The sequence below is a fragment of the Phalacrocorax aristotelis genome, chromosome 25 (assembly GCF_949628215.1).
Source record: "Phalacrocorax aristotelis chromosome 25, bGulAri2.1, whole genome shotgun sequence".
In the NCBI taxonomy this organism is placed as follows: domain Eukaryota; kingdom Metazoa; phylum Chordata; class Aves; order Suliformes; family Phalacrocoracidae; genus Phalacrocorax; species Phalacrocorax aristotelis.
In genome coordinates this window covers 2,295,689-2,555,814 of record NC_134300.1, presented here as the reverse complement: position 1 = coordinate 2,555,814, position 260,126 = coordinate 2,295,689, and the positions used below count along the sequence as shown (strand labels likewise).

At 60.0% G+C, this 260,126-nt stretch overlaps 27 protein-coding genes and 1 non-coding gene across 60 annotated transcripts in view; 18 read left to right on the top strand and 10 right to left on the bottom strand.

Moving 5' to 3' along the window:
- The window catches only part of RPRD2 (regulation of nuclear pre-mRNA domain containing 2), a 21,313-nt gene extending 6,860 nt beyond the window's left edge, over nt 1-14,453 (top strand). The window contains exons 3-11 of one of the 2 annotated variants that reach the window (XM_075075324.1): nt 2,388-2,488; nt 3,693-3,770; nt 5,657-5,709; nt 6,509-6,635; nt 7,565-7,740; nt 8,400-8,685; nt 9,262-9,531; nt 9,793-9,996; nt 10,649-14,453. In XM_075075324.1, coding sequence (XP_074931425.1) covers nt 2,388-2,488; nt 3,693-3,770; nt 5,657-5,709; nt 6,509-6,635; nt 7,565-7,740; nt 8,400-8,685; nt 9,262-9,531; nt 9,793-9,996; nt 10,649-13,386 — 4,033 coding nt within the window. In that variant the 3' untranslated portion in view covers nt 13,387-14,453. The remainder of the gene's footprint in view (nt 1-2,387; nt 2,489-3,692; nt 3,771-5,656; nt 5,710-6,508; nt 6,636-7,564; nt 7,741-8,399; nt 8,686-9,261; nt 9,532-9,792; nt 9,997-10,648) is intronic. The other variant, XM_075075326.1, reaches the window with a different exon arrangement.
- A 540-nt stretch (nt 14,454-14,993) lies between these two features.
- Nucleotides 14,994-20,386, top strand: TARS2 (threonyl-tRNA synthetase 2, mitochondrial). 2 transcript variants are annotated; one of them, XM_075074972.1, is made up of 18 exons: nt 14,994-15,094; nt 15,230-15,426; nt 15,859-15,982; nt 16,078-16,199; nt 16,281-16,398; nt 16,573-16,637; nt 16,736-16,814; nt 16,908-17,054; nt 17,150-17,248; nt 17,510-17,676; nt 17,762-17,924; nt 17,999-18,136; nt 18,659-18,736; nt 18,819-18,919; nt 19,007-19,108; nt 19,264-19,336; nt 19,448-19,562; nt 20,097-20,386. In XM_075074972.1, the coding sequence occupies exons 1-18, from the start codon at nt 15,035-15,037 to the stop codon at nt 20,243-20,245; spliced, it is 2,097 nt and encodes a 698-aa protein (XP_074931073.1). In that variant the 5' UTR covers nt 14,994-15,034; the 3' UTR covers nt 20,246-20,386. The 2 variants fall into 2 exon arrangements, with proteins under 2 accessions (XP_074931073.1, XP_074931075.1); XM_075074974.1 differs by lacking the exon at nt 19,007-19,108.
- Nucleotides 20,387-20,980: 594 nt separating this feature from the next.
- ECM1 (extracellular matrix protein 1) lies at nt 20,981-25,578 on the top strand. The gene is made up of 7 exons (XM_075074975.1): nt 20,981-21,420; nt 22,648-22,710; nt 23,073-23,374; nt 23,473-23,817; nt 24,376-24,596; nt 25,153-25,240; nt 25,334-25,578. The coding sequence occupies exons 1-7, from the start codon at nt 21,378-21,380 to the stop codon at nt 25,505-25,507; spliced, it is 1,236 nt and encodes a 411-aa protein (XP_074931076.1). The 5' UTR covers nt 20,981-21,377; the 3' UTR covers nt 25,508-25,578.
- Nucleotides 25,579-28,517: 2,939 nt separating this feature from the next.
- Nucleotides 28,518-30,125, bottom strand: RPS27 (ribosomal protein S27). Its single transcript, XM_075075494.1, has 4 exons — nt 29,994-30,125; nt 29,644-29,752; nt 29,443-29,553; nt 28,518-28,746 (listed from the first exon to the last, which is right to left on the bottom strand). The coding sequence occupies exons 1-4, from the start codon at nt 29,997-29,999 to the stop codon at nt 28,718-28,720; spliced, it is 255 nt and encodes an 84-aa protein (XP_074931595.1). The 5' UTR covers nt 30,000-30,125; the 3' UTR covers nt 28,518-28,717.
- Nucleotides 30,126-30,335: 210 nt separating this feature from the next.
- RAB13 (RAB13, member RAS oncogene family) lies at nt 30,336-32,936 on the top strand. Of its 2 annotated transcripts, XM_075075491.1 has the most exons (9): nt 30,395-30,535; nt 31,379-31,442; nt 31,663-31,723; nt 31,809-31,869; nt 32,011-32,088; nt 32,171-32,260; nt 32,341-32,406; nt 32,551-32,601; nt 32,697-32,936. In XM_075075491.1, the coding sequence occupies exons 2-9, from the start codon at nt 31,403-31,405 to the stop codon at nt 32,769-32,771; spliced, it is 522 nt and encodes a 173-aa protein (XP_074931592.1). In that variant the 5' UTR covers nt 30,395-30,535; nt 31,379-31,402; the 3' UTR covers nt 32,772-32,936. The 2 variants fall into 2 exon arrangements, with proteins under 2 accessions (XP_074931591.1, XP_074931592.1); XM_075075490.1 differs by lacking the exon at nt 31,379-31,442 and having other exon boundaries at nt 30,336-30,535.
- Nucleotides 32,937-33,421: 485 nt separating this feature from the next.
- On the top strand, nt 33,422-34,624 carry JTB (jumping translocation breakpoint). 2 transcript variants are annotated; one of them, XM_075075492.1, is made up of 5 exons: nt 33,422-33,586; nt 33,745-33,779; nt 33,873-33,958; nt 34,096-34,175; nt 34,260-34,624. In XM_075075492.1, exons 1-5 carry the CDS (start codon nt 33,510-33,512, stop codon nt 34,414-34,416), a joined length of 435 nt encoding a protein of 144 aa, XP_074931593.1. In that variant the 5' UTR covers nt 33,422-33,509; the 3' UTR covers nt 34,417-34,624. The 2 variants fall into 2 exon arrangements, with proteins under 2 accessions (XP_074931593.1, XP_074931594.1); XM_075075493.1 differs by having other exon boundaries at nt 33,439-33,572.
- Nucleotides 34,625-34,700: 76 nt separating this feature from the next.
- On the bottom strand, nt 34,701-37,009 carry CREB3L4 (cAMP responsive element binding protein 3 like 4). Of its 6 annotated transcripts, none has more exons than XM_075075488.1 (10): nt 36,908-37,009; nt 36,580-36,732; nt 36,244-36,436; nt 36,005-36,114; nt 35,853-35,930; nt 35,668-35,774; nt 35,508-35,576; nt 35,359-35,434; nt 35,175-35,271; nt 34,701-35,080 (listed from the first exon to the last, which is right to left on the bottom strand). In XM_075075488.1, exons 2-10 carry the CDS (start codon nt 36,727-36,729, stop codon nt 34,830-34,832), a joined length of 1,131 nt encoding a protein of 376 aa, XP_074931589.1. In that variant the 5' UTR covers nt 36,730-36,732; nt 36,908-37,009; the 3' UTR covers nt 34,701-34,829. The 6 variants fall into 6 exon arrangements, with proteins under 6 accessions (XP_074931589.1, XP_074931587.1, XP_074931585.1 ...); XM_075075486.1 differs by having other exon boundaries at nt 36,877-36,978; XM_075075484.1 differs by having other exon boundaries at nt 36,005-36,436.
- Nucleotides 37,010-37,037: 28 nt separating this feature from the next.
- SLC39A1 (solute carrier family 39 member 1) lies at nt 37,038-40,804 on the top strand. Its single transcript, XM_075075489.1, has 4 exons — nt 37,038-37,441; nt 37,748-38,026; nt 38,703-38,833; nt 39,792-40,804. The coding sequence occupies exons 2-4, from the start codon at nt 37,852-37,854 to the stop codon at nt 40,416-40,418; spliced, it is 933 nt and encodes a 310-aa protein (XP_074931590.1). The 5' UTR covers nt 37,038-37,441; nt 37,748-37,851; the 3' UTR covers nt 40,419-40,804.
- A 471-nt stretch (nt 40,805-41,275) lies between these two features.
- CRTC2 (CREB regulated transcription coactivator 2) lies at nt 41,276-54,230 on the top strand. Of its 3 annotated transcripts, none has more exons than XM_075074969.1 (14): nt 41,276-41,460; nt 45,359-45,454; nt 45,794-45,912; nt 46,669-46,728; nt 48,321-48,389; nt 49,898-50,001; nt 50,237-50,266; nt 50,478-50,557; nt 50,756-50,805; nt 50,909-51,153; nt 51,740-52,188; nt 52,666-52,968; nt 53,048-53,222; nt 53,343-54,230. In XM_075074969.1, exons 1-14 carry the CDS (start codon nt 41,317-41,319, stop codon nt 53,549-53,551), a joined length of 2,133 nt encoding a protein of 710 aa, XP_074931070.1. In that variant the 5' UTR covers nt 41,276-41,316; the 3' UTR covers nt 53,552-54,230. The 3 variants fall into 3 exon arrangements, with proteins under 3 accessions (XP_074931070.1, XP_074931069.1, XP_074931068.1); XM_075074968.1 differs by having other exon boundaries at nt 41,277-41,487; nt 45,794-45,897; nt 46,675-46,728; XM_075074967.1 differs by having other exon boundaries at nt 41,277-41,487; nt 45,794-45,910; nt 46,667-46,728.
- A 595-nt stretch (nt 54,231-54,825) lies between these two features.
- Nucleotides 54,826-64,708, top strand: DENND4B (DENN domain containing 4B). Its single transcript, XM_075074989.1, is given in 28 exon segments — nt 54,826-54,923; nt 56,915-57,225; nt 57,303-57,555; nt 57,649-57,718; nt 57,858-58,027; nt 58,119-58,360; nt 58,450-58,516; nt 59,097-59,155; nt 59,235-59,379; nt 59,488-59,663; nt 59,784-59,884; nt 59,982-60,197; nt 60,282-60,322; nt 60,324-60,428; nt 60,504-60,643; nt 60,724-60,847; nt 60,973-61,179; nt 61,264-61,392; nt 61,478-61,634; nt 61,710-62,257; nt 62,335-62,457; nt 62,551-62,726; nt 63,081-63,204; nt 63,291-63,524; nt 63,598-63,703; nt 63,797-63,962; nt 64,038-64,102; nt 64,204-64,708. Coding segments are annotated over 27 exon segments (4,389 nt in total). The 5' UTR covers nt 54,826-54,923; nt 56,915-56,926; the 3' UTR covers nt 64,350-64,708.
- Nucleotides 64,709-65,432: 724 nt separating this feature from the next.
- GATAD2B (GATA zinc finger domain containing 2B) lies at nt 65,433-111,568 on the top strand. Of its 4 annotated transcripts, XR_012657487.1 has the most exons (12): nt 83,453-83,476; nt 92,542-92,871; nt 98,935-99,064; nt 99,299-99,430; nt 99,783-99,914; nt 102,131-102,301; nt 104,950-105,265; nt 106,137-106,339; nt 107,235-107,345; nt 107,866-107,983; nt 108,286-109,327; nt 111,407-111,568. XR_012657487.1 is itself a non-coding variant. In XM_075075466.1 (11 exons), the coding sequence occupies exons 2-11, from the start codon at nt 92,543-92,545 to the stop codon at nt 108,417-108,419; spliced, it is 1,776 nt and encodes a 591-aa protein (XP_074931567.1). In that variant the 5' UTR covers nt 65,433-65,591; nt 92,542; the 3' UTR covers nt 108,420-111,568. The 4 variants fall into 4 exon arrangements, 3 of the variants coding, with proteins under 3 accessions (XP_074931567.1, XP_074931568.1, XP_074931566.1); XM_075075466.1 differs by lacking the exon at nt 83,453-83,476 and adding an exon at nt 65,433-65,591 and having other exon boundaries at nt 108,286-111,568; XM_075075467.1 differs by lacking the exon at nt 83,453-83,476 and adding an exon at nt 80,793-81,022 and having other exon boundaries at nt 108,286-111,568.
- A 3,359-nt stretch (nt 111,569-114,927) lies between these two features.
- Nucleotides 114,928-118,750, bottom strand: SLC27A3 (solute carrier family 27 member 3). The gene is given in 16 exon segments (XM_075075031.1): nt 114,928-115,616; nt 115,690-115,820; nt 115,914-116,011; nt 116,119-116,317; nt 116,395-116,425; nt 116,427-116,486; nt 116,571-116,642; nt 116,644-116,755; nt 116,829-116,964; nt 117,052-117,210; nt 117,291-117,500; nt 118,264-118,330; nt 118,332-118,409; nt 118,411-118,563; nt 118,565-118,613; nt 118,615-118,750. Coding segments are annotated over 16 exon segments (2,109 nt in total). The 5' UTR covers nt 118,737-118,750; the 3' UTR covers nt 114,928-115,184.
- An 899-nt stretch (nt 118,751-119,649) lies between these two features.
- Nucleotides 119,650-163,857, bottom strand: INTS3 (integrator complex subunit 3). Its single transcript, XM_075075375.1, has 30 exons — nt 163,412-163,857; nt 159,097-159,180; nt 157,881-157,964; nt 152,505-152,618; nt 152,176-152,260; nt 150,502-150,568; nt 146,349-146,493; nt 145,256-145,385; nt 141,981-142,078; nt 141,029-141,220; nt 140,089-140,176; nt 139,146-139,225; nt 137,098-137,189; nt 136,389-136,495; nt 135,456-135,575; nt 133,865-133,994; nt 132,907-132,961; nt 131,845-131,948; nt 131,242-131,286; nt 130,680-130,799; nt 130,382-130,535; nt 128,427-128,495; nt 126,378-126,453; nt 124,553-124,666; nt 124,417-124,465; nt 123,206-123,373; nt 121,107-121,207; nt 120,838-120,910; nt 120,577-120,733; nt 119,650-120,471 (listed from the first exon to the last, which is right to left on the bottom strand). The coding sequence occupies exons 1-30, from the start codon at nt 163,508-163,510 to the stop codon at nt 120,394-120,396; spliced, it is 3,078 nt and encodes a 1,025-aa protein (XP_074931476.1). The 5' UTR covers nt 163,511-163,857; the 3' UTR covers nt 119,650-120,393.
- A 1,094-nt stretch (nt 163,858-164,951) lies between these two features.
- NPR1 (natriuretic peptide receptor 1) lies at nt 164,952-174,310 on the bottom strand. Its single transcript, XM_075075365.1, has 21 exons — nt 173,582-174,310; nt 172,473-172,672; nt 171,989-172,102; nt 171,593-171,728; nt 171,339-171,430; nt 171,115-171,250; nt 170,944-171,028; nt 170,704-170,824; nt 170,556-170,630; nt 170,388-170,465; nt 170,170-170,274; nt 169,889-169,960; nt 169,647-169,806; nt 169,397-169,552; nt 168,743-168,911; nt 168,508-168,654; nt 167,629-167,821; nt 167,341-167,515; nt 166,254-166,352; nt 166,072-166,163; nt 164,952-165,362 (listed from the first exon to the last, which is right to left on the bottom strand). Exons 1-21 carry the CDS (start codon nt 174,261-174,263, stop codon nt 165,300-165,302), a joined length of 3,150 nt encoding a protein of 1,049 aa, XP_074931466.1. The 5' UTR covers nt 174,264-174,310; the 3' UTR covers nt 164,952-165,299.
- Nucleotides 174,311-175,264: 954 nt separating this feature from the next.
- On the bottom strand, nt 175,265-175,336 carry TRNAM-CAU (transfer RNA methionine (anticodon CAU)). Its single transcript has one exon. It is a non-coding gene; the product is annotated as a tRNA-Met (tRNA).
- Nucleotides 175,337-175,514: 178 nt separating this feature from the next.
- On the top strand, nt 175,515-180,823 carry ILF2 (interleukin enhancer binding factor 2). Of its 2 annotated transcripts, XM_075075370.1 has the most exons (15): nt 175,515-175,670; nt 176,405-176,447; nt 176,918-176,959; nt 177,862-177,966; nt 178,273-178,350; nt 178,531-178,633; nt 178,715-178,780; nt 178,977-179,093; nt 179,216-179,294; nt 179,404-179,491; nt 179,621-179,682; nt 179,894-180,008; nt 180,082-180,172; nt 180,396-180,565; nt 180,682-180,823. In XM_075075370.1, exons 1-14 carry the CDS (start codon nt 175,666-175,668, stop codon nt 180,554-180,556), a joined length of 1,155 nt encoding a protein of 384 aa, XP_074931471.1. In that variant the 5' UTR covers nt 175,515-175,665; the 3' UTR covers nt 180,557-180,565; nt 180,682-180,823. The 2 variants fall into 2 exon arrangements, with proteins under 2 accessions (XP_074931471.1, XP_074931474.1); XM_075075373.1 differs by lacking the exon at nt 175,515-175,670 and having other exon boundaries at nt 176,405-176,448.
- Nucleotides 180,824-181,026: 203 nt separating this feature from the next.
- Nucleotides 181,027-182,467, bottom strand: SNAPIN (SNAP associated protein). The gene is made up of 4 exons (XM_075075374.1): nt 182,315-182,467; nt 181,774-181,820; nt 181,549-181,667; nt 181,027-181,453 (listed from the first exon to the last, which is right to left on the bottom strand). The coding sequence occupies exons 1-4, from the start codon at nt 182,431-182,433 to the stop codon at nt 181,349-181,351; spliced, it is 390 nt and encodes a 129-aa protein (XP_074931475.1). The 5' UTR covers nt 182,434-182,467; the 3' UTR covers nt 181,027-181,348.
- Nucleotides 182,468-182,700: 233 nt separating this feature from the next.
- LOC142048453 (mothers against decapentaplegic homolog 4-like) lies at nt 182,701-190,078 on the bottom strand. Of its 4 annotated transcripts, XM_075075367.1 has the most exons (13): nt 189,961-190,047; nt 187,562-187,605; nt 187,059-187,307; nt 185,678-185,852; nt 185,551-185,571; nt 185,234-185,437; nt 185,007-185,138; nt 184,785-184,913; nt 184,647-184,700; nt 184,356-184,539; nt 183,626-183,794; nt 183,082-183,220; nt 182,701-182,995 (listed from the first exon to the last, which is right to left on the bottom strand). In XM_075075367.1, exons 3-13 carry the CDS (start codon nt 187,293-187,295, stop codon nt 182,784-182,786), a joined length of 1,656 nt encoding a protein of 551 aa, XP_074931468.1. In that variant the 5' UTR covers nt 187,296-187,307; nt 187,562-187,605; nt 189,961-190,047; the 3' UTR covers nt 182,701-182,783. The 4 variants fall into 4 exon arrangements, with proteins under 4 accessions (XP_074931468.1, XP_074931467.1, XP_074931470.1 ...); XM_075075366.1 differs by lacking the exon at nt 187,562-187,605 and having other exon boundaries at nt 189,961-190,078; XM_075075369.1 differs by lacking the exon at nt 187,562-187,605 and having other exon boundaries at nt 183,626-183,703; nt 189,961-190,078.
- Nucleotides 190,079-191,147: 1,069 nt separating this feature from the next.
- Nucleotides 191,148-200,376, bottom strand: CHTOP (chromatin target of PRMT1). 3 transcript variants are annotated; one of them, XM_075075501.1, is made up of 6 exons: nt 200,189-200,368; nt 198,859-198,940; nt 197,210-197,363; nt 193,925-194,108; nt 193,660-193,797; nt 191,148-192,395 (listed from the first exon to the last, which is right to left on the bottom strand). In XM_075075501.1, the coding sequence occupies exons 2-6, from the start codon at nt 198,921-198,923 to the stop codon at nt 192,193-192,195; spliced, it is 744 nt and encodes a 247-aa protein (XP_074931602.1). In that variant the 5' UTR covers nt 198,924-198,940; nt 200,189-200,368; the 3' UTR covers nt 191,148-192,192. The 3 variants fall into 3 exon arrangements, 2 of the variants coding, with proteins under 2 accessions (XP_074931602.1, XP_074931601.1); XM_075075500.1 differs by having other exon boundaries at nt 193,925-194,111; nt 200,189-200,367; XR_012657488.1 differs by lacking the exons at nt 191,148-192,395; nt 193,660-193,797 and adding an exon at nt 194,728-195,032 and having other exon boundaries at nt 193,978-194,111; nt 200,189-200,376.
- Nucleotides 200,377-202,124: 1,748 nt separating this feature from the next.
- S100A1 (S100 calcium binding protein A1) lies at nt 202,125-206,098 on the bottom strand. 4 transcript variants are annotated; one of them, XM_075075108.1, is made up of 3 exons: nt 206,030-206,098; nt 202,546-202,694; nt 202,125-202,421 (listed from the first exon to the last, which is right to left on the bottom strand). In XM_075075108.1, the coding sequence occupies exons 2-3, from the start codon at nt 202,684-202,686 to the stop codon at nt 202,278-202,280; spliced, it is 285 nt and encodes a 94-aa protein (XP_074931209.1). In that variant the 5' UTR covers nt 202,687-202,694; nt 206,030-206,098; the 3' UTR covers nt 202,125-202,277. The 4 variants fall into 4 exon arrangements, with proteins under 4 accessions (XP_074931209.1, XP_074931206.1, XP_074931210.1 ...); XM_075075105.1 differs by lacking the exon at nt 206,030-206,098 and adding an exon at nt 204,706-204,846; XM_075075109.1 differs by lacking the exon at nt 206,030-206,098 and adding an exon at nt 204,706-204,831 and having other exon boundaries at nt 202,546-202,708.
- Nucleotides 206,099-207,274: 1,176 nt separating this feature from the next.
- Nucleotides 207,275-208,381, top strand: S100A13 (S100 calcium binding protein A13). Of its 2 annotated transcripts, none has more exons than XM_075075045.1 (3): nt 207,275-207,427; nt 207,828-208,008; nt 208,186-208,381. In XM_075075045.1, exons 2-3 carry the CDS (start codon nt 207,856-207,858, stop codon nt 208,318-208,320), a joined length of 288 nt encoding a protein of 95 aa, XP_074931146.1. In that variant the 5' UTR covers nt 207,275-207,427; nt 207,828-207,855; the 3' UTR covers nt 208,321-208,381. The 2 variants fall into 2 exon arrangements, with proteins under 2 accessions (XP_074931146.1, XP_074931145.1); XM_075075044.1 differs by having other exon boundaries at nt 207,305-207,417.
- A 672-nt stretch (nt 208,382-209,053) lies between these two features.
- On the top strand, nt 209,054-211,978 carry S100A14 (S100 calcium binding protein A14). 2 transcript variants are annotated; one of them, XM_075075042.1, is made up of 4 exons: nt 209,054-209,185; nt 209,441-209,549; nt 210,798-210,944; nt 211,051-211,978. In XM_075075042.1, exons 2-4 carry the CDS (start codon nt 209,517-209,519, stop codon nt 211,168-211,170), a joined length of 300 nt encoding a protein of 99 aa, XP_074931143.1. In that variant the 5' UTR covers nt 209,054-209,185; nt 209,441-209,516; the 3' UTR covers nt 211,171-211,978. The 2 variants fall into 2 exon arrangements, with proteins under 2 accessions (XP_074931143.1, XP_074931144.1); XM_075075043.1 differs by lacking the exon at nt 209,054-209,185 and having other exon boundaries at nt 209,439-209,549.
- Nucleotides 211,979-215,869: 3,891 nt separating this feature from the next.
- S100A16 (S100 calcium binding protein A16) lies at nt 215,870-219,238 on the top strand. 5 transcript variants are annotated; one of them, XM_075075038.1, is made up of 3 exons: nt 215,870-216,030; nt 218,175-218,346; nt 218,457-219,238. In XM_075075038.1, the coding sequence occupies exons 2-3, from the start codon at nt 218,191-218,193 to the stop codon at nt 218,619-218,621; spliced, it is 321 nt and encodes a 106-aa protein (XP_074931139.1). In that variant the 5' UTR covers nt 215,870-216,030; nt 218,175-218,190; the 3' UTR covers nt 218,622-219,238. The 5 variants fall into 5 exon arrangements, with proteins under 5 accessions (XP_074931139.1, XP_074931138.1, XP_074931140.1 ...); XM_075075037.1 differs by lacking the exon at nt 215,870-216,030 and adding an exon at nt 217,544-217,687; XM_075075039.1 differs by lacking the exon at nt 215,870-216,030 and adding an exon at nt 217,559-217,651.
- A 2,913-nt stretch (nt 219,239-222,151) lies between these two features.
- LOC142048337 (protein S100-A4-like) lies at nt 222,152-223,422 on the top strand. 2 transcript variants are annotated; one of them, XM_075075101.1, is made up of 2 exons: nt 222,152-222,560; nt 223,236-223,422. In XM_075075101.1, exons 1-2 carry the CDS (start codon nt 222,420-222,422, stop codon nt 223,398-223,400), a joined length of 306 nt encoding a protein of 101 aa, XP_074931202.1. In that variant the 5' UTR covers nt 222,152-222,419; the 3' UTR covers nt 223,401-223,422. The 2 variants fall into 2 exon arrangements, 1 of the variants encoding a protein (XP_074931202.1); XR_012657451.1 differs by lacking the exon at nt 222,152-222,560 and adding an exon at nt 222,958-223,044 and having other exon boundaries at nt 223,236-223,303.
- Nucleotides 223,423-225,184: 1,762 nt separating this feature from the next.
- Nucleotides 225,185-226,314, top strand: LOC142048336 (protein S100-A4-like). The gene is made up of 3 exons (XM_075075099.1): nt 225,185-225,290; nt 225,793-225,947; nt 226,058-226,314. The coding sequence occupies exons 2-3, from the start codon at nt 225,810-225,812 to the stop codon at nt 226,220-226,222; spliced, it is 303 nt and encodes a 100-aa protein (XP_074931200.1). The 5' UTR covers nt 225,185-225,290; nt 225,793-225,809; the 3' UTR covers nt 226,223-226,314.
- Nucleotides 226,315-230,217: 3,903 nt separating this feature from the next.
- On the top strand, nt 230,218-232,021 carry LOC142048314 (protein S100-A12-like). The gene is made up of 3 exons (XM_075075056.1): nt 230,218-231,113; nt 231,264-231,420; nt 231,653-232,021. Exons 2-3 carry the CDS (start codon nt 231,268-231,270, stop codon nt 231,863-231,865), a joined length of 366 nt encoding a protein of 121 aa, XP_074931157.1. The 5' UTR covers nt 230,218-231,113; nt 231,264-231,267; the 3' UTR covers nt 231,866-232,021.
- A 2,030-nt stretch (nt 232,022-234,051) lies between these two features.
- Nucleotides 234,052-236,575, top strand: LOC142048331 (protein S100-A8-like). Its single transcript, XM_075075085.1, has 3 exons — nt 234,052-234,201; nt 234,986-235,214; nt 235,644-236,575. Exons 2-3 carry the CDS (start codon nt 235,014-235,016, stop codon nt 235,806-235,808), a joined length of 366 nt encoding a protein of 121 aa, XP_074931186.1. The 5' UTR covers nt 234,052-234,201; nt 234,986-235,013; the 3' UTR covers nt 235,809-236,575.
- A 1,812-nt stretch (nt 236,576-238,387) lies between these two features.
- LOC142048358 (protein MRP-126-like) lies at nt 238,388-241,364 on the top strand. Of its 3 annotated transcripts, XM_075075132.1 has the most exons (4): nt 238,388-238,570; nt 238,664-238,755; nt 239,648-240,374; nt 241,017-241,364. In XM_075075132.1, exons 3-4 carry the CDS (start codon nt 240,258-240,260, stop codon nt 241,206-241,208), a joined length of 309 nt encoding a protein of 102 aa, XP_074931233.1. In that variant the 5' UTR covers nt 238,388-238,570; nt 238,664-238,755; nt 239,648-240,257; the 3' UTR covers nt 241,209-241,364. The 3 variants fall into 3 exon arrangements, with proteins under 3 accessions (XP_074931233.1, XP_074931232.1, XP_074931231.1); XM_075075131.1 differs by lacking the exons at nt 238,388-238,570; nt 238,664-238,755 and adding an exon at nt 238,930-239,100; XM_075075130.1 differs by lacking the exons at nt 238,388-238,570; nt 238,664-238,755 and adding an exon at nt 239,457-239,597 and having other exon boundaries at nt 240,216-240,374.
- The last annotated feature ends 18,762 nt before the right edge of the window (nt 241,365-260,126 follow it).

Here is a 260,126-nt window from a genome sequence, read left to right as displayed (position 1 = left end):
TCTGTTCTAACATCTCAAATTCTCTAGAAACATGAGTGAAATTTCAAGGGTTTTGTTTGAATGACTGTGTGGGTTTGAGCCTCTCCACAAGGAGTGCACTAGAGCGGGCGTAGAGTCGGTTTTTAATTTGCGTGGGGGTCTCATTTGAGTAAAATTATCACGTGAAGTGGTGCGAGGGGCGGTCTTGCAGCAATACGTGCGTGCCCCGTAGCTCTGCCCTCCTCGTGCTTGTGCCTCTAATCCCTGCCTGGCTTCCACGAGCTTCCCTCTGGCTCCTGTGCTGCCGGACCCATCCAGTAAAACGTTATTTCAAGGTAACATGTTCTTAAAGGCTGGTTTTTGTGCTCCACTGGAAATTGGGGAATTGATTTATTAGAGATTTATTAGAGAAACACGGAATGAAAAGATGTCGTGCTGGCATGTGTCCCCGTGGGGTGGCGTTCCCCCACTGCCAGGCAGGTTGCCTCGCTGCCCTCCGTTTTGGTTTCCGAATCCTCCTCAAACCAGATGGTCTTTAAGGGACAGGACGTAGTAAAAATACAAAGCAGCTCCTTAGTAGTGAAGGGATGTTGCTGGTTTGTGTGGCTTTGGAAGGGAGTTTGAAGCGGCAGATGGTTGAATGTCGCGTGAGGCTGGGGAAAGGTTAAAGTTGGACTGCTCATTAGCTTATATTTAAATGTAAGTCGCTAGAAGAGACAGTTGAAAATACCATTAATGGATGCCAGCAATGAGGAGGAGGGAGAAAAAATTCTGGGAGTATCAGCTACCGAAGCAAAAGGGAGGAGGAAGAGCTACAGCAAGAATTGCAAGTTACCGATCCTTTGAGAGCCCCAACAGGCTTTACCAAGCCCGATCCTAGTCCAAACGTTGGTATAGAAAGAATTAAACGGATAAAGTTCTGTGGACTTGCTGCTTCCATCTTCCAGTGTTTGTGTACCACAGGGGTGTGACTTGGCTACCTTTTATGGATCCCGATGGAAGATTTTTGTCTCTTCCACGTGCGCCTCACTGGCCCTGACAGGTGATGGCATTCTGTCTGTCCCTCCGCGCAGCTCTGCGTGGCCGGGGATGGCAGCGTCTCTCCACAGCAGAATCTCAGTGACCAGCCTTCTCCCAGTCGGTTTAAAAAGCAGTAAAAGTCACCAGAAATTGCTTCGCTCTTTCCTGGAGCACTGGGCTGGAACGCCGATGCAGTGGGGCTCGAAGTTGAGTCAGATGAGGCCTTTAAAAGGCCCTTCCTGACTCAAACGGTCCTGTGAAGCACCCTTCCTTCTACAGCTCTGCCCAGCAGAGCACCCACCACCCAAGGGTGCTGAGCAGCCCCTTTGCTCCGGGCTTGGAGCCGTGCTGCGGTGCCAGCTGCCGCACAGGGAGCAGAGGTGGCAGCTCTGCTTTCCAATTACAGTTTATTATTCCAAGCTCGAGTCCTCTGGGGCAGTCACTTCTGGTTATTGGCAGGGTTCGGGCTCACGTGCTGCCCTCGGAGTGCTAAATTCGGGGCGCGTGAGCTTTAGTTCGGATTGCTTTGCGGGAAGCACTCTTCGTGTGGGCGATTAGCGGGGTGACGGCTGGTCTGGTCGTGCGTTTTTCCCCTCCTATCCCACAAGCTGTCCCTTGCCTCTGCACCCTTGTGTTGACTCGGGCCTCTAGGGAGAAGGCCCTTTGAGAGGCGTTGCTTACAGATGTTCCATTGGTCCATATTTTTTTCCTTGAAACAGAAGCCCCTGGACGAGATAACGCTATTTGACACCAGACCATCTCCTTTTCTTTCTTTCTTTGGAGATTCTTACAGATGACGTTGCTGCTAGGCACAGAGGGGATGTGTGATCAGGGCTGAGTGGGAGAGCTCGTCTTCTTGATGAAGTTCAACACCACCGGTGGCCTGCTGGGCAGTCGCTTCTCTCTGAAGTAGTTACTCTTCTCTGCCAAGAGAGTAATGTTTTATTTCTGTCCCCCACTCACCCTGGAATAATCACTTTTTTTCCCAGGGCATCCAGATAGAAATCTGCTTTGGAAGAGCAAAGAGTAACAAAGTTACTTTGGAAGTAACAAAAATTTTTTTCCTCATGAAGAAAGGCTTCAGAGAAATCCTGTTGGTGTTCCTACCACTCTGAAACCCTTTAATTTTACCCAAAAAAGGTCCCTGATCCGTTACGAGATGGCAGTGTGTGAATGTTTAACCCCAAGCATGTGGACTTGCTGCCTTGGTCTCGCCAGGACCCCTTGCAGCAGAACGAAAGTCGTCACCTGGACAGAGAACCTCCTGGTCTGAAGGGTCTTTTGAAGTTTGGTTTAAATACATAATTATTTACGTTATTATCCATTTTAGAATCAAGAGAAAATACAGCGTGGGGGTAAAGAAAACCCAGTATACTTTTCTTTTTCAGGGATCCATCTGTTTCTAAATCTATCGAAAGGATCTTCAAAATCTGGGAGGACAGAAACGTGTATCCCGAGGAAACCATTTTGGCACTGAAAGAAGCTCTGAGTAAGTTACTTACCCTTCGCGTTTCTTACCTTACAAACTAACGCGTGAGCTTGGTGAGGCTAAAGAAAGCGTCTGGAATTGCTGACTATAACGAGGTTATTGTGCGTATCTGTTCTTGTCGCCTTTGCCCCTCGCGCAGGCTCTAAAGTAGCGAGGTGTTGCACGTGAGCAGCGCTGAATTCACCTGTTTCACGTTTTTTTGTACCTTTCTAAAGACAGCTCTGAATCCTTTCACGTTAGCTGGAATTGTTCCAGCTGAGATTAAACAGGACATGAAGGTAAAGTGGTCCTACAAGTCCTGAGCACGGTGCCCTGGCTCTGCCTTTGTGTCCCTGGCTCTGCCTTAGAGTCTGTTTTAGCAAAAAGTTGTTTTTACTAATAACGTTTCTGGTGGAGGAAAGAGGCTGGAAGGAAAGCTGGAGGGTGAAGTGTCCTCGAGTACTTACGAAAGAACTCCGCTTAAAAGCTGGAATGGCTAATGTTAACTGGAAACACGAGTAGTCAGCCAAAACCAGAAATTAGCCGATACTCAAATACTTGAAGGAAATTAGTCTACGTTTCTGCTTTACTTGGTTACATCATTAAGAGCTAAAGGTGCTTCAGGAAATCCTCACGTGCGCTTTTGAGAGCCAGTCGTCATCAAGGCAGGAGAAACACGGTGTCTCGGGTACGGGCTTTGGCACGTGAAAAGGCTTTAGCTGGGTGTTGCATGTTGAGAAGCGAAGTTTACATGTACCTTCTGAAATCTCTAATTTTGGTAACTTAAAATACATTTCAGATAACTTGTAAATTAGGTATTGCGGCATTTTCCCGACTTGCATTACTTGCCTGTTGAATGCTGATTTTGTAAAAGCCTAAAAAGCCAAGCGGTATAGTTTTATTTTTAGATGCCTTTGTGTTTTTTTTCCTTTTTACTCTGGTCATTACTGTGATTTTTTTTTTTTTTAATTTTTTTTTTTAAACTGTCTCAGTGTAAGGGCAAACAGAAACTTGATTTAAAAATGGAAGACCATCCCACAGGTTGCTGTATTCCTGAGTAACCTTAGGTTCTCTTGGGCATCCAGCAGCTCCACTAAGGAAGTTGGTCTAGGTATTTTAAAACAAATTTCTGTTCACTCTTTTACCGTGCAACCGTATGGCACCAAAACCAGATTCTTAAAGGAATCCCATAATGCCAGACTGCAAAAAATGAAATGTTTTCCAGGTACCACTTTCAAAACTCAGAAGCAGCTGAAAGAAACTCTGAACAAACAACCGAATAAGCCGTGGAAGAAATCACAAAGTAAGGAAACAATGTGAACTCTCTGAACTAATATAGAAATTGCCTTCTTGAGGAACAGAAGAAAGGCTAGCCCAAACCGGGCAAAGTACCTGGACTAAAACATGACCCAGCATGCGTCTTCCAGGCTTGTAAAGCTTCTTACAGACTAATATGTAAAGCACCAAGGAGTTGTTGCTAGAGAACCACTTTTTAAAGGAATGAAGCATGAAAAAAAAAAAAAAATCTTTATGAGAGCAGAGGTTATGAACAGTAGAGGAAAGAGCTGGTGGAACCTCTTGGAAACTGGCGTTAGACTATGCAGAGATGGAGAGAAGACAGACAGAACGGTGTACTTTGGCAGCAGGAGGTGGACAGTACCTTCGTGCTCAGGAACACGTCTTCAGCAGCAAACTAGGTGCTAGGATAAAAGAAAACTGGAAGCTGGCAGTGCAGATAATGAACTCTGGCGTCCGACAGTACCGGGAGTGCAGTCTAGCAGGAAATGCATTTATAAATCACCAATCTTACTTAATCTCATTATACACTAAAGCCTTGAATGGTCTGTAAAGCGAGATGGTGGAACGTTAGGTGTAAGACGTGGCGTGTGCCCGCCTGTACAAGTGCTGAGATCAGAAGGTTAACGAAAAGCGTTTGGAAGCATTTATTGCTTGGCTTAACGTCACGCTCTGGTTTTGGCTGGGATAGAGTTAATTTTCTTCCTAGTAGCTGGTGTAGTGCTGTGTTTCGGATTTAGGATGAGAATAATGTTGGTAACACACTGATGGTTTAGTTGTTGCTGAGCAGTGCTTACATGAAGTCAAGGAATTTTCAGCTTCTCATGTTCTACCGACTGAGAAGGCTGGAGGTGCCTGAGGAGGAGCTGGGAGGGGGCACAAGCCGACCCTGACTGGGCAAAGGGCTATTCCATACCACACCACAGCACACTCAGTATATAAACGAGGGGAAGGCTGGCTTGGGGACCGCTGCTCGGGGACCAGCTGGGCATCGGCGGGCGGGCAGGGAGCAACTTCATTGTGCAGCACTTATTTCGTATGTTCTTTTACCATTATTAGTATTATTTTTCCTTTCCCTTCCTATTAAACGGTCCTTATCTCAACCCAGAAATCTTACTTTTTTTCCCCGTCCCCCATCCGGCTGCAGGGAGGAGCAGACGAACGGCTGTGTGGTGTTTCAGCCGCCTGCTGGCTTAAACCCCGGCATGTCTCAGGCTGCTTTCCCAAATGAAACTGGGCTATATTCAGCACGGACAAAGGGTTGAGCATTTTTCTCCTTAATAGATGTTTTCTCCCGTTTTGTCCAGAAACCAGTGGATTTAGTGTCACTTGACAGTGGGGTTTGTTTCCCCTGCTGTGTTGATAAGATGTCAGAATAGAGGTGTGAGAGTTTTTAAGCTTGAGAGCGTGGTTAGGCCTAGGAAGTACCAAAGGGAGACCCTGTCCGAAGGAAACGCTGGGCTGCGTGTGTCAGCTCTAAGTCCGGCGCTTAGGAAATAACGTTGCCTTCCTTGTGGAGAGGGATAAAGTGATCATAAAATCATCATTGTCTTAGATCAGCCCTTGCAGGGACTTGTCTTCCCGACAGTAGGGCTGGAAAAGGTACCACCCAGTAAATTTTTATAGCACGTTAAAAAAACCCATAAAAAGTAATAGTGTAATCTGACCTCAGTCACAGTCTAAGTGCACGTCACCCTGTCCCGTTTAGCTAACGGAAAGCCAGAGCACTGAGGGACATCCGTGCAGAGGGGAAAATGCACTGAGTAACAACAGCCTGCAAGTCTTCCGTTGATTTACGTTAAAATATTTTCTTATTAGAACTGCCTTTTGTGACTTACTTTTAGTCGGGGTGTAGTTCCTTGGTTTCTTTATACTTTTTCTTTATTCCAACAGCATCCACAAACCCGAAAGCTGCTTTGAAATCCAAGATTGTTGCCGAATTCAGAGTAAGTCTGCAAGTGGAAATGTTCTGTTGCACTAACCTCCGTCTCGGGCTGTAGCTTTTGTGTAGCTGACGTCCACCAGCAGCATAAGCTTGACGGGAAGCTCTAGCATTCGGTGTCTTTTTGGAGTATAATGTGTGCTGGACGTTTGAGGTGTGAGTTTTGTTAGGGCTGCCGCCCCTCCTGTGCGCTGTTACAGACAACGAGGCAGCTGGAAGGCGTTCAGAGCAGTGCGGGGGCTCCCTGCGGAAACGCCGGGTTTAATTCGGGGTAACCTCATACGAGAGGGCGGTTTGCCTTCCTGTGAAAGCCCCGGGTCCTACGCTTAGAGGGGCCGGCTGTTACGGAGGGCGCCGCGTGAGGCACGCGGTCAGGATGTCCTGGGGAAGGAGGAGTTTAGGGTGGCTGAGGAGTTGGTGGCAAGAAATTTATCTCAGTTAGGTCCCCCAAAGGAGTGCGGTGTGTTAACAGAACGCATGGGCACTACTAGACTTTAAAAAAAAAAAAAAAAAAAAAAAAAAAAGACAATAAAAAAGGCCTGTCCCTACTTTTAACCATCCTAGCCAGGAGACCTGTAGAATTACAGCCCCCCTCGGGCCTGAGCCCCCTGGTCTGTTTGACCTGAGGTTAATAACAGAGATTCGCACGGTTCGTTGCTGCGTTTAGCTCTCGTTCGGAAAATGGTCTTGAACTGGAGCGTCGTTTGTCGCTGAAGCAGGTCTGGGCTGCCAGCTCTGCACAGCAGGGTTTCCCTTCCGCAGAATGTGATGAGGGTGCTTTTCTTGTTTGAATTTTTTTTCAGCCACAGTCCCTCATTGATGAATTGCTATTATATAAACGCTCGGAAGACCAGATAGAACTGAAAGAGAAGCAGCTTTCCACTATGAGAGTGGATGTTTGCAGCACTGAAACGCTTAAATGCTTAAAAGGTAAAGACAGCGTATAATGTGCAAAACCCAGCGTAACTGGAGGAGGTGCAAATATGTACCCTACAAGTTCTAGGAGCTCCTTGGTTCTGTTGAGCCTCAGAGTGGAAATTGGACGGTGTTTGATTCAGAATTTCAAAGCGCAGTTAAGAACCACCAAGCAGGAGCCTAAAACCTTTCTTAATTTGAATCTGTTTGTAGAAACCCGCAGGTGTGGCGCTCAAACAAAGCAGTGGGAGTGAATCTTCATCACAGAGGAGTGACGAAGATGTATTTTGTACTATTCAAACATGCCTTCGTATCTCGTTAAAACATGCACTGCTCTCAATGCACTTAGAACTCCTTCAGTGATTTTGGATTTAAGTTAATTAAGGCATCCATCCACGGCTACGGTTTGGGAATGCCGACTGCGAGTCCGACAGCGGGCAGCGCATATGAGGGATAAATGAACTGAGTTGTGTTAAGCCGTATTAACAGGAAATTTAACTGTAAAACTGCAGTAGCTCTGGCTGTGCTTGGTAATCCAACACTGCAGTCTTTGAAAATGATCATGCCTGTGGTAACTTGTAGATGTTGTGAGCCCTGATGACCTTGGGAACCCTTGGAATGCGGTAACAAAGGAAAAATAAAACTCCGGATTTTTGTCTGTTCCAAAATTACACTCTCTGGGTGGTTGAAAGAGTAAAAATTTTACACTTCTGTGTCTTGGACTTATTTATCACTAAGAATTAATTGAAAACCAACACATACTGCTAGTCACTTGGCCTCTATTTTTCAGTGGCTACCACTGGATGAACAGGGTGGTCTGGGGAGCGTCCAGCGTGACGCAGCACCCGGCATCGGAACTCCCCGGTTCCTGCCGTCCAGGACGCGCTTCTGATGTCCCGTCTGGCGGACAGCAGCTTACTTATGTGGTGTTAATCTCCTTGCAGACAAAACAGGAGGAAAGAAGTTCTCCAAGGAGTTTGAAGAAGCAAGTTCAAAGCTGGAAGAGTTTGTAAATGGCTTGGACAAGCAAGTGAAGAATGGCCCCTCTCTCACCGAAGCCCTGGAGAACGCTGGTATATTTTACGAAGCACAGTATAAGGAAGTCAAGGTGGTAGCAAACGTAAGTACGCTCTTCCTCGATCCTCCTCAGGGGGGCTGATGTTCCGCCTGTGTTCGCTAAGCGTCTCGGAGGCTAGAAAACGCGTCCTCTCACTATTCACAAATGGAGAGGTTTGGGGTGGTTTGCAGTACGAACGGTTTCAAAAGGGAGCGGCGTCGGGCGAGAAAAGGAGGCGCTGTAAAAATCCATGGGTCAGAAGCTCGGTCCTTGGATGTTGCTGGAATTTTGTAGCCCCTCTGCGTTTTTAAACAAGGACAAAGTTGGCCTAAGAAATTCTGAATTCTAGAAGCTGCACAAGTTGTGATCAATACACAAACTAGATGACCAAAGAAAGAATTCAGTAAAGTGTTGTAAAAACAACCAACACCCCCAGCCCTGCCCTACCCAAAGAAAAACCCAACCCCAAACAGGCGGGTTATTTGTTAGACGACATTTTTTTTTCCTTTTTCCTCGCTGCAGGGTACAGGTAATCGGTATTATAATAATAAATGATAAACAGTTTTTTAAATTATCTGTTTTTATTTAAAATTAATGTTTGTTATAAGTAACGAACCATAATAAATGGTTTTCTGAGGCCGTGTGCTGCTTTGGTGGGGAAGTGATTGAGGCACGTGCTCTTCCTATATAAGATACTCAGTCCGATGGCTTTTCTTTCTTAGGCTTATAAAACGTTTGCTAATCGGGTGAGCAATCTAAAGAAAAAGCTAGACCAGTTGAAAGCGACGCTTCCTGATCCAGAGGAGTCTCCTGTCCCTTCTCCGAGTATGGATGCCCCATCTCCGACGGGCTCCGAGTCCCCTTTTCAGGGGATGGGGGAGGAGGATAACTCCCGATCTCCGGTGGTCGGAAGCCGGAAGACAATATCTCCGGAGCCTGTGACAGATAATCGGGACGTGGAAGACATGGAGCTCTCTGACGTGGAGGACGATACGTCTAAAATTATTGGTACGTTCTGTGCGAGGAGCAGAGTAATTGTGTAGGAATTACATTGGGACAAAACAGCCCTTTCAAGCCTCGTTTCATAGGATCGTTAAGGTTGGAAAAGACCTCTAGGATCACCAAGTCTAACCGTCAACCCGATCCCACCAGGCCTCCTAAACCATGTCCCCAAGTACCATGTCTGCACGTTTTTGGAACACCCCCAGGGACGGTGACTCCCCCACCTCTCTGGGCAGCCTGTGCCAATGCCTGACCACTCTTTCGGTAAAGAAATTTTTTTCCTAATACAGAAATTTTTTCCTAATAGATTTGTTTGGGACGCAGCGGATGCGCAAAGCCCTTGTTGGGCTGCGGTTTGGTGCTGCTGGGTTACGATCTCCTGCCCCTGTCCCCTGACACAAGCAGGGAAGTCCCGATCTAGCTGTGATGGTTCTCATCTCCCAGACCACTCATCGAAATACGTTTTTACATAACCTATGGGAATCAGACCTAACGGTGAGGATCCCATTGAAAATCCCGTGCCCTAAATTCTTCGGGGACAGAGTGACGGTTCTGGTCTTGTTCTTCCCTTCCCTGATGCAGTGGAAGAGAGGAAGGAGAAGCAGGCTGCTCCAGCTTCGGCACCCGCGAAGACCGAAAGCATCCCCAAAGCGGTGCCGTCTACCGCCGCAGCAGGCACGACTTCGGCGACGGTGACGACGCCTGCCCAGACTCCTCCGGCTCCTCCGAAGGCGGCGAGCGCGGCGCCCATCCCTCCGTCGCCGGCGCTTGCCTTGCCCAACTTGGCCAATGTGGACCTGGCAAAGATCAGCTCCATCCTTAGCAGTTTAACTTCTGTCATGAAAAATACAGGTGAGTACTGAAGCGGTGCTAGCCCAGGTGTTTGGTTAACGGAGTTTTGTAATCTTTTAAAGCTTTAATTGTCTCCAAATAAACACGAATGAGTTACTACTTAAAAGATCTGGCTCGGTCTTCCTGACACACGACTGTCGCCTTCCCGAGCCTCTCCTTGCTCAGGCTCTGCCACAGTTGTATCTGCGGAAAACCTGAGGCAAAAAAATAAGCTTCCGTTAACGAAGCAGCGTAGGTGAGCAGTGTGTGCTTCCATCCTAGGTGTCAGTCCCGCCTCGAGACCTTCCCCAGGAACCCCGACGAGCCCAACAGCTCTAACAAGCGGCCTGAAGACTCCTGTCATGGGGACTCCATCTGCTCCTTCAAATCCATTAGCAAATATTCTCTCCAAAGTTGAAATAACTCCTGAAAGTATTTTGTCTGCTCTCTCCAAAACCCAGACTCAGACTGCACCAGCATTGCAAGGTACCGGAGCGGGCGTTGAGGGCGTGGCTAACGGTGTGTTTGATGGCAGTGGAACGTGCCGCTGCACTTATCCTAAAGCGGGAAATGAAGGGAGAAAAACTTCTTTGGAATGTGTTGCGTCTTTGGCAAATGCAGATGACTTTTTCTCAGGTAGCAGACGTGTTAGGGACCAGTGAGTTTTATTATTCTCTCCATCTTTGTATTTTTGCGATGACCGAAGAGTGCTTACCCAGAATGCTCCTGACTGGGCAGGAGACCGAGCGGTCTTTGTGGTTTCCCTGCGCTTCCGAGAGTGATATTTTTTAGAGCAGAAAACTTTCCAGAGGTGCTGCTTCTGCTTCCACACCTTGCACACATAATCCCAGTCAGCAGTGCCATGTTTTTCACACCTGGCTCAAAGCTGGGATGAAACATTACCCGAGTTATTCAGACATAATTTACATTTATAGATCGCTCTGAGCCTCTGACGAAAGTTTGCGCCTCGGCGGGTGCTAAAGTCAATATTAATGCAGCAAAATCCACTCATTTTCCTGGCTAAAACGTGAACGATGTCTGCGGTGCAAGTACCGAAACCTTTCCCTCAACAGCAGCTCAGGATGTCTTGCCTCTTGCCTGAATGTCTGACCGCAGCGTTCTTTATTTTGTCTTCCAGGTTTGTCATCCTTACTTCAGAGTGTTGCTGGAAATCCCGTTCAGTCAAGCGAAACTGCGTCACAGAGCACTTCGGCATCGCCGGCCAACACGACTGTTCCTTGTGTGAAGGGGAGGAATATCCCTTCCAATTCTCAGTCCTTTATATCCAAGAGTTTTGGTTATTCTCCAAACTCATCTACCGCTGAGGTTTCCTCAACTTCAGTTAGCAAGACTCCCGTTGGACACACCCCAGGGCTGTCAAGCTCCGGTTTTAAGCCGCCAACCAATTCCCTGGGATTTTCCAGTTCCCACCCTACCAGCCCTTCTTCCCTTTTGCCAACAGAAACCTCACTGGGTCAATCCTCTGATATTTCAAAAGCCAAGCTGGAATCGGAACCCCCTTCTCCGAGCCTGGAGATGAAGATACACAATTTCTTGAAGGGAAATCCCGGCTTCAGTGGTCTGAACTTGAATATTCCCATTCTCAGCAGCTTAGGGTCCAGCATCACGACGGAAAGTCACACGTCTGACTTCCAGCGCGGTCCTACCAGCACTTCCATGGACAATGTGGATGGGACGCCGGTGCGCGACGAGCGAAGCGGGACGCCCACCCAGGACGAGATGATGGATAAACCGACATCGAGCAACGTTGACACTATTTCCCTGCTGTCAAAAATCATGAGCCCTGGTTCTTCAACTCCCAGCAGCACGAGGTCACCTCTTCAGAGCCGGGATGACGGATATCCCCAAGAACTTTCCAATTCCGTGCACGCCTACCGACCCTTCGGCCTCGGCAGAGACTCTCCGGCCGGCCTGTACAAGCAGTCTGCGGACAGCATGGAGATCCCCTCCTCTTTAATGGACTCCTCCCAGGAGAAGTTTTACCCGGACACCTCTTTTCAAGAAGATGAAGATTACCGCGACTTCGATTACTCCGGGCCGCCACCATCAGCCATGTTAAACCTGGAGAAGAAGCCCGCCAAATCTATCTTGAAATCAAGTAAACTCTCTGAAGCGGCAGAGTACCAGCCGGTTCTGTCCAGCTACGGTCAAAGATCGCAGGAGTTCGGTGTGAAGTCGTCCTTCCCTCAGTCGATGAGGTCTATTCTTGATCAGAGCGAGAGCTGCGACCCTCTGGCGTCATCTCCGGGGATGTATGGGAGCTACGGCCTCAGGGGGAACGACTCCACCTCGGACGGCTCCCCTTCGCCCAGCAAGAATGAGGTGTTCTTCGCAGCGGACTCCAATCACAACAACTTAGCGAAATCAGTGGTGCACTCCGGCCTCTCGCAGAAGCAATACCCGGACTCGCCCCACTCGATTCCCCACCGCTCGCTTTTCTCTTCTCAAAACACCCTCTCCAGCCCTGCGGGCAGAGCGCCGGCGGCAAGCGTGGAGAAATCGTTGGGTTCTTCCATTTCTGCCACGTCAACCATCGAGTTCAAGAACATGCTCAAAAATGCCTCCCGTAAACCCTCCGAGGAGAAGCATTTTGGTCAAATTTCCAAAAGCAGCTCCGGCGAGGGGGTGAGTTTGTCCAGCCACAGCACGGCCGGGGCTCCCAAGGGAGAGCCGCAGGCGCAGGAGGAGCACTACCGCATAGAGACGAGGGTCTCCTCGTCCTGCTTGGACTTGCCTGACAGCACCGAGGAGAAAGGGGCCCCCATCGAAACGCTGGGTTACCACAACGCCTCGAGCCGGGGGATGTCAGGAGAGCCCATCCAGACCGTGGAATCCATCCGCGTTCTGGGGAAGGGGAATAGAGGACACGGGCGTGAGGCGAGCCGAGCGGCGGCGGGCTGGTTCGAGATGAGCAGCGGCGGGAGCGCCTTCGATAACGGGCCCTCGGGCACGTCGGAGCTGCCCGGCATGGGCGGCTTCCCGACGCCGTACAAGGAGCACGTGCCGCCCTTCCAGGAGAGCGTCAACAACTTCCGAACAAATAACTTCAGCCCTGCTTTCGAGCACCACATGCCGCCGCCACCGCCGCCACCCCTCGCGCCGCCTCCCATCGAGCACGGGACTCCCTTCCAGCGGGATCCGGTGGGTCCTCCCGCCGGGCCCCCGGCCGCTCCCCCCAAGGACCATGGCAGCCTGTTCCCGAGGGATCACTCGGTCCCTCCCCGCATGCCGTCGGTGGATCACGCCAACCCTTTCTCGAAGGAAACCTCTGCTCCGCTCTCCCTGCCCCACGGCGTCCCCCCGCCTCCCTCCGTGGAGCACGCCGGGGTCCCCTTCCCCACGCCCCCGCCGCCCCCCGTCCCCGGGGAGCACGCCGGTGTCCCCTTCCCCGCCCAGCCGCCGCCAGCCGGGGACCACAGCGCCGTCCCCTTCCCTGCGCCGCCCCCCATGCCGGTGGAGCACGGCTCCGGCGCCTTTCCCAAGGAGCACGGTACGATCCACCAAGGGACGATGAAAGAGCATTTCTCCGTGCACGCCGGATCCCGGGAAACGGTCACCCAGCCCCAACAGCGGGACCACGCCGCAGCCCCCCTGTCCCGCACCCGCGAGGCCGTGGGTCTCACCCCTCTCTCCCGGGAGCAGCTGGGGACGGCCCGCGGCCTCGGTCCCCCCGCTCACAGGGACGGTGGGACCCGCGGCGGGGTGCTGGTCAGGACCCCCCGCGCCGACTTCAGGCCGCGAGAGCCCTTTGTGAGCAGAGACCCCTTCCATAGCCTAAAAAGGCCCCGGCCGCCATTTGGGAGGGGATCCCCCTTCTTTGCCCCAAAACGCCCCTTCTTCCCCCCCAGGTACTGAAGCAGACGCCCAGCTCCCGAGCGAAGGCATCCGGACGCTGTAGAGAGCAGTGGAGTAGCGCTTTCACTTGGTTTTTTTTCTATATTTTTTTTCTTCTTTTTTTTTTTTTTCTTTCCCTCCACAGCCCCATAACCTTCTCCTAAATTAAATATTCTGGGGTTTGTTGGTTGGGTTTTTTTTTTTTTTCCCCCATCGTTTATTTCCCAAGCTAGGAAAATGAAAAAAAAAGTTTTAATGAAAAGAAGCATTGCTGTTGAAATAAAACCTCCCAGTAGTAGTTTAAAAAGTTTAAAAAAAAAAAAAACACACACACAAAAAAAAAAGAACTAAAAAACCGAAAGGTGAAGCGTGCTGTTGGGATGACGGGGTTTTTTAACCAATTACCAAATCGCTGCTGCAGGGAGGATGAAGGGTCCGAGTGCTGGCGGTGGCCGAGACACCCCCCCACCCCACCCCCCACGTGCCCCTCCTGTGCCTTCCTCTGCAGCGACGGTCGCCGCTCCCCCTCCCGTGGGCAAAAACCACCACAACAAAAGGCAAAAAGGACAAAAAAGAAATAAAAAAGAGTCCACATAAGGGTGATCTCAGCGGCTGCCGCCTGGACTGTCGGGCTCCCGGCGCCCCGGGAGCGAGGAGGGGTCCCCAGCCTGTCCCCCGTCCCCCCCCACCCGCCTCGGGGACAAAAATCTGTCGTCTGTTGGTTGGTTTTTTGGTTTATTTTGGGATTTTTTTTTTGTTGGGTTTTTTTTTTTTTTTTTTTGCCCCCCTCTCCTCCTCCCCTGGGAACACTGTTGACTTTCTACGTGTGTGTATATAATAATCACTTTTTAATTCCATCTCGGATTGTTTCAAAACGCGCAGACGGAGCCCGCGGAGGGGGCTCGGGGCGCTGCCCCCCGCCCAGGGCCGCCCCGGCGGCTTTTATATGAAGTTGGAATTTTACTTGATTTTTTTTGTTGTTGGTTTTTTTTTGGTTTTTTTTTTTTTTAGTTGTTAGAATCCATCATATATGTTTGATAAAGGTGTAGGGTTAAAATATCTACATAAAAATTACAAAAAAACGAGAAGGTGGCAGATCTTTTCATTTGTGCGCTCGGGGGAGGGGGGGGGGGGGCTCGGTTACCTCAGCTCTGAGGGGATCCGGGGTGGGGGGAGGCTTCTCCCTCCCGACCCCCCGCAGCCGTCGGGGCCTCGCACCGAGGTGGGGGTCGGTTAAACGCCCCCGTTCTCCTCCAGACACCGGTGGGGGGCGCTGTGGGAGTCCGTGTGGGGAGCGGTGTCTGTCCAGGTGTCCCCCTGCAGTGTCCGTGGTTCAGTCCTACCGCCGAGTTTCCCTCACGGGCGGGCGAGACCAACGCCTCCTCCCGGGGGGGGGGGGGGGGGGGGCTGCACGCGCCGTTCCCGCCAAAATGGGGGTGGGACGGAGTCGGCAGGCCACGCCCCCCTGTGAGGGGTGGCCCCAGCTCCGGGCGGTGATTTCAGCCTTTAGCCACGCCTCTGGGCGGGGACTCAGACCACTAGTCACGCCTCTGTGTGGGGATTTCTGCTCTTGTCCCCGCCCCTGGGCGTGGACTTCGGCATTTAGCCCCGCCTCTGAGCGGGAAAGGCAGACTTCCGGCGTGCGGCGGAAGGGGCGGAGCCTCGCGCCATGCCTTCCGCCCGCGCAGGGGGGCGGCTGCTCTTCGCGGGAGTCCCGCGCCGACACCGGGTGCGCTCGGGGCCCCCCCACCCCTCCCGGGACCCTGCCCCCTCCCCCCGCCTGCCTCTCCCCACCGGCACCCGAGGGGACGCAGCCGCCCCGACCCCATGTTGACCCCACGTTAACCTGTGACCGCCCCCCCAGGTCTCCGGGCCGGACCCCTCCGAGCGCCTCCGGCTGTTCCAGCGGCTGCGGGCGGCGCAGGAGCGGCGGGACGGGGATGGGGCCGGGGACTCCCGCCCCACCCCGGGCACCCCCATCCAGATCGCTCTGCCCGGGGGGCGCCGCCTGCCCGGCCGGGCCCTACAGACCACCCCGCTCCAGGTGGCCACGCAGCTGGGGTACGGTGGGCCCCCTCCACGGGATCCCCACGCTGTCCCTATGCTCCCCACGGGGTCCCCAGGGTCCTCACAGTGTCCCCATGGGGTCCACAGCATCCCTGCAGGGTCCCCACGCAGTCCTTATGGGGTCCCCAGAGTCTTCACAGTGTCCCCATTGTCCCTGTGGGGTCCCCATTGTCTTCACAGTGTTCCCACAAGGAGCCCAGCATCCCCACAGACTCCCAACACTGTCCCAGTGGTCACTATAGAGTCCCCAGTGTCCCTGCAGCGTCCCCACAAGGTCTGCAGGGTGCCCACGGTGTCCCCACAAGGTCCCCAGCATTCCCACGGCGTCCCCACACTGTTCCTATGCTCCCCACAGGGCCCCCACGGTGTCCCCGGGTCCCTACAGCCCCCCATGGTCCCCACCATGCCCTCTCGGTGTCCCTGCAGGGGTGACCTTGCGGAGGCAGCTCTGGTGGCCCGGGTGAACGGGACCCTTCAGGACCTCGACCGGCCCCTGGAGCGCGACACCGACCTGGAGCTCCTCGACTTCTCGACGCCAGAGGGTCGAGCGGTGAGTCCCGCGGGACACGGGGGGCCGGACCCACGCCCTGCTCCCCTCGTGGCGCAACCCCACCATGTCCCCCCCTCCCTGTCACCCCCCCCCAGGCTTTCTGGCGGTCGGGCGCTTGCGTCCTGGGCGCGGTGGCCGAGCAGTTTTACGGGGCCACCCTCTGCAGCGCCCAGGCCACCGAGGACGGCTTCTTCTGCGACGTCCACATGGGAGAGAGGTAAGGAGGGAGCTGGGGGTGGGACAGACACACGTGTCCTCCGTGGAGCGCGGTGTCCCCAGCCCGTCCCCACGCCCCCAGGGCAGTGCAACGCGGCGAGCTGCCGGCGCTGGAGGACGCTTGCGCGGCTTTCGCCTGTGCCGGGCACCGCTTTGAGCGCCTCGAGGCCACCCGCCAGCAGCTGCTCGAGCTTTTCAAGGTGAGACCCCCACAGCGTGTCACCTCCCCGAGCCGGGAGGGGACGAGGGAGCCCGGTGTGGGGACATGGGGACCCTCCTGGTTGGGGTTACTGACCAGGGTGATGCTAATGAGGACCAGTGTCACCCCTGTTGGTGTCACCCATGTCACCCACCTCGCTGTGTCCCCCCGCCAGCACAACAGCTTCCAGCTGCAGCGGATCGAGGAGGAGGTGACGTCACCTACGGCCACCGTCTATAGGTGAGGGCAGGGGGCTCTGGGGAGGGGGCACATCTGGGCAGAGACAGGGCCATGAGGGCCCCGCGTCCGTCCCCGCGTCCATCTGTCCGTCCCCGCAGGTGCGGCCCGCTGCTCCAGCTCTGCCACGGCCCCTTCCTCCGGCACACGGGGCTGATCGGAGCCCTTCACGTCCTGACGGTAAGTTTAGGTGGGGGGCAGGGGGGCGGCGGGGATGGGGACCCAGACATCCGGGCCCCACTGATTTCCCCGCCCTGCCCCACACCCCGGCAGAGCTCAGCAGCGTTTTGGCAAGGGGCCGGGGGCCGCCAGTCGCTGCAGCGCGTCACCGCCGTCGCCTTCCCCAGCGCCCAGGATTTGGCCGATTGGCAGCAGGCGCAGGACGAAGCCGCCCTGCGGGATCACCGCCGCATCGGTCGGGTAAGCCCCGCGCAGGGAAGGGGGGAGGGAGTGGACACTACTTGGGGGCCGCAGTGACCCCCCAATAACGCCTGACCCCCCAACCACCACCACAGGAGCAGGAGCTTTTCTTTTTCCACAAACTCAGCCCTGGCAGCTGCTTCTTCCTGCCCCGCGGCGCCCACATCTACAACACACTCGTCGATTTTATCAGGGTACGGCCCCCACAGCCCCCACTGACGTCCCCCACAGCCCCCCCAGTGTCCCTGGGGGTGTCACTGTCACCTCCACCGGCGGCTGGGGGAAGAAAACAGGGCCTGTCTTTGCCCTTTGCCTCGTCCCCACTGCACCCCGTCGCACCCTGCTGTGCCCTGTCCTCACAGCTCCCCGTCCCTCCTGTGCTCTGGAGCACCCATATGTGCTCCAGGGATGGGTGCCGTGGGGCTGGGCTGACGTCCCTGTCCCCGTCCCCGCAGAGTGAGTACCAGGCGAGGGGCTTCCACGAGGTGGTGACCCCCAACGTGTTCAGCCCGCAGCTCTGGGAGCTCTCAGGGCACTGGCAGCACTACAGCACCCACATGTTCTCCTTCACCGCCGGCACCGAGACCCTCTCCCTCAAACCCATGAACTGCCCGGCCCATTGGTGAGTGGGGAGGTGGGGGGGGGGCCGGGGGACACACGGTGGGGGGGCTGGCGTTGCATCTGACCGTCCGTCTGTCCGCCCGCAGCCTGATGTTCGCCCACCGGCCGCGGTCGTGGCGAGAGCTGCCGTTACGCCTGGCCGATTTCGGGGTGCTGCATCGCAACGAACCCCCCGGCACCTTGACGGGGCTGACGCGGGTCCGGCGCTTCCAGCAGGACGACGCTCATATCTTCTGCACGCTGGAGCAGGCGAGCGTCCCCTCCTGTCCCCTCTCCGTGTCCCCCCACGCCGCGTCACCCCCCTGCTGACACCTTGTCCCCAGCTGGAGGGTGAGATCGACGCCTGCCTGGATTTCATGCGGACGGTCTACGCCGTCCTGGGCTTCTCCTTCCGCCTGGCCCTGGCCACGCGTCCCCCTGGATTCCTCGGAGACCCCGAAACCTGGGACCGCGCCGAGGAGGTGGGACGGGGACGGGAGCGCGGCACCGTCCCCAGCGTCATGTCCCCGCTTTGCCGCTCCGTCCCCTGCGACGTGCCCCACGCATCACCTCCCGCCTGGCCCCGCATCGCGTCCCGTGCTGCCTGTCCCAGCTTTGTCCCCGTGTCCCCTGCGCCGCGTCCCAGCCCGGCCACGATGTCCCCAGCGACGTGGCCTCGCCGCCGCCGCGTCCCAGCTCTGCTGCCGCGTCCCCCCGCGTCCCGTCCCCTCCCCGCCACATCCCCCTGGCCCTTTCATCCCCTCCCAGCTCTGCCGTGGCGTGTCCCCGCGTTGTCCCCCGCGTGTCACCCCCGGGCTGTGCCATCGCACCCCTTGCGTTACGTCCCACGTGTCGCGCCCGTGCGCTGTATCCGTGCGTCGTGTCCCCTGTGCTGTGTCCCCACGTTGCGTCTGCACTTTGTCACCTCTGTCCTGTCCCCTCATCCCGTCCCCTGCGTCGCCCCCCCCCCCTTCCACCGACACCCGCCGCATCTGTCCCTGCAGCAGCTGGAGCGGAGCCTCCGCACCTTCGGGCAGCCCTGGGAGCTGAGCCCGGGCGACGGTGCCTTCTACGGCCCCAAGGTGAGAGATTTCGGGGGCGGGGGGGTCTCCAAAGGCAAACCGGGACCCTTCAGGACCCCCCACCCCAAATTATTCCCGATAGATCGATATCCGGATCCGGGATGCTCTGGGGCGGCAGCATCAATGCGGCACCATCCAGCTGGATTTCCAGATGCCGGAGAGATTCGGGCTGGAGTATGCCAGGTATGGGGGGGGTGAGAACTGGGGCTTTGGGAGGGGGTTAGACATTGGGCTGGGGGGTTCCCCTGACCCCTGGTGTCCCCCCCACAGCGCGACAGCGGGGACGGCACGGCCGGTGCTGATCCACCGGGCAGTGCTGGGCTCCGTCGAGCGCATGGTGGCCGTGCTGGCCGAGAGCTGCGGCGGACGGTGGTAAGGCGGGGGGTGTCCCCGAAGGCAAACGGGGACCCTTTGGGGACACGGTCCCACCCCACCCACCCCCCACAATAAATCTCTCTCACCTTGGGGCTGTAAAAGGGACACCCCCAAAGTCCCTGGGTCACCCCTGTCCCTTTTGACACCCCCAGGCCGCTCTGGCTGTCCCCGCTGCAGGCGATGGTCATCCCGCAGGCGCCCGAAGTCGAGGATTACGCCCGGGAGGTGAGTGAGTCCCGCTCTGTGTCCCCTCTCATGTCCGTCCGTGTGGTCCCCCCCCCATTTCCCTGTGTCCCCCCACATGTCCCCCATCCCCCTGTGTCATCCGTGGGGCAGGTACAGGCCGTGCTGCGGGGGGGCGGCGTGGTGGCCGACCTGGATGGCGACACGGGGGCCACCCTGGCCAGGAAGATCCGCCGGGCCCAGCTCGCCCACTACAACTTCCAGCTGGGTAAGATTTGGGGGGGACACACGGACACGGACCCCTGGGACCCCCCCCCCACCCACTTCCCTGGGACCAGCTGTACTGTCAGCAACACCCAGCCACCCCCCACTGGAAACTGGGAGCTGCTGGGGGGCACTGGGAACCCCCCGGGCTCTTTCCAGGACCCCCTGGGATCCCTCCTGAGCCCCCTCCTCGGGACCCCACCCTGAGATCCTGAGACCCCTCCTTGGTACCCCCCTGGGATCCCCTGGGATCTTCTGGGACCCCCTCAGGACTCCTCTGAGCCCCCCTGCAGACCCCCAAGAGGACACTCTGGCCCCCCCCCTCCTTGGGACCCCCCTGGGACCCCCGTGGGACCCCCCCTGGGTGACGGGTACAGGTGAAGGCTGTGGGATGGGGCGGGGGCAGTGGGTGCACGTGTGGGTGGGTGCGCCCAGCATGGGGTAGGGGGGTGCCTGTGCAGGGGAGGGGGGACACGGGGGCAGGGAGGACAAGGGCCCCCCACCCACCCGTGTCTGCCCCCCCCCCCCCCCGCCGCAGTGGTGGGCCGGCGGGAGCGGGAGCGCGGCACCGTCAGCGTCCGCACCCGGGACAACCGGCAGCTGGGGGAGCGCGACCTGCGCTGGGTGCTGCGGCGGCTGCGGGAGCTGCGGGACGCCCGCGTCCCCGACGCCGAGGAGCGCTTCTGACCCACCCCGCGGCGTGCCCCCCACTCCCTATCCTCCCCCCCCCCATGTGTGTCCCCCCCCACCCCGACTCCAACACCCATTAAAGTGCTGGGAAACAGCGTCGGGCTGCGGCAGGAGCTGAGACCAGGGCAACTCAGTGCATCTCCCGGCCCTCTCACTGCTGGGAGCACCTCGAGGTGTCCTGGGGGGCGCTGCAGGATGTCTGGGGGGGTGCGTGTGTCCCCCCACGCCAGGCACCGAGGGTCCTCGTGCCCCCCCTCTGAGCCCACGCGCCTGGGTCCCGTGTCCCCCCCCCCCCCCCCGCTGTGGGTGGCAGGGTTGGGGGGAGGGGGTGGGGGTGTTGCGCAAACCTGTGTCACGTCCCCACCGGTGTTGGGCAATCGCGGGGGGGGGGGATGGGGGGGGGACGGGGATTTTTTTCCTCCCCCCACCACCCCAGGCATGTGCCCAAAAACTTGGGCTCTGCCCGGGGCACGATGCAGGCGTGCCAGGGAGGGGGAGGGGACCCCCCCAGCCCAGGCCCTGGGGCAAAGGGAGGTGACCAAGGCCGTGACAGCCTCCTGCTACCGCTGTCCCACACCTGGGGGGGGTCCTCCAGTGCGGTGTGGAGACAGGAGCTGAGCCTCCCCCCGCGGGGGGGGTCCTCCATGGGTGGCCCCCACCATCCCCCCTCTGGTCCCCGCCAGTACGGGCGGGGGGGGTGTGTGACTCACCGGGTGGGGCAAGCCCCAAAACGGGGCAAAAACCACAAAGATTTGGCTGCTTCCCTCTGCTCTGACGCAGGGGTCCTGGGGGGGGGGGGCTGGGGACACCGGGGGGGGCACAGGGCCACTGGGAGAGGGGGAAGACACGACACAGGACCCCCGCAGTGTCCCTGACACACACACACGCACCCCCAGGCCTCGTTGGGGCTGTGGGGGTTGGGGTCAGGACCATGACCCCGTTTGGGGATGCAGGACGCAGCCCAGCACCCGCAGCCCCCCCCCCCCCACCCCCCAGTCCCGTCTGTCCCCCCCCCCCGGCCCAACCACAACGTCAGGCCGTGACTCAGCCCCGCAGGATACGGCCCCGCGTCCGCCCCGGCCCTTCATAAAGCGGCGGAGCCGGCAGCAGCCCCACAGCGCCCGACGCCATGGCCGCCCTCGGCCTCCTCCTCCTCCTCCTCGGCGCCGCTGGTGAGTCCCGCGGCCCTGACCCATGGCAGGGTCCCCCCTGCGTGGCTGGGTGCCCTCCCTGACACCTGGGTCCCCCTCCCCGGACACCTGGGTCCCCCTCCTGAACACCTGGGTGCCCTCCCCGGACACCTGGGTCCCCCTCCCCGACACCTGGGTGCCCTCCCTGGACATCTGGGTCCCCCTCCCCGACACCTGGGTGCCCTCCCCGGACACCTGGGTCCCCCTCCCCGACACTTGGGTGCCCTCCCCGGACATCTGGGTCCCCCTCCCCGACACCTGGGTGCCCTCCCCGGACACCTGGGTCCCCCTCCCCGACACCTGGGTCCCCCTCCCCGACACCTGGGTGCCCTCCCCGGACACCTGGGTCCCCCTCCCCGGCACCTGGGTGCCCTCCCCGGACACCTGGGTCCCCCTCCCCGACACCTGAGTGCCCTCCCCGGACACCTGGGTCCCCCTCCCCGGACACCTGGGTCCCCCTCCCTGACACCTGGGTGCCCTCCCCGGACACCTGGGTCCCCCTCCCCGACACCTGGGTGCCCTCCCCGGACATCTGGGTCCCCCTCCCCGACACCTGGGTGCCCTCCCTGGATACCTGGGTCCCCACCTGTATGCCCTGGGTCCCCTCTGTGGGTAACTGAGTCCCCTCCCCAGACCTGGGTCCCTGTCCGTGTATCTGGGTCCCCTCCCAGACACCTGGGTCCCTGCCCACACATTTGAGCCACCCCCCTGGACACAAGGGTCCCTTCCCAAATGCCTGGGACCCTTCTCGGACACCTGGGTCCTCTCCTCAAATGCCTGGGTCCCCTCCTGGACACCTGGGTCCCAGCCGGGGCACCTGGGTCCCTGCCCACACATCTGGGGCCACCTCCCTAGACACCTGGGTCCCCTTCCCGGATGCCTGGGTCCCCACCCAAATGCCTGGGTTCCCTTTCCTGGACTCCTGGGTCTCTGCCCACACATTTGGGCTCCCTGCCCGGCCACCTGGGTCCCCACCCGCATGCCGCAGGTCCCCTCCCCGGCCACCTGGGTGCCTGCCCACACACCTGGGTCCCCTCCCCGGACATTTGGATCCCCTCCCTGCGTGCCTGGGTCTCCACCCCATTGTGGGACTCTAAACCCATGGGATCGGGGGGTACCCCCTTACCCCCCCCGCAGTGTGGGGACGGGTGGGGGGACCCCCACTGACCCGCTGTCCCTTCATGTGCCCCCCCCACACCGCGGTGACAGTGGTGGCACCGGAGCCCATGGTACAGGAGAGGCTGGTCCTGCAGCACCCCCACATGGAGCAGTGTGAGGGCAGGGATGGGGGGACACCCCGGGATGGGGGGTGGGGGGGAACCCGGGGCTGGGGCTGGGGGCACATGGGGCCAGCCAAGGTTGGGGATGGGGGGACGTGGGGGGGGGACACCCCGGGATGGGGGGACAGGGGGAGGAACCCAGGGATGGGGCTGGGGGGACATGGGGAGGTGGGAATGGAGGGGGAGGAACATGGGGACAGCCAGGGTTGGGGAGGGGGGGACAGGGGGAGGGGGGGATAGGGGGACAGCCAGGGTTGGAGATGGGGCACACCATGATGGGGGAGACGGACAGAGGGACAGGGAAGGAATAGGCATGTGGGGACACACGTGGGGACACCCCCCCCCCCTTTTCAGTGCTGCAGGAGGAGCTGCCCCCCCCCTCGCTCCCCGACATCCTGGCGGGGGGCGCCGCCCCTGTCCCCCGCCGCGTCCCCACCGTCTGGGCCAACACCCTGGACGGTTTCCCCCCCGCCTGGCCCGAGGCCGCCGCCGTCTCCCGCCACTGCCGCCACCCCCCGCCACCCCCCCCGGCCCCCCAGCTGCCCCCCAACGCCTTCGCCCACCTGCGCCGGCAAGCGGCCGCGCTCGACACCTTCCGGCCCCGCCTCGACACCTGCTGCCGCCACCGCGCCCCGCTGCCCTGCGCCCGCCACGCCGTGAGTCCCGGGGGGGGGGGGGTCGGACGGGGACGCCGGGGTGGGGTGGGGGGGGGTGACACGGAGAGAGGAGGGGGTCTGACCCCGCTGTCCTGCAGTGGAAGGATGTGCTGGATAACTTCTGCACCGACGAATTCGGGGTGAAGACGCGGCAGTTCCACTGCTGCCACCAGCACGGCGCGGCGCGCCGCCGCTGCTTCACCCAGGACCCCGACGGCGCCGAGGCCGCCGCCGCCGTCATGGTGGCCTGGGAGCCCACCGGCAAGGCACCCTTCCCCCCCGGCGAGCCCACCGCCGCCAACATGGAGAACATCTGCGGGTTGCGGGAGCTGCGGCTCGGCCCTCCCGGCCCCGCCGATCCCCGCGGCCGGCTGCACCTGCGCCTGGAGCGCGACTACGGCCGCTGCTGCCGCAACGGGAGCCTCGCCTGCGCCCACAGCGCCGTGAGTGCTGGGGGACGGGTGCCGGGGGGGGGACCCAGGCGTCTGGGTGCTGGGGGGGGGACCCAGGTGTTTGTTTAGGGGGGACCCAGGTGTTTGTTTTGGGGGGGACCCAGGTGTCTGGGGGGGGAATAGGACCCAGGTGTTCGGGAGGGACTCAGGTGTCCAGGAGGGACCACACACACACACCCCCCCATGACACCCCATCAGGGAGGGGATCCGGGGGTCTATGCCCCCCCCCCCCCCCGCCATCGCAGATGGGACACAGGCATCCAAGCCCCCACCCTGTGATCCCCGCACATCAGGGAGGGGACCCAGGTGTTTGGGCGGGGGGGGACCCAGGCACCCGGAGCCTGGGGGGGACCCCAGATGTCCGGGGAGGGACCCAGGTATCCAGGAAGGGATCCAGGTATCCAGGAAGGGATCCAGGCATTTAGGAATCTGGGAGGGACCCGGGCATCCGGGGAGGGGACACAGGTGTCCCGGGGAGGACCTGGGTGCTGGGGGGGGGGGCCACCCAGGTGTGTGGGTGCCCTGACCCACCCACCCCCACCCCCACAGTGGCAGAAGGGGCTGGAGCGGTTCTGCCGGGAGGAGGCGGCGGTGAAGACGAGGCAGCACCGGTGCTGCCAGCGCGGGGCGGGTCGCGCCCGCGTCCGCTGCTTCGCCGCCATGGCCCCCCACCCTGCCTACGACCGGGAGCTGCACAACGTCAGCCTGGCGCTGCCCGGCCCGGCGCTGCTGCGCACCCTCTGCGGGCCCACCCGCCTGCTCACTGACAGGTGGGTGCCCCCCCACACCCCCCATGGGTATCCCCAACCCCCCCCCCAGGGGAGGGGTCTGCCCCCTGAACGGCTGCAGGCGGTACTGCAGGGGGGACCCAGGAGTGCAGGTGGGTGCCCCCCACTTCCAGGAGTCTGGGACCCTCCTGTGATCACCCCACCCCCAATCTCAGAGGGGACCCAGAGGTCCGGTCCTCCCCTGTAACCCAGCCCCCCACCCATCAGGGAGGGGACCCAGGGTCCAGGAACCCCCATCTCAGAGGGGACCCAGGCATCTGAGCCCCCCACCCAGCCCATGATCCCCCCCCCTACTCAGCAGGGAAGGGGACCCAGGTGTCTGGGACCCCCCTCCCACCCCACGACACCCCATCACAGAGGGGACCCAGGGGTCCAGGACCACTCCTCCTCCATTTCAGAGGGGACCCAGCCATCCAAGCCCCCCATGACACCCCCACTGCCCCCATCAGAAAGGGAACCCAGGGGTTTGGGACCCCCCACACCCCCCCCCAAGAGGTAACACACCCCCACCCCACCCCCCCGTGTCTGTGTCCCGCAGGCGGCCGGTGCCGGAGCTGCTGGGGGCCATGACGGCCGCGTGCTGCCCGCTGCCCCCCGAGGAGCAAAGCACCTGTGCCCAGGAGCAGGTGGGTGCTGGGGGTGGGGGGGGGGGGTGTCCAGGGGCTCTGGGGGATCCCCACAGCCACCCTGACTCCCCCCCCCCCCCCATTTGTCCGCAGCTGTCCCAGGGCATCGTCACCCTCTGCGCCACCCCGCAGGACGCCTGGCGCGACCCCCAGGGGTGCTGCTCGCGGGGGGACCCCGAGCGGCGCCACTGCTTCGACACGGCGTACCTCGGCCAGGTGCCCCTGGGGGCCGCCGTGGCCCCCCCGCCCCTCGGCCACGATGAGTGACCCCCCCCACCCCCTCCAGACCCCCCCCCTCGTGCCGAGGGAGGCAATAAAGGTGCTGTGGCGTCATCTCCGACAGGCTCAGTGTCGTCGTCCCCCCCCCCGTGCCTCAGTTTCCCCACAGAGCCCCATTCCCTGCACACCCCCCCCACCGCGAGCTCCGGGGTGTGTCGGGGTGTGGGGCTGGGGTTTGGGGTGTTGGTGGTGGCGGGGTGTGTCAGGGCCCAGGTGTGACACGGTGCGGTTGTATATCAGGGTGCACACCCCCCCCCACCCCATCACCACAGGGATCCTGGGGGGGGCCCCAGGATTTGGGGGGGCAAGTGGGCATGTCATTTCCCCCCTTCCCCCCCCTCGAGGTGGCCCTATGCTCCCCACAGGCTCTCCCCGTGTCCCCCCATTCCCCCACAGCGTCCCGCTGCCCCCTTGATCACAAGTGGGGAAATTGGGGGGGCAGGGGCAGCTGGGTGGGGGGGCTGCCCTGGTCTTACAGCTGCACCCCTCTTTTTTGCACCAGTTCTGACCCCTCCTTTTACCCCCCCCCCTTTTTGCATGCCAAATTTGCACCCCCATATTTCTGGCCCCCCCCAGTTTCACACATTTTCTACACACAGTCCCTGAGGGGTCCCTGGGGGGGCGCGGGGTGGTTCAGAGGCCCTGGCACAGGATGCTGGTCTGAGGGGGTGTTTGGGGGTCCAGGGGTGTATCGGGGGGGGGGTGGGGGTGGGGGTCCTAAGGGTTCCAGGGTGTTCTGTGAAGGTGTTTGGGGGTCCCAGGGGGCTATTCGGGGAGTTCCCATGGGGGTGTTTGGGAATCCCTTGGAGGTCCCGGGGTGGGTATTTGGGGGTCCCTGGGGGGGTCCAGGGGGGTGTTGGGAGGTCCCGGGGGTTATATGGGGGGCTCCCAGCAGACCACCCCCCACTCCTCCTCCAACCCGAGTCCATCCTTCCCTGCATCCACCTGCCCCTGGCTGCTCCAGCCACCTACTGCCCACCCTTCCCAGAGCTGGCGTCCATCCGTCCATCCTTCCCCAGAGCTGCCCACCCCCAGGCTGTCTCTCCGCCTGTCAGTCACGCATCGTGGAAGGGTATGGGTTGAGAGGAACCCTCCAGGACCACCCGGTCCCGCCCCTGCCCCAGACAGGGAGTTTCCCCCAGCCCAGGTTGCTCAGAGCCCTCGTGGCAGAGGTTTTCTAGCCCTCAGGTCAGTTTTGGGGCCTCCAGTCCCGCTCCAGCGGGTGTCTGTCTGTCCCGAGGCCCCCAGCACTGAGCCCTGCGGGGGTCTCACCAGAGCAGGGGCAGAGAGGCAGAATCCCCTCCCTCACCCTGCTGGGGGTGCAGCCCAGGGGACAGTTGGCTTTTCAGCTCCCGGCTCCTGGCCAGCTTTTCACCCACCAGACCGCCCCCAGGCCTTCTCCTGCCCCCCAAACCCACCCCTCCCCAGCCCGCGCTGGTTTGGGTGGGGGGCTGCCCCCACTCCACCAGCCCATCCCCATCCCTCTGGACGGCATCCCGTCCCTCAGCCGCAGCAACTAAAACCTCCGTGTACATAGAGTAGCACAGAATTTGAGGCATTCCCGTTTTTCATGTTAAAAATCCCCGGGGTTTTCTTGTTTCATCATCGTTTCCTGCCCTCTCGCAGGCCAAAGAGCAGCTCCTCACGGAGCCCCCCTGCTGTGAGGCCAGGCTGGGAGGTTGGGGCTGTTCAGCCTGGCGACGAGGAGGCTGCAGGGAGACCTTATTGCAGCCTTTCAGTGCTTAAAATGCTTATAAGAAAGATGGGGTCAGGCTTTTTAGCGGGGCCTGTAGCGATAGGACTGGGGTGGTGGTTTTAAGCTAAGAGGGGAGAGTCAGGCTAGATAAAAGCAAGGAATTCTGTACGCCGAGGGTGGCGACTCCGGCACCGGCTGCCCCGAGAGGTGGTCGATGCCCCGTCCCCGGGGACACCCGAGGCCAGGCTGGACGGGGCTCTGAGCGACCTGGTCTAGTTAAAGATGTCCCTGCTCGTGGCACTGGGCTGGAGTAGACGGTCTTTGAACGTCCCACCCCCAACCCAAAACCTCCCGTGATGCTCTAAAATACCTGATCCAACAGTAGCGGCAAAACCCCGGTCACAAGATTCAAATTCACCCCGACTTATTGCTCCTGCCACAGTGGAATGGGCGAATGGAGCAGGGGAACGTTCCCTTGTCCCCGTTCCGCCCCTCCAAAGGGCGTTAAACACCCTTAACGTGGGCAGTTAAGGGGTTCTTTTTGCTTCGAAGCGATCGCAAACAGGAAGCTCCCCGGGCGCAGCGCTTACCCTCTCCTTCGCAATTCGGCTCAGTGAAGTGGGAATCCCTCAACACAGCGGATTCTGCTCTTCGCGCGTCCACGGCTGGCGTGTTCCTCAGTAAGCGAGAGAAGAGGTTTAGAGTTCAGTAATTAACATTTACAGACAGCAGAAACGCGTACTTTTTCCCTTTGTAAGCTCTAAGGCCAGTCAGGCACGTCTGCTTTTCACATTTCCGCGCTTCGGAACGCGAAATTGTGTCATTCTAGAATAGACTGGCCATGACAGCGACCGCTTCCCTCGAGGTGTCATCCCTTCGGTTCGGAGCCGATCGAACCTCGGCCAGAGGAAAGGGGTGACGAGAAAGGAAACTCTAGCGACTCTAGTATCGCTAGCTGAAGGTAGCTACTGGGAATACTCAGCTATTTGGAGCAGCCTCCCTCTATTTCCCTCCTTATTATGTTATTTCCAGGATACTCCTCCCCTCCTGCAGGTTCCCAGCATGAAACAGGACTCGGCCGCGGCTCTGAGTGCAGGGGAGTAAATCCCTACGCGCTGAGAACGCGACGTTACAGTGGCAAGAGACGGTTTTGTTTCTGGCCTGAATAAAAGGAAGCGTTTTGTTTGTCTCAAAGGTTAATACCTGTCAACTTCCACCACTTAAATCAAAAAAAACCATCAGAACTGCTGCCAAACCACCCTTCTCTCACAGCAAACAATGAGAGCATTAAAAGCAAACTGATTTGTGTGTATTTTATCCAAAATTTATTGACAGCAAGACGGGTGAGGCTACGGGGACAGCGTGACAGTCACATTTGCGGTGGTCCTTCCGCGGGCGCCTGCCCACGCACTCGGGTCAGGCCTGGACGCGCAGCTCTGCGGCGGCAGCCCCTGCTCTCGTGCTCTGCGCGAGTAGTCCCATCCATCCCTCGCTCCCTTCGCTTAGTGCTGCTTTCGTCTGAAGGAGCAGCCTAAGGAAGGGAGAAAAAAAAAAAAAAAAACACACGGAGCGGTCAGAAAGGCCGCAGCCTCTTTAAATCCCGTCTGTAGGAGGATTTGCTTGTCTCACCAACCCAAATTCAGCACTTTTTGACTTGTTTTAAAGAGGGAAAAAACCACCCTGGTTCTGAAAGCACCTGTAACTGCGTGGCTTTTCTAAATTTTCAGCCCAGAGGAGCCATGTCTCCACAAGCCTGGAGAAGAGGAGGCTGAGGGGAGACCTTATCGCTCTGTGCAACTGCCTGAGAGGGGCTGGAGTGAGGGGGGGGCTGGTCTCTGCTCCCAAGTCACCAGTGACAGGTGAGAGGAAACGGCCTCAAGCTGCGTCAGGGGAGGTTTAGGTTGGATATTAGGGAAAATACCTGGATATGGGGTTGTCTGGATTGGATATTAGGAACATTGGGTATTAGGAAAAAGAATGCTCAGGCACTGGAACAGGCTGCCCAGAAACGTGGGGGAGTCACCATCTCTAGGGGTGTTCAAAAACCGTGTAGATGTGGCACTTGGGGGCATGCTTTAGGAGGGCTGGGGGTGTTGGGCTGACAGCTGGACTTGAGGATCTTAGAGGTCTTTTCCAACCTCAATCATTCTATGATTCTGAGCTGCCTCGGGTGCCAAGACCGCTCTGGGAGCTCCCTGAGGAGGCTGCCCCCGACCCTGCTACCCACCTTCTGTCAGCCTCGCCTTTCCCCCCGTGGGTTGGCACAGCACGGTCGAACAACCCACGCACAAAACGACGGTCTGAGCGTGGCTAAACACCGTAGTGATCTTGTAGCAACCTGGCGGGGAACAAAAGGCGAGCTCTGAGGGGCGCGGGAGGGACAGCGGCACCGCGTTGCCCACCCCCCGGGTCCGCCCGCCCGCCCTACCCGGGCATTTGACGTCCATAAAGTAGGAGTTGGGGCTTTGCACCAGCCGCTTCTTCTTGTGCTTCCTCTTCTCCTCCTCGGGGGAAGGGTGCAGCAAGTCCTTCGCCAGCTGCGGGGACAAGCCCGGTTAGCGATCGGTGTGTCCCCCCCCTCAGCCCGCCCGCCGCCATCTTGGGGCCCCCGCCGTGGAGATGGCGGCAGTCAGGGCCCACCCCGCCAGGCCGCCCCCCGGGCCCTGCCACCTCCCTCCCACCCTCCCGCCCTCCCCCCCGCCGTGCGGCGGTGCCCGGCCCCGCCCAGCCCCTCCCGGGTGTCGCTGCCCGGCGCCCGGTGCCCGGTCCCGCACTCACGGGCATGTTGGCGTGGTGGCAGCCGCGACCGAAAAGGGACGCGGCCGGAAGCGGGAGCCGCTATATCCGCTACGGGGGTTCCCCCGCACGGGCGGAAGTGAGGAAATGTCGCGGCCGGGCGGCCATGTTGGGAAAGTCGCGGGTAGGGAAAAGCGGAGCGGCCATCTTGGGAAGGTCAGACTGGGTGCCGCCATCTTGGGAAGGTCGCTCCGTGTGACGCCATCTTGGGAGGGGCGCCTAAGGAGAGGGGTCGGAGTCGTGACGTTGGCCGATCCCCCTGCGGTGACGTAACGGGGGGTGGTGGTGACGTCATGGCGGCGGGGCAGGGCTCCGGGAGAGTCCCCGCCCGGGGGGTGGGCGGTCCGGGCTCGGGGCCGGGGCCGGGTCCCGGTGGCGGAGGCGGCGGCGGGCGGGGGCCATGGCCAAGGCCTACGACCACCTCTTCAAGCTGCTGCTGATCGGGGACAGTGGCGTGGGCAAGACCTGCCTCATCATCCGCTTCGCCGAGGACAACTTCACCAGCACCTACATCTCCACCATTGGTGTGTGAGCGGCACCCCACGGGGACCCCCCACCCCAGGGGACCCCCCACCCCAGGGACCCCCCACCCCAGGGACCCCCCACCCTGCAGACCCCCATCCCAGGGACCTCCCTACCCCAATGCTGGGGACTCACCAGGGCTGCTGGCCCCGGTGTCTCCCCTCCTGTCTCCTCCCCACCGTGCACCCCGAGGCGGCCGGACAACAGCCAGGTCCCTGCCCGCACCCCAGCTACGATGGGACAGCAGGGACCCCACTGGGAGCCCCACTGGGAACCCCACCAGCAACAAACACAGCTGCACCACGCTCTGTGCCTCGTCCCGGCCGGTGAACAGAGGGTCTGAGCCATTTCTAGGGGCTGCATGGCCAGGGAAGCTGGCACGGTGCTGGTGGTGCTGGACGAGACCCGACACTGCCCTGCAGCCACCACCGAGCGGGACCCTGGTGTCCGCTGCCCCGTCCTCCTCCTCCTCCTCTGAGTTTCCACCGCGCTGGTAAAGCCATTTCCTGAGGCTGGAGCAGCCGCCCCGGCACAGCCCATGCCATAAACTCTGGTGCAGACATGCCGGCTGCCAGCTGCTGGCTGGGCTGGGGTCCCTGCTGTGCCCCACCATCGTCCCCCTGGCCTGGGGGCTGCCCCCCAGCCCATCCAGCCCTTCCTCCTCCTCCTCCTCGGCCCCTGAAATGGGGCGTCCAGCATGTCCTGAAATGGGGCTGAGCAGGGAGGGGGGTGCAGGGAAGTGGGAGTTTGGGGGGGGGGGGAAACATCGGCCAGCTTTTGTGGGGGGGGGGGGATCCGGCAGCTCCGTCCATCTCTTCCCCCCTTTCCCCCCCTGCTGAGGGCAGCATCGCAGGCAGCCGTGCGGGGTGATGCCATCCGGCAGGAATGCTGTATCCGGCACAGGCTCGGGTACGCCGGTGACCCTCTCCCAGTCGCTGCAGCCAGTGTCAGGCCTGGACTTTGCCCCCCCACCCCATTTTTCACGATGCCAGATGGTTACTGGGAATTTAAGAGGCTGGGACTGGGAGTGGAGCTGTTTACAGCAGCTCCTTGCCCTGCTCCGGCATCCCCTCCCAGTGCCGGCGCAGCCCCAGCGTCACCAGCCTCTCTCTCTCTTTTTCCATCCCAGGGATTGACTTCAAAATCCGGACGGTGGACATCGATGGGAAGAAGATCAAGCTGCAGGTCTGGTAAGTGTGGGGGGCTGTTGTATGGAATTGGGGAACCCCCCCCCCGTCTTCCTGCCGAGCCCCCCCTCCTCTGCCTCTCCCACAGGGACACGGCGGGACAAGAGCGCTTCAAAACCATCACAACAGCCTATTACCGCGGAGCTGTGGTACGGAATGGGGGTGCCAGCAGCCCCCAAAAGGGCTGGGGCAGCTCGGGGGGGGACACACCGTCCCCATTTAGGGGTTAGACCACCCCCCCAAACCTGGGGCGGCAGGTCCCGGCCCCACTGACTGCACCATGCTGGCAGGGCATCATCCTGGTGTACGACATCACCGATGAGAAATCATTCGAAAATATCCAGAACTGGATGAAAAGCATCAAGGAGGTGGGTGCACACTGGGGTTGGGGTGACATTGCGGGGGGGGGGTCTGGTGTGAGGGGTCCTGCCCATCCTCTCCTGCCTGCAGAATGCCTCCGCTGGGGTCGAGCGTCTCCTCATCGGCAACAAGTGTGACATGGAGAGCAAGCGGAAAGTGCAGCGGGATGAGGCTGAGAAGGTAAATGGGGGGTACCCTGGGGCTGGGGGGGGGCCCTCCTCTGGCACCTGGCTCAAAGCGGGGGTCCCCTTGTCCCGCAGCTGGCGAAGGAGCACGGGATCCGCTTCTTCGAGACCAGTGCCAAGTCCAGTGTGAATGTGGAGGAGGTGAGAGGGAGCCCCAAATGCGGGGGGGGGGGGGGGGGCGCGGGGCTGCGGACCCCACAATGGGAACAGCATGGGGCGGGGGGTTACCCCATCCCCGGGGGGGGTCTCCGGGTGCTGCCCCTGCTCACTGTCCCCTCTCCCCAGGCCTTCAGCACGCTGGCACGAGACATCCTGCAGAAAAACTCCCGGAAAGCGGTGAGTGGGGCCTGGGGGGGCCTGTCGGGCGAGGGACACCCCCCCCCCTCCTCAGGTCCGACCACCCTGCTGACCCCCTCCCCTCCCTCCTGCAGGCCCCCAGCAGCAGCAGGCCCCTCCTGGAGCCCGGCCCCCCCCGGAAGGCCGGGGGTAAATGCTCCCTGGCATAGGACCACCGACCACCCCCCCCGCCGCCGCCGCTCCCCCCGCCTGCCCGGGGCAGCGCGGGCGCCTCTCCGGGGCGGGGGGCCGGGGGAGGCTGGGGGGCCGGGGGAGAGGGCTGACCCCCCTCTCCCGATCTGCACCTCGTGCCATAAAGCCCACTTTGTGCCTTGTCCCGGCTCCGGTGTCTCTGTTGGGGATGCGGGAGGGGGCGGGCAACGGGGACGGGAAGGCGGGGGAACGGGGACGGCGGGGGGGGGGTCCCCGAGCGCCCGGGAGGGGCGAAGCCACGCCCAATCGGACAAAACGCACGCCCACTCGCTCAGAAAACCACGCCCCTCCCTCAAAACCACGCCACTTCGCGTAAGACCACGCCCACTCGCTCAAAAGCCACGCCCCTTCGAGCAAAAATCACGCCCCCGCACTAAAACGCGCGTCACTTCGAGCAAACTACGCCCCCTCGCTTGAAGCCACACCCTTTTCTGTCCAAAGCCACGCCCCCAAGCACGCCACTTCGCGTAAAACTACGCCCCCTCGCTCAAAGCAACGCACCTTTGAGCAGAAGCCACGCCCCTTCTATCCACTCGACGTCGCTCAATTCACGCCCCATCCCTTAAGCCCCGCCCTCCAGCGAAACTCCGCCCCCGCCCTTCCCGTCATCCCCTGCTCTTCCCACGATCCCCCGCGCGCCAACATGGTGGCGCTGCCGGTGTCGGGGGGCCGGGCCCGGTAGTCCCGCCGTGCTGATGGGGCCCCGCGGCCCCGCAGGGCCGCGCTGCTGCGCTCTCTACGCCGTGCTGGGCGCTCTGGTGTGCGGCCTGTGGTGAGCGGGAGGTTAGGGGGGGCCGAGCCGGGCGGCCCGGTGAGGGGCGAAGGGGGGGCCGAGCCGGGCGGCCCGGTGAGGGGCGAAGGGGGGGCCGAGCCGGGCGACCATGGGGCGGGCGAACCGCGGCCCTCACGGCGTCTCTGCTCTCCTCACAGCCCGGCGATGGCGGCGAGCGACGAGCGGCGCTCGGGTGAGTGCGGGGCCGGGCTCGGCGGGGGCCCGGGCCGGGTCCGGTGAGCTCCCGGGCGGTCCCACACTCAGCAGCCGAGGTCTCTCTCTGCAGCGAGCCCGGTGGCGGTCACGCAGTGCTGGCGAGTGGAGGATTTCGTGGTGGCGCAGGAGTGTACCCGCTGCTCCAGCTTCCAGGCGGTGAGTACCGACAGCGGCGGGGCTGCCCTCGCCCCCCTGACCGGGATGGGGCTGCACCGTGCCCTGCCCGGGGCCGGCAGGGTCGGGGGGCAGGTTCTGCCCCGGCATAGCCGCTGAAGGACCCCTCTCTGCTGCAGAAGACTATAGTGGAGTGCAGCCACACGGGTTTCATCGAGATCATCACCTGCGCTGCCTCCAGCAGGGAAGAGTACAAGAGGTGGGTGCAGTCTCTGGGAAACGGTGTGGAATTTGGGGGTGACCCCCTTCCCTGTGGCCTTCCTAACTCTCCCTGTGGGTGCAGCTGTCGCTCGGCAGTGATGGAGGCGCACGTGTTCTGGAGGTTTGTGGGCACCATGATGTGCGTGGCTGCCGTCTTCGCGGTGCTGGTGGTGTGTCGCCAGCGCGTGTTGGACAGGAAGGCTCTGGAGAAGGTCCGCAAGCAGATCGAGTCTATTTAGCAGAGCACAGCCGCTCTGGAGCGGAGGACTCTGCTCATCCACTGCTCCCAGCCGGGTGGGAGGAGGACACAGTGCCTGGGGCAGGGCATGGAGCCCTGCCGGGAGCTGCCCCCGCTGCCTCGGGTGCCACCGGCGCATCCCGTGGGATCGGCCGATCCCCTGCCCGTGCCTGGGGAGCGCGGCGCGTAATAAATCCTGATCGTTGTCACCGGAGCGATGCTGGCGTTTGTCCCCGGGAGGACGGGAGCGACGCGGGGCTCAGTGCCGACCCTCCAACGCATGTTGGGGTGCAGACCAAGCGCAGGTTTATTCACCGGCACGCAGAGCTGCCGGGGCTGGGGGTAGGTAGGCACATTCAGCAACCCCTGCCCGGGCTGGGTGTCCCCCACCACTGCTGCCCCCACCCCGGCCTGTCACATCTCATCCCCGTGTCCCTGTCTCACTGTCCCCACCAGAGCCCCTGCATCCCCCAGAGGAGCCTGGCCTGAGGAGTTGGTGCCCGGCTCCCAGTCAGGGGGGGTCCTCCCGTGCCCCCCCTCGCCTCCATCCTCCGTGGAAGCCACAGGTCTGGGTTCTTCTACCTGCAGCCACCCTGGTGCAGGGAATGGGGTGTCTCTGGCCGATCCCAGGGGCTCCCCCTGTGTCAGGATGTTCCTGGAAATCACTGTGGGAACAGGGAATGCCAGGAAGGGCAGTGCTGGGCGGGGGGGGGGGAGCCCCCGCTAAACCCCCTGGCACTCCCACAGCCTCCCCGTTACCTCCGGTGGGCCTGTCGCCATTCTGGCTGCCCCCTGGCCCCCAGCGGAAGGGGCTGTAGGTGGGGGAAAGGATGAGTCCCAGGGAGAGGAGCAGGATCTGCCAGGGAGGGACAGGAATGGTGCATCCCCGAGCGGTGCCAGGGGACGCCGGCGTGCCCGGTGCACCACAACGTGTGAGCCGTACCAGGATGCAGGTGCCGGTCTGGGCTGTTTTGTTGGAAGTCTGCTTGATCAGTGTTTGCAGCTGCCGCAGCAGGGACCTACGGGACGAGGGGTCGGCACTGTGCCCGTCTTGGCACCCCGTCCCGGCACTGTGTCCCGTTCCACGCTCACCCATTGCGCTTCTCCAGCTCCTGGATTTTCTTCCGCAGCTCCTGGTTCTGGGCCAAGCACGCGGCCGCCCTGCCCGGGCACAGACGGGTGAGGGGATGCGTGGCCGGGGACCCACCGGGATGCCGGGGACGTGCCGGCTCTCAGTGCCACCATCACCCACCTGCTCTCCAGCCCGTCCAGGTATTCCTTCTTCCTCCGCCGGCTGTCCTGGGCTGACTGCTTGTTCCGGATCTTTCTTCTCACCTTCTTTAGGATCCACTCCTCAGCCTGGGGGTGCAGAGGGGTGAGTGGAGGGGTGACCCTTGCCCCATGCTGCCCACTGTCACCCACCCACCTCCCGCGCACCTGAGTGAGGGGCAGGGTGCCGGGCAGCGTCACCCCCTCCTGCGCCAACAGCCGCTTCTCCTCCTCTGTCAGGGAAAGCTGCGGAGAGATGGGACGTGTGTGGGGACAGGCTGGGGGTCGGGGGGACACAGCGGGGGGCTGCGGGGACTCACCGTGGTGCTGGGCGCCGGCAGGGCAGCAGGCAGCAGAGCAGGCAGGGGGCTGGCAGGCAGTTCATTGATGATGCAGGAGCTGGGGAGCAGCGTGGGGCAGAGCCAGTCGTCTGTAAGGGGAAGAGGTGGCCATGCCCTGCCTGCTCCTGCCTGCCCTAACCCGGGGAGCCGCTCTGCTCCCCACCCTGCACCCCGCTGGCAGGATGCAGCCCCCAGGCTGGGGGTTGAACCCCACGGACCCAGCTGGATGGAGACAACGCTGCCGTGTAGGGGGGTGCTGAGGTCGCAGACCACCTCGTAAAGCGTGGCAGCGGGGGGCCCATCAGGCTGGGGGCACTCTGGGGTAGCGTCCGGGGGGGCGGGGGCAAGGCCCAGGCCGCAGACGTCGTTGGGGTTCACCGTCAACCGCAGCAGCTCCTCGGCTTTGCTCCCCTGCGGCCGGAGAGACGGTGGCAGGGGATGTGCGAGGGGAGGATGGGGACCCCAAAGGCCCCCATGGCATCCCCCTGAACCCTGGTGTCCCTCGGGGGGGGGGGGCTCCTCCCTGCCCTGCTCCCCCTTTGACACCAACTCACGCCGTTCTCGGGGAGCGTCCAGCCCTCGAAGGCTGGCTCGAAGCTGCTGGGAGACGGGACCGAGCCAGAGAATGGGGGATCGGGGATGACGCTGCCTGGGAAGAGCCTGTCCGGTGGCTCCAGGAGAGGGTCCGGGAGCTCTGGCTCCATCGCCTGGGTCGAAGGGCGGGCGGGGACCATCGGTGGGTGCCTGGGGACCCTCCCGGGATGGGTGTCGTGGGTGTTGCTCCTGGTGACGGGTGGTGGGACACCCCACCAGCTCCGTACCGGGACGCAGCGGGGATGGGGACTCCCCACCTCGTGCTCCTCGGTGGTCCCCGACCCCCACCTCGGATCCCCGGTTCCGCAGCCGCCTCCGCCCGGTCCCGGGGCTGTGCACCAGGATCTCCGGTTTCCTGGACAAACCCAGCCAAGTCCCACCCCCGGAGCTTTACACCGATAGAAGGGACCGTTTCTCCGCCCACGGCGTGGCCTGGGGGCCTCCCTCCGACTCTACCGGGAGCACCGGAGGGAATGGAGGGGGGGAGTGGGTACGGAGGGCTACCGGTCCCGTACCGCGTCCCGGAGGCACCGGGAAGCAGCAGCGAGCGGTTCCGCAGGGGAACGGGTCCCGGTGCCGGGAATCGTTTCGCTACCGGCCAAGGGTGGCTCCAGACCCGTGTCGGTGCCCTCCCGTTAACGGGACCGATCCGGTAAAACCGGAGACGCGTAGGAAATCGCTACCGCCGCGCGTTCCCGCTTCTCTCGTTTTCTATTGGTTGCGACGCGCGTCACTCAGCGGGACCGGAGGGGCGATTTCGAGTCGCTATTGGCTGAGACGCGCCGTGTCGGCTCCGCCTCTTTGGAACGCCGAGGCCGAGCGGTGAGTGCGGGGGGGGGGCGCCGGGACCGGGACCGGCACCTTGGATCGGGGATCGGGGACCTTGGACCGCGATCCGGGACCGGGTCCCGGTCCCCGGTCCCGGTGCCGGTCGTCCAACCCCCTCCGCCGTTACCGGAGCGCTTCCCCGGACTCCCGGAGCTCCTTTCCCTAACCCACCGCCGTTCTCCGGGCACCGAGGGCTCCCGGGATGGGACAGGGCTCGGTCCCGACGGGAGGGATTTGTGAGTCACCGGGGACGGGAGGCGGCACCGATCGCTCTGACCGTCCCGTTCCGTCCCGTCGTAGCTCCGGATCGTTCCGGGGATGCGAATTACCGTCGAGGAGGTGGCGGCGGGTCGGTGATTCCCCCCTCGATAGACGTTAAATTCCCGCACCGGAGGCCGGGCGGGATGGCGGAGGGAACCGGCACCGGGACGGAGGAGCTGGCCTGGAGCCCCGGGACGGCGCCGCGTCCCCCGCCCGGGCTGGAGGCGAAGCTGGGCTCGTTGGTGCTGCTGCTCCTGCTGCCCCTCGCCTGCGGCCTCGCCCCCCTCTGCTGCTTTCGGCAGCCCCCCGGCTCCGCCGGTACGGCCGGGGGGGCCGGGGGGGCCCGGGGAGTTCAGGGGTCTCAGGGGTTTGGGAGATCCCGGGGGGTCTCGGAGGGTCTGGGGGATCCCGGAGGGCTCAGGAAGGGTCCCAGGGGTCTGGGAGGGTCCTGGGGAATTTGAGGGGGGAGCCTGGGTGTGTCCGGGGGGTCCCAAGGAGTCCGGGGGGGTGTCCTGGGGAATCTGGTGGGGGCCCTGGAGTGTCTTGGGGGGCGAATCCAAGGTATCCCAGGGAGTCTGGGGGGGGGTGTGTGTGTGAGTCTGAGGTGTCAAGGGGGTCACAGGGAGTCTGGGGGGGTCTGAGGTGTCACAGGGAGTATGGGGGGTGGGTCTGGGGGTTTCAGGGGTCCTGGTGAGTCCAGGGGTGGGAGTCTGGGCAGTCTGGTGGGGGTCCTGGAGTGTCTGGGGGGGTCCAAGATTCCCAGGGAGCCTGAGGGGGGTGTCCAGGGGTCTCAGGGGTCCAAGGTATCCCAGGGAGACTGGAAAGGGGATGTCTCAGGAGTTTGGGGGTCCTGGGGAGCCTGGGGGGCATCCCAGGGGTCCCAGGATGAGCTTGGGGACAGGGCTGTCACCCGGAGCAGGGCTGACCCCAAAAGGCTCAGTGGGTCCTGGGGTACAGGGCTGTGGTGGGGGTCTCAGCCCCCCCCGCTCTGCAGACGCCCGCAGCCCGGTGCTCAGCCTGGTGAGCTGCTTTGCCGGCGGTGTCTTCCTGGCCACCTGCCTGCTCGACCTCCTGCCCGACTACCTGGCCAGCATCAGCGCGGCGCTGGAGGGGCTGCGCATCACGGTGAGCCCCCGGGACCCCCCCCGGGGACCCTGGCTCTGCCCCGGCGGGTTCCTGGTGTCCTTGTCCCTGGGGATGAGGGTCAGAAGCTCTGGCTGGGTGTGGAGGCGTCCGCTGTGCTGGGATAGAGGGGAGGGGATGGCTGGGGGGGGGACAGAATGGAGAGGACAGCTTGGGAGGGGGGCAGAAGGGAGGGGACAGCTGGTGGGGACAGTGGTGAGGGGGTGGTGGAGATTGGGTGGTGGGGAGGGGGACGGGGAGAGCAGGGAAGAGGTGGGAGGAATGGGGCTGTGGGGAGGATGAGGGTGGGGAGGGGACAGTGGGGACAGGACAGTGGGGAGGGGGACAGCGGGGGTGGGATGGAAAAGAGGGGGATGAGAGGATGGGATGGAGGGGAGGGGGACAGTTGGGACAAGATGGTGAGGATAGGACAAGAGGGAGGGGGACGGTGGGGAGGGGGACAGTGCAGGGGGGACAGCAGGAATGGAGGTGACAGGGACTGTGGGGATGGGATGGTGGTGGGGGACATCAGGAATGGCGACAGGGACAGCAGGGAGGGGAACAGCAGGGACAGGGTGGTGGGGAGGCGACGGTGGTGGTGGGACATCAGGAATGGGGACAGGAATGGCAGAGACAGGACATCAGGAATGGGGGCGGTGGGGATGGGACAGTGGCATGGGGACAGCAGCAATGGGGGCAACTGGGACGGCGCGAGCGGGGATGGGACAGCAGGGAGGGAGCTGGCAGGGCTGGGCTGGTGGCAGCGGAGCAGCCGGGAGGGGACGGCGGGGCCGGGCCAGCCAGGAGGCCCTCGTGTCCCGCTGCTGTGACTCATGGAAAGATCCTCCTGCCCACAGCTTCCCGGCAGCCACCGCCTCCAGCTTCCTTCCCCGGGGCCGGCGGCGCAGGCAGGGCTGGGCACAGGCAGGCCCTGAGCCCCGTTTTCCCCCTCCCCTCGCAGCTGCAGTTCCCCTTGGCAGAATTCATCCTGGCCATGGGCTTCTTCCTGGTGCTGGTGCTGGAGCAGGTCGCGTTGGCGCAGCGGGAGCCGTCGTCCATCCCGGAGGAAACGCGAGCCCTCCTTCCCACCGGCTCCATCCAAACCCCTTCGCCGCAGCCCCCCGTTCCCAGTGCCCGCGGTGCTGTTCGCGCCGGATTGTTGGTGCTGGCGTTGGCGCTTCACTCCGTGCTGGAAGGGCTGGCGTTGGGGTTGCAGGAGGCCGAGGGGGCCGTGCTGCGCGTCTGCCTGGCCCTGCTGCTGCATAAATGCGCGGTGGCCTTCAGCCTGGCGCTGAAGCTGCTGCGGGGTCGCCTGCGCGCGCCGGCGGTGGCCGCCTGCTTGGTGCTCTTCGCCATGATGTCGCCCTTGGGCGTCGGGTTGGGGACGGCGGTGGCGGCGGGCGCAGGGCCGCGGCAGCGGCTGTGCCGGGGGGTGCTGGAGGGGTTGGCGGCTGGGACCTTCCTCTACATCACTTTCCTGGAGATTTTACCCCAGGAACTTGGCGTCCCCCAGCATCGCGTCCCCAAAGTCATCCTGCTCCTCGCCGGCTTTGCCCTTGTCACTGCCATCCTCTTCATCAAGATCTGAGGCGTCCCCTCCCCACGTGGGACCCCCAGGAAGGAGGTTCCCCTCTGTGCAAGTGCCAAAGCGTCACTCAGGAGACTCTCCCCGGCCCCCACACACCCTGGAGGGGGGGGTCTGCCCGCGGGGGCCCCCTGTCCAGGGCAGTCCCTGTGCCCCAGTTTCCCCACCTGCATAGGTGGATGGTGCTGACCTCCCCCCCCCCCACCCGTGGGACCCCCAGGGTGGGGAAGGTGTGTGTCTCCCACCACCACCCTCCCATCACCACCACCACAAGTGCCCTTAGCGCGGGGGGGGGGTGGTGTTGCCCTGGGATGTGCAGCCCCAGCCCACCCCACCCCCAGACCAGAAATGGGGTTGGATGGATGAAGTAAATAAAGGACTGGACACGATGGTGCTGCCTGTGGCTGGGACTGGGGGCGGGGCGGGGGGGGGGGGGGGCTGCAATTTTGGAGGGGGGGTGTGTCACAATCCTCAAGGGCGTCCCTAGTTCCCCCCTACCCGGCCCCAGGTCTATATGGGCTGGGGGGGGTGCGGACCCCTCCAGGTTTTTTTTTTGGGGGGGGTGGGGGGGGGTCTGCGCCGTTGGGGTGGGGGGGTACGACTCTGCTGTACCCGCCCCCCCGCCCCGCCCCGCCCCGCCCCGGGGGAGGGCGGAGGCCGCGCGGTGCACGCCGGGAGTTGTAGTCGGGCCCGCCCTCGGCGCCCCTCAGTGTGGGGAGGTGGAAGGCGGGGGACTCGATTTCCCGGCGGCCTCTGCGGGCGCGCTGCGGGGAATTCTGGGAGTTGTAGTCCGCCTGCCGCCGGCGGCCCAGCGGCGGCCCCAGGCCCGCGGACTCCCTCTCCCAGCGTGCCCCGCGCGGCGGCGGCGGCGGCGGCGGCCGGAGCGGCCCGAGCAGGGAAGATGGCGGCGGCGGGAGCGGGGGCCGGGCCCGGCCCCGGTGCGGGTTCTTCAACGGGTACCGGTGCTTCTAACCCGAGGAAGTTCAGCGAGAAGATCGCGTTGCAAAAGCAGCGGCAGGCGGAGGAGACGGCGGCCTTCGAGGAGGTGATGATGGAGATCTTCTCCACCCGGGTGAGCGGCGCCGCCGCGGCCTCCCCCCCCCCGCCTTGCCGGATGCGCGACGGGCCCGAGGTTGGGGGGGACGACCGGGGGCTGTGTGAGGGGCTGGGGGCTGTGTGAGGGGCCGGGGGTTGCGAGGGGCCGCGGGGTTCGTGAGGGGCTGGGGGGAACCTGGGGGCTGTGAGTGGGCCGGGGGATGAGGAAGGCCTGGGAGGGGCGTAGCTATGAGAGAGGGAGGGGGGCTGGACGGGAGCGGGCGGGGTTCGGGGGGAGAGGGGGTTTGTGGGTTAGCGGGGCGCTGGGGGCTCTGCTGGGAGTGCAGGGTGGGATGGGGGGGCTCAGGAGGTGTGTGTGTGTGGGCAGCATCAGTGGGTGCCGAGAGGGGCTGGGGGGGCGTTTTGGGGGTGTAGAGGAGGTAGGACAGGATGGGGCACCCCCCCCCGGCCGGGGTGGGTCTGCATTTCGGGTGCTGGGGGGTGTGGATGGTCCGGGAAGGGCCCCCCACCAAGAGAAATGCTCCTTCCGTGGGTGCCCACCTGCACCCTGCTCTCCTTCCCCTGGATTTATTTTGATGTGTTTTGGGGGTTTTTTTTGGCGGTGGGTTTCTCGGTAAGGGTTCGCACGTGGCTCGCTCCGGCCCGTGGCCACCGTGCGTGGGTCCCGGTGCACACCCTGCGCCTCCTCCGCTTCTGAGCTCGTGTCCCGGGCACCGGGTGGATAAAACGACTTGCCAGCTGTGGCACCTGAGGGTTATACAGGGGGTCTTGCTGTGGGGGTGAGGAGCGGATCCCCCATGCCTGCAGCTCCGGGACAGGCTCCCACCACGGCACAGCCCTGCGTTGCCTCTACCGGATGATCCTCCGCCGGCCCTGGGACTCGGGGCGTCCATCCCTGAGCACTGGGGACCCTCAGGAGGGTTGGGTTGCTCCGTCCCGCCAATGCAGCCGGCTCCCGCGGGAAGCGGCGGATGCTTCATCCCTGGAGATGCTTAAATTTAGCTCAGCTGGAGCCTGAGAAAACGCAGAGTTGGGAGTGCGGATGAGTGCGTCGGATCTGAGCTGGCAAAACCACCCTGCTCGGCAGCTTCTGGGGGAGTCGTCCCCCCCCGAGGATTTCTCAGCGGGACCTTGATGGCAGGAGGGCTGCTCCGGGGTGCTGGGGGCTAGTGGTGGAGCGGGGAGACCGGGAACGCTGCGGTGTGTCTCCAGGACTGCAGTTTCCCCAGCAAGGGAAGCCGTCGAGAGGAGATGATCGGCTCCGGTTTGCATTTCGCTCTGCGCCGGCCCTGAGGAGTCGGTGGGGATTGCGCGGCTGTTTGCCACGGTCAGGGTTTGGCCTGATTTCACCTCCCGGAGAGATGGGTTGTGACGGGGCTCTGCAGTGCAGTGGGTCGCTGTGCCGGCAGCTGCAGGGTCTGGCAGCCAGCGCTGTCCTTCCCGGCAGAGATACGGCATGGAGGAGCGAGGGAGAGGAGTGTGGAGCTGAGAGAGCTGGAGGCACGGAGAGGCTTTTCCAGGTGACACAGGAGGCTTGTGTGTCACCCTGCACTTGGGGTTGGCAGAATGGGGAGCAAAATCCATCAGACCTTTAAAAAAAGGGGGTGTTTTGGTCAGAGAACCCTGCTGGCACCCCAGGTCTGGTGAGGCAGCAGTGGCCTGACATCCCCAGAGCAGAGGGTGTCGCCAGGAGGGTGACAGGGACACGGTGCTGCCAACCCCTAGGGAGCGATGTGCGGCTCTCTGTGCCGAGCTGAGAGCAGCCCCATCCCTGGCAGGCAGGGCTCCTGAGCGGGGACACCCGCTCTCTGGAGGAGGTTTTTTTCCCTCTCTTGCCGGGATGACAGGCGGGAGCCGCGACCTGCTCATCGCCGGTGAGTTTGGAAGTGGGCTGGAGCCTCCCGCACCGTGTTTGCACAGTAAACAGCTGGTTAATGTGCAGCAAAGCCGGGGAGAGAGGCAGCAGGACTGTCCTCCCCACTAATCCCTGCCCCGGGACGCTTTCTCCGGGAGTTTGTTCCCTGCACGTGGGGACCGGCAGCCCTGGGGAGGCACAGAGCAGCATGGCCTGGGCGAGGAGTTGGTCCCAATGGGGGTTCTGGCCCCGTGGGTCCCCCTGTTGTTACCCACGGGGCTGCAGGCAAGGAGCTGGCAGCAGCCGTCGCACTGACAGCTTGTGCCCCACACGGGCGCCTCTGTTTCATGGCTTCTTGCCGGGGGAGAGGCTTCTGCCCCCAGTCAGCACAGCCTGGGGGGCTGCAGCCCAGCTCTGGGGAGCCCCGCTCCTGCCGCCAGGATCTAGCAGCTCCTCAAGCTTTGCTTTGTGTTTCCTGGAGTCTTTTCTGGCCACTTGTGAGCTGCTGCCTGATTTCAGCCTCGTCTGGCTCTGCCGGCTCCCGCAGGGACCCTGGCTTGGAGAACAGAGCAGGATCCCAAGACCTTAAGCCCCAGCGCAACTCCCCGCACTAATCCTGCAGTGCCAGCACAGCCAGCTGTTGACTAAATCTCCCATTTTTTTGGTTGTTTTTCTTTTTTTTTTGTTTTTCTTCCCCTGGATCTGGATTTTGCTGGTCTTAAGCTTGGGAATTTGCCGCTGCAGGTTTCCTGGCTGCAGCCTGTTTCCAAGCTGCTTTTTGCGCTTCATCTCCTCTTTCCCCGGGGTTTGTCCACATCCGACACGCGCTGGTGCATGGGGCTGCTCAGGGACCACCCTGCGTCCAAAGGGAAGGTGGATTCATGTGTGCTTGACCTTGGCACTGTGGATTGGGATGGGGGAAAAGCCTCCTTCCCCGGTGGGATGCTGGAGCGGAGGAGTGGGACATCCTCTTGTGCCAGAGGGGATGACGGGGCCGTGCCCTTTCCCGGGATGCGGGCAGCAGAGCGCCTTCCTGCTGCTGTCGGGATGAGGAAGTCTGTGCTGCTCTTGGCGGGTCAAGCCTGTGCCCGGGGCGACCATGAGCAGGCTTCTGCCTGCGGGGCTGGGACAGGTGGGGGCTTTCAGGGCTGGTTTGGTGCTGGTGCTGCCCCAGGACCCCAGCTCCCATCTGCCGTGGGGTTTTCTTCTGCCCCTGAGCGCTGGGGGCGGGTGCCCAGGCCTGGTTATCTCTCGTCTGCGGTTTGCTGTGGCTCCTTCCCTCAGCCTTGAGCAGCGCCAGGAGCCGACGGGCTGCCGTGCCATGGCTGAGCAGGCAGCCCTTCCTGCTCACCCTGCCGGAACCCCGGTTGCAGACTGGGATCTCCCCCGGTTTTTGGGCTGCGCCACTCGCATTGCTGACAGTCCCAGCACTGTCTTTATTGTGGACAAGGTGCCTGCTGCAAAACCCAGCACCTCTGGATTGAAGGGGACAGGCTGACCCACTGACCGCTGGGTGCCCAGGGAGCCCAGAGCCCTCTCGGGGGGGCACAGGGGCTTCAGCTGTTGCAGGGGGAGCCAGGCTGGCCTCAGCCACTGCTCCGGGGACGTGGGTGCAGCAGCCTGTGTGAGAGATGTGGCTTTGCCCACTCTCAGCTGCTAAACCCAGCGGGGGCTCAGCATCCTTCCTGCACTGGAGCACCCACAGAGGGAGGAAAGTCCCTTGTAGGGCCTCCTCCGCGCTTGGTGGCTTTGAAAAAGAGAGGTATCAGACACCTCGAGCCCTCCTGGCCCACTTCTGCATGGTTCCTGATGCCAACCAGGCTGGATGAGCCTCTGTCGGGGGCCACCTCCTCCTGTGGGACACCCCAGGGGCTTGATACTGTGCGTGGGGCAAGCGTGGGGCCGGACTGGAGGAGGGAGAGCGTGCGGATGACCCGTTGGGATGGGGATGTAACGCGGCAGTTCAGAGGAGCCCCAGCACGCCGGGGTTCCTGCTGCCTCCCCCTGACCTGCCTCCCCTCCCCTGGCCCAGATGCAGGCACAGAAGCTGAGGCAGAGCCGGGGACCCTACTACAGCGGCTCCCTGCCCAACGTCAACCAGATCGGCAGCGGCGTCTCCGATTTCCAGGTAAGCAGCGCCCGCTCTGCCAGCCAGGGGCTGCCCAGGGTGGGGATCTGGGTGGAGCTGCCCCCCGTGGCACAGCGGCAGCCGCCCTTGGTGTCTTGGAGGATCAGGGGCTGCATAAGGACTCAGTTTGGGCATCAAGGGAGAGGACGAAGAGCTCTGGCATGGGCTGCTGCTGGGGACAGACTGGGACGAGGGGATGTTCTCTAACTACCGTGCCTGGCCCCAGCTCCATCGCCGTGGCAGCGCTGCCAGCGACGGGGCAGTTGAGGAGGGCCGATCCCGAGACCCCCTTCCCTCGCAGATACACGGTGGGCTCACCCCGGTGTCTCCTCCCTGCAGGGCCCTTTGCAATCGCCGCTGGACTCCACGCGCAGCACCCGGCACCACGGCCTGGTGGAGCGAGTGCAGCGGGACCCGCGCCGGATGATGTCCCCCCTTCGCCGGTACGTCCGACAGATATCCTTTATCCTGTTCCCTCCTGCCCCGTCGGTGGGGGCAGGCAGCCTTTCCTCCCACCGCTGGGGCTCCTGCCCCGATCCTGTTGCCGCATGTGCTTGTCTTTTCGGCACTGGTGAGGCCCCACCTCGAATGCTGGGCTCAGGTTTGGGCCCCTCGGGACAAGAAGGCCCTGGAGGGGCTGGAGCGTGTCCAGAGAAGGGCAGCGGGGCTGGGGCAGGGTCTGGAGCACAAGTGTGCTGGGGGGTGGCTGGGGGAGCTGGGGGGGTTTAGCCTTGAGAAGAGGGGGCTGAGGGGAGCCCTTCTCGCTCTCTGCAGCTGCCTGAGAGGGGCTGGAGTGAGGGGGGGTTGGTCTCTGCTCCCAAGTCACCAGTGACAGGACGAGAGGAAACGGCCTCAAGCTGCGCCAGGGGAGGTTTAGGTTGGAGATGAGGGAAAATGCCTTCCCTGCCAGAGCGGTCAGGCCCTGGCAGAGGCTGCCCAGAGAGGTGGGGGAGTCACCGTCCCTGGGGGGTTTCAAAAACCATGTAGATGTGGCACTTTGGGGCATGGTTTAGGGGACATGGCGGTGTTGAGTTGGCGGTTGGACCTGATGATCCGAGAGGTCTTTTCCAACCTCAATAATTCTATGGTTTTTGGGATTACTGAGCGTTCGTCACACGTGCTGCCCTGGGCTGTCTGCAGGCTTGCACGGGGTGCCTGCATGCTGGCTGCTCAGCCCCTCGCTCTCTGTTTGGTCCTTAACATGCCTCTCACATCGACAGCTCTCCCTATGGACCGACCTACCTGTCGCCTCCGCCTGAGCCCAGCTGGAGGAGGTAAAGACCCCGTGGTTTCTTGGTTCCCGGCACTTGTTTTCCGGGTGCCCGTTTCCAGCCTGCTGCCTCCCCGTGTCTGCGGGGTCGCTGGAGCCCAGGGCTTGCTCTGTGTTAAAGAGCACCCGGAGGTTTGGAAACAGGCAGGCTGGCAAAAGCCCAGCGTGGAAGAGTCCCTCGCAACGGGCGGCCCTCCTGGGAGGATTTACGCAGCTTCCCTTACCACTCTGCGGGGCAGAAACTGGACCTGGGGGGGCAGAGAGAAATGCTGAGATGCTGGGAATGGGGCTGGGAGGTTTCCCCCCTCTTTCTGATTTCGGGTGCTGCCCACACCGTCCCGCAGAGTGGGGATTTTTAAGGAGAAATGATTTCATTGTGCCCAAAAGAGCCAGCTCTGGCACGTGGGGTGGCATCCACCCACTGTGGCAGTGGGAAGAGGGATCCTGCTGAGGTGAATCACTGGCTCTTGGCCCCGGGTGCAGGCGAGGATGGGGCTGGCGGGCCAAGCCCGAGCGCGCCCCGAGCATCGGCTCCATCCCACGGAGGTCCCAGTGAGCTGCAGCTCTGTGCAGGAGCTGTTTAGGCTCAGCTCAGTGCAGCTCAGCCCTTTTAGAGGTCACTTGAGGCTCCTGGGCTTTATTTTCAAGGCTGCCCTTGCTCTGACGCACTGTGCTCTCCTCCAGCCCAAGGCCCGTCCTCCCAGGGCGACTCGCTCCCGATGCTTCTGCTGTGTCTGTGCCGCGGTGCCTGGCGCGGCTCGGCAGCCGTCTCGGTGCGCCGGGAGCCTGAGGGGCCGTGCGTGCCCCTTCTCCTTGGCCCAGTGGGGACACAAGCAGCGGCAGGTGGCAGCCCCGGGTTGTGCTGGGCGATGCCAGGCCTCTGCTGGAGGTTCATGTTGCATCTTGCACTTTGTCCCCCGTGATGAGCCTCGGCGTCGGTCAGTCCAGAGTGCGAGGGCCACGGCCTTGTATCCCAGCACATCTTTCCCCGTCCCGCCGTGTCTGAGCTCAGCCGTCGGGTGCTCTCTCTGCTGTCCTCCCTGACCTCCTGGGGCAAAGCCTTGGCTTTTTTCACCCTGAAAGAAGAGGTTGTGTCAAAACCTCGCCGCAGCGAGCCCTCATCGCAGGACCTCGGGCTCTGGGGAGCCATCCTCAGGAGCATGTCTCTGCAAATCCCGCTGCAGATTCCTTGTTCCAGGCTCGGGGGGGATTTTCATCCATCTTCCAAATGGGTGCCTTCATAGGAACCTCAAGACTGAAACAATCTTGGCTGTTGGTCTGCACGGGCTGGGTCAGTGGCCGTGTTTTGGGTTGCCAAGGCCAAGCTGCCCATCACCGCGGTGCCTGGGCTGCGGGGCAGAGGGCTAAGGCAGGGAAAATAGGGTGAGGATGTCACGGATCAGCCCCGACCCGGTGCCGAGGTGTTTCCCCCAGGGCCGCAGAGATACCCTGGCTTGTCCACGCAAGGCAGCGAGCTGTCTGCCTCCTCCTCCTGCCCTTGGCCTCCCCGCTCCTAACCCACTCTCCTGTGGGACAGTGCCGCCCTGTGCCCCCTCCCTTGCCCCCCAAGTAACCCTGCTGTTTCTCCTTACAAAGGACCATGCCCTGGGGTAACTTTCCCATGGAGAAAGGACATTTGTTTAGGCTGCCGTCGGCTCTCAACAGGTGAATGATTTTTGATTCCATTTTCTCTCTCTCCCTGTCTCTAAACTGGGCTCCAGCCCTTCCCCAGGACCCCCAGGGAGGGCATGGCCCTGGTTGTACCAACTCCAGTCCCTCAGGAGAAGGGGAAGGGTCTCCAGGCTGCCCTGGCCACTGAACAGGGGCACTTCTTGGGTGGAGGTGGCCCTGGGGTCCTCAGGAGGAGGTGATCCTGGGCACACTGGGCTTGGTGCAGCCCTCCTGCCCCTGTGGGCTGTGTGTTCCCGCAGTCACTCCGAGCTCCCCGAGGAGCTGCTTTTGGGGGCACAGGGCTCCGAGATGCAGGGCAGGGTGTCCTCCAGGGCTGCTCTGGCTCGGTGCTGGCTCCCTGGGGCAAGGACCTGGCTCTGCCCGCTGCTGCCGCTGCTCGGTTTCACCCCAGCACGGCACAAGGAGCAGGAGCTGGCACAGCCCCAGAGGATCGGGCCACCTCTGGGGGGCACAGCAAGGGTTCCCCGTGGGGTTTGAGCCAGTGGCTGGGCTCGGGCACAGGGACAAGCTGCCCCTGCCAGCCCCAGAGAGACGTGGCTTTGCCCCCCAGGAGCAGGGATGGATTTGGGGTTGTCCCCTTCCCCGGGCTGGGACACAGCAGGGTCTAAGTAGGGCGAGCCAGGGCTCGGCACTGGCGCATCGGCGATGCTGCTCACAGTGGTCCCCGCTCTGTCTCCCTTGGGCCGTGCCGGGAGCGGTGCCGGCACCTCCTGGGGCTGGGTGCCAGCGGCGGGGCCCTGGCCGTGCTGCGGGCGGGTGCCCGTCACTCCCCGTTCGGGCCCCGTGCAGGAGGGGCCTGCGTCCCATGGGCGGCGGGGGGGAGCTTCCTGCCTCCCAGCTGCGCCGCAGCTGAACAATATCCCCCTTGTGCGGTCCCAGGACGCGTCATTAGCTCGAGCGGCCTTTTCCCAGCCCCTCCCCGCGCTCATCCGCTTCAGACCAACTAATTGGGGACACAACGGGTGTAATATCCCCGGGTCTGCTGCACCTAGCCCCTCCAGGGCCCCTGGGGAGAACAAAGGGTCCCCGGGGGAGCCCATCTTGCCCCGTGAGGCCTCTGGGGTCCTCGCTGTGGTGGCAGAGCCATCCCTCGGAGGAGATGGGGCCGGAGCAAACCCCAGCGTGTCTGGAAGCACAGGGCGAGGGATCCCGCTAGAGCATCACGCGGGGAGGGGAGGCCAGGGCTGGCAGAAGGGGACGGGTTCCCCACAGACCCCCTTGGCATCTGCCTCCAGGGCTTGCCCTTGGCATGGTGGGCATTGGACATGGAGGGCTTTGGAGGAGATGGTTGTCGCTCCAGTGAAACCTTCCGTGTTCTTCCTCCCCCTTTTTTGCCTGCTGCCCCGGCCCAGCTCTTGCCCACCGTCCCGGGGCTGACCGTGGGGGGCTGTCATGGCAGCAGGGCTGTAAACGGGGGGTGGGGGGGGGGGCGAGGGCAGAGCCCGGGTCCATCTAACGATCACCTTTCCTTTTCCAATTAGAACAAATTCCGATTCAGCGCTTCACACGAGCGTGATGAACCCCAACCCCCAGGACGCGTACCTGGGCCCCTCGCAGGGCGCCCCGCCGCCCGGCCGCCGGAGCGGTGAGTGTCCCTTCCCTCCCTCCGCACCCCGCTTTCTCCAGCGGGACCCTGCCGCTCCCCATCTCCACCCACCTGCCTCGGGACCCCCGGGACCCTCCCGCCCCTCGAGGACTCTGGGGGGGGACTGTGGGGTCATGCAGCAGCCCCCCCCGCTTCCAGCCTCTGCTCCGCGGTGGTGGCCGATGTCTGCTGCACCCCCATGTGCAGCCACTAGCCGTCACCCGCTCTCTTGCAGGTTTTCTGGACGGGGACGCAGACAGTAAAGGTGAGCAGCGGGCGCGGACCCCTGTGTCCCCCCCTTGCAGAATGCAAAGAGTTGGGGAAGCGGGTGGGATGCGGGGGGCCGGTGGTTGGGGACCCCTCTGTGGCGGGTGGGTCTGTAACGCCCCGCTCGTGACGGCTCAGTGCCCCCGGGGTGGATGCGGGTGGGCTGTGCCGCTCTCCCTGCCCTGACTCTCTGCTCCCCTCCTCGCCAGTGTTTCTTTTCCAAGTGCCTCCCATTGAAGAGACCTTCGACGACAACAAGCATTCGCTGAAGCCCTGGGACACCAAAAAGGTGGGTGCAGAGGAAGGACCGTGAGGAAGTCACCCCTTTGCCCCCTTCCCCAAGGTGCCCGCTTCCTGCCCGCGGGGCATTGCGACACCAGGGTGGCTCTGCCTCCTTCCTGCCCTCAAACCATGGCCGGCCCAGCGTTGGGTTGAGCGCAGGTTAAGCATCCTGGCCTCGGTTCACATCTCCTCTTTGATTTCACAGCTCTCGTCGTCCTCGGCCCGTCCGCGCTCCTGCGAGGTCCCTGGGATCCAGTAAGTCCTGGGCTGGGCGGCCCGAGCCCACGGGCGGCTGTGGAAAAGGGGCTGGGGAGGCAGTGGCATTCCCGCGCTGAGCGTGTCTCTCCCTTTCCCCCAGCATATTTCCATCCCCGGATCAGCCTGCCAACGTCCCCCTCATCCCCTCGGCCCTCAACACGGGCGGTTCCCTCCCTGACCTCACCAACCTGCACTTCCCCTCCCCGCTGCCCACCCCTCTCGACCCGGACGAGACCGCCTACCCCAGCCTGAGCGGGGGCAACAGCACCAGCAACCTGGCCAACACCATGACGCACCTGGGCATCAGCGGCAGCATGGGACTGGGGACGGGCTACGACTCGCCAGGTGAGGGCTGGCCCCGTCCTGCTGCTGGCGGGCAGGGAGACGCCGGAGCCGACGTCCCGGGGTGGCCGCGCCAGCCGCGGGGAGCTGAGAGAGGGTCCCCTGTGGCGGGGAGCTGCCTGCAGCGGGTGCTTGGTGGGGCTGGGGGAGACGGGAACCCCCCTGGGCCGGCATCCCGGTGCTCGCTGTGGCAGAAGTCAGCATCTCCGGGCCATCCCAGCCTGGGATGGAGATGCCGCAGCCTGGGAGCGGGGTGGGGAGAGCTGCGGGGTCTGATGGCATCGGGGGGGGGGGGTCCTGCGGGGGTGTGGGGTGGCGGCCCCGGCGGGGAGCCCGCCGCCCACCCCGCTCCTGCCCCGGCACCCTCTGCTTGCCGAGCCGGAGCATCCTGTGCCGCCACCGGTCCCGGTCCCGGGGTGCGTGTGTGTGTTTCTTGTCTCTGTCTCCATCGTTTTGGTCGCCTCCGTCACCTTCCATCCCACCCAGGGCAGACGGGGAGCCCCAGCCCAGCCCGGCCCGGGGAGGAGAGCCTGGGACGCGGGGCGATTCCGTGGGTAACAGTGGTGTCTCTTCTTTTTTGTCCCCACAGGACTTACCTCACCTATGCAGAGCTCCCTGAGTAACCCGTCCCTGCAGTCCTCGCTTAGCAATCCCAACCTCCAGGCCTCCCTGCGAAGCCCCTCGCTCCAGTCCTCCCTCAGCAACCCCTCGCTCCAGTCGTCCCAGAGCAGTTCCTCCATCCCTTCCTCGCTCTCCAACCAGTCCCTGCCTTCCTCCCTCTCCTCCTCGCTCAGCAATCCCTCCCTCCCCACGTCCCCCCGCAGCCAGCCCATGCAATCTTCCCCCAGCAACCCCAGCCTGCCCTCCGGCTTGAGCGGCTCTTCCTACGCCCCCATGGTGCAGGCGTCCATAAACACCTCGCCCCGCCGACGGGTCCCGCTCAGCCCCCTCACCCTCCCAATGGGTGGCGACTCCAGAAGGCAGCACCCCAAACAGTTCTCACCAACAATGTCACCCACATTGTCCTCCATCACCCAGGTATGCATGGTCCATCGCCCGCGCCGGCCCCGCGCCGCGCGCTTCGCCTCCGTCTCCTCCTCCCTCAACTTGTCTCGTTTCCATCCTCATCTCAGCTGCACGCCAGGGAAGCCCCTCGCTCCCCTATCCCACCCCGCGGACCCCTCTCCGTCGGGAGGGAGCTCCGCGCGGTCGGGGATGGAGGGGGGACGCGGCACGTCCCAGCCCGGGGCTCCCCCCACCCCGCTTCCCGCTCCGGAAGGGGGAGCCCGGCCCGCGGTGGGTGCTGGGTGCAGGGTTTCGGTGCCGGGTGTTGCCGGCGGGGCTGAAATTCGGGGTTTTCCTGGATCGCCGTGGTCTCCCCAACCCACTGCCGGTGCCGGGGGATGCACCGGGGGGGCGCTGGCGGAGACGGGGGCGCTGAGCAGAGGGGCCAGATCCTGGCGGGCACCGGGGCGGGTGCACGCTGACCCCCCCTCTTTTCCACTCTCTCCGCAGGGGGTGCCCCTGGACACCAGCAAGCTGCCGGCCGACCAGCGGCTCCCGCCGTACTCCTACAACCAGCCCGGTTTGCTCCTGCAATCCCAACCGAGCCAGAAAGCCCTGCACCAACCCGTGCAGTCCTCCCCGCAGCCGGCGCTGCCCGCCGCCGCCCCGCCGGCACGGCCTCCGCCGCCGCCGGCACCGCCGAGCGGGGCCGCGCAGCGCCCGTACGGCCCCCACTACCAGCCTAACGCCTCCCTGCAGCAGCAGCAGCAGCAGCAGCTGGGACAACCCCTGAGCGACTTCGGCTTGGGCAGCGTGAGTTCTCCCGGGATGGGGACGTTGTGGGGGGGATATTGGGGGGATATTCGTCCCCATAACCCACCTCTCCCCGCAGTTCGAGCAGTTTGGGATGGGGGAAAGCCCCACCGGCAACAGCGGCGGTTTCCCTGAGGAATTGGGGACCCTGAGCTACCCCCCAACCGAGGGTGCCTACGACCCCCACGTCCTCAACCGGCAAAACCTGAGCAACTGCAGCCGCCACGGCCCCATCCCCAACATCATCCTCACAGGTGGGTGGGCGGGGGGACGCCGGCAGCCCCCTCCCTCCCCGTTGGCGAGCGGGACGTCGCGTAGCGGGGTGCTGAGCCCTGAACCCCTCCCCCCCTCCATTTCCACCCCTCTCCCCACAGGGGATTCTCCCCCCGGCATCTCCAAGGAGATCGCGACGGCGCTGGCTGGCGTCCCCGGCTTCGAGGTGGACGCCACGGCTTTGGGGCTGGAGGAGGATTTGAAAATCGAACCCCTCACCCTGGACGGACTGAACATGCTGAGCGATCCCTACGCGCTGCTCACCGACCCGGCCGTGGAGGACTCCTTCCGCACCGACCGCCTCCAGTGAGGGGCCGGGGGCTCCGCCAGCACCCCCACCCCCCCGAGAACCCCCGTCCCCCACCTCCGGACCCCTCCTCAGTTTCCTCCCCTCCACCCACCCCACCCCCTTCTACTTTTTTCATTCTTTTTTTCCGGTAAAATGGTGGGGCTCCCCAGAAAAACGGGGCTGGGGGACGCTGGAGCCGGTGGAAAGGGAGGCGGGGGGGGACACGCGAGCCAGGCGCTCTCCGGCCCCACGGCACCCCCAAACCCCGGCGGAGAGGGGGCTCCCGCCCCCCCGGGGGCAGCTGTACATAACCCCGTAGGTAGAGACCCCTGGGGAGGAGGGGGGGATGTGGGGGGGGCTGCTTCTATATTTTTGTTTTTTCTGGCTAATCACCATGTTTAAGGAGAAATCCCGCTCCCCCCCCACCCCCAGCTGCACCCCGTATGTACCCCAGCCCCCCCAGACCTTACCCAGCCGCCGGGGACCCCACGGACATGTAGAAAGCACTTGTAACTTTGCCCCCTCCCGACCCCCGCCTCGGCCCCGGGGGAGCGCGGGGGGGCCCCGTCCGCGGGCGGGGGGACCTGGGGCCCCAGGACCCACGTTCCCCCGCGTTCCCCCCCCCCCCGCCCGGGAGGGAGCCAGAGTGATTTATTATTATTATTATTTTTTAAAATATATTATATGTTAATTAAATGCCCTCTGACGGCGTGTGGCTGATTTTGGGGGGGACACACACATGGACCCCCTGGGTGAGGCTGGAGGCAGGTTTGGGGGGCACGGGGAGGGGCGGTCAGGCCCTTTGGGCTGGAGTCCCTTAGTGCTGGGGGGGTGCAGTGGGGTCCCCACAGTTCCTGGGGGTGCTGGGGTGGGGGGTAGGGTGGGGACGGAGAGCTTGGGGGGGGGCTCTTTGAAGTTCTTGGGGGTGCTAGGAGGGGGACTTGGGGGGTGCTAGGTTTGCTGGCGGGGGTGTCCTGGGAGCTTTGGGGGGTGCTGGGGGGGTCTTGGCAGCTTCTGGGGGTGCTGGGGGCATCCTGATGGGTCTGGGGGGGATTCTGACCGTTTCTGGGGGTGCTGGAAGTGTCCTGGGGGGATGGTGGTGGGTGCTGGGGGGCGTCCTGGGGGGGTCCTGACTGTTTCTAGGGGTGCTGGGGGGGTGGCCGGGGCGGGGTGGCATCTTCTGGGGGTGCTGGGGGGATCCTGGGAGCTTCTTGGGGTCCTGACCGTTTTGAGGGTGCTGAGGTGTCCCTGGGGGTCCTGGTGCCCCCCCCCGCGGGTGCAGAGGGTCCTCCGGGCCGCCAGGGGCCGCTGTCGGCGGCGGCGGGGCCGGGCGGGCGCTCCGTAGCGGCCTGGCGGAGCCCAGCGGCGCGGCCCGGCCCGGCCCGGCCCGCAGGTACCGGCGGGGGCGGCCGGGGGCTGCTGGGGACCCCCGGGCCGCGGGGCTGGCGGGCTCTGGGGCCGGCCATAGGGCCTGTGGGGCCGGGGCAGGGCCTGGGCCGGCTATGGGGCCTGTGGGCTGTGGGGTGTATAGGGCCGGCTGGGGGATGTATAGGGCCGACTGTCGGGTATATAGGGCCGGCTACGGCGTATATAGGGCCGGCTCTGGGGTCTGTAGGGCCAGTGTCGGGTGTATGGGGCCGGATAGAGGGTATATAGGGCCGGCTATGGGGTGTAGAGGGCCAGTGTGGGGTGTATAGGGCTGGCTGTGGGGTGTATAGGGCCGGCTACGGGGTGTATAGGGCCGTCTGTGGGGTGGGTGTAGGGGAGTTGTGCAGTCTATAGGGCCGGCTATAGGGCCCGTGGGGCCGGCCATGTGTGTAGGGTGCACAGGGCCGGCTGTGGGGTGGCTTTGCGGCCAGGCTGACGTTTGCTGACACCCCTACTTCCACCCCAAGGTTTGCAGCCTGCGATGGGGTGGTCTGTGGGGTGGGCTGTAGCCCCACACCTCCCGTGGGGTGCAGGGAGCCGTGGGGCAGAGGGCACGCAGCGGGGCAGGGTCTCCAGGCACCACGGGGCAGGGGCTGCTAGGGATGTGGGGACCTCCCTGGGGACCCCCGCTGCTCCCCAGCCTTTGGGGCACTGCCGTGGGGCAGGCTCGCCCCATAGCCTGACGGGGAGGGGGGTGTCCTGCTCCCCCCCCCCCCCGCAGTCGCCGCTTCCCCTTTGACAACCGCACGGTGGGGCCGGTTCCTGCTCTCGCTGCAGCTGGGGGCAAAGCCCTGCCCCTCCCACGGGACTCCTCCGTGGGGCTGCCCACGCTGGGGGTCACCGTGGGGTCCGTGGGGATGAGGGTGGGCCAGGGGACCCGTCATCCGGGACCCCGCCGTGTTCTGCTGGCTCTCAGTGGGGTGCCCCACTTCGGGGCCTGGCCGGGAGGATTCATGAGGGATGGTGAACGGGGAGTGGGGCACGGCTGTGGGGACCCCCCCTGCCTGTTTCTCCTCGCCCGAGGTGGGTGGCGGGAAGCTAAATCGGTAGCTGGGGCTGCGGCTTGGCCGTCGTCACGTGGCGCTGGGCTAAAAATACACCGGGGTGGCCGCCCGTGGGGCTGGGGGGTCCCGGGGTCCCCGGCTTGGGGACGGGGACAGGCTCCCGCCGCTGCCGCGGCCCTAATTCTGCCGGCACGGGGGATGCTGGCACGGCCGCGGCAGGGTGTGACCCCCCCCCCCAGCTAAGGGGGTGCCCTCCTGGGGTGGTGGAGCCCACCGCTGTGTCCCTGCTCGTGTTCTCCGTGTTCGGGGTTGGGACTGGTTTGTGTCCCCGCCCCGAACCCCGGTGCGGGCTGGGGCAGAGCCAGCATCGCGCCCCAGTGCCCCGCGGAAGGGGGGTGACGGCCCGCAGGGGGTGTGACGTGGGCGTTCGGGCCTCGTCGCCTGCTTCCTTCCCCTTTCCAGCCCGCCCCGCGCAGCTCTCCGGTGGCCTCCGCGGACCCCTCCTGCGGCGCCTGGGCAAGCTGGGGGCACTTGGGGGTGGGGAGGGGGTGCGTGGAGGGCTGAGGGGCCACCTGCGGGCCACCGAGCTGGGGTGGGGGTCCTGTCTCAGAGGCGCTGCCCAAGGGCTGTCCCCCCCCAGCCACTGTGCTCGGGGTGGGGTGCTGCCGCCCCTCCCGAGCCGTGAGGGTCCCCATCGCCCCGTGCCTTGTGGCGTGACCAGAAGCCTCCTCCCTTCCCGTCCCCGGTGCTTTCGCCCCCCCCTTCAGCTCCACCGTGCCCCACAGCTGCCAGTTGGGCCATGGGGCACCCCACGCTGCCATCCTCTGGGGTGAAGCAGCTTTCCCAGCTCCACGGGGCCCCAGGGGAGCTTGTGGGGCCCTCAGGACGGTGGGTTCGGGTGGGCTGTGGGGCAGGGCTGGGGTGTCACGCATCCCGCTGTCCCCCCCTCCAGATGCCGTGAGCCATGTCGGACGAGAAGCCCCCGCAGCTTGTGGACTACTTCGTGGTAGCCGGACTGACGGACACCTCGCGGCCGCTGGAGGAGGAGAACCAGCAGCACCGTCTGGCCCGCCCCAGCGAACCCATCACGGACGTGGCCGTCATCATCCGCTCGCAGGGCGAGGAGGTGCCCCACGGCTTCACCTGCATCGAGACCACCACCTCGGGCCACCCTGTTGACCTCAACGCCGGGCTGCTCAACAACCCCCAGATGTTCATATGCTACAAGCGGGGTCGGGACAAGCCCCCCCTCATCGAGTTGGGGTGAGGCTTTGTGACCAGGGCTGTGGGGAGGGGAGTGAGCTCCCCGGGGGTCTCCTTCACCCCTCCTTTCCACGCAGGGTGCACTACGAGGGCAAGGACCGCCCAAAACCGGGCTATAAGATCCTGGACACGACGCCCTACAGCCGCTCGGCCAACCTCAATTCGGGGGGGCCGGGACACCAACGCACTTTCCTGACGTACCGGCGAGCGGCCGAGCCCCACGGCCACAACACGCTGGGGGTCACTGATATTTGCCTCATCATGCCCAGCAAAGGCGAGAGCACCCCTCATACCTTCTGCCGGGTGGACAAGAACCTCAACACCAGCATGGTGGGTGCCAGGGTCCCCCCTCTCGCCGCTGCCAGGGTGTCCCCGCCGTCGTCCGACCCACGCTGACCCACCCCCTCCGCTCCCTCCTTGCAGTGGGGCCCTGCCCTGTTCCTGTGCTACAAGATCGCCATGGCCAAGGCCAACACGCTGGTCTATGAAGCCGGTAGGGTCTCTTGTGGCGATCGGAGAGGCTTTGGCTGGCTGTGAGGCGCCCACCCAGCCGCTCCCTCCCTCCCCTTTCCTCAGCTGGATGGGGGAAATGATATGATGAGGCTCATCCTTTTGTCCGTCTGTCCATCCAGGGCTGCTGGGACGTTACCCCGAGCAGGACAGCGAGTCCTTTCCCCTTCCTGAATCGGTGCCCGTCTTCTGCCTGCCCATGGGGGCCACCATCGAGAGCTGGCCAGCCGACACCAAGTACCCTCTGCCCGTCTTCTCCACCTTCGTGCTGACCGGCGCCTCGGGCGACAAGGCAGGACGAGGCGGGGGGCTCGGGGGTGTCGGGGGGAGAAGCGGCGTCGGTGTGGGGGGGACGTCCCGCCCTGAGCGCCCGCCCCACGCAGGTTTACGGAGCGGCCATCCAGTTCCACGAGGCGTTTCCCCGAGAGCGGCTGTCGGAGAAGCAGAGCCTACGCCTGGGGCTGCTGAGCGTGGTGGATCGACGGCCCGTGGCCGGCCGCTCGCTGCAGACCCGCAAGAGCATCTGCGTCCTCTCCCACTGGCCCTTCTTCGACGTCTTCCGCAAGTTCCTCATGTTTATCTACCGCTACTCCATCTCGGGGCCCCACGTGCTGCCCCTCGAGACGTGAGCGCCGGGCGGGGGGTGGTTTCTGGGGGTTGGGGGGGACAAGGGCCCCGTCGCCTCCCCGCGCTGACGGGCCCGTCTCTCTGCAGGCACATCTCGCATTTCATGCACAACGTCCCCTTCCCGTCCCCGCAGCGGCCGCGCATCCTGGTCCAGGTGAGTCACTGTGTGTCCCTCCCCACCGTACAGAGACCTCCTTAGGTCTTGCAGGGGGGAAAATTAGAGAGGCCGAAGCCCAGCTAGAACTCAGTCTGGCTGCTCTTGTAGGGGGTAACAAAAAAGGTTTTTACAAATACATTAACAACAAAAAGAGAGCCAAGGAGAATCTCCTTCCTTTCCTGGATGCCGAGGGGAACATTTCCGCGAGGATGAGGAGAAGGCTGAGGTACTTAATGCCTTCTTTGCCTCAGGCTTTAATAGTCAGACCAGTTATCCCCGGGGTATTCAGCCCCGTGAGCTGGGAGGCAGGGACGAGGAGCAGAATAAACCCCCCGTAACCCAGGAGGAAGCAGTTTACGACCCGCTGAGCCACCTGGACACACACATCTATGGGGCCGGGTGGGATCTGCCCGAGAGTGCTGAGGGAGCAGGCGGAGGAGCTCGCCAAGCCACTCTCCATTTACAGTCGGACCTGATGATCCTAGAGGTCATTTCCAAGCTTAATAATGCTATGATTTTATGATTGTCCCGTCCTCATCCCTGTGCTGGCACCCCCCACCCCACTGTGTCCCCCCAGATGTCCCCCTACGACAACCTGCTGCTGTGCCGGCCCGTGTCCTCCCCGCTGCCGCTCAGGTAGGGATATCTGTGGGGCGCTGGGGTTGCGTGGGGCGGGGGGGACGCGGCACGGCTGAGTGACGTCCCCTCCCCGCAGCGGCGCCAGCTTCCTGACGCTGCTGCAGAACCTGGGCCCCGACAACGCGGTGGCGCTGCTGGTGGCCGTGCTGACCGAACAGAAGCTGCTCATCCACTCCCTACGCCCCGACGTCCTGACCAGCGTCGGCGAAGCCCTGGTGGCGGTGAGTGCCGGGGAGGGGACGCCACGGGGGCGGGGGACACACACACACACGCCGCGGCGCTGGGGAACCCCCGGCCCGCGGCGCTGACAGCCCTTGTCCTGTCCCCAGATGATCTTCCCCCTGCGCTGGCAGTGCCCCTACATCCCGCTGTGCCCGCTGGCGCTGGCTGACGTGCTGTGTGCCCCCGTGCCCTTCATTGTAGGCATCCACTCCAGCTACTTCGACCTCCACGAGCCCCCCAGGGACGTCATCTTCGTCGATCTGGACACCAACACCATCTTCCAGTGAGTGGCCCCCGATTCTTACCCGGGGAGGGTGGGCTTCACCAGCGGGGTGATGCCTGGGGGGGTGCCGGGGGATCCACCGGCCACCCTCCCCTCATCCCTCTGTGTCCCCCCCTCCAGGAGCGAGGAACGCAAACTGCTGTCCCCGCGCTCCCTACCCCGCCGTCCCTGCAAGGTGCTGCTGGCCTCGCTCCACAGCCTCGCCCAGCAGCTGGATGAGAGTGAGTGCGGGTCCGGGGGGAACCCCACAGCCTCCCGCATCCCCACCCCCCCCCCACCACCCCCTAATTTCCGCCCCCCGCCGCTTTGCTTTGGCAGTGTACAGCGGGCCGGGTGAGGAGGCGTCGCTGGAGCTGCTGCTGAGCGACGCGGAGGCGGCGCGGGGCCGGCGAGCGCAGCTGGAGCTGGAGGCGCGGGCGGCTTTCCTGCGTTTCATGGCCTGCGTCCTGCGGGGTTACCGCTCCTTCCTGTGCCCCATCGCCCTGGCGCCCGCCCCGGCCGGCCGCGACGCCGGCAGCCTCTTCGCCCTGCAGGGTGGGTGGGCAGCGGGGGAAAAGGGTGGGGGGTGGCCGGGGAGGGGGTTGGCGGGATTTAACCCACCCCGTTCCATCCCCTCAGGGTTCCTCAAGTCCCGGGAGCGGGCGTACCACCGGTTTTACCGGGCAGCTGCTGCGCACCCAGCTCTTCACCCAGTTCATCGAGGACTGCTCCTTCGCCAGCGACCGAGACCCCTGCCTCGAGTTTTTTGACACCTGCGTGGATAAGGTGGGTCCCGCCGGCTCCACCTCGCCTCCCCACGTCCACCTGCGCTCCCGGTGACCCCCCGCACCCCCTCCCCAGGTGCAGGCGGAGCTGGAGAAGCCGGAGGACACCCCCCTGATGGAGCTGGACGACCCGCGGGGGGGTGAGCACACGGTCTTCATCACCCCCCCCGAGCAGCCGGTGGGTCCCGACGGCGCCGAGCTGCCTGCGCGGTACCGGTGAGACCCCACCCCACCCCCCCAGCCCTGCCGCCCCCCCCCCGGGTCCCCCCAACTCAGCCTCTGCTCCCTCCCACAAGCTATGACGGGTTCCCCACCCTGCACCCCGAGCTCCTGGAGCCCCCCCGGGACCCGCTGGTGGCCCAGCTGTGTCAGGCCAGGAGCAGTGCCCCCAGCAGCCCGGCCCCACGCAGGACCAAGCAGGTGAGCGGGGGCCAACGGTGCGATGAATTGGCCGGGCCTCAGCGGGGGATAGGATGGCGAGGGGTGCAGGATGCCGGCTGCACCCCCTCAGCTCCCTCCTCTTCCTCCCCTCGCCCCACCCCCAGGAGATGAAGGTGGCCCAGCGTGTGGCCCAGAAGTACTCCTCGGTGCCCGACATGTGGGCCAAGTGCCTGCTGGGGCACTGCTACGGGCTCTGGTTCCTTTACCTGCCCACCCACGTCCGCGCCGCCCCCGCCAAGCTGCGGGCGCTCCAGCTGGCCTACGACGTCCTGCGCAAGATGGAGGCTCACAAAGTGGTGCTGCCGGACGAGGTAGGCGGCATTTGGGGCAGGGGGGGTCGCTGGGAGATAGGGGGACCCCAACCACCCCTGATTGTTCCCCGTTGCCCCCCACAGGTTTGTTACCGCATCCTGATGCAGCTCTGCGGGCAGTACGGCGAGCCGGTGCTGTCGGTGCGGGTGTTGCTGGAGATGAAGCGTGCCGGCATCGTGCCCAACACCATCACCTATGGCTACTACAACAAGGTGACGGGGGCAAACAGGCGCATGGGGAGGCTCTGGGGGGTCCCCATCAGCGTCTGACCGTGTCGTCCCCCCCACCGCCTCGCAGGCGGTGCTGGAGAGCAAGTGGCCGGCGGGGACGCAGAGCGGGCGCCTGCGCTGGGCCAAGCTCCGCAACGTGGTGCTGGGGGCGGCCCAGTTTCGGCAGCCCCTGCGGCAGCGGGAACGCCAGGCTGCCGCCGCCGCTGCCGCCGCCGCCCCCCCAGGTAGGTGGGGATGGGGAGGGGGCCGGGGGGGGGTCGCTATCCCCCCCCTGACAGCCCCCTCGTCCCCTCCTGCAGATGGCCGAGCTCCCCCGGCGCCCCGTCCCAGCCTGCAGCGGCAGACCACCTGGGCCGGGCGCAGCCTGCGGGACCCCCCCCCAACCCCGCGGCTGGTGAAGAGCGGCAGTCTCAGCTTCCCCGGCGGCACCCATGGTGAGGGGGGCCGGGGAGGATTGGGGGAGCCCCCAACCACTCGGCCCCCGCCTCTTCCCGCAGCCCCGGATCCGCTGCCCCCGCGGCTGCAGGGTCCCCCCGGCTCGGCCGATGGGAGCCTGTCAGACGTCAGCTTCGCCACGGACGAGAGCGACCGGGCGGACGAGGGGCCGGCGGGTGGCACGCCGCGACGGGGCTTGGCCGCCAAGCTGCAGCAGCTCCTGTCACCCGGCAAACGGTCCCCGCTGCGGCCGGCCGCCGGCGCCGAGCTCCCCGCCGGCCCCCGCGACGCCGCTGACGCCGCCTGCCCGCGCCGGGGCTCCGAGCAGCGGGACGGGGATCCCCCGCCGCGCCGCAGCCCCGCTGAAACCCTGCTGCGCCCACGGGAACGGCCCGAATCCACCGCCTCCGAGGTACCCGGTTTCTCCCCGGGGAATGTGCCTGTCTGTCTGTCTGTCCGTCCTTGCTGACAGCGCGTGTCCCCCCTCAGAGCTCCGTCTCTCTGGGCAGTGAGTTGGACCTGTCGGACACGTCGGTGGGCAGCACCGGCGTTCCCAAGTCCTCCGAGCTGCCGGCTGATGGGGCGGCCGGGCAGGAGCCGCCCGCCGTGGAGGTGAGTTGGGGGAGGTCCCGTCCCGCTGCGGCTCCCCCTCCCCAACCCTCTGCCGGTGCCATGGGGGCTGACGGTGCCGGCGGCGGCGGCCAGGTCCTGCTGTCCAGCTGCTCGCGGTGCCAGGGCTGCGGCGCACTGGTGTACGACGAGGAGGTGATGGCCGGCTGGACCTCCGACGACTCCAACCTCAACACCACCTGCCCCTTCTGCAGCCGCTCCTTCGTCCCCTTCCTCAGCATCGAGATCCAGGACTTCCAGCTGCCCCCCAGGTGGGACCCCCCATGTGCCCTGGGAGAAACCCTACTGTCCCCCATCCTCCCTACTGCCCCCAGACCCCTCTTTGCTGCCCACTAGCGTCCCCTGCCCTGTCCTCAGGGAAAACCCAATGTCCCACATCCTTTCTGGTGTTCCTGGTGTCCCCAGTGTCCCTCTTTGCTGCCCACTGCTGTTCCCCAACCTTCCCTCCTCTGCGGGAAACCCTGATGTTCGCATCCCCCCGGTATCCCCAAACCCCCTCTTTGCTGTCCACCATTTTCCCCCATCCTTCTTCCCTCCTCCGGGGAAATCCCTAACATGCCCAGTGCCCCCCCCTCATTTCCATAACACCCCTCTTTCCCGTGCAGTGCTGCCGGGGACGGCTCCCTCCCTCCTCCCGCTGCGCAGGGACCAGTTCTCAGCGACCGCCGCCGCTGCCTGGCCCTGGACGAGGCCGAACTGGAGCTCTGCAACGGCTGCCCGGACATGGCGGTACGGCGCCGGGCGCGGAGAGGGGAGACAACCATCCCCGCGGGGGCCCGGCTGTCCCAGCGACGGCGTGTCCCCCTCTCCCGCAGGTGCCGCGGCGGTCGGAGCGGGTGGCTTTCGCCTACCTGAGCCCGTTGGTGTTACGGAAGGAGTTGGAAAGTTTGGTGGAGAACGAAGGCGGCGAGTTCCTGGCGCAGCCGGAGCTTGTGGACAGTCACCCCATCATCTACTGGAACCTCGTCTGGTACTTCCAGCGCCTGGAGCTGCCCAGCAACCTTCCCCGCCTGCTCCTGGGCTCCCAGCACGTCGCCCTGGCCCCGCAGGTGAGGCAGTGGGGGATACAGGGGGGGTTTTGGGGGGGTCCGCCAGCCCGGCGCTCACCTCCCTGTCCCGCAGGCGCAGCCCCCGGACGCCCCCTGCGTGCGTGTGCGGCTGCTGTGGGACGTCCTGGCCCCCGAAGGCGACGCCTGCCCCCCGCTTTACGTCCTCTGGCGGCGTCACAGTGAGTTGGGGGGCGGTGGGGAGGGGGAGATGGCAGCGGCGGGGCGCTGCTGAGCCCCCCGCTCTCCGTCCCTGTGTGTCCCCTTGTCCCCAGGTAGCGTCCCCACCCTGCTGCGGTCCCAGCGACCCCCCGGCCACCCCTTCTCGCTGACCTTCCTGGAGGCCGTGCTGAGCCACGTGGGACTGAACGAGGTGCACAAAGCCATCGCCCTCTTCCTCGAGACGCCGGCAGCCCCGGGCGGCCCCCAGAACCTGCAGAGGTAGGGGCTTGACCCCCCCCAAACCCCTCCTTTTGGCACCGTGCCGGCCTCGAATCACCATTCTTGCCTCCCCAGGAGCATCTACCGGGAAATCCTCTTCCTCACGCTGGCAGCGCTGGGCAGGGACCATGTGGACATAGGTATGGCGGGTGCGGGGTGGGCTGGGGTGGACTGGGGGGGGGACTGGGGCGATGCTGATGGCCGGTGTGTCTGTCCCACCACCCAAATCTTTGCCCTACAGCCGCTTTCGACAAGAAATACAAGTCGGCCTACAACAAGCTGGCGGGGAGCCTGGGCAAGGAGGAGCTGCGGCGGCGGCGGGCGCAGCCCCCCAGCTCCAAAGCCATTGACTGTCGCAAGAGTTTTGGGGCCACCCTGGAGTGTTAGAGGTGGCCCCCCCCAGGGACAGAGGTGGGGTCCCAGCCTCAGCAGGGGGGGAGCCCCCGCCCCAGCCCCTGCCTCACAAAGGGTTTTATATGTCAGTATTAATATATTTTTATTTATTTATTTCCCCCTGTCCCCCCTTCCCAACGCCGCCTCCTCGCTTCTGCTGGCGTGGGCTGGGCTGTGCGTATCCCCCCCCCCGCCATCTCCACCCTGCTGCTGCCTGCCTGTGCCCTGGGGGGAGGGTTGGGGGCCATCGCAGGGGTTTGGGGGGCGGGGTTTTGGGGGCTGCCCCCCCACCTCCCACTGTGCAATAGGAGCCCCCCGCCCTGGGGGGTCTGTAAATAAAAGCCACTGCGGTATTTTCCCTGCTGCCTCCCCGGGTGCCTTCTTGTGGGGGTGTTGAGGGGGAGTGGGACCCCCCCCGGGGGACACAGACACCTGTGGGGGGGATACAGACACGCCTGGAGGACTCACCCCCCAGGGCACCATAGAGACGGGGGGAAAGAGGTGACAGAGCAGTGGCCTCTGGCCACGGCAGCCATCTTGGGGCCTGGTGGAGGCCTCAGGGATGGCGCGAGGCCTCCTCAGTGCTGGAGCCCTTCTTGCTGACGGCGACCTCGGGCGCGGGGGGGGAACGCGCGGCCCTGCCCATTGACTGCTACCGGCTCCTCCCTCCCCCCTCCGCAGCGTCGCGCCGGGCCACGTGCACCTCCGGTACCGGGCGCCACGTGGGCCAGGCGCCGGGCGGCTACGGTGGCCGCTTTGGGCCCAAATTCCCCCGTGTGCGGAAGGGGGGGTGGTTTTTGCCCGCCGACACCGCGCGCGGCTGGAGATACCCGGATGTCCAGGCTCGCAGACCCATTAAAGGCGCCCCGCGGGGAAGCTCGGCGGTTTTCCATTGGTGGAGGCGCGCGCCAATCTTCGCGCCCGCCCGCCAGTGAGAAGCGGGAGGCGGGCCCGGCGTGGAGACTGGAGGTTCGATTGGTTAAGCGCCTCGTCCGTCGTCGCGCCGCACCAATGCGCGTCGCGTTTGGGGTCGGGAGGCGGGGAGCGAGCGGCGGTGCCGCTGCCCAATCAGCGGCATTGTTTGTGGTGGTGCCGGCTGCGCTCCGCGGCGGCTGGTGGCTGCGGCGCCGCGTCTGCTCCGCCCGCCCCGGCCCGGCCCGGCCCCGGCTCGGCCCCGGCTCGGCCCCAGGGCACCCCACGGCGCCCCCGGCCCCAGGGCGGCGCCCCCCGAGCCAGGTGAGGGCTGCGGGGGCGGGGGGGGGGGGTGAGGGGGGCAGGGCCGGGCCTGGGCGGGGGCGGGGGGGGCAGGGCCTGGGGGTTTGGGAGGGCGGGGGTGGGGGGGGTGTGCCTTTGTGGGGGCAGAGCAGAGGGGTTTGGGGGGGAAAAGCTGAGGGGGGTGGGGGTGGGTGGCAGAGCCCAGGGGATTTGGTGGGTAAAGCGGAGGGATTTGGAGGGGTAGGACAGAGGGGTTTTGGGGGGGCAGAGGTAGGGGTTAGGGGGAACAGGGGGTGGGGGTTGCCTTTGTGGGAGCAGAGCCCAGTGATCTGGGGGGGCAGAGCCCAGTGATCTGGGGCGGGTAGAGTCGAGGGGTTTGAGGCGGCAGAGCAGGGGGATTTGGGGGTGCAGAGCCCAGAGTTTGGGGAGGACGGGGGTGGGGGGGTGCCTTTGTGGGAGGTAGAGCCCAGGGGTTTGGGGGGGCAGAGAAGAGGGATTGGGGGGGCAGAGCCCTAGGGCTTTGGGGGTACAGAACAGAGGGGTTTGGGGGGCTGTGCCTTTGTGGGGTAGAGCCGAGGGATTTGGGGGGGAGGGGGGCGGAGAGATTTGGGCGGGGGAAGAGCCGAGGGATTCTGGGGGTCAGAGGAGAGGGGTTTGGGGGATTGGAACTGGGGCTTCTGGGGTTGGTGCTAGCTGGGTGCAGAGCTCGGGGGCGGGGGGAAGGTTCAGGAGCCCGGGGGGGGCTTGGAGGGGGTATAGAGCTCAGGGTTTGGGGGGCAGAGCCCCAGGGGTTCGGGGGGGGGCAGGGGCTGGCCCAACCCTCAGGAATGGGCGAGGAGGGCGGGGGGCGGGGATCCCCCGTGGTAAAATGGGGTGTTGGCTCTTCCTCCAGGGCTAGGGGGGGCCGGGCGGGGCGGGGCGGGGGCGGCGGGGGGAAGCGGGGTGCGGGCGCTGCCTGGCTCCGGGCCTGCTCTGCGTGGGGGAGTCCCCAGGGCAAGGGGGGGAGCGGGGAGGGGGCGGCCGCCTCCCCCAAACCAGAGGTGACAGAGCCGGGGTGGGAGCAGCCGCCTCTCCGCGCACCTGGAAGATTTTTGGGGGCGGGGGAGAGGGGAAGCAGGGTCTGTGTGTCTGTCCGTGTCCCCCCCCCCATCCTCGGGGTTGGGTACCGCCGCTTTGTGGGGGGTGCTGGTGCGCGACGCTGCGATGGAGCAGCCCTCCTCGATGGGGGGGCTTGGGGCTGGCGGCTCCCCGGCAACCAGAGGGACCCCCCCCCCCCCCCTTTGTTCCCTCCTCTTCTGCCGGGTTTTGGGAGCCATTCCCGTTTCCTCCTGCCATTCCCGTTTCCTCCTGCCATTCCCGTTTCCTCCTGCCATTCCCGTTTCCTCCTGCGTTGCCATCGCGGCGTTTCCTCGTTAGGAAAGCGATGGGAATGGGCGATTGACCATCCCTTCCTCGCTCTGCCACCGGTTGGGAAACCAGGATTTCGGCCCTGCGGGATTCTCCCTCCTTTCTCCTTCCTGATGCTGCTTCCCCACGTCAAAATCAGGACGGGGGCAGCAGCCAGGAAAACTTTCACATCTCTGCTTTAACGTGGAGCAAGAGAGAGTCCGGCGACTGCCTCCTCCTTCTGCGTGGGCAGTGCAGGCAGCCCTGCCCGCAGCCCTGCCCGCACCCCCTTTTTGCCGGGCGGAGGGGGATGAAAATGTCGCTTCTGGGGAGGCCCAGGCCCTTCCTCTGTCGGCGTTTGGGAAGCTGGGCGGCACGGTTCCTCTCCCCTTTGCACTATTCCCCAAAATGAGAGCGTTTGAGGCGTTTAAGAACGGCCTCCCTTCCCCTCCGCGCCTCGAAAGAAGGGTCTCTTTGATGGCGGGGGGGTGCTGTGCCAGGAAGAGAGGAGGAGGAGGTGGTTTGGGCAAGCGGAGGGTAGCTGAAAGCAAGGAGGAAGAGCGACAGCATATGGATGCGATCGTATCGATTCGCTTTAGCTGCCTTGCCTTCTGTTTGCTGAAATCACCCCCCGAAAAGGGATTTTTTTAAAAAAATATTTTTAATTTATATTATTTTTTTTTGAGCCTGCCTTGGCTGCTGACAGGCTGGAGGAGGGAGGGAGGGTACAAGCCCGTGGGGACTGGTGTCCTTCTGGAAGAAGGTGTGGGAGGTTTTGACTCTTATTTCTCGGTGTTCTTCGGTGGGGGTTGGGGAATGATTGCAACAACAAGCGGTTCAAGAGGACGGTGGTTTTTAAGGATCGTGCGTGGTTGGCTACCGGCGGCGGAGCGCGTGTCTCACCGGGGAGCCGAGGGCCGGCTGTGTTTGAGCTGTCTGGGTGCACAGGGAGAGCCCCCCCCCCCCCCACCCCCAACCCCTTGAAGCTCTGGCGCTCTGCTCAGCCACAGCGCTGGGTTTTAAACGGCCCGTGACGCTCCCGTCACCGGCGGGGGCAAACACGATTGCAGCTCACGTGGGCGTCGGGGGAGCTCGGCGCAGCCGTCGCGCCGGGGCCCCGCGCCCTCGGGGTGAAACGCCGCGTTCGCACCTGATCTGAAACGGGGTTCGTTGTCCCCTGGGATGGGTGTCTGTAGGGATCCCCCTGCCTCGCCGCGATTTAGGAGCGTGCCTGGAATTTCTCCCGGGCGCATTGGAGCTGCCTGGCGGTGGGAAGCAGCCAAAAAGACCCGTCTCAGGGGCCCGGCGACCTGATTTCCGAGCCGTTAAGATTTTCAACGCGAGGTGCAACCTTCGCTTCGGCGCTTTTCCTGATCACGAGGCTGCGTGAAACCAAATGTGACGTGCAGCTGACAGGGAGCATCCATCTTTGCAGCGCTGCGGTTTGCCCGCGCTGTGAGCGGCCTGGCTTCCTCTTCCGACGGCTAACGGGCTCCCCGCCGGTCGCAGCACCCGGCTCCGCTCGGAGTATCCCGCTCCACGCCGTGCTCCCGGCTGCTCCACCGCAGGGCAGGGGGATCGCTCCCTCCTTTTAAATGTTTCTGAGAGGGGGGAGAGTAGAAATATCTACTTGGCAGAGTTAATTAAACTTAAGATGCTCTTGAAAGTGTCTTTCCTGCCAATGTTTTCTTCTGAGGGAGTGGCGCGGGGCTCGTGATCAACTGTTTGCAAGACGCTGGGGGGTTAAATGAGAGGAGCTTCCCGGATTTCTCCACTGAGCTGCTTTCATCGCTCGCTATTCCCTTCAGCATTTAAGGAAAAGCAGTCACTGAAGCTTTTTTTAAAATTTATTTCCCTGTTAATTGACAATTCTCTGTGCTTTTTGCTTGCCCACACCCCCCCCCAACCACAAACCACCCACTGGCCCCTGATCTTACGGGGTGGGGGGTGTGATGGGCTGCGGCCCCCGCACAGCGGATAACTCGCCCCTTTTTGGGAGCCAGCCGGGAGGGGAGGCTTTGGCGAGCGGCCCCGCTCATCCCGGCTCGGAAGGAGTCTTGTTGCACCGCTCGGTCGTAAGAATCGCTCATTTTTAAAACATTTTGGCAATAACAAAGAACTAGGGATGTGGGGAAAAAAAGAAATGAAAAATCCCTGCGTGTTTTTTTCTCTTTGTGACCCAGCGTGTTACCCCACAGAGAGCAATTTTTATTTTTTAAAAGGGGCGTTTGGTTCAGGTGGTGTTTAAAGCCGCTGGCCCGCGAGCACCGCACGCACGGCTCTGCATCGTGGTTGTGCCGAGGCACAACAGCAAAACGTTTCTGTTTTTTAAAAAAAAAAAAAAAAAAAGCCCAGGGATTGGCTATAAATCTAATCCCCGTGTAAAGCTATCCACCTCGCGCGCAGAAATTCAACCTATCAGGCCGTGCCACATGCCGCTGCAGTTTTATAGCGTTGGATCGACTGCTGGAAGATGGAGAAGAAACTTACTTTTACGGCGAGACGTCGCCGGCGCCTCTGCGCCGCTGCCGCTTGGGGATCCGTTTGCTTCCGTAGCTCCGCGGTGCCGCCGGCGATCCCGCCGTGGGGAGCCGGTGGGGTTGGGTTTTGCCCTGAGACTCGTGGATTTCTGCTCCTTAATCTTGAGGGGGTTCAGAGGAGCCCAGTTACAGATGGCTGGGGTTTCATTTGCTGTGACTATTTTTTTTCTTTTGCGTTGCATGTAGGTTATTTTGCAGGTTTTTTTTAAACACGTGGGATGATATATCGCTGTTCCGTAACCGTCATCTCGGGGTGATGCACCGAGCGACGGGGCCTGGGAAGCGAGATGTGATGAGCCTGTGTTTCTCCCTTTCCCTGTTACGAATAGACTTCAGGTTATTTCGGTTTCAGGTAATTTGGCTGTTAAAAGACGAATATTTTTGGCCTTGGCTGCGCTTTCTTCAGGAGGTTTCCGTGGCAGGCGGTGGAAGAGCGAGGAGCTGCGCTCGCGCGCGTCCTGGTGGACCGTCTGCCTGGGGAGAGGCTGGTTTTGCTGTGGCGCGTAGTTATTGTGAGAGGTGGAGTTGAAACGCTTATCTGGGTCACTTGAAAAAGAGATTTTTTTATTATTATTATTTCTTTTACCCTTAAAAAGCATTCCTTTGAAATCGGGACTTTGATGAATACGTCAACCCGCCCAGCGTGCCGGTCTTGCTTTCGGGTGCTCGGGCAGCCCGCCTTGCCCGCGCTCTCACCGTGGGGTTGGGGCGGATGACACAGCTCAGCTTCCCGGCCGGAGCGATGCCTGGACGTGCAGCGCTTCTCGTTTTCCTCCTGGTTTTTTTTTTTTTGTTAAAGCTGGAAATGAAAGGACATCAAGTTAAGCTAACCTTAAAACGGAGCCGCGTACCTGGTGGTTGTCCTGGTGCTTTCCAGCTGAGGCCGACGGTGAGGTTCCCCCTTCCCTGAGCATCGCCTGCCGAGTGCAGTGTCCCAAGCCTGCGTGTGGGCAAACCCAAGCTTCTCCTAATCTCCCTGATTTGGAGAGAAACGATTCCCCGGCTTAATTGGGCAGAGGATGGCAGGCGTCCCGGCGTTGGCGTGGTGGTGCCTGGGTCCAGCGATGGACACGGCTCGGCTACAGAGAGAAACCGCCTTGGGCTGGGGAGGGACCCCCCGGCGCGGGGGGGTTCGTTTGGGCATCGCCGGCCCTGTCCTTGCGCTGGGCGGCTTCTTCACCTCACGTATTTCCTTGGAGGCATTCCTTGCCCTTTGCTCTCTCCCCTTCAGATGCCCAAAATCTTAAAGAATGCCATTAGGATTTCTTTTTTTTCATGGAATCAAGTAAAACCTAAGGAGTTTCAGGGGTATTTTTGTTGTTTTTCCCCATGTAACCAGGGCAATGTGCTCTGCTGCGTACAAGAGTCAGGTTCTTCCTCTGGTTTAACAACTCCAGGTGCTGCTGCACCGTTTTCAGGTAGAGCTTTGGTCCCTTTGCTGATAATACTGCCCGAAGGTACCGGGGCTTCCTTGGTGTGACGCATCGGTGCCCTCCTGTCTCCTTACGGTCTTGTCTTGTGCAAAACCAGAGCGGGTGGTCAGCCCAGGTCGGGTGTTTTTAGGTTTGTCGAGCGCCTCGTTGCGTGCACAGACCTCAAAGTTCATCCCCAGCCGTGGGAAGTGGGTCAGGAAAGAGGCTACAGCGCTGGGGTTTATGCTTTCTGGTTTTTATTCTCCCTGATTTTCACATAAATGCAGCATCTCGCTTCTAATTGCTCCCTCTCAGCCCTCGCAAAGATGGGATTATTTCAGATGCGTTGAGGAAAGGGCAATATAACGCTAAACTTTGGATCACAATTAGTTTTGCAACTCTGCTCCTTGGATGTGGAATATTATCTGGTTATTTGCGATAACGGTATCCGGAATATGCCTGAAATCCTTCTGAAGACCAGCACCAGCATTTGGAATTTGGAGGGTGTGAGGACAGGCGCTTGCAAGCCTCCTCTCTAAAATTAGACCGAAGACCGGCGCGGAGGAGTCTGTAAAGAGCCTTGGGGGCTTTTTTTCTGCGGAGCATCGACGTGACCGTTGCGCGTCAGGCCCGCGAAGCCGCATCCATTTTATTTCATCCCTTGATTAAAGTCTTTTGGCTTCGTGGTAGCGACAGCAGGTATTTCCAGGGAGGTGGTACCAACGCCGGTGCATGTGCCAGGATGGCTTCGTGGGCTTTCACTGGATGGAGGACGCCACTGCTCAGGTTTGAGTGCGTATTTGGGGGCTGAACCCTGAAATTGTCCCATTTCAGAGTCCCGCTGGTGGATTAGAGGCAGCCCTCGCTTACAGAGCCCTGCCTGGTTCCTCAGGGTTGGAGCAGCGTCCTGCTGGATGATCGAAGGAGTTGCGAGAGGGGAGAGAGAGGCATTAAAAGACCATTAAGGCGGTGACGGAAAGCAAAGACCGGAGTAGTTCTTGGTTCGGGGTGAAATGAGCTGTGTCTCCTCCGGTCCTGCGGTGCAAGGAGGGAGGAAAGGTGTCCTGTTGTGCTCGGACGAGCCGCAGGATCTGCCCCGAGACGCGCGTTTCCTCCTGTTTATTGGTTTTCGTCGCAGCGGTTGGCATTCTCGTAGCGGTTCTTTTCCTGCTGAAATTTTTCAAGCCCGCTCTTTAAAGGCAAACCTCGCCGCTGTTGAACGTGCGACGGCGCGGCGCCGTCGGCGGGGTGGCTGGTGCGCGCGCCCTCCCAGCGCGCCGGCTGCCGGAGCCGTGCGCCGGCGCTTTTCGGGCGCCTGCGTCGAAATAGCAGCTCGGTACGGCTGCGCAGGGGCCAGGTGGTGCTAACAATAAAATAACTTGTGGCCATGCGCCCTTTGGTTCAATGGAAGAAGTAAAAATGCCTCGAAACAGCCAGTTTTGGATCCCATCGGGTCAGCAGAGGCAGTGCTGCTGCTGGACCTGGGCTTCTGGGGCCAATCGTAGTGACCATAAGCTCAAACTGCCTGAAGCCAGGAAGTGTATTTTTCCGGAGTATCCTGGATTAAGGCCTCATTTTCATTGAATCTCAGCAAATGGATGCTAGAATCCCATGTCTTTGGGATTAGACCTAACCCAAACCCATCTGTCGTCTTGGGAAGAGGATGCTGCTCCTTACTGCCTGTTTGCCCCCTCCCAGACCCGCAGCTTTGGGTTGTGCCCTGTCCGTAGCTGGGAGCGGAGCATCTGTGTGCTTGGCTACACAAAGCCAAGACGTTTAAATACTTACCTTTCATTCCAGTTAACGCTCTGGTTCGGTGTCGGGGGTTAGCAACGGGATCTTTATCGCCAAACCTGCATAAAGATAAATATTTGCAGGGAACAGAAACCCCTTCCGCAGGCGGTGAATCGAAGCATTGCCTTTCCCCATGCAAATCCTTCCGGGCCTGATATCGCGGTCTCGGATGGCTGGGGCTCCTCTGGGGAGCAGACGGGCACATCCCTCCTCTTCCCAGGGCAGGGGGGTCCCAAGAAGGAAGCCACAGAACTGGGATTTTGTGGGAAAGAGGCCGGACCTGCTGCCTCGGTGAGCTCGTGTGTTGGGATCAAGCTTTTTATCCCTCCTCTGCCGAGCCTGAATACCTCTTGGTTGCGTCCCTACCATCAGGGAAACAGATGGAAGCATGTTTCTTCAAGCTCCCAGCGAGGGAGGAGGATGTCTCCTCTTGAAATGCATCTCGGAGACTAAATCGAGCTCTTTACCCCCAAGCTCTTTCCCTGGCAAGGTGTTTTGGGGTGCGAGGCGGCTCCGGCTCCTCCGGTCCGTGCAAGAAGCTTTCTCGTCGATATCCCGGCACGAAAACCTGCAAAGCAAACGGACGAGATCTCGCCCTGTGCCGCCCTGGTATCGCGTCCTCCCTCTGAGGAGCCGGGGAGACGTGAAGGGAGATGGATAACCTGAAATCCTCCCGCCGCCGAGGCTTTCGCTGCTGACAAGTTCTGGGTTTAACGGTTTGCTTGTCATTTTTTTCCTTCCTTTTCCCGACTGCCTAACGCAGTTTGTAGGAGAAGAAAGATAATTCACTTTAATGAATTATAAAACTTGTTTCACTGCAGTGGGTCTTCATTTTTCCTTTTGTCTGCAGCAGAGTCACTGTTTGAGTAGAATAAAATTAACTTAGTCCCTGAAAAGACAAAAGAGCTGAAACTCCTCGCTGCTGAGAGGAGCTGAGGGAGGGAGGGGGCAGGACATTATCTCCAAGGCCCCATATGCTTTGCCAATCATAATGTTTTAGGGTGGTTTTTTTGTAATCCGGAGTTTTAAATTTAAACACTTTGCCATTTAAAAATGGTTCTTTTATATATATATTTGTTTTCCCAGTCGGTCGCTGAGAGCGTATCCGGAAACAAACCGCGTGAAGTTAATGAAACTCTGCGGCATCTTTACAAACCTCTCTGCGCCGGCGCTCCGGCGACGGCCTGTGTGTCGGCAGGGGCTGGGATAGCGAGCGGAAAACCCCGCTCGTCCTTTGCGCCGCTCAACTTGCTACGTAACCCTAGGGAATATTAAGATTTATTAAATTTTAGATTTAAAGTACTACAGCGGGATCGTTGTCTCGGGTGGCTGAGCAAAGGCCTGCACCTGGGACTGGGGAGGAGCTGGGAATCTGGGCACCAGCTGAGGCCGCTCCCAGTTTGCTCCCAGCTTAAAACCGCCCTTTAGGTGGTGGTTTGTAGGCGATCACCTGGAGCGGGCGGTGTGCGGGGTGTATCTGGAAGGGAGTGATCTGCCCCTAAACACATCGGTTAGTCTGGCTTACTTTTGTCACCAGCCGAGAGAAGATGCTCTTTAGATGTTTTTTGTTTTTAAAAGGGAATTTTGAGCGAAAGGAAATCAATCAGATGCAGACTTTCAGAGGGTTTCAAAATGGTTGCTTGGTAATAGTTCCTTGTCAAATAAGTCCAACCTTAATGCATTTTCCCCTTCTGTGAATCACTCTTTAACTTGCTGCTTATTAAAGTCCCTGATTCTAATTTAATCTTGGAGACCTGACAATTTTAAATACCTACTAGCGCGGCGTGAGTCCGATCTGGCGCTTCAATAGCTTATTTCTTTACTCCCTGCAACAATTTCAACGAACCGGCAGCTGCGCGGAGGAAGGCGACGCTTCGGTGTCCGTGGCCGGAGCCTCCGCTCTCGATTCAGAGGCACCGATTTAACGAACGCTGCGTGTTTGGAACAACACACGTGTCCAATGAAATAGGGGAAAGGTGCTAAAAGACTTGTTTTTAAAGGAATGGCTTTAATTGCAAGACCAGATCCTGAATTTCGTTAGCAAAACTGTTTTAAAATAACCCCCCTTCCGGCCTCAGCTGCGTTTAGTCGGTGCGTTTTGCTGAGATCTGGCTAAATCGAGGGAAGGACGGGCCGGGAAGCTTGCTGCAAGCCACCAAGGATGCCTTCACAAATTGCTGGGCACCATATGGCAGATTCAGGTGTTTCCCTTGGTGTGCCGGTGAGCCCGTTTTCTTGATGGCTTGCAATTGGGGTTTGGTTGGACCACCAGCAGCCCCCGGACCCTTTGCTTTCCCTTCCCTGTATGGACTTTGTTGTTGCTTTCCCCTTACGCTGGCATTTTTATGCTACTTGTCCCTACTCTCATTCAGTCTGCTGCTCCGAAATACGTGGACCCAAAGCGCCGCTCGCTTTTTTACGTTTCAGCGTTGAAAATGACTAGGAAGGCAGCAGCTGCTGGACATGGTTAGCTTCCCACGCTTTGTGGTGAGGATAGAAATAGGACTGCTGTCCGTTTGCTTTCCGGTGGGATACCGTGGTGAAAATACCGCGTTGGAGCTAGGCGGCGGTGCCGCGGATGGTGACCGCTCTGTTAAAATTGCCTTTAAAAGTGAGGGAGGGGAGCTAACCGTGGCGCTGTGGTGAAAAATTCAAAGGAGAGGGGTCAGAGGACGGATGTGAACCTTGGTTGTGTTGCGTTTTAGAGAGAATTGATCATTTCAGAGGGGTTAACCCCAGATCCAGGCTGAATTTCGGTAGCGGGGTTGGACGGGTTGGGGCCGGCCCACAGAAAATGAAATAACTGTGCTTTACGCTGAGGCAATCCTGGCGGTCTTTTCCTGGTGAACGTCGTTGTGCTTTGTCTGAGTTTGGTGAAACTCTGCTAACCAGTTCCTTCGCCTTGAGGTTAGCAAGCTTTGAAGCTGTATTGAGTGGCAATTTAGGTCTCTAGTTGAAAAAACCAAAAGTTCATTCCTTCCCTCATGCCTTCTAGTTTTACCAAAATATTTTTCAAAGTACTTGTTGCTAGTCTGAAGCTGTGTTATGATGATGGCGATCATCTGCTTGCTATTAGCTAATGAGAAGGAAGGAAAGGAAGTCTAAAGAACATGCAGAGGAGGGGGTTTGGTCCAGGATCCCTCTGTTTTGGAGCAGAAGAGGTGACTTGGATGACAGATTTATAAGCAAAGGACAGCGCAGGTGGGGAATAAGCAACGAGGGAAGAAATGAGTCCTGGTGAAACCCACCCTATTCCCATCTGCTTTGCTGCAGGAAGCCGTCCCGCTTGGGTCCTGCTGTGCTGGAGACTTTCCGGTGCTCCCCGGCAGAGCCAAGAGCAGCGACCGTCCACGGGACTGGGTTTTGGGTTTTTTTTTTGTTTCCCAGAAAAATGATTAGGAGAGATTTGTTGTTCTTAGATCGATTTGAAATTCCAGCAGCGTGGATGTAAGCCTGTATCCTGCCCTGCGTTTTCATCCTTCGGTTCCTTCTGGAGGTTCAGCACGGGATTTGGGTGGCGCTGAGGAGCGACGCTGCCGGTGTCCCCATCCTTTAGCGATACAGGGACGTTATCGCTTGGAATTGCTGACTTTGTTACTCTTCTTATATTTATGTCTGTCGTTGGATGTTTGGTTCTGGTTGAATTTTAAAAATTCAATAGAAATGTTGTAATTACATCTTTTTCTCCTCCCCAACAACCATCGTGACGTTTACTGCTCTTTGGATCGTGGGCTTTCTCCTTGCTGTATTGTAGAATCATAGAATCAACAGGTTTCGTTATGAAATGAGCCTTCCCTGTGTTGGGAGTCTTCTGAGCAAAACCTCGTTGCCAGTCTGTACCTTCAATACCTAGCGATAGGATGAGAGGAAACATCCTCAAGCTGTGTCAGGGGAGGTTTAGGTTGGGTATGAGGGACAATGTCTTCCCTGCCAGAGTGGTCACGCCTTGGCACAGGCTGCCCCGAGAGGTGGGGGAGTCACCGTCCCTGGAGGGGTTCAAACACCGTGTAGATGTGGCACTTCAGGGAGTGGTTTAGGAGACCTGGGGGTGTTGCGTTGATGGTTGGATGTGATGATCCTAGAGCTCTTTTCCAACCTTAATGACTCTATGATTCAAACCCACCCTCCGCTCTTCATCTCTTACACCCTTCCTCTGCGCAGTTAAATGCGACGGATTTGTCACGTGTCCCCGGTGTCGGGATCGTTACCCAATTTTACCGCTTATTTTGGGGTTGTGGCAGCGTTGTCGTTTCCTGGGCCGGTACGCGGTGGTCAGATCACGGGCTGCATCTCACCCTGCCATCACTTGGGTACCATGCTACATTAGCCCTTTCTTTATAATTCAAACTTTCCAAATATTTCGTCCCAATAAATTAACTCCGGGCGATCGCATCCTACTTTTCTGGTCGCCACCTCTTTCTTACCTTCCTGATTAGTTACCTGGGAAAGCTTGAAGGTTTGCCGCCCTAGAGACCCTTGCCACCCGTCCTTTGTATATTATATATAAAAATCGCTGTAAAAGCGTAAATGAAGAGAAGACGGGGACTTCTGGGCTAATCACCCAGCAGAGCCGACGGGAATGGGGAGAGATTTCTCAGCGATGGATCACCTGCAGATAATGAATTGGGTTCGGGAAACAGAGCCGCATAAAAGCAGCTATTGTTAACACTTTTGCAGACTTCGTCAAAGGCCTTTTCATACTGGAAATAGAAGCACCCAGAGGATGGGTCCTTGTAAAAAGACCCTAAAATTCAATTAAATGAACAGTCCAGTGATGTTTTACCAATACCTTTTCCCATCCTGGCCATAAAGATCTTTCAGAAGCCTTGCAACAACGGGATAAAGGACAGGGCAGGAGGAGAGATGTAAAAGCATCTTCAACCACCCCTAATTTGTTGGAAACAGTTTAATCTCTGCCGAATCTCCGCATGCCTTAAAACAAGGATGAGAGGTCCGGAGAAAGATGGAGAGTGTGGAAAAAGCGTGTAACCGTCCTAAAAATCAGAATGGAAACGGCTGAGGGCAGAGAAAAATGCTGAAGAAACTTTTTGCCGTGGTGGGCTGACGTCGACGAGGAGGTGAGATTAAAAAAGCGGAGGATGGAGATTTCCCTAGAGGGAACCATTTGAGGTGGCGTGGTCTCCTCCTGGATACCAGCTGATGTTTCTCCATGACATGGTGAAGAAGTTACAAGCTGCAAGGCTGGGCAGAGACTCCCTGCGGTGCCCGCGGAGGTGAATACCAGTGAGTACCAGTGTATCTGGGGCTGCACTGAGCATCGTATGTGGACCCAGTGTTGGGGAACTGAATTTCAGTTCAAAAATATGTCAGTTCAGGGTTTTAAATGAAGAGAGGGTCAACTTTGTCTGAAATCGGACCCAGGCAGCGTTATGGTCAACATAACGGCAGGCTGGGGAGGGAAGGGAAAACAGGTGCTGGGATGTTGGTGAGACGGCTGCCTCCGGCCCTGGCCGCCCTTGAGAAGCATCGCCAGGTATCGTCAGGAGGTCGTTTTTCTTCAGGGATTGAACAAATACCGCGAAGGGCGAGTGTTTGCTCCCTAGGAGAAGCCACGCTCGCCCCTCTCTGCGTGGAGATGCCGTACCCACCAGCCACGACCACCAACTGTGGCGCGTCGGAGGCTGCGGGTTTCTTCACACCATGTGGAAGAGAGGCTTCCTGATCTGATACCTGCACCTGAGAGACCCCAAAACACATAATTTCGTCAAGCAGAACCTCAGGATCTCGGAAGACTTCTCAGCTATAATGTGCTTGGGTTTTCTCTTAAAAAAAAATGCCAGTTTCTTATCCTGTGCTTCTCTCCTTCGTTCTCCCGTGGCCTCCTGCCGCTCGGTCTGCACGTTTTTGGTGGACGTGGCCTGGAAATCAATCCTCTTGGGGCCCAAACTACCACCTCATTAGTTTATAAATCTATGGTAACTACCATGTAATTAAAGCCTAATTAGTTATTTTCCCCCTTTGTTAACGAAATTGTTCCATTTTATCTAATAAAGGCAAACCGGGGTAGGACCCGTGCTTGGAGTGGCATTGAAACTCTCCTTAATTACCAGATTCTCTGCAGCCCATGGGTTGACTAAATACATGGTAGTTACTGGGTATTACAGATTACATGGTTATTTGTGCGCTGTGTAATAGCTTTGTTTTTAGAAGATGATTTGATAATGCTTTCAGCGTGTAAAACCAGTGAAACCTGGGCGCGCTATCTCGAAAAAGATGTCATTTGTGAGTCGGTCGCTTCTGCTTGCTCCACAAATAAATTAAGTGTAGTACCAATCCTTAATTACATGCAGGGAGTCTCTCCAAACTGGCGCTAGAGCTCTTGTTAACCTTTGATTAGCACCATTTTGTGATTTGCAACCCAAAATGGAAGGTTCCCATTTCATCAGTTTTTTCAGCCGTCCGGTCACACCGACCGATTTCGTCTGAACCACTGAGGCTCGGGTTCCCGTTCGTGGCTGGCAAAGCCGGGTTCGTGCTGGGTTTTGGGGTAATCTGTCTGTGTACCAGCTTTGGAAAATACTTGAACTGACTCAACGGAGCAGGTTTAGACCAGACCGGTCCCAATAAAGGAAGCGGCGTGGGGAGGCGGGTGAGCCTTAGGCCTTTCCCTTTGGATAAGGACTTTAAGTGCTAAAGTAAGTTGGAGATATAAATAGCAAATGGTAAAATGGATCGGAGATGCCTTGTGAGAGGGATACGGTCCTTCAAAAAATTCTGTTCTGAACTTTTAACCTATTTCTGGACGTGTATTGGTAGATGTGTTCAAAAAAACGTGTAGACATGGCCCCTGGGGACATGGTTTAGGAGGCCTGCGGGTGTTGGGTTGACGGTTGGAGTTGATGATCCCAGAGGTCTTTTCCAACCTTATTGATTCTATGTTTGGGTAGGATAAGGGGCCGAGGCCCAGCTTCGCTTCCGCGTTGGGCTCTCCATCTCTCAGGTTCTCTATTCTGGCTTGCAGAGGGAGGGGAGTATCGGGTTTATTTCTGCTTTCAGCGTAAAGAAACTGATTTTGGTAATCCCGATTTTATAAAAAGCTCATGGGTGGACTAAGAGGAACGCAAATCGTCTCTGTCCTTGTCGCTTTTGGAGGAGCGGCTCGGTGTGCTGAGTGCTCAAAACCCATGTTAATTCCCTCACTAGGCCTCAAAGTTGTCACCGTCATCCGTAACTGCCGCTTCCTCCCGCGTTTCATCTTTAGCCGCTTCCTTCCACCTCTAGGCTTTAGGGCATCCTCATCTTGGCCGCAGGAATGGGTCGCCCTTGGTGTTTGGGTAAAACAGCTCAGTCCGAGGTTTGGTAGAGCCGCTCTCCGCTGGAGCCCGGGCGCGGGTGCCACGGTGTCCCCGCCGCCGGCCAAAACCCGACCGGATCCTTCCTCTCCGACGAAGGAGGGAAGATGAGATGCCAAACCTACAGCCGGCCTCTTCGAAACCGTGCCGGTCCCTGAAGCCAGGTGTCGGCGGCCGGTCCGGTCGGGGCCCCGCTGGCCCATGGGTGCGGAGACGCCCTCCCGCCGCGCGCAGGGACGCGCTCGCCCCTTCCGCCGCTGGCTTCGCCGGCGTCCCTTGGCATCTCCGGTGGTTCCGGCGTGCCGCAGGCGACGGAGGGGCCGCTTCGATACCTCACCCTACAGCTGGTTTTTTAAAGGGTTTGGGGGGGAGGGGGGGGGAGGCAAGCAAAGCCCCCCCCGCGTGCGTCGAGGGACCCGACCGTCGTTTTCGGGAGCGAAACAGTTAAAATACCATCAGAGGAAAGGAGCTCTCATGAATGAAGACAAAGTTTGGCGGGGGGCCAGGGGCTGCTGGCGGCCGGGGGGAGGGAGGGGGCGGCAGCCAACTGACTCTTATACCACAACCCACTTTAAAAAAAAAAAAAAAAATTAAAAAAAAAAAAATTAAGAGATAATTCCATGTCCTGAGGTTACAAACCGGCTGCAACTGGTTTTTTTTTTTTTTTCCTCTTTTTTTCTCTCTTTTTTTTTTTCCCCTGCCCCGCAAGGCATCATGGGTAAAAGTAAGCATCCCCCTTTTCTTTTGTTTAATATAACAGTACAGCGCATGATTGGCAGGGAAGTGCCCGTTTTGAGACAGGGTTTCTGCAGGTCCCTGGAGGGGGATGGCACGCGGGGCCGCCCATGCTCTTCCGAGAGGGCTCCTCGTAAAAAAAGCTTGGCTCTTCCTCGCCCTCCTCTCCCCCCTTCCCGCTCCGCCATCCCCGCTCCCCGGCTCTCCCGTCCCCCCTTCTTTTCTCCCTAATTTTCTTGACAACTAGAGGAGGCAGCAGGAATATTGTACCTGTAAGTATTCTTTAGACTGTCCTTTTTTTATTTTATTTTTTTTTTTAACAGACAAAAGGCTCTTTATGGATTATCAGATCTGCTTTTTCTATTTTTTTTTTTAAAAAAACATGAGTTTGGCAGCTAAATGTAATGTCTTTACAGAATATTTTAAGGAGAAAACTAGCACTGTTGCTTGTATTTGCTGTTGGAGCGGTTCCCTTCCCCCTTCCCCCAAAAAAACCCCCCCTGCCTCTCGCCACGCTCCTACCATGGCTACTCTGCTGGAATTACTAAATCCAACCCTCCCCGCTCTACCGCTGCAAGGGAAGGCTGGATTTTGGGTATTAAAAAAGAAAAAAAAAACCAAACCCCTATTATTTTTATTTCCTTTTGTCTGTAGCTCTGATGGTTTGATCTAACAGCATCACACCCCCCCACCCCCCCACCCCCTTTTAATTTCATTTATTATTATTATCAGTATTCCCCCGTGCCCCGCCGCGCGGAGGCCGCCAGCTGACGGGCGCGCGTGGCTCGCGGCCAGCGCGCAGGAGCGTGCGGCGCGCACAAAGGCAGGGCCCGCAGTCGAGGAAATCGCGGCGCATTATATAAGGAAGCCTGCGTCATCCCCGGCTCGCTCAGCCTGACGGATGGGGAGGAGAGGTGGAGGAGGACGGAGGCGAACGCTTCCCTCCCCCCCACCCCCTTATTATTATTATTATTATTATTATTATTATTATTATTATTTCCTTTTTTTTCCCCAACTGACCGGTTTGAGGGTGGGGAGCGTTTTCCAGCTGGTGGGGCTGGCTCTCCCCAAAGCGTGTGATCGCAGCCAAATTCCCTGTGAAACAGGAGGAATATTTTTATATCCCCCCCCCCCCCCCCCCCCCCCCTTGTTTGGGGCAAAAAGCAGCTTTTTTTCCCTTCCTCTCCCCCACCCTGAAAATGATTTTACGGGCTCAGGCGTAAGGTCCGTGGCGCTGGATGCGGCAGCCGGGGTTGCCTCCTCCTAATAAATTAACTTTGCTAAAAATGTAAACTTAGGAAGGGAAGACAGGAGAGGGAAAGAAGCACTTTTTCTGCCCAGCGCCTGCTCCCCACCGTTAGGTTCGTACTGTGCAAAACTCGACCTGGCGCTGCAAAACCCGGGGCTGCTCCGAGCCGGACAGCGGCGATTTGGGGTCTCGGGGTGGGGGGGTGGGACGGGGACGGGGTTACATTTCACGAGCCGGGCAGTCGTTCCGCCCCCCGCCCCCCCCAAGCCCCTGCTGCTGCCACGGGCGTTTCATCCAGCGAGACGGAGTCGATTTGGAAGTTGGGATGTGTCCGCACCGACCCCGGCGCTTTTAGAATCACAGCCAAATATTTTGTCCGTTCGTTTATTCATTTGCTTTCTCGACGGGGCTCTGGTTTGTCGGGGAGAGGCGAAGGAAGCCGGGTGGGGAGCAGGGGCTGTCGGCGGTGGGGGGGGGGACGACACGCCGGTGTCTCCCGTCGCTCGGAGCCGGGGATGGGAAGGGGAAACAGCAGAACTGTTTAACGAGTTTGCGCCGAAACGACCGTAAGAATTTACGGTCTGCTGCAACCAAGAGACAGCTCCCCGATCCTGTCGAAAACTAGCCTCACGGTTTGTCTTCTAAAATATTTTCTTTGTCTTATTTTTTTTTCCCCTTCCCCTCTCGTGCATCCGGACGGCAGGGAGAAGCCTTGCTTAAGCCCCCAATTTATGAATAACTCTCCTTTTACGCTCGGTGAATATTTTTTTAAAGACTCTGTCAGCTATTTTCTCTTTGTTAAGGCTGTATTTAGGGCTGTGTGTTTCTTTAAAGCCTCGTGCACGTTCTGCTCTTGATAAAATCTCCGCGACGGGCCCTACATATTTTCTTTCTTACCTGCATAAAAATTCCTCCACAGGGCTGTAGCGTAGTATTTCTCTTTGCGGCTCACGGAATAATCCGAGCCCAGCGTAGTATTTCTTGACAACTTACAATCTGTAGCATCAGGATTCAAAGAGCGGCACGTTTTTATTCGATAGTGGGGTTTGGGTGGTTCCCCCCCCCCCACCCTTTGCATCAGTGTTCTTGCAGATCTCTCTTCAGACTGCCGAGCCGTTAAGTCATAATTACCTTTTTAGGTTATTATCCTTTTTATAGTATTGTATGGAAATGCTCGTCTTGGGAGCCAGCCATTTTGTGTGTGCTGTGTTGAAATGCATTTTACGACGTAGATGTTGGTTTGTATTCAGCCTAGATGGAAGCGAAGACGTCGGAGCGGTGCGTGTGCCGGGCTCTCGGCAGCCCCTAGACACGCGATTTCATCCCACGGCGCCGGCGGGCTCCGGACGAGGAGCCAAACCCTGCGAAACCCGCCGTTCGCCCACGGGCTCGGAGCGTTTTTAAGCGCGTGAGGGGAATCGCGCGATTCGGGGGGTGCAAAAGCGGCTTTTGAACAGCGAGAGCGGAGCATGTTCAGGTAAGTTGGACCTCGCCTCCTCAGTGCACGCAAATGCCATTTCTGCTCCCTGAGCCCAGCAGAACGGGGCTTTAAACAGCTTTTATTCCCCCGGCGTAACAGTTTTTAATATCAACATTACAGCGCGGCTCCTGTCGTTTGGAGGAACCAAGACGGTGGCGGAGCTGCTTGGAGCGCCTTCGCCCCAAGCTGGCCGCGGCGCGCGGGGACGCACCCGCCGTTCGGTCCCCGCAAACGTTACGGGGAACGCGGGGACGTCGGCATTCCGCCGCTGGCGCAGGTGCCTGAGTTGCTGAATCTCCTCCGGGCGACCCCGCGTGTTATAAATGCGTTCGTTCTGGTAATTGACCCCTTTGCTGCTTTGAACCAACGCAGCCCCAAATTGCGCGTGAAGGTGCTGGCTTCCCCTCGGGTTTTATTTCATGGGGTGGGTGGGGGGTACCCGCGTCGCTTCCGGATCTCTCCTCCCAGCAGGGCTTATTCCTGCTGCAGAGCTGCGGCAAAGACTGGTGCGAAGCCTAGGCTGAAGCTGGAAGCAACACTGAGCCGTCGATTTAGGCTGGGTCTGGCGCTCGGGCGGAGGAAGGGCAACCATCGGCTTCCCTGGATGCTTGCTTGGAGGGTTTGCAAGGATAAAAAAAATTCTCGGCTGGGATTTACTGGTGACTGGTGTTACTGGCCGTGTGTCGGTGGCTGAAGGACGGCGTCCTTCTAGTTGACGATGGCGACTGAAAACCGTTCCTGCCCGCGTGGGATGCGGGAGATGCTCTCCCCTCCTGGCCCATGTCACGTAGTCCGGGCCGGCGTGGAGATATTTCTGTACGTCTCTCCTTCCCTACCGGGCCGGGAGAAGAAAAACATCGTCCTTTTCTGCTGGAGCGTCGTTAGGCTGTAGCGGTCCGTGCACGCGATGGACTTCGCTGCGCTTGGGAAGAGTAGAAATTAATCCTTCTAGAAAATAGCCCTTCTCTGAGGGTTTAGGATGCTTCTGGTCTCCTGAGGCTGCTGCAGATGCCCGTCTATCCGCATTCGGTTCTCGCTTCTCGGTGGACGGTGCTGGCACTCGCCCTTCACCGCTGCTCCCCGCCCAAACTCTGCTGAAAACCTTTGCGAAGGACTGTACGATCCCGTCCCTCATTCGAGCGCGACCAGCTTGCTTTTAGTACAGCTCTTCTTTCTCTGTAAGGCTCTTAGCGACCTGCTCGTCACGGGGAGGATTTTCTCCCTTACAGGCGCATCCATGTGTGTGCAGGACGTACACGTGCTGTCTCTCCCGCAGAGTTTTCAGTGTCTGTCATCGCGTGGTCATGCTGTTACGTGGAGCGGGGTCAGTACTACGCCGTCGCGAACAGCCTGGCTTTCTGTCCAGGTAATCTCTGGAGATGAACTACCCCGAGTGACTTCCTCGCCACCGGTCTCATCCTCGCTGCGAGCGCTGAGCGCCCGGGCAGGCTTTAGCCAGTGGCTGTGAGCTGGGGAGCGCTGCGAGTGCCCTGAACCAGGCAAAGGCTGAAAGATTTGCTTTCGGTGCTTCATCCTCCACGAAGGAGCTGCCGGGGCGGCGCTGCCTCCTCCGCTGCTCCGGGCTGGCTGATGGCAGCCGGTGTCGCCCCAGAGCTGCGTCGCTTTAAGCAGCGGGTACGGGCAGGGTTATAATGGTGATGTTTTACCTGGACGGCAAAGAAACAAGAAATAAATGCGCCATCTGCGCACGGAGCGCATCCCTTTGCTCTGTGCGCAGGTACCCGGAGGCGCTGCCTGGCCTGTGGTGCATGGCGTGTCCTCGCCCTTCTCCTCCGAGGAAGACGAGGGGCTTTGCAAGGAGCAGAGCAGGCACTGGCTCTGGTTTGTCCTTTTATTTTCCTCTCACGCTCCCATGGAGGCAGGAACCAGGGCTGTCAGCTGCCTCTGCGCAGCATCTCCGCTCGTAGCAACTCCTTGTGCTGCTGGAGCCGAGATGCGGAAAGAGACTGGTTGTTACTGGGCAGGATGGGACTGGGGAGACCTTGTGTCACTGGAACCACGTGGCTGGGGGAAGACTCTCCTTTTAAGAAATCAGAGATCTGTTGTAGAGTCCGTCTCGCCTTGGACACTTGTGACGGCGGCCGGTATAAACAGCTTCGCAGGAAGGCAGGAGTAGGGTTGCCAGGAGGATTTTGGAGGACGCTGCAAAAAGTTCAAGCCCCGGACGGTTTGGAGAGAAGGCGGATCACAGATCCCTCGTGGCAGAGCATCCGCAGTGGAGGAAAAGAGGAGACACTGCTTTTGCCCGGCCGGGGATGGAGCTTCGGAGCGTGTCCCATCTCGGCTGCTCCACACGTGGTGTGGTTGATGCTGCCCGGAAAGCTCCAGCCTGGGAGCTGGAGAAAGCCTCCGACAGCGGTGGCGTGACTTGTGGATGTCGTGGCCTTGGCCTCAGGCGCCTCGCTCGGACTCCTGTGAGAAAGGAGAAGCGTAGGTTGTGTCCAGATCGCAGCCAGAGGTAGAAATTGGAGGATTTCTGCCTTGTTTCTTCTCACCTGCAGCCTTCCTCTTGGCTCTGGGGAGTTTTGTTGAGTGTCTGCTGGTTTCTTTGGTAAGACACTTCCATCTGGGTACTGCTGGTTCGTGGTGGGCAGGTAGGATGGCACGTTATCTCGGGCTGCCTTTCAGCTTTGCTCTGGGTCAACCCATCGACTAGTTCTGGAGGGTCTGAGGCCGGGAATAACAGCTGGATGATGCCGTTGGTCGCTTAGGAGTCGAGGAAGACGAAAATATGGGATAAGGCAATGGAGGAACCCTAAAAGAAAGCCAGGGATGGGGTTGTAACCTCCCGGAGCTTCTCAAGCAACTCGAGCTGAAATTAACTTCTGCTGATGCTGCCAGATTTTGGTTGCTTGGTCCCACCTTTATCAGGTAAATCTCAGAAGGATATTTATCTGTACAGGCTGCGCGTTAGGAACCGGCTGTATCTAGTCCCTAGATATACTTGCTTCTCCAGTATAACATTCATTTTTTTGGCCCAACTCACTTTTTAAAATAGTTGCGTTGTTTTGTTGTTTCTGTTGATTTATTTTTTTCCCCCCCCTTGCGGGTGCTGTATCAAATATAAATGGAAAACTGGGCTGCTGCTTTGTTTGTCTGGGAACGGCAAACCTGTCTTTCGAGCACCGGAGAAGCGAAACTGCCTAAAGCTAAAGGAACATATAGAGGAGCACATGATGCTGAAGCTGCTGAAGGCAGTGTCGGCACAGACGGGCACCGGGCTGCGATGCCCTTGCGTTTCCGCATGCAACGACGTGCCCGTGGTGTCGTCCGTGGGCGCGGGGACGGTGTGAAGCGAAAATGAAGGTGAGCCTCGAAACCAGTGATGCTGGAAATGCGTGCTTCAAACTGGAGGGGCTGCGGGGAAGGGGGAGCTCTTGTGCTTATAAACCGGGAGGGGGCATGGGGACTGGCTGGTGCTGGGGTGGAGAAAGAGGTTTGGAGCTCACCTGGGTGGCGGCGATGTTCGGCGGCTGCTGGAACGTCGGATTTGGGGACCCGAAGCCTTTGGGAAGAGCGTCTGTGCACCAAGCAACTGCACGTGTCTGTTTATATCGGGGAATTACCGTCGGCAGCGCCCAAGGACGACGCTCCCATCGCAGCTGGGTGCTGCGGGTTCTCCGGCTCGGGCGCACAAGTTTTGCTGGGATTCCTAGAAGGCATTTTTCCTCCCAACATCACAAGGGGGAAGACGCGGCCGTTCGGTCTCGCTGACAATGCTGCGTTTCATCTCTCGGACCGCCCCGCGTCCCTGCGTCGCCGGGGCTGAGCAGGGTGTCCCCTCTCCTGGCCTCCTTCTCCCTTGGGAGCGTCTTCGGTGTCGGCTCTAAACTGACACGAGGTTTTGGGGGTTTTTTAGGTAGTCAGGAAGCCTCGCTCACCTCCAGAGCTGCAACTGGAGATAATTACAGTCTGTATCAAGTGAGAAACAAAACATGTTTTCTAGCTCTCTTGTTTTCCCCTCGGGGTTTTTGCCACCATTTGAGAATGTTGTTTCAATTTATTTTTTTTTTTTTTTAAATAAAGTTCCTTAGGGAAGCGAGAGGGAGAGCCTGCTTCCTGGGATCTGCCAGCTCTCCGGGAGCGGTTTGCCGGAGGGAGGCGAGTCAGGTTTGCGATGCCGTGTTGGTGAAGATGTGCCGCCGTGCCTGTTGCCTCCCGTCCTTCAGGTGTGACTCGAGCACACCCGCGTTGTCTGGCGCGGCTGAGCGGCGTCGCTCAGCGTGCACCCATTTAACGCGGTCCTGTTGCTGTCTGATTAACGAGGCTGGTTTCTTCTGAAAAGTGGCTAAAATTGAGGGCGGGAGGGGAAAAAATCTGCTCTTGGTTAGTTCATAATCCCAGATTGCTGATAAAAAGATGCTCCACATCCAGTCCTTGTTCACGAGTCAAACCGGAGAGGTTTAATCTCTGCTTTTCCTTTGGTTACCGTGACACAGAGCAGGGCCGGTGCTGAAGCTCCTGACCTTCAGACTCACGGCATAGCCCGCGGTTGAAAGAGTTCCTGCTCTTTTCTGCTAATTTTTGGACGGAGCTGTGTGCTCACCCCTGGCTTGCCCAGTTCTGCTCTCGAGGTGCTCTGGAAACTCCCAGGGCTCCCAGTTAAGCTGCAGTTTTTTCCCCTCCCTTTCCCCCTCCTCGCAGCTGAGTGTTAACGCTGAAGGGCCCCATTCAATAAAGAATCTGAAGCCTAATTTAATTTTTATTGAATCTGGCTGAAAGCGTGTGCTCCTCACCAAGCCTGGAAACCCTCCTCTTGAAAGGATTAAATAGTTGTGGTACCTGTTTCTGATAACAGTGCTTTTGATTTGTTTCTAGTACCGAAGCCACTTATGTTAAGGGGGAGGGCATTTTGAAACCCTTCAGATACCATCTACTCGCGTCTCTGCAAGCAGGGGTTTCATTCATGGTCTGCTCAGTCCTTCCCTCCCGCAGCAAGTGGATGTGTTAAATGACGCTGCCGAAATCCCGCTGCCTGGTGGCCGTCGGCTCTCGGAGGCTGGCGTGTTGTTTTCCTCGGTGTTTGTTGGCCAAGACCTCGATTTCCTACCTGGTGTGTTCCTCTTCTGCGTCCTGAGATGGCGCTCCCTTAACTTCCCAAAGGACAAACTGCTCGTCCTTTGGTCCTGTGCTAGCGGGTGATGGCAAAGCTGGAGAATCACAGGGACGCCATCGTGCTCGGCAACGTGGTACGGCTCTCGCGATGGAGCAAGATGGGTCTGTGTAGGTGAGGGACACCCAAAACCCCACTTTGGTGATGGGACGGGAGGCCTCTGGGCTTCCTGCAGGGAAGGGGAGGCAGAGTGAGACCTTCTGTCTTGCAGAGAGGCTGAGCAAAAGGTTTGTTCTCCCTTCATACCACCCCTGCGTCCCCTTTGTGGTCTTGGTGGTGGCGGTGGACCCTGCCTGCTGCCGACTCCATCGCTGGGCACAGATCCTGCCGGCGCTGCTGGCACTGGCTTTGTTTCATGCTCCGACTCTGATCGGAGCACGGAGATCATAGAATCACAGAATGCCCTGAGCTGGAAGGGACCCCCAGGGACCATCGAGCCCAGCTCCTGTCCCTGCACGGGACACCCCAAATTCACACCGTGTCTCTGAGGGCCTTGGCCAAGCGCTTCTGGAAAATCGCCAGGCTGGTGCCGTGATGCCTCCCTGGGGAGCCTGTGCCAGGGCTCCGCCACCCTCTGGGGGAAGGACCTTTCCCTAATGCCCAGCCTAACCCTCCCCTGGCACATCTCCCTGCCATTCCCTCGGGCCCTGGCGTTGGTCACCAGAGAGAAGAGACCAGCCCTGCCCCTCCTCCTGCCCTCGGGAGGGGGCTGCAGAGCGCCATGAGGCTGCCCTCGGCCCCCTCTGCTCCAGCTGAACAAACCCAGGGACTCCAGCCGCTCCTCGTTTCCCCTCTAAACCCTTCCCCAACCCTCCGGCCTCCTCGGGAGACTCTCCAGTACCTTTATACCCTCAGTGTCCTGCAGCGCCCAACGCTGCCCACAGCGCTCCGGGTGAGGCCGCCCCAGCGCGGGGCAGAGCGGGACAATCCCCTCCCTCGCCCAGCTGCGATGCAGGGCTCGGTGCCCCCCAGGGCACGGCTGGCCCTCGGGGCTGCCAGGGCACGCTGGTGGCTCGTGTTCAGCCTGCCGTCGGCCAGAGCCCCCGGGTCCCCGCAGAGCTGCTCCCCAGCCCCTCGCGCCCCAGGCTGCCTGTGCAGCCAGGGCTGCCGCACCCCAGGGGCAAAACCCGGCGCTTGTCCGTGTTAAACTCCGTGCGGCTGGTGACTGCCCAGCTCTGCAGCCGGCCCAGAATACTCTCCCCATCGCCTGCGCCCCTGCAGATGGGCCTTTACAGCTTCCTTCTGCTCACAGGTGCGCAGAGGCAGCCCAGCTCCGACCCAGCAGTTACTGGCACGCAATTTCTTCCCCTCTCCCCTGTAGCAGTTCAAAGGGACAGCGGCGGCCGCGGGTCTTTAAAGGAAACGCACAACTCTGCTCGTGTTTCATGGCGGCGCTTTGCCTTGCTAAAATAACTGCCTGCGAAGGGGTACGGCTCGGTCTGAAACCTCACCAGAGCCCAGCAACTCCCCCTTTGGGTGCGTTGCTTTTTTCTTATCCATCATGGCTTCGCTGGACGTGGCACCTTGAGGTGCAGGTGCCACCTTCCATATTTTTTAAAACCGGTGAATTTTTACGACCTTCTGATGGTTTTCCTCGCGCAGGTACATCTCGCTACCCTTCTGAAGGCCACAGGAAGACCGCTGCGCGCTCAGGAAGCCTGAACCTCCTTCGTGCGCTCTAGTATCGTTTTATTTTTCTACTTGCCACCGATATTCCAGCTGCATTTGTCTTGGGTGTCAGAACACGCGATGTGAAATATCCACGTGCGTGAAGCAGCACGAGGCTTTTCAGTACCGAGAGATAATTCAGTGAAATCGCTTCAGATTGCTTATCAGTCACGGTGGCACCAGCTCTCCTGCGCTCGGCGTGTGTTGTTTTGGGGTTGTGTTTTTTTTGAAGCGATATATTCATGCATCAACGTGGAGCTCGTTTCATAGGGATGAAGCAGCTTCCCAGTAGGGAAGAACCTGCAGGATGACTTGGCCGCGCCGCAGGGGGGGTACCACTACCTAGGGATGCTTTTTTAACGTGTCCTCAAGCAAACGCTGACGCGTCGGCTGGTTAGAAAGTGCCTGTGCGCCCTCCCCGTGCGTCACCCTTTGTCTGCCGGGTATCTGGACTTCTCCCTCCTCCTCCTCCTCGCTTTCTTTTATCTCCCGAGAGTATGAAGTGGAGGAAGCAGCCGTGGAGGCCCTTTCATGGCTGAGTTAATTGGAGCTCGGCGCTTTCCCAGCAGCCGGATCCAGACCGCAGCGCTGGGTGCGGTGAGGCTTCTCGCTATCCCATGGTGTCTTAAATAACCCACCGCCGCTCACAGCTTCAATTTAACCTGGGGTCACTTCTTAGGGATGGGGGTGGAGAGCAGCATTTCATGTGTCTTCCCCGGCCTGCCCGTGCTTGCCTTTCTATATTTGGTTGCCGTAGACGTGCATTTTCCTGCAGAGAGACTAGACTGTCAAGTAGAAAGAGGTCTAAGGTGCTCACCCTGAACGTGGCAGCCTCTTTGAGATGGGGCTGCGCCAGAGGCTCGGTCGGACTTTTTTTCTATTGCGTTGCAGATGTGCATTTGTTTCCTTGCTGCCTGCCGCGCCTGCACCCCTTTTTTGGTTTTAAGAGTAAGGTTTCTCTAGCGCGGTTCGTACCCTTGAAACCGTACTGATGCTGTAGTTGAACTTGGGTGACAGCTGCACTTCGTAAGATGTGTAATTAGAGGGGATTTAGAACTGAGCCAGAACAACATTTTCCTGGCAGAAATTTGGCTTGGCGAAGCTTTATCTCGTGAGTGACTTGGAGCCAAGTTTAAGAAGCTCCACCTGAAGCGAGTGTGGAGGAGCGGAGGTGCCCGAGATTCGGCCGCTTTGACCTTGTCTTCCAGACCTTGTTAACGAGCCCCCGCGAGCTGCTGGCGTGCGGCGTGACAAAAGTTATCGGTGTTCCTGAGACGGCCACGTTTTAATTCCGACTCCTTCCCTGGTCGTTTGCCCCCCACCCTGGTCTGCGCGTCGGTAGGTGAAGACCTCACCGAGCTGGTCTTTCCTTGTTTTCAGGTGGAGCTCCCGTGGCTTTTTTTGGGTTTTTGTTTTTTTTGTTGTTGTAGCTATTTTTTTTATCAGCCTGGGAGCAGAGAGACGGGGTTGGGATGGGCTCTGTGGCTTCTTCCCCCTTTTTTACTGCATCTGTTTGCCACAGGGCATTTTTGCACCTGGAGGAGAGGCAGGCGGTCGGCTGGGGAAGACGGAGGGTGAGCATGGGTGGGGATGCTCTTGTGCGTGCCTTCATCCTTTGAGCGCGGAGGTACCTCGCATTCCTCGCTGACTAACAGGGCGGCTTTGCCTGAGAGCGTAGAAAGAGCAGGAAAAACCGTGCGGTAGGGAATTTTCTGTGTTTTGGAAGCTTGCCACCAAGCTTGGCGTGCCCTGGCATTCGTACTGATAGCGGGGGGCTCAAACCGTGCCTCAGGTCCCCTCAAAAAACAAAAGTCCGTGGTACAAAGCCTGACAAAAACTGAGGCTGAGAAGGAGCGAAGCTGCCCTCGTCGTGTCCCTGGATGACTTGAGCATTTTCCAGCTCCCCTTTCTAGTGAATCTTGTCAAAGTCGCAAACCAGGCGGTGTTTTAACGCTGAACAGGGGATTGTGCCCTCGTTCTCAAGGGCTTCGGGGTGCTCTCGCTCATCGGGGTGCGTGCGGTTCCTTCTGCTTGGGAAACCCCCCGCCTGGCTGGTTTAGGATCGGGACTAAAAGCGTGCAGCACTGCTGCCGGCAGGTCACCGCATGCAGGCGCGTGGGAGGCCGGTGCTCCCCGAGGCGGGAGGCTGGGCTCAGAGGTCCCCGCCGGCCCTGGGGGGAGTTAAGCCGGGTCTGCCGCAGCCGTTTTCTGTTTGCCGCGATACTGATTGTGTCCTTATGTCAACCTCTGTTCCCCGCAGGATGGACAGAATGACGGAAGATGCTCTGCGCCTGAACCTCTTGAAACGGAGCTTGGACCAAGCAGATGATCGGGATGACGTCCTGGCAAAGAGGTTGAAAATGGAAGGACATGAGGCGATGGAGCGCCTGAAGATGCTGGCACTGCTGAAGAGGAAAGACCTCTCGGGCATTGAGGTGCCCCACGAGCTCCCGGTGAAACAGGATGGTGTGAAAGTCTATGAAGAAAAGCTGAATGGGAGCCTTAGGCCCCATGGGGATGGCAGGACTGCAGGGAGGCCAGGGAAGGAAAACATTAATGATGAGCCGGTGGATATGAGTGCAAGGAGAAGGTAGGTGCCGAACGACTAGAGTCTGTAGCTTGCCTGTTGTTAATCCTGTGCTCTGCCAGATGTGAGAACCCAAGTCAGAAATTAAATCGACGTTTTGCAGGCCTGGGGGAGTCTTCCCAGTGTCTGCGAGGTGCCTTTGGCTGAACGCCGAGGAGCGGAGCCTGCTCTCCCAGTAGAGTTTCTCTGGAAGGCATTCGGCGCTTTTCTTTCGTTGTTTTTGCTTCTGCTGCCCTTCTTATTCCACCCCCAAAAACCAGACGGATTTTCTTTCTTCCTCTATCCATACATTTAGTTTTATAAGCTACAACCGTCGGCGGGGCTGGCAGAGCAGACCCTGCCTGTGCGCGCGAAGGAGGAGGGCTTCCCCTCCAGCCAGGATTTTTTATTAGCACCTACAAAAGCGGCAGCAGAAGTCCTTTATTTAGCTGGAGGCCAGATCTGATGCAAGTGGCACGGAGAGTCGCTCTCAAAGCTGAGCCTGGCCAGGCTGGTGCCTCTGCGAGGGAGGAGTAAATGGTTTTCCTTCTGAGCCCGAGAAAGCTCGTGAGAAGCAGTTGCCTGAGCGATCGAGTGCTGGTGAGTCTGTTTTCCAGGAGAAGCCTTGGCGTTCTTCGCGCTCTCTGTATGTGCAGCGCTCACACACCTGATTTTTATCATCGGTGACCTCCGGCAACTCAATTTCCGCAGCCAATACCTGCAGCCAGGTTCCGTGCGCGGGGTGATGGAGGGTCGCACGTGAGAGCCTGTCCCGTGTGCTGCGCAGCCCCGGCACATCCCGCCTCTGTCCGTATTTCGGCTTTCTCGGGAGGGAGAAGGAAACAAATGTTAATGATTTTGATTTTTGGCTTGATTCGGATATCGAGCCAGCGCAGGCTTGGCGAAGGGGCTGAGGAGCAGAATGGAGGAGTCCTGTTTTAATTAGGTGCAAAGTGTTGAGACCTCCCTGTGATGTTTTGGTGGGTGAAAATCTGGCCGGGAGCCGGCAGCGGGCACGTGCAGCCCAGAAAGCCGACCGTCCCCTGGGCTGCATCCCCAGCAGCGCGGGCAGCAGGGCGAGGGAGGGGGTCCTGCCCCTCTGCCCCGCTCTGTGAGACCCCCCTGCAGCGCCGCCTCCAGCTCGGGGCTCCTCAGCACGGGACAGACACGGGGCTGCTGGAGCGGGGGCAGAGGGGGCCGTGGCGATGCTCCGGGGGCTGGAGCCCCTCTGTGAGGCCGGGCTGGGAGAGCTGGGATTGTTCAGCCTGGAGAGGAGAAGGCTGCGGCCTTTCAGTACTTAGAAGAAAGATGGGGACAGACTTTTTGGTAGGGCCTGTAGCGATAGGACAAGGGGTGATGGCTGTGAACTAAAAGAGGGGAGATTCAGCCTAGGTATACGGAAGAAATGTTTTACAGTGAGGGTGGTGAGACACCGGCACAGAGAGGAGGCCGATGCCCCACCCCTGGCAACATGCAAGATCAGATTGGACAGGGCTCTGAGCAACCTGATCTAGTGGAAGATGCCCTTGCTCATGGCAGGTGGTTGGACTAGGTGGCCTCTAAAAGTCCCTTCCGACCCAAGCCCTTCTACGAGTCTGTTGTCTGGGTGCTTCAGAAGAATGACTGCGCCTTGCTCAGGAGCCGGGTATTTGCAGTTGAAGGGTTGTTTGAAGGGGGCGGTGGTAATTCCTGTGCAAAGCTGCAGCCTGCAACGACAGGAGCTGCATCTGCGGGCCGGGAGATAAGCGCCTACTGGTTGAGTACATCTTTACACGTGGACGTACGGGAAGTTTGGCTGGTCCGAAGAAGGGCCGAGGGCAGGGTAAGCCCTCTTCGTGGCGGGGAGCGCGTCGCCAGGGTTCTCTTTTCTCACTCTCCCTGTTCATCGGGGAACCGGGATCGTGATTCAGCAAAACCGGGATCGTTCGTCTTCGTTGATGCGTCATATCGGGGTCTTTTTGTGTTGGTGGTGGCTTTGGGATAGCGATGGGGTGCTGCGTGCGCTTCTGCGGGGCTCCTGTCCCAGCGGGGGCGGGTGAGTGATGGTGATGGACGGGGGATTTGAAGGCAGGGGATGTCAACGCTTCAGACCTCTTCTGGGTGCTGTCACTATAGTAAATGTTAGATTAATGCCTTCAGAGGCACTTTCTGATCTGTCACGCCCTGGCTTGCAGAGAGCATCAGAAGTGGTGGACAGAGCTGGAGTGCGGAGGTGGGAAAGAAAAAACCCACCCAGATTATTTTTCTTTAATGACAATATATGTGGTTTAAATCTGCCTGGTCACCTCTGCCGATGGTTCAGCCTCCCGTGAAATCCGAAGTACTGCGTGTGGTGAGGCAGAGTCATTATTATTGTGTGTTACTGGGTTTTACCTGCGCTCGTGGGAGCGTTCGGGTACGAGCAACGCCCTTTTTAGGTGCCCGGGGTTTACTTGTGTCCTCCTCCAAGTGCATCATTGTGGGGTTGCACCTCTGAAAAGTGCAGTTCTCCCAAAGAGCCCTGTGGGGGTGAGACAACACAGGTAATATTCAGCCGGTTGGCAACAGGGTTTCAGCTCTGGAGGTGTTAGATGCTGTAGGAATAACCATGGCTCTGGGTAAGTTACTGTGAAGGTTGTCTTCTCCCCGAAAAGCTGGGAGGCGAGTGTCGGGCACTGCAGAGGGCTGCCCGCTCGGCTGAGTCGCTGGAATATGGTGCAAGACACTGGGAATCCAGTCAGGTACCAGCATCGGATGCAGAGACTTGAATCACCGTGACTGAAAAGAAGTCAGCCCTAGAAAGAGGTAGAAAAATTCTGCTGTGAGTTCTGAGTGCCAGAAACGTCTCTAGCAAGAGGAATAAGGGTGGGAGTGTTCGGTTTTCCTAACCAGCAGATAAGGAGCACTGATCTGGAGTTTGCCTGGGATGGTGCTCCATGTCTTCCCACCCCTGCCAGCCTCCCGCGCCACCGGCAGAGCTCTTCTTCCAGTAGTTCTGCTGTAATTATGCTCTTCCCTTGACAAAAGTAAATAAAACAACCCTGACATATTCAGCAACTCTTTGCAGGTGGCCCTCTTCTCCCCTGTCTGGTTTTCATGCTGGCTTTACTTTCTTCCCCTTGGTGGAATGTAAATAAAACAGCCTGGATGTATCTGGATCCTTGTGCAAAATAATCATCGGCAGCCCTAATGACGGCCCGCGTTTAGGAAAATCCTGAACCAAAATCTGTCGCTTTATTACTCCGGGTCCGCCCGAGATGTGGCCGAGGACGCAAGAGGGGCAAGGAAAGCTGTTGTGCTCGGTGCTTGATTGCCTTCAGTCTCTCTGGTCCGAGAGTTTGCGAAGCTGTTACTCAAAGCAAGTGCATCCAGAGGCTTGCAGCAAAATCAGGGCCCTGGTTTCGGTGCCTGAGGGGTCCGTGCGAGCAGCCCTGAGGTGACGGAGGAAGGGACGGCTCAGCTGAAGCCTTTTATTTTTGACGTGCGATCCGGCGCGTACCGGGGAGCCTCCAATCCAACCACTTGGGCATCGCGGCGTTCCTTGGCGTTTGAAACCCTGTTCGGGAAATGGTGGCTGCGAGTTGACCCGGGATACCTGCTTCATTGCAAGGACGTGTCTATCCCCGAGCGGTTTTCTGTCTAGACATGCCTTAACGGAGAGATGGGAGGTAGGGACCTTGGGCAGCTCGCAGCAGAAGGCAGATGAAATGCCGTGGGAGTGCAATGGGCCACTGAAGAGCTGCTGTTGAAGGGTCATCTAAAAGCAGCTCTTGTCCTTGGCCAGCTAAATATAAACCTCCCCGGATGTAGGTTAGTTTGCCTGGACCGGTTTGGGCTGACCTTATCTCAGTAGGATGCTCTGGACCTTCTCTGCCCACAAACTGAGCCCCAGCTGGAGACCCTTCTGCCACCGGTGACGTGAGGAACCTCCTCCTCAGCTCCAGAGAGGGAGCAGCAGCCGGGAAACCCCTGGTTTGGGTCCAACACACAGCATCCATGGGGTGCTGAGAGAAGATCCACAGGAACAGGGTATCTATCGATCAGCAGATACCGCGTTCATGTGATGCCTGAAGTGTGCGATGGCCCACAAAGAGGTTATTGAGGGCTCTGAAATAATGCGCCCACAAACACCGTGTCCCAGTGCTTTTGGGCTCAGCCAAGAGCTTCCGCAGCTTTGATTTCTTCTTTTTTTGATGGTTCGGAGCCGTGCTGCTGGGGGCGTTTCTCCAGCTGAAGAGCGACTAGCAAACTCTGTGATCGGTGAGGTTTGCAGCAGGCGTGCAGCGGCTGGGGAAGGGAGCAGCTACGCAGCACCAGTGCTTTTGAAACGCCTGCAAAAGCGGCTGTAACGTCTGGGAGACGCCGCCGAAGGCAAAACCCGCCGCGAGGCTGTGTCCCGCTCCGAGCATCCTCTCCGGACCCACCGCCCTCGGAGCGGCCGAGCCTGGGAGCTGGGATTCGCCTCCGTGCTTCCTCCCGGGTGTTCAACGCTGAAAGTTTTGGATAAGATAATCTGTGTGACGCCTCCCCTGCCGCAGCCTTGCACCTAAGACATTCCAGTGAGTCCGGGAGCGATAACTCTGCCTGCCTCGGTGGCAGCGTGCCCGGCACCTTTATAACCACAGCGCTCGTGCTGCTTCACGCCGGACTATTTAGCATTTTTCCAAGGCTCTCCAAGCACCATTACATTAAATTGGTGATAGCAAAGGGCTTTTATTAGCGTCTCCTTACTCTGAGTGATGCCACGGCCAACAGCGCGGTGCTTGGATACTGCTGGATTATAGCACTGATTATATTTTTTTAATAATTCCCCCCCTCCCCCGTGATGCGCTGTTGTCGCTGCTGCTCCTTTCATTCACTGATTTCTAGGTCACGGTTCAATTGGATCTTTTGACTCTTATTTATTCAGGTTTTCCTTTACAGAGTGACCTTTAAAATAGATTTGTATTGAGATAGGCTGGGAGTATTTACAGTTCTGTTAACTGAGGGGGGACTTAGCCCGTTCTCCAGCATCGTGGTGATCTTTCTGGGTAAGTATGAACGATGCCAGCCAGGGTACCGGCCCCTGCTCCCTCTCATCTCGGCACCTGGCTACGGTTGTGTCTCGCTGTTCAGTTACTATATGGCTCATTATTAACACCTGGCCGGCCCTCTGGCAGATAGGGTTTGTGTCGTGTGTTTGTTTACCTCGCCCTTTAAACAACCCACCTTTCACCCTGGGGAAGAAAATGGTTTTGAATGAGGAGAAGGACTTGGGGGGTGTTGGTTGATGAGCAGCTCAGCATGAGCTGGCGATGTGCAGCCAGCCGTGCCCGGGGCTGCATCCCCAGCAGCGCGGGCAGCAGGGTGAGGGAGGGGGTTCTGCCCCTCTGCCCCGCTCTGTGAGACCCCCCTGCAGCGCCGCCTCCAGCTCGAGGGCCCCCCAACACCGACATGAACCTGTAGGAGCAAGTCCAGAGGAGGGCACAAAGATGCTCCGAGGGCTGGAGCCCCTCTGCTACGAGGCCAGGCTGGGAGAGCTGGGGTTGCTCAGCCTGGAGAGGAGAAGGCTGCGGGGAGACCTTATAGCAGCCACCCAGTACCTGAAAGGGGCCCCTGAGAAAGCTGGAGAGGGACTTTTTACAAGGGTATGTAGTGATAGGACAAGGGGTGATGGCTTTAAAATGAAAGAGGCTAGTTTTAGATTAGATATAAGGAAGAAATTCTTTGCTATGAGGGCGGTGAGGTGCTGGCACAGGCTGCCCAGAGACGCTGTGGCTGCCCCATCCCTGGCAGTGCTCAAGGCCAGGTTGGACGGGGCTCTGAGCAACCTGGTCCAGTGGAAGGTGTCCCTGCCATGGCAGGGGGATTGGACCTAGGTGATCTTTCAGGGCCCTTCCAACCCAAACCAGTCTATGATGAGTGAGAGGAGGATGCTTCCGTCCTAAAGCCGGCAGTCGGCTGGTCTTCGTCAGCTCTGCGGGCGTGGAGAGCAGCGCCGAGCTCCAGTTCACGTCCGTGACGGGGCGGGGGGGGAGGTTTGTCCCGCTCCCAGATTTGCTGCTGATGCCTCGGTGTTGTGGCTCAGTCTTTTTTTTTTTTTCCCTTCTTCTCCCTTCTGTTACGCAGTGACCAGGACAGGGGACGATTAACCCCTTCGCCAGACATAATTGTCCTCTCCGATAACGAGGCATCCAGTCCCCGTTCCAGCTCTCGTATGGAGGAAAGACTTAAGGCAGCAAATCTTGAAATGTTCAAGGTGAGGGGTTTCGCGGGTGGCTGCTCCAGCAGGGAGCTGTTCTGCCGCAGGGGATTGGGGAGCTAAGGAGGGTTCTGAGCCGTGCGGTAACTTCTGGGTGTGACGATCCAGCTCTTGCACCCTTGGTTATCCACGGTGCAAATTCTTGCTTGCATTAAAGCTTCCCCTTGCCACCACGGCTGAGCAGCGGGTTTCAGCTGTTTGAGTTTTGACTGATTTTCTGCCTCTTTGTAGGGTAAAAGCATAGAGGAGCGACAGCAGCTGATCAAGCAGCTTCGGGATGAGCTACGGCTGGAAGAGGCCAGGCTTGTGTTGCTGAAGAAACTGAGGCAAAGTCAGCTGCAAAAGGAGAACGTGGTACAGAAGGTGAAGTGCTGAGCGGCGGCGTTTGGGGCTGGGCGCGGGGGGAAGGCCCTTGGCCTCGCAGAGGCCTGTTAGCGGGCAAACACAGAGACTTGCACTGCTCTTGAGCCTCCCTTTACTCCACATTTGTCCTCCCGTGTGATATTTCTTACCAAAGCATGCCTGTAGCAAATCCGCAGCACATCCTACCTAGCACGCTGCCCTCCGGGCCAGCCGAGGAGATAAATCTATGCAGCTCTGAAGTATTAGTTATTTGATGTCGCATCGATGAGGCTTGGTCCGCGTCGGGTTTCTCGATGGGTTTCCTTTCCGCGTGCCATGCGCTGACGCCGGTTCGCATTTTCTCTCAATCTAGACTCCAGTTGTCCAGAATGCGGTGTCTATTGTCCAGCCATCTCCTGCTCACGTGGGACAGCAGGGACTGTCCAAGCTTCCCTCCAGGCCTGGAGCTCAGGGGGTTGAGCCTCAAAACTTAAGGACATTACAGGTGAGCCTTCCTCACACCCGTTGCCTGTGCAGAAGACTCAACGCTTTTGCTTGGCGCACGCGCAACGCTGCGCGTTTGTCTCTGTCCGACCGAGATGCTTCTTCCAAGCGGCAGATAAATGCTGGCAGTTCTCAGCGCCGCGAGTAGAGCAGTCTGGGGTCCCGCGGTTGGTCTGGGAAGCTCTCTCCGCAGGCGAGGTCATCTCTGAAGCCCGTCAGCAGAGACCGAGCCGTCCCCGTAACACTTCGTGCCTGTCCCGCCTCTTGGCCCCTTGCACGGGGAGGTCTGGGTGCTCTCCTGCTTCAGAAGCGGTGGATTTTTCAGCGGGGAGGTCTGGAGGTTAGGCCAGCCGACGATTTGGGTCGTGTGAGGTGGAAGGAGCTGAATTTAGATGCGGTGGCCCTGAAGAAAGTTGCCTGCTGCTGGGTAACGCAGGTTGTGGGGCCGCAGGGAGAAAAACCGCTCCTTTACACGTACCCGCAGGAACGGCCGGTCAACAGAGCTGCCTTTTGAAACGGTGCAGAACGGTCAGAGGAAGGGGGTGAAGAAAAAATGCAAACAAAACAGGGAATTGAAATGCTTACCTTCTTTGGGAAAGCGCTGTGGGCAGAGCAGGGTGCCGACTGACACGGCTACCTTTCTGCCTGTGCGCTGGAACAATGCTGGTTCGAGATGACACAATTGTTTAACATTGCACGGGTAAACAAGAAGCCAACGGTATGAGCTCACTGGAAGGAGGGCGCGCGGCGTGCGCGCGTGGAGCGGGGTGTTGATGCTGCCGGGCCGTGGGGATTTCTCTCCGGGGGGCTTGGGCCAGCTCTGCTGCAGGGCTCGGGGTCCCCTGGGGGCACGGTCGGCCCCCTCCCCACGTGTTCCTCATCCCCAAGCTCTGTAGCATCGGGAACTGGACTTTGTCCTTTCAGCAGGCGGCTGTCAGTTCTATTTCTTTGATAATATATGAGAATATACAAAGTCCCAGCGATGCGGCTGCAAACTCAGATGCTGGGGAGATGCTGTGTGGGACGAGGACGGAGGTGATCCTCCAGCGTGTCTCTCTCTGCCCGTCGCTCGCTCTCCTGCTTTTGCCAAAAGACTTTCATTTCAATTTTGCTGATCACTTACTCCCTCCGTTAACCATCTTCTTTGTTTGTGGCATTTGTTTTCTTTGCTATGGCAACGATTCCGGGTCAAGTCTATTGTGGCTTCGCAGTGGGATCGGGCTGGTAAAGGAAATGGGCTTTGGGAGAAGAGGAAACGCATTGTTTGCACAGTCTTTGTGAAGCTTTTCTTATGTGTGACAGCGAAGAACCTCATCTAGAACAAGCCTAATAAAAAAGGAAGGGGGAGGAGGGGAGGAGAAGATTGTCAGACAGGAGGTGTTTAATATTTTAAGATCATCTCTGATTAAAAAAGAATAATTGAGCCCTTCTACCTGTCATCCCCCCTTGGAGTCGCTCTGGCGGCGCTCAGAGGGCCTCGCTGTGAGCGGAGCGTTAGGAGAAGCCTGGGCAGGTCAAGCCCTGGCTCAGCCTGTGCTCAGGTCTTTCCAATCCCGGTGTCATGTTTCTGACGGCCCGGACTGAGGTTTGTAGCACGCCTCTGCATTCCTGCAGCAAAAGCGAACACCCGTCTCCCTCTTAGTCAGGACTCTTATAACTGTTTCACTTTGAACGCGGGCACCGGTGTGAGTTCTGGCTTTAAAACTCTACGCAGCTGGCAAACAGCCTCTTTTTTGTTTTAATGCCCTCTTTTCCCCTTGCATTTTTTCCGTATTGATCAAATTGACGGGGTGGTTTTAATGCAAAGATAGGCCTTGAATTTGCGTCTTGAAAATGACCTTCCAGAACATCCCAGCCGAGGTCCGGGAGGTCCATCTTCTTCCCAGTGAGCTAGCTGCCTCCTGGGAAGCCGTTCCTCCACGAGATTGCTACCCTTTTTCTTGAGTCAGGTGCAATTCCAGCCTCTCTACAGAAAATAGGAGTTTATTAACTTGAGGCGTCCTCTGTCCCTGCAAAATGGCCGCGATTATTTAAAATAAAGGATAATTAGAGGAAAAGTGCGGTTCTTTGAGCAGTGCCTCGCGTGAGAAGTTAACTGGAATTACAGATAAATGGAAACGCTCTGCTGTCGCAGAGCCTAATCAGGGGACTAAAAATTCTGCTTTGCCTCAAGTCCTTCTTTTATAAAAGTTTATTTCTTGTTTGCTTTCTCAACAGGGTCACAGTGTCATTAGGTCTGCCACAAATACGACCCTGCCCCATATGCTTATGTCGCAGCGCGTGATTGCTCCGAACCCTGCCCAGTTACAAGGGCAGCGGGTTCCTCCTAAACCTGGCCTCATCCGCACTACAACTCCAAGCATGAATCCAGCCATCAACTACCAGCCGGTAGGTTGCTAACTTGTCGCGGGGTTTTGGGCACAGTTGCCTGGTGGGATTTGCGAGAAGGGAAAATAGAATATCACAGAATCATTAAGGTTGGAAAAGACCTCTGGGATCACCAAGTCCAACCGCCAACCCAACACCCCCAGGCCTCCTAAACCATGTCCCCAGGTGCCACGTCTACATGGTTTCTGAACCCCCCCAGGGACGGTGACTCCCCCACCTCTCAGGGCAGCCTGTGCCAGGGCCTGACCGCTCTGGCAGGGAAGACATTTTCCCTCACACCCAACCTAAACCTCCCCTGATGCAGCCTGAGGCCGTTCCCTCTCGCCCTGTCACTGGTGACTTGGGAGCAGAGACCGACCCCCCCTCACTCCAGCCCCTCTCAGGCAGCTGCAGAGAGCGAGAAGGGCTCCCCTCAGCCCCCTCTTCTCCAGGCTAAACCCCCCCAGCTCCCCCAGCTGCCCCCCAGCACACTTGTGCTCCAGACCCTGCCCCAGCCCCGCTGCCCTTCTCTGGACACGCTCCAGCCCCTCCAGGCCCTTCTTGTCCCGAGGGGCCCAAACCTGAGCCCAGCATTCGAGGTGGGGCCTCCCCAGGGCCGAGCACAGGGGCCCCATCCCTGCCCGGCTCCTGCTGGCCACACCAGTGCTGACACAAGCCCGGGGGCTGGTGGCCTCCTTGGCCACCCGGGCACTGCTGGCTCATGCCCAGCCGGCTGTCAGCCAGCACCCCCAGGGCCTTCTCCGCCGGGCACTTCCCAGCCCCCCTGCCCCAGGCCTGGGGCGCTGCCTGGGGTTGGGGTGACCCAAGGGCAGGGCCCAAAGAGGTGCCTTGTGAGTCTCTGGTGCCACGGAGGTGCTCAGAGCTCAGCATGAAGACGTCAGAGCAAAGCTTGCAGGTGGAAATACATCCCAAGCGTGGGTGAAGATGGCTGTCATTGACCTGATGGAAGAATGAAACGATCAATAATTTTAAACCTTCCTGTTTGGGGCTACCAAGGCGCCGGGTTGTGCGAGCAGCGCTCGGCCTCCTGCTGCAACAGCGACGTGAAGACCCCGGTGAAGCGGCGTGACTGGTTTGTGAGCAGGACCGGTTCCTCTTCCCGCAGCCAGGAGCAACGCTCGCTCGCGTGTGCTTTCCTTCCGCTCCTCTCCGCCGGGAGAGCGCAGCGAGCTCCCTGCAGCTGAGGAGCAGGATGCTTAAAAACCATTTGTTTTACTTTTGGAAGAGTGGAAAGACTTCCGTGAAGACTGGAAATGGAAGGGGGGCTGGTGGGAAAAAGTAACGCTTTCCAGTTCTAGCACTGGTGCTGCGTAGAGCAATCAAACCTTTCCCCTGCGAACAGCCTTGGATCCTGGGCTGCATCTCCCGCGCTGTGGGGCGGCCTCTGCTCCTCGTCCCAGACGGCGGCGCTCGGCTGCGATGCTCTGGGGGTGTGCGGGCCCGGGGCGACGACCCCTCTTCAATCCTTTCAGGGGTTGTTGCTGTTTCATCTGTCCTAACGATAATATGGTGCAAATTTGTACATCACCAACGCGACCGCACAGCAATCTGGAAGTCTTGAACCTGCACAACTCTCAAACAGACCTAATTACGTGTTCGATTAAAAAAACCACCCCGACTACTCTTACAGAGGAGTTGTGAGTTCACGGGTGTTAATTCATCAGCTATTTATTTAGATCAGCGTGAGCTATCCCGGATCAGCTCTGCCATTAGTTTTCCTGGACCTGCATTAGAACAACTGCTTTGGGAGTAGCTGGTTCTCTGCCTTCTTTTCCCCAGTCAGTGAAGTATTAGCGGTCTTAAAAACGAAAACCGGGGCAAACTGATGGATCTTCCGTGAGTTATTCTCAGCCAACACGACCGTGTCCCCCGAGCTTCGGTAGCTGACCCCGTTTGAATCGCCGAGAGGGTTTGTTACCCTTCGGGATTTCCCCCTTTGCGTGCGTGGCAGCGTTCTTACCCCGGGAAACAGGTAGGCTGGGCGAAAGGCAGGGCTTAAATAGGTTGCGGGCTGACGGCTTCTTATCGCAAAAGACTGCAAAAGCTGCGTCCTCGGGTCGGCAGAAGTCTTTGTGCTTTGCTACCGTCATGTGCGGGAGGGACCACGCATCCGAATGAACGGAGGGTGCAGGAGAAAGCTTCTGGAAATGGAAGAGGAGGGAATTGGCACGTTCGGAGCACCTGCGTGGGAGGGGACGGACACCATCTGGCAGCGGGGATGCTGCCTGGGCGCCTGCCAGATCAGCGAAGCAAGAGGTGGAGGAGCAGCGAGCGATGGTGCCCGCGTGTGAATCACGGCGCTGCCTACGCTCGGCGAGGCCGATGCTGGGTCCTGAGGCCGGACCCTGCGCTCGCGGTCCCTCCCCTGCAGTCGTCCCCCGGGCTGCTCCAGACTCCAAAACCCCTCTTGCGGATTCCGGTGCGCTGGAGGCTTCGCGGCACCGGCACTGCTTCATCGCAGGGGCCGAGATGAGCTCCCGAGTCCCGAGTCCCAGCACGGCTCCTCGCCCCAGGTCCTTTTGGGAACGTTTGCAGACGGAGCGTTGCGAGAAGGCGATCTGGCTCATCCAGGTTACCTTAGGGGCTGAGCCGTAATCGGGGGCTGTATTAATTTTCTATACTAATCCTCATCTCCTCTTCCTCTCCAGCAATCAAGTTCTTCTGTTCCTTGCCAGCGTACGTCGTCTTCAGCCATCTATATGAACCTTGCCTCTCACATCCAGCCTGGCACTGTGAACAGGGTGTCGTCTCCGCTCCCCAGCCCCAGTGCTCTGAACGACGCCGCCAACTCCCAGGCAGCTGCCAAGCTTGCCCTGCGCAAGCAGCTGGAAAAGACGCTGCTGGAGATCCCACCCCCGAAGCCGCCCGCTCCCCTGCTGCATTTCCTGCCCAGCGCAGCCAACAGCGAGTTCATCTACATGGTGGGGCTGGAGGAGGTGGTGCAGAGCGTTATCGACAGTCAAGGTGAGCCCAGGGAGTTGCAGCTTTCCTCAGCTGCCCTCATACAGTGCTCCAACGTGCTGATCCCTATTTTATTTTATTTTTTTTTCACCAATATCTACAGCTCGGGAGGCTGCAAGAGAACAGTTTCTGGTCTTACCCAGCCCTCGGCTCTGCTCCTTCTAGCTGTGGCTGCCTGTGGTAGAGGGGAGGGCAGAGCCTGGACCCCCGCTGGGCTCTAGGGAGCTGCGTGCCGACCCCGTGGGCACGGAGCCGGCTTGGCGAGGTTGGCAGCCTTGACGTGCCAAGCCTGCAGCCGGCCCTGGAGCAGCCGTGCCTGTGCCCTGGGGCTGGTCGGGCTCTGCCCACATGGGGAGGGGTCTCCCAGGCCCTTCGCTTGCCCTGAACGCATGTTTGGGAGCTGAGATGTAAAATCCACGGAGCTGTGACTGCCGGGGGTCCCATGGCTGTGGTATCGTGGTGGTTTTAGCTCCCTCCTCACCGTTCCCTCTGGGTTGTTGCCTCCCAGCTGGCCGGGATCTAGCCTGTGCTCTTCCAGGGCATGCTTGGCACAGCGTAGCTGCGGTGCGTCGCTGGCTCACCTGACTCAGCCACCAAGACCCCCCAGATTTTTATAGCCTTGTAGATCTGGTCCCAGCACTGTCGGGTTGTTTTGTCCCCGGGGCAGGATTTCTCCCGTCTCTCTGAGCTCTTGCCCAGAGTGAGCTTGGCCTTTGATGCAACGCTGTCCTGAAAATCCATTTATTTGCTGGGACCTTCCCTCCCACGGTGCGCACGGGAGCCCGTTGCTGTCGTGCCCGGGCTGGAGGAGGCGGTGTGAGAGTGGAGGGCTGTCCCGTTTTCCCACCTAACTCCCGATTTTGGTGACTCCCAGGTAAAAGCTGCGCCTCCCTCCTGCGTGTGGAACCCTTTGTCTGTGCCCAGTGCCGCACCGACTTCACCCCTCACTGGAAGCAGGAGAAAAACGGGAAGATCCTGTGCGAGCAGTGCATGACTTCCAATCAGAAGAAGGCGCTGAAGGCAGAGCACACCAACCGACTGAAGAACGCCTTCGTGAAAGCTTTGCAGCAGGAGCAGGCAAGTACACGGCCCTTCTGCGAGCTCCGCCGGTGGGGCACGTTTGCTCCGGGAGAGCCTGGAGCTCCCCGCTGCGGCTTTGGGCGACCCCCATCTCCCCTTCCCCTTGCACCTCTCCAGCCGCGCGGCTTTTCGGTAGGTCACTCGGGGTTCCCCGTGCGTGAGCTTCTCCGGGGGGACGCCCAGCTCGGCTCGTGGAGCTCCTAACAGCGCAAGTCCGGTGCTGAGTGCCCGGAGCACTCCGGAGTGGCCGCTCCTCTCCCTTTGTGTGTTGTTTTCCCCCTGGATTCGTAGCTCGAGGCTGGCTGGGGACAGCTGCCTTCCCTCCCCGCCTTTGCCGCTGACTTCCCTGGAACTTGCAGGAAGTCACTTGACTGCTTGCTGCCTGCTCGCTTTTCTGTGGAAGCGGGGGAATTCGCTAAATTCCCATGATAAATTGGTGTTGAAGAACTTGTTTAGAGGCCCTGGGGTAAAATAAACAGGAATCATCATTTGTCAACTGTAAAAAAAAAACCAACAAACCCCGAAATACGAAGCGGAACCTGGCTGCTGACAAACGGGACGTGCCTGTTTCGCAGCAAGAGTCTTTGGGCTGTTTGTAACAAGTGGGTGCAGAGATAGAAAAGCTGTTGGTGTTGGCTGCGGCAAGACGGCGGTTCCAGTAACGCCTTGGGAAAGCGGCCGGGTTTTCAAATAAAGCAGCTCTTGCGGAGCGTGGGGAGAGGGACCCGCTTCCCCCCTCCCCGGGAGCGCCGCGGCCGGTGCCGGCGTGAGCCCCGGCGTGCCCTGCTCGTGCCGCCGCAGGGGTCAGCTGGGACCTGTCGGCTCTCGTCGCGGAGGCGAGGTCTGGCCGGACGCGCCTCTGAGGATGCTTCTGCTTCTTCCCTTCGCTCAGGAGATCGAGCAGAGGCTACAGCAGCAGGCAGCCTTATCCCCCACCGCAGCTCCGGCCGTCTCCAGCGTCAGCAAACAGGAGAACATCATGCGGCACCACACGCTCCGGCAGGTGAGCCGCGCTCCTTTCCCGCAGCGTTCCCGGCCGACGGGCAGCGCGCGGCCCCTCGCTCGTAGCCTGTAGCTCCCGCTTCGGAGCGGGGTGGGCGCAGCAAGCGCTCCCCGGCGAGGAGGGCGGTGCGAGCATCCCGCTGCCCCCTCTCACGGCGGCTTTGGGGTCCGGCTGCCCTGTTTTCTGGGGACTGTAGGGTTGCTTTTAACCCGAGCCCCCTGCACCCCGTTTCCTCCTGCCAGCAGAGACCGTAGCCGCTGCTGGTCTCCTCTCCCACCCCTTTCCCTCCGGGTCCCTCCCCTGTCGATGCCATGCCGTCCGGCGGGGGAGCTCGCAGCACGGCCCTGGCCTCTGCCGCTCGATGACGCACCTCTGCAAACCGGGTTTTCCACGTACCGCCTGAAAAAAACCCCAAAACCACGACTGATTCTTCACCCTCTGGCTGCGGCTCCGTCAGCGAGTGCTTCCAGGCTGCCGGGCGATGCCGGTGCCTTCCTACCACGTCCGTTCTCTTCCTCAGGCTCCGCAGCCCCAGAGCACTTTGCAGCGTGGCATCCCCACCTCTGCCCGCTCCATGCTTTCCAACTTTGCGCAGGCGCCCCAGCTGTCGGTGGCGGGCGGTCTCCTCGGCATGCCAGGTAACGTCCCCCGGGCGCGAGGAGGGATGGGGCTGGGGGCTCGGCGGCGAGCGGGACGGGTCGGTCTGCGCCCGCTCGGGTTATTTTGGGGGAGCTGGGGGAGGCGGGGAGGGGGCGAATTGCCACCGGCACAGGCTGATGGTGACGGCGCTGCCTCCCCCTGCGGATTTCGGAGGGTGGGTTTGGGTTAAATCACCGCTTCCTTCGGTAAGAGCGGGGCTCGGTGACAAAACGGGGTCCTCTGAGCGCGGCGGGGGCGTGTTGGAGGGATCCCCACCTGCTTTTCTCTCCCCTCCCTCCAGGTGTTAACATCGCTTACCTGAATGCTGGGATCGGAGGCCACAAAGCGTCGAGTTTGGCGGACCGGCAGCGGGAATACCTTTTGGATATGATCCCACCCCGCTCTATATCGCAGTCCATCAGCGGACAGAAATAACGCCTATTGACCGTCGTCCCCCCCGCTTCCTTTTCCTCCCCACTTCCGTCGCATGCAGTGCCTGTACTGGTGCCTACCGTACACGGGGGAAAACAAAACAAAACAAAAAAGACAAAAAAAAAAAAAAAAAAAAAAGAAACAAAAACAAATGAAAAAAGCAAAGAAACGAGAGAAAAAAAACAAACAAACAAACATTTCAAACCTTCAGCGACCTGTCCTTTTTCCAAACCTTAACTTCTTTGGTTTTCTAGAGCAGTGAGAGGTCACTTCCTTTGCCCGAGGTCAGAACAATGTCTGCTTGAAATCAGCACTCTACATGTGTTAAAGCTTGTTTTATGCTATTTTTTGTAATGACAAAGCATAGAATTTTTAATTGTGTTGTGGTTTTTTTTTTCCCCCCCCTTTTTTTCTCTGTTTCCCCCCCCCCCCCCGCCCTTCCTTTGCTAAACGGATGGTTAAACCTTTTTTTCCCTTTCCAGAGACTTTGTAAGGGCATCCACTCGACATTAAGTGACCGTTATTGTTTTTTAAAGGGCAGCCTAAGCTGACTCCCGGGGGAAGCGGGGGCGCAGAGATGTGATGGGCCGGACCCCGCCGCCCGTGGCAGGGTGCTACGGTTCCCTCGGCCCGGCAGAAGAAGTCAGGAGACGCCGACTGCGACGCCTCGGCTCCCGTCTCTCCCCGGAGGAAGGGAGCCCGGTTTGGTGAGGAGCCGGTGCCCGTCGGCGGCGCCGGCAAACCCCTCCGCGACCGACCCGAGGAGCCCGGCGGGGCGCAGAGGGGCGTCGATGCCGCCCGGGGAGCCCCCTCCGGCGCGGGGGCGGCGGGCGGCGCGGTGCGTGCCCGCGTCGGCGCTTCTCGGCGGGCTCTAGAGCGGACTGCGAACGACCCCGGTGGCCTCGGGCGCGGTGAGTCCCCCCTCCGCTCCCCTCCGCGCTCTTGCATGCTCCGGAGCCGCTCTCGGTGGTCGGCGGCACTCGTGGACGACGGGGACGGCACCGCGCTCCCCCCCCCCACCCCCCCGCGGCACCCGGGCTCCGGCCGGCGGTTAACGAACCCAAAGCAAGAAATAAGTCGCGAAAAGTCGTCTGAGAAACGCTCTATTTGCACTTAACCTTCACACTAACGGGCCCTCCCCTCCTCCTCCTCCTCCTCCGCAGACACCAACCCTAGCCAGTGAAAATCGCGCCCCGGCTGCCGGAGAGACCCCGGCAGAGCCGTCCCCGCGCCCCCCCCGTCCCCTCGCCTCCGCCTCGGTGCCCAAAATCACCCAACACCGAGCGTCCGCGCGGGGCCGGGGGTTGGGTGGGGGGGGGGGCGGGGGGAGGTTTTGCTGCTCCCGGGGTTTCCTGAGAGTTTTCTCGTTGTTTTTAAATTTTTTTTTAAATTAATTTCTTTTTTTTTTTAAATCCCCCTCCCCCAAACTGCCAACATTAACATTTTCTCGTGCAATTCGGAAGCGCCAGCTCGCCCCTGGGGACCCGCGCGACGGGCGGGAGGGGGACGCGGCACCCCAGGAGCCCCCCCAGCCGCCGGGGACGAGGCGCCTCCTCTCCCAAAATGCCACCCCGCGTGTGGGTGGGGAGGGGGGGACCCCCCCAGCCCCCAGCAGCCCCCCCTCAATTCAATGAGCACTTAACCCCCGAAGGGTCTGGGTGCCCCAAACCCCCCTCCCCCGGGGCCCTCCAGAGGCAAAAGGATTTATCTTTTTTTAATTTTGGGGGTTTTTTTTGGAAGCTGGTGAAGCGTAGGGACGTGTATATATCAGCATATATTTTTTTTGTGTGTGTTTTTTTTTGTTTTTAAGGCTTTTTTTAGCTGGCTCCCCTCCTCCACGCCCCCCCCCCCAGGATGCTGAGACCCTTTTCAAATCTTTTATTGCCCCGTTTCCACGGGACCGCTTTGACAAATATATTTCTTTTTTTTTTTCCCTTGGCTAAACCTGAATTTTTTATTATTTTAGGGGATTATTTGGGGGTTTTTTTTATCGGCTTATCCTTCACACACACACACGCACACACCCCCAAGGGCCCTTCGAGCCCCCCCCCCCCCCCCCCCCCCCAAACCTAGTCCCTCGCTCAAGTGCCATTCTCCCCCGTCAGGTGTTACCGAGAGGTACGAGGTGACCTGGGCGCATGGGTTGAGATTAAATTATAAAATTTTTTTAAAAAATAAAATAAAAAAAAAAAAAGGCAAAAAAACCCACACAAAAAAAAAAACAAACCCTATGAAAAAAGACAAAAAATAATAAAAAACACAAGAAAACCACAAAAAACACAAACCAAGTGCAATACTTAAAGCCGAGTCTCTCCCGGCCGGGGGGGGGGGCGGGCGGAGGGAACCGGTGGAGAACAAGACGCCGACTTCATGGTGCTACAAGTGAAACCCAGCCCCGGGGACGGGGGGAGCCAGGTTTTGCCCACCCCCACCCCCAGTTCCTTGGAGCTGGCCGGGGAGGGGGGGGTTCAATGGGGCCGGGCTGGGGCGGGCGCCTCGGCCCCGGGGTCTGCAGGCAGTTTCCCCCCCCCCCAAGAAAATATGACCCCCCCCAAAAGCGCGGGCAGGGGCTGCCGAGCCCCGTTTTGCTCCCTGGGGGTCCCGTGGAGGGAGTGGCGGCGGCCCCGGGGCCCCCCCAGAGGCTTCGGCTCTGACCTGCGCAGGTTTAACAGGTTTTTTTTTTTAATTATTATTATTATTATTAATTTTTTTTTTGGCTTGAGCCCCGCCCCCCCGCCCCAGGGACGTACGGTAGAAAACTAAAATCCTCTTTTTTTTTTTTTTCCCTGGATACAGAAATAAGGATTTCTTTCCCGCTTTTCTTCGCATTTCTTTTACAGCTAGGGTTAGATCCGCTTGTGAAAACGCTTTTATTTGGGGGGGGGGGGGCGGGGTGGTGTTGGGTTATTTTTTTGTGTGTGTGTGTGGTGTTTTGTTTTTTTTATTATTATTTGTTTGTTTGGTTTTTTTTTTTTTTGGTTCCTCCAAAGGCATAACCCATCCCTCCTCTAACCTCCCTCCGGCCTCGACCCTTCATTAGCTTACGATATCGCTGCCGAAATGTTATAACAAGGACTCATTCGTGTATATAAGCTATTTCTTGACACATTAAAAAAAAAAAAAAAAAAAAAAAAAAGGAAAAAAAAAAAGAAGAAAAAGGATAAAAAAAAATAAAAATAAAAAAATTGTACATTGTGTAGAAAAAAAAAAAAAACAACAAACAAACAAACAAAAAAAAAAACAAAAAAGAAAAGAAAAGAAAACAAACCACCCCGGAAAGCGAACCCGCCTTGCCATGGGTGTTGTGGAAGTCGTCACGTCCTTCTCGTAGTGTGACCTCGTGTGTATGACATGAAACGTGCAAAAAGGGGGGTTCCCGGCGGCTCGGCTCGGCTGGGGAGGGGAGGGGAGGGGGCGGGGGGGCGGGGAGGGGGCGCGGGGGGGGGGAGCGAAACGGTGCTGGGGCGGGGGGGGTGGACACGGGGCCGGCGGCCCCCCCCCGGCCCCGGCGATGCACTGGTGGCGGCGGCCACCTCCCGAATCTTGTGCCTTTCACACACCACGCAAACTCGGACCCCCCCCCGCGGCACCAGCAGCCCCGGAGGCAGGGAGGGGGTGTCCCATGGGGGGGGGGGAGGGGGGTGGCTGAGCACGGGGGGAGCGGGGCCGGGGGGGGGGACGAGTATTATAAACTGTAACTGTATTTGCACTGTTTTTATTATTGCATTGGCATATATACAATATACATCTATAACAACCTGCGGTCTGCGGCCTCCTTCCTCGCCCCCCCCCCCCCCCCCCCCAAAAAAAACACCCCCACCCCCCCCGGCAGGGATCGCTGCCCCGCCTCGCGGGATTTTAGGCTGAATTTGCGAGGTTTTTGGTCCCAGTATGTGGGATTTCAGGCTTGATTTGTGGGATTCCGGGCCAGATTTGCAGGATTTTGGTCCAAGTTTGTGGGTTTTCAGCCCAAATTTGGCATTTCAGGCCCGATTTGCAGGATTTTAGGCCCCCCTTGGTGGGGTTTTCAGCCCAAATTTGCAGGATTTCAGGCCGAATTTGTAGGCTCTTGGTACCAATTTGTGTGATTTCAGGTCAGATTTGCAGATTTTTGGTAGCAACGTGCAGGCCTTCAGCCCCAAGTTGAAGGATTTTAGGCCCCCTTTGAGGGGTTTTGAGCCCAGTTTCTGGGTTTTCCGCCCAATTCTGGCATTTCAGTCCAGATTTCCAGGATTTTGGTCCCAGTTTGTGGGTTTTCAGCCCAAATTTCACATTTTAATCCCGATTTGCAGGATTTTAGGCCCCCCTTGGTGGGGTTTTCAGCCCAAATTTGCAGGATTTCAGGCTGAATTTGTAGGATATTGGTACCAGGTTGCAGGATTTTTGACCTAAATTGAGCAGATATTTTTAGACCCAGTTTGTGGGGTTTTAGCCCAAATTTGGCATTTCAGTCCTGACTTGCAGGATTTTGGTACCAATTTGCAGGATTTAGACCTAAACGTTGCAGATTTTTTTGAGGCCAGTTTTGCAGGCTTTTGGTCCCAGTTTGTGGGTTTTCAGCCCAAATTTCACATTTTGGTCCCAATTTGCAAGATTTTAGGCCCAATTTGTAGGATTTCGGGCCCAGTTTATAGGAGGTAGGTAGCAATTTGGAGGATTTAGACCTAAAGTTAGCGCATTTTTTTTTCAGAGCAAATATGCAGGATTTCAGGCCATATTTTTGGGTGAATTCAGGTCAGATTTGCAGATTTTTTTGGTACCAATGTGCAGGCCTTCAGTCCCGAGGTGAAGGATTTTAGGCCCCCTTTGAGGGGTTTTTCAGTGCCAGTTTGTAGAACTTTGGCCCCATTTGCAGTATTTCAGGCCAGTTATGAGAGATTTTAGCCCAATTTGTGGGATTTCAGGCCACATTCGCAGCCTTTTGATGCCAATTCGTGGGCGCGCGGCCTCCCGTTGCAGGATTTCAGCCCATTATTTGGGATTTCCGGCCTGATGTGCAGGATTTTAGGCCAGAGGCCTCATGTTTTTGTCCTGATTTGCAGGATTTCGGCCCAATTTACAGGATTTCAGACCCACTTTTTATAGGAAGTTTTTTTGGTTTTTTTTTTTTGGTACAAATTTGTAGGATTTTGTGTTCTAAATTTGCAGGCGTTCAGCCCCAATTTGTGGGCTTGTATGATGTTTTTTAGGCCCCATTTGTGGCGTTTCAGTCCCAATTTGCAGGGTTCCAGGCCAAATATGCAGGATTTTAGGCCCAATTAGTGTGAGTTCAGGCCAGGTTTTGCAGGACTTTAGGACAAATTTAGGGGCTTTCAGCCCCAATTTGCAGGATTTTGGTACGGAGTTGTGGGATTTTGGCCCAAATTTGCAAGATATCGGGCCCGATTTGCAGGATTTTTAGGCCCGATTTGCAGGTTTTCTCCCCCAGTTTGCAGGGAGGCAGCACAAAGGCAGCTCTGGGGGGGGGGGGTGTGTGGGGTGCCCCCCCCCCCATTCCTGGATGCTTCAGCTTTGGGTCTGTGTGTCCCCCCCATCCCCCTTCCAGGTGCCAGGATCGGTCCGAGCAGTGCTTGGGCAGGCAGGGGATTGGGGGGGGTGGTCTCAAGACCCCCTACCCCTTGATTTGCACCCCCCCTACCTCCAGCGTGCCCCCAGCGGGGGCCCCACCACTGCGAGGCTGTCCCTGCACCCTCCCCCCCCCCCCCCAACTCCCATCGCTCCATCACCTTTGGGGTGCACGGTGACCCCCCCCCCCCCAGCACCCAAACTGCTGGCCCCTCCCCCCGCCCCCCCCAGCCCCTGCTGCTGCCTCCTGCACCCCAAACCCCCCCCCCCCGCCACCTCACTGTCGCTTTTTTGGGGAAGGGGGGGGAATAAGCATCGCCCTGACCTGAGCCTGGGAATTGGGGGGGGGTGGGTTGTCAGCCTCAAATGACCCCCCCCCAAACACGACCGTCCTGCAAGAGAGGGGGTGCCCGGGGTGGGGGGGGCAGGAAACCAGGCCCTTGCCATAAATTTAAGGATTTGGGGGTGGTTTCCCGATTTTTTTTCCTTCCCCCCCCAACACTGTGCTTGGAATCTGGTTTAACGACATGACGAAGCCGGGCTGCGGCGCCCGAGGGCGAAGCATGAGCTAATTTTTTGGAGAAAAGATTAAAATAAAAATTAAAAAAAAAAAAAAAAATACCCCAACCTCTGTAATATTTATCACTCGCGAGCCACGGTTAATAAAGAAAGGAATGGTTTATAACTTCTGCTGCAGCTGGTGTGGTGCGGTGGGGGGGGGGAAGCCCTGGAGGGAGGTGGGAACCCCCCGTATCCCCCCCCCGCCCTATCCCTGCAGAGCCCCGCGGCCGGGGGGTGTCTGTCCCCCCCCCCTCCAGCCTTGGTTTTTGGGTGACACATTTCCCCCCCCCCACGGGTGACACCCACACCCTACACCCCCTCCCCCTATTCTTGCAGCGGGATGGGGGTGGGGGGGTGGTGGAAGCAACGAGACTTGACGAGACTTGCTACAAAAGAGTTTATTTACCAAAAAAATACCCTAAAAAAAGTATATTTTTACATAAAAAGAGGACCCCGGCGTGGGGAAGGCACCAGTGGCCGGGGGGGGGGCGGGGGGGCAGCCCACGGGTGGGGATGGGGGCACGGATGGCTGTGGGGAACCAGGAGGCGCTCGGGGACAGTGAGACGGACATGGGGACCCACCGGACAGACGGGGGGGGATCGGGGGACGGCTGGACGGACGTGGGGACCCACAGGGTGGACCTAGAGCACCCAGGGATGGCAGAACATCCATGGGGAGCCACAGGATGGACGTGGGGACCTGGGGACAGACGTGGGGGTCCCAGGGATGGCTATGGGGACGTGGGGAGTGGCAGGACGGACGTGGGGTACCCAGGGACGGCAGGAGGGACGTGGAGGACCCGTGGGGGGCACCCAGTGCTGGTGGACGGACACGGGGCGCTTGGGGCACCCGGGTACCGGGAGACCCTCGGGCTCGGGGCGCCCCGGGGCAAGGTCTAAATCCGGAGGCGCCCGTCCAGGACACCCCTCGCAGAGCGCGGGGCTGAGGGGCACGTAGGCTTTGGTGGTCTCGTCCAGCAGGAAAAGGGGGTCGGGGACGCGAGTGGGATCGAAGCCCTCCTGCGCCAGCCGCACCTTCTGCTGCTTGAAGGTCTCCGTCATCGCCAGGCGCTCCTGGGAGGGCGGCGGGGGCGGGTTGGAGAGACCCCCCCCCGGTCACCCCCCCCCCCCAAGCCCACCCCGTTACCTGCAGCCGGAGGAAGCGGGGCCGGGCGTAGGGTGGCAGCAGCTGCTCCACGTGCTGGTAGAGCGCGGGCCCATCCAGGCGGTGGCCGGGGCGCAGCACCAGCGCCGCCATCCCAGCGCGGCCCTCGTGGCCTGCGGACGAGGGCAGAGGGCGTGGGGGGGCCACCGCCGGGCTTGGGGGGGGCGGGGGCAATGACACCGCGGTGGGACGTGGTGCATCGGTACCTGGCACGGTGACGCCGTAGACGGTGGCTTCTTGCAGGGACTCGTGGGCCATCAAGGCTTCGGCCACCTCCGTGGTGGCCACGTTCTCGCCTTTCCACCTGGGAAGGGGGTGACGGGGCTGAGCCCCCCACCTCCAGCCACGCAATGGATGGGGTGTGTGGGGCTGAAACTGGGGGGTTCCCCCGTTGGTGGGGGCCTTTGGCACCTGTAGGTGTCCCCGGTGCGGTCACGGAAGCGGACGAATTGGGCCGCATCCTGCTCCATCAGGTCGCCGGTGCTGAAGTAGGTGTCACCCTCGGTGAAGACCCCCCGCAGCAGCTTCTGCTCCGACAGCTCCCGGCTGCCGGCGTAGCCCAGGAAGGGGGTGCGGGGGGTCACCGGGGCGATCAGCAGCCCCGTCTCACCTGGGGGGAATTGGGACATGTGACAGGGGACACCCACGGGGACCCCCCCCCAATTCGCCCCCATTCCCGCTACTCACCCGTCCCCACGCGGATGCAGCGCCCGGGCCGCATCCCGCTCCGGGGCTCCCTCCGTCACGTCGTAGCGCACGATCTCGAAGGGTGAGAAGAGCTGGGGAGAGGAGCCGGGTGGGCGTCAGCATCCCAGCAGAGACGGGTTGGGGGGGGCACAGCACCCCCCTGCCCAGCCCCTCACCTTGTAGATGAAGCTGCTGCGCCCCACGGCCCCCGGTGTCCCCGTGTAGTTGAAGAGGGTGACGTTGCCCTCGGGTCATCCCGTAGGTCTCCACGATGCGGATGGCCCCGAAGCGCTGCAGGAAGCTCCGCCAGACGTCGGGGCGCAGCCCGCTGCCCACCGCCAGCCGCAGGCCCGTGCTCCCGCTCCCCGGGGCGCTGCGGGGCCGCACGGTCAGATTTGGGGGTGCCCCCTTGCACCCCTCCCGCCCACCCTGGCTCCCCCCCTGACCTGCGGCTGTTGACCAGGTAGCGGCAGAGCTCCCCGATGTACTGGAAGACAGTGACGCCCTCAGCGCGACAGTCATCCCAAAACTGGCTGGCTGAGAACTTCTCCTTCAGCACACAAGTGGCTCCTGCGGAAAGCCGGGATGGGGGGGGGGGGATCAGCCCCCACCCCGAAACGTCCCTGGGCTCGCCACGGGGTCCCCGGCCCCGCTCACCGATGCCGATGCAGCCGACGATGCCCAGGAGGGAGCCGGCCATGTGGTAGAGCGGCAGCGCCAGGTACACCACGTCCCGGCTGGAGGCTCCCACCAGCTCGTAGAAGCTCAGGCACATGATGGACTTGAGGTGGGAGACGCGGGCGGCTTTGGGGAGACCTGCAAGCGGAGGGAAATGGTGTCGACCCCCCCCCCCAACTCACTCAGGGCACCCCGTCCCGCCAGCCCGAGGCACCCACCGGTGGTGCCGGAGGTGAAGATGTAGAGGCAGGTGTCGCTCATGTCCTCGGGCTGCCAGACGTCCTCGGGCTCCAGCTCCTCGGAGGCCGCATCCAGCAGCTCCTGCAGGGCCACGACGCCAGGGGGGTACGGCCCCGAGCCCAGCACCCACACCACGATGCCGTCCTCCTGCAGGCTGGGCAGGATGGGCTCCACCGCCGCAAACAGGTCTGGGAGCAGGGTGCAGGGGACAGGCTGGCATGGGGGCAGGCCCGTGGGCCCCCCCAACCCAGCCCAGGGTGGGGAGAGGATGGGGAGCAGGGCTGCCCCGCTTCCCACCCCAAACCCTGGCCCAGGGGGCTGTGGAGGGGGGTGCCCAGTTTGGGGGACCAAAATATGGCACAACTGGAAGGACCCGCGGGGGGGCCACCCACGCCCCCCCCCCCATCGCCCCCACGCTGAGCTGTCCCGGACCCCCAAGCCATCTGGATCCCTTGCTCCATGGCCGGCGGCACTGCAGCCCCCCAGCACCCCCTGGAGCCACCCTTGTGCCCCAGAGCCTGTCACCCACCGTCACCCCGAGAGTGTCCCGGAGCCCTGGCCCCGGGGTAGCCCCCCCCCCCCCCCCCGGTCCCCGGTCCCCCCCATCTCCTGCAGCCTTTGCCATCCCACCCCATCCCCTCCAGCCTCCCCACCCCCCCGCCCCATTCCCCAGCCCCTCCCTGTTCCCCCCCCCCCCCCAGTCTCTCCCCTCTGGGTGTCGTCCGTCTCCCTCCCCGGTACCCCCTATCCCGGGGGTGTCCCCGGGCACGCCCCCACCCCGAGCGCCCCCCCCCACCCTTGAGCGCCCGTCCCCCACCGGGGGTCCCCCTATTCCGGGGGGTTCCCCCGACCCTGGTGCGTCCACGCCTCCTCGGGTGCCCCCCCCCCCCCCCCCCCCCCCCCCCCCCGACCGAAGCGCCCCCCCCCCCGCACGCCCCCGCCCCTGCTCACCGTCCGCCGCCAGCAGCGCCCGCGCCCCGCAGGCCCGCAGGCAGTGCCGGAGGGCGGCGGGGCGCAGACGCCGTGCCCAGGAAGGCCGGCCGGGCCCCCAGCGCCGCCAGCCCCAGCCAGCCCCACACGAACCGCGGCTCGTTGCCCCACCAAGAGCCCCACGGCGACGCCGGGCCCCAGCTCGCCCCCCGCCACCGGCCGCCCCCGCAGCGCGTTGGCCACCCGGGCCACCCTCCGCGCCGCCCCCCCGTAGGGCTCGGCGCCCCCCGCCGCCCGCAGGAAGGGCCGCGCCGGCGCCTCCCCGCGCCGCCCGCAGGAACCGGGCGGCCAGGCTGCCCCCGCCGCCCCCGCGCCCGCCGCCGGCACCGCACGGCCCGCACGGCGAACGCCAGGTCGGCCCAGAGGTGCGGCCGCAGGAGCCGCTGCAGCAGCGCCAGCGCCGCCAGAGCCGCCAGCGCCGCCGCCAGCGCCATGGTCCCCCCTGCCCCCGCCCCGGCCACGCCCCCGACCGCCACGCCAACGCCCCGCCCCCGCCCACGCCCCCCCACCGGACACCGCCCCCCCCCCCCCCCCCCCCCCCCGTTCACCCCCAGCACGTCCCGTCCCACTCGCCCCACACCCCTCTTCCCCACCCCCCCGCAACCGCGGACCCCCCCCCCCCCCCGCCCCCTCCCGTGTCCCCCCCCCGGCCTCGCCACTGGCCCCCCCCATTGCGTCCCTGGCCCCATCGCTCTCACCGCAGCGCGCCCCCCATGTCATCCCCCCCCCACCACTCATCCCAGCCCCCCCCCTTCCAGTCCCAGCCCTGTCCGTCCCCATCCTCCCCACCGCAGCCCCCCCATTTCACCCCCGTCCCCATCCCCCTCATCCCAGTCCCTCTCCCACCCCCAGCCCCGTCCCCCCTCACATGTCCCCCCCCACTTGTTCCCCATCCCACCCCACCCATACCAGTCCCCCCCTCCAGCCCCAGCCCTCTCTGTCCCCCCCCAGAACCCCGATCCTGCCCCCCAGTCCCTGCTACAGCCCCCCCATCTCACCCCCACCCACGTCCCCAGCCTCGCTCCCGACTCCTCTCCCACTCCAGTCCCTGTCCCCCTCACCCTTCTCCCCCCCTCACTGTGGTCCCCCACGTCCCACTTGCCCTGGTCGCCCCCCCCCAATCATCCCCCCATGTCTCCATCCCCCCCCAATCCCCGTCCCCCCACCCCGTGGCCTCCGGCCTTGCCCCAGATTCCCTCTCCGGCGCGGGGGGGGCGGGGGGGGGGGGGGCTGGCAGGGCCGCGGCCCCCCGGGAGCCCCACGCCACGGCCCGCTGGCTGCACCGCACGGCGGGGGGGCCACCTCCGGGCGACGCGGCACAAAAAGGTGGTGTTTGGTACAAAAACATTCGAGAGTTTTTTTCTTTATTGTTTTTTTTTTAAAAACACTTTTTTTTAAAAAAAAAAAAACCAAACCAAAAACCACGCTAATAAAGCTCTGGGGGGTGATGGGGGGAGCGTCGGTCCCCCTCCCACGCGGGCGAGGGGCTCCGGCGTGGGCAGGATCCGCCGAAGCGAACCGAACCGGGCGCCCGGCGGGTGCTGGTGCCTCCCCCCGTCCCGCAACACCCCCACAGGGCTCGGCCTCCCCTCGCCCCCGCAGGCAGGGCCACGACTCCCCCCCTCCCCAAAGCATCCTGGAGCAGCAAGTCAGTTCGCACTGTTTATTTACATTTCTTATATGAAAATAGGGGATTGTGTGATATAACCCTCCCCTCCCCCCCCCCCCAATCCCTCTTCCCCTCCCCGTGGTGCCGTGTCCCCTTTCGGGGACCCCCTGCCCCCTTTCGGGGACCCCCTCAAGCCAGGTCCTGAGGAGTGCACACGCTCCGATCCCTGCCCCGGCCGTTGGTTAAAAATAAAAATAATGAAGAGGAAAGAAAAAAAAAGAGGAAGCTTAAAAATTCAAGTGGGGAGGGTCGGGGTGGAAGCCCAGCGTCCGCAGCAGGACTCGGGGTGGCCCCGTCCCCGCGGGGTCCCGGTGGGGACGGGTGCTCTCCTCCAAATCCCGGCGGCGGCGTTTAGGGGAGCGCGGCAGGGCCAGCGGGCACCTCGGGGGCCCGAGGGCGGCCGGGGGGGAGAGGGCAGAGCCTCAGTCACTGTCCGAGCCCACGGCGGAGGAGCCTTTTCGTTTCCGTTTGGCCGGTTTGGGTTTGGTGTCTTCTTCCTCCTGTGCCGGGAGAGGGGGAAGTGGGGGGTCACCGGCGGCGGCGGGGGGGGGGACCCAGCTCCGGCGGGTGCGGCCGGGGGGCTGCGGGGGGCCGGGGACGCTTACCGAGGCGCTGCTGGAAGCCGATTCCTCCTCGTTGTTGGCCGGCTGGGCTGCGTTCTTGCGGCTGCGGGGGCTGGAGAGGGTGGCTTTTCGGCGGCTCTTGGGGGGTTTGGTGGAGGAGTCTTCATACTCCTCTGCCAGGGAGAAGAGGTCGCTGAACCTGGAAGGAAGCAGGGGGGGTGCGGGGGTGGGGGGGGGGGTGTCAGGGACTGTCGGGGCACCCACCCCGCACTCCTGAGGCCGGGCAGGGAAGGACGGACTCACTTCATCTTGTGGGCTTCATCGCAGCTGGCCTGGACGTGCTGCAGCGCCTGCAGGATCGGGGTTTGGCTGAAAACTGTCGAGGAACCGGCAGAAAACGGGACTCAGAGACGGCGGGTACCCCCGGGCAGGGGAACCCCCCCACCCAGCCGGGGTTTTGGATGCAGGTAGGCTTTGCAAAGGGGCTCCCAGTATCGCAGAGCGCCCCGTGCGTGCCCCGGGGGACCTCGCGGCGGCACCGGCGGCGGCCCCGGTTGCGCGGCGGTACGTACAGTTCTGTTTGGTGTTGGTCAGGTTGAGGCGGAGGTTGTCCAGGTGCTCCAGGATCTGCTCCAGGGTGAGCTGGGCCAGTTTGCTGCTGGAGCTGCGCAGGCTGAGGGCAGAGGGGCAGCACCCGTTAGCACGCACCCCGCTTTTCCTGCCCACCCGTAGTTCATCCCCTACCCCCCCCCACCAAAGACAGGCTGCAGGAGCCCCCCCGCTTGTGGGTGGACTGAGTGCCACGGCCCCGCAGCAGCACCCCCAAACCCCCGAGGAGATGTGGGGCACGGATAACGCTGCCATCCGGGGTGCCCCCACCACCCAGAGCAGGGGGACCTGGGGAGGGGGAGCAGCAGAGGATCTGTTTTCCGGCTCCGGCACACGCAGGGTCCCCTGGGACTGGTCTGCGTGTGCCGATCCAGCCCCGGGGATTAAGGGGGTAAATCCTGCTCAGGGCGTTCACCGCCTCCATCGCCGGCAGCTCTGGGGAGCACCGAGCGCCCCGCGCCGAGCCTCGGCCGCAGGACGGCGCTGCCAACAGCCGGGGCCTCAGCTGGCCGCGCGTTAGTTAGCGGGGATTAGACCTGGACAGGGCTTGGATCCCGGAACAGAAACAATGAAAATAGCTGCGTTGTTCAGCTGTGAAAGGCCGTTAATTAAGGCGGAGGCTGAGGTGAAGGCACAGCCTTCCCCGGCAGCCTCTTCGGAGAGCGAAGGGGACCCGGAGGTGGCCGGGGTGCCGGTGGGACCGGCCGCTCTCCCGGTGCCGGTGCGTGGCCTGCACGTGGAGCACCGGGAGCACCGACGAAGTCCCGGCGATGGCGAACCTCCTGCCGAGCCCCCGTCCGACCCGAAGGCTCGGACCCAGCGCCGTGCCGTGGTGGGGCCGGCTCCCTGGGTGCTGGGTGGGGGTCCTTGGGGACCCGCAGCCCTCGCTGCGGTGGGACCGCGGTGCTGCTCTGCTTACCCAGGACGCTAGATGTCCTTCCTACTCCAGCAAAGGGCCGCAGGCATCCAGCCAGGAAGGGGACCCCGTCAGCTCGGTGCACCGGGCTGGGGGCTGCCGGAGCAGACCACCCTCCTCTCCCTCTAACCCAGAGCCTGGCGCCGAGGGGCTGCCGGTGGGGCTGGGCATCCCCGCGCCGCCGTGAGCCGGCACAGAGCAGGCAGCGGGGCTGGGTGGCTCTTGCCCCGGCGAGTGACGGCTGCACCGCGGCCCGATGTTGGTTTTTGAGGCTGGGTAAAAGGGTGGGAAAGGGCCCAGGGAGCTGCGCACAGCAGAGGGAGCTCCCGTCTCCCCGCTGAGGGACATCTTGGGGTTGGGGTGAGGTGTCCCATGTGCCACCCGGGCCAGGCGCCGGCACAGCGGTGCAGCACCAGCCGCAGCATCCCCTGCTGCTCTCCTTTCCTCTCCCACAGCCGCGGTGGTGAGGTCCAGCCGCGTCCTCCAGCACCCAGAGCTCTACCCGTGCCAGGAACAAGCCCTCTGCCCCTTCCCTCCAAAGGCAGGAGATGACGAACCTTGCCCTGGGGAGCTGGGATTTAACCTCCACAGGCCACAGCGTGGCCCAGCCACGTCCTTTAGTCCCACTGCACTGACGGACCCTGATCCCATCCACCCCAAAGACAGCAGCGTCCCAGCAGAGAGTAAGTGAACCACATCTGGAAGATTATTTCCACCAAAAGATGCTCTGGAAACATCCACGGGGCCGAGCGGAGGGGCCTGCCCGGCCGGTGCCGCAGCAGGGGAGCACCAGGGCTTGGCACTGCTCGCACAAGCAGCTGAAAGTGCTTCCCCACATAGCTGGGGTAATGGGCTGGGCATAAAAGGGTCCTGCTGGCGGGATGTCAGCACAGGCGAGATCAAAGAGCAGCCTCCCGCACAGCTCTGGAGCGGAGACGCTCGCTCGGGGGCTCTGGCTGCGTGTCAGCGCGTGGGTGGGCAGCGGCACCGCCCCGGCCTTGAGCAGACGATGGCGTAACCGGCAGGACGGGCTGGCACCTCGGCTGCCGGGCCGGTGGGCAAGGCAGAGTCCGTCACTCGGTTCCCGGTGGCAGGACGGCCCCCGGGGAAGCAGCGGGAGATGCTGCGCCTGCCCCGGCCCCTCACCTTTGGCGTTTTCGTGGTAGGCTGTTGTTCTTTATCAGCAGCGACTTGATGTGCTCGGCCAGGAGGTCGTCGTGTTTGATGCACCAGTGCCGCAGGATGCTCGTGGTGAACTGGTCGTCGGGGTGGCAGGGCCGGCTCAGCACCATCTTCACCATCTCCTCGCTGGGCCTGGGGCAAACAGGGAAGGGCACGTGAGGAGGAAGGACGAGCGGTTTGCACCCCGGCCGGCTGGGGTCCCCCCTGCAGCCACTGCCGCCCACTCGAGCCTGACAGGAGGCCTCAGACCTGGGTATTACAAGTTTGCGGAGCTGCCGAGCCGGGAGGGACCTGGTGCAGGAGCCCAGGCACAGCTCGGGTGGGACCAAGCCTCCCCAGACACCACCTGAGCCCCGCACGCTCTTCGGCAGCCCCAGCGGCATCGGCTCCCAGGCTCAGGGGATGACGGGCTGCGTTCAGATACCCCAAAATCGCCGGCAAGCAATCCTCCTGGGGACCGGCTGCCACCAAGCTCCCCGCCCAGCCCGCATCACCCGGTTGTGCCAGCCCCGCTCCCTCCCCACCGTGGGAAAAGCGCTGCTGCGCGCTCGCGGCCCGAGCTCGCCCCTGCGCTCTCCATCATCTCGGGCTTTTCACTAACGCAATTTAGAGCTGGGATTAGATCAGCCAGCCTCATGCACTGCATTAATGAAAACAAATAAAGTGCTCTTCACTCGGAGCGGAGGGATGTGGCCAATCCACCCGAGCAGGCAGAGACAGCATAGATCAATGCCAAGGCAGCTCTAACACTGTGCCCCACGGGAGGCAGGTGACAGTCTGCTCTCCATTAAGTAACGGGCTCCAGGACGCACAAGGTGAAAGACAAACAGCCCGTCGGCACTCGGGCTGAGAGCTGGCACTCAGCAAACGGTGCTCCCGAAGCCGAGGGAGGGAGCCGCTGCCTTTGGGAAGGGTGCTACTGCTGGGGTCTCGTCACATGTGCCCACCCTACCATGTCCCCAGGGGCTCCGGGACAGGACTCGCACCCAGAGCGAGGTGGGGAGTGCCAGCAAGCGGGGCTTTCCCCACGCCTCGCTTCTCAAGCAGCTCCCCTTGCCCTCGCCACGCTGACGGTGGTCAAGAGAGCCACCAGCCGCAGCGTGCCGGGGGGAGCCCCGCCAGCCCGCAGGACCCCCTGCAGAGCGTCGCGCAGCCCCGTGCCCCGCGACACTCACTTCTCTCGCCTCAGCTGCAGCAGAAGGCAGGATAACGCCTCCGGGTGGTCTGCAAAGGAAAGGACACCCTCAGCACACGGAGCTCGTGGCAGCCGTGGCCCGGCGCCGCGCCTCTCCCACGCAGGGGACAGCTCACCTTTGTATTTGAGGTGCTGCAGGATTGGGATGATGGTTTCCAGAGGAATGCTGTGCGCGAGGAAGAGCTGCCAGGTGCAGTACTGCTCAAAGGTCTCCCAGTCCAGGCTTTGAACTACGGGGAAGCACAGGATGGTGAGGGGGGCCGCACAGCGCCCAGAGGATGGCAGGGACCCGCCGGAGCCGCCGCAGGCAGCTCTGCCACAGCCCCTCTGCGAGGTCCAGCTGCTCAGCGACGGTGTGGCTCCTGCCCGGCTTAACACCCACCCCTCCAGCCCAGAGCGAGGCACCGGAGAAGGGCACAGCGCCCTAAAACCCTGCCGCGGGTGTTGGGGTTTGCAGCTGCGGGAGCAGCACGGGGAGCCCCGTGCGTGCCGAGGCCGAGCAGGGGCTCCGGGACCTGGCAGGTGGCAGCAGGGTAGGCTCTGCCAGCTGAGGCACGGGTGGCAGCGCTGCAAAGTCACTAAAGCAGCTGCTCGGGGCTCAGAGGAAGGGAATTAACGAGGCTCTTTAATTAATGGGCTTAGACTGCTGCTTGCAGCTTGTGTAACACCAAAGCTGGATCTAGGCAGCCATCGGCTCAGGGTGATGGGGCTTCTCTGCCCAAACGCTGGCTCCCGTGCACCGAGCTCTGCTCAAAGCCACCCTGGCTCAGAGGGCGGCAGCCGCGGCTGGCTCCAATGGCTGGGCAGGAGCCGCGGGACACACACGGGCAAAATGCAGCGTTGGCAGGACATTGAAAGGGCTTTTCCACTGTACGGCAGCCAGCGGCTTGCAGAGGTGCGAGCTGAAGTCCCGTTAAAAAGCTACAATAGGAACTGGGTCACCACCCGTGATCCTGGGGGGGGAAGGTGAGGAATGCCACGAGGGGGAGATCACCAGCCTCTTCCTACGCAGCAGCTAAGGGGACCCTGGTCCTGGCAAAGGGCTGGGCATCCATCTGGGAGACTTACTCTGTTAGTTCGGGGTAGTCCAAGGGCCAGACTAAACAGCAGCGAGGGCCTTTTTGCTCTTGAGGTGTCAGAGTCAACAGAGAAGAAAGGGAAATCCCAATTCCAATTTTTCTGACCACCCTTTCGCCATCGCCTCCCGGTTGCCCTACCCCTGCTGCACTGGGAGAAGAGGTTACGGCCGTCCTCAGAACGGCCTGGCCTCCAGCGCCGCCGCATCAGCTGCTGCGTGGCAGGGAACAGCCGAGTGCGCAGCACTAGCCACGGGTTTGCACCAGGACAAGTTCACATCCCCGGAGACGCAGCAGCTGGGACCACGTGGAGAGGCTGCAGAGCTGCTGGGGGAGATTGTGGGGCTTTCCTCTTTCTCGTTTATTTCCCCCCGCTCTGCCTGGGCAGGCTGCGGGTGTGCAGAGCCCTGGATTACACTTTGCCTGGCACTGCAGGGAGCCAGGGCTCCCAAACCATCGTAGAGCCAGCCTGGTAAAACCCATTAGAGCACACAGCTTGGATCACACAGCTAAATCGGACAATCCGGTTTAGGGCAGTGATCCTTTAAGCCACGGCAATAATACCATGAGGAAATCCAGACCTCGGCATAACACAGCCAGCCCAAGAGCCTCTCTCGGATGCTACGCGAGCAGCCAGCTTCTGCAGGGCTCTTCCCATGGCGGCGCGGCCACAGCTTACAGCCCTCCCCATCAGAAAGGGTAAAGCTGTGGCGAAGGCTGCAGCTTTCTCCCTTTCCAGGGACTTGGGGTGTCTCTGCAAAACGGGGGCCCGAAGGGCAGGAAGGCTTAGGGGTGCCCCGGAACCGCTCTGCTTTCACCCCTGCCCTCTCGGAGATGTGCTTGTGCCCGCAGGAGCGCTACTCACTCAGGATGTTCAGCACCGAGTCTTTCCGAAACATGACGAGGTTCCCCATCATCACGTGGCACACCAGCTCCTGCAACTGGGCAGCAGAGAAAATGGGTTAGCGGGATGCCCAGGCCCTGCAGAAGCCCTCTGATGTGGGGCACCGCCAGGCAGGTCCGGAGGACAAGCGGGGACGCTGTTGCTCTGCCAACATCAGCCACAAGAACAGGGATCCAGCAGGGAGTCCCAGAAATCCCGTGGGCTGCAGGTGGCTCATAAATCAGAGCTGGGTTAAGCGGCTCCAGGGAGAAGCAGCTGTTGCGAGGGACCAGCAGAGGCAAAGAAGTAATGAGAGGTTAATGGTTTCACACATCAACGCCCAGGCTGGGGAGCAAGTGTCACGCAGGGCAGGCAGCAGATCCCCGCAGACCGGGCCAGGGCGGGTGGGACGGTGTCGCCCCGTTCGGAGAGCCCGACTGCTGCACAGGCGCTGGGGACCTGCTCCCTGTGCTCCAGGCGCTCTCACACCCAGGCTTTTGCCGACAGATGCACAAAGCCCACCCAAGCTCCGTCAACTCCTGATTTCTCCGCTCGGAGCCCCGCACCGTCCCTGTCTGCAGGATGGGAGCTGACACTACCCAGACGTGTGGTGTTCCCGCACTGACTCACCCCCTGCATCCCTGGGAGAGGTGGAGGCAGAGGCAGGGGGACGGGACGCACAGGGAGCCCGTGCGGGCTGTGCCGGAGCAGGGATGGGAGCTCAGGAGCACCGTTCCCCACTCCTGCATGGACAGGCTCAGCTACAGAGTGCACCTTGGCTCTCATGTAGCTTCCTCCCTGTTCCTTGGCCTCTGGCTCCAAGCCACGGCAGCCTGCTCGGGCACAGGAGGAATGCTGAGCCCAAGGGCAGGCTGAGCTGCCCGTGCTCTGCCCCATGGCTCTGCTCACAGACCCCACGTGGGCCGGGCACGGGGGCCACGCAGCCAGAGCATCGTGGGGAAACAGATGAAGAATAACAGGAAGGAACGAAGGAATTGGAGGAGGGAGGGGAGAGGAAACGCTACGGGCCTCTGCTGGGAAAAACAAACCCTTTGCATTTCAGCACGGGGCAGAGCCCAGGAGCAGAGGAGTAAGAGCAGGGCTGAGCTGGGGGGGTCAGGACATCGTGACTCAAACCTTTCCTGTACCCAGCTTCGGCTCCAGCCTGCCAAGCAAAACTTGCTGGCGAGGCGTTCTGGCCCCTGTGCAGCTGGGAAAAGCACGACTGGCCAGGAATGGTGTATAAATAGGGTGAGTTAAAGGGTTATCAGCAGATCACGCTCCAGACAAGCCTAGACAGCAGAAACACGCAGTACAGCATTCTTGCCGGTGCCCACCTCCCCGCCCCCGGCTTTCACCATGACTATTTTTGGGTTGCTCATGGCAACTCGGAGTGACCAGGGGAAAAGGTTCCTTCCAGGAGGGTCTAACAAGGGCTTGGCCTTCCGCTTGTGAGCCTGCAGCCGATCTCCCACCAGGACGGGAAGAGCTGGGCGCGATCTCAGCCCCGCCGGCCCGCAGGCAGCAGGGGACGTGCTGCCTGCACCTTTCCTGTGCCCTCCCGCACACGTGCCCGCTGTGACGCCGCCCGTAGCTTTGCATCTCCCCAGCTGCATTAAGCACCTCCCTGTCAAAGGGCTTAGTATTGATAATTATTATTACTGATTGCCCGCAGCAGCACTGGCCGTGGCAGCGCTTTTCGCCAGTGCCTGCAACTCAAAAGGCATCAGAGAGCGAACGCAGGCAAATCTCTCTTGGCGTGCCTGCTGCAGGTCGGCGGCCAGGGAGATCCCCTGAAAGAAGCAGCTTGGATTCAGCCTTCTGACACCGCAGCTCCTCAAGGGAAAGAGACAGCCAGAGGTTTTGGGGCTCCCTCTTCGCAAAGCCCAATGCCTCACTCAAGAACAGCGGCATGGGGGACTAAACAAGCAGAGCAGATGGGCCATTTCAGGTTTAAACCTCCTGGGAGTGGAGGAGACAAGCGGTGCCGCTTCAGGAACCTCCCACCCCAGCCACCGGTCCCGTCCTTACCTGGAATGAGTCTATGACAGCTACAATCATGTTCAGCAGCTCACCGCTTCGCAGGGTCTCGTCTGGGAACTGGAAAAGTACAAAAGCAAGGCAGGGCTCAGGGAAGGACACGAGGGAGAGGCCAGTCAAAAGCTCCTATCCCCACAGCCGAGGCAAAACTCCTCCTCGGTTCAGGCTCAGACACACGCACGTGTTCCCCCTTGCAAGGGGCAGCATCGCCCTGCCTGACCCGGCGGCTCCCCGAGGGCCGGGCCAGAACCAGCACCACTTCCTAAACGCAAGGGAGGATGTGGCCGAGCGGGGAAAAGGAGCCAAGAAAGCGCAGGAGGGTTGACAGGCTGTTTTCTGTGCGCAGCCCGGAGCAGGCAGGTTCACTCGCTGCTCGAGCGGGCCGAAGGCTGCAAGGCAGCACACCGGCAGGCTGCTGGCGAGCGGGCGCCCAGCACATCTGTGCGATGCGGCTGGCGCCAACCATCTGGGCTGCGCGGAGCTGCACCAGATACGCTGCTGCCTCAATTGCAGGTGGCTGAAGTCAGCCAGGCCAGAGCGGTTAAAATTCCCCATTTTTCCCCTATCCTCGCTAGCTTTGCTTGCCATTCCAGGGCCTCGTGCGTTACGTAGCACTGCAAGAAAATAAATAAAGCAAAAAAACCCAACGCATAGGGCAAAAGGCCAGGAAAATTGGCGGCAGCAAGCTACGGCTGCACCGTTCGGATCTGGCCGTCCAGACAGGCTGCTCTCGGGACATTCTGCCTTACTTGAGCTGGTCACTACGCCCACGGGGGCAGCAACAGTCTGACCCCGTTTTGGGGAGAGAAGCTGTTAAACCCAAAGGACCAGGGAGGGGATCCAGCTGCTGCTCTACGCCAGGTTCCCCCCCCCAAAGCACATGTCCTGCTGTGTGGTACGGTGCCTACTCTTGCGTGGGTTTTTCTCCCCTCCCCAGGCTGTTGCTGTGCCCCCTTTTCCCCACAGAAGCCCCCGGGAAGCGCTCGTGAGGAATGGGGCTGGACAGCCTCAACGCCCAGCAGATGTTCCTGCTGAACCAGCCAGAAAGGAGGGAGGAGCAGGGCCAGCTCATTCCTCCCAGGGAATGAGAAAGTACACGCAGAACTGTGACCCCTCCGCGTATCTTAAGTGCGCGATGTTGCCCTCCCTTCTCTCCAACCCCCAGCACCGCTCCCCGAAGCCGGGCGATCGCTGGATGCGTGTTGGAAGCAGCCTCCATCCTGCAACCATTTCAAATAAAGGGCTGCAGCCCGCACAGGGCTGCAAGAGAGCTCAGCAGCATCCCCGCAGCAGGAAGGTAACAGCAGCTCTGTCCAAGACCCAGGCAGGCCGCGTGAATTAGGACCGAGCTGTGACCTATCTGGTGCAGATGCCTGGCTCCCCGTTCCAAACGTGCTCTCTGCTAAGTCCAGCTGGCTCCACCTCAGCACCGAGTGCTGAAAGCAATAAAACCTTTCATTAAACCCAAGGGTTCGGGGCAGGCAGCATAACTCGTTCAGAGCACTGGTTCCCCCAGGCTTTGACACGCCTGCTGGGAGCCTTCACCTGCTGCCCTCCAGAAGAAAAGCAGCAGAGAGCAAAAACCTCTTTAACCGGGGAGCGCAGACAACGTGGTGCTGGGAGCCGAGCGCATGCGCGAGGTGAACCTGTGACAGCAAGGTTAGTACTTGAGCATCCACAGAGCGCATCAGGCTTTAGCAGGGCTGCGAGCAGGTAGGATGACAGCTGAACATCGATCTCCATGGCAGCACGCGGACCCCCATTAAGCTGGACTGGGGGGTCGATGGAGGCTGTGTTGTGCTCAGCCTAGAACTTTTTCTAGGCTTGATGGCTTCTCTGCTGCAGCGTAAGAGGCCTGAAGCTCAGAAGCAAACCAGCCCAGCCCCAAGCCTGCCCGCAGCCTGTGCATCAGAACGGGGGTTCCTGGTGCTCACCAGGGTCCTTACCTCTGTGTAAATGGAGGGGGTGAGGTAGCAGAGCAGCCGTACATCATCTTCCTGGCAGGCCTTCATGTCCATCATCAGGCACGTGTGCAGGTCCCCCAGCTGCGTGGCCTGGGCGAAGGACTCGTACAGGTTCATCTTCCCCGCCGCAGCTTTGCTAGAAGGAGACGTGCCCAGGTGAGAGAGGCCCCGTGCCGCAGCGAGGGCTGGGGGCGGTGGTGGCACGACATCGAGCCGTCTCTTGGAGGCAGCGTGAGCCAGATCAAGCTCGGATGCTTCCCCGCAATCCCTGCGGGCCTACCTGGCTTTTAAATAGTACAGGAGGTGGTAACCGATCTTGGGTTGCTTCTGGTAGAGCTCTGACAGGAGATCCAGCAGCAGTGAGAAACCACTATTATCCTCCTGCATCTGGCAGAGGTTCCTTGGGGAGAGCAGGACGGGGAGACAGCTACGTTACACGCGATACCACGCACAAGCTCCTCCGGTAGCGACGAGGACCGGCAGCTTGCAGGGAAACCCGGCTCCCAGTACCAGGTGGTCCTGGCCACTCGCTCTCCGGACTGGACACAGGGGCCACCTCTCCCACCCCTGCTGCAGAGGTCAGCGGGACATGCAGCAACAAAGGGCTCAGGGCCAAGCAAGCTTCAGTTATCCAGGGATCCCAGGCTTCCAAAAATGACCAAATGAGCCGTGGTTTTCCTGTATTTTAAGTCTTTCTACTAAACAAAACGCAACACAAGCGGAACGAAGCAATAAACTCTTCTGATTCTGTGATCAGCCCTGGGGCGTGGCAGAACTAGACCCACAGGAAGCAAACAAGAAAGCCCTAGCTAAATTATTAAAAAAATTCAGAACAGACATACCTAAATATTAGGTAGAGAGGCTTCCCCACCGACTCCTCCAGAGACCTGCGGGGCAAAGGCAATGATCAGAGCTCTGCGTGCACCCACCGTGTCTCCTCAGCAAGGGCGGGGAAAAAGCCCTGGACTTTTCTTGCCATGGTCCTCGGGCCATCGAGGGTTAGCCCAAGCTAATGAGGAGCCAGGAACAGCCCTGCTAACAGAACCCAGCAGCTCCGACTCGAAGCCCTGTTCCAACATAATTCCAGAGGGAGAGTGTACGGTGCTGGTTTGTGCAAGCACAGCAGGGACAGATGGAGTATGTGGGACCCTGCGTGCTCTGGTCGGACAGCCAGAATTCACCAGAGCATCACCTAACCTGAGCTCTGACACAAGGACCTGTGGCAGCAGGTTCTCCCTGCACTTGTGGGGAGGAAGAAGACGGCCTCTTTCAAGCCCTGGATATGACAATTATTGACCAGCTCCACACTGACCGCTTGTAAACCCTGGATTGCTTCATAGGGGAAGCTGCTGGCTTCAGCACAGCTCTGAAAATGGTGAATATTTTACTGGGAAAACCCCAAGTCCCAGTGTGAAAGGACGAGACACAAAAAAATAGATCCTTACTCCTCCGTGATTTCTTCTGGCAAAACCTCACCACGGAAGTGAGCCTTAAATAGCTCCTGCAGGCAGGATGCGAGCACTGATAACTGCTCCGAGTCGAAGTCCTCCTGGTAGAGAGGAACGAAGGAATGAGCAGAGAAAGCACAAGCTCAAGCCCGCCTGCCTGGCACAGGTACAGCTGGAAGGGACATGGCAGAGTCCCTGCTGTGGGGAACAGACCCCAGACGGCTCAGGAGCCATTTCGCTGCTATATTGCAGCACCAGGAGCTGGTCATCAGCAAGACGAGCCTCTAATTGATGTCCAGCTCTGAAACACTTCACTGTGTTTCACAATCACTGTGGTCCACTTATCCTCTAATGGCTAGTAATTCACTGAGCTCAGCTCTCCCTCTGCAAAGGGCTAACAGGGCCTGAAGGCACTTGGCAACGAGGATTTACACCCCGACAAGCCCTTTCCCAGTGTTCCCACAGAAGGCAGAAGCAGCTCTCATATGCTAAAAGGCCACTTGACTCTGAAGGGAGCTGATTAGAGGCAGGGGATGCAACCTCCCTTGAACGCTCAGCTCCTGGAAAACATCCGCAGCTCTTTTGCTGGGTAGGGCTTGCTGCAGCCTCGCCTGAGCGCAAAGCCCAGGGCCAAAAGCAAGGGAGCATCCCAGATGCACAGCACACGCAGAAGCCCCCAGAAGCTCTGCAGACGCTGTAGTAGCCACGCAGGGTTAAAATGTGAGCGCGCTTCACCCAGCGTCCCGTCTGGCAGCAACTACTTGGGGACATTTAGGCCTGGGGTGCACGGAAACAGAGCACGGACGGAGGGCTCTTCCCCTGCTAGACCCTTCCAGCAAGCAGCAGCTTGGGGCTGTGTTTAACAACCACGGATATCGCTGCACAGTGCCATTTTGAACTCATTGAGGATTCGAGTGCCCTCAGGCTTCCGTGTCCCTCCTTCAGTCGCAGGTCTTGGGGCAGAGCCACGCAGAGTGGGAGCTGCCCGGCCCACGCCACGCCAGCTGCTCTGGTTTTACCGTCAGGCAGCAGCGGCGCTGCCCGGGTCCGTGCAGTTACCTCCAGGACTTGATCCACGATTTCCTGCATGACCTCACACTGAGCTTCCGTATCGCTGCAGCACAAAAACAAGAGGAAATCCAAGTTACATGGGAAGATACTGAGAGCGGCGACAAGGGGGGCTTTGTGCTGAGCTGGCTCTGCTCGGGAGCCCCCCAGGACCTGAGAGCGGGGGAGGCTCTGCTTTGTGCTGGTGCCAGGCTTAGAGGAAGGCACGGCTCAGAAAGGCACAACTGCAGAGAGCCGGCCCCAGAAGAACGCGCTGCACTGCTGCAGCACCTGCTTACAGAGGTGCCCGAGCTTGTCTGCAGCAAGACAAACAAATTAAACGACTAAAAGCATAAGATTAAATGCACTTAAAGCCATAAAGGCATAAATTACATTAAAGCAGTCCACTATGCCAAGGTCTGCAAAGCAAGAGCTGGTTTTTAACCTTCTTTAGATGGAGTTAATTCCAAGGTCACTGAAAATCAAGAGTGGAGGTGGGGAAGTCCAGAGAACATGCAGACACAGGTACATCTCTGTCTGCGGTGAACGTGTCCCATGCAGAGATATCCCGAAACCCCCGGGCAGCGATAGCCCCGAAGGCCGGGGCAGCCTCCCCTGGTCAATCCAACAACGGAGAAGGATGAAACTCGGAGCCTTTTGCCTTCCTGTCAGTGATTCAGAGAAATGCTGTAGCCGCCAGCAAATTGCTATTGTGTCCTGGTCTGAGCCTGCTCCAAGGACAAATTACAAGGCTCTTAACCCAGCACCTTTCAAAACCACCTGGACGTTTCCTGCAGGAACTGTGCAGGAGAGGACCTCTCCGGGTTAGAGGGAGGCAAGCCGCAGGATTGCATTAGCTCTGAGAGAAGGGCTCTGGAGCAAGCAGCGTTGTGCAACAGGACTAAAAGGACTTGTGTGTTGTTGCCCTGAAGAGACCAAGGCAAAATTTAACCAACCAAACGATACCAACCTTCCCTTCTGCAGCTGCAGGACTTTATCCTTCAGTGACTCATCCAGCTGGTCGAGGAATGGCGTGATATCAACAGGCTCCTCCACAATGGTTTCTTTGATGGGATGAAACCTGAACTCCCTCTTCTTCCCTGCAACAAAGAAAGCAACAGTGGAACAGTCTATTTTCCCCAAGCAGCTACATCCAAGAAGTACCAGAGGCAATCTCTGTCCTAGCAGCGGGAGTTGTGCAGGGCCAGTTGCCACCCCAGAAGCAGCAGCGTGCCCCCAGTGTGTGGTCCAGCCTCAGATCTTGCCTTCACCCTTTAGAGGCACGTCCAGGTCACAGCAGGACCGTGGGAGGGGATCCAAACGCGGAGGGGGTCCAGAATTGTGGTTCCCATTCAGTCCAGTTTCCAAACCTGATGCTTTGCCTGTCCTTCAACATGCTCAACAAACGCAGCTAGCTCGCAAGTCTCTCTCCACCCGAGGCGCAAACGCTTCTGTTCAAGACTCTGGGACTGAGACACCTCAACGGCTTTTCCACACCCTCATCCTCCAGGCTCATTCCAGGCCACAAAAATGAACTGCAGCAGAGTCCAGAAGCACCAGGGCCAAGGCAGAAGCGCTCGCAAAGAAGCTGCCACTAAGGGACGGGACAGGGTGCCCGACCCCCTTTGTACAACTCCTCTCTGCGCATGGCTTTCAAGCCTGAGCCTTGTGGGTCCCTTCCAACTCAGGACGTTCTCTGATTCTGTGTCCCTTTCAGGGGCCCCAAGCAGCCGGCAGCGCTCCACGGGACTACTGAAGACAGTGCTAGAGCACGGTGTCACATCCTCTCGCCCATCCTGGGCCTGTGGCCCCTCCCCACCGCAGGGGTAGCTCTCCAGCATGGCAGGAAGCCCACAGGAGTCCCACCACCAAGGCCAGGAACAGCTGGAGATGCCTCTAGACCCAGAGAGCGAGCGGAGGGGATTCTGGCCTTGTCAGCCCCACAGCTTCGAGAAGGAGCGAGCGTAATGAAAACCGTGTGGCTGAGCAATCAGAGGCCTGAGCCTCATTAGCAGCTGCCTGGGAACAGAGACACCCTGTTCCCAAATAAACCAGCCGGCACAGCATCTGCCACAGGGATTCCCAACCGTGCAGCGCAATGGGGCTTGAGACTAGTCAGACATCTAGAGAGGACACATGGGTGGAGAAAGTGCTACGTTCGAAGGGTCTAAACTCTAGGGAATAACTGGGCAAGGAGATGGAGCCCAACAGCCTTTCCCTTTGAGCACAGATCTGTACCAGATCTACTGAGCCTGGCTGTCGGGGACTGGGAAGCAGCAGAGCATCGGCCTCAACACCCTCTCTTGCAGAAGGAAACTTGGATCTCAAGAAAGGTGGGCGGGGGGTCTGCCTCGAGTGCAATTCCCGCTGCTTGTGGGCAAAAGGGCTTTGAGGGAACCGTGCTTACAGCTGGTTGTCTGGGGATCCTCCATGATGAAGGGAAGGTGCCCGCGAGCCCGCGGGGAAACACCGTCCGGCGTGGAGGCGAACGGCAGCTAGTCACGCTGCGGCGATGCAGAAGTACTTGGGAGCATTGGTGCCCAGCTGACTGCACTCCTCACCTTTGCTGTTCAAGTCTTCTTCGTCGTCACTGAACGCGGCCTCAGCGTTGTCATAGCAACTGTCGTCCTTTTCTGACATATGATTGTCCATCTCCATGGAAACGGGTTCTTCAATCTTGACTGCAAGAACGCAAAGGGGTCAGAGCAGAAAGCGAGGCTACGGTGGCTCCTCGCGCAGCAGAGCGGCAGGGCAGGCTCTGCCTACAAGTCACCTCTACCAATAAACAGGCTTCCCCAAGGAGATAAAAGTGGTTTGAAAAGGGACGAAAGAGTCTGGGCAAGCGACGGACACTGGAAAACTCAAGCTGGGGAAGGGCGCTCCCAGTGACTCCATTTAACCACCCCTACCCGGTGCCGAGTGCGGAGGACCGGGTCATTCCCCACCTACGCTGCCCAGCATCCTTCGTGCTCTATCCCTCCCCCAGGCCAGCAGCGGGGCCCGAGTCCCTGAGCAGAGCCCCAGCTTTGCCAGCTCTGCGAGGCCAAAAGGCTTCGTTGGGGCAGCGGGATTTGTTGGGTTGGGTGCGTCCCTTCAGCCAGAGCAGCTGATGCAACAGGAAAAACAGACAGGCACAGTCCTTCAGCAGATCTGGCAAAGCAGCCGCGCCGTCCTGTTAAATACCGGCTAGAAATGCTTGCTCTTTCCTTAACCTCATTTTGTTAATCAATTAGCCTACGGAGAAGAACGGCTAAGTAGCCCCTATGGAGCAGAGAGAGACGTGGGCAGCGGCGCATCTGTAGCGTATGGCAGGGCTGAGATGAAGGGAGACCACCACCATCCGTAAATACGAGCACCCAGAGCCCTCCTCTCCCCGGGCTCCTGCCCCGACCCTCCGAACCGCCGCTATTGCTGCGGGAGGGCTGGGGAAAGCCCCGTCTCCGGGAAGGCAGCACCGGCCGCAGCCTCCCTCTGCCACCCGCCCCGCTCCCTACCTTCGATGGGGGGCGAGGGCGAACTGCAGAACTCTGGGAATTTCTCCCTCAACATGGCGCGGAGCTCTTTGTCCAGCTTGGGGTTGTCAAAGAGAGGGGCCAGATGTCTGTGTTGGGGGGTAGGAAGGGAAAGGGATGAGAGAGAGCCGGGATGCGGTGCCCTGCTGCGTAGCTTCACCGCGGTGGACACGCAAGGGGATCTCCTCCCTTACGTCAGGGCTTTGGTTTGCGTTACGGACCACAAGCTACGAGGTCCCACCTTCCTTCCTGCAGCTCAGCTGGGGCTCCCTCGCTTTGCTACCAACGGGACCGGTGTCACCAGAAAGCACGTGGGAAGGGGAGAAGAGGTCTTACCTCCTGGGAGGGAAACTTGGCTGCTGCAGGAGCTGTGTGCAGGCTGAAGCACCATGAGCAAGGTTGCTCCATTCAGCTCGGGGATCAGAAAGGGCTGGGGACATTTCTATTCACCTGAAGCGGAGTGGCTATAGCTTTCCTAACCCACCCATGCCCTCGCTTCAAGGAACAGCTCTTAGGACAAGCCTTGACACCATAAAGACACAACTATGGCTTCTTCCGTGGCTCATACACAACACAAACGCCCCCTGCAGCTCTTAGAGAGCCTGGAGGTCGTTTCGGCTAGGCCGGCGAGACCCAGGAAAACTGGTGCACAGCAGTTGTATAAATGTAGTAAAATTCAGGGCTGTCTTACGCAAGGACTCGCTTCTCCACAATGTGGGTGAGAGAGTTGAACACGCCTTGTCGGACGTGAGCCTCCAGCGGGGGGTAGAAGTTAGGAATGATCTGAAAACAGGAGAACAACCACGTTAGCGCCATCAACCCTTCTGCCGACCGCTGGGCCTGTGTCAGCAGCGAGGACTAGCTAAGGCCATCAGCCGGCTTCTTGGGTCGCCCTCGTCTCAAGCACCACATCCCAGCTGCTCTCGGACAAGAGAGGCAGTGGGAGAGCTCTCCGAGTACAGCATCTCGGGGACAGTGGATAGAAGGGGCACCAGCCCATGCCTCTGGCTTTGCTACCCCAAGGGCCAGCCAGTGCATCTCCCAGGGATGAGAAAAAACGCACAGATGCTGCCTTGCGAGCTGTGAGAAGCTCTGGGGCTTGCCAGGGCCACACTCCAAGCAGCAGCGACCGCTGCAGGAGTAGGGGGAATATGAGAGGGGGTACCCTAAACAACACTCAGCTCTGTCCACACACAGTCCGTTGCTTCTGGAGGGAGTAAGAGGACTCCTCCCTGAAATCTGGGTCATCCCAAGAACCTTCCACCTAGTTCCTCTGCCAGAGGCCAGCAGCTGCTTTTTGACTCGGGCAGCCTGGGGCTGGGAGCACACAGAGTGATGCAACTCGCAGCTCTTCCAACGCTCATGCCACGGGAAGACCCTGCTTCCGAGAAACACCAGCCCTCCCTGGGACGAAATCACCGGACCTGGCAAGTCTTGGCACTGCTTCCCCCAGGACCGAGGGGCAGGACCAGCCCTGCTCCCTGCCCAAAGAGAGCTGTCCCTTGAGAGGGACACGATGGGTCTCACTTGTCCCCTGATGCAGCGAGATTCGGTTTGCCCTCAGCGGATGACACCGGGCCAAAGCATTTCATTAGGCGCTAAAGGGAACAATTCAGAAGCCTTTATCCTACTAGTGCTCATCATTCTGGAAGGATTTATTTGCAGGGTTGGGAAGTTTATACGTGTTCCTGCGGTGGCATTCCCATTAATGTATGTCACGGGGGCCCAATGCTCCGACCTCCAGGAACGGCCCTGGATTTACTAAGAGACCACGAGGACTCACCAAAGCCTCTGGTGGCTGGTTTCAAGAGGTGAATCATTTGGCTGAGTGTCCGCAGCAGTGTGCCTGACTGTGCTCTTGGCAGATCAGCAGGGAGAAAAATCCCTCCTTAATTTAGCATAGGTAAAGGGAGGTTAAAAGGGCTGCCAGCAGATACTGAGCTACTCTGCAGGCTATTTCGCAATCAAGAGGCTCAGGGCAGAGCAGATGAGGAATGCGGAAAAAAAAGAAGGGGGAACAGCTTTTTTTTGTTTATTTTTTGGGGTTTGGTTTTTTTTGGCTCTGAGGAATGGGCAGTGAGATGACACTGTTTTGCTGCTCTGGTATCACTGGCTCTAGGGATGCATGAAATTCCCTTCCTGCAGGATGGAGAGGCAATAGCCCTTTGCCCCAGAACTCTCTGGGGAGCGAAGACATCTGTCTTGCCTGAGCCTGTGTTACTGTGGTCAGCACAGAGCAAGGGGCGGCCTGCCGGGAGCAGGCTGCGCAGCTCACCACTTCACCGCTCCCAGCTTCTGTCTTGGCAGAGAAGGAAAAGCACTGACCTAACACCGACGTGCTGCTGCACCGGTGACGGGCGGCGAAGAGGGCTCAGAGGAGGGCCCGGCTGCAGGGCCCAGCTGCAGTCCCTACAGGAGCACCTCCTCGCCGGCGCACTTCCACTCTTCTGCACCACGGGCAAGCGTTTGAGGCTAGGACAAGCCCCCGAGGCTGACACAGTGAGCAGCTCTCTTTGGAGCATGACCTCAGCACAGCTGGCTGATGTAAGCGGAGGGAACTGCGGCTCTTTCCCTCCACACTGTCCTCTGTTGACACTCCTGAGGGGTGTCTCTGTCCCACTGGTGGCAGAGGGACTGCGCGACCCCAGCAGTTGCTTTCACAGCCCTCGTCACTCAACCCTCACCACGCAACTCATTTGGCAAGGCAGCTAATTCCCTGAAAAGCGAGGGGGAGCTCACCCGGCACATGAAATCCAGCAGCGTGGCGGTGATGGCAGGGTGAGGCTTCATGGAGTGATGCATCACCAGAATGGCAGGCTCTAGAAGGAGAGATCAGGGAGCCCTGTGCTGACAGCCCCAGAGGTACCCATACCACGCCCCCGTGCCCCCCTGGTCCTGCAGCCCCAGTCTTCTGCCCCTGGGGCACAAAGGGAACCCCCCTCTTTTGGCTTGTACTCACCCTTATAGAATCATACAATCATTAAGGTTGGAAAAGACCTCTAGAATCATCAAAGTCCAACCGCCAACCCAGCACTCCCAGACCTCCTAAACCATGCCCTGAAGTGCCACGTCTACGTGTTTTTTGAACCCCCCCAGGGATGGTGGCTCCCCCACCTCTCTGGGCAGCCTGTGCCAGGGCCTGACCGCTCTTTCAGGAAATAGATTTTTTCCTAATAACTAATTTAAACCTCCCCTGATGCAGCTTGAGGCCATTTCCTCTCCTATCTCTAGTGACTTGGGAGAAGAGACCAACACCCACAGAAGAGACCAACACCCACCCTTGTCCTCATCCAGCTCCTAAATAACACTTAGGCTTCAAACAATGGCCAGAACCAACTTCTCTGCAGGCAGGGGCTCCCAGCAACGCCCCTGGCTGCATCAGTCCTTGCTCATGTGTGCCCTGAGCCCTGGGACAGCCCTGCAGTCAGGCAGCCACTGACCTCAGGGAAGACTCTTGCTGCTACCACGGACAGGAAAGCCACAACTAAAAGTGGCTCCATCAAAGCAGCTCTTCTGCAAGCCAGCAAATCCCAGGAGTTCAGGGCAGGGGAGGGAACTGATGCCCTTTGGAGATAATCTGTTGGGCTTTCCCCACCAGATCCCCCTACCTCTACCAGCTCTGGAAAGCATTAACCCCTTCTTCGACCCTTGCCCGTTCAGAGAAAGACTCCCCATGGAATACCTATATTCATGATGCTGTCCTTCTCGGGGTTGAAGAAGAGCCAGTCATAGAATAAGGCCAGTTTGGCATTTGATGCAGCAACATTGGACTAGAGAAGAAAAAAAAATACAAATTATCTGATGAATACAGTGCTGAGCCCCTATCCCCTCTGCAGGCCCGACGTGCCAGGCCCTGTGCTGCGAGGTGGGGGCTGGCGACGCTCTTCCCACCAGCAGGACAGGGCAGAGCTGGCGAACCTCCCCCCCCGCCCCGGGTACCTGCTGCTGCTGCGCAGGAGTGAGCTTTCAGAGAAGGTGGGAAATCCTTGAGCAAACCCGCCTGCTCTGAAAGCAGCTCCAGCCAGGGCAGCCCGCAGAGCAGCAGAGGCCAAGGCAGCCCCGAGGCTGGGAGACACAAGCCACGTGCTCTGCAAAGTGCAGCTACAACCCTGAATCATGTATAACCGGGCACCGCGCGTCCCTTGGCAGCAACAGCCATTTCCTCCGCAGCTTCTGCCCTGTTTGATGAGCACCGCAGGCCACAGCCCTGCACGGGACAAGGGACGACAGGCCGAGCGGAGGGTGGAAGCCAACGAGGCTGTAACGAGGCATCTCGCACCCTGCTGGGACAGGGGAGGCCCCACACGTTGTAGACAGGCCATAAACATAAAGTAGAAACAAAGGGCACGACAAGCTAAAAGTGAGAAGGTGAGGTTTATGCTGGGAAAGCAGACCCCGAAGGATCCAACGTGCAGCAGAGCCAGGACTAAAATCCAGAGCACAGAACACAGGCTGATGGCCTGACTGCTGCTCTGCAACCCTCTCCTTCAGCCCAGCTGGCAAATACCTAATCCCAACCTCGCCGGCAGCTTCCAGCATCCGCAGGTTACCGCGTCCCCGCCAAGGGAAGAGATCCCCAGCAATGACGTGACTCGCTTTCGGGTCTGGCCCTCACAACTCACCGTGCAGGTGGTGAGCAGCCACCCGATGATGGCCCAGCGCGGGAGGATGTCGGAGCTGAGCACCTCGTTGGAGGGATGGACCACGCCACAGATGTAGCGTATGAGGTCGCAGCGCAGGGACTGGCTGTCTGGGGTGGACAGGTATTGCCGCTGAAACCAGTCCTGGTACCGCTTCTGCTGGCCGAACCGGACCTGAAGGGAAAGACGCAGGTTTTGCTCAAGGCTCGGGGGAAGGCTGCTACAACCACGCTCTGCCATCCTCTAAGCTGCCTCTTGCGGCAAACTCTGCTTCGCTCCCCATCAGCCCTGTGCTGGCAGCATCTTCAGAGAGACCGAGGAAGCAAAAAGGCACATTGTGCAGCACTCTCGCACAGGGCCTGCCTCCAGCTGAGCGGACGGGACCACACGCCCCGCGTGTGCGGCACAGCACAGCCCCTGCGAGCAGTCTCAGCCAGCCAGCGAGCGGCTGGGCCGGAGGCAGAGCGAGGGGGAAGCGAGCTCTGCCTGGTGTGCGAACACAGATAACAGCTAACCCCGGTGCTGTCACTGCACAGGCTCCTGGCCTCTCTTGAATACGGCTGCTGTTGTCGGAGCTCCGATAACCCACCGCATCGCGGCCATTCAGAGAAAGTGCTTGCCTTGGAAAGCAGCCAGCCAGGAGCAATGTTCCCCTGCAAAGCTGTTTTGTGCCTTTTAATGAATACCAGGGATGTCTCGGGCCCATCTACATCAGCTCCTGCTGAGCAGCCTCTCCTCCTGTCGCCGTTAGATGCCAGAAGCAACAAATACTCGCACCAGTAAAGCTCTGCCCTTTGCCCAGAGGTGCTCTGCCCTCCCTCCCCGTGCCCAGGGCCAGCGTGGGAACGGGACTGGAGCACTGCGGACCGGGCAGGGACGAGTGCCCTCCTCCCCCACGCTGGCACGGGACACCCGGCGAGCACGAGGGAATTACCCGTGAGGTCATGAAGAGCAGCTTGGTTTCCATGTCGGGAGTGAGGCGACATGCCAGGAATTTGCGAGAAGTCCTCGACTGGAGGAGCTGCAGGACACCTGGGGAGAGACGGAGAGGTCGGTCCGTGCTCGCACAGCCCCATGGACGGCACAGCATGGCCCAGCACAGACGGGATCTGGGCAGAGATCTACCAACATCTGCAGCAGCTGAGTTTGGAGCATTAAGCTCCGTTTCCCCAAGGCTACAGGCAGTGGAAAGAGAGCAAGATTTTGGCTGGAAAAGGTCTCCTAAAACATCTACCTAGAGCAGGCTTTTGTCAGAGATCACTAACGAGGAGGCCTGGAGAAAGGGAGGGAGGATGCGCAGCAGGGCAGGGACAAGATCTGGAGGACAAATGAGACTGTCCAGACGCTGAAAGTCCCAAGCCGTAACCAACAGAGCACATTCCCCACCTCCCACCCCTCGGCCTGGGCACCAAAATGCAGGACCGGCACAGAGAGCGCCCATCCTGGGCTGTGCCAGCACCTAAGTCCAATTCCTCCCCTGGAGTAAAGGCACCCAGATGAGACAATGAAGATCAGACATAAAACTTGTGTGTGTGCACACGTGTGCAGAGAACGGAGGATGGGAAGGAGAAGGGGAGGTTGCAAAAGCCTGCTCTCTTTCCCAGACAGCTGCAAGAGGAGGAATTTATAACCTGAGCAGAGAGGCTTTGCTGCTGCTTGACAAGACCCGAAGGATTTACAGGGCAGGCAGCTCTGACGCAGACAGGCAGGCGCCAGGGACGCCGCGCACACGAGGTGCAATCTCTCGCCGACTGGAAGTCGTCCTTCTGCTGCGCAGCCAGAGGGTCACACCTGGGGGACGGCTGGAGGAGGGAAGCTTCAAAGCAGCAAGAACAGATGCCAGCTCCTGCGGAGCTCAGAGAAAGGGTGGAGCGAGCTGCGCATCAGGGGAAGAGAGGCACAAAAGCACCTTGCTTGTTAAGAGCTCCCAGCTGCTCAGGGGGAGGGATGGGTGCTGCGCCCGGAGCCACCCCCTGCTGCGGTTCTGCCTCACTCTCGGTGCTTCTGAGCTCCCGTCCTGGTTGCAGGAGCACGGAGCTCAGCAAGACTGACTCGGATCGGAGGTTACAGAGCGGTACAAACCCGAGAGCACACGGACCAGCAGCTGCTAGAGATAATAGCCACCTTGCAGAGCAATTACTACAGGCTCTCAAGAGCAGGCAAGAGGGCAAAGAAGTTCTTTTATGAGCAACTGCAGGGGGAATTATTTTGGGGGGGGGGATCTTCCAGGCTCCACAGGAGCAAGTTGGAATGAGGGCACCGCTGGACAGATCAGCTTCTGCTCAGAGTCCCCCCAGCCGGCCCCCAGAGCCAACTGCGGGGTCCTCTGGGACAGGGAGGAGTGCTCCTGGTGCGCTGCCAGACACAGCCCACCTCTCCCTGCCGCCCCGAGGGCTGCCCAGCTGCCTGTGCCGGGGTGTCCTGGGAACCCTGCCCGCTCCAGCGCTTTGCAGCTGAAACGGCAAGGAGAAACACGCTGGCGTGTGCGTGCGCTTACCCAGGCATCCTCTCGCCTCTGCGAACCAGCGGGCAACGCCACCGGCCACCGGTTGTGGTGTCAAACAGAAGAAAAAGGGAACCAGAGGAGAAAGGGCAAAACCCACGGGCAGTTTGCTGGTTGCCAGAGGAGAGGGAGTCAGGAGCACTGATGTTAGCCCCAGTTTAGGTATCGTTTTGCTGGGTCATTTGGCCAAAACCAGCAGCAAACCAGGAATTGACCCCGACCAGCTGCCCCTACAGGCATAGGAAGCAAGTGGAGCTAGAGGGATGTTTGTTAGGTGCCCCACGACACTCCCAGCATGGATGTGGAAGCTCAGCGCTCAGCTGGGAAGATCCAGGCAGAGTTAAGAAATGCTCCTAGTGAACGTATAGCCCTGGAAATGTGGCACGTGAGCCCTCCTCAGGTCTAGGGCTAAGACTCGTCTGCCTCCGCAAGCCCCACGGGCTAACCCTGGTAATCCAGAGAGGGGAACTGGGTCACTGCGGCCCTTCAGCCGGCAAGCCTCAGCAGAGACCAGCAACGACAGGAGACAGCTTCTGGAGATGGAGAAGAAGCCAGAGATGGCAGAGCTTAAGGAGCATTTAATCAAACGATGCACTGCGAATTTCCCCGAGCATAATCCGAGATCTATAAAGTGAGGAGAGCAGGCGCTGGGGGTGGGGGGAGAACACTTTAAAGCCCCATTTCTAAAGACTCACTAGAATTGTTGCAGACAGATAATGATGTGACAGCCCCTAGAGAAGTGAATAATTTATACCAATAAAAATGATAGATATAACACTCTCCATCAAGTCTATTTTGACCCAGGCTGCGCAGAAAGCTCCACAGCTGAGTGTTCTGCACGCCGAGCGTGCAAGGCTACTGGGAGAAATAAAATCCCATTTAGAAAGTGTCAGTTGCTGCATCTTCTGGACTTGCTGCTTTAGAGCTACGGAGCTTCATCAGGCTCTTTTCTGGACAGTCTGAAGGACTCAGGCTCCAAATTTATCTCAGCTTATTAAAAAAAAAGCAACAACTACAGTTATGGAAGTGTTAAGTCCAGAACAAGCAATACAACGTAATGACCCTGGTCATGGCCCAGCCGCATTCTCAAGATCTGTCGTTACAGCTGCCTGAAGTATCTGTTTTTCAGGACGGTTTGAAGCCCAGACGCCAACAAGGCCTCTGCAGCATTTAAAAAACACGTCAAAAGCTGCCAAGCACCCCAGCTGAGCATGGGAGAGTGGCACAGGCCCTGCCCCTGCTCCTAAGCTCCCTGCAGCCAGCAGAAAGCTGCTTTTGGAGGCATCTTCTTCTAGTTAGTGACGAGAGGGGCTCTGGAAGCAGCCACGTGGGCCTTGACGCTGACAGAGGTGGGATCACACGGTGTAATTATAGCTCTCTCGGCATGCTCTCCTCTAAGAAAGCATCTGGAAGGAACCCACACACCCAACGTGTTTTGCTTTAGCAGGGCTGCACTAGAGCCTGTCTGCTCTAGCACGGTCCTGACCTGGGCCAGACGGGATGCACAGAGTGAAAAACAGCTGCTGCGCAGGATTTTTGCTCCAACTCACCCTGGAACGGGCCGGCGGTCATGACAGCCTTGCCGCAAGGGCGTGCGAAGGCAGGAGGGGGCCGCCTGCGGCTAGCGGGGCTCCGGCAGAGGCTCTCCCTGCGTGTGGGCAGGGCAGGACGGAGCTGGCCGCCCCTTCGGCCCCAGCCCTGCCTACCTGTGAACTGCGCGCTGAGGACCTGCGGGTTGTGGATGATGTCCTTCCAGAGCTGCTCAAACTCGGGTATCCTTGCAACGTTTTGCAGCAGCCGCACAAGGTCGCGGCCGATCATGAAGCAGTCCATGAACTGGGGAGAGGAGAGGAAAAATCTCATTTACTGTTTACCTGCTCCTGAGCAGGGGGAAGGGAGAAGGCACTGGGGGGCAGGAGGAGGGGAAGGGAGGAACAGTCAGTCCTTCAACCTTACCGCCGGCTCCAGATGATTCACTCTTTGCACAATATCTACACTCCTGCCCCTGGCAGCCTGCCCCTCTTTTGAAGCTAGCAGGTTCTGAGAGGCAGGGTGACAGGCGGGAAGGTCAGCAGCTATTTTAAAATGTTCCCTCTCTTGTAAAGCAAACAATCGGCCCATAAATCTGACATTTTCTCTCCAGGACTACAGCCAGTCTCTGAAGCTAAGACCTGACACTTGCTCCTTCCCGCCCAGCAAGGAGAAAGGGGAGAGCGGGCAGCGCTCAGGCCAGCGGGCAGGGAGCTGCAGGGCCATCGCGTCCCGCAGGGCTAGGACGCCAAATGCAAGGATTTCTGCCTAAACCCAGCTTTGGTGGCTTCTCCTGCGTGATATGGACCAAAGAGCGTCCTGGAGCTGGCTACTGTGTTCTCTCTAAACCTGCGAAGACACTGGCTGCCTCCCCAAGGGAGGAACTGATGTTCTGGCAGCTATAGTCAGCCACAAGCGCTGAGGTGCCACAGCAGCAGAAAGAGAATGGTTTCAACCCTTGTGGCCTGAATAAAAGAGACTGAAATGAGCAGCCCCATCCAAACAGCTACTCTCCCCCTCTTTGCAGCCTAGAGCCTGACGGGATAGCTGGTGTAAATGGGTTCAAAAGCCATTCAGAGCCTGCACTGAGGATGAACCACACACCACTGCCTGCACGGTGCGAGCTGGGGGGTGACTCTGAGGAACCGGCGTGTCTCACACTTCCAGCCGCACAAGGAACACGAGCAATGCTACTACATGCAGACACGGACGCCCTAGAGAGGCAGGTCTCTTTTCCCAGCCATCCCCTGAGTCCCCTGATTTGCTCACCCGTTCCCGGAGGAGGGAGATGCAGAAATCCACCTCCTTTTGACGGAGAACCTGGAGCTGAGATGTGCCGTGATGGTCCACGATGAGCCGCAGGTACGTGTACACCGCCATGGCTATCAAGAGGCTGCTTTTCAGCACCCACTCTCTGGAAAGGAAGAAAAAAGAAACACTTTCAGCCACTTCCATGAGGGAACCACAGCCAGAAGTGATACAGATGTGGAGACTCCGGACAGAGGAAACAGCACAGACAGGGACTCCAGCCTGTTGTGCCAGCCCAGAGAATTATCATCCACAGATCATTCCCTGCTCCGTGCCGGGTACTTGCTACACTTTGGTCCACCTCTTCCTCCCCCAGGACAGTCCCATCAGAGTCCACCGTCTGGGTGCTCGCAGCCCAGGCTCTCCGGCAGGGTGGCAGACGCGCTCAGGTGAAGCACTGAGTGGATTTCCAGGGCCACAGAGACGTTCACTCTCACAACAATCTAAGGTACTTGGCAACTGCAAGCAATAAAACGCTCAGGAGCAAGTGGAGGGAGCAGCTGTCTCGTGAAGAGACTTAGAATCACAGAATCATTAAGGTTGGAAAAGACCTCTGGGATCACCAAGTCCAACCACCAACCCAACACCCCCAGGCCCCCTAAACCATGGCCCCAAGTGCCACGTCTGCACATTTTTTGAACCCCCCCAGGGACGGTGACTCCCCCACCTCTCGGGGCAGCCTGTGCCAGGGCCTGACCCCTCTGGCAGGGAAGACATTTCCCCTCATACCCAACCTAACCCTCCCCTGACGCAGCTTGAGGCCATTCCCTCTCGTCCTGTCCCTGGTGACTTGGGAGCAGAGACCAACCCCCCCTCACTCCAGCCCCTCTCAGGCAGCTGCAGAGAGCGAGAAGGGCTCCCCTCAGCCTCCTCTTCTCCAGGCTAAACCCCCCCAGCCCCCTCAGCCGCCCCCCAGCACACTTGTGCTCCAGACCCTGCCCCAGCTTCATCAAGACGTGACCTCGATGCTAACACCAACCGCCACAGGAGCCTCTTTACTCATCTCCACAGCGAGAACAGCACCGGGCAAGAGACAACGCACCAGGATGAGCTACAAAGGACTGTCCCTTACGATCAGGCCCCCAAAATCTCCCATGCACACCCACGCAAGAGGTGTTTTCATGCCCCCCTGCCAGTGCCAAGTGAATTAATCCAGCAAAATCAGTGGCATCCTGAGCAGCAGGTCACACAGGGCAGCTGTTGGGGAGATACGGCAGCTCTCGAGCCCTGCGCTGGGCTGGGCAGCAGCTCCTGCAGCACTGGGGGCAGAGAAGAGCCGCCCCTGCCCCGGCTTGACCAGGCAACGGTGCGTGGGACAGAAGGAAAAGAGCAGTCGTGCCTACTGGGGAGCTGGAAGCACCGAATGGCAAGAACCAGGGAAAAAAGAGATGTGCTTAAGACCAAATACTAGCGAGATCTGTGAGAGGGCAGACGTAGTTGCGTAGAGAGGGTCTGTGGCAGGAGAGACATCGCAGCCCCATCGTGGGCACGTCAGGAATCTGTCCTACCTCGGGGAAGGACGGGGCAAGCAGTGCCAGGGCCAGCACAGGGGCTCTATGCCCCGCACCGGCTTTCTGGAAGCAGATTTCTTTCTCACAGCTAACCGGCTTCGCGTGCTGAGCGCAGGCAGGCACTTCAGCCCTGCTCCCTCGGAGCGGCAAAGCGTCTCCATCAGCTGCTCCGCCGCTGTCTCCTGCCTGTGCTGCCCTGCCTGCTCCGTGCGGCAGCGCCCTGTCTGCTGGGTGTGCCGCGTTCTCAACCTCCCTTATCTAAGCGCAACAATAAATATTCTCAGTCCATAAAAAGGACCTCGTCAGCTTGGTTATTTGCACTGGATGCCAAGAAGGGGCCAGGCCGGCGCGGTGCCTCCAGCGTGATTGATCACCCCCAGCATCCCCCGGCTCGGCGAGCTGTAAATCAGACGCCCGGTGGATGTGCCACCGCAGCTGTAACGCCACGGCCACCTGAAGAGACACCAGCCCGGCGGCAAATGAGTCAGCTGCCTAAATCACCAAGGTGGAACCTGGGAAGATGTGACAAGCGTTTGTTTTCCCAGGCTCTTCTCCCTGCATCTAGCTGGATGCTAGGAGCAGGTTAATTAATCGGCTGGGCGGGCTGGCCTGGCGGCACACGGCGCCGAGCGGAGGTTATGTTAGGGAGGATGTGGGAGTAATTAAGGCCGGGATCCTGGGGGGCTGGCAGGTCAGCATCTCCCCCTTTTCCCAGTGAGGGACACGCAGGAAAAAAAAATGCTGGGGGGGGGGGGGGGGGGGGGGGGCAAAAAACCACCCACAGCCACAGGATTCATCGATCCGACAGGCGGGGAAAATGAAAACACTCGGAGGAAGCATCGCACTCACGCCGCCGTTAGCAGCAAGAAGCCAAATTAACGCCCGGCTTTCGAGAGGTAGCGGAGTTGCCTCCTCTCCGAGGCGGGCAGTGCTTGAGAAGCAGCTTTGCTGTAACTGTTTTTAATTAAACCAAGCACTCAACACTCTGAACGTGGCATCAGATCTTCACATGCGTGGCTTTAATTAAAGCTCTGGCTTTCCCCTAATCAAAGCACATAAATCCCAGCAAAGAGCTGCAGGTTCTCCCTTGGGCTCCCTTCCAATCCTCAGCTCTCCTCATGCTCAGACAGTTTCTGTGCTGGTACAGCGCGTATCATCGACACTCCAGCAATACCTTCAACAGGGGCCGAGCCTTTTCCTCTCACATCTGCTCCTCTGACAAACTCCTGTCCTCAAGTGACAAAGCTCAGCTGTTACTTAGCACACGGGGCTTTCTCCTGCAAACCCTCGGCCAGATGCGGCTTTGGATCACCACTGAGAAGCTGCTATTTCTCCCACAGTCCAGCTGTTTGCAGTTATTCCTTTACAAGACAAGAACCACAACGTGCCTTGGCGAGATGCGGAGCGCTTCCGAGATGCTCCAAGGCTCGGCGTGGCAGCCGGCGCGTAGCACCGGCACACGGGAAGACTGCATCAAGAGCTGGTAGGGGCTTAATTACGGCTGGGGACAGAAGAGTTGAGCTTAGCACAAAGGCAGCCGAGGCAATGCTGCGAAGAACTGAAGGTCGGCCAAGCCCAGATGATCTCAGAGGGTCTCTCCTCCCCGTGCACGGTGGGGCACTAGATGGCACTCGCAGCAGCACGCACCCGCACAGCTATTCCCGGAATAAAAATCACTAGGACTGTTAGCTGCGGCCAAATAAATGCTTTAACAACTTGATTGTTAACCACAGTAATAAGCGATTTTAGGAGAATCGCTGCTATTATAGACAGCGCTCGGTGAAAAGCTATAGGCTATTTAAAAATAATGACTCTGCCCAGCCAAAGGTTGCAGTTCCAATTCTGCTTATCATCAATTAGCGGCTGCTTTGCCAACAAAGGACAATGCTGAGCCCATAGGACAATACTTCCCAGATGGCCTGTCCACAACAAATTAAAGTTGCAGCCCCGATGAAGCAGGAGCTCTTTAAACACAGGAAGTTTTTTGGGCAATTAACTCTGTTCTACTCCTCCAAAAGGAACACCTCCCCCGCGGCTCGGGAAACTCAGGAAGAAAATATTCCTGGGATGCTGCTCCGGAGCCACGTGCGCTCCTCAGCCACACGAGGCGATGCCACCCCACTGCCCAGAGGGTGGGCTGGCCACCTGCGGGATGGCAGCGTTAGGGAAGAGCCGTGGCCTCGGAGGCGGCTCGGGAAGAGGCATCGCTCTGTGCTGACCATCTCACTTGACGTGACACGCAGCCCCTCTCCAAACCCCACAGAGGTTTGGAGGCTAATGGAGGGACTTTCGGGACACTCTCCCACACGCAACCTGCAGCAAGAGGGCTCCGAGAGCTAGAAATTCATGCCACGGCTTGAAAATATGCTTGGTAACACCACAGTAAGGGAACGCAGAGGTCTTTTGCACAGGAAACCCCATCAACACACTCCCACGCCGGCTGTCACCGCAAACACACCGCCCCAAAATCTGCCTCTCTTGCGCTGAGCAGGACAACCACCCTCTTAGCAGGCAGGCGACGAGCGCTCTCCCTCGCTTCGTGCCCGGCTGCTGCTTTCTTCAGGCTGCACTGGCCTCCGCCAGCACCTCCTGACCAGCCGTACCTTTGCTCAGTCAGTATCTCCAGGACGTTCTCGGCCAGCCAGATATTCTTCGCTGTCACGTCCCCACCTGAAAGCGAAAGAGCAACAGCGAAGTGAAAAGCCAGTCAGACGAACGGGTGCGGTTCTGGTGCCAGGTTCAGCTGAACCACCAACGGCTTGTGCCCAGTAAGGCAAAGCTGATGAAGGAGTTTGCTGCCTGCCTGGAGCACATGCTCCTGCTGGTCCCCTCTGCCTGCCACCCAGGCTGTTCCTAGATATTTCTAAGCACAGGTGCCTTTCTCTTAGGGGACCAAGGGGGTCTTCGCTGCAGCAGTATTCTTGCAAAAGAACTGTGATAATGCGGAGTCAGTACTTATCCTTCTGGAAAGCAAAGAAGCCAGAAAGGGATGAGATTCAGTAGCTGGAAAAGAGAACACATTTGCAGCTGCTGAGCCTACAAAGGAGAAGCGGCATCTGCAAGGAATGCCCAAACTCTCAAATAAAGGCCAGGTGTCAAAGTGGTGTCTCATGCCCTCAGTGTGGGCCGTCAGCGTGAAGCTGGAGCCTTTGGTCAAGGTCGCTGGGAGCAGAGCGGGACTCCTGCTCGCAGGGGCACAGAAAACGCCTCAAGCAGGCAAGCCAAAACAATGGGATCATAACAATTAAGGCATCGTAAAAGCGGTGAAAAGTGAGACAGCGGCGTCCTTCCAGAACAGAAGGGGCCCTGAACGGGGAGGTGCAACCAAGGGGAAACAAGGGATGCCTTCACCAAGTGGTTTTTAAAACGTTCTGTGTTTACACTGTGACAACAGGGCCAGGGCAGCTTGGCTCGCACTCAGGACTCTGTCCCCTCCCTCTCCATTCTTCCTCCCCTGAAGAGCAGACACGGCAATTTCCAATCCAGGCTGCCCAGCCCCGTGTCACGGGCGACTACAATAAAAACACAATGTCAGGTTTTACGGTGGGACGTTAATTCCTCCTTCGTGGACGTCAGTGGCCGGCACCAGCGCCAAGTAGAGAACACGGAAGAGGCACCATTCCTGTGAATCCGGAAAGGCGTGTGTGTGTGTGTGCACGGCTGTGGGGTGCGTACGCCGAGGGCTGGGGGGAACACACTACAGGCTCCCACAAAGACAGCTCCCTGGAGGAGCTACTGAATTCTCTTGGGGCGAAGCAGCCTCCTGCATCTCTGATGAGTTACAGAAGGAGCCGCATGCGTGGCTCGTGCCATCCCAGAGGTCAGAGCAGGGGCTAAGGATGATCCTGGTGCTCTTGCGCAGTGTTACAGGGTGAAAACTGGCAGCAACAGGAACCAGTACTCCTCCTGGCTCTTCCAGCATTTGCCAGAAGCCTCCTGGCTCCCTCTGTGATTCACCCCTCATAGAGGTTGTTGGGAGCAACAGACTCTTAAAGGCTTATTCTCTGCTCCATCCACCCTGGAGAGACTTCCTCATCAGACAGGTTGGGGCAGGCTTGGTTCCTGCCAGTGATCCCTGCTCCTGCCTGTCAGCTGGGTTCAGAGACACTCGGGAAGCCTGTCTGGACCCAGCTGCACGGCAGCACAGGCTCTGGCTCTGACGCCAAGCGCAGCACGCCACGAGTCAGCCCTGGTACGCCACCGACAGAGCCCAGCCTGCTGGCACGAGCAGGGGGGGATGCAGGCAGTGGTCACCTCGCTCCTGTGGCACAACTCACCTGCGATCTGCTTCATGAAGGTCATGCAGACGCCATCCGCACCGAGCACCCCGCTCTTCACCAGCTCCCGCAGCAACCACACCAGCTGGGCAGAGGGAGAGATCAGCGCAGCTTTGGCCACAGATCCCCCCAACACCTCTCCCCAGCGCCGTGGCTGCCTCAGCTGGCAAATGCCACCACGTTTCCCTTCCAAAAGGGAGCCCTTAACACGGAGCAAAGGAGCTCCACCGGTGCCGAGTGCCCCCCAAACCCTCCACGCTCAATCGCCCTCTGCTTATCCTCTGGTTGGTGTCAAAGGAGCGATTCCGGGGAGAAGATTTTCTCCTCACCTGGGTCCGACAGATGTCCTGCAGTTTCAAGTATTTCTCCATGAGAATATGGTTGATCTTGTTGAGAACGATGTTCATGCCATCTCGGCTCACCAGTGCCAAGTCCCGGTAGCACTGCGGCAGAGAGGAAGAGCGGGATGTGGTTACAGATGAAGGTCCATGACGGGAAACATACAATGGTTTTACCAAACCTGACCAGATAACAGCAAATAAAGCAATCTGAGGGAAAATAAAAACACCAAGGCAGGCAGAGTCCCATGGGGTGACCTGGATTGGCATCCCAGGGCCAGGCAGGGAGAGCCATTAATTCTCCGGGTGCTATAAACTGACAGCTGGATTCACAGCATTCAACCCCAGGAGCCAAAGGTTTCTCACTCCAGAACAGACACTGCCGGGTGTCCCTGTCCCCTCATCCCAGCCTTCCCTGCACCTGCCGCAGCTCCGAGAGACCAACGCTAGAGAGAAAAGACGGACAACGGTCTTTCAGGAAGGATCAGTTAATAAACAGTCACATCTGGATCACATAAGCCCCCCGCGGCTCCAATCACCCCGGCCCCAGTGGCAACTGGAATTGCACCGAAGATGCCTGCAGGAGTGGAGGCAGATCGTCCCCGTGCCACCTGCTCCTGCTCACACGAGACTCCCGAGGTCAGACAGAGCTGAATTTGGAGGCTGTCCGGCTCAAAACCACACTACTGTGTTGGCTCGTTTTGGGTTAGAAATCCAGACGTCCTGCCCGCTGTCTGAAGCGGCAGGTTTGGTGGGGCTCTGCTATGGGAAGAGGGAGCTATCGTAGGGAAAGGAAGGACTTTCTCCATTCTGGTCTGTCACCAGCAGCCAGACAAAACCAGAGAGCCAGAGAGCAAAGGTGCTGGCTCTCCCTTCCCTTCTGCTCAGGACAGCAGGGGGTGGAGGGTGATTAGGAAGTAATTTGCTAAGTGGTTCTGCATGAATGTTAATTTGTGCCAGTAAATGTCATGATATTCCAGAGAGCAGGGGTCTGGTCTCTGCATCCTCCTTTAGAGTTAATGAGGCCTCAAAAGATCTCTTTGATTAGACTCCCTGTGCTCAGGCTTTCTCCCTCCCTTTTTCATATAGCACTGTGTAAAAATATATATAGAAAACCCCAAACAAACAAAAAAACCAAACCAGAATCCAAGAGGTGCAGACTCTTTGGGGCCTTTAATTGCTTTTGAAATGCTAAATGAATACCCACAAAGCAGAGCCAGACTCAAAGTCTCCACACAGACAACTACCTGGCCAGGAATGCGCATCTCCCTCCGCTGCACCAGCTTTGAAAAGGAAACACATACATCACACCGATGGGAAAAGGCAGGGCATAAAGCTGGTCCAGGACGCATCCTGGACTCAGTGAGCGTGCGGGATGCCAGTTCCCCTGTGGGCTGTCTGGACTCGGACAAAGCTTTTACTTCATTTGTTTCGTGTGTTTCAGGTCCCTGAGCTGCCTGGATCCTACCTCCTGCGCTCGGTGACAGGATTACAACCACCCATCGCCCCGGCGCTTCCGTCTCACGGGCAGGTGCATTTCTGCACCCATAGGAGCAGCGACGAGATGAACATTTTTCATCTTAGTAGCTTTTCTTGATGGTCACTAGCTGCTTCTGCGTTCAAAGAATTCATGCTTCTCTGGCTCTGGTTTTCTGCCAGGTGCGGTGTCCACATCTTCATTTAAAGCCACCACGAGGTCCTGTGGTACCGCCCTGACAGCATGGATTAGTTCCCGACCGGCTGGCCCGATTCTGGGAGCATCCTCAGAGGAAGGGCTGGAACAAGCAGCTAGGAGAGACACTCTGAGGGATTTATTTCTAGCTCACTACTCAGGTCCCAGGAGGAAGGACACTATAATCCTATTACCTGGGGAAGTTTGGCAGCTCTTCACCTCACTTACTGCATATTTCCCTAAATCCCATAAGCAAACACTGCAGAAAACCAGAACTTGAACCGCACCTACGACGTTGCTGATCCCTGGCCCAAAGCAGAACTGGCCAGAGGACCAGTCCCAGTTCAGCAGGGTCACAGCGGTATGGCATGTCACCGACCGGTTGCTTAGACAGGTCAGGCTGGACCCTCTCCTAGCAGCCTCCGGCACAAGGATGGCAGCAAAAATCCAAAGAAAGGTGCTTGGAGAAAACCTTCAGGGCTCTGGCAGCTGGGGGATGGGGAGAGAACTTGAATTTCTTGATTATTGCCAAGGCTGCAAACAATCCATCCTCTCCTCCCTGCTCGCGGCAGATTGGAGCCGCCGCTTGCATAGGCCGTTTAATTAACAGGAAGGAACAAATGATAAATGTTCCCTTTAAATGAGGGGAGAAGAAACAAACAACAAAAAAAAACACCAAAAAAAAAAAAAACCCAAAAATAGCCATCGAGTGGAGGAGAGAGGCCCCCTCCCGCCCAGCACCGGGGCAGAAGGGGCACACGGCGGCCAGACGCCGGAGGAGAAGTCAGGGAAGCGCCGCGCTCATCTGTGGGGAGGGCTCCGTGCACTCTGATCCGGGAGCAGGGTGTTAATTAAAGTGAGAGATGCCAAGCGGAGGAGGGAGCACTGACGGATCAGTTGCTGTCACTTTGATATTTGAAAGCGGTCAAGTGTCCCTCTTCACAGCTGGGCAAGTTTAGCACAGCTAATCTCTCCCGGCTGGAGCGTCAAGGCAACAAAGGGGGAGGAGGAAACCCACGGGCTTCAGCTGATCCTCCGCCGCAGCGCGGGTTGGGCTCTGCCACCGTGTCTTTAATCGATCAGCGAGGGACGGGGCAGCTCGGGCCCCCTCCCAAAAAGAAAGGGCAATGTGTTTTAAATAGCCTCTCCGGGAGGATGAGGGGGTACCTTCACCTCCCCTCTGCACCAGCAGACGCAGGTGGGGGACAGCGAGGCCGCGGCGCGAGACAAGACGGATCCGCGCGCTGGGGACAGGCATCCACCGAAGAAATACAAGATGACCAAGCAGGTGGCATGAGATGCCTCTGCCGGCGTGCTGGGATGGAGCACGTGCTGCACCCCCTGCTCGGCTTCTAGGGCAACAAGCGCTAAAACCCCCTTGATCCAAACACGGCTGGCCACAATATCCTTTTTATTGGCAAAAAAACAGGTCCCAGGAGTATGGTGAAGCCTCGTGGGGGCACGCTTGATCCCGAGCCATACCACTTCCACGCCAGCCTCGCTGGGTTCAACACTCCCCGACACAATGCTGCCGTGCCGACGCCCGAGGCTGCGAATCTTCACCAGATACGGGAATGGTTACTGCAGGCGACCGGGGCTGGCTGCACCCAGCGTCCTGGACCCCGGGGGCTTCTCGCTGGAGAACGAGCAGAGCTCTGCCCTCTGTGTGGCCATTTCAGAGCTCTCTCAAGAGTCTCACAAGGTGCATTGTCAGTCAGACAAGTGTTAACCCCTCTTCATGGGCAGGGAGCAAAGGCAAGGAGTAACTCCCCGCCAAAGCCCGGCAGAAAATCGCCGACTGGCTTCCTGTCCTTGCTGTCTGGATACAGGGCAGGTGGCAGCAACAGATGACATCAGAGCCCAGCAGACTGGCAGATCCAATTACTCTCTGAGAAAAGTAACGTGCTCCGAAGAGCAGATCTGACAAGAGCAGGAGGACCAGCCACCTCTAATTAAGGTGGCCATGAGCAGCAAAGCATGCCTCCAGCCTGCCATCTCAGAGGGACGGCGTTGGTGCCTGTCAGCAGCTCGGCTGCACGGGAGCCGGGCCGCTCACCCCCTCGTCTGGGGAGGCCATGGAGGGGAACGTGCCCGGCAGGTTTCTTGCGGCCCCGTTTGATTCCAGTGCACGGAAGCACCCGCCTCACGAGTCTCCTGCCCAGTTAACGGTGTCTGGATACTCCCCACCACATCCCAGCTGTGGTTCACCACATCCTAGGCAGGAGAAGGACATTTTATTCGACATGGATGAGGTTCACCCTCTGGAAATCGATCCTGCAGAGCGCTGCTAGTCAGCAACTAGAAATATTCTTTGGCTTCCACAGTGTCTTGGAAACAAGGACATGCTCAGCGGTGCTCCGAGCCTCAGCCGCATTCGGCCTCTCCAGGGTTACGAGTCTTGTGCTCAGCGCACGAGGCAGAATCAGGCCAGAGCCTAACAAGAGCAGGGCTGGGGACTCGGCGGTCAGGATTTGGGAAGGCCTGAAGCCAACAGAGCAGAACACAGGCATCTAACCAAAGAGAAACCTCACTCACACCAGCACCGTAAGCAGTCAGGCCTGAAGACTCCCAGGAGAATCGTGTTTTGCTTTCAAGAGGTGATTTCTGGGGAATGGAGCTGTACCTTCATTGACAAGGACCATCCCATCGAGCAATGCCAAGGCAGCTATGAGTTCTGGGAGCTAATGTGGATCTATTGCTTTGGTGGAGAGAGCTCTGCCCTCATAGCAGTGATTAAATCAAGAGAGAATATTGCATGAGTCACCTTCAGCTCAGCGCAGCGCCAGGATTTACAGAGCACCCCTAATGGCACGCCACTCAGCCGCGCTCGCGGCAGACCCTGCCGACCTCAAGAGTCCACTTCAACCCTTTCAAATTCTGTGCAACACCTGTTAACTGAAAAGCATCCAAACAAGGACCCCGCCCCGGGTCTCGCCCGCCACGAGCGGCACTTCCAACAGTGCTTTTGTTTCCCCTTGTAGCTGCTACAAATAGATCTGGTTTCTATAACAAAACATCGTTTTCAACTCCCTCCCCGAGCGCCCCCAGTTTGCGGCAACTGCGCCAAATCCACATCCAAGATCTTCAGAATACAAAACGTTGATCTTCCCGTGGGTGAGTAACTACAATTTTAAAATCGCAGTTTGCAGCGTTGTTAAAAAAGAGTTATTTAAAAATTAAATCTGGTCTGTGAAATTAATAGAGGTGGACTGCTAAAAAGCAATTTTCTCTAAGAATTGAATACGTTCCTCCTCTAGCGCCTAGATGATTATTTCTGTAAGCGTCTACATCTGGGTTCCAGCACGCAAATCCGTTCCGGGCCTCCAAAGACAAGGCAGAAACTGGGAAAAGCCTTACAGTTTCTTGAAGAATCAGTACTGGCCTCCCACAGCGAAAAACAATTCATTCTAGGGCTGTGAAAGAACCCAGCTGAACTCCCTTCCCTGGTGGCAGCGTCCGCGCTCCCCGGCTGCAGCCTCTGCGCCACGTGGACGCAACAAAACCAGCAACGGTCCAAGCAAAAGTCACTGCCCTGCTACAATAAACACTGCTCAGCGCGGAGGGTTCCAGCCGGGCACCTTCCAAGGCCTGCACGAGACCCAGGACTTCCACAGCTCCAAATCCCCTCCCTGGAAAGCTAAAATCTCTCGCGGACGAACTCTCCGCGCTCGCCGACGGGCGCAGGCGTGCCTTACCTTCTGTGCTTGCGCAGGCTCCGTCAAGACCAGAGTGAAAAGACCCAGGCAGATCTCCTCGTGCTGGGGGGGTCCTTTACATATCTGAGAGAGAAAAACGCAAGAGCCGTCAGTGAGCAGGTGAGGTGGGATGTTAGAGGAAGGTCAGTAACGCGACAGAAGGAGGAAACCCCTCTCAAGCCCACCAAACGGGTGGTCAACGGAGCACCCAGCAGCCTGCAAGGAATTCAAAGCAGGATCACAACTCCTTAGGGTGATTAGTTAGGGTGACTCTAATTTTTTTACCCCACTGCAAAGCTAATGCTGGTGCAAACCTCTCGGTACCGAGCGCTTTCAAGCGGTTTTAGTTGGAACCCTTCAGGGTATCTCATTACTGAGGGGCACCAAAGGCCCAGACAAGAGCAGCAGCAGATCCCCGAGCCCTGTCCTGTGGCTGGGGACCTGCCCAGGCTCTCCTTGCAGGCTTTTCTACAACCTGTTCATCCAAGTAAGAAAGCATTTCACGAGCTTCGGAGCCCTGAAATCCAGCCTGGGTTGCCAACCTTTTCCCATTAAGGGAAGGCAACTCTGTACCACTGACTCCAACAGCCCAAGGTGTTCTGGGGAGGAAAAAAAATGCAACCAACATGTCCGAGAGCCCATTAACATGTCACACGACAGTTTTCCTTATACGGTAACATCTGCAGCTTTCTGGCAAGTATTTTAAGGTTATGGAGAGTTAGAAATAAATGCTCCATCCCTCAATAGAAAGGCTGAACCTGCCCTTTCCAGTGGTCCGGAGCCTGGCTGTTTGGAGGCCAGGAAAAAGCTGATCCGAGCAGCGCAGGAATAGAAAAATACACGAGAAAGGCAAACAGCAGCGGCGCACGCATAGCGAGAGGCTCCTGCGCGTGGGCACGTACGCTGGGAGAGGAACACTCAGCCAGACCTCAGCAAGAAATTGCACTGCAGGTCGGCTTCCAAATAGGTGACTAGACAAGGATTAAAGCCGCAATCTCGTTTTGTCTTTTAACCGTAATAGCTCTGGGAATCCTTGAGAGGCTGAGAGCTGGGAGAGCACAGCAGGCTCCGCTCCCCTGCCTCTTCATACCTGTTCTTTGCACCTTGCTAATGGCTTGATATCCACTCCCTCAGGCAGAGATCTGTGCAGCTACAATATACCATGAGTTATTCCATCCAGGCAGGATTTCTCACCTCTCAATGAGGTGACACTTACGTGAGCATTGAGGGCATCGTTAGCTTCCCTCTCCGACAGCCCGTTGGTTAGCGAAGTCACGATGCCCACGCACCGTTCCAGCCTCTGAAACGGAGAAAAGCCAAACATCACAAACTTGGAAGAACAAGAACACCCGAGCACATCCTTGCCAAGATGAGATACAGCAAGGGCTGCTTCGACCCCCCACCCAAACACCTGGACAGACAGAAAAACAGCCAGCGACGCAACAGCCGTTCTTGGCTTGTGTCAAGGCTCTGAACCTCCTGCCAGCTGGAGAAGCTACCGCCTCATCAATGTTCATTTACTCACAGGTTTGGGTTTTAAATACTCTGCTGACACCGCTCAGAGAGCCAAAAAGTAAATGCGAGATTATTCGGCGATACTAATACTGACATCACTTCAATATGAGGCCAAGACGCAGTCATGCAAAGGCTGAATTTGAGGCAGGGTTGTCAATCCCTGATCTGAGAGCGGAGCTGCTCCCCAGAGTGAAGAGCTGCCCCTGGCCCTCAGTGCAGGGAAGCCAGAGCTCGTCATCCAGCAGCTCCGCAGTGCAAGACCCACCGCTCCCGAGATGTGGGAACCCTGGGCTGCAGGGCAGCAGCCTGGAAACCTTCTGCTCTCTTCACCTTGCATCTGAGCAACTTCTGGCTGAAGATAAACAGCAGGAGCAGATCCCAGACTCCCAGAGTGGTGGGGCTGGAAGGGCCCTCTGGAGCTCACCCCGTCCCACCCCCTGCGTGAGCAGGCACCCCCAGAGCAGGGGCACAGGGCCGCGTCCAGGCGGGGGGTGAATGTCTCCAGGGAAGGGACCCCACAGCCTCTCTGGGCAGCCTGTGCCCCTGCTCTGGCACCCGCACAGGGAAGGGGTTTGTCCTCATGTTCAGGTGGAACTTCCCGTGTTCCAGCTTGTGCCCGTGGCCCCTTGGCCTGGCGTTGGGCACCGCTGAAAAGAGCCCAGCCCCATCCCCCTGACACCCACCCTTCAGATATTTATAAGCACTGATGAGACCCCCCTCAGCCTTCTCTTCTCCAGGCTGAACAAGCCCAGGTCTCCCAGCCTTTCCTCCCAAGGGAGATGCTCCAGCCCCTGACCATCTCCACAGCTCTCCCCTGGACTCTCTCCAGTAGCTCCCCGTCCTTCTTGAACTGGGCCCAGAACTGGCCGCAGCCCCCCAGATGTGGCCTCACTGGGGCAGAGCAGAGGGGGAGGAGAACCCCCCTCGCCCTGCTGGCTACACTCCTTTTCATGCACCCCAGGTACCGCTGGCCCCCTTGGCCCCAAGGGCCCGGTGCTGGCTCAGGGTCACCTCGCTGCCCCCCAGCGCCCCCAGGGCCTTCCCAGCAGAGCCGCTCTCCAGCAGGTCCCCCCCAGCCTGTGCTGGTGCGGGGGGTTGTTCCTCCCCAGGCGCAGGACCCCACGCAGGTGTTTGCAAGCACCCCAAGGGATGAGGTGATGGGAAGAGCCACAAAGTCAGGACCAGTGAGGTACAAGAGCGCAGGTGTGAAAACACTGGAGAAGCAAATGGCAAATTCTTCCACTCAGGAATTCAGAGAGTCGCCCCCTCTTCACGCAGGACATGAGCAGCCCCACGCAGAAATGGTTTCTCCCGTCCAGCCAGCTGGGCACCGGCGTTGGCCGATGGTGCGGGAAAGCGTGAGCAGAGCACCGCGACTCCGGGCACGCCGCAGCCTCCCCCCAGCTCGCAGCGCCGTCTCAGGGATGGTGACAGAAGGGCCGCTTGGACTCGCAGACCCACCACGTGCTCTCACAGCAGCGATGACGCCCGAGAGCCCGCAAACAGGCAGAGAGCGGGCTGTCCCGGCTGTCAGCACAACAGCAGCTTGGGCGCAGAACTCCAGGGTCTCGCTGTCATGCTACGACTTGCGCTGCGAGACGTTGTTCTAAATTAAACTCCTCCATAAACAGCTCCGTTGCCATGTGAAGGAGATGCGCCCTGCCTTCTTTGCCGGTGCCACCAGTTCCGCGGTCCCGGCTGCACCGTTTCAGCCATGGCAGCGACTTGGGGGTCACCGGCAGCCGGCAAAACGAGGTCTTGCTTTCCTGGAGTTTCCTCGGAGCCTACAGCTAATGGAGCGGTGACCCGTTTGCACCAGGAAAAAGCAGCAAGCACAGCCTAAGACAGGCAATAAGCAGGTTACAAGAGGGTTATTTCTACCCAGTCACTTCTTGATTAAAATGCAAACACATCGCACCGATTATGGAACTGATTAGCGACTCCTTTGCATATCAAAGGGGCTGCAGTGAAGAAGCCATTGAGAAAGAGGTCAACAGTTCTCCACTCCAAGGCAATATGAAAGAAGATGTACTGGTCAGTAATGCAGAGATAATGCCTTTGTGAAGCCAGCTTTGTTCCAGGCCCAGCAATGGCATTATGAAAGAGCAATGGGGCAAAACCCATGAAAATCTCAAATCTAAAGCAGATGAATTATTTGAAAGGGAGGACAAGATCCAGCGGCTGAAAAACAGAGTTAGAAAAATCCCAGTGAGCAATAAGACAACTTGTTGGCAGATAATGCAGCCAATGAACCACCAGAAGAGCTTTGCAAGGAAGTTCAGTGGCAAATAATGTCTTTGATCTGAGACCTGCTGACAGACTTGCAGGATCAGGGTTTGGTTTTCCCTTCTTGGGATGAACGGGAGATGCACTAACTCGCTCCTGCCGGCTACAGAGACTATTTGAAAACAGTATTTCTACCTCTGAGCAAGTTTAACAGGTCACCTTCCTGTAACAAGCTCTGCTGCCTCTACCAAAACCCACAGCGGAACAAGACGATGATTTCTTTGCCTTAATGCCTAGTATGAGATATATTTTCACAAGCTCCAGTCCTTCCAATCACCTCTTTCTCCCCAAACCAGACATGTCCAACTTATTGCCACCAGCAGCTCCACCAACTGCTAACGGGAAAGGCCGGAGGAGGTTTTTCCCTAATTATGGCAGCCTGTTCACTGCAGAAACTCGACGTGCAACGATCACGCATGGTTTTTCCTGTGTATGCTCCGCTTCCTGTTTGTTGGAGCCTTTAATGCAAGAAACACGAAACTTGTGACAGTAAATCCATCAGCGCTCGGGAGTGTAACACCCAAACCAGCTTCTCCCAACTGACTGGGTTGTTAGTCAAAAGCGCTGCTTTCCAGTGGTTTGAGAGGCACGGGAGGAAGGCCTGCCAGATAAAAATGTCACCGGGAAGTCTTCTGGTACTTGTGTTCGCTCGGATACATCACCTTCGCCAAACCTGAGCTCCACCACGCTCGCCGGCTCGTGGTGGCTCCTTCCCAGACCTGGAAAGATCTGGGTGAGAGCGACCCGGACCCCAGGAGAAGCACTTTGGTGGCCTGGAGCCCATTTTCAAGCCCAACCAAAGGTCCCGGCCATGCCGGGCTTGCAGAGTTGCACGGGCCCAGGGCTGGGAACGTTCTGTCCAGACCTGGACAAGACCCAAAACACACACGGGGACCGACAAGTGCTTTGAAGGAATATAAATACACTCCAAATGGCAAAGGAGAGTTTCCAGACCTTGAGACCTAGTTATTCCAGTTACCACCCTGTTTTAATCCTGTACTTGATATCCAACATGATTTTCTTTTTTTCTGTCTGCACCATTTCACGAGCCCCGAGTACATTCGTTTCCATCACACAATAAATAACCCGTCTCTCCCACAAGAGCAGCAGTTCACGAGAGCATCGCCGCCCCTGTGACACCAGGGAAACCAGCCCTGCACCAGCTTTAGGAAGATCCCTGAACACTTGATGAGTTGATGCTTGGAGCTGGGTGTAAATCAGCGTTACAGAAGGGACCGAGCAACATGTCCCCTCGCCTGGGTGCCTGCGCTACCGGCTCTCCCACAGCTCCTCCGCACCAGGAGCGGATCCCGGTTATCCTGGGGAGACCCCAAACCTTCCCCATCTGTGAAAGAACCAGCTCTCTTTTCCCAGTGCAGGAAGAAAAGCTCAATGGGAAGTAGAACAGCACTGTATAATTTGGGGTGAACTGAGCAAACACAGGTCATAAAGTTTCCCAGATGCTGGAATGATGAGTCCTGTTGGTGCGGAGGCACGAGGGGAGCTTTGTAATCCCACCCCACAACCTGCGGCCACCTTCCCCGAGCACGGCCGGGGTGAGGCGGGCAGGGAGACCCCGGCTGGGGGGTGGTTTCTGCTTAGAGCAAGCCCCTTCCCCACAGAGAGACAGGCAAGGGGAGCAGTGTGCACCACCCCGCCCGTGCCCTGCGGGGGGACGAGCCCATATCCCACCCCCTGGAGCCCCCCTGCCCCCAGCCCCAGGCACCTACCTCCTCCAACTCATCCTTGGCATCCAGAAGAGTGGAGACCAGCAACTTCCCTCCTCCTCCTCCTCCTGCTGTTCCCCCCTTCCCTTTCTGCATCTCCATGGCTGAGGCGGGGGGGCAGCCCCTATCCAGGGGGCTTGGCCTGAGAGGAGCCCCCCCTTTTTGCCTGGCGATCCCCCCCACCCAGCTCTTCCTCGTGGGAGGACGGGGTGTTTATAGGAAACCCTCCCCCTCCGGAGCACCCCCCGCTCCTGCAATGGGGAGCAATGGGGCGGGGGGGCCGGGGGCACCCCCGTCTGCTCCTCAGGGGCTTCACCCCAGGTCGGGGGGGGGGGGGTACAGGGAGGCGGTGGGCTGCCTCCCCTTCGCAGGGGTGGAGGGGCTGCTCTTCGACTACGGCAGGCCTGGGGGCTGCGGCCGTGCTGGGGGCAGGGGCCCGGTGCTGGGGGGGGGGGGGGGGGGAAGAATGGGAGCTAGGGAGGGGGCTGAAAGGGATCCCGGGGGGCTGCGGGAGGGGGGGTCTTGGGGCGGGGAAGGGGTACCGGGGCGGGGAGGGGAGTCCTGTGGTGAGGGGGGTTCCCGGGGAGGCCTCTGAGGGGGAAAGCCCCGGGGGAGGCCTGTGGTGACGGGGGGTCCCGGGGGGCCGGGGGAGGGTGACAGGTCCCCCGGGGCGGGGCAGGGCGGGCGCTGCGGTGCCGCCGGGGCGGGGGGGGGTGTCTCGGTGGCGGGGGGGAGGGGAGCGGCGGCTCCGCACCCCCCGCCCAGCGCCGCCGACCGGAAGTCACTGGGAAAGGGACGGTAGGGCCCGGCGGGAAGAGGAAGAGCGGGGAGGCCGGAAGCGCCCGCCCCCTACCGTCCGTTTAGCCAATGGGAGAGGGGATACGGCTCGGAGTGACAGCACGGGGAGACGGTCTTGCGGGGGCAGGGACGCGGAGGAACGCTCGGCCAATGGGGTGGAGGGGGCGGGGTCTGCACAGGGCGGACGCCCCGCCCTCCAGCTCCGGGGGCGGCCGTTACGGCGGGACCCCCCGGGATCCCCCTGGGAACCCCTCCGGGATACCCCCGGGACGCGCCCGCGATTCCCCCCCCGGGAACCCCGGGAAACCCCGCCGGAACCCCACCGGGAACCCCTCCGGGACGCCCCCGGGATTCCCCCTGGACGGGCACAGCCGGGACCCCGGGGTGGGGGGGTGTCGCCCAGACCCCACTCGGGAATCTCGGGACCCCCCCCAACCCTCCCCCCCTTGGAGAGTCCCCACAGCCTCCTGCCCTCGCCCCCCTGCCCAGCTCCCTGCCCCCCGCTGCCTTGCACAGCCCCCCTCATCCCGGCACCTCTGGCCTCGCAGAGCCCCCCCGAAAAGACCACCCCCCCCCCAAAACCTCTTGCAAAGCCCCCCCCGGACCCCTCCCGTCCCTGCAAGGGGCTTGGGCTCCTGCGAGGCTGCTGCCGCTCAGGGAGACCCCCGGGACCACCCAATGTGGGACCAGAGTGCTGGGGACACCAAGTGGGGGGGGCGCAAGGGGACCCCATTGAGACCCACAGTGCGTGCGTACACACCAGCTTTATTACAAAAATTAGAGCTCTAGTGACCCCTGCCCGGGGGCCGGGGGTGTCCCCGTCCCCCCATCTCCCCCTCATCCCCCTGCCAGCCTCAGCCCTGCTTCTCCTCCAGTGCCCCCGCCAGGGTCAGGCCACAGGGCTGCTCAGGAACGGGGTCCTCCCCACCCCGGGAACAGTTGGGGTTCAGCTTGGGGAGCACGGTGCAATTGGGGGGTGCGCCCAGCCCCTGGCTGCTGGCGGTGCCCCCCGGCCTAGCCCCGGTCCCCGGGGGGCCCTTGGCGGTGGTGCTGGGAATGGCCCCATGGGCCCTGGGTGCTGCTGGGGAGGGGGTCAGCCCCGGGTGCTGCTCCCGTGCTCCCCCAGAAGCCAGTACGTCCTCACCTTTCCCTTGCCCTGCGGAGAGAGGGGGGTCACGGGGGGGGCTGGGGTGCACCCATTGCCCCACAGGTCAGGGTGAAGGGGGGGACCCATTGCCCCAGGGTTTGGGGGTGCAGGGGGTGCTCATTGCCCCAGGGGTCAGGGTGCAGGGGAGTGCTTATTGCCACGAAGGTTGGGGTGCAGGGGGGTGCCCATTGCCCCAGGAGTTGGGGTGAAGAGGGGACCCATTGCCCCAGGGGTCAGGGTGAACGGGGTGCCCATTGCCCCAGGGGTTGGGGTGAAGGGGGTGCCCATTGCCCCAGGGGTCAGGGTGAAGGGGGGACCCATTGCCCCAGGGGTCAGGGTGAACGGGGTGCCCATTGCCCCAGGGGTCAGGGTGAAGGGGGGACCCATTGCCCCAGGGGTCAGGGTGAAGGGGGGACCCATTGCCCCAGGGGTCAGGGTGAACGGGGTGCCCATTGCCCCAGGGGTCAGGGTGAAGGGGGGACCCATTGACCCAGGGGTTGGGGTGAAGGGAGGACCCATTGACCCAGGAGTTGGGGTGCAGGGGGTACTCATTTCCCCAGGGTTTATGGTGCAGGGGGGCCCCGTTGCCCCAGGAGTTGGGGTGCAGGGGGTGCTTATTGCTCCACAGTGGGGCTGCGGGATGAGGGTGCAGAGGGGGGACCCACCTGGGGAGACCCCGTTGGGGCAGTGGGGCAGCCATGGGGGGGCTGGGTCTCACCTTCATCTCCACGTCACCCCGCAGCTCCAGCTCGAAGCAGCCAAACTCCTCTAGCACGGCCTTGGTCACCGCCGAGATGTGGATCTTCAGGGCTGGTGGGAGGGAGCCCCGTCAGCACCCGTGGGTGCCCAGCCCAGACGCAGCCCCACCAGCACCCGTGGGTGCCCAGCCCGGCCCCTCACCTTCCCCGTTGGACTCCATGCGCGAGGCCGTGTTCACCGTGTCCCCGAAGAGGCAGTACCGGGGCATTTTGAGACCCACGACGCCAGCGCAGACGGGTCCTGCGGGACACACAGTGAGCCCCTCATGGCAGCCCCGAGTCCCCCTCGCTGGGGGCTCCCACCCTCAGTGGCCCCACAGCCCCCCTGGGTGCTGGTGTCCCCTCCCCATCCCTGGGATCCACGGGAGGGCTGGGTGCCCTGTCTCCCCATCCCTGCTGGCCCATGTGAGTCCCGTGTCTCCCCAGGCCCGTGGGGGTGCCATGTCCCCCACCCATGAATCCATAGGGGTGCCAAGTCCCCATCTCCCTCCCCACTGACCCATAGGGTACCACGTCTCCATCCCCACCATTGCTGACACTGGGGGGTGCCACATCCCCCACCCCGCTGACCCACGTGGGTGCCACAAGCCCTTCCCCATCCCTGCTGACCTCTGTGGGTGCTGTGTCCCTGTCCCCATCCCTGCTAACCTGTGGGGCGCCATGTCCCCATCCCCCCGACCCATCTGCGTCCCACGTCCCCATCTCCGGCCCTGCTGACTCAGATGGGTGCCACGTCCCCGTCCCCGCTAACCCATGCGGGTGCCAGGTGCCACATCCCCACCCTCACTGACCCGTGGGATGCCTCGTCTGAGTCCCAACCCCCGCTGACCCACGTGGATGCCCCGTCCCCATCCCTGCTGAGCCCTATGGATGCCCCATCCCTGTCCCCATCCCCGCTGACCCATGTGGATGCCCCAGCCCCCTGTCCCCATCCCCGCTGACCCATGTGGATGCCCCGTCCCCATCCCTGCTGAGCCCTATGGATGCCCCGTCCCTGTCCCCGTCCCTGTCCCCGCTGACCCATGTGGATGCCCCGTCCCCGTCCCCGTCCCCGCTGACCCGTGTGGATGCCCCGTCCCTGTCCCCGTCCCCGTCCCCGCTGACCCGTGTGGATGCCCTGTCCCTGTCCCCGTCCCCGCCGACCCGTGTGGATGCCCCAGCCCCCCGTCCCCGTCCCCGCTGACCCGTGTGGATGCCCCGTCCCTGTCCCCGTCCCCGTCCCCGCTGACCCGTGTGGATGCCGATGCGCAGCTTGAGCTGCTGCTGCGGCCGGTGGCGGATGCGGAAGGAGCGCACGGCGTCCAGCAACGCCAGGGCCATGCGGGCAATCTCGCGGGCGTGGAGCTTCCCGTTGCGCACCGGCAGCCCCGACACCACCATGTAGGCATCCCCGATCGTCTCCACCTGGGTAGGGGAAGGGGACACCGCCGGGGGCACGCTGTGGGTGCGATGCCGGCTCTGGGGTGTCCAGCGTGACCCGTGCACGTTCCTGCACGTGCCCGCGTGCGCGTCCTCACCTTGTAGACGTCGAAGTTGTCGATGATGGCGTCGAAGCAGGTGTAGAGGTCGTTGAGCAGCGTCACCACCTGCATGGGGGTGCTCTCGGCCGACAGCGCCGTGAAGCCCACGATGTCGCTGAAGTAGATGGTGACGCTGTCGAAGGCTTCCGCCTGCACCGTCTCCCCCCGCTTCAGCTGCTCCGCCACCGAGCTGGGGGTGCAGGGGGTGGGTGAGGAGAGGGGCACAGCCCCACAGCCCCTTCTGGGGGCATGGCAACCCCAGCCTCCAGCTGTGCTGGGGCGTCCTTGGGGTCTCCAGCCCTCTGAGGACCCCCATCCCTAAGCCATGCTGGGGGGCCAGGATTGTCCCTGGTCCCTCCAGGGACCCTCACTGTAAGACATGCTGGGGGTCTGGGGTCACCCCTGGACTCTTTTGGTACCCCAAGCCCCAAAAATCCATGGTAGGGGATCCTCAGGGTCTCCAGCCCTCCAAGCACCCCCATCCCTGAACGACGTTGTGGGGTTCTTGGGGTCCCTGGCCCCTTCAGGCACCCTGAGCCATGCAGCAGTCCAGAGGGGTCCCCAGTTCCTCCAAACACCCCCAGCCCCAAGCCACGTGGGGGTCCTTAGTGTCCCCAGCACCTCTAAGCATCCCCAGCCCCAAGCAACATCGGGGACCTTGGGATCTCTAGGAGTTCCCAAGCCCCTCCAAACACCCCCAGCCCCAAGCCATGAGGGGGTCCTTGGTGTCCCCAGCCCCTCCAAGCACCCCCAGCCATGCAGGGCTTCCATGGGGGACCCCAGCCCGTGGCAGGCAGGGGATGCCAGTGTGGTCCCCTGGGGTCCCCAGATGTTGGGGGGGGTGTGCACAAAGGGCCGCCCCACCCCGGTGCTCACTGGGGCAGGATCTGGTAGAGGAGAGCCTCAGCCTTGCGCTTCTCCTCCAGGTAGGCTTGGGTTCGCTCCTCCACCAGCTCCTCCAGGTTGTTGGCGTACTGCTCCATACGTGACAGCAGGTTGTCCAGGATGTTGCTGCTGCTCTCCCTGCGGGCAGGGGGTGAGCACCCACCCGGGGACCCTCTTTGGGGTCACCCATCCCCCCCGGGGACGGGGCTGCGGGAGGCAGAGGTACCTGTTGAACTTGCGGAGCTGGATCTTGATCTGGTTGAAGTCGGGGCGCTCCAGGACGTCCTCGGCCCAGCAGTGCTGCATCAGCTGGCCCAGCTCCTCCATGTGGCACCCCACGTTGGCCGAGGGGCGGAAGCTGGGGCGCTCCCCGCTCTTCACCCGCTCAATGATCTCTGCGGGGCCACGCACCCGTCAGTGGTTCCAAGCACCCAACACAGCATGTCCAAGAACCCATCAAGTAAGGCCTACTGTGATGGGTGCTTGACCCATCAGCTGGTCCAGTCACCATCAGCTGGTTCAAGCACCCATCAGCAGGGTCCAAGAACCCGTTGCAGCAGGTCCAACAACCCACCAGCTGGTGCAAGCACCCATCACAGCAGGTCACAGCACCCATCACAGCAGGTCTAAGCATCCATCAGTGAGGCCCAGCCACCCGTCAGAGGGACCAAGCACCCATCAGCAGGTCTAAGCACCCATCAGCAGGTCTAAGCATCCATCAGCGAGGTCAAGCACCCATAAGCTGGTCCAGCCACCCATCAGAGGGACCAAGCACCCGTCAGCAGGTCTAAGCACCCATCAGCGAGGTCAAGCACCCATCAGCTGGTCCAGTCACCAATCAACAGGTCCCTGGCACCATCACCGCAGCCCTCCTGCTCACCTTTGGGGCTCAGGTCCAGCCCCTCCACGTAGAAGACGCCATTGCGCAGGGCGATCTCTTGCAGGATGATGCCGAAGCTGTAAACATCGCCCTTCTGCGTGCCACGGGCCGGCGGCGACTCCATCCGCAGCAGCTCGGGCGCCGTCCACAGCTTCTCTGTGGCACCAGGGAGGGGGCTCAGGCCGGGCAGGGACCCCGGGCAGGGGCTGCTCCCGGGTGGGGGGGTGTTGAGGACGGGCAGGGTGCTCACTGGCGAAGAGCGCGTGGGAGTCCTCGCCGTCGGGGGCCACGCGGAAGCTCTCCAGCCCGTAGTCTGTGATCTTCAGCACGAAGCGGCTGTCCACCACGCAGTTGGAGGACTTGAGGTTCCCGTGGGAGACGATCACCCCGTTGTGGAGGAACTGCATCCCCTGGCAGGGTGGAGAGCGGTCGGACCACGGGAACGGGGGACCCCCATGGGAACTGGGCGCCTGGTGGGAACCGACTTGTTACCTTGACGATGTCATGGGTGAGGGAATAGCGGAACATCCAGTCCAGCGTGATGCTCTCATTCTCCAAGATGTCCTGAGGACATGAGGGTCACATTGTTGTCCCCCCACGATGGACCATGGTCCCAAATAGGGGACAGCATCCATCTGCCCGCCTTGGTTGACTCCCACCCACTCTGGGCACTGGCAGAGCAGCTCTGGGCAGCCCCAACGCCGGGTGCTGGGTGCTGGAGGGAGAGGGTCCAGCCCCAGACAGCTGCCGGGGAGCGGGGACCCCGCCGGTACCTGGAGGCTCCCGCGCGGGCAGTACTCGGTCAGGATGCAGATGTTCGGGGGGTCGGTGCAGGCGCCGATGAAGCGGGTCAGATGCTCGTTTTGGACATCCCGCATCTAAGGCGGAGCAGGGCGTGGGACCAGGCTCACGCCACGCCCCGTCCCACCCCGGGGACGCCAGGCTGGGCACCCCGATCCCACCGTGCGGCGCTGAGCCGGGGTCCACCTACGTGCTTCAGCTCGAACAAGACCTTGCGCGTCAGCTCGATGCGCTTGCGGTTGAGGTGCTTCACGGCCACGAGGTTGCCCTGGGGAGACACGGGGTGACGGGTGCCCGGCGGGGTGGTGGGTGCCCGGCGGGGTGGTGGGTGCCCATCCCCGCTCCCACACCCCCGTACCTTGTAATACGCCGTCTTGGCATAGACCTGGAACTGCCCCTCCGCCGTCATCAGGGAGCCGTAGTTGGAGCCCCTCTGCGGGAAGGGACGTGGGATGAGCCCGGTCCCTGGTCCCCGGAGCAGGGCCGGGGACGGGACGGCTGCTCACCAGGGAGAGGGTGAGCTTGCTGCCGGCGCTCCGGAGGTATTTCTCCAGGCTGCTCATCTGCACGTCCTCCCAGCGGATACGCCACAGCTCGGCCGCCAGCTCCTTCTCCAGCTGCAGCTTCCTGGGCCGGGAGGGCAGGGTGAGACCCCACCCCGCTTCATATGCGTGTGTCCCCCACCCCAGCCCTGCCACCTGCGGGGACAGCCTCGGGGTCACCCTCCCCGACCCCGGAACCCCCACCTGTAGATGAAGAAGGAGATGATGGTGATGGCCAGAAGGATCAGGCTGACCACGAGGGACAGGACCTCCAGGGTGGACAGGCTGGCTGCACAGCGACACGAGGGTGGTGAGGGGCTGGCGGGTGCCCGGGGCGGGGGTCTCGTATCGTGGGTGTCCCCCAACACTGCTCACCTTTGCGGCACAGTGGGTTGCTGTTATCGAAGCCACACGGGGGGACGTCGGAGGGGACCGTGTTCCCCGGCCAGTGGATCTCACGCCCTGGGACCATCTGGATCTTCTTGGTGGTGCCGTTGTAGTTGGCCACAATCTTGGGGGGGAGGGACACAGGTGAAAAACGGGTGGGAGGAGGCCCCCGGCTGCCCTGTGGGACCAGCTGCCCCCATGTGGGGGCTCACCTGGAAGTCCCCCCGCACGGGGTCCATGTCCCACAGGGAGTAGTCGCTCTCCCGGTCCCCGTTCTCGTCGATCTTCAGGAAGCCGGTGACGCCTGGGGATGAAGGGTGAGAAGCTGGGGGAGGACCCCGGGGACCCCAGACCCTGGGTGGGGGCTCCGATCCCAAAACATCATCCTGAGAGTGGGGTAGGCGGGTCCCTGGCTGGCAGCACCCAGCCGGGACGGGGACAGGAGGGGGACGGGGATGGGGCTCACCGTAGAAGGTGCGGTTCCACATCTGGCGAGTGATGGCGGAGGCGTTGGTGATGGAGCCGCCCTGCTCCAGTGTCTCGTTGACGGCCTGGGCGTAGAGCAGCACCCCATCGTGGAAGGCGGCCGCGATGAAGTTCATCTGGGGGCATGGAGGTGGCTCGGGGACAGGGCGCAGCTGGGGGTCCCAGTCCCCTCATTCCCAGCAGCCACAGGTCATCCCGCAGCTCCTTGTCCTCAGCCTGTGTCCCTGGCTCCATCCCATGCCCCCTTGTCCCCTTGTCCCCAGCTCCATCCCTTGTCCCCAGCTCCATCCCATGTCCCCCAGCAGCCCCAGCTCCCTGCCGTGCCCCCCAGCCCCGTGTCCCCCAGCTTCCCCAGCTCCATCCTGCCGTGTCCCACCAAGCCGTCCTTCATGGAGAAGTTGAAGTGGGTGAGGGCCTCCTCCTTCAGCCGTGCCAGGAAGGGCCGGTACTCGGGGTTTTCGGGCTCCTTGTAGGTGATGATGGTGACGGCCTGGGATGGGGGAGAGCGGCTGGCAGCGGGGCTGGCTGGACCCCGCCGGGGACAGGGACCCTGCCGGGTCTCCTTGGGGACGGGGGTCCCAGCAGCGGGCAGGGGCTGCCTGCCTCTCTGCCGTGCCTATTAATAGCCTCTGCTGCGCCGGAGCTGGGACCCGGGGCCATTAATCTCGTTTCCTTCCTCCTTGGTGGCTGCCAGGAGCAGGGAGCGAGTGGGGGGAGGCAGGGGCTGCTCTGGCACCCACCGTGGCCCCGTTCCCCGTGCCGGGGTGCTCACACGTGGGTGGGTGCCCACGTGCGTGGCGGTGGGTGCCCGCGCACACGCGTGCGGTGGTGGGTGCCCGTGCGGAGCCCCTCGGGCTCACCTCAAAGGCTTGCCGGGCGCTGGCGTCGTGGCGGTCCCCCCGCTTCCAGGGTCGCTGGGGCTCGGGGAACTGGGCGCCCTGAAGGCTGGCCCCGAAGATGTCAATGTAGAAGAAGGCGTATTCGCCGTGGGTCAGCCCCTCGCGCTGCGCCTGCAGCATCAGCTCCCGCAGCGTCTCCGGGGCGCAGCACACGTAGACAACTGTGCAGAGGGAGGTGGCTCATGGCACCGCAAGAGCACCCCCATCATCCCTGGGTGACCCCGAGACCCCAGACCAGCGTCTCGGGCGGGTTCCCGGTTAACGTGCGATGCGGGAGGGGATGCGTGGTGGGTCGTGCTGCCAAGCGGGCAAAGGGCTGCAGATGCCAGGTAGCGAGGGGGTTCGGACCCTGCTGCCTGCCCACCCCCGTGCCCTGCCCGCCTCTGCCCTCCACCGCGGGCGCCAGGCCGAGGTTTCCTGTTTTCCCAACTCCGTTTCCTCCTCCCTGTGGCCCAGATCGCCGGCAGAGATTGATTCTCGGCGTGGTGACCCCGCCGAGTGCCGCCTGCCCCACTGCCACGGTCCCCTTCTGCGCGGGGTCGTGGTGCTGGCGGGACCCCCAGGTGCTGCCCGGCACCGGGCACGGCCGTGTCACCCACCAGGACCGTGGGCCTCCAAAATAGCACCCGCCGAGGCTAAGCAGCAAGATGGCGAGGCAGGGGACGGCCGGACGCCACCCACCCAGTGCCAGCCCTGCCAGCACCCGCTCCCCCAGTGCCACCCGGGACGGCTCCGACTGGGGCAGCTGGCAAAGGGGGGGACGGGGATGGGGCTGGCCTGGGCCACCGGGACGGAGGGGAGCGGGGCAGGCAGCCACGCTCAGCAGCTCCCGGTGGGGCACAGCACCAGGCGGGGGGTCCGAGGGGGTCGGGGTGCGGGGCCGGGGCAGCACAGGCGTGTGGGTACAGCCACGCACACCCGTGTACTGCCGTGAGCACCCTTGCACAGCCGTGCCCACCCACGTACCGCACCGGCAGCCCCCACCACCGCCCCGTCCTCCCTCCCCATGCCGGTGCATGATGATACCCGCCCCCCCTGCCCCGGTGTGTGCGTCCCCCTCCAGCACTCACTGCGTCCCTTCTGCTTGATCTCCTGGATGATGAAGGAGAAGTTGCCGCCGTCGCGGAAGACGATGTCCAAGACGGTGAGGTTGCGCAGGGTGGGCAGCTGGACGTACAGCCCCTCGGCGGCGAAGAAGTACGGCCGGTCGTCCACCTTCTCATCCCAGTAAACCAGTAAAGCCCGACGGGTCCAGTTGAAACGACGATGGAGCTGCACGCCCAGTTCACCCAGTTTGCGGTGACTGGGACCGGCGCGGGTGGTCAACCCGAACTGCTCTTGCTTGTCGTCGAAGCCGTGGGCTTCGGCACCCGCCGTCACTAGTGGAAGCCGCCAGTGGCTCGTAAACCGGGCGACCGGTGCTGCCGTGTAGACGCAACCGGGACCCAAGAAAGCGGCGGGATGATGAGCGAGCCGTAGGTCGACGGCGGCCAACGGCGCGGCCATTTCGGAACAAACACCGTGGCGATCCTCGCTGCTACCGAAAACCCACCGGAGGGTAAAACCGGGTAATAAATCGGGACGGGCGTTAACGGCGGCGGCGGCTAAACGCACCGCCGGCCCCACTCGTGGCCAAGCCCACGGGTAGGTGAGGTTGCGTTCGGGTAACACCACCGCTAGAGTCAGCGCGGTCGTCCCCGGCGTCGCCGCCGCTGTCACCGCGCCGCAGAGCACGGCCAGCACCGCCAGCATCGCCCACGGAGAGTGGCTTTTCCCCCCGCGGCGGGGCTGAGCCCTTCCTCCCCCCCCCCCACCCCCGCTGACACAAAGGGCCGTTATCATCCACACCGAGCTTAACTCCTTCCTTCCCGCCCCCACGGCGGACCGGGCTGGAGGAGGGGGCCGCCCGGTGGTGGGTGTGGATATCCCCACCCGTGGGGCGGCGGGGACGGCGCCGGTGGTGGGTGGCAGCGGCCACTCGCGACACGTCGGGATGCGTGTGTCCCTATAGCGTGGCCCGGCGTGTCGAGGGTACCGCGGTCACCCGGGTTCTGCCACCCTCCTCCCCCCCCAGCGCGACACGGTCACCCGTGGGGGGCTGAGACCTGACAAACTCATCAGTGGGCAGGGAACACCTCGCTGTCCCCGACCCCGTCCTGTTCCCACGGAGCTCCCCAGCCCCGCCGGGTTTCGGGCGGCCCCGGGGGGCGCTCCGTGGGGGTCTCGGGCACCTCTTCCTCCCCCCCCGCCCCACGCGTGGGAGCTCCTGCCCCGCGTCCTGGTCCTGGCAGCCCCGGGGGGACGGGGGGGCCATCCCGGAGGGAGGCCGCCCGGGGGCTGCGGGGCTCCGGGGTCCACGCACAGCGCTCGGGGAGGGCCACGCATGGTTCTGGGGGCCACGCACAGGGCTTTGGTGACACGCGTGTTTTCAAGAACACGCGCGGCTCCGGGGACACGCACAGCCCTCTGCGGACACCCTGGCTTCCCGGGGACGCGCAGAGCGCTCGGGAACACGCGTGGCGCTCCCTCCCCGAGACACACACACCGCTGCTGGGACACGCGTGGCTCCCGGGGACACGCAGGACCCCGGCCCTCCCGGGGCGCTCCCGCCGTGCCGGACACGGCCGCAGCAGGTGAGCCTCGGCGGGGAGGAGAGTTAAGAAGCTCCCGGGGCGGCGGCAAAAATTAAAGTAATTAATAAGGGGTTAATGAAGGGAAAAACCCACGCGTGGGGAGGTGGAAAAAGCTACCGCTAGCAGAGGATGGTTTCGATCCATCGACCTCTGGGTTATGGGCCCAGCACGCTTCCGCTGCGCCACTCTGCTGCCTGTAGCGAAGGGTGGATCGCCGCTATAAGAACCCATACCGCCTGCGCGCATGCGCGCCGAACTCACCAGCCGCTCCATTCATGAAGTTCGCACCCCCCCCAGCGGCCGCCCAGCGCGCGCGCACGGCCTGCGCCATGACTGGTGGCTTTCACGTCCTTTCCGGAGCGATGGTTGGCTGAACCAATGACTTGCAGCGCTGTGCCGCCGCTGGGCGTACCCGCGGCGGGTGGGAACCAATAAGCGGGTAGCTTGTTAGGGTGTTGCGAGGAGAACGGCCCGGCGGGTTCACCACAGCGGCGACGTTCATTGTTTGGAGCGGCGGAGCCATGAGGTACGGGGAGACCGGGGCGGGGGGAGTTTGGGCCCCGCGGGGTGGGACACGGGGAGGCCCCGGTGCGAGGGCGGAGCCCGTGGGGAGGCGCTCGGGTCCCTCCGGGAGGGCCCGAGCGGGAGCGGGGCTCCCTCGGGGCTGGCGGGTTCCCTCGGGGGTGGGGGGTGACTTTCGGGGGGGGGGGGGGGGGGGGGGGCGGCAGGGAGGCGGGAGCGGGGTTCCCTCAGGGCGGGCGGGAAGGTGGGAGGGTTCCCTCGGGAGGCGGGGGGTTCCCTCAGGGCGGGCGGCCGGCGGTGGGCTGAGGGGGGTTACTGAGGGGGTTTAGCCGGGAGAAAAGGCTGAGGGGAGACCTTATCGCTCTCTGCAGCTGCCTGAGATGGGGGGGGTCGGTCTCTTCTCCCAAGTCACTAGCGATAGGATGAGAGGAAACGGCCTCAAGCTGCATCAGGGGAGGTTTAGGTTGGATATTAGGAATAATTTCTTTCCTGCCAGAGCGGTCAGGCCCCGGCACAGGCTGCCCAGAGAGGTGGGGGAGTCACCAGCCCTGCGGGTGTTCATAAAACGTGCAGCCGTGGCCCCTGGGGCCATGGTTTAGGAGGCCCGGTGGTGTTGGGCTGGCAGTTGATGATCCTAGAGGTCTCTTCCAACCTCAATGATTCCATGATTCTAGGGCAGCCCGCTGGGATGCTCTCCCGCTCCACTAACACCTTTTCACGCTTCTTTTTTTCCCTCAGGGGCGACCGAGGCAGAGGCCGTGGCGGACGCTTTGGTTCCAGGGGAGGCCCTGGCAGTGGGCGAGTCTGGCTTCTGCTTTAGCGAGGGTGGCCTCTCTAGTGTGTCAGGGCTAGGGGGTGGGCTGCAGCCGCCCCTGGGGGCGAGCTGCCGGGATGGGGGATGCGCAGAAACCGGGGTTCCAGCGTGCAGTGTAGTGCAGGGTAACGGTGAGGTGTAGAACTGGGGGGGCTGGGGAGGTGCTGGCCCCTCCGGGCCGGGTCTGTCCGTGGGGGAAGCCCTCGGTGTACAGCCACTGCTGGACGGCACCAGGGCTGGGGGGGGGGTTAGTTATCGTTAGGGGGGGAGGTTATAAAGAAACCTTTCCTATTTCTGTAGGGTCTTTCTTGCGTCTCGGGATCAAACCTCCACGAAATGGTGACAAGGGGGGCAGCGGGGGGAGGGTGTTCAGTGGTGGTGAGTGGGTCAACATCCCCACAGAGAATAAAGTTGTTTTTTTCTTTCCCTCCTTTAGGTTCCGGCCCTTTGTGCCGCACATCCCCTTTGATTTCTATGTCGTGAGTAACCCTCTCCTATGGAGCTGTTTGCAGGCAACAGCTGCGGGACTTTTCCTTGCTGTCTTAAAAACCTCCTTCGCTGACTTTGATGGGTTAACTTTTAGCTTAGCCGGAGCAAAGGAGCTCACTGAAAATGCTGTTGGTTCAGTAGTAGATCTTCTTACTGTCCCTGTTGTTGGGAGTATTTGTGTCGCACGGGGTGACTAGGACGCAGTTGAGTAATAATCACCTTGGTTGACGTTTTCCTGCGTTTTAAGGCACCTCGCTCACCCAGACCCTTGATTCCATCAGCTCTCTGTAACACAGACCTCACGGGTCACTCCCATAGCCCTCACTCACCTCTCAGATGTTCCCCAGGCTCTTTCCCCATGCTGGTCCTCACGAGGACCAACAGCAACACGTTTCCTGCCTTTTTTAGGAAGAAATGGTTCCCTTCTCCTGCTGAGTGTCTGCCCTTTACACACACATGACATCTGAGGCAAACAAATTCACTTACTCTTGCCTTCCAGGCTGTGAATCCCATCACAGAGACTAAAAAGCTCTGGCCATCTTCAAACAAAGGGTGTTATTCGTAAGGGATTATAATATAGTTGTTAAAACCCCTGTTGATAGGCCCACTCTTAATTAGATGTGCCCTGCCTCACCCCCCGTAGTCGCACGGGCACGCCAGCGGCCTCTCTGCCGCCTCTGAAGACCTGCTGTTCCTGTCGGAGCACGGCGAGAGCAGATGGGCCGCTGCTCTCCCTCCCTTAGGATAACACGAAAGAAAAGATAAAGGCAACAAGTGAAAAGCACGGAACAAGCGCTGGAGAATAAAAAAACGGCATTAGATTTTGCTGATGAGTGGGGCTGAGGCAAAGTCTTTCTCGGGCGTTGCAGTCTGATATCTGATCCCGTTTCAGTGCGAAATGGCTTTCCCCCGCGTAAAACCTGCCGCCGATGAGACCGCGTTCAGCGAAGCCTTGCTGAAGAGAAACCAGGATCTTGCCCCGACTGCTGCTGAACAGGTTTTGGGCCAAAAACAGCCTTAAATTCTTTGGCTGGATGTTACTGTGGTGTTAGGGGACACAAAACCAGACTGGACGTAGCCAGTAGTCATTACTAGCCTGAAAAGTAATGAGTTCTTTCTGAAATAAGCACCGCAGTAGAAATATGGGTGGAGTTTCTTGGACAGTGATTTTTAAATATGTTTCTTTTATCTGTTTACTGTATATTTTTGCCTCGGGGCTGTCTGCATTACGCTGTGCAAGATTATTTCAAGTCATACCGGACAACCGACGGGTAACACCAGCCCCTCTCCATTTCCTTTTCAGGCTTCCATTCTTTCTCTGGTGACCAAAATAAACAACGTGATCGACAATTTAATTGTAGCACCAGGAACGTTTGAAGTGGTGAGTCCAAAAGCGATGAGCCTGTGGGGGCAGGGAAAGCTACATGGGGAGATGCTTTGGTGCGAGGGATGCCGGCGTTCTACCAGACCTGGCCCCAAGCAGATTAAAGGTTCTTGCTGGGTTCCAGAAATACAACACGTGCGTTAAATTAACTCATTTTTCCTTTGCTCTTTCAAACAGCAAATCGAGGAGGTTCGCCAGGTGGGCTCCTACAAGAAGGGGACCATGACTACGGGGCACAACGTGGCCGATCTGGTTGTCATTCTGAAAATCTTACCCACCCGTGAGTATGGGCCGCACGGCTGCTGACCGAATGGCGGCGCTCGGCCCCGCTCTCACCGCCTCTTCTGCTTCTCCTCCCTAGTGGAAGCCGTGGCAGCTTTGGGAAACAAAGTCGTGGAAAGCCTGAGAGCGCAGGACCCCAGCGAAGGTAGGGCGCTCTCCTGCGCCACGTGGGGCTGAGGAGGATGAAGGCCAACGCGAGGCTGTTTCCTCTCGAGCTTTGGGGTTTGTCTGAGGGGGGATGGTGCCCAGCGGGCGCCGCTGCCGAGATCCGCGGTCTGTGCTGCGCTCCCGGGTGAGGCGTCCCGGCCCCTCCGTGAGGAATTCTTGTTCTTCCTCCCCAGTCCTGACCATGCTGACCAACGAGACTGGCTTTGAGATCAGCTCGGCTGACGCGACAGTGAAGATCCTTATCACCACGGTGCCGCCCAATCTCCGCAAGCTGGACCCCGAACTGCACCGTGAGAGCTCAGCGTGTTCCAGCCCGCACATGAACCCTCCCGGGGCTGGGGGAGGAGCCGACGGCCCCCCTCACCTACTCAGTTTGGTTGAAAAAACCGGGTATTTATGCTGTTTGTTTCAGTGGACATCAAAGTGCTGCAAAGCGCCCTGGCTGCCATCAGACACGCTCGCTGGTTTGAGGAGAACGCTTCGCAGTCCACGTGAGTTTGGCCTCAAACAGGCCCGGTCGAAATAATGGCGAGGAGAGCTGTTCCCACGGCAGGAAGGTGTGCGCTGTGTTACGAACCCTCCTCCTGCCGCCTTTTCCAGGGTGAAGGTCTTAATCCGGCTGCTGAAAGACCTGAGAATTCGATTCCCTGGCTTTGAGCCCCTCACACCCTGGATTCTGGACCTGCTGGTGAGCGCCGACGGCGTGCCGTAGCTAGCTTGTATGCTGGGCTCCGGTGTTAGAGCAGCTGGAGGGGTCGGGATTCCGCTTCCCTTGTAGGAGCTGCCCTCGTCCTAACTCCTTTTTTCACCTTGTCAGGGGCACTACGCTGTGATGAACAACCCCACCAGGCAGCCCCTGGCTCTCAACATTGCCTACAGGTCTGTTGCCATTTGCTTCACTCATTTAAATTCCCATTAAACTCCCCATTTTTGAACGCACCAAATAAAAGCGGCAGCAGCTCGGGGCTTGAAGGGACCTGAACTGGAGGCAAAGCCGACTCCTCATGTTGATGTGCTAATCGTGGACTTTCTGGCTGAGTTTCTGTGCTGGAACAGTCTAATTTCTAACCCAAAACGTCTCGTCCCGTAGGCGCTGCCTTCAGATCCTGGCGGCGGGTCTTTTCCTCCCCGGTTCTGTTGGTATCACCGATCCCTGCGAGAGCGGCAACTTCAGAGTCCACACGGTTATGACCCTCGAACAGCAGGTGAGCTGCCTCGTCTGCTGCGGGAGGAGGGACCGGAACCCGTCCGCGTGCTGACTCTTCCCCGTCCCCGCAGGACATGGTGTGCTACACTGCGCAGACGCTCGTCCGGATCCTCTCCCACGGGGGCTACAGGAAAATCCTCGGTCAAGAGGGCGATGCCAGCTGTAAGTGGGGTTGGCACAACGCGTGGGTCTTCCTCCGCGTGGGCTGTCAACATCTCGGTGGGGGAACAGGACTGGTTTTGTGTTGCCGGAGGAGTTTAAGGGCTCTGAGGAGATGTGACTCGTTAAACCCCAGAGCAGTGGGGAGGCGAAGCGTCACGCTTGTCTGCGCTGCCCCCGATCGCTCCTGGGGCGAGCTGCCTGCTCACGGCCCCTGCTTTTGCAGACCTGGCTTCCGAAATGTCCACATGGGACGGAGTGATAGTGACGCCTTCTGAGAAGGCTTACGAGAAGCCTCCAGAGAAGAAAGAAGGAGAAGAGGAAGAGGAGAATCAGGAAGAACCTGCTACAGGCGAGGAGGAGGAAAGCATGGAGACACAGGAGTGATGCGCCCAGGTAAAGCCCATTTTGCTGCATGGGTGAGGGCAGCTCGGCACAGAGGAGGAAGGAGGGGGGGGGGTCAGGGCTGCCTGTGCTCCCCCCTCAACAGCCCCCCTCTCCCCCCACAGTAGGACCCCCCAGTCCCCCCACCGGGTGCTGCTGCCTGAAGGATGTGAAGAACCGAGCCCGTCCTCAGCAAACGCAGCCAGATGACGTGACCTGTCCCTTATGTGTTTTTATAAGTTGCACAGTAAAGTGTTTCCCCACTTTCAAGCACGTCCTGTTTGTTTAGATAGAAGATCCACATTAAAGGGGGCCAGAAACAGGTGTAACAGTGTGTGTGGCGGGGTGTTCCAGAACCTGAAGGACCCCCCTGGGGCTGCTGAACCCCAACCCACTCTCTCTGCTGGCAGCTTCTCCTTTCCCCAAGGCACATCAACGTAAGGGAGCGTTACAGGCACTGCCTCGCCAGCCCCTAAGCAACACACGCTCGCTTTTATTACGGCACCTACAAATCTGGAAATACAATTCGGGGTCCCCCGGCTCCTTCAGCTGCAGCTGAAGAGCTGCGGCCTCACTGCGCAGGATTTCTCACCCCCTCCCCATGCTGCAGATGCTCAGGAGAGCGCTGCTCCAACCAGGGATACCTGCTCCCCTCACCGGCAGCCCGTTCCCCTTCGCTGTCCTTACGGAGTCGCACCCATCACTGTCCAGGGCCGCTCCGGCCCGGCTCGCGGGGCTGTCGGCGCAGCCGTGGTACGAGGCGGATCCGACCCACTGCTGCCGCAGGGTGGGGTCTCACTTGCCAGGCAGACCCTGCGGGTAGCCGCCCGCCGCCTCCAGCATGGCCCTCCTCCGCACAGTCTCCTTGGCCACGCTGTGGTTCAGCCTCCGCAGCCGTTCCTGTACGGGGGAGAACGGCAGCCGTCAGAACGGGATTGAGGCTGGGGTCCCCCAAAACGCTGCAACCTCCAACCCCCCGGATTCCCCGTGCTGACCTGGGCGTTCTGCAGGATATTGTTGACCAGCACCACCCTGCGCCGGGCGTTCAGCAGCTTCTTCACGTAGGGGTCGAGGTCCAGTGCCACTTTCTGGTCCTCATTGATGCGGCATAGCTCTGGGGAAAGAGCAGAGAGTGGGAGCAGTCCCAGGGCATGTGGGGCAAACCCTGCTGTGTCCCCCCAAGCCAGGTGACACACGCGCACCCCCCCGTCGTGCCTCACCTGTGGCCAGGCTGTCGATGTGCTCCCGCAGCTCCACCTGGCTCTCCCTGCGGAGGAGATGGCTCAGTGGCCAGGACAAAACCCTCACCCCCAGACCCAAACCCACCCCTACTCCCCCTCTGACAGGGAACCCGCACCCCCCAGCTGCCCCTGACTCCCTCACCTCACCCACCCGCACCCCCTCAGACACCCCTAACTCTCCCCACTACAGACCCCTAATGCCCCCCACCAGCACCAACACCTCCAGCCCCCTCAGCCCAGCTCCGAACCCCTCAATTCCCCACACAGGCACCCCATAACCACCCCAGGTGCTCCAAAAGCTCTTCATCCCCCACAAAACCGCCTCCCGCCACCCCCCCGGGGCCGTACCTCCCTCCTCCTCAGCCCCGCTCCCGCCGCCATGCCTCCTCCTCAGCCCCGCTCCCGCCGCCATGCCTCCGCCTCAGCCCCGCTCCCGCCGCCATGCCTCCTCCTCAGCCCCGCTCCCGCCGTTCCCCACAGACGCCCCGGCCCCTCCTCCCTCCTCCCGGTTCTACCGGACCTGACGGCGTGGACGTGCCCGTCGAGCTGCCGCACCGCCGGCCTCAGAAACTGCAGCAGCCCCTCGGCGAACAGCTCCCGCGCCGCCGGGCCGCCGCCACCGCCACTCCCCGCCGCCATCTTGGCGCCGCTCAGCGCCGCGGGGGCCGCCGGGAAATGGCGGCGACGCGGGGGCCGCTGGGAAACGGAGTCCGCCGGGGCGGGAAAGTCACTTCCGCCCCGCGGCGCGGGGGCTGCTGGGAAATGTAGTCCTGGGCGGGCCCCCGCGAGCACAGCTGGATGCGCAGCTGGAGCCACACCCCCTGCCCTCCACAGCGCCAGAGCGCGCCAGGCGGCAAACCCCAAACCCATTCATTAAATAACGGTTAAACCCAGCCCCTGCCACGTGTTTTTGGTGCTTTCTGCTTTTTCTTTTTTTTTCTTTTTTTTTTGGCTTTTTCTTACAAAAATTAAATTAAGAGGGGTGGGGGTTAGCGCAAGGGGCCCGGCTCGGCAGCGGGCATGGTGTGCAGGACCTCGTCCAGCAGCTGCAGGGCGCGGTGAAGGTGCACCTCTATCCAGCACGGTGTGTGCTTGATGCTCTGCCGGGGGTAGTCGGGCCCCCAACCCTTGACAAAGCTCAGCCGCAGGATGCACAACCGCCGCAGGTCGTCCACGCCGATCCCCGCCGCCGCCGAAAGCCCTGTCCGGGAGGGACACGGCTGTGGGTGGGAGATCCCCATGGACACGGGACGGGGGTCCTGTCCCAGCCCCGGGGGGGTCACTCACCCACGGCGGGCGCGATGCCTCCCACCGAGCCGGGCCCCGGGATGTTGCCGGCCACGGCGGCAGCCTGAGCAGCGGCTGCAGCCTGGGCCGTGGCTGCTTGCTGCTGCATCTGGCGGTGGCACTGGCGCAGGTCAAACACCTGGACGGGCAACGCAGGGAGACCCCTGAGCTGGGCAGAATTGGGGGGGGGGAATGCCCCAGGGACCCCCTTTGGCAGGGGCATAGGATCCCTCCATCCCTGCAGCCCCTCCATTGTCCCTCTGAATTGGGGACCCTTAGCCTGGGACTCCCTTTAACATGGACAAGGGGCTCCCTCCATCCTTGGGGTCCCTCTGTTGCCCCCCAGCATGTGGGACCCATTGCCCAGAGCCCCCTTTAACGTGGCCACGGGGTTCCCTCCATCCTTGGGGTCCCTCTGTTGCCCCCCAGCATGGGGAACCCATTACCCAGAGCCCCCTTTAATGTGGCCACGGGGGTCCCTCCATCCCTGGTACCCCTCCCTCCTGGGGACATGGGGTCCCCCCACCCCACGGGGATGCCCCACCTTGATGTAGGCACCAGGGTAGATCTTGTGCACGGCGTCCCCGGGGGCTCTTCCCGCCTCCCGGTCCAGGTAGTAGCTCTGCACGAAGACGGCGTGGTCGCTCAGGCACCGCATCCACACGTCGCCCTCGCCCCGGCACTCCAGCTGCACGCCCTTCCCGATGTGCAGCCTGTCCCCCAGAGACCGTCAGCACCGGCGCCCCCCCGGCTGCCCCCAAAACCCCCCACTAGCCACCTATATCCGCCCGCTCGCCCTGAACATCTCTCATTTGCCCTCTATATCCCCCTTCAGTCCCGTACCTTGCCCATTTCCCACCGTCCACATTCCCCTTTCTGCCCCATATACCCCCATTTGCCCCCTATATCCCCTGGTTACCCCTATTTTTCCCCTATATCCCCCTTCTGCCCCATCTATTCCCCATTTACCCCCTACTTCCCCCCTTCTGCCGCATCATCCCCAGTTACTCCCTATTTTCTCCCATTTTCCCCCAATATCCCCCTTCCACCCCGTACATCACCCCTGCGCCCCCGTGAACCCTTTTGCCCACCCTTCTGCCCCACGCCTCCCCCCAACATTGCCCCCCATTAACCCCATCCATTCCTTCATCCCCCATTCACACCCGTACCCCCCAGCTGACCCCCACCCTTTTTTCCCCCCACCCCATCCTGCCCCACACCCACCCTCGGCACTGCCCCGCGGCCCCCCCTCCCCACTTCGCCCCCCGCCCCACCGGGCCCGCTCGCTGGCGTCGGTGCGGTGCACGTTGGAGAGCTGCCCCAGGCAGAAGCGGTCCCCCCCTGAGGGGTCCACGTAACCGTCCACGATGACCACGGGGCAGCTGGATGGCACCTTGAAGATCTCCCCCACCTGCACGTCCATCTCAAAGTAGGCGATGGAGCACCAAAACTCCGGCCCTTGGGGGGGAAAGAGGCAGATTTGGGCGGGGGGCAGTTGTCAGGGCACCCATGGCTCGTGGAGAGGGTGATCACCAGGGTGCTAATTAGGGTGGGGGGCCATTTACCGGGGTGGGTGGACACTGGTTGCTGGTACGGCCCGGAGCTATGGTGTGGGGGCCCTGGGGAGACATGGGGTCAGCGCAGCGAAGCGGCTGGGACCTTGCAGACACCCCTCCCCTCCCCAAATCCCCCCCCAGACCTACAGTAGTGGTTGGGGTGGTGGAGCGGGGGCTGCGGGTGGCTCCGGCTGCTGGACTGCGGCGGGGGCGTGGGCTGTGGCCCCCCCAGGCTCGGTGCGTAGACGGCTGCACCGCTCCAGCTCGCTGGCGAACCTGGGGCAGGAGAGAGGGTGGCCGGGGGAGGGGTGTTTCCCCACGCGGGACCCCCGCCGAGCCAGGGGGACGTGGGGTGCCCCTGGTACTCACTGTGGTAGGGCAGCTTGCGGTAGCCGTTCTGCGGGGGGGGCTGCGCCGGGGTGGCTGGGGGCGGCGTGGGGCAGGCGATCTGCAGCAGCCCCTCGCCGTGGGGCAGCGAGAGCAGGGAGCTGCCGGGGGCCACTGTTGGGGGGTGGGGGAGGTTGGAGTGAGGGGGCTCAGGTTGATGCCCCCAAACCCTTCCCAGGGGATGGGGGTTAATGGGGGGGGTGTCTTACCTGGGGGTGACATGGGCAGCGTGGGGTAGAGGCTCCCAGGGACACGGGGGGACTCGGGGAGCTGCAGGGGGGGCAGCGGCTGGTGGTAGGGCTCGGCAGGGGGCAGACGCGGCGCCCGCTTGGCCCCCTGCTCCCGGCCGGGTGGCACCTCCATCTGCACACAGTCATGGACAAACTCCTCCTTCACCAGGCGCGTGGGGGGCACTGGGGAGGGGGGGGGACACACACCGGAGACCATGGGGGGCACGGGGACCCGCTGTGGGGAGGGGATGCTGGCTCCGGGGGTGCTCCCCGCCGGCCCTGTGCCAGGGTCTCACCTGTGCTCTGGATGCTCAGACCTGCCGGGGAGAAATGGGGTGTGTGGGGGGTGTTATGGGTGCTGTTGGGGGGACCGGGCTGACCCCCCCCACCCCTTTCCTGGGGGTCCCAGAGGGACTGGCTCACCGATGGCAGGGGCCACCACACGCTCGTAGTGGTAGGGGTTGACGCAGACGCTGTCGTACTTGAGATCGAAGGCAAATTGGCAGAATTTGACGTGTTTCAGCTCGTTTTTATGTAGGTCGGGCCAACGCCAGAGCCGGGCGTAGATGACGTGAGGGAACCCCTTCCTGCCGGCCACCTGCGGGGGACAGGATGGGGACACTGGAGCGACGAGGTGGGGGCATGGGGATGGTCCCCAACTCCTGATCTCCCCCCCCCAGCCTTGGCTGACAGCCTCCAGCCCGCCTGCACAGTACCGCAAAACGCATGTCCGGCGCCAGACCCCCCCAGCATCCCCCCCGGCGCAGGGCCTGGCGCCGGGCCGGGACCCCGCGGCGGCCGGGGGGCTCCCCCTGCGCCTCCCCGGCTCCAGACATAACAACCCCCCCGCTGTCCCCCCCCCCCAGCTCCCGCTCGCAGGCTGCCAGACAGTGACTCATCCTGGGAAGGGGGGCTGAGTCGCCGGGGGATGTCAGTGCTGGGGAGGGGGGCCACACGCACGCAGCGCTGCCTGCAGCTGCCCCTGCCTCCATGCATCTGCCCCAACAGGGTGGGGACCTCTGCCTGTCCCCGTCCCCCCGTCCCCGGAGCAGCGGCAGTTGTGGGTGGGTGGGTGCGAGCCCAGACGCTGAAGTCAGTGTGGCTCCCAGCCCGGAGCTGCAGGCTCGATGCGGTGGGGGTCCCCCTGCGCACCCCTCCTTGGTGGGGTCCCCTTCACTGGGGCCTGGGTTTCCCCCAACTTGAGGAGGGCACCAGGACACCTGGGTTCCCCCAGCTCGGGGAGGGCTGGGGGGTCTTGGGGCACCAGGATGCCTGGGTTCCCCCAGCTCAAGGAGGCTTGGGGGGTCTTGGGGCGTCCCAGCACCCTGGTCCCCCAAGCTTGGGGAGGGCTTGCATGGGGTGCCGTGGGGCACCCAGGTCCCCCCCAGCTCAGGGAAGGCTGTGGGGTCTCAGGGATCAGAGGGCACCCCAACACCCAGGTGCCCCAGCTCTAGGAGGGCTGTGGGGTCTCAGGGGTCATGGGGCACCCCAACACCCAGGTGCCCCAGCTCTAGGAGGGCCGTGGGGTCTCAGGGGTCATGGGGCACCCCAACACCCAGGTGCCCCAACTCCAGGAGGGCCGTGGGGTCTCAGGGGTCATGGGGCACCCCAACACCCAGGTGCCCCAGCTCTAGGAGGGCCGTGGGGTCTCAGGGGTCATGGGGCACCCCAACACCCAGGTGCCCCAGCTCTAGGAGGGCCGTGGGGTCTCAGGCGTCATGGGGCACCCCAACACCCAGGTGCCCCAGCTCCAGGAGGGCTGTGGGGTGCATGGGGGGCTGTAAGGCCGGTGCGGCGGGGTTACCTGGAGCCGCCCGTCCAAGGTGCGCTGGATGGTGACGCACTTGCTGGGGTGGGCGCCGTTGGTGGTGATGGCGGCGATGAGCGAGTCGAGCTCGTCCTTCTTCTCCTTGAGCTTCTTGACGAGGCTCTCGATGGCCCGCTTGGCAAAGGTCTCGTTCTCCCCGCCCTGCCGGTGGCACATCAGGCTGTGCACGATGCTCAGGCAGGCGTCGCTGCTCGTGGGCGCGCCGAGGGACATGGCGCTGCTCCCCTGCAAGGCACGGCACGGCACGGCCCTGCCTGTCACCCCGCGGCAGGGGACCTGCTGTCCCCCCTGCCCTCGCCTGCACGGCTGCCGAGCCACGAGTTAAGCACCGTACGGGGTGCCGGTGCCCACGGGGCAGACACAGGGCGGTCGGTGCTGGCAAGGGGGGGACGTGGCCCCTGTGTGGCACCGGGGACGCAACAGCCCCCCAAAACAGCACATGGCAGAAAAGGAGGACGCGGGACAAAGCCGTATGTCACCTCGGAGTGGGGGGGCCAGCCCGGACACCTGGGTTCCACGGTCCCTGTCCGGGGTGGGAAGAGGCACAGGGGTTACAGCAATGCCAGGACACTCAGGGTGTCCCCAGCTCCCCGTGGCGGGTGGCTCTGACGGCGGCAGAGCCAGAGGTGGGCCAAGGCTCGGCAGCATGCACAGATGTGGGGACACCGTCCGTGTCACACCACTGGCCTGGCAGGGAGCACGCCTGCGTGTACACAGCGTGCAAGGGCGCCTGCACGCATGCAAGCGCTCGCTCTGGGCCGGGGCGATGGACACGTGCTCCGCCGCTGCCTGTCCCATCGCTGGCGCAGGGGCCAGACTAAACAGAGCCCCAGCTTGGCGCCGCTCCTTAACCCCTCGCTCGCTGCTGGGCTTCTCCCTTTCCTGCCTCCCCTGCCAGACTGCGTACACGCCAAGAACCGCATGCATACGCACACGTGCCAGGGCCCCGCGAGCATCCCCAACCCGGCCGTGGCCGTGCCGGGGCGGCGCGCCCGTTGAGGTGCCACCGCAGCGGGGTCCCGGCTCTGCAGCACAGCGGGTGCGATGCTCCGGGGTCTGGGAAAAAACCTTGGGCCGGCGGCAGACGCAACAGACACAACAAACCATCAGCTCCTGCGCCATGCCGCTTATCCGTGGGACGGGAGGCAAGCTGTCCTGCCAACGCCCTGCCTGCTTGTCCCCCCCGTTGGGCGTTGGGCCATGGCCCCTCTCTTGCCGGAGCGATGCTGCTGGCCGGGCTCCTCCGGCCTGAGATGAGCCAGATGCTGCCGGCCATGGGGACACCTCCAGGGATGCTGGAGGGGTCCTGCCGAGCCCCCCGTGGTTGGGGCACAACCTTGAGCACCCCGCCAGGCCATGGGGTTCACCCCATGGGTGCTAACACAGCCTCGAGCACCCATCCTGGTGCTGCCCTGATGCCGGCACTCCTGCCTGCTCTCTGCCAGCCCGCTCATCCCTAGGGGCCCTGCCTGCCTCAGGGCTCAATTTTAAGGCCAAAGGAGGTGAAAGAGGGTGGCGGGGACTCTGTGAGCAGGAGCTGTCCAGGATCGCCCTGGAAGGAGCGTCCAGGGGCCCCAGCGTCAGTCCCAATTCCCCCCAGCTCCAGTGGCTGGACCCCAAGGCCAATGCCGGGAAAGACTCAAAGGGCCAGGGCCATCTCCAGCCCCATCCAAAACGCAGCCTGGTCTGGTTTGGGGGAAACTGGGGTGAGCTGGGGCCAGAGACGGCTTCTCCCAGGCTCCAGCTCCCCCCTGGAGATGGAACGGCCAGGAGCGCTCCCGGAGGATGTCCCTGTCGGCACCGCAGGCAGAGTGGACCCCAAAAAGGCCCCTCCTGCCCCGGCGTCGGAGCGAACTAGAGGAATAATGAGGCGCCTCATCGCCCCGCTCCAGATGGAAAGTGACATTTCTGTGCGAGTCTTTTGTCCCAGCCGAGGGGACGCGGCTGGGGGCTTTTCACAAACCTGTCAGGGCTTCTCCTGCAGCAGCACGGGGCTGGGATCGAGGTCTCCCCTCCTCCCCACCCCGCATCGCTCGTGCCATAAAAATACCTTGCTGATCCCGCAGCCCGAGCCCCAGCGCCGGAGTCCCAGCCCAGGAGGGGGACGAGCAGCGTGGGTTGGGGGGACACGAGCTCCCGCAGCCCCCGCACGGACACGGACTCTGGCCTAATCTCCTCGGCTCCAGGGTTGCTAACTTTGCTCCCAGATAATCCCAAAGGCAGGGACAAAGGGACTGGCGGGTGCCTGGGTGGGGACTTCACTCCTGCCTGTGCCTCCCCGCTGCCAGCCCGGCTTCTGCCCCCCAGCCCAGCTCCGGCTCCCTGGGCTGGGAAGGGGGATGCTCTCCGTACTCGAAGCCTTGGCTCATGGAGGGAGGCTGAGGAAGGCAGGGAGGGAAGCAGGAGGGATGCCCTGGAAAAGCAGGTGCCAAGGGGCCGTCCCCGCCACATCCCAACTCCCAGGACTTCGCGGGGCAGTGGCCCACCTCTGTCCTGAGGTCGCCCGCAGGTTGAAAACGGGTGTTCCCCTGGTTTTGATGCAGCGTCGGAGCGGGGTTTGGGGCACCGGGCGGGAGGAGAGCGGGGCGAGGCGCAGGGGGGCTGCCTGAGCGGGTGGGGCTCCTTGTGCCCCCGTGCCCTGCCTGGTCCCCCCGCGCCCAGGCAGCGCTGCACGGCGGTTTAACGGGGGCGACTGCGCTGACAGCGGGGGGCCGGGGGATGCCGCAGTAGGCAGGTGGGATCGGCAGAGAGGGGCGACGGGTTGGACGCAGGGTTTCGAGTGGGAGGACACGAGTGGGGACGCCCGTGGGAGCCGGGGTACAGCGGGGCTGGGGTCTTGGGGTAGAGGGGAAACACCGGGGCCGGGCTGGCTACTCACCTCCGCCGCCCGGCTCTCCTCACTCGGGGCTCGGCTCCCGCGGCATGTCCTCCGTCTGCCCGCGGCCCTGCCCGCGGCCCTGCCCGCTCCCGCCGCCGCTTTGCAACTTGTTTGCTACAACAACAAAAGGAGAAGCCGGAGCGCGTGAGGCGCTGGTGCGCCGTAACCAATAGCAAACAACGTGACAGACGGTTGTCGCGTCGTTAACCAATAGCGGCCGCGCTTTCACGGCGGGCGGGGCGGCTGTCTGCTCCCAGAGGGATGCGACGTCGTTCCCCGCCGGCGCCCAGACGGGGTCCCTTTTCCTCCCCCTCAGGGGAACGAGGGTCCCCTTTTCCTTCCCCCCCACCTCAGGGGGCACAGGGGGTCCCCTAGTCCTTCCCCCCCACCTCAGGGGGCACAAGGGGCCTGCCCCCTTGTCCTTCCCCCCCCAACCTCAGGGGACACAGGGGGTTCCCTAGTCCTTCCCCCCCCACCTCAGGGGGCACAGGGGGGTCCCCTTGTCCTTCCCCCCGTCTCAGGGGGCACAGGGGGTCCCCTTTTCCTCCCCCCTGTCAGGGTGCACAGGGGGGTCCCCTTGTCCTTCCCCCCCGGCTCAGGGGGCACGGGGGGGGGTCCCCTTTTCCTCCCCCCTGTCAGGGTGCACGGGGGGGTCCCCTTGTCCTTCCCCTCCCCACCTCAGGAGGCACAGGGGGTCCCCTTGTCCTTCCCCCCACCTCAGGGAGCCTGCCCCCTTGTCCTTCCCCCCCACCTCAGGGGGCACGGGGGGGTCCCCTTTTCCTCCCCCCCGTCAGGGTGCACAGCGGGGGTCCCCTTGTCCTTCCCCCCCACCTCAGGAGGCACGGGGGTCCCCTTGTCCTTCCCCCCCACCTCAGACCACTGCCGCAGGACAGCCCAGGGAAGGAGGCCAGAGGCAGCGGCTTCGCGCTGCAGGGAAGGGGAGGCAGAGCCGGCCTCCTGGGCCCCCAGCCGGCAGGAGACACACTCTCCGTACAGGCTGTACGGCATCTCTCTGCGTCTCCCCTCACAGCAAAGGACACAGCCTGCCCTCGGCTTCCTTCTGCCCCTGGACATTCACCCCACAAAAACAAAGAGCAGAAACACCCCTGCAAAAATCCACCCCAGAAAAAGAAGAGCACGAAAACTCCATTTCCGGGGGGGGGAAAAAAAGTCATCCAGACTCCGTGTTGCTTTTATAATTATTTCTCCTTTGTTACAACAAACCAGAAGTACAAGATTCCATTGAAACTGGAACAGTTCACAGAATGACCGAACTTAAAACTTGAGGGGTGGGGGGGAAAGAGACCCCCAAACCCATGGGGGGGGGGGGGGGGGGGGGGAGTGCAGGCAGTTGGTCTGACCAGAGGACGCTGTTTTGGTTACACCAAAAGGTGACAGATGAATTCTGGACCCCGTGTTTTAAATGGACAGTTCTACCACACTTTGCCATCACAGCTGTAATTTTACGCTCCTGCTTCCAATTCCTTTAAATAAACACTTTCCTTGCAGATACAGAAACCACTGGTGCCATCTGTTCCAATGCAATGCAAAGGAAATTCAAATTTTATCTCCAAATGAAAAAAAAAAAAACCAACCCAACACAAAACCAAGGAATTTTCACCTGGGCAGAGCTGTGCACCTGGCATTAACAGGACGCTGGCTACCAACAGAAGAGGAAGTTTTGGTGCGAAAAAAGATCGGCTTGTCTAGGAGTGCTACACCTAAGCCTGGCCCAACTGTTCGCCCCGCTGGGAAGGGTTTTTGTCTTTTTTTATTTGCTTGAGATGGGTTAAAAACTGAACTGCGGGTGTGAACTTGGCCCTTCGGTCACGCCTGGGGACAGGGCCGATCCCAAAACGTGGCCGCGGAGCTCAAGAGGCACATGAACACACGATCCCAGCACTGCCGGGCGCTTCACCTAACGCAGCGCGGGCGCCGCACCGGGTCACCAGCGCCGACGTCAGCAGACTAACGGCACCAGATCTGTCACATTCGTGTTTGGAGTACTTGGGGGAAGAAGAAAAAAAGAAAGACATAAAAAACAATCCAAAAAAGGTTTCATACAACAGAGTATCAAAACGTTAAAGGAACACACTAAAGTCTGATCTCTCGGTAGAACAGGGCCGCTCCCTATTCCTGCGGGTCCTTCCAGCATGAATCAGGGTTTCCATTTTTAGCTTATGGGCATCGACATAACACACTAATTTCAACAACAGTCTCTCGGAACGACCTTCAGTCGTTTGTTTCCGGGTCTGTCTGAGCCATGTAAGCATCCAGCTCAGCATCGAGGTGTCCTTTCGTTTTAGACATGTACGCATCTAACTGGTTGTCCAGCTGCTCCTTGGTCAACGCAGGACGTGCCGATCCTCTTCCTCGTCCTCTGCCTCTGCCGCGACCTCCGAAGCCCCCTCGTCCCCGGCCTGCCATGCCGCGACCTTACAGTGAGACAAGATGACAGTTACGCACTCCCCCAGACCCAGCCTTGGGGTTTGTCGCGACGGCAGAACCCCGGCCGCCGCTCCTCAGCGCCTGGACCACACGGCGCGCTCGGCAATGCTGCTCCAGCACCTCCACGGGGAAGCCCTGTGGCATCGCCGCAGCACCTACCCCTCAGCCGACCTCCAGCTCCTGCGGCAGGTCCAGCTCTGCCGCGCTGGATTAGCTCCCCGGGCTGCTCCTGTTTCAGTCTAAAAGCCCAGACGGAGGTTTGAGCCACGATTAAGAGCCACACTCTTAGCTCAGCCTCCCACCTCCATGTTGCACACTTCGCTGCCATGGAACGTACCCCGAGAGCCTACATATCGCTGGGAAAGGCTGAAGATTTTGGCAAAGCAGCAATGCCATTAACTATTATGAGCAAAGTTTTTCCCACAGACAAGTACTTCAAATCGAGAGGTTTTCAGACTGCTTCAGAAGTAGGATACCCAAGAGCCCACATCGATCAGCATTTATTTGTCAGGCTAAGAAATAAAGCTGAAGCTACAAGCCAAAGTTGTCAAGAGATAGGCAGCTTCCCGGTAACTGTCTGCTCTAACTCCTACAAACGTTGGGTCAATCCCAAGTAACAGGAGAGAGCGTTTGGCTCATGTTCTAACCAAACATCTGCCTGAAACATTAACAACCCTACCATCAACAGCTGTCTCCTGTATTTCCTCTTGCGCTCCTGCTTTACTGCTTCTCTGATTTGTTTTTGAAAATAGAGTTCATTTACCCAAGACTTGACTCAGTTTCAGACTCTGAATTCAAGTTTATTTTGCAGGGGTTTAGGCTTTCTCCTCTGTTAAATTTTTCCCTCCTCTCTAATTATTTTAGGAGTCTTGGTTTACACAGCCTCTATATCATTTGCTTAAGTGCGAGGAGACAGCATAGTCTTCCTCAATTCCCTGGAAGATTACTCACTGCCTCGACTACTGTTCAAAGCACACGCAGCCAGTGACAAGCTGCAGGAGAGGAGGAGCTTCGCTGAGGGTCCCCAGAACCCCTCCGGCGACACCGACACGGTCAAGGATCTTGGTGAAGCAGCAAGGTATTTCAGGAAAGGAAAATTTAATCAGCCCTATGCCGCAAGCCAATTCAAAAATAGAGGGGGTTTGGGGCTGCATGTACTTCCGCATGCTAGCCTTAAAAAGGAAAAGGAATTAAAGCTTATTTCTACTTATTCAGCAGCAATGTGTCGCTCCTGAAGCCTGGCACACTCACCTCTGCCACCAAGTCCTCCACGGCCCATGGCGCCTCTGCCCAGACCACCTCTTCCAGGGCCACCGCGACCTCTAAGGCCTCCTCTTCTCAGGCCCATCCTGGGGGATATACCTCGTCCTCCGCGAAGCAGGCTCTGACCTTCAACAGCGAAAGGGAATTCAAATCACAAACTCCTTTTCCAACCGAGCAGCAGAACTGGAGTCACGCTGCCGAAAAGCCAGCGTTACTGATGCATAAGCCGCTCCAGTTGAGCCGCGGTACCGACCTCTGAGTGCGACTCCTCCTCTCAGCAGAGCTCTTGCTCCCCGGCCACCACGCATGGCTCCTCGCGGCAAGCCTCTCTGCCCCATAGACAGTCCTCTTCCTCCCATGGCACCGCGAGCAAGGGGTCCCGCCGGCCGGCCTAGTCGTGCCTGAATGTTACTTTTACCGAGGCGTTGTTTTAAGCTCTTCTGGAATAGAAGATTTTGAAGAAAGAAGAAAGTCATGCAGCAATCTCAGACTTGCACCACAAACTGCGCAGCGATCGCCTAGCCATAAAAGCGGTGTGGTTTTTTTTTTTCTTTTTAAAAATAAAATAGCAGGTCACCGGCTCTCTGCAATATATAATCAAGCTTCAAAGACAGACAACAAAATCTGCTCTGGGAGGGATAATTAGTGAAGGTCAGAGGACACCGACCTTTCCTGGAAGCAAGTGTTTGTGCAGAGACAAGAAAGTTTGGAGATTTCGAAGGAAATCTTTTTCTCCATTTTTAGCAGCGCTGCTCAGTTCAAATCAAAGCAGACACTTAATCCACAAGGCAGCCCACTAATCCCTTCTGCTGGAAGGTGACAGTCCAAGCAAATCCCTGAGACAGAAAGCAATTACCCCTGCTGTGGCACACGCCTAACCTACCTCTGCAGAGCAAGTGCCATCTGTGCAGCCACACGCCACGGATGCCATTCCCAGTGGCCTCCTGCCCCAGCCAGGCCGGGCTTCCACCCAGATTAAGGCCACAGCTAGGAAAACCAGCAACTTTTCCATCTATGCTACGAAAAGAAAACTATACTGAAGAAATTTACCCTCACCAGACAGCAAAATAAGTCATATTTGTGTATCTGGCTTTTGAAGTGTTTTCCTTTTTTTCCTTTTCTCCATGTCACGTATGTCCAGCCACCAGACTCCATTTCAGACAGAGCCGGCTTCCCTCGGGCCAGCCGTCGCAGCGCCTGTCCTCAAACGCCTACACCAGAACCGCTGCAGAGCCGGCCCGACTGCTCACGAAGCAGCTGCTGACCCGCCGATTTACATCCCAGCACTGTCAACAGGCACCAATCTGGTCTCCGCAGGGCAGGCTACAGCTTCTGCAGGCACCGCTGAACCCTGCAAGGAGCTAAGAAGCAACAGTGGGAACCTTCACACTTGCCTCATGAAAAAGAGCTCTCGGCCCTAAAGGTGACGGGAGCCGCCATAAAGGCTATATTTTACTACACTTCAAGTTATTCCTCGTCTACTGGACCCAAGCCTGCAGACAGCCGAATTGGTTCCTCTAAAACCAGTCTCTTCTGTAGCTGTAGCAAGATTAAGCTTTACTACCTCAGAATTTAGATAGTCATTCACTTTTCCAACAGACATAGCAGCCTAAAGTGTCAGCCTCTCTCTTTTGCCCAGCCTCACTGGCAGGAATGAGAAAGCATGTGTACGTTCCGCATCCAATTATTCATTTATGTCACTTACCATGAGAGTTTAAGATAAGCTGCTGGACTCTGCACTGAAACAGCCTAAGAGTGCTCGCCCTTCTCCTCTACCTCAGAGCGGTAGCACCTTGGTCTGCTCCAGCTACTCAGTAAATGCATGTCTAGAACCACAGTCAGTGTAAATGTTTTTACATTAAAAAAAAAAGCACACAGCAGATTTATGTAAACACTTGTGCATTCTGACACAGAGGATGAAAAACACAAACCCAGGAATCTAGCAGGAGCAGTGCTCCTCCGCAGGAGTTTAGAGAGGTCCTTTCTGAAGCCCAGGTGACCCGTCACGGGGGTCAGTGCTCCCCAGAGCTTCTGGACACAGCACAGCCAGAAGGGGCAGAAAAGCTCCTGGTGATACCAAGTGTAACGCTTGTGAAAATCCAACCACCACATCAACTTCCAGAGCAACCCAAAGTAAACCAGGTTTCCAAATTTCCCTACAAAGCCCTTCCATGGCCCTCCTTTGCTGCATTTAATTCCAGAAGACCGTGAAAGCACACCTAGGCCCAACATAAAAATCAAATGGGTTTAAGAGCTAAGCCAAAAGACTCGTTCTTCCCTGTTCTTCCGTGGCGCCTCAGTTCAGCAAGCAGAAACTTCACTTACCACTTGGGAAATTCTTAACTTTTCAATCTTTTTTTAAGCAGAAAATAACTTAGACTACCCTTTCCAGAGCTTTTGTTTACAAGCTCTGCAACGCTAACTGGCACCACAGTCTGTTTTTACAACAGAAGTCTCAAGAGGTCTTAAAAAGCAGCTGCATTCCTCCTTATCAGTGAACAAGCCCTGAATGCGACCATGTGTGGCCGGTTTAAGTATTCCAGCTATTTGGTGAAGCTGCTCAGCTAAGAAGTTTCCAGGGTTTTCTCCTCATGTGCGAGATAACGTACAGGATCGTACTGAACTACTGCTGTAGTCGAGTCGTGCAGTGCCGCCACTCTACCTCGCTGCACAGCCATGTAGCGCTACTGCATGTTTCAATTTCTGCCCTACACATACATTTTAAGCTAATCTAAGCCTTCCCATTTTAACATAAGCTTCAAAACTTGCAAAAACCCCTAGAGTCTGACAACGAGCCGGCCCTAAACAAACAACTCTTCTGTATGTTATTGAGGTTCCTGTTGTAGCGGCATTTTGACCCCTGCCCCTTCCGTAAGTCCAGAGTTATGGAGAAGCACACCGACGGCGGCAGAGAAATCAAAATCTCGTGTGTTCGCTTAGGTCTTCTGCCCGACCGACAAGGCAGTTTGAGGAACACACCATTATCTGCAGTACTCATCACCAAGACGTGGAACAATAAAGACTCTTTATAAGGAGAATGCAGTTCTATGCTTTAAATCCAGGCCTGCATTCTAGCATTCGCGAGCAATCAAAAAACGAAATCAGTTTGTTCATCTGTTCCTCGCAGCCAGCTGCTATCGAGGGAGTGCACCAAGACAGGGAGGAGTTGGGGATGGGAGCAACCCGCCTCAACTGGACAGTAAGTACTGGAAACAATCTGCAGCAATTGTAACTGCAGCTAGATTGCGAGATGAAGCACTCAGCAGATCCAGAAACTCAGAATGAGAACATTTCTCTGAAAAAATAGAGAGGAGATATGAAAAGCCAGCACAAAACCCTCCCAGCTCAGTAATATTAACCAGTAAGTGACAAAGCATTACTTATCTGAAGCGAAAAGTGGGATTTTTCTGCAAGTCCCTTCTAGGTCTCTCATTTTTAACTTTCAGGAGCGTTTTTCAAAATCCACCATAACCTGAAAAAGCTGTCTGGTGGTGACAGGCATCAAGGGGCTGCCCCAGAATACGCCACTTTCTCTCACCTGTTTAAGCTTCAAAGCAGCCTGGACAGAAGGTCTATTCTCCATCTGCTGGGCCAGTCTTCTGTTTCTGGCACTGGCTAGCTGCTGCTGCTGCTGCATGGTAGCCCGAATATTCACTGGCATCGGCTGTTTGTTCTTCAGCATGTTAGTAAAGCTTCAAGGTCGAATAAAATGGGTGTTTAAATAAAGCTTTATTACATACATTTATCGGCATTTCATGGTTCTCAAGACTGGATCTCCAGATCCCATGAACCTTACGTAAAGAGTGGTACTTAGGTCACGTCATATGTGATTACGTATTCCTTGTTTTCCACAAGTGTGCAAGAACTGGAAACTCAGAAATGATGTCGTATATTAATTCAGAAGTGATAAAGCTTTAGGTTACTGATTTTAGAAATGGCGGAAGGAATGAAAACAAGCAATAAGCAGAGATGATCATGACAGATGGGAGAGGACATCACAGAAACAGAAAAGCAAACTGAAATCTGACTGCAAAAGCCAAATTAACCCTCAAAGATCCGAGACAACTGTGTAAAAACTCCACGCCAGAAGGCAGCTTTACAAAACACATCGTCCTGAGAGCAGACCCGTGTGCCTCTGGCGCACCACAGAACTGGTGCCGTAAGAAATGCCACCACCCAAGTGCGCTCACTTACATGAACAGTTCACTTGGCAATTTTTTTGGTGCACAAAGAATCTTCTGTCTGTAAGAGCTATATAGGAGCAGAAGATACAGCAAGATGCCAAGCCTCCTTAGTAGCAACCCATCAGCTCTCTACTGTGTCCTGGGAGCTACACAAGACTGCAAAAGAAAACACTTACGGATGAGGAATATGGACTGACCAGAATGAAACGGGCCAGCAAACCTTCCCTGCACTGCACCCCACCACTCATCTTCCCTGGGGTAAGCTCCGACCACCGGGTCAGGCCACGTCTCCCTGCGGCCCTTGCCAGAGCAGGAACTGCATGCAAACAGCTCCCTTTATCCCTTGTTCAATAATACTAACGTAGTTAATCCAAGGGTGATTAGTAAGAAAGTGACACGTAACTGCAGCGTCGTTGTTAGTTGTCACTGTAGAAGCGCAAGAGCTCAATGGCATGGAAAAACAGAAGAATACTCAACGGAAGAAATAAAGAAATCAAGAAGAGAGAGAGATGGAGATGAAGCAAAGCATTTGCCTCTTACAAGGCCCAAAACATTGTTAAAGGGCCTTCGGGCTTGTTTAATGGCCTGCTGCATGCCTCTTACAGGCCAGACCACATGCACGTGTGTCCGCCTCGGACAAAGCAGCAAGCCTGCTGCAGCTTAGGTAACATGCTACCATGCTGCAGCGTCAACTATATAAATGTAAAAACATGTGGAAGAAAAAGGGAGGGTGTGAGGTTTCTCTCTTTTGTTATAACACATCCCACCATATTTACGTGTTGAATAGTTTAATATTAACTGCTATGGATAAATTTCTCCAAAACACTTGCCCTTTTAACCTTGCGTACCACATTTGTTGCAGCTTAAGACAGAGGTGCATAGCCATCTGCTTGTTTTAGTGAGGTTAAAAGAGGGCAGAAACCACGTTGGTTTTTGGACACCGGACAGTGATAATTAAGTAAAAAAATTTCTTATGAGCTGAAGCTGCTGTTGGCTTCCTCACCGCTCGTTCAGAGACATCTTGGTGGTGCTCTTTAGCACAACCTTCGGTGCTGACTGTGCAGCCATCTTCAGGTCAAGAGAATCTGCAAAACACAAGAACCAGATTTAAAAAACAGCACAGATATCTCGTGCTTACTTGACTAAGTGTTAAAACCCCCCTGGCATTCCAGCTCCTTTGGTGGAGAGAACCGAGAACAGGGCAGGTAATGGGTATTCTATTAACGCATTTTTAGTAAGTTTTCTAGGCCACTACCATGATACAGCAGATTTAATAAGTCAGCAAATTATGCTAACTCATCCTTACTAAGAAATTGTCTTTTTAGAAAGCGAAAATTTTACCATTAGCAGAAGCAATGCTGCAAAACTACAGCCCATCAGCAGTCAAAATGGCACCCAAATATCTTGTTTAGTACAGCATCAAGTGACACGGCCACACTTCCTAAGCTTTTCGTATCAGAAAGATGGAAACCTTGATTTGTTTTAAACACACACATACCGTACGCTTGGCGATAAAATTCCAAGATTACAGAAGTCCCACATACTTTAAAAATATTAACATTCCATCCTCCCATGGTGACTGCCACCACTTGGACAGAGAGGAACTGTAAGGGGGCAGTCGCTTCGGCTTTTTAATATCTAATGCTCTGGTAGGCAGCTCATCCACAGTCCTAATGCAGCTCTTTAACATGAGAACGTGCTACATGCCTCACGAAAGCAGAAAAAGCATTTAAACTCAGCTGTTACTCATCTTTGGAGCACAGCTCAGGCCCGAGTGCTTTGGCAGCAATGAATACTACTGAAATGTGCTAAGCTCAAACCCGGTAACTATGCAGATCTATTTTTCTTTTTTATAATTAGTACCAAACGTAATGCTTAGAAGACCGCCGAAAGCTACTCACCCTCAAACTACTTTGAAACAAAAGGTTTCGTTACAATGTTTTACGGTCCGTTGGCTAGAAATTCAGCCAACTGGCAGCCGAACCCTTTTTTTTTTCCCAGCAAAAAATGCTTCTTAAAAGCGTTTTTAGCTTAACAACCACCACAGCGCAGTTCGCAGAGGAAACGCCGCTCCCACAAGCCCGCCTCAGACAAGAAGGAAGGCCAGGCCCAGCCTAGGCCGCCCACCCGTCCCTGTCCCACAGCTGCCCTACGAGACGGGGAAGGGGAAAAAGCCCGGCCCTGCGTGCATAAAGCGTGGGCAGGAGCGAACACGGCATCCCCCTCCCCCCCCAAAAGGCAAAGATCAGCGCCCCCGGCCGCCTGAGGGGACCCCGCGGCCTTCCTCACGGAGCCTCCCCGCAGCCCTCCGGCCAAAGGCCGACCCCTCTCACCGAAGCAGACGCTCGCCAGGTCTCCGGTGGGGCTGACTGACCGGCTGGCGGGTACAGCGGGATGCAGGGCTGACTCCGGCGCCCTCCGCCCGCTCCCGCTGCACTCAAACACCCGGCGACAAAATGGCGGCAACAACCACAGCAGCACCCTCCCTCCTCCCACCGGCCAAAATGGCGGCGGCGGCGCTCAGGGCGCAGGCGCAAAGCCCGGCACGTCACCACGCCCCCTACTATTGGGCGGGGAAGCCTTGACGCAAGGGGACGCCCCCTCGGCTATTGGTGGCTCGGGGTGGGGTGGGCGGGGCCAGGCTGCGGGCGGGAAGGTGCGGGGGGGTCCTTCCCGTCCTGAGGGGGAGTCCCTCAGGCAGGTGGCGGCGGAGGGTCAGCTGCGTTTTGGGCGGGCTCCGGCAGGACTGATCCCCGGTCATCAGGAGTACGGCAGGCGTGTGAACCTCTGCGGCAGGGCCCAGTCTCCCAGGGGCCACCCGGCAGGGCCTGGCCTGGATAGAGGTGTCAAATATGGGATTGAGAAGCAGCCTTGTGGAGAAGGACTTGGGGCTCTTGGTGGACAAAAAGCTGGGCATGAGCTGACAATGTGTGCTCACAGCCCAGAATACCAGCCATATCCTGGGCTGCAGCAGCAGCAGCGTGGCCAGCAGGCCGAGAGAGGGGATTCTGCCTGTCTGCTCTGGTGAGATCCCACCTGTAGCGCTGCATCCAGCTCTGGAGCCCTCAGCACAAGAAGGACATGGACCTGTTGGAGTGGGTCCAGAGGAGGCCACAGAAATGACCCGAGGGCTGGAGCCCTTCTGCTACGAGGCCAGGCTGAGAGAGTTGGGGTTGTTCAACCAGGAGAATAGAAGGCTGTGGGGAGACCTTATTGCAGCCTTTCAGTGCTTAAAGGGGGTCTATAGGAGGGATGGGAGCAACCTCTTTAGCAAGGCCTGTTGCGGCAAGACAAGGGGAGATGGTTTTAAACTAAAGGAAGGTAGATTTAGACTGGATATAAGGAAAAAATTTTTTACAATGAGGGTGGTGAAACCCTGGCCCAGGTTGCCTAGAGAGGTTGTGGAGGCCCCATCCCTGGAAACACTCAAGATCAGATTGGATGAGGCTCTGAGCAACCTGATCTAGTTAAAGATGTCCCTGCTCACTGCAGGGGAGTTGGACTAGATGGCCTCTAAATGTCCCTTCCAACCCAAGCCAGTCCGTGATTCTAAGAATACTGGAGGAGGTCTCAGGGTGCCTCTGGTCCGCCCACCCAGTGCCGTGCCATGCCTGTGGCCTGCCTGTCCCTAACGTGTCCCCGCTTTCTAGCGGGGCAGCCCCCGTGTGGGCCCCCACCGGGTGTGGTTTGGGGTGTGAGGGCCCAGAGCTGTGCGGGGTGGTTGGGGAGTACCGGGGCCGGCTCCAGCCCCGGCAGACGATGGCGCTGGCGGCCCTGCGCGGGGGCTAGGCTGGGCCGAGCCTCAGCGTGGGGGCTGCTGGCTGGAAGCCCGCTGGGTGAGGAGATAAGAACCGGTTCATCCAGCCCCATGGGGCGCGGTGCCCACGCCCGTGGCGGGACAGCAACGAGTCCCAGCCTGCAGCCACCTCCCCCCCCTCCCAGACCCTAATGCCCCCCATGTTGCACCCCCATGTCCTGCACTGCAACATCCCGCTGCAGGCCGGGGTCGCCCGCCCCAGCTGTGCTGTGCCCTGGGGTGATTTGGGGTTTATGCCAGGCTCTGGGGCAGGGTGGGGTGCAGGGTGCGATGGAGGAGCCAGAGCAGGGTGGAGACAGGGATGTCTCCAGGCACTTGGGGTGACCCAGGGTGGCTTTTCCCCGTGACCCCGTGGCTCAGGAGAGGGAAGGCTGCCTGGTATCCCTGGGGGCACTAGCAGGGAGACAGGGTAGAAACCCCGACCCTGGAAATGAAGGAGCTGACAACATGCCTCAGACTGGGTCGGTGCCTTTATTGTGGAGCTGGATCCCAGGTGGGATCCCCTGGGTGTGCTGGGGAGTGGAGAGTGAGCTGGGGGGGTGGCAGGGGGCTCTGCATTTTGGGGACGCCGTGGCCGGCTGTTGCTGGGTGGGGACTGGCCTGGGTCAGGCGTTCTCCCAGAAGAAGGTGTTGCAGGCCACGGTGAGCGCAGCCACCAGGACGACGTACTCCTGGAAGTCCACCTCACCGTCACCGTTTTCATCCAGGTCCTGCATGATCTTCTCCACGGCACCCGTGTCCTTCTGGGTCTGTTGGGGAAGGGGGGGGGGTTACAGGGTGAGCCCTGGGGCTCGGCAGCTTGCTGGGATGCTGCTGCCCCAGGGCATGGAGGGAAAGGGGGACCCCCTGCACCCCAGCACAGCTGGTCCCTACCTCCAGGAAGCAGCCCAGCTCGCTCTGCAGCAGCTCCTTCAGCTCCTTCTTGCTCAGCTTGTACTTGTCCCCCTCTTTGCCCGAGTAATGGTGGAAGACATTGATGAGTGTCTCCATGGCTCCTTCCAGCTGCGACGCCATGGCTCTGGCTGTGGGGAGGCACCTGCTGCGTTACGGGGGGCAACTGCCAGCCCCCCTTGCTGTGAGGGGCAGCCCCCAAATCGTAGCCACCCCTGCCCCATCCCCTGCCGGCAGCGTCGCGTGCCGTGGCCTCCACTCTGAATGCTTGGTGCTGGGCAGAGGGCTGGCAGTGGGGCCATGGGGGTCTCAGGACATCCCGCTGCTCCCCAAAACCGGATGGGGTGCTCCTGTGGGAGGGGGCTGCAGCCACCTGCCCCCCTCACAGGTCACCTGTGCCCTGGCCAGGACCTGCGCTCACCTGAGCTCCCCGCCGCGCCGCCCGCCCGCTGCTCCGAGTGCGTCAGGCTGGGTCAGCCTGGGGACGTTAAATAAGCTCCAAGCCCCCTCCCTCCGGGAGGATCCGATACCGGGGCTGGACAGCCCGGCTGGCACCGCCGGGGCAGCTCCGCGCCGCCTTCGCGGGGGCCGGGATGCGGGGAGCCCAAACCTGCGCTGCCCCGGATGGCGCAGAGGAGTGTTTCCAGCCCCACCGGTGCCTACGGGGCGGCGGTGGGCAGGGGAGGGACGGGTGGCGATGCCGAGCGTCATTTTGGGGGGCTCCATATCCCCATGCTAAACCTCGAGTGTCCCTTCTTGCCCCCCAAATGGCTGAGGCTGGCCCTGTGGGGCAGCGGGATGCCAGGGGACACGGGGATGTGTGGGGTGGCCAGCCCTGGGTCGTGATCCTGCGCCGGGCCCCAGCCCCGCTCGCAGCCGCGGGCCTTATGGCACCCACCGCGGCGCCCGGGGTCTGACCCAGCGGCATCACCCGTTTGGCGCCTGCCGGCATCCCCCATCTGTCAGCGCCGCTGTGCCGTGCCGTATCGCTGCCGGATCCGTCCCCAACCCTCCTCCCCCAGGCTGATAAGGTGTGGGTATCCGGTGTCCTCGTCCTCGCACCGGGAGCCAGCCGTGGCCAGGGGGGAGCCGGTGGGGGCTATCGGGTGACTCAGCCCAGGCCCCCGCGGGGCCACCCACTCCCCGCACGCAGAAAGGCCTCTTGTCAAATTAAAAAAAACCCACAATCCCAGCCCAGAGGTTGCTCCAGCAACGGCTCGGCCAAGAAACCAGATTCCCGAGCTGGCATCGCCGACGCCGATAATCCCGGCCCTACTGCGGCTCTCGTTACGGCCCTGCATCTGTGTGGCGGGGGCGGCGTGGGGCTGAACCCACCACAGCCTCCCCACTACCGGCATCCCCGGGGGCAGAAGCAGCAGTGCTGAGCCCCCAAACTCAAGTGGGCATGATCGGACACCCCCCCCCCCTCACAGCAGGGGGGGGCTGCTGGGGAGCTGCCGGTGCAGCGTTGTGGCTTTTCGCAAGAGCCGGGTGGTGCCGGGCTCTTTATCCCGGATTCCAGCCCTAATTTGGGGCTAATTATATCCTGCTCCCTCTGTTTCCATCTCCTTCCTGTCCCTGTGGTTGGGAAATGCCATGGCTGGGGACCCCAAAACCACCCCGTACCCCGACCCCATGTGCCCCCCCCAGCTTGCTCTGTACTGGGGGGAGGGCCTGAAGGGTTTGGGGTGATGTGCAGGGTTTTGGGGGTCCAGCCCCTGTCCTGCACTTGGGGCAGCTGAGGTGGCTGCGAAGGGGGGTCCCTGGCTGGAAGCGGGGGTTCTGGATGGAAGTGGGGGTCCTGGATGGAAGGGAGGGCTTTGGATGGAACGGGGAGGTCCCTGATGGAAGCGGGGGTCCCAGGTGGAAATGGGGGTCTTGGATGGAAGCAGGGTCCCTGGCTGGAAGCTGGGGTCCCAGATGGAAGTGGGGGGTCCCGGATGGAAGGGGGGGGTCTTGGATGGAAGTGGGGGTCCTGGGTGGAAACGAGGGTCCCAGGTGGAGGCTCAGGAGCTGCGTCCCAGCAGGACACAGCTCCCGTTTTTGGTGTGGGGTGGGGAGGGGGACCTGGGGCTGGTGACCTCCAGCAGAGGCCAGATCCGGGGCCGGGGGGAAGCGGGAAGGGACCCCGGTGGCACTCACTCGGCGGTGTCGCGTGGGGGCTGGCGGCGGTGGAGGCCCTGCGCCCCTGTCTCCGGCAGGCAGGATCCGGCTGCCCCTTCCGGGAAAGCCGGCTCCCCGGGGCTGTGTCGCCTGCCTACTTGGGCAGCAGCTGCCCGTGACGGGAACAGGCATCACCGTCCCAGCTTAAAAATAACCCGCCGCCGGTCCCCGAGTCGGCACAGAGCCGGGGCCGCCATGGCCTGGGCACCGGCACAGCCAGCGTGTCCGACCCCGCGGCTGTGCCGAGCCCCCCAAGGGCTCCAGCTGTGCTCGGAGGGGCTCTGCCCCGCTCTTATTAAACCCCAAACCTCCCTGGAGATCAGGATTCGGCCAGGTGTTTCCCAAGCAGAGGGACTGGCTGGAACTGGGTGCCCAAGGGTGAACCCCGTTGCTGCGGGGGGTATCGTGTGGGCACCGGAGGGGTCGTCCCCAGGGTCTGCGGCCGGGCTCCCTGCCGCTGCGGTGCCGGCCGTGGGGAGAGCATGCCCGGCGTGTCCATGCTGGCAGCTCCCCAGGACAAACTCTTACCAAACCGGGAGCAGCGAGGGACATGCCAGGAGGTTTACACACATCTTGGAACAGGTTTCAGCCACTGCGACTCCCCATGCTCCACTTTGACCCAGCTAAACCAGTTGCTCCAGTTGCTGGTGCCGGGGCTGGGCCGATCTTGTCTCTCCATCCCATTGCTGGAGCATGGAAGAGGCTTTTCCATCCCTGGGGTTTGGAGCGGGGGGAGCTGCCGGACGCCTGCCATGCCAGGGCCGGGGGACGTTGTAATGGCGCTGACCCCCCCCATTTTGCAGCCTCGGACAACAACGCTTCCCTCCAACGAGCCCCAGTAGATGCGGTGAGCTGGGGCGACCGCTGCCGGGCTGGCACCCACGGTGGCCACAGTCACCATCCCTCGTTGGGGTCCTCAACCAAGACAGGTTGGGGACAACACCAGGACTAGGACACGGGGAGAAGCATCAACCCCCTGGGATGCACCTGCACCCCAACCCTGGGCTTTCACCCCGGCAAACGGGGTCCTGCGATGCTCTGCTGGAGTCCCCAAGGCGAGGTCACCGCTCCCTGTCCGTGGGGATGGCCCCGAGCGGGGATCCCAGGCTCAACCGGGAGGTGCCGTTTCTCCTTCTACCTGTGATTTGGCCGCATCCTGTCGTGGGGCCGCTGCAGCGCCTGCTGCCTCCTCACCCCGTCCTGGCACCCTGAATTCCAGGGGCGGCGAGTCACGGTCCCGCCTGGCTCTCGGGGCCGGTGATTCACCCCAAACCTGTCCCCGTCCCTGCCAAGCTTGACTCACCCCAGTGGTTTCCCAAGAGACCATCTCAGTCCCCTGACGTGGGGCTCGGCGGAAGTCCCGTCCTTGTCCCCCTCCGTCACCCCGGGGAGGGGGACGGGCCGGATGGGGCTGCAGGAAGCCAATTCCTCCCCTGTGAGCTGGTGTGACGGGTGCGGGGTGGGGACCGGGATGCCTGGTGCCGGCCGGAGCCTCCCCATCCCTGTGGAGAGTGCGTCAGGGCTCAGCAGAAACCGGGCTGGTGATGGTGCCGGGCTGGTAGCATTGCGCCGGGGGCCTCCCTGCTCTGGGTCCCCAAAACACCGCTGCTGGGGAGGGGTCCAGGCTGGGCTGGGCTCCCTGGGACCCGACTCCCATGTGCTATCCCAGGGGGGCCGCTCGCCCAGGCCTTGCTCCCCATCTCGCTCGGTGTCACACTGCCGTGGGGGCGCCAGGACGCAGCCCCCGTGGCGCACAGGGATGGGGTGGCTGGCAACCAGGGAGCAGAGATGGTCCCTGGCATCACCCCCATCCCGGGCTGCCGCCCCCAGTGCCCCCTCCGCCTCTCCGCGGGGCTGTGCCGTGGGCACCGTGCGGGGTCTGTTTGGGGCCGAGGCGCGGGGCTGGGGCACGGGATGTGGCTCGGGGGCCCCGTGGGAACGGCGGTGCCGCGGAGCGGAGCTGCTCAGTCTCCCAGGTGGAAACCTGCCAGGGTTGCCATGTTATAAATACACGATGATTAAAGGGGAACACTCAGGCAGTTCCAGCCCCCTAATTAATTTGGATTAATTAATTTTTACAAAGCCCACTATTAATAGGGATGATGTCAGTGGGCGGCTGAGTCACAACTCTCACTCGGTGCGGGTCGAGCCTGGCCCTGGGTCTGCAGCGCTGCTGGATCGCAGGCTGGGACGAGCCACCGTCTCAGGACGTGGCGGGGCGCTGGGGGCCACATCCTCATCCCCAGTGCAACCCCAGCCCTGCAGGGGTGCACCTGGGGATGGACCTGCCCTGCGCCCCGGGAAAAATCCGGGTGATGCTCGAGCCCCGTGGGATCCGCCAGCCCCCAGTGGGTGCCGGAGCAAACCCACTCTGTCCTCCCACATCGCTCCCCTCAGCCCCATGGTCCCATCCTGCTCCCCACCGGAGCATCCCCACGGCAGCAGAGCCCACGCGGTGCCGTGGAGGCCGCGGCAGCTCCAGCCCAGCGGGGCTGAGCACTGGATTTGGTCTGCTGCCCGCACAGGGAGGGATCCGGGCGGTGTCTGTGCGTCTGTCCGGTTGCAACAGGAAACCCAACACCGTGGCACGGGGAGGGGGGACGCGACAAAGCGCTGCGCTCTCCCCTCCTGTGTCGCAGGGTATAAAACCTCCAGGGGGGCCACGATCTGCCTGCAACTCTCTGCCTGCAGGTGAGGGGGGGTAAGTAGGGAACTGCTGCCTGCAGCACCGGTCCCACCCTGGCCACCGTGTCGCAGGATGAGACGCTGACCCCATCCCTTTCCTGATGTCCCCCCATCCTGGCTGCCTCTGTGGTGTTTGTGCCAGGCTGTGCCGGATGGCAGCGGCATCACCGAACGGCTCTGCTCCCCCTCCCTGTGCCGGCTGGGGACAGCCTGGCCAAAGCTCTTGGTCTCGAGGGAGCAGAGGGGCAGACCCCAGCCCCGCGACCCTGCTCAGCCCTGCAGAGCTGAGCTGAGACCTTGCAGACTCGCTGCACCCTGGGCTAGGGAAGAGGAGAGGCTCCCCTTTTCCCAATGCACCCAGGGCACCCCAGGATGCCCCTCTGCCTCCGACCCCTTCTTGGCTCCTCTCCCTGCAGCCCCAGGCCACTGCCGTGCCCTGGCACCATGGCCACGGGCGAGCTGACCGAGCTGGAGAGGGCCATCGAGAAGGTCGTCACAACCTTCTTCACCTACGCGGGGAAGGAGGGCAAGAAGGGCACGCTGACGGCCGGCGAGTTCAAGGAGCTGGTCCAGCTCCAGCTTCCCAACCTGATGAAGGTGAGGCGAGGGGGCAGCATGTGTAGGGGGGCTGGATCCCCGTGGGTCCCCCTGAGCTGAGGGGCTGCTCCCGGTACTTCGGGATTTGCAGGCGAGAGAGAGCAGCAGCCCCTGCTCCCCCGCATCCCACTCGCTGGGGGCCGGGATGCGGCCGAGCCTCTCCTGTCCTCACCACAGGACATCCCCTCCCTGGAGGAGAAGATGAGCGAGCTGGATGTGAACAACGATGAGGAGCTGAAATTCGGCGAGTACTGGCGGCTGATCGGGGAGCTGGCGAAGGCCATGCGGAGGGAGAAAGCGGGGAAGAAGTGACGGGGCTGGTGGGGAGACTCGGCTCATGCAGAGCTATTAAAAGAGATTTTTCTGAGCCTGAGCATCGCTGCTGTTCTTAGCAGGGGGTTCCCAGTCTGGGCAGCCCGTCTCCTTCCCTGCCTGCATCTGCCTATGGCCACGCGGTGCCCAGGGACCAGCCCAGCACCACCGGTCAGGGCTCCCTAAGCACTGGGATGGCTGCTGCGGGGAACCTGTGATAGATGGGACCATTCCCAAATGGCCCTTGCGCTGCTCCGGCTTGTGGGGTGCCACCCTGTGCCCCACAAACGCCTTCCTGCCGGCTTGTGGGGTTGCTTAGTGCAACCACGATGGGTGGCAGAGTCGTGGCTGCGACTGGGGTGGGACTTGGGAGCATCTCCAGCAGCGATGCCACGGTGGCCGCGGTAGATGCCACCTCCAGGGCATCAATGCCCATCCTCTCTGGGGTCTTGGGTGGCATGGGGGGGGAGACGCATCCACTGGCACTACAAGTCCCCGGCTCAGCACCCCTAACTGAGCTCCCATTCCCGACGTTCAGCTCCCAAATCCCAACGCTGCTGGGAAATGGCAAAATCCCGGCCATGGGGTGACCCATCCCCGAGCCAGCCAGGGCCCGGTGCCCGGATGGCTGTTCCCACGCGGTGCTGCGCGGCTGTGCCGTGCCATGCTGGATGGGGAGCCGTCAATGTGGCCGGGAAGGAGGCGTTTCCCGGCCCCACGCTGGCCCTGGGCCAGGCTCCGAAATGAGACGCCTTGCACCACACCGCAGCTGGCGGCGCACAGGGAGCTCCCACTCACACCTCCCCGCGGTATAAAACCCCGGTGCGCCGCAGCCCGCGCAGACCCAGGAGAGCCTGTGGAGCAGGTAAGTGGCCCATCCGCCACTGTGGGATGGGGGTCCGTGCCCAGGGGTCCCGCCACTCCTCTGCACCCCTCCTGCTCCCACGCTCAGCTCTGCCACGACTTGCCGCTGGGGCAGGGACGCTTCTGCCGCTGGGACGTGTCCCGGCAGCTCACCGCATCCCGGGGCTCCTTCCTCGCCCTGCGCTCAGTCCTGGTGCCGAAGGAGGAGAAAATCCCCCCAGGCCAAGAGCTGAGCTTGGCTTTCTTCCCCCGCCAGCTCCTCAAGACCCCGTTGGAGAGGACAGCCCCACCACCGCTGCCACCGAGGACCTACAGACCCTGCGAGGAGCAGCATGGGCCAGTGCAACTGCCGCAAGAAGCGCAAGGTCCATGAATGACGCTGGGGCACCGGGAGGGCCAGGACCCCCGGAGGGGTGCGGGGCGCAGGGGTGACCCCGTACAGCCTCATCCTTCGGAGCACAGCCCTGGGCACACGGTGACTCAGAGCAGCGCGGCTGGGCCAGCCCCATCCTGGAGCCAGACTCCAGCGGAGGAGCCGGGGGGCTGTTTTAGGGTTCGGCGATGCTGCCCCGGCGCTGAGCAGGGGAACCTGGTGCTGCAGACTTGGAGCCACTTGAAAGATCGGGGAACCAGGCAGCTTTCTCCAGCTCCCGTGGACTCACCTTCGGGAGCTGCGCTCGCTCCTTGCAACCTCTCCAAGGATGCCCATTTACAGAAAGTCTCCTGTTTTCCTCGGCTTTCAAATGGGAGGCGCCCACCCCGCGCCCCTTTGCACCTGCGGAGGATCTGGCCCCCGGCTGGCTGAGCCGGGGCACCGGGCTGAGGCTCTGAAGATTGCTGGGCTCTTCCTAATGGGCATCGCCTGATGTGGTTTAATAGTGTTTCAAGGGGAAACCGCAGATGCCGAGTGAATCACCATCGTTTCCCTTCAAACGCAGCTTTGGCTAATTAGCACGAGCAGCTGGGGAGCCTGGTGCACGGGGCGGGCCAGGCTCTGCCCCCCACCCTGCCGGGGAAGGGGTCTGCAGCCCCGATGGGGAGGGAGAGGGGCTCCCGCTGCCGCCAAGCCCCATCCCGGCAGGCGCCCGAGTCGTCCCGGGCCCTGACTCATGCCACCATCCGCCGCTTGTGCAAAGGAGAGGAAGAACCAGTCCGGACGGCCGCGGCGGCCCCCGCGCGCCGTGGGTGTAGCGCCCGGAGACGCCGGGGTGGCTGAGCCTCGCTGGCCCCGGGCAGGGAGAAGTCCGGGCAAGCAGAGATGAGGGGTGACGTGCCTGCAGGGAGGGGTGTTGCGTCGAGGTGGAGGGGTGTATGGCAGCTGTAGGGGAGTATTGCAGCTGTGCAGAGCACGTATGGAGGGATGCAACGTTTGTACGGTGCGGTCTCACATCTGCACGGTGGGGTCTCACATCTGTATGGGGGCCTCACCTCTGTACAGTGAGGTCTTGCATCTGTACGGAGGGATTTCACATTGATAAGGAGGTTTGTCACATCATTGCGGAGGGGTTGAGCACTGGCACATCTGTCTGGGGGATGTCCCGTCCATCTGGGGAGGTGTCCTGTCCATCCGGGGAGGTCTCCCACCACTGCTCACCCTCTCTCCCCTTGCGCAGGACTGCCAGGAGCTCACCGACGTGGAGCGCGCCATCGAGACCGTCATCAACCAGTTCCACTGCTACGCGGTGAAGGGACAGAAGGAGTACCTGACACCCAACGAGATGCAGGAGCTGGTGACACAGAAGCTGCCCCACCTGGGGAAGGTGAGGGCAGAGCCCGGGGGTGGGTAGGGGGAGCTGGGGTGGGCACAGGCTGCCTGCAGGATGCTGCAGCTCCGTCACCTCGATGCTTTTTCTGCCCCTGCTGCAGTGCGTTGGACCCCTGGAGGAGAAGATCGAATGCATGGGAGATCCTGACGAGGCCAAGCTGGAGTTTGGAGAGTACTGGGACATGATGGGGGATGCGGCCAAGGGCTGCCGGAGGAAGTAGAGGGCGGCGGGGGAAGGGAAGGCGCCCGAGGCCTCAGGCTCTGCACCAAGAAGCGCGAGAGGCTGTTGGTCCCCGTGGAATGCGCCTGGGAAAATGCAGCGTCGCTCCCACCGGGGCTCGTCTCCTCCCCGCGACCCCAGCCGGGGCGGAGGGATCCCCCTCCCCGGCTCCATCCCTGCCCTCTCTCATCTCTCCTTCCCGTCAGGAAACCTTCCTTCCCATCCCCAGCTCTGGCCTGTGCCATGGTGGGAGGGAGGTGGCAAGGGGGTTCCTGGCCCCAGCTCTGAAGCTGCCTTTCTCCGTCCTTTGCTCCAGAGCCTTTACCCCCAGGGTTGTCCTCCAGACCCAAAACCCCTCCGGTTGCAGGTCCCCCAGCCCCGGAGCATCGCAGCGAGAGGGACTCGGCTCCTTTCCCCCAAAAACCCTTGCGTGTGCGGGCTCACCCCCTGGCCCCATGCCCCGCCACCCAATGGGAGCCCCTTTGCCACCGCTCTGCCTCGTGCTTCGAGCTCCTTCGGGGGCGTCCCGGGCTTCGGGCTGGCCCCAACGTTGCCGTTCGTCGCCTGGGCGAATTCTCTGCTCTAGTCCTGGTGCAGGGACTGCAGTGCCCTGTGCCTGCCCAGGTTTTGGGGTGCTATGCCAGGGCGTGCCACCTGCGCGGTGCTCCCCCACGTGCCCCTCTGCAGGGATGCTGGCCCCCGGCTGGCGGCTGGGCTCGGGGCTGGGACGGTGGCGGGTTGTTATCAGCTTGCGTCACTTGCAACCATTTTTGTATAAATTAATAAAGGAAAACACTGGAAAAAAAACAGCCAGGATGGGGTGACCTCATTTGTCCTTTGTGGGAGAGGGAAAAAGAGCACCAGGGAGGGATGGGGCTGCAGCGACCCCACCTCTGAGCATCCTCGCTGCTGGGCTGCACAGCCCCGCTGGCCCCGGTGCAGAGCACGAGGGTGCAAGGGAGCATCCTCGCTGCTGGGCTGCACAGCCCCGCTGGCCCCGGTGCAGAGCACGAGGGTGCAAGGGATGCTGCGGCCATGCACAGCGTGCTGCAAGCGTGCGTGGGGCTGTGGGCGTGCACAGGGCTGCGCGTACGCGTGGGGCGCTGCAGGTGTGCGTGAGCACCGTGGGTGTGCACGGCTGTGGTGCTGTGGGTGTGCGTGGGCACTGCGGGTGTGCACGGTGCCCTGGGTGTGCACAGGGCTGTGATGGCCGTGGTGCTGCGGGTGTGCACGGTGCCCTGGGTGTGCACGGGGCTGTGATGGCCGTGGTGCTGTGGGTGTGCACGGTGCCCTGGGTGTGCACGGTGCCCTGGGTGTGCACGGGGCTGTGATGGTCGTGGTGCTGTGGGTGTGCACGGTGCCCTGGGTGTGTACGGGGCTGTGATGGTCGTGGTGCTGTGGGTGTGCACGGTGCCCTGGGTGTGCACGGGGCTGTGATGGCCGTGGTGCTGTGGGTGTGCACGGTGCCCTGGGTGTGCACGGTGCCCTGGGTGTGCACGGGGCTGTGATGGCCGTGGTGCTGTGGGTGTGCACGGTGCCCTGGGTGTGCACGGGGCTGTGATGGTCGTGGTGCTGTGGGTGTGCACGGTGCCCTGGGTGTGTACGGGGCTGTGATGGTCGTGGTGCTGTGGGTGTGCACGGTGCCCTGGGTGTGCACGGTGCTGTGGGTGTGCACGGGGCTGTGATGGCCGTGGTGCTGTGGGTGCGCACGGTGCCCTGGGTGTGCACGGAGCTGTGACGGCCGTGGTGCTGTGGGTGTGCACGGGGCTGTGATGGCCGTGGTGCTGTGGGTGTGCACGGTGCTGTGGGTGTGCACGGGGCTGTGACGGCCGTGGTGCTGTGGGTGTGCACGGTGCCCTGGGTGTGCACGGGGCTGTGATGGCCGTGGTGCTGTGGGTGTGCACGGTGCTGTGGGTGTGCACGGGGCTGTGACGGCCGTGGTGCTGTGGGTGTGCACGGTGCCCTGGGTGTGCACGGGGCTGTGATGGCCGTGGTGCTGTGGGTGTGCACGGTGCCCTGGGTGTGCACGGGGCTGTGACGGCCGTGATGCTGCGGGTGTGCACGGTGTCCTGGGTGTGCACGGTGCCCTGGGTGTGCACAGGGCTGTGATGGCCGTGGTGCTGCGGGTGTGCACGGTGCTGTGGGTGTGCACGGTGCTGTGGGTGTGCACAGGGCTGTGACGGCCGTGGTGCTGCGGGTGTGCACGGTGCCCTGGGTGTGCACGGTGCCCTGGGTGTGCACGGGGCTGGGCACATGCCCGGTTCCCGGGGTGCCGCGTGTCCAGCGGTCCCCATTTCAGGGGCCCCTCCACAGGGAGAGCCAGAGCTGCGTCTCCAGACTGGGCACCATGAGGACTTTGGGCAAGTGGCTCCACACTGGGCTGGAGGGAGCTCGGAGGAGACCCCAAAATCCTGGGCTCAGAAAGACCTGGGAGCTGCAAAGCCAGCAGCAAGATCCCACCTGTGCTGGGAGAGTGTGGGATTTCTGTGTAATTAGAGCAAATTAGAAAACAGTAAATGCCACAAAGAGGTGACTTGCTGGGGTGGAGCAATTAGCTCAGGCACCAAGTGCATGGAGGGTGTAGAACTGGGCTTGAGAGGCTGCAGGGCACCCGCTGAGCCTGGTTATCCCACCTCTCCTCTGCCATCCGGGCCGTTCCCGCTGAGCCCCATGTCCTGGAGGAGCCCTTGGGCAGCCCCGGAGGCGTGATGGGGACCCCAAAAAGGAAGAAGGAGCGGGCAACTCAGCAGCACCTGCGTCATCTTGTGATGCTCAGCGCTGGGGGGGGAGGTGTGTAAAAAAAATGATGAATCAAACCAAACCAAACCAAAACCCAGAGAAATGCGATGAAACCTGAGGCCGGGAGAGGGTGGCAGGTCCTCCCGGGCCGGCGGCCGGCGTGGCAGCACCGACACCACGGCTCGGCCACAGGCCACCCTCTGTCTCCTCTCACCTTGGGGTGGATTTCACAATGAGAATGACTATTTATTGTTCCTGCCTTGGAAATAAATACATGGAAATTAAGCAGAAAGGTGTGGTGTGCATTTAATTAGACAGGAAATGTGTCAAATGGTTAGGGTGATGGGGGGGAAAGGGGAGCCACGGCTCCTGGATCCTCTTCCCAGCACCAGGCTGGGAATGTGCCGTGGGAGCGGGGACTCCTGGGTCCTGTTTCTGGTTTGGCGACTGGCTCCCCGGCGTGACGGTGCGCTGTCGGGAGGACGACAATTCCTGCGGCATGAGCCATCCTCGATAAGTATCTGTTGTATCTGGAAAGTCGTCGGAGGAGGTGGGAACAGCTCAGCCCACGGCGGGGTGGTCGGTGCCCCTCGGTGAGTCAGCACCGACCGTGGGGGAAGGCGCCGGGCCGGTGGAAACGCCGAGAAATGCATTTGTCTGTGCCGGGGCGGCTGCTGTGTGCAGGAACGGTGGCTCCAGCGTACCCACCGTGGGGGGGGTGTCACCAAAGACCCCCAACGCTGGGGCTCAGTGTCCCCCCCTCTGCAAAGGGTCCCATGGGGCAGAGCTTGTCCATGAGAAGCCAAACTGCTCCCGACCCTTCAGACCCGGAGCAGGTGGGGACCAGGAGAGAGACCAACGTCATCGGGGCGCTCAAAACGGCTGGAAACTGTCTTGTGATGGGTTTGGATGGTACGTGGCTGCTCTGAGCACACGCACACGCCCTGGATGCCTTGTAAAAATAAGGGCCTGGATGTGGTTGTGACATCTGCCAGGCACAGGAGAGTAATGAAAGCCCATGATTCAGAGGTGAGCTGTTTGCCTGCAGGGTCAGGGAGGGATTCCCACCCTCCTGGGATGTTGCATCAACGACACTGGAGAATCTCGGCCGAGAATGGGTTTGCTTCCTCCCAGGCAAGATTAGGAAGAAGCCAGTGGAGAGCCAGGGTGACACACGTCATTTTTTCCACAACGGGAGTCCCAAAGGTCCTCTAAGCAGGTGGCTGCTGCCCGTAACGTATCACCTCCTACTTTGCATCCTTAAACATGCAGCTCCCAGTAACGCCTGTATCTAATCTTGGCATCAAATCACAGCGCCATTGCTCTGGTAGACGTACAGGGGTACAATTTGCTGGGACAATTAATTACGGATGCGACTTTACAAGCACGGCTACCAGCTAAGAAGAGCCTTATCTGCCCCAGTGCATCTAGAGATGGCTGAGAGCTGGATGCAGCCCTGCTCGGAGCCGACGCTTGTGCTCCCAGGGCCCCAGAGGCCGGCGCCAGCCCCTTTCACCCTCAAAAACAAGTGGTTTTGGTTCAAATAAACAATGTTCCCCGACTTGCTGGGCAGCTCCTGTGCCACACCGGACCCGGCTGGCTTTGCTTCCCCGGCAGTGGGTGTACGGGGCGGTTTGGAGCAGGGTGGGCAGCAGGGATGTGCCGTGGGATGGAGGAGCTGGCCTTTCGGCTGGATGGCGGCGGGTTGGCAAACCCTGGGACCAAGCTGGAGTTGCACCGTGTCTGATAAACCCTCACTGCTGAGAGCCCACCACCTCTCCCAGCCAGTGGGGTCTTTTGGGGTGGTCCCCAAATGCCTGCCATCACCCTGTGGCCACAGCTAAATGCAGAGCAGCCCCCGGGAGGGAGCCGGAGCCCGCCGCAGGTCCCTGCTCGCGCTGACCCGTCTGGGTGTTGCAATTGCAGGGAGCCATTTCCCAGGTGAGCCCCAGCCTGGGAACGCCCTGGGAACGTCAGGGAGGGGCGGGAGCCTCTTTAAAAGCCTCTGTGGGCCCTGCGGTATGGGTGCAAGGTGAGGAGAGAGCGGGCGTCATCGGCTCCCGCTGCGCGTGCTGCCAAATCAGCGACAGACGGACACAGCAGGACCCCCGGACAGAGCCAGGTGAGGTTTTGAGCTGGGATGGGAAACCTGCTGCTGGGACCCTTGGGGTGACTATTTAGCCAGGAGCAGCCCTAGGACTTGGGTGGTGGAAACCCCCCGAGCCCTTCGGCAGCACCGTGCGCGCGGGGCTGGGATGGAGGGGCCCCGCTGGATGCGAGGGGAGCGCTGGGGGAGCTGGGCTGGGGTAGTGGGTGTTCTGGCATGGGGCTTGCCAGCGTTCATCGACCTCCACTGCCTGCGGAGAGCGCAGCACATGGGGTTGCTGGTGTGGTCTGGCCCCTGGAAAAGGGCCATTTCCCCCCTCTTCGGCTGCAGCGATGCCAGGGCTGTGGGTAGCGAGCACCGGGGCTGTGCCTGGCTGCGGTCCTGGCTCTGGGCACTGGTGCTGGTGAGCGTGCGAGGAAGGAGAGGGAGAGGAGAAAGAAGAGGGGGAACTGTGGTGGCAGGAGCGGAGCAGCCAGCAAGCCCCGTCCTGCCCATCCCGCCTACCCAGCGCCCAGCCCTGCTGCGGCTGTGCCGGCATCCCCGCGTCCCACTCCGGTGACAACGTCCCCATGCCCCAGGCTGGCCCTGGGGGGACGTGGCGGGGCCGGGGCGCAGGCGGTGGAGGGGCCGTGCGGGCTGCGCTGTCGCGGATGGGCTGGTGCCGTGAGTCAGCGGCGAAGCAGCAGCCCTGACGCCCCGAGGATGGGTTGGGCGCTGGTGGCAGGAGACCGGCGACGCCACTGTGGGGTCTGCATGTGGGGACCCCAGTGGGTGCAGGGGGCGGGTGGGCGGTCGGTGCTTTTGCCTGGGTGCTGCCAATTACTTTTTGTTGGCAATTAATAGCCTGGGACGAGGAAGGGCCGCAGCTGGAGGTCTCCGTTGAGCAGCTCTGGTAGGGCCATGCCGGGCACTGCAGCTTGCTGGGACCATTCAGAAGCCACCCTGGTGCCCAGAATCCTGCAAGCTGGGGACAGTCCCTGGTCCTGGGGTTGGGGTGGCCCTGGGCTGCGTCACCATGGCACAGCGGAGGGTCCCGCAGGGACAAGGATGGCTCGGGAGGGTACCCGGCCATGCTGAGGCACGCAGGGACAAGTGTGAGAGTGAGGGGAGCCTGGGGCTGAGCCTCGTGTCTCTTGTCACCACCCTGATGTGCCGACGTCCTTGGCCTGGGGCTGAACTGGGGAGGATCAGTGCAAAGAGAGAGTGGACGTGAGCCAAGTTTGGGGTACGGGGCAGGTCCTGCCTGCTCCTGGGGAGCAGCTGGGCTGCAGAAACCCTCCTGGATGATGCCCCCAGAGTGGGGGACAGTGCTGGGCCACCCCTCTGGGCTCCATGCACGCCACCCCTTTGGCTCCCTCCAAGACCCCTGCGGCTACCGTTGCTGCAATGGTCAGTGTTGCACCCCGGGCTCTTGTCTGGCTCCACTGAAACAATGGGGTGCAAGGCCTCATCTCGCCCAGCTCCCTGCCGCTGATGGGGCAGGAAAGAGCCACGGCCGGACAAGGTGACGCAGTTCCCGTCCCTGCCTGCCCGCATCCTGCCCAGGATGCAGATTCCAGACCCCGTGGCGGGGACCATCCTGCTGGGTCCATCCACAGGAAGGAGCTTCCTGGTTTGGGGCAGCCTCGGGACCACGGTGAGAGGAGGGGGATGCTGGACATCAAGCAGGCAGGCAGGATTTGACCCCGCGGTATGGGGGACGCCCTTGGCTGGGCTCGCGGGGGGCTCGGGCAGGTCCAGACCTGCTCCGCTGGGGTGTTCCCGGAGCTGTGAAGCAAGAGGAGGGCTGGCCGGTAATTCCAGCCCTCGTCCCGCCACCACCGCCGCCGCCGCCGCGTGGCTCCCAGCCCCATTCCTCCCTAATGAGCCCTGGGAACCAGCGGCTGCGGCCTTGGCACCGCGGAGCCCCGCGGCCCCGGTGCCATAATTGCCGCCCCGTCCCACGCACGTGGGCGGCCGCCCCGAGGGGGTGCAGGTGGGGCGGCTGGTGTGGGGCGGGTGCTGTGCCGGAGCCGGGGTGCCGGAGACCCCCATGCATGCCCTAAGCGATGGCACCACGATCTTTGGTGGCACGCTCCCTGCCCTTCCACACCCCCTGTCCTCCAGTGTGGGCACATGGAGGGTCCCACGGCCCCCGTCCCTGACCCCGGTCCCCGCAGGTGACGGCAGGCAGCGATGGCAGAATGCACGGAGCTGGAATGGGCCGTCCAGGCGCTGGTGAACAACTTCGACAAGTACTCGAGCCGCCGCTGCTGCTGTAAGAAGCCGCGGCGCATCAGCAAGAAGGATTTCCGCAAGATGCTGAGCTGTGAGCTCAACCACATGCTGACGGTGAGGCTGGGGCGCGCGGGGCCGGGGACCAGCTTGCATGGGGGTCCCCCTCACCCCGCACCCCGCTTTCCCCACCGCCCCGGTGTGAGCAGTTCCGCTCTCTCCCCCAGGACACCGGGAACCGTCAAGCGGCCGACAAGCTCATCTGCGACCTGGACGAGAACAAAGACGGGCGCATCAGCTTCGAGGAGTACTGGACCTTGATAGGCGGCATCGCCAGCCCCATCGCCCAAATCATCCGCCAGCAGGAGCAGAGCATCAAGCACACCAAGTAGCTGCCTGCATCCAGACCCTCCCCGGGCTCAGCCCCCACCGGGCTCAGCCCCTGCTTCTCCATGGCTCCCCGCTTCTCGCCTCTCCCGCTGCCGAGCCCCACCCCGAACCCCAGCTTGCCCCGGGGCACCCCGGTCTCCCACGGCTTTGCCGACTGAGCCATGCCGGGGTGCGGTCGGGGCGGGAAGTCCCTGTGGGTGGGAGCTGGGGGGTGCGAGGCCGTCACAGCCTCAGGGGGCTCCTCCTTGCCCCATGCCACGACATCCCTGCCCTCACCCTCTTCTGCAAGCCCTGTCCTTGATGGGCTGCTGGGAAAGAAGCAAAGGGAGAGGCTTCCCCTCATTTAGGACATGAATTCTGTCTGTTCTCAGACCTCTGGGGCATGGCCCCGCTGGCAGAAACCCCATCACAACCGGGACTCCCTCTCCCTTTGGATCTCCCCCTCAATGTCGGGGGTCTTCTTGGGAAAAGGGTGCCTTTCCCCCTCCCCAAGCTGGTGAAGGGTCTGCCCTGCCTGCGCTGCCTGGTGCTCTGGTCCTTCGGGCTTGGGGAGCGGCGTGGTCCCATCCCGGCAACACCACCGTGGTTATTTATTGCAGCAATAAAGTTTGGAGGAGCAGCGGGTGACGCTGAGGTTCTGCCTTCCCGGGGGCTGCCCCGCAGCGTGTGTGCACCCAGGGGATGCGGGGAGACGAAGGAGGGGGTCTGCCCTGTCCCCCATCACCCACACAGTCACGGCGTGTCCTGGGCTGGCGATAACACCCCTCCCAGCCTCCCAGACTTGCTGGGATGGACTTCCTGGGGCTGATCGAGCCACCACGAGGTGTCAGCAGACACCGTGGCCTCCCGGCACCCCACTGGCCCGCACCACCCCAAGCCACTGCCTGGGGCACAGGGTGTGGGTGCTGCTGCCACGCGTCCCAGGGTACCCTCCCCACACCCTGACACGGTGTCCCAAGCAGCCGGGGGCTACAGCCCCGCACCTGTGCGCAGCAAGGGCATGGCCACCCCAACCCCAGGGCATCTCGGGGGACCCCAATTCCCACGCTGCACCTCAGCGCAATGCATGGCCCCCAACGGGGATGGGGACGGGGGAAAGCTCTGCGCCCCTTACGTGCCGGCTCACCCCAGGCCGGCGGCGCTCGGCGGGAGCGTGCTGCAGCCTGGCTCATGGCGCCCCGTGACGCCCACGGTGCTGGCCGGCAGCCCAAGCCGGCAGTCCCAGCGCCTGCTGGGGATTTTCCACTGGGAGGGGAGTTTGCCCTGGGCCTGTGAGCATGGCGGTGGCCCCCCGCAACCTCTGCAAGTGGGGGTGGCCCCCCACTTCTGTGGCAGGGGGATACCAGCACCCTGAAGCCAGGATGCCCGTCTCCTTCCAGCCAGCCCCCCCTTGCTGACCCTGCTGCTCTCCTCCCCAGTGCAGGAGCATCGCTGGCTCTGGCCCGTCCCCCTGCCCATGAAGCCCACCTTCCCTTGCCCTGCAGCACCAGGGGTCCCGGGCAAACTGGGGGCTCCTCTGTGGGAGCCGGTGCAGCCGGGCAGGGCTGAGGCTGAGTCATGATGGAGGAATCTCTCTTGGGTGAGGGCAGGGCTCGTGACTCACGCCACTGTTTATGGGGTGAGTGGGGCTTGGCGGGGCGCTGCACCCGGCTGCTCACATGGGATCCCAGCGATCCGGTGGGATCCGGGGTGGACTCTCAGGGTGTCTCCAGAATGGACCCTCAGGGTGAGGGGCAACCAGCCCCCAACATCTCATTTCTAGATGCAGATGGGCTGCAGTGCACAGAAACAATTCAGGATGTCCCCTCCTCGTGCACGCTTCCCCGCAGGACCCTGGCACCCGGGCTGGGGCTCTGAGCAGTTGCAGCCCCCATACCCGTGCTGGTCACATTATTTCCCACCCTGGAGCTGCTTGGAGAAAACACGGGTGCGTGGAGAACCCGGGGGATGCACAGGGGACCTCGGGGGTGCATCAGTGTGTGGGGGACCGATGTGTCAGAGAAAGTTTTGCACGGACATCCGCGTGGGCAGGGGGTGGTTTATGTGCCCGTGCACTCGGCAGCTGCACTCCTGGGTGCTCCTCCTGGAAAGCCCTGCGGCACGTTGCATGGCACCATATGGCAGGTGGGGAGGGAGGGATGGTGCGGGGCCGTGGGACAGGGATGGGGCTGCCAGGCTCTGCAGCTGGCCCCGATTTAGGGAGCTCAAACCCACGCTCCCGTCCTCGTGTCCCCGGCGGGATCAGCTCCGGGCACCCTGCACCAGCTGCTACCCCAGCCCTGGCGGTGCACCAGCCTCGAGGTCCCACGTGGCGCAAGACTTGTAAGATTTCAGAAAATGCCCCAAATATGTTCCATCATGGTCGTCCTTGGCTGCCACAAGTCTGGGAGAAGACAGACACGTTTCCTCTGCAATCACCAGAGACTGAAAGGTTGGCTCACTTCCAGATGCCCAAGTCCAGGTCACCTTGGGTTTTGCCAGACGAGGACTTTCCCTGGCTCCTTCCTGCAAACCAAACAGGCTCTGGCGGATGGGTGGAAACGCAAACATAGCTGGGGGGTGCCGGGAAAAGCTGGGTGCCCTCCGTGGTGCCAGTGCAGGGAGCAGCCCCCTGCCAGGATGGCCACTGCCCTGGAACAAGCCCTGGCCTCCAGCATTGCCACTTCCACGAGTGCTCGGGGAAGGAGGGTGACAAGCACCGGCTGAGCTGAAGGAGCTGCCCAGCTTCATGGGGGTGAGCGTGGGGACACCCGGGACCAAGCCCCACCAGCATCCTCATGTCTCTCCCCACCACTGGGAAAGATGCGGGGGTCAGAGAAGGGCTCCCTCCTCCCTGAATCAGGTTCCCCCCTTCTGCCAAAACCACCCGTTGTGGTGCTGTGGCCGGTGAGCGCCGTCCTTGACCCCGCTGATGACGAAGGACCTGGAGGACAAGGACAACATGATGGACTTCAAGGAGTACGTGGTCCTCCTGGGCTGCCCCAGCATGTCCTGCAGTGACTTCTGTGCTAAGGCTCATGGCCCCACCGGCCGGCATCGAGCCCCAGCCCGTGGCTCAATAGAGCTGCTGTCACCTCCCCAGCCCCGCTGCGGAGCCTCTTCATTTTGCGTTGGGGTCACTGGGGTGGGAGGGCTTGGGACTGTCTGTCGTGGGGAGACCAGGGCCACCCAGAAAGCTGGTGGTGTGGGTGACAGTACAGTGATGGCTTAGGCAGGAATGTGGGCTGGTGACCAGCTTTCTCCAGGGAGCCCCAGGGGATGCCCCAGCCCTTCCCAATCCCTGTGCCCATCTCTTGACTTGTGCCTCGGTCCCCAGACTCCCCAGTAGGGCCGGCAGCTCCTCCCAGCAGCACCCAAACCCACCCACCTCCCGCTAATGGGATCACACAGCTCATTAGGCAAAAATGAGGTGCGGGTGAAACAAAAATGAGGTGTGGGGCTGCTGGGAAAGCCTGGAGGCGAGGGGGCTGCATGGGCCAGTGCCACCCCGGCTGGGCTATAAATGCCCATCGCGCTCCAGCTGCAGCACCCTGGCTCCCCGCTGCTGCGTGATCTCTGCTGACCCCGGTGAGTCTCTGCTCCCCTTCCTCCTGCACCGCTTGTTGCGCAGCTTTGGTCTCCAGCTGCCATTCACCCAGCAGCCGCTGCACCCCCAAACGCCTCCCTGAGAGGCACCGGGGTTGCATCTGCTCCTCTGCAGCATCGCAGACTGATTTGGGCAGGTTGGGGGGGACGGGCCCCCATCGCTGCCCTGACCCCACCCCCGGTGCTCTGCCCTCCAGGCGTGCAGGAGGCTGGCGATGGCATGTCCCCTGGAGCAGGCGCTGGCCGTGATGGTCACCACCTTCCACAAGTACTCGGGGAAGGAAGGGGACAAGTACAAACTCAGCAAGGCAGAGCTCAAGGAGCTGCTGAACAAGGAGCTGCCCGTCTTCGGGAGCGTAAGTGGCCGTGGGGGCACATCCCTCTGCATCCCTCGGAGGTTCCCGGGCACGGGCGGGAGGTGTTGCAGGGGCAGGAGCAAACCAGCCTCGGGTCTTTCCACACAGCACAGTGTGAGCCGGCGTGAGCCAAAGCGGTCTCTGAATTTCCCCAAAGCACGCACGATGGACGTGGCCCATGTGCGACACGCTGAGACCTCATGCTCTGGGGCAAGCCCGGGGAGGAGGGACGAGGCCAGGAGAACCCGAGCTGAAGCATGCTCACATCGAAAGGAAGCTTGGCTTTCTTACACTCACGGGAATATTTTGATTGGCAAAGTCATGCTCCGATTTCAATTTTTTTTAAAATCCTTTTTTAACCCCCACTTCCCCTTCTGGCTTGTGGTTTAAACCGGGAGGAGGGAAGGAGAAGTTTTTCAGCCGAACTTTTTCATGACTAAGAGGCATATTTGCTGTAGGTGTGCCAGCACGCCCCAGATCACAGGTAAGCCACCTGCATCTCTAAAGGCCACCTCCTTTCAAAGGCGAAGAGAAAAGCCTCCTTCAAGGCAGGGGAAGGGAAGCCCAGGTTTTTTACATCCTTCCTTGCAAGCAGTGGGGCTGGATGAGGAAGCACGTCTCTCATCCGTGTACCCCAAAACCGCTCACCCCCCACTGCGCTCCCGTCCCCTGCAGAAACAAATGGACGAGGTGGAGTTCAGGAGGCTCATGAACGACCTGGACCACGACAAGGACAGCGAGGTGGATTTTAAGGAGTACGTCTGCTTCCTGGCCTGTGTCACCATGGGCTTCAACGAGTTCTTCAAGGACGGCTCCACCAAGCAGCCCCGCAAGAAGTGACCCCCGCTGCCCACAGCATCGCCGGGGGGCTTTCAATAAAAGCTTTTCCGAAGCCTTGGTGTGCCTCAGCCGGGTTTTGTGTGCCACAGGTTAGCGGGCAGCTGGGTGACTCATGCCTTCCTCTTGCTCTGTGGGATTTTCCACAGCACGACTCAGCCCCGGGAGGCATTTTTTGGAAAAGCCTGAGCAAAACAGCTCAGTGCCGCCTCCAAGCAACGCCCTTGGACATCCCCCCTGAACCGTCCTTGCTGGTTCAGTGCACATTTGGCCCAAAACATATGAGCTTCCCTGAGCTGAGCTTGGGTCTTAGGTCGGCGTGAGCTGCCCTGCGCCGTGCATTGGGTTTGGGGAGAGAAAGGTGATCTGGAGGAACCAGGCAGCAAGTTTCAAGGTCCATCCAAAGCACAAAAGCCACAGCGTGTCCCCAGTTCCTGCAGAGAAGAGCTGTTTCTGAGTAGCTGGAGGAGACCCTCAGCCTCCCTGGGACATGGATGAGCCCATGCTGGGGGACTGCATTGGAGAAGGTCAACCTGAGCCCCCCAGGTTTACCACAGAGCCGTGGGGGTGGCTTCCTGAGCACGTCAGCCTGTGATAGCGGCTGGGAAGCCCAGGGCTCACCCCTCCTTCACCTCCCCATAGCTGCAGCAGCTCCCGGCAGGTCTGGGCTGGTTCGCAGAAGGTGCTGAGGCTGCTCTCCGGCTTTCCCCAACGGCCCCAAAACCCTAGAGAAACCACCCCAGTTTCACAAAGCCTCTGCGTCACTGCATGGCAGAGCAGACCCCCGGCAGGGCCTGTCCCTGAGCCCCCAAGTCCTCCCAGCATCCCCCCAGCAGCTCCAAGCTTTGCCCTGCCCTTTCCCAGGGTCTTTATGAAGAGCCCCAGGGAGTTTCTGCCCCCTCCCAGTAATTGACACCAGTTTGCACTTGCTAACAGGGAGATGAGGTTCAGGCTTGGGGGTTTCTTTTGCCAAAATGATCCTTAAAGAAACCCCCCGACCTGGGGAGATGCTGTGAAGTGTTTGGTGAAGTTTGACACCCCACTGGGCACCGGAGCAACCTGGAGCCGGCAGCAGGGCTTCATCCCCTGTTTTTCTCACTCTGGTCCCCGCAGCAGCAGGTGCCTTTGTCCCGAGGGGGCTCAGCCAGGCTCAGGGACACTTGGGGTATTTGCCAGCCCTTGCGCCACGGTGAAAAGCTGGCTCACGCCACGACAGGGGGTTGCAAACCGCCGGTGCCTGGCTTTCTCCCACAGCTCCCTGACACGTGCCTGGGACATGCAGGCACCAAAATAGCGCTCCGTTACACAACGGGGCGTTGTGACGCACTGCCCTCGCAGTTAGGAAACAGAAATCTTTTGCAGTTAAGTTAAAAACAGAAAAAAAAAAACCCAAAACCCTCACCCAAACATCCAGCACAACAACAACAAAGCCACGGACAAAGCCCGCTCAGGTTTTGGCAGCTTCTAGATGTCCCCGGGGATGCTGCCAAAACCATCGTGGGCAGCATCTCGCCCCGCACCAGCATCGCCTGCCCTCACTGGCAGCGGTGGGACGTGGTGCCCACCGCTGCCCTTGCTTCACCCCTTGTCCCTAGCGAGTCTCCTCGTCCAGGTGGTCCCTGTCCAGCCCCGGGGGCACATTTTGCTCTTTCTAACCCAAACCAGCGCCCTTGGCAGTGCAGGGGCAGGACGGTTTAGGGGGGGTGAGCGGGGGCAAGGCTGCTCCCAAGGTTTCCTCTCCTCCCTTGCCAGCCAATGTCTGTCTGGATCAGCGTTAGTGCCTTCCCATCCGGGGAGTGAGGAGGGCGTCCCAGGCAGGGCTATAAATGCTGTGGCCTGACGCCGGCTTGCCTTTCGCCCTGCCCATCCTCAGCTGTTTCGTTTGAGCTGTCGGTGAGTTGTTTTCATTTTTTTCCCCTACAATGCTCTGTACCCCCTCGCCCCGCTGGCCCTCCAGATGCCTGCCAGATGTTGCTGACGGCGCAGCTGCCCCATCCCGCAGTGAGGTCCCCCGAACAGAGGTTTTTCCCCTGGGACTGAGGCTGCTGCTGCAGTGAGCTGAGCTCGAAGGCTGCATTTCACCTCTGGGGGCTGGGAAAGCGCGTGTGTGCCCCTTCCCTGCCTGGCTTGGGCCGCAGAGGGCTGCTGCCTCCCCCCACATTTCCCCCTCCAGCATGGCTCTTTCGGAGGTTACCCAGCACCGGTACCAGACGGCGATGCCCAGCCTCCAGCGGGAGGGTGAAATTAAGGAGGAAATGGTGATCCCGGTGCATGCCCAGAAGTGGGGCACTGGGGTCGCTTGCATGGCCTGGGGGGGACTGTCAACCCCCCAGTGCGGGGGTGTCTGGGGACACCAAACTCTGCTCTCACTTACCTGTGCCCTTGGTGCCTCCAGGCTCGCAGGCATCCCCCATGGCATCTCCCCTGGAGCAGGCACTGGCTGTGATGGTCTCCACCTTCCACAAGTACTCGGGCAAGGAGGGGGACAAGTACAAGCTCAGCAAGCAGGAGCTCAGGGAGATGCTCCTGAAGGAGCTGCCCACCTTCAGCGTAAGTGTGCAGCAGGGGGGTGCCACGTCCCATGGGTGATGCCGGGACTCGGGGATGTGGCCCTTGTTGCAAATCCCCATTTTAACCCTCCCGCTCTTGCCCCCGGCCAGAGACAAACCAGCGAGGCCAGCTTACAGCAGCTCATGGGCCACCTGGACAGCAACAGTGACAGCGAGGTGGATTTCCAGGAGTACGTGACCTTCCTGGCCTGCATGGCCATGATGTGCAACGACTTCTTCCAGGACTGCCCCAACAAGATGCCGCACAAGAAGTGAGCAGGGGTCCCGGCCTCAGGCTGCGTTGCTGCCCCCATGACCCTCCTGCTGTATTCCTGATGCTTTTTCAATAAATTTTTTCTTTAACAAAAGTCCTCTGCATGCTTTGCAATGGGGGTTTCGTGCCCCAGGGACAGGGGTGCTGCCACGCTGGCGAAGACCCCGCTTCCCTTCCGTGTGCGCGTTGCGGGTACTGGGTGAGGAGCGGGAGTTTGCTCTGCCGCAGCGTGGGCACCGCATTCCCCGAGCCCTCGGAAACCGCCCGCAGGGCTGATCCCCGCCGGCCGCGTCGGTGTGAGTCAGCGGCGGGCTCTGCCCAGCAGCACCCTGCCCTGCAGCCCCAATAACTGCTTCACAGCCGTGCAAGGCAAGGCAGGCGCTTTCGCAGGGATTAATGCCTCCGACAGGCACAGCGATAACAGCGACGGGTGAACAACTGTGTTTTTAGCCATAATTATTAAGCTCACACAGGGTCAGCATCTCCCCCCCTCCCCGCCACCTGCTGCTCCATGGGGCAGGACCTGCTGTGCAGGGAGGTCACTGAAGATCCTTGTTCTTTCCCCACCCCAAAAAGAACCGTTGGGGAGCAGGATTTTAGTTGCATTCCTGCTCGGGGTGGGGTTATGGCGTGCAGAGGAGTGGCTTCCCTGTGCACCCAGCCAGCCCCCCTGGGCTGCCAGCATGGGAGGACTCAGCCCATGGCTATAAATGCGAGGAGGCGTGTAGCCACAGCCCTCCCTCCCCTGCACCGGAGCCTGGTCTGCTCACATCTGTAAGTCTCCTTTTCCTCCCTCTGGTCCCCTTTTTGCCCCCACCGAACAGCTGCGGCCAACCCAGGCTTGCGTGCTGGGCTCCGTATGCGCCCCTTCCCGATGTGGGTGCCCCCCTGCCGCTGCCCTGCTGGGAGCCGGACCTTTATCGGTGGGCTCGGGGCTGCTCTCAGAAGCACTGGCAAGTGGAGATGCCACAAAGGCTTTGCTTCGTCGACCCAGGCTTTGCCCCCCCGGCCCTGGGATGCCCCCCGCTCCCTGCCCCAAGGCTGGACCAGCTCCCGGCTGCTTGCTGCGCTCCCCTCCGTCCCCGCGCTGCCGTGGCGTGGGCTGCCCCTGGACCATAACAGAGGCGAGGAAGTGAATTTGCAGGAGTACGTCACCTTCCTGGGGGCCCTGGCCGTGATCATTGGTGATGCACTGAAGGAACGCAAAATGTAATGCTGGGCCAGCCAGCGGGGCGCGGGGGAACTTTTGGAGTCGTTTTGTGAGGAACTTTGGAAAATTTTTTGTAATTTCCTGTTGTAATGTTTTGTTGCTGTGTTTCTGGTCATTTTTTTTTTTTGAACCTTAAATAAATTAAACCCTCATGTTTATTCTTTTGCTGGGGGTGAGTGGGAGGGATGTAGCAACGGGCTGCACCCGGTGCTCATGTCCCCGCAGACGGATCCTGTTGGGTGCTGGTGATGCTCTGCCCGTCCTTCTGCCTGGGACTCCCACTGAGGCACGGCACCCTCGGCTTTGCAAGGGCTGTTTTGCCAGGAGACTGGGGTTGAAGCTCAGCCCCCTGCTCCCCCAAATGGAGGGCGTAGGGGTTGTTCCACAGACCCCAGCATTTGAGACTCAGCATCAATATTAGGGAAAAAAAAAGTATCCATCCCTCCAGCCTCAGCGGCACACCTGAGAACGTGGCTCCACCACACTTGCATCCCAGAGGCGGGTGAAAGGGACCCCCCTACAAGCCCTTGGCCCTTTTTATTTTTGCCTGATCTGTGAATAGTTGAAGCTGGCATGATGCTGTTCACAGGCTGCATCCATCCACACCCCTGTCCCCACCCTGCTGCCATGCCCTCGGAGCTATACTGGCTCCGTCACCGTGGCACCAACACCCCCAGCCCCGCAGAGCAGATGCCAACACCCCGTGGCAGCTCTCGCACTGGCGCGTGGGCTGCCATGGCATGGCAGCCGGGCCCCAAGGCAGGGCATGTGCAGGGAGCTCCTGGTGTGTGGGCATGTGGCTTCTGTCCGACTAGATCCCTCCAAATCGATGTGGCCTGAAGGGATTCATCCGCGGGTACTTAAAGAGCTGGCTGATGCCGTAGTGAGACATCGTGCAATGATTTTTCTGTGCTCTTGGGAATCTGGAGAGGCCCCAGTTGGCTGGAGGCTGGCAAATGTTGCCCAGTCTTCAAGAAGGGCAACAGGGATGACCCCGGTAGCTACCGGCCCGTCAGTCTCACTGCTGTGCCTGGCAAAATTACAGAGAAGATTATTCTGGGAGTTATTGAAAAACACCTGAAAGACAGTGCAGTCATTGGTCCCAGCCAGCATGGGCTCATGGGGGGAAAGTCCTGCCTAACAAATTTGATTTCCTTCTATGACAAGGTCACCCACCTGGTTGACCAAGGGAAGCCAGTCACTGTGGTCTTTTTGGATTTCAGTAAAGCCTTCGATACTGCCTCTCACTGTCTCCTCCTGGACAAATTGCCCAGCACACGGCTGGATAAACACGTAACGCAGGGGGTGAGCAATGGGCTGATGGGTCGGGCTCAAAGGGTCACAGTAAGTGGGGTACGTCGGGCTGGTGGCCAGTCACTAGCGGGGTTCTGCAGGGATCCATCTTAGGGCCGGTGCTCTTTAACCTCTTCATAAATGACTTGGATGCAGGGCTGGAAGAAATACTAATGAAGCTTGCTGATGACACAAAATTGGGAGGAGCTGTTGGCGCTCCTGAGGGCGGCGAGGCCCCGCAGAGGGATCTGGGCCGGCTGCAGAGCTGGGCAGTCACCAGCCGCATGGAGTTTAACACGGACAAGCGCCGGGTTTTGCCCCTGGGGCGCGGCAGCCCTGGCTGCACAGGCAGCCTGGGGCGCGAGGGGCTGGGGAGCAGCTCTGCGGGGACCCGGGGGCTCTGGCCGACGGCAGGCTGAACACGAGCCCCCAGCGTGCCCTGGCAGCCCCGAGGGCCAGCCGTGCCCTGGGGGGCACCGAGCCCTGCATCGCAGCCGGGCGAGGGGGGGATTGTCCCGCTCTGCCCCGCGCTGGGGCGGCCTCACCCCGAGCGCTGTGGGCAGCGTTGGGCGCTGCAGGACACTGAGGGTATAAAGGTACTGGAGAATGTCCAGAGGAGGCCGGAGGGTTGGGGAAGGGTTTAGAGGGGAAACGAGGAGCGGCTGGAGTCCCTGGGTTTGTTCAGCTGGAGCAGAGGAGGCCGAGGGCAGCCTCATGGGGCTCTGCAGCTCCCTCCCGAGGGCAGGAGGGGGGGCAGGGCTGGTCTCTGCTCTCTGGTGACCAACGCCAGGCCCCGAGGGAACGGCAGGGAGATGTGCCAGGGGAGGGTTAGGCTGGGCATTAGGGAAAGGTCCTTCCCCCAGCGGGTGGCGGAGCCCTGGCACAGGCTCCCCAGGGAGGCATCGCGGCACCAGCCTGGCGATGTTCCAGAAGCACTTGGCCAAGGCCCTCAGAGACACGGTGTGAATTTGGGGTGTCCTGTGCGGGGACAGGAGCTGGGCTCGATGGTCCTTGCGGGTCCCTTCCAGCTCCGGACGTTCTATGATTCTGTGGCAGGTTGGGCAGCAAATGGCAGCGTGAGGACCCGCAGTGCACGCCTGTCCCTTCTCGCCTGCCCCACGGTGCATGCGTGTCTCCGCCAACCTCCCCACGCGGCACAGGCACATCACACCTCCCCACGTGCGTCCCATCACGTCCCACCAATGCTGCACCCATGTCGTGCTGAGCCCTGTGTGTCTCCCCTTCCTTGTGAGGACACACCCGTCCCCATCACACAAACTGTCCCTTTGTTTCACTCTTTTGCAATTCAGTTTTTTTCTGGCACCAGGTGCTCATGCTCCTGAATTAGGAGGCCGTTGGGGAGATGTTTCATCACTGCTGTCCTAAAACCCTTAAAGGCTAGCACAGGGTTTTTGCTGTGCCAGTCCCACCAAGCACGGACTTGGGGTGAAGGTCTTGGGCATTGGGGGGCACAGGCTCCTCACCAGCCCCACCCCGGCTGTCTTTCCCTCAAGATATACAGGTTTAGCAGCCAGTGCCAGGCGCTGGGAACACCATAGGATCTCCTGCAAGTGGCCACATCCACCCAACGCCGGGAATAAGCAGCATTTGCCAATGTCCTTGGTTATTACCAGGCAGCAATTAGGGCTGCCGGGAAATGCCACCTTCTAAGAGTGGCTGGCAGGTTTCTGGCATGCTGGCGTGCCTGCATTTGTAACATCTTCTTTGGGTCCCTGCTAGCTGTTAAGAAATCACTCAGGATGAATGTTACTCCTGATTTTGGAGAGGTGACTGGAGGGTGGGATGCATTGATCACCCCCCCCCAGCACCAGTGCAGCAGCGTGCTGGGGGCAGACACCACACCTCCAGCCAAATTCAACAGCACCAGGGCAGATACAGGAGTGATGAACCACATCCCCCATTGGGAAAAGCCAGCGTCACCCCACTAGAGACCCTCACCCAGCACCTTTCATGTAATCTGGAAAAATTCCTCTTCCATCCTCTCCTCAGAGACCCCCAAACTCTGCAGGAATGTCCCTGCTGCTGGGGAAGCCCCTGCACTGTCACAGAGCCACGATGCTGGCTCCCTGAAAATCTCTCTTTTGGTATTTCCTTGTTTTGCCCTAATGAATTTGGTGCATCCCCTCCCTTGTTAACAGTGGGAGCAGCCAGTTCCTGGAGCCAGGCAAGAAACTGCCGCCTGGGTGTGCTTCGTAGCCTTGCACAATTCCTGGGGTTATTGCCCCGAAGGAAATTTAAGGGTGTCACAAATCGTAGCTCAGGGAGAGTATAAAAGAGACCTGATCTCCGCCGTGCCATCACTGCTCCTGCCCGCTCCGCTCCTCCCGTGCACCGCCGTCTGCAGAAGCCAGCCCCAGCACTGCTCGTAGGTAAGTAGATCCTTGCCAAACGGTGGCTTCAGGCTTCGCGCTGCTGGAAGTGCCACCAGTATAAGCCTGAGCCTGGCTGGGGCTCCTGGAAGAGAAGGCAGTCCTCCTCTTCCGATGGGGTTTAGTGTTTTGCTGCCGGTCCTTTCCTAGAAAGATGAAAACCAACCTTGAGCGCGCCTTGGAGGATGTCGTCAACGTCTACCACCAGTATGCCATAAAGAAGCCCATAGATGACTACCTGAGCAAGAATGAGTTCTCAGAGCTGCTGAAGGAGAATGCCAAGTCCTTCCTCCATAACACCTTGCCGGTAAGAGCCAAGAGTAGCCCAGCTCTTCTAATGCTGGTGAGAGCTTGCAAGAGTGGAGGCCTCCTTGGGTCATGGCGGGGGGCCGAGAGACTCCCAAAGGGGAGGGAGGGTTTATCTGGTGTTTCCCTGAAACTTGCTGGGCGAGCTTTATTCCATAGCTGTGGGCTACCAGGGTGACCCTGAACACCACTGTGCTTCAGGCTGACTCTTTTTCACGCTTATCCTGCTGCAGCCTAACATGTCCATCGACGACTACATAAGCAAACTCTTCGTCACAGCAGACTGCAACCACAACGGTCGCTTGAAGTTCACTGAGTTCCTGACCACGCTGAATCTTGCAGTCATTGATGCCCACAATAGGTCCCACCAGCATCGTGGGAGCCACGACAAGCATCCAGATGCTGGTCATGGCCATGACCATGACCATGGCCACGGTCCCCGCTAGTGAAGTGTTTTCCTGGGTGACTGTGCCCACGGGATTGTGCTCTTCTAGCAGGATCATCCCTTCCGATTGTCCACAAGCACAGTCAAACCCATAACCAGAGCTTTGTCATCTGCTTCTGCCTTTGGCATTGCAATAAAATTTCTTCAAGCACCAAAACCATCTGTGTTATGTGTCCTGCTGTCTCCAGGGAGAATGCAATATGCAGCCAGCCCATGGCTGTGGGCTGGATTAAATGCACATTGAACTGGAGAAGCAATGGGAAAGGGAAGGTGGTGTGGGGAGGAACCTGCTCCCTGCAGAGCAAGGAGCCAGGGCAACAGAGCTGCTGGGTCCCAGCTGAGCAGCACAGGCTGCATGGACTCCCCATCCTGAAGCATGTCAGACCCTGGCACGCTCCTACTGCCTTCCTGAGGCTCGGGGGGTTCCCTGCACAGGGTGGTTGGCCCCAGCACGCCTCTCCTCAGGAGGCGGTGGGTTGCATAGCTCCCCATCACCCTGGGGAGGTTCCTGGGTAGAGGCAGCCGGTGGCTGCGCAAGAACATCCTCCGCCCTTGTTCTTCTGGCCCCTCTTTGTACCAGCTCCAAGACATGCCAGGGTGAAGCACAGCTGGTGGCTGCTTCCCCAGGTGGCTGCCAAGACCCGTCTCTGCAGCTGGGGGTGCAGCATCCTTGGGGTGCGTGAAATGCTTTTGCAACCCACAAAGCAACCAGCGCTTCTCTTTCAAGCCCTGACACAGCAAAGAACGAGGCCGAGGGGCTCCAGAGAGCTGGTGTTAACTGTGCAAAACAAAGTTGGAGTTTTTTGTTGGTGTGGGGCAGCAGCCCCCCAGGACACAGCACATTTACAAGACACCATGGGTTCCTGGGGAACAGCTACACGAGCAGAAAAGAGCTCTTGTATCTGTCAGTGACTGCACTGCGTGAGAAGTCCTCAGGCTCAGGTGGCTCTGACGTTTCCAACATCAACTGAAACCGGGGGCCCGTCCCATGTGAAACCAAGCCACAAAGCGAAGCACGGGGCTACTGTGTGGTTATTTGCACTCAATGGTCACTCTCTGGCTCCACAGTTTTGCCATTGGTAAGCAGCCCTTGTCCCCCAGAGGCAGATGTTATTCACTGTCCTGCTAGGGCACCCAGCTGTCACTTGGCCATCGCTCCCCTGGCGGGGCTGGGCATCCCCCTCCTGCCCTCCCGACAGGTTTTGGGGAACATGGCTGGGAAAGATGGGAATTCAGAGCCCACGGGTCTGTCTGCACGGGGGCTACGCAAAGGCACGGGGCAAAACCCAGCCTTGGCCAATGCTTTACTAGGCCAGCTAAGGAATGAGGATGCGACTTCAGACTGTCAACACTCTCTAATGAGCAGAGCGGGAAAACAAAAAAAGCAATAATGTGAGTCAGAAATACCATAATAAAACTCATGCAACAATTCTAGATACTGTCCCCTGGACACGCAAGAAGCATCCTCAAACAGGCATGGTTATCCTTTTGTTTTTCTGTTCCTACCCTCTTCCTGGAATCCATTGCTTATTTTTACATCTTTGTATGGGCTCTTCATTTTTTTAGTACCTATTCTGCTAATGCAAGATGGGTGGCACAGAGGCCACTTGCAAAACACTTGCTAGTTAATGCTCCAGCCATAAAGACCCTGACCTTAGATTTTCTTCTTGTTTTATGCCCCGTTTCCACCACAAAGTTTCTGGGGCAAGAGGAAAGTACTGGTACAAGTGACGTGAAAATAGAAAGTAATGGAAAATCCTCTGGAAAACAGTTTATTAAAAGGCAGATACCGCCTTCCTCTTCGCTAGCGTTCAACCGGTTAGTATTGTAGAAAACAGAGATCGGGTCAACCAAGAGACAAAGTTACCCACGTCTCTCTAAAACAGCCCATCTTCCTTCTACACCCGCATGAGAGCACGCAAAATTTTCAGCACATTGCAAAACTCGCAAGGTTTTGGCAAGTTCTGCCAAGATGGACTTGCCCATTAAGCTCACGTTGAGGTGTAATGCTACAACCAGCGTTTTCCTCATTCTTTGCGCAGCACGCGAGCAGCTCAGCCCTGTCGGAGGTGACAGTGGGGTGGGAGGACAGCGTTTCCAAAGCCCAGTGGGTGCAACCAGGAACTATTTGCAGAGGTATGAGGTGTGGAGGGGTTCAGAAATTCCCACCTTGCAATTTCCAAGTACGGGAAATACTAACTCAAGCTGTTGCTTGCAGCAGGTGTGTCACCATCTCTGATGAAAGAAGACCTCAGACAGGTATAAAAGGGGTGCCTGCCCAGGCTCTTGGATCACTGCAAGAGACCCATCCTCTGCAAACCCTTCTTGGAGACAAGGGTAAGTAACACTGTAATGGTTCTTGCAGGAAATAAGATGAAGAAGCGATTTTGAATATCACTTCATGCCATGCCTGTTTTACTCCAGGGTGATGCTTTCTACTTGGGCCAGGGTCGGAGGTTGGTTTTGGCTACAATGAGATGCATATAATCTAATGGCATTTCTGTGCCTTCTTTAGTGGAAGCGTAATTGTTTCTGCTGGCAAGGAGAGATCCTTCCAGGGGTGTCACCTTCATGGTGTTGGAGAGCAGGGTCTCTGTGCTCAGTGTCCGCGGTGAAAAGGGTTTGCAGCCCAAAGAGAAGAGGGAGATTTGCAGAGGGAGGAGGAGGAGGAGGTCAGACAGAGGCTGCAGCAGAGCCCATACCCGAACTGTGCTCCCTGCCTTGAAGCCATCCTTGCTGACGGTGGCGAGGTGCACAAACCCGACTACAGCCTGATGGGTTTGTCTAATTTGCCTGAAAAATGCCTCCAGACCACTAAGAACAAACCACTTCGAGTGAAGCTAAAATTAGAGGTGGTTGGGCGGTGCTGTAAAACAGCGATATTCCTAAAACCCCCTGTTACCCGCTCAGCGCCAAGGAGCCACCAACCGCCCCCAGGCGCGCTGGGCACTGCTGGCTTGCTCAGCCCCGATGAGACAGGGCTCCTGGTGCAGATCTGCTACGCTGGGGAGGTGCAGCACAAAGCACAGCCCCCTTGGGCGTCGTGGGGTGGGGGCCAAGAGCATGGAGCGGGGTGCCTGGTTTTTGATGCATCTCATGGCTTTGAGGTTTCTCTGCACAGTTTCTCTGGGTACCTCAAGAGCTCAGCCATGTCGGCAAGCACCCATCCCAGAACCACCCTGCCTGAGGCTCAACATTTCCCTGGAAACAGCACCCTGGAGATGGCCCTGAAAACCATTGTGGATGTCTACCACCATTACAGCACGAAGGAGAAGCATCTCGACTTCCTCAACTTCGATGAATTCAGGACACTGCTGACTGAGCAGGCACCGACCTTCCTGGAAGTTTGTGTGAGTACCACAGGAGCTGTGCTGTGCTCCCTGGAGGGACGGTCTCCTCAGGGGATTGTGGGGAGGATGAGGCTGAGGTTGCATCCAGGGATGCTCCTGGGGGAATGAGGTGCTGTCCCTGCCATGGCTGTGGTCCACAGAGAGGGTTTCTGTGATCAGACCCAGCCTGTCCATGTGCTGTGGGGCCACCCCTGCTCACCCCTCCTGCCGCTGCAGGAGTATGAGGCAGCCAAAGGGGCTTGGGACAAGAGCCTGTCCATCTGGGGTTTTAACTAGGGGTTAACTGCAAGGAAGGAGAGGGTCACAATGATCCTGCAGCTTCCAAACGCTTCCCAGGGTATGCAAGAACAAAGCTGGCTCAGCTTTCCCCAGGGGCTGTGCAGCCCAGGGTGGGGGCAGGCTAACACATGTCCTGTCCCCATATTTCAGGGCAGGAACGATTGCAACTACCTGAACAAGCTCTTTGGAGAGACAGACTTAAATAAGGACAAAGAAGTGAGTTTCAAGGAGTTCACCATCGTCTTGGCCAAGGTGGCCGATGATGCCCATCGCATCAGCCACCACGAAGACCGCTGTACACCAGACAAGGATTGAGTCTCAGTGCACAACCCATGAAAAACTCAGCGGAATTGGGCTCTGGCTGCTTGGATCAGTCACGCTTGTGGGACAATAAAGCATCACTTGAAGTTCACTGAGTCCGTCCTATCTTAGCACTCCCTTTTCCATCTCGTGGGTGGGGAGGGTGGGCACCAGCTGCAAGAATGCATGGTCCTACGGGGGCTGTGGGATAAAGGCTTGCCTAAATGAGGCACCCCACACACCTATAAAGGAAGAGGATAACTGAGATGTGCTGGGTGGGTGAGAGCTGTATTGCTCAGTGTCTTGTCCAAGCTGAGAGGGCTGGACCGATGGGCTAGGATGGTATTAATGGCCAGAAGACCAGTGCAAGACACTGCCTGAGCTCTGCAAGGGTTTAACCATCAGCTGCAACATACAGCAGTTGTATTAGAGGTTTTTCTCCTGGCAGAGGAAGTTTTCTGCAAAGACTGTGAAGAGCAGAGCTAGCCTAGCTTGGGGAAGCAGCTCCTGTTTGCCCATCCTCACCCAGCTCTTTCCCCTGGCCATGCCAAGTGCATCCCCTGGATGCAGGATCACCTGTGAGCAGGAAAATGCATTAATACACATCACAACAGCAGTTCACAACAGACCACAGCCTTTACCACAAGAACAAGCCAGGGTGCTCTGAGGAAAAAAAAAAAAAAAGTACACTGTGTATATAGCTACTGGCCCACAGGAAATTGAGATTTTAAATTCCCTCCCTAAATCCCAATAAAAACTCCAATTTCAGAGTTTTCCCACACAGACAAGTCATCCGGAGTGCTCCCTCCCAACCCTGCTGAATCACTTGCCGCCCAGCCAAGATGAAACGCCCGGATGGGTTTCATCTTGGCGTTTTCCACCAGTAAAATATTCTCACCAAAACCGTGACAAGCTCCAGCAGGGCGTAAGGATCTTCTCCCTGGCTGAGCCATCTGGGAGATGTCTTGCAGCACCAACAAAAACTGTTTCTGGGTACTAAACACACTGTAATCCAGCTCTTTTCCTCACTGAACACTTGGGTACCACCACCCCACGGGGCTGAGCAGGCAGCTGGCCCAGCACAAGCAAGAGCAACACTTTGCATGTTGCAGACAGGCAGGAAGGGCAAGTGCAGTGGCCAGATCCAACCCTGTGACCTGCCAGAGCTCCAGGAGTGCTTGGAGAGGGTCAAGCACCCTGCAGCAGCTGTGCCGTACCTGTGCTGGCAGCAGAGCTGGTGCTCAGCTTCCTTTGGGCTGGACCAAGGTGGTGCCTGCCAAGCAGCTGAGTTTGTAGCTGTTTGATATGGCTGAGATATGTGTGGGTGCTTTTTGGCTCAAGGTAAAGGACCAGCAAATCCTTTCCCCTGCAGCTCCAGGATGGGAAAACCTCTAGGCTGCCCCAGCTCCTGTGGTGGCTGCTCACGTCAGGTCACAGCTGGAGCATCACTGGTCTGATGATGCTCAAAGGTGCTCAGGAACCAGGGCTCAGAGAGCATCCCCCAGCTTCCCCAAGCTAAAACCACATCTAGCAACCAGAACACACATCCTACTCTGATCCTGAGCTAAAACCTGCTGTGAAACACGGCAAACCACACAGGGACAAACCCTGCTGTGCCCTCTTCCCGCGTCAGCCAGCCACTTGCCTGTAAATGCATATTTTGAAAGACGTTGCAAAATTTTGCAATGATTGTCAAGCCTGGGGCGCTCAGGTCCTCAGGGCACAACCAACCCCAGTCACCTCGAACAAGCTCTTGCATTTGCCGTGGTTATTGGGCTGCTTGCGTGCTGCCTGATGCCTGCTTACCCGCTCCTTCCCCTCTGCAGCTCCAGCCAGTGGATGCTTGCGCAACGCCCGTGGCCTTGGGGCCAGGATTGCAGCTTGCTGCTCAGCGTGGCTTACAGGCATGGCTGGGCAGGGAGGCTCCCCCTGCAAGGAGACCTGCAAAGCTGGGCAAAAATTTGTGCTAGCACACGTTCCCGTGACCTTAAGCAATACCCGGGGTCCCCGGTCACATTAGTGACTGCACTGGCATTGAAAAACCAGGGGTTGACAGGACAAGGGGTGATGGTTTCAAACTAAAGGGGGGTAGATTTAGACTTTAGATTTTTTACTAGGAGGGTGGTGAAACCCTGGCCCAGGTTGCCCAGAGAGGTAGTCGATGCCCCGTCCCTAGAAACATTCAAGATCAGATTGGACGAGCCTCTGAGCAGCCTGATCTAGTTAAAGATGTCCCTGCTCACTGCAGGGGGGTTGCACTAGATGGCCTCTAAAGGTCTCTTCCAACCCAAACCATTCTATGATTTAAAAATCAAATACCTGGGGTCTCTCATCCCTGCTGCCTGGTGGGCACATCAGAGGCTCTAGCCACCATCCCTCTTTGGAAATCCCTGGCCCACCCCACACCCTGTAACCTGTACTTGCTCTTCCCCACCTCCAGGATGGTAAAATGACCAAAATTATGGTTTCCTGAAATTGCTACAAAATTCTGCAACTGAAAGGATGGTCCCCGACACCCCGTTGTGAAACGCCCTGGCCCTTCTCCAGCTGTTTTGTGCATCAAAGCACTCCTGTTGTGAAATGCAGTGCACCCTGGCCAGGGAGGGCTGGAGTCCGGGTGGCCACCATGTGTGGACCAGGGCTGCATCCCCACGCAGCTCCCTGCATGGTGCTGCCCTGTATCAACTCATCTGGAGCTCCTGGAGCTTGCTGCAGGCCTGTCCATGGCCACATTTCGGCCTCCGCTTCGTGTCTGTGATTAACATCATGTCTGGCAGGTTAAACAAACCCCCATATAAGTCAGCTGAGTCAGCAGGCAGAGCGTTTTAATGAAGAAGCACTGGAAAATCTCGTTTTCCTCCTGATCTTAGCTGCTTTGAGCCAAAGGGCCTGCGCTGGGTCTCTGCAACAATGAGAAACAACAGAAAAAAGAAGCCACAAAGCGAGGACGCAGCCCTAAAAGGTAAAAATACACCTTTCAGCCACACCTGGTTTGCACAGCTCAGAACATACCCCAACTGGGGAGAAACCACCCTTGTCACAGGTTGTTATCCTGAGGAGACAAAAATGAAGTTCCTGGAGCCCCACCAGGTTGGGAACCCGCCCCGTATTATTTGTCTGTCACACGGAGCCACTTGCTGCAGGCGGGGGACAGTGCCCGGGTGCTGGGGCCCTGCCCTCGGCACCAGCACCGTGCCGGTGTCACACAGGCAACCCCGGGCACGCTCTCAGTGCTGGGCTGGGTGAAGCAGCGGGACAGCGGGATGTGCTTGGGTGCACAGGACCACGCGGCGCTCGCACGCACCAGGTCAGCGAGGATGGGGGATGTGACGGGGCCAAGCAGAGCTGGCTCACTGGAGAAGTGCAGGCACAATTCTGTGGGTCTCCTTTGCCTCACGGCATGAAAAGACACCCCTACAGAGGAGAGTAAAGGTAGTGGAACTGAAGAAGCAGAGGGGAATGGGCTTCTGTTGAGAGCTGATGGAGAACTGCAGCCCCAACAGCCAGGTGGAGGGGGTGAAGGGGAAATGGCCATGCCCCGGCCACCTCCCTGCAACCCAGCCAGCATACATGACACACCGACCTTGCGGGAAAAGCCACAGAGACCCCCTTTTAAGAAACTACCCCATAGCCTTAAGCAACACACGAGTATGTCATGAAGATGGACTGGAATTGGTTGAAACAGAGACATTTCACAACCAGCGGAGTGGCGCAGGCAGATGGCTGGGCTATAAGAGATGCCACGCTTGAGACCAGCCCTGCTCCAGCCCAAGTGGATCTCGCTACTTTGTCAAGATGAGCAAGGCAAGTCCAGCGGTGTCTCGGGCATTTAAGGTCTTCATGCTCTTTTCCAGGTGCCAGCTGGGCCGTCGGAGGTGGAAGGACCCTCGGGGAGCCTCTCCTCGCCATGTGAGCTGCCATCAGTTGCTGGCAGAGGATAACCGTCTCCACTCAGGCTTCTCCGAGCACAACTCACAAGAAGAGATGCTTCGTCCTGGAAAAGGCTCCCCACAGCACAGTCTGACCACTGAAGGGTCTCCTGGACATTGAGCCTCATACTCCGTACCTCTACAGAGGTTTTTGCAGTGCCGCCAGCTATTCTGGGAGCCTTGCTGCAACAGCGCTTGATTTACAGAAGGCACATTTGCAGGGGAAATCAGCTCTCAGCTATTTTCTGTAGTCCCACATCCCAGAGCAGAAGCAGGCAAAGGCTGCGACCCCATTCAGCCTCCTTTGTCTTGTAGATATGAGCAAACTCAAACAGCTCAAATTTAACCCCAGAATAGAATGACTGGTCAAAGCCAGTCCGCGTCCTCATCTGGTGTGAAGCCGGTGGCTGTACCAGAGCCTCGCCGGTTCACATCAGACTTCCCCGTCTATTGTGGCTCCTGACATTACTCAGTTTAATTGTTTCTCTTCCAGACCCCCCAGGGCCAGGAACAGCTCTCTGAGCTGGAGAAGTCCATGGATGTCATCATCGATATCTTCCACAAGTACTCGAGACAGGAGGGTGACAGTGACACCCTGACCAAGAACGAGCTGAAGCTCCTGATTCAGAGCCAGCTTGCGAACTACCTGAGGGTGAGTGGAGATTCTCATGACCCATGGGGGAGGGAGCCAGGCTGGACCCCATTGCCTGGACACCACAGGGGCTGCATTCACTCCCTTCCCACCCTGCTCTCCTGCCCCAGCACCTTCTGCCCAGACCCTCCCTGTCCAACTGCTACTTTCCAAACCTGCTCCATAAAGACAGATGAAGGAAACCCACCCAGGTCTGGGTGAACCCGCAGCTGGGTATTTACCCTCAGCACTGTATCTGCGAACATCAGGATCATATTACTCAAGAGCTTCTTTGCCAACTAGGAGGAATGATGTCAGAAATATCAGCCAAAAGCCCCTTTTTTTGTAACTCCCTCTGCTAAAGCAGAAGGTAAAGTGTTTCCAATCTAACACGCTGAAGGAGAGGCTTGTGGCCGACGTAACACCGTTGCCTTCATTGGTCTCCACGCGACGGTGCTAGGCTGTTGCTCTCCGATTGCTTCATCGCCACGGGTGAATCACTGCCGTCCCCAGAGCAGTGGGTGATGATGGCATGAGGATGGAGCCACACACAGCAGCGGGCTGCTGGGGGCCTGGCACCCGTGAGGGTCCCAGCGAGGCCGGGGGGGAGGCTTGAGCTGCAAGTGACAAGACTCTGCCCTCACCCTGTCCCTTCTTTTGCAGCACGTGAAAAACAAGGCCACCATTGACCAAATCATGAATGACCTTGATATCAACAAGGATCAGCAGATCAGCTTCTCCGAGACAATGTTGCTGATCACCCGTGTGACCATTGCCACCCACGAACACCTCCATGAGGTCGAGGACCAGCAGCAGCAGCAGCAGCAGCAGCACAAACACCAACACCACCACTGAGGTGGGCTGTGGTCCCCAGCCAAAGGCACCCATGCAGTACTTGCAGCCCCCGGCTTTCTCCCCTCCATCCTTCTCTGCCCACGTCCCTCCTTCCCTTCCTTTAAGTCTGATGGTTTTGCTGCCAAATAAAGATTTGCCCTGAGGCTGTGAAAGCTCCTCCATGTGTCTGCGTGGGTTTTCCTCAAAGCAAGTCCTGCACCTTCCTCTCTCCCAGCTTGGCTTTAAACCAGGCAAATCCACCTTGGAGAGAGGCTGCAGGTTCTCAGGGGCACGGTGGATGCCTGGGGAGAGCAGGGTTCGTTGCAGTGGGTGTTCGCAATACTTTACGTTATAAAGTGCTCCATAGGTCAGGGAAGGCAGTATAATTTGACAGGTCTTTGCATTCCCAACTAGGGAAAAAAAAAGCCCATTTTGGCCTGAAAACATTGCATGTCTCCTAGGACTGAGCTGTGGTGGTAGACAAGAGCTGGAAGGAAGGATGGGGATGCATGAGTACTCTTTGCTGGAGAAGGACCCTTTTTAGGGCATGTTTGCTCTGCAGGGTCCTCTCATGGGGCTGGAAGGGGCCGGGGAGGTTGGATGTGTTTAGTTTTAGTGCTACAGCAGGCAGCGAGGTCCAGCCACTGGGTTTCGTGTGGACAAGAACTGAGAACAACCCCAACTCCTCACTCAGAGCACCCTGAATTTGCACTGAGGAGGTGCCTTGATCTCTTCTCTCTGGTGACCAACGCCAGGCCCCGAGGGAACGGCAGGGAGATGTGCCAGGGAAGGGCTAGGCTGGGCATTAGGGGAAGGTCCTTCCCCCAGCGGGTGGTGGAGCCCTGGAACAGGCTCCCCAGGGAGGCACCAAGCCTGGTGATTTGCAAATGCCTTTTAGAGGGGGGGGGGAAAGGAACAGCTGTGATTTCCTAAGGGTGAGTCAAAGCCTTGAAATTGCCCTGCTCTGTGAAGGAACCTGCCACAAGCTTCCTCAAACCAGCAGCACTGAAGCAAGCTCCCTGGTTAACACAAGACTGCCCCAAGTTTGCTTCACCACTGCTGGCCCGGTTGCTTCAGCTTCCTTTGGAGTCAATTTTGACATCTCAAGTGTCAAACACCTTCTTATAAGGTAAAACCTGCTGCAGGGACCAGAGTCCACTCAGCTCTGCCTGAGCCTGCACAGGGTGGCAGGTGCCCTCTGGAGCCAGACTCTGCACCCAACACTCAATCCTGCACCCCAAAATGGGTCATGCACCCCATCCTACAGCACTTTAGGGTCTATGGAGCAGGTAAGAGCCCCCCACCCAAAGGAGAGAGCGGAGCTGGTTCATTACCACCACCCTGCCAGGGCAGAAGCACATCACCTCCAAGAACCAAGCTGTCCCCAGGTCTGGCCCACAAGGACATGCCCAGATTTCTGGACAAGGGTGGTTTGGGTCCCAGTTGCAGCAGATCAGCTTTTCAGGAGCTCAGCACCCTGCTGGTGGGTGGTCAGACCTTCTGTTCTCTGCAGCAGAGGCCCAAACACACAAATCTGGGTGCTGGGGGCACCCACAAACCACCCTGGGACCTTCCCCCAGGACCCAGGCAGGAACCAGCCTTAAAGCTCACGGTGCTGAGGCAACAGGATATTTGCCAACACAGCAGGACTTTATGCTCCCCTGAAACCCGGGGTGCAGGGCTCCTGTTGTGTCACCCGCCAGGGCTGTTGGCCCATCGCACGAGAGGTGGCAAAGAACGAACCACCGCACACCCTGAGCGCAGCAGGACCAGGACACCGACGCAGGGCTGCGAGCAAGCAGAGGCGATCGCTGGGCCTCCCGTAATAGCAGAGCGGTCCCCAAATCCCTACGCATCCTTTCACCCCAACAGAGGAGACACCAAAGCAACACAAGCAAAAAGGTGTTGGATACACCCTAACCACGCCGTGTCCCATGCTGCGGAGGAACGCTTGCTCAGGCTGATGGGGAAGGTGAGCACACACAACAGGCTGCCCACAGCTTGTTTGGGGTTGGGGATGGTACCTGGGTTCCTCCAGCCTTGCTGCTCCAGGAGCAGCTCTCCAGCAGCACGAAGAAGGATGAGGGCAGCCCCCAGCCCCACCTGCCTTCACCCCCAGGTTATAAGGCAGGATTAAGCCTCTGGAAGCTGAGGACCAGGTTCCTGCTGCCACCTGGTGGCATGTGCCACCGAGGCTCTTGGGGCGGCCACCGGCCCCGGAGCAACGCGGGGAGCTCCTAGTCCTGCCCGACTCGCCAGGATTGCACCCCAGGGACACAGCAGCCAGGCCCACCCATCGCAGGCAGGGCCCCAGCCTGTGACCCCCTGTTCATCACACCCCCTATTTCTGCACCACTGGTACTGTTCGCAATAAGTAGGATTGTTCAGATTTATGTGTCAGAAACAAAACCTGAACTTTTGGGCTAAACTAGCTTTATGAGGACATGCACTGATCTGCAAACACCCAGAACTCCGCTCTCGCACCCCCCCTGCTCAAGTCACCATGCAGTTTTGCTGGTAAGGGCTCCTTTCTTTCTCAACCCTGCCCCATCTGCTCCTCCTACCTGTGGTCTCTGGGGAGGAAGAGAAGGGAAGAGCACTGCAGTTCCTCCAAGGTACAGCTCAAAGCAGCAGGCAAATGGTGGATGTTAAATATTCCTCTCCTTTCCCTGCTTGGGGGGGCTGTACCCCACATCCTTCTCCCTGAGCTCTGCCCCAATACCATCAACTTGCATTAGCACCCTGCAGAGGGTCCCAGCCTGGCCCCTGCCTAAGGACTGCGTCCCCCCTAGCTGCCACCCTGTCCTGTCCCATCAAAATAGACTTGGGGTGGCCTCGCCAGCTCCTCACAGCACTGATCCCCTCCCAAAGCTCCCAGGCTGGAGAAAAGGGACTAAAGCCTACAGGGCTGGGTTTTATGAACGACCCTGCAACAAGGGAATGTGATCCAGCTGGGGCTGAGCTGTGCCTCCCAGCTGGGACCCAGCCCAGCCCCAGCATCCCAACCCTGCCTGGTCCCCCTGCCCACCACGGACCCCTTATACCCACTTTTGACCTCCTCCACCTGCTGTGGACCCTCTTCACCCCCCGCAGACCCCCCCACGTGGGGTCAGCAGCCCGGTGGCTGACACAGGAAGGGTTGCACAATGCCCAGCGCTGTGACAGCTGGGGACTTTGATGCACTGTGTGCATCATATTCGTTATCAGTCTAGACATACCAATAGTGATGAGCCACAGTGGAATAAAACTGGTTGGTCCTGGGGTGCTGGTGAGGCCTGTGGCCAGGAGGTGACCTGCTGTCACGGGCAAACCCACGCCCAGAGCCCAGCAAAGCCAGCCTGACGCTGCTGTGGATGGGGACGTGCTGCCACGGGATGGCACCGTGGTGGCAGCAGGATTGCAGGGAGTAGCCAGCGGAAGGGATCGGCTCAGAGTGATTCAGAGCAATTTTCCTCATAATTCCCCTCATTCCCTGGGCGGACGTGTGCTAATCAGGGTGGCAGCAGTGGAGGGAGGAGTATGGTGCTTGTAGGTGCCATTGCCATGCGTTGCCCTCCCATCCTCTGCAAGAGCTTCCTGCCTGGCTTCTGTCCTGCCATGCCTGGTCACTCCCCCAGCATCCCCAGTCCTGGGGTCCTTCCCACGCCTAGACATGCACCATCTCCATAGCAGAGTGATGCTCTTCTGAGGCTGTCTGTACAGAGATAGGGACCTGCCAACATAAAGCCTTAAACCCTGAGCACTTGGCCATCGGGATGGCTCCAGCCCATGAGAAAATACTCCTTTGCCTGTGACTCCATCAAGGACATGGCTGATAGCAGCAGGTGCCCCGGATCATGGGAGAGACATCGGTCTCTCTGTGGGATTTGTGCTGAGCAACCTGGCAAGGCTATACCCCAAAAGACTGCAAGGTAAATTGTGCTGCTGTCTGTGCCCAGTTGCCTGGCCATCCCAAATACTGATCTGAAGTGAGTCGCCCAGGGCTGGGGCTCCCCCAAAAGCTGCAGCTCCCAGGGACTATAAGCTGTGAGAGCAGCCCCTGGCCTGATCCACCTTTGACTGAAAGCATCCATGTCCCTGGCATCCCTTGCCACAGAGGGCCTGCAGCGACTTGCTGCCTCTCGCCTCGCTGCGCTAGGGTAAAATTTAGCTCCAGACCATGGTCTGCATCTCATTTACAACCCACTTAATTGCAGAGATGTCTTGTGCCGCGCTGGCGGTGTCAGCAGCGGTATGTGGGAGGCACAGGTTGGCTCCAGCAAACCCTCCTCTCCCAAACACGCTGCTATGAACCCGGCCCTGCAAACGCCACCTGCGAAGATTGATGCAGAGCGTGATCTCATCTGGCTTTGTACCATATCTGGCAATCTTGGGACAGTGCCTGAGCCCTTAATGAAAGCTGGCACACCCTTCATAGCAGGGAGGATTTGTTACACCCCCTTTCTAGGTGAGCAAACCTAGGGTCATTGACTTCTCTGAGACCACACAGAGAATTGACCGAGAACCAGCTGTGCTGCCCTGGCTGCCTCGCTGCAGCATCCCCGCAGACCCTGTGCTGCCTTCTTTCCCTGGGAGCCCTGAGGCAGCCTGGCCCCATTCACAGCTCAGTTGGGTCCTTTGGGGCTGAAGTGCAGCCTGGCCCCATGCAGGGCTCGGTGGGCTCCATCGGGGCTGAGATGCAGCCTGGCCCCATGCAGGGCTCGGTGGGCTCCATCGGGGCTGAGATGCAGCCTGGCCCCATGCAGGGCTCGGTGGGCTCCATCGGGGCTGAGATGCAGCCTGGCCCCATGCAGGGCTCGGTGGGCTCCATCGGGGCTGAGATGCAGCCTGGCCCCGTGCAGGGCTCGGTTGGCTCCATCGGGGCTGAGATGCAGCCTGGCCCCATGCAGGGCTCGGCGGGCTCCATCGGGGCTGAGATGCAGCCTGGCCCCATGCAGGGCTCGGTTGGCTCCATCGGGGCTGAGATGCAGCCTGGCCCCACGCAGGGATGGGCGGTGGCTGTCCCTGACCCATCGAGATGTGTAGGAAGTGACTTTCCCACGGGAGGGAGCTCATAACCCTCTTGGCCATGGCCAGCCAGGGCTGGCGTCACCGGGTGTCCCCACACTGCTGTCACGCTTGGGTGCAGGCTGCCCTGTTTGAAAAGCAGCTCAGTGCTCTTTTTTCTTTCTCGTGGAAGAAATCACAGCTCTGCTGCCATTATCCAGGCTGAGCAAACGTGAATGCAGTCTGGGCCCATGGGCAGCCCATATGAGACATGTGTATCAGCCTCAAAAAATAAGACTAAAACCACCTTTTCTGCAGGAAATGGTTTTGTCTATGACATTTCCTAAGCTTTGGCATTGCAACGCCCCACAAACCCACAAATTGCCTTGGTTGTAAAGGGAAAAAAAAAAGTTCTGGAAGAAGATAAATGCAAACTTTCATATATGAAGAGAACTTCTGGTTAGCTTTTTCCTGATCCAAGGAGATGTCTCCAGTGCAAACCCCTGCGCAAAGCCCTGCGCTCCCCGCCTGGGTCCCAGAGCAACGCCCGCCGAGAGCAGAGCTGCACGCTGACCTACATACACCTTTCCCAGGTGTGCTGGTAAACATCCTCCCCAGGGAAGGATAATGAGGGAGGCTCCTTGGGAAGTGCAGCAATGTGGAGAGGCAGCCAGAGAACAGGAATGACCGGAAGAAATCCTCACCCTCCACCCACTCCCCGGCAGCCTGCAAGGAGCTTGCACAGAGCTGCTCCCACCAGTCCGATCTGCGCCCGTCGGCTGGTTGATGCAGGTGAGCAGGGTGAGTCTCCACTGTTTTTTTCAGTACTTGAAATGAGCTTTTATGTTTTCAGCATCATTTTGCAACCGGTCAGGGCTCGGGACAGCAGGGACTAAAGACACAAGCACAGGATTAGCTGCCGGGACTCCCTCCGCCCAGCCCCGAGCGCGGCGGGTGTGCAGACGCGGCACTTTCCTTAGCTGTAAGAGCTGATTCATTCAACCCGATAAGTGCCTGAGATGGCTACAGGGAGCTTCGTCCTTTTAATTTAAGAGGGAGTGGGAAAGTGGAGAAATGAAGTGAACTAAGGTGAAAGTCCTGAGAGCAGCCAGGGTGGTAGGCAGCCCAGCTTTCAGCATCCAGCTATGGGAGGTTTCTTTTTAGAATCATTAAAGTTGGAAAAGACCTCCAGGATCATCATCTCCATCTTTATCTCTGGCAAAGAAATTTAGAAAGGCTGAAACTGAACTGAATATATTTTGAGTTATCGGAAGGGAATGTGGGGGTTTTCCTGCGGGCAGAGCTGCCCCTGCCACCTTTCTGTGTCCCCAAATTTTCCTCCTCTCCAGGACTGGAGACATGTCTAAGCTCATTAAAGCCATCACTGACATGATGGAGAGTTACCAGGGGAATGCCAGGAAGGGGAAGAAACCTGAGCCATTCAGTAGAAGTGAGTTCAAGAAGCTGATCCAACAGGAGTTTGCTCCTGTCAAGGTAACTGTATGGGCTTGAGGGTGCACAGATGGATGGGAAAGGTGCTGGGGTGACATTTAGGGGAGGCCAGGAGTGATGAGGGGTCCTGCAACCCCACATCCAGGGTCGGAATCACTTCTCACCAATCTTTGATTTTCCTGGGGTTGCGCATTGCAAGGATTTTCCTTGGGTTTGTATTGCAAGGCAGCAAAGCTCCTACGCACCCTTCCCGGTCCTGCTGCCCCCATTTTCCTGCAGGGAAGGGGAGGTTGAGGGTGAGGAAGGGGGTGCCTGGTCTTGCTGTGCCTCAGTTTCCTCCCTGGGCAAATCCAGGTGTAATACCACGCCACGCAACATTAACATTGGACTCTGTGCAGCCTCCGCTGCCTGCTGCGACTGTCCTTGGCATTGCATTGCACTTGTAATAAGGGGACGCAGTCCTCGCTTCATCACCTTGCCCCTTTGGGAAGGTCTGATGGGCTCCTGTCCTTTCAGAGGTCGCCCACCAGCAAGTACAGATACATCACCAGCCTGCCGGATTCGGACACCGAGCCCATGAACAAGAAGGAGAGGGGCTCTGCCAAACACTGTGTGTACTGAAGGGCGGCTGCCGCCGCTCCTGGGGCACAGAGGCGAGGAGGTAAGGGAGAGCTCAGGGAGCGCAGCAGGCAGGCGAAGCTCCCGGGCAGCATTTGCGTTGCCTTGTTAGGTGGGGACAGAACCTTCCTCGGGACCGGTCTCATCCCAGGGTGGTGCCTGGCTTCCCACGTCTGCTTTACGCATTGCGGCTGTCCCAGCAAGCCTGATCCATCGGGGAGGATGGGATGGAGCCAGGAGGTGAGCTCCAGCTCCACGGGGACCCAGAGAATATTTAATCAGCTCTAATAACTCCAATAAAATTGCACAAGCTTATCGGGCACAAGCTTAGTGCGAGGCAGAGGTATTGCAGGGTGGGCGGTGGGGAAATGGGGACTGGCGGGGAGGGATGCTGCCCTGTGGGGCAGTCGCGGGTGAACTCCCCATAGGGTTTTCTTCCCTCTCCTGTAGGATCCCTGAACTGCCCCATGGGCAAAAGACAGAGACGCCAGCAACGTGTGGGCATGGTATGATCACACCTCGTGCCCTTTCAGGCTCTCTCTGCTCCAGTGGTGTAGGCGACAACTACCCTTGCACCAGTGGCGGCGAGGGAGATGTGATGACCATGTCCTGCTCCACGTATTACCTCCATGAGGCAAAAATAACCCTGGGTCTCTTGTTTTGTCCCCATGCTCCACGGGTGTCTCTTTGGGGTGCTTTGCAAGTGCGGCTTGAAGGCTGGGTGGGGGTGGGTGGGGGCAGATTTGCTGTTTTCTTCTCGTAAACACAACAGCAGAGAAACGGCTGACATGTCAACCCCTTCCTCCATGAGCTCCTTTTGTTTTTAATTGGTAGAAAGTGAAAAATCACTAGTCAATAGGGTTGGAATGAGCCATGCAATTAGTTGACTCAGGCTGTACAGTAATAATGAATAAAGAGTGGCAACTCTTCAAGGAAAATTAAAAGTCTGTGGTCAGGAGTTAATCTCCAGCTCATTTGAAGACATCAGCAAAATTCCCACGGGTTTGGGGGGAACTAAAAATGCACCTCAACACCTATAAGGATGTTTCAGTCTAATAAACGCAGCTGGGGCAGAATGCTGGCTTTCTTTTCCATTAAAAAAAAAAAGGGAAGCTCAGTCCTCATTTTTTTATTTTATGGAAAGCTTTTACCTACTTCTGTGTGTAATTAACCCCCACAGAGCACAAAGAAATCCTACCAACAATGAGTGGCCAGAGGATGAGGAAACAGGACTGCTTTCCTCGGCCACGCTTGGTTAAAATATTGCTCCCGATATATAAACCAAGAAAACAAGGCGCTTTTTTAATAGCAAGGAAAGGATGGTAGAAACACTGAGTTTCACTGGATCAAAATATTGCAGGTAGTTATCAGGTCTGTATTAGATATATTTCAATCTGCAAGTTTTTGGAAAGTCGGGGGAAGACGTGTAGTTTCTGACAATACTTCACGATCACTTTACGATCACTTTACTACACGGATGGATGTTTTCTGCAGTAGTTTATTCCTCTCGAGCTAATGAGGGCAGGGTCTGGTCCTTCAGCTGTAACCTGTCTGAATGGGTTAATACATCAGCCATCTTAGCTGTGATGTTTCTGCATTGTAAATATCCAAATGGAATTTTTTTTTGGGCGTATTTTTCTCCTTCTTCCATAAATGGTTGTAATGCCATAAAAAAAGCAATAAAAACTATACAACATGATGCCTGCATGATTTTTGTGAGCAAGCCGGTGATCATAAGTAGCCTCCTGGGTAGGAGGTTGCTCAAAGGTGTGTAAAAAAAGCTGTTTTAGTGGGGAAGCCCCAAGGGGACGGGGCAGGAATGCAAAGCCCTGGGGGTGTGGAGGCACCGGGGGGCACCCAGGACCAGTGCTGCCCCCGGGGTGTAGGGTCCAAGCAGGACACAATGTGGGATGGGGAGACGTTTTTGTGCTTTCCCCATCACCTGGGACCCATTAGTCTCAGCTGGTGGAGGAGAGCAGAGCTGGTGAGCGTTCAGAGATGATCCACACTGCCTGTGGCCCGTCGCTGGAGCATCATGAGGGTTCAGAAAGAAACCAGTGTAACAAATGGCATGAGCATGTTTGTTAATGCAACTGCACCCCTGTAGCACACATGGGAAATAAGGATGAGGAGTTTAAGAAAATGCCAACACAAGAGAGGTCTCAGGAACTTAATGCTTTATTGGCTCACGGGCACCGCATGGGGCCGAAGCACAGCCTGGCACATCAGGCGGAGGCAGCAGGGAAGCACAAGTGAAGCCCCTTCTCCAGGGAGCGATGGTCCCGGAGGGCAGAGCCTCTAGCGGGTTTGCAGCCGGGCAGCCCCGGGGCTTGCAGAGCTTTGGGGAGGCTGGAGGGAGCTGCTCCGTGCACGGCCTTTGCTGCTGGAGCCAGGGCGTGTGGGACGCCCCATCACTTCATCTTCTGTGAGGGCAGCTGGTGGACCTGCTGCTGCTGCTGCTGCTGTTGGCACTGGACCTGTGGCTTCCCGTGGCAGCCGCCACCACCGGAGCTGTGGCAGCCACCACCACCGGAGCTGTGACAGCCACCGCCGCCGCCGGAGCTGTGACAGCCACCGCCGCCACCGGAGCTGTGACAGCCACCACCACCGCCAGAGCTGTGACAGCCACCGCCGCCGGAGCTGTGACAGCCACCGCCGCTCCCGTGGCAGCCGCCGCTGGTCTGGCGGGTGTAGCGCTCCTGCTTGTGGCACTGGTCCTTTTCTTGGCGGGAGCACATTGCTGTGTCGGGGTGTCCTGTGGGGAGAGAGGAGCTGTCAGGGGCTGCTGCATGTCCCACCACCCTCATTGCCCCAGCACCCCGATCCTGGGGCACCTGTGTGTGCCCTGTTTGCAATTCCCCTCCCCAACACTGCTGTGCTGGATCCCAGGAGACCCCCAAGGTGTGGAGCAGAGCCTCGTGTCCACCAACAGAGGATTTAATCAGCTGGGTGTAGCAGCATGGCATGGCCCAGCCGCGAGACAGGTCACAGAATCACAGAATCCCAGGTTGGAAGGGACCTCAGGGATCATCTAGCCCAACATTTCTAGGCAGAGCCCAGCCTAGACATGATGGCCCAGCACCCTCTCCAGACGACTCTTGAAGGTGCCCAATGTGGCCGAGTCAACCCCTTCCCTGGGGAGATTATTCCAACGGTGACTGTCCTCACTGTGAAAAATTTCCCTCTCGTGTCCAATTGGAATCTCTCCAAGAGCAACCTGTGTCCATCCCCCTTGTCCTCTCCATGGGACTCCTTGTGAAAAGGGAGTCTCCGTCTTCTTTGTAGCTACCCCTTAGGTACTGGTACACGGCGATGAGATCCCCCCTGATCCTCCTTTTCTCAAGGCTGAACAAACCCAGCTCTCCCAGCCCATCCTCGTATGGCAGTCCTCCCCTCCCTCCACGCATCCCGCTGCCCCACGAGCATCCCTGTGCCGCCGCAGCAGGGTTTGCGCTAAACCCGCGCTACGCACCCCTTGCCGATAAACGAGTCCCCAGAGAAGGAAAATCCACCAGACTTACCTGAGCCTGAGAGGAACACAAGAGGATGGAGTGAAGATCTCTGGGACACGAGCAGTTTTATAGAGATCTCAGATCCCTTTTCCCGGAAATGAGACAGCTCTCTGTCACAGCGATCTATTAATTTAATACCCAATCCCCATCAAACCACCCTCTGTTTACATCGCTCGCCTGACTCATTCGTGATGGGTATCATTCCTTTTTTATCTGTTTCCTGTGCCACATAAGTATCTAATTGCCAGCCTCACCTGCCCTCAATAGGAAAACCCGTGGGTGCCTGGGTTTCCAAAGGCCCATCTGTTTGGGGTTTGTTTTGTTAAATTAAATCCAGGCATAATTATAACCCCATCCCATGAGGCTCTGCTCTCAGAGTCTAATCCCTGCTATTGAGATGGCAACAGATAAAGCCAGAAATAACCCAGGTAAAAAGGAGTGGAAAGTTGCTCCCTCTTCTCCCTTAGATGCTTTGTCTGAAAGAGCTGCCATGGCCATGGGGACAGCCAGCAGGGCGAGGACAAAGTCCCCCTGGGCTTCCTCTAGAGAAGGGCCTCAGGTCTTCCGCAGGGGCTTTCTAGCTCCCCTCCTTGACCTAAAGGGTGTGAATTCCCCCCAAAAGGCACCTGATCAGCAGAAGGCGGCCTTGGGGACTGCGGAAAGCCTTTCAAGCCCTGGTATGCTCACATGTATCTAAGCAAGGTCACCGAGTGCATCATTGACAAAGAGTAGCTATTTCCATCTTCTTAGCGGCAAAGATCAGGAAACGAAGACTGGGGAATTAAAAGACTCGTCTGGTGCTTCTTGCTACATCAGTCCATCTTCTGGAGCAAAGCCGGAGCTCCAGAGATGGCCCTTCTGCACAGCCTTCTCCTGTTCAAGAAGCTGCCCAGCACTTCATCACCCCACAAAGTGAGCCACAGCTCCTTATTTGCAGGATAAAGGCAAGAAAAAGCCTGAGACATAGAAGATAACGTTGGGGAGCCATGCAAACAGACACAAAGATCCACCTTGTTGCCAAAGAGAAATGCTTTGGCAGCTCTCCGAGGGAGGAGGGGATAGCACTGGGGCTTGGGCTGTTTGAGCCGAAAGCCAGTCTTTCCGAAGACACACAGCAACTGGTGCTACTTTGTTATGCTCATCACCGCTAGTGGCACTGAAAATTAGCTCTTCTCTGCTTCTCCTGGAAGCTGTTGGGTGGCTCCTGTTTGGCTTCAGGTGATCACCTTTTGGCAGGGGCTTGAGCTGGCCCTGGGGTCCCCGTGTCCCGCACGTGGCCCACCTTGAGCAGAGGGGGATGCGGTGACAATGGGATGAACCCTGACCCAGGGCTACAGGTGCCCTCAGGCCACGAGCGGCTCACGCTGCTCGCATCCAAAATTTTGGCTAGTTGAACCACCCATCGCGAGCCTCCCACCTGGTGGCGATGGCTGTCTGTCTTCTGGGGAGGATAGCACACCCGTGGCTCGCCCAGCACGAAACGCAGCCGGCATTTGCCGCGCTGACTGCCGCTGATGTCATGAAATTTCGTATAGAAACTGGTGCCTGCAATTGCATTTAGGAGAGGAACTGGGCAGACACCCACTTAGAGCTGCGTGTGCTGCAGGCGTAACCCATGTGGATGTGGGAGCAAGTGCGTGCACGCACAGAAGGGGCCGGTTCCTGCGCGGGCTGAGCGCGATGTCCACGGGGCTTCTTGCTATTGCTATGTGCATCCCTCCCACCACCCGAAATAATAACTAGTGACTAAAGTCTCAAGGACAAACGCTTTTCTGTGCATGAGTCTTGTGCAATCTGTTTTTGTCTTTTTCCGGCGGGTATTAGTAGCAGTTTTGTCTTGCCCAGGTCAGGGGTCATGCTCTGCAAAGAAGAGTTTAATGCTGGTTTACTATTCGGGTGATGATCTCATTCATTCCATGAGAAAGGGCATATGAGTATATCCAGTGTAACCTACCACGTGCCAAGTTTCATAACGGCTGGTGTTTTTCCTGCAGTCCCCAGCCTCTCAGACATGAAAGTCCAGCTTTCGGTTAAAAGCAAAAACCACATCAAAATGGAAGCAGAGAAACATCTGTCCTTTTTCATTGTGGTTACAGGAAAAGATGGATCTTCAAACAGTCAAAAAACTAAAAGGCAAAGGAAAGGAACCTCAAAACCTATGAGTAGCAATCACTTCTAGGGTTTTCTTGGGATGAGTGGGGTTGGCAGCAGGGCATGGCTGCACTGCCTGGCTCCCCTCGCTCATCCTTTGCACGGGGCTGTAACACATCTGGGCCAGGCTGCTCCCAGCTGCAAAACCCCTTCCCTGGTCGCCTCCCTGCCATTCCTGCTGCCGCGCCTCTGCCAGGTCCTGGCTGTGCACGGAGATGGATTTGGCTTCTCTCTCTGCCAGCTCTTCCCTTGACTATTTGCATCCCTTAGCGCAGCTCATGGAGGCAGATGAGTTTATCTGCCACCGGTATGTGCACGACAAGCTTCAGAAAACACAAGAAGTAAAGACTTCGCTGAATTCAGTTGCAGTGTTTTTTACGCAGCAGTATCGTTCCCTCTGAAACGCAACACTGAACGGCCTCCTAGTGCAGATGTGCTGAAGGGCTGGGTGCTTTCTGAGGGTGACGCCCCCCGATTAAGATATATGACCTGCTAGTAACTGTATAGACCCTATATTCCTCCACACCCAACTGCACCCCTGTAGCACACATGGGAAATAAGGATGAGGAGTTTAAGAAAATGCCAACACAAGAGAGGTCTCAGGAACTTAATGCTTTATTGGCTCACGGGCACCGCATGGGGCCGAAGCACAGCCTGGCACATCAGGCGGAGGCAGCAGGGAAGCACAAGTGAAGCCCCTTCTCCAGGGAGCGATGGTCCCGGAGGGCAGAGCCTCTAGCGGGTTTGCAGCCGGGCAGCCCCGGGGCTTGCAGAGCTTTGGGGAGGCTGGAGGGAGCTGCTCCGTGCACGGCCTTTGCTGCTGGAGCCAGGGCGTGTGGGACGCCCCATCACTTCATCTTCTGTGAGGGCAGCTGGTGGACCTGCTGCTGCTGCTGCTGCTGTTGGCACTGGACCTGTGGCTTCCCGTGGCAGCCGCCACCACCGGAGCTGTGGCAGCCACCACCACCGGAGCTGTGACAGCCACCGCCGCCGCCGGAGCTGTGACAGCCACCGCCGCCACCGGAGCTGTGACAGCCACCACCACCGCCGGAGCTGTGACAGCCACCGCCGCCACCGGAGCTGTGACAGCCACCGCCGCCGGAGCTGTGACAGCCACCGCCGCTCCCGTGGCAGCCGCCGCTGGTCTGGCGGGTGTAGCGCTCCTGCTTGTGGCACTGGTCCTTTTCTTGGCGGGAGCACATTGCTGTGTCGGGGTGTCCTGTGGGGAGAGAGGAGCTGTCAGGGGCTTTCATTTCCTGCTTCTGCTCTTCCAGGGAAGAGAAATCTGGATGCACACTTATCCAGCCTTTGCCAGACCCCACAATCGTCTTTAAACCTTGCACCAGCTTCTTATGTCACCCATGGGATTGTCCCACCAAAGCCATAGCCAAAGGTGCTGGGAGCATCTGGAAAAGCTGGGCATGCTGAGCACGGCTGGCTCTCCAAACCGGAGGCATCTTGCTCCCCGAGGGAGTGGAGCAACACCCCAGAGCCGCCCTCCAAGTCCAAACCTCTCTGCTCTCTTTCCGTGTCCCCGGTGCTCCCTCCTCACCCCACCTACCTGCTCATGAGCGCCCACAGAGCAAACCCCAACCCAGTACGAGGCATGGGGCTCAGCCCTCTCCAAACCCATCCACCTCCCAGAGAGTTCCAGGAGCTGCGCCGAGCCCCAAAGCCCCGCAGCATCCCTGCTCTTACCCAAGACGCTTCTGCAGTGAAGGGACGAGGAGGGAATGAGGCTTTCTGAGACAGGAGTGCTTTTATACCCTCTCTGCACACCCCATCAGGAAATAAAGCACCTCCCTGTGCTCTTTTTTTGCCTCCCCACTCTCTGGGTTGCTTGCGTGACTCACCTCATCCGTGCCGGGTATTGCCTCTTGTTATCGGTTGTCTTTCCTGTGCCGCAGAAATATTTAATTGCCAGCTCTACCTGTGCTTAGCTCCAATGGGGGAGGAGTGTGGGTGGCCCTGGTTTCCACAGCTTTGCCAGTTTGTTTTTTTGTGTTAATCACAGCTGGGGTGTGCTTTGCACTTTAGAGGGGGGAATAATGTCATATACCTAAATCACACCAACCTTTTAAAAGGTCTTGAGGTGCCCTAGTCCTGCAAACGCCCATAAAGCCAGAGATGTGCCTATAAGTACCACTAATGCCTTTGGCATGGTAGACGACTCTTCCTTAGCAGCAATTTGACTGGTACCACTGTTGGCTTCTTTCTCTTAGAACCAGTTGAAATACAGTGGAATGGTGAAGAGAGTGAAAAGACAGCCCGTGTAGAACATTTTTTGTCCATCAAAGGTTTCCTGCTGTGGTGAGAAGGACCAAAAGCATTTTGGATTCTTATTTTTGGAAGGGGGAAGACACGTCGTAGGTAGCGAGGTACGTAATTATGTGGTTAACTTTCAGCCCGTGAATAACGCCGGAGCCGCAGCGCCAGTGTTTTTTTTCCAGGTTGTGAGTGGCTTCGGCGCTGCCACGTGGAGAAGGGCTCCCATGGGTGCTGCCTTCGGTGACCTGGGTGGGGTGCCACGTTGCGGGGAGCTGGCAGACCCTGGGGACTTTCTCCAGACTTGTAGGAACATCCTTTTTGGAGCATTATTCCCTGCTCCCTAATTAGCTCGTAATTGGCCGAGAAATCTGAGTGTTATTTGGACGGCTGCACAGGCCCACACAAACCTTCAGGCCAGGCCAGGCACCACGTTTTAGTGAGAGCTAATTGCAAGCAATAATTTGAGATACTCCCTGTACTTTTCCTGTACCTCTGCTGCACGGGCTAGGAAGCGCTTAGGACCACGGATCTTGTTTTGCCCTTTTCTGCCACTTCTTGTGGAAGACATTTCAGTAAATAAACAGGCAGCAAATCAAAGAAAACCAGTATCGCTGGCTGAAATAGGGACCTGCTGTGATTTTGTCAGTGCAAAAGTGCTTAGAAAACACTGGGTGAAAAATATTTCACTTGCCCACAGAAATGCTCGAGTATTTGGTATTTTTGGTCCACCTCTCCTGTCTTTTATTTTAATTTCTCCATGCTGATTAAGTTTTTATGCTATTCCCAGACGCTGAGCACAGTGAGATGGAGGCTCAGCCCCATCCCCCTTGGCTAATGCTGTTTGAGAGACCCGGCATCCTTCGGGAAGCAGATGGGAAACTAAACAAGCTGCAAGACACCGAGGTGCCTCTCTGGCCTCTTGCAGGCTCCTGCTTTGAACGCAGGTGCCCAAACCTTCGTTAAGGCACTGCAAGTCCTGAGCGGTCCCTGCAACCTGAAAAACATCTGACACATTCGCCGTTACCGAAACATGGAGGGTTTTTGGAAAGGCAGGCAGACACGGCGGGGTTAATGAACCAGGTACGCAACCTAAATGCTTCTTTTGTATTGCTTAATTGCTATTATGAACTAGAACAGTGTCAGGGCAAACTGTACCTGGGTTTGATCACTTCTGTTTAATTGTGTTTTGTTCTGGCATCAGAAGAAATATAGTAAAAGCTCTCCATGAAAAAAAGGCTCAAAGTAATTTCTGGCTCCCAACATCACACTGTATTCAGTTCCTCGTGTTGTGTTAAAGATCAGCAGCACCCAGACACCAGTCCTGGGCACCTCTAGATTTTGTGGCTGTTCACCTTAACACGCCTTGAAAATGGGGTTTGTGATGGGGGCTTAAGGCAAATGCCAGACCCACAGAACCAGCCTTTTCGGATGATTCCTACGCCAGAAGCAGCCAGCTTGCCCAGGGAGTCAGCTCCAGCCTGCACCCTTTTCAGCAATGCCAAATATTTCTGATCATCGTGACACACTCAAGAATAATCTTATCAGGGCAACATCCATTTCAAGAATGGCAATACCAGACCAATAAATTACACAATTAATTTTAATTACAAGCTGAGAAGAAATTTATCAGTTCGTTGTGTAACACCAGCATCCTGCAATGTCCCTGGCTCAACCCAGGGGTCTTGGACTATGGGGCAGAGGGTTTCTAGAAAGGCTTGGGGGGGGGGTCTGTGTTGCAAACATGTGGCAATATCTGCATCAAGGATGGCACCTTGGGGCCAGATGGCAAAAAAGGGCGTTTCTGCCCCATCACGGGTGCCTTTGCCTATAGAACTTTTTCTGTCCCGTGGCTGGGCCCAGAGCTGGCCCTGACGGCTTATGCAATGCAGCCTGCAGGGTCTTGGTGGGGGGTTTTGGGTCCCTAGATCTGTGGGAAGGTGACGTGGAGGAGAGCTGCCTGCACTGCAGAGGCCTGAGGTGGCCTCCTAAATTGTCAGCATTTAAAAAACTTTATTCTCTCTCTTTGCCTTTGGAGTCCATAGGGGAGAGCGTGGCAGTGCCTGCCCCTATGGCTTGTGTTCGGCAGGGTAACTTCTGGGCCGTTAAACAAGCGCAAGGTGTCTTGTATCGTGATATGAAATACAAGGAGAAAGAAAGTCATGAACACAAAACTCGCATGAACTCCGAATCATAATGATTTCTATATAGTTACAGACTGATACGGAGAAAACCGTGCCAGTGTGAGCGTACACAGTTTATTTTAGCACCCATAGATAAGCTCATCAGAGGTACAGGACTTGCCACCGGAGGGAGAGGAGACATTTTCTTTGAAGACTGCTAGGAGACAGGTAAAGCTTTCTGAACTCACACAAGATCAAGGACATGCATGTGTATAACATGCAGATAACGTCCTGATCACTTCATCTTTGAGGATACTTGATAAATTTGCTGCTGGCAACCCTGTGGCTTTCCATGGCAGGATCCCCCACTGCTCCCATGGCACCCAGATCCCCCACTGCTCCCATGGCATCCGGATCCCCCACTGCTCCCGTGGCAAGTGGATCCACCGCTGCTCCCGTGGCATCTGGATCCCCCACTGCTCCCGTGGCATCCGGATCCACCGCTGCTCCCATGGCATCCGGATCCACCGCTGCTCCCGTGGCATCCGGATCCCCCACTGCTCCCGTGGCACCCAGATCCCCCACTGCTCCCATGGCATCCGGATCCCCCACTGCTCCCGTGGCAAGTGGATCCACCGCTGCTCCCGTGGCATCTGGATCCCCCACTGCTCCCGTGGCATCCGGATCCACCGCTGCTCCCGTGGCATCCGGATCCCCCACTGCTCCCGTGGCATCCGGATCCACCGCTGCTCCCGTGGCATCCGGATCCCCCACTGCTCCCGTGGCAACTGGATCCACCGCTGCTCCCATGGCATCTGGATCCCCCACTGCTCCCGTGGCATCCGGATCCACCGCTGCTCCCGTGGCACCCTTCACTGCTGTGGCATGAGGATCGTTCTTGCCAGTGGTGCTGGTCTTTGTCCTGGCGGGAGCACATCTTTGCGGACCTGCTGGAAAGACTATCATCTTTAAGTGGGTGCAAAGACAAGAAACACTCTGATGTCTGTCAGCTAGCAGTAATAGATGTCTAATTAGATGGGATTATAGATCAAGAATAAATTCCCATTATAAGCCAGGTTCTTGAAGAGGAGAGGAAAATTAGCAATGCCTGTCTGTCCGTAGCGGTCCCTGACCTGTACAGAGGATGCGGTGCTATCTTCCTTTGAGCAAGTCTTTCCTTTCTCTTCTATGTTTAGCAAATATGTAAGATAGAAGTTAAAGCACTTAGTGATTAGTGAGAAGTGGTGGCCAGACACAATCCAGAGCTAGACCTGAAGACTCCTGTCCTCATCTGTCTGAATCAGTAAGTTCTAAGTTTTCCCAGTTGTTTTCTATCATTTGTGTATAGACGTGGATGGAGAAAACCCAGGCAGAAGGACTGAGCAACTGCGACCAGAGAGAGTCACAGAGACGAGACGTGTGAGCACGGTGGTGAAGACCTCAGGACCAGGACAAAGATGGTGATCATTAAAATGGCAAAAGTTTGATCAAGCTGGACTTACCCCGTTCAGCAGGGATTCGAGAGGATACGTGAAGCTGAGACAACGAGGAGAAATGGGGTGCGAGGTCTTTTATAGGACGTCCAGTGTTTTTTCTCCGGAAACAAGATGATCTCCCACTGGAGGGACTTGATTGTTCACCACCCCGAGCACTTTGCTAATTGGAGAGTTTTTACGCTGCTGTTTTGACTCATGGTGTTACAAACAGATCAATATCCCGCCTTTGGGATCGCCATTCCTCTCGTTACTCCATAAAAATGTTAATTGCCCACCACGCCTGATGTGGTTCACGTGCAGGGATGGGGAGGTTTCTGGATGGTCTTGCTGCCTTTG

Coding starts and splice junctions, on each gene's coding strand:
- ILF2 (XM_075075370.1), top strand. Junction 179,492..179,620: donor CCTGGATTCTGGACCTGCTG/GTGAGCGCCGAC, acceptor TCACCTTGTCAG/GGGCACTACGCTGTGATGAA. Junction 180,009..180,081: donor TTATGACCCTCGAACAGCAG/GTGAGCTGCCTC, acceptor CCGTCCCCGCAG/GACATGGTGTGCTACACTGC.
- LOC142048336 (XM_075075099.1), top strand. CDS start 225,810: ATGGCATCTCCCCTGGAGCAGGCACTGGCTGTGATGGTCTCCACCTTC. Junction 225,948..226,057: donor AGGAGCTGCCCACCTTCAGC/GTAAGTGTGCAG, acceptor GCCCCCGGCCAG/AGACAAACCAGCGAGGCCAG.
- CREB3L4 (XM_075075482.1), bottom strand. CDS start 36,759: ATGGTCCCCGCCCGCCCTTCGACCCAGGCGATGGAGCCAGAGCTCCCG. Junction 35,931..36,004: donor TGCCGGCGCCCAGCACCACG/GTGAGTCCCCGC, acceptor ATCTCTCCGCAG/CTTTCCCTGACAGAGGAGGA. Junction 35,577..35,667: donor CTGGACGGGCTGGAGAGCAG/GTGGGTGATGGT, acceptor GTGCCCGGGCAG/GGCGGCCGCGTGCTTGGCCC.
- S100A14 (XM_075075042.1), top strand. CDS start 209,517: ATGGGCCAGTGCAACTGCCGCAAGAAGCGCAAG. Junction 209,550..210,797: donor ACTGCCGCAAGAAGCGCAAG/GTCCATGAATGA, acceptor CCCCTTGCGCAG/GACTGCCAGGAGCTCACCGA. Junction 210,945..211,050: donor AGCTGCCCCACCTGGGGAAG/GTGAGGGCAGAG, acceptor CCCCTGCTGCAG/TGCGTTGGACCCCTGGAGGA.
- SLC39A1 (XM_075075489.1), top strand. CDS start 37,852: ATGGCGGAGGGAACCGGCACCGGGACGGAGGAGCTGGCCTGGAGCCCC. Junction 38,027..38,702: donor GCAGCCCCCCGGCTCCGCCG/GTACGGCCGGGG, acceptor CCCGCTCTGCAG/ACGCCCGCAGCCCGGTGCTC. Junction 38,834..39,791: donor TGGAGGGGCTGCGCATCACG/GTGAGCCCCCGG, acceptor CTCCCCTCGCAG/CTGCAGTTCCCCTTGGCAGA.
- TARS2 (XM_075074972.1), top strand. CDS start 15,035: ATGCCTTCCGCCCGCGCAGGGGGGCGGCTGCTCTTCGCGGGAGTCCCG. Junction 16,638..16,735: donor CCTACGGCCACCGTCTATAG/GTGAGGGCAGGG, acceptor CCGTCCCCGCAG/GTGCGGCCCGCTGCTCCAGC. Junction 18,920..19,006: donor TTCGGGCTGGAGTATGCCAG/GTATGGGGGGGG, acceptor TCCCCCCCACAG/CGCGACAGCGGGGACGGCAC.
- LOC142048453 (XM_075075366.1), bottom strand. CDS start 187,295: ATGTCCCTCGGCGCGCCCACGAGCAGCGACGCCTGCCTGAGCATCGTG. Junction 184,914..185,006: donor CCGCAAGCTGCCCTACCACA/GTGAGTACCAGG, acceptor CTCCTGCCCCAG/GTTCGCCAGCGAGCTGGAGC. Junction 183,795..184,355: donor GACGCCAGCGAGCGGGCCCG/GTGGGGCGGGGG, acceptor TCTGGGGGACAG/GCTGCACATCGGGAAGGGCG.
- LOC142048337 (XM_075075101.1), top strand. CDS start 222,420: ATGGCATGTCCCCTGGAGCAGGCGCTGGCCGTGATGGTCACCACCTTC. Junction 222,561..223,235: donor AGCTGCCCGTCTTCGGGAGC/GTAAGTGGCCGT, acceptor CGTCCCCTGCAG/AAACAAATGGACGAGGTGGA.
- LOC142048314 (XM_075075056.1), top strand. CDS start 231,268: ATGAAAACCAACCTTGAGCGCGCCTTGGAGGATGTCGTCAACGTCTAC. Junction 231,421..231,652: donor TCCTCCATAACACCTTGCCG/GTAAGAGCCAAG, acceptor ATCCTGCTGCAG/CCTAACATGTCCATCGACGA.
- ECM1 (XM_075074975.1), top strand. CDS start 21,378: ATGGCCGCCCTCGGCCTCCTCCTCCTCCTCCTCGGCGCCGCTG. Junction 22,711..23,072: donor GCACCCCCACATGGAGCAGT/GTGAGGGCAGGG, acceptor CCCCCTTTTCAG/TGCTGCAGGAGGAGCTGCCC. Junction 23,375..23,472: donor TGCCCTGCGCCCGCCACGCC/GTGAGTCCCGGG, acceptor GCTGTCCTGCAG/TGGAAGGATGTGCTGGATAA.
- S100A16 (XM_075075038.1), top strand. CDS start 218,191: ATGGCAGAATGCACGGAGCTGGAATGGGCCGTCCAGGCGCTGGTGAAC. Junction 218,347..218,456: donor AGCTCAACCACATGCTGACG/GTGAGGCTGGGG, acceptor TCTCTCCCCCAG/GACACCGGGAACCGTCAAGC.
- CHTOP (XM_075075500.1), bottom strand. CDS start 198,923: ATGGCTGCACAGTCAGCACCGAAGGTTGTGCTAAAGAGCACCACCAAG. Junction 193,798..193,924: donor AGGAGGAGTCGCACTCAGAG/GTCGGTACCGCG, acceptor TCGCTGTTGAAG/GTCAGAGCCTGCTTCGCGGA. Junction 192,396..193,659: donor TGGAGGACTTGGTGGCAGAG/GTGAGTGTGCCA, acceptor TCTCACTGTAAG/GTCGCGGCATGGCAGGCCGG.
- S100A1 (XM_075075108.1), bottom strand. CDS start 202,686: ATGGCGTCGCAGCTGGAAGGAGCCATGGAGACACTCATCAATGTCTTC. Junction 202,422..202,545: donor AGCTGGGCTGCTTCCTGGAG/GTAGGGACCAGC, acceptor CTTCCCCAACAG/ACCCAGAAGGACACGGGTGC.
- RAB13 (XM_075075490.1), top strand. CDS start 30,412: ATGGCCAAGGCCTACGACCACCTCTTCAAGCTGCTGCTGATCGGGGAC. Junction 31,870..32,010: donor CCTATTACCGCGGAGCTGTG/GTACGGAATGGG, acceptor CCATGCTGGCAG/GGCATCATCCTGGTGTACGA. Junction 32,261..32,340: donor AGCGGGATGAGGCTGAGAAG/GTAAATGGGGGG, acceptor CTTGTCCCGCAG/CTGGCGAAGGAGCACGGGAT.
- SNAPIN (XM_075075374.1), bottom strand. CDS start 182,433: ATGGCGGCGGGGAGTGGCGGTGGCGGCGGCCCGGCGGCGCGGGAGCTG. Junction 181,821..182,314: donor GGGCACGTCCACGCCGTCAG/GTCCGGTAGAAC, acceptor TCTCCTCCGCAG/GGAGAGCCAGGTGGAGCTGC. Junction 181,668..181,773: donor CATCGACAGCCTGGCCACAG/GTGAGGCACGAC, acceptor CTCTTTCCCCAG/AGCTATGCCGCATCAATGAG.
- RPS27 (XM_075075494.1), bottom strand. Junction 29,554..29,643: donor TATGGACGTCAAATGCCCGG/GTAGGGCGGGCG, acceptor GTTCCCCGCCAG/GTTGCTACAAGATCACTACG. Junction 28,747..29,442: donor AAAGGCGAGGCTGACAGAAG/GTGGGTAGCAGG, acceptor TCCCTTCCTTAG/GCTGCTCCTTCAGACGAAAG.
- LOC142048331 (XM_075075085.1), top strand. CDS start 235,014: ATGTCGGCAAGCACCCATCCCAGAACCACCCTGCCTGAGGCTCAACAT. Junction 235,215..235,643: donor CGACCTTCCTGGAAGTTTGT/GTGAGTACCACA, acceptor CCCATATTTCAG/GGCAGGAACGATTGCAACTA.
- CRTC2 (XM_075074967.1), top strand. CDS start 41,317: ATGGCGGCGGCGGGAGCGGGGGCCGGGCCCGGCCCCGGTGCGGGTTCT. Junction 50,002..50,236: donor GCCGCCCGGCCGCCGGAGCG/GTGAGTGTCCCT, acceptor GCTCTCTTGCAG/GTTTTCTGGACGGGGACGCA. Junction 50,267..50,477: donor CGGGGACGCAGACAGTAAAG/GTGAGCAGCGGG, acceptor CCTCCTCGCCAG/TGTTTCTTTTCCAAGTGCCT.
- S100A13 (XM_075075045.1), top strand. CDS start 207,856: ATGGCCACGGGCGAGCTGACCGAGCTGGAGAGGGCCATCGAGAAGGTC. Junction 208,009..208,185: donor AGCTTCCCAACCTGATGAAG/GTGAGGCGAGGG, acceptor TCCTCACCACAG/GACATCCCCTCCCTGGAGGA.
- JTB (XM_075075492.1), top strand. CDS start 33,510: ATGGGGCCCCGCGGCCCCGCAGGGCCGCGCTGCTGCGCTCTCTACGCC. Junction 33,587..33,744: donor GCTCTGGTGTGCGGCCTGTG/GTGAGCGGGAGG, acceptor CTCTCCTCACAG/CCCGGCGATGGCGGCGAGCG. Junction 33,959..34,095: donor GCTGCTCCAGCTTCCAGGCG/GTGAGTACCGAC, acceptor TCTCTGCTGCAG/AAGACTATAGTGGAGTGCAG.
- NPR1 (XM_075075365.1), bottom strand. CDS start 174,263: ATGCTGGCGGTGCTGGCCGTGCTCTGCGGCGCGGTGACAGCGGCGGCG. Junction 171,251..171,338: donor CCGTGCGGGGGGACTTCCAG/GTGAGCCCCCAC, acceptor CTCCCCCCCAAG/ATTGTGGCCAACTACAACGG. Junction 166,353..167,340: donor GCGCATCGGCATCCACACGG/GTCAGCGGGGAC, acceptor TGTGTCCCGCAG/GACCCGTCTGCGCTGGCGTC.
- LOC142048358 (XM_075075130.1), top strand. Junction 240,375..241,016: donor AGCTTGCGAACTACCTGAGG/GTGAGTGGAGAT, acceptor CTTCTTTTGCAG/CACGTGAAAAACAAGGCCAC.
- INTS3 (XM_075075375.1), bottom strand. CDS start 163,510: ATGGAGATGCAGAAAGGGAAGGGGGGAACAGCAGGAGGAGGAGGAGGA. Junction 124,667..126,377: donor CTCGGTGCTGAACATCCTGA/GTGAGTAGCGCT, acceptor GCTTCCCCGTAG/TTCAAAGCCTGGACTGGGAG. Junction 121,208..123,205: donor CTACCACGAAAACGCCAAAG/GTGAGGGGCCGG, acceptor CTCTGCCCTCAG/CCTGCGCAGCTCCAGCAGCA.
- GATAD2B (XM_075075465.1), top strand. Junction 102,302..104,949: donor CAGCCATCAACTACCAGCCG/GTAGGTTGCTAA, acceptor CTTCCTCTCCAG/CAATCAAGTTCTTCTGTTCC. Junction 106,340..107,234: donor AAGCTTTGCAGCAGGAGCAG/GCAAGTACACGG, acceptor CCCTTCGCTCAG/GAGATCGAGCAGAGGCTACA.